General features: G+C 39.1%; 4 protein-coding genes and 2 pseudogenes across 5 annotated transcripts; 4 read left to right on the top strand and 2 right to left on the bottom strand.

The window, feature by feature from the left end:
* Nucleotides 1-66,612: 66,612 nt before the first annotated feature.
* Nucleotides 66,613-153,200, bottom strand: NNT (nicotinamide nucleotide transhydrogenase). The gene is made up of 21 exons (XM_065875565.1): nt 153,002-153,200; nt 147,741-147,970; nt 145,222-145,439; nt 141,495-141,582; nt 136,018-136,106; nt 132,090-132,277; nt 114,585-114,718; nt 113,899-114,090; nt 113,190-113,343; nt 109,655-109,816; nt 108,733-108,843; nt 107,731-107,876; nt 106,298-106,493; nt 103,247-103,480; nt 101,798-101,958; nt 100,448-100,627; nt 92,814-92,973; nt 90,644-90,725; nt 71,285-71,403; nt 69,123-69,238; nt 66,613-67,585 (listed from the first exon to the last, which is right to left on the bottom strand). Exons 1-21 carry the CDS (start codon nt 153,150-153,152, stop codon nt 67,436-67,438), a joined length of 3,261 nt encoding a protein of 1,086 aa, XP_065731637.1. The 5' UTR covers nt 153,153-153,200; the 3' UTR covers nt 66,613-67,435.
* Nucleotides 153,201-175,678: 22,478 nt separating this feature from the next.
* Nucleotides 175,679-204,709, top strand: PAIP1 (poly(A) binding protein interacting protein 1). 2 transcript variants are annotated; one of them, XM_065874144.1, is made up of 11 exons: nt 175,679-175,929; nt 176,765-176,934; nt 183,292-183,477; nt 186,865-186,977; nt 190,703-190,814; nt 192,460-192,585; nt 193,745-193,851; nt 196,702-196,819; nt 197,573-197,627; nt 201,976-202,069; nt 203,526-204,709. In XM_065874144.1, the coding sequence occupies exons 1-11, from the start codon at nt 175,902-175,904 to the stop codon at nt 203,617-203,619; spliced, it is 1,203 nt and encodes a 400-aa protein (XP_065730216.1). In that variant the 5' UTR covers nt 175,679-175,901; the 3' UTR covers nt 203,620-204,709. The 2 variants fall into 2 exon arrangements, with proteins under 2 accessions (XP_065730216.1, XP_065730215.1); XM_065874143.1 differs by having other exon boundaries at nt 175,710-176,175.
* Nucleotides 194,054-194,942, top strand: LOC136121594 (phosphoglycerate mutase 1-like; annotated as a pseudogene).
* Nucleotides 204,710-213,237: 8,528 nt separating the features above from the next.
* Nucleotides 213,238-242,999, top strand: C3H5orf34 (chromosome 3 C5orf34 homolog). Its single transcript, XM_065875050.1, has 12 exons — nt 213,238-213,445; nt 213,598-213,687; nt 217,908-218,551; nt 220,637-220,738; nt 224,221-224,344; nt 229,844-229,935; nt 231,112-231,181; nt 231,839-232,009; nt 232,452-232,546; nt 233,917-234,015; nt 237,041-237,081; nt 242,597-242,999. Exons 1-12 carry the CDS (start codon nt 213,251-213,253, stop codon nt 242,788-242,790), a joined length of 1,917 nt encoding a protein of 638 aa, XP_065731122.1. The 5' UTR covers nt 213,238-213,250; the 3' UTR covers nt 242,791-242,999.
* Nucleotides 243,000-252,870: 9,871 nt separating this feature from the next.
* Nucleotides 252,871-253,551, bottom strand: LOC136121574 (kinetochore protein Spc25 pseudogene; annotated as a pseudogene).
* Nucleotides 253,552-257,275: 3,724 nt separating this feature from the next.
* On the top strand, nt 257,276-274,969 carry TMEM267 (transmembrane protein 267). The gene is made up of 2 exons (XM_065875452.1): nt 257,276-257,587; nt 274,634-274,969. The coding sequence occupies exons 1-2, from the start codon at nt 257,276-257,278 to the stop codon at nt 274,967-274,969; spliced, it is 648 nt and encodes a 215-aa protein (XP_065731524.1).
* The last annotated feature ends 13,389 nt before the right edge of the window (nt 274,970-288,358 follow it).

Raw genomic sequence — 288,358 nt, 5'->3', positions numbered from 1 at the left:
TTAAGAAGACCAAAAAAATGGAAAAAGAGATCATGCATGTCTCCAATAGCCAAATGAACAGGAAGAGCAGGGACATGGATGATTCCAAACAGTAGGCAAAGCTAAAACTTAGTTTGGAAGTTTTGTGTTTTTTTTTTTAATTTGAATAGACACAGTTGTAGTATTTCAAATAAGCTTAAAATGAAACCACCTTCTAAAAATGTAACTAGTCTTTTCTTCCTCTAGTCCCCACTTTATATTCAAAAATGTGCTTAAACATTCTTCATACTGATACAAAGAATTTAGGGAACAGCGTTCTTGGCACTATGCAAATTTGTTAGTACACTTCCTTCCTAAGGTAAGAAAATAATTGCTTTTGTCTTAATGCTATTATTAATATTTAATAAACATATTATATCAACTCAATACTTAAATATACAAGGTGACAGTACTTGAAAAAGTTCAAAGTATTTGGGCATTATATACTGATAGATAAGTAAGTGTTAAATATGTTTTTTTTCTATAGATTGAATTATAAGACCCAAAAACAGAATATGAGTAGCAAAATAAAAATAATACAGGCTTTTTTCCAACTTTATTGAGGCATAATTGACAAATAAAATTGTGTATATTTAAGGTGTACAATGTGCTGATTTTGACATACATATACATTGTGAAATAATTCCCACAATCAAGTTAATTATCAAATCCATCACCTCACATATTTGGGGTAGTCTGTGTGTGTGTGTGTGTGTGTGTGTGTGTGTGTTTGTGAGAACACTTAAGAACCACTCTCTTAGCAAATTTCAAGTGTACAGAACAGTGTTATTAACTATAGTGTTCTTAACTATGTTGTGCATTAGATCCCCAGAACTTATTCATCTTATAAGCTGAAAACTTGTACCCTTTGACCAACATCTCCCCATTTCCTTCACACCCCAGCCCCTGGTAACCAGAATTCTACTCTCTGTTTCTATGGGTTCAACTTTTTTAAAGTTCATATACAAGTGAGATCATGCAGTATTAATTATTCTGCCCTCAGCACATGTCTACACACTAAGTATATCACAAAAATTCTGCTATGTAGTTCTGAAATAGAATGACTTCTGATCATGAAACCATACAATTGAAATGGTATGGATGGTAGGATAATTTTACATTTTGTTATACCTCCAAGGGAACCTAGACAATCTCGTATACAAAGGACGGGATCTCACCAAACAGAGGATTTCATTGTGTCAATCATTAGATCTCACCAATATCAGACCCTGAATTGTGTATCAGATTCCAAAGCTGAATTGTATAAGTTTGACTATTTTAAGTTTTCTCTATCCTTTTTTTCCTAAAATTTTATAAAATTGTAGTCCACTTCATCTGGGCTACAGGAGAAGGCAGGAGAAGGGTTTTAGTCTAGGCTTGAGTCAGAGCTTTAGGGGGGAAAACAGCATGGAAAGGGGATCAAAAGAGGATTGGCACCACAGCTCAGGGAAAGAGAACCTTGAGGAGATTGTGTGTGTGTGTGTGTGTGTGTGTGTGTGTGTGTGTATGTACATGTGTGTGTGTGCATGCATTTCCTTCCTTATGGAAAAAATAAAATACATTATTATTTTTTTAATTAATTTATTTTTTTTTAGGCTGTGTTGGGTCTTCGTTTCTGTGCGAGGGCTTTCTCTAATTGTGGCAAGCGGGCCACTCTTCATCGCGGTGCGCAGGGCTCTCACCATCGCAGCCTCTCTTGTTGCGGAGCACAGACTCCAGACGCGCAGGCTCAGTAGCCATGGCTCACGGGCCTAGTTGCTCTGCGGCATGCAGGATCCTCCCAGACCAGGGCTCAAACCCGTGTCCCCTGCATTAGCAGGCAGATTCTCAACCACTGCGCCACCAGGGAAGCCCAAAATACATTATATTAAAGATCCATCTGATATATACAGATTGCCAACAAACACATGAAAGAATGCTCAACATCATTAATCGTTAGAGAAATGCAAATCAAAACTACAATGAGGGCTTCCCTGGTGGCGCAGTGGTTGAGAGTCCGCCTGCTGATGCAGGGCACACGGGTTCGTGCCCCGGTCTGGGAAGATCCCACATGCCGCGGAGCGGCTGGGCCTGTGAGCCATGGCCGCTGAGCCTGTGCTCCGCAACGGGAGAGGCCACAACAGTGAGAGGCCCACGTACCGCAAAAAAAAAAAAAAAAAAAAAACTACAATGAGATATCATCTCGCACAGGTCAGAATGGCCATCATCAAAAAAATCTACAAACAATAAATGCTGGAGAGGGTGTGGTGAAAAGGGAACCCTCTTGCACTGTTAGTGGGAATGTAAATTGATACAGCCACTATGGAGAATAGTATGGAGGTTCCTTAGAAAACTAAAAATAGAACTATTGTATGACCCAGCAATCCCACTACTGGGCATATACCCTGAGAAAACCATAATTCAAAGAGTCATGTACCACAATGTTCATTGCAGCTCTATTTACAATAGCCAGGACATGGAAGCAACCTAAGTGTCCATCAACAGATGAATGGATAAAGAAGATGTGGCACATATATGCAATGGAATATTACTCAGCCATAAAAGGAAACGAAATTGAGTTATTTGTAGTGAGGTGGATGGACCTAGTGTCTGTCGTACAGAGTGAAGTAAGTCAGAAAGAGAAAAACAAATACCGTATGCTAACATATATGGAATCTAAAGGTCATGAAGAACCTAGGGGGCAAGACGGAATAAAGATGCAGACCTACTAGAGAATGGACTTGAGGATATGGGGAGGCGGAAGGGTAAGCTGGGACAAGTGAGACAGTGGCATGGACATATATACAGTACCAAAGGTAAAATAGATAACTAGTGGGAAGCAGCCACATAGCACAAGGAGATCAGCTCAGTGCTTTGTTTCCACCTAGCGGGGTGGGATAGGGAGGGTGGGAGGGAGGGCGCAAGAGGGAAGAGATATGGGGATATATGTATATGTATAACTGATTCACTGTGTTATAAAGCAGAAACTAACACAACATTGTAAAGCAATTATACTCCAATAAAGATGCTAAAAAAAATCCATCTGATAGAGTTTAAAGATTACATTATGCTTTAGTAAGACTCCTTTGGAAGTCCAAATCGGTACATGTGTGTTGAGAACATTTTGAAGAGCTTTTCTTTTCAAAGGAATACCAATACATTACTAAAAATTCAAAGTTCACTGATTGCAAAAAGGTTCATCTCTTAATATACCGATTACAAATCTTTTTTTTTCCATCTTTTGCTCTGAGAATGAATACATTTTTCTTAGAAAACAAATGGTAAATGATATAACTATTTTACAGACTATTTTATAACTATTTATTCTTTCAGATTTTCTTCACTTTTAAAATGTGTGCTATTTTGAAACATGTTTTCACTGACCTAAATTCACTTTTTAACTACGTTTAGCTAGCTTTGTTGGCATAAAAGTTGGTTTTAATTCTCCTTAGTCTTTAAGGCATCAGGTAACTCCTTCATTTTTTATGTTCTCTCTTAAGGCAGATTATTAGAAGTTTCAAAGCTAATTTTACCATCACCATGACTCCCAATGTTATGGATTTGTGTTTTCATTTAGCTTCACATTATAACATAAACTCTTCTGGGAGTACGTTTCAATCTCAGAGAGAACCTACAATATTGATAAGCTGCTTTACCCATTCAGTCCCTAATGACCATTTGATGCACTCAAGAGTCCCATATTAAGAGATTCTTCATCAAATAATACTGTCCCGAAGTCCCTAAATGAATTTCAGGCCTTGACCATTTCAGACTAATTAAATGGAAAGAAAGGAGCTAGCAATCTGGGAAATTGAGCTTGTTAGACAGTCTTAAATAGACATAAAACGATGTAATTATAAAATTCCAACCATCAGCCTATAGACGCTAGAGATTTCAAAACAATTTGAAGCATACTATTCTGAATCTGCTTTTGTAATAAGAAAATTGAGTTTGGTTGTTTTTTTCTGTTTTGGTTTTGGTTTTTTTGGTGTTTTTTGGTTCACCGTTTACCTTACCCTATAAATCATGCAAATTTTGTTTTTTAGGGAATGCTATCCACCTAGTTGGTTACCAAAGCAGCATTCAAGAAACAATTACACAATTGGGAATAAGAAATTGGTCCTTTTGGGCTTCCCTGGTGGCACAGTGGTTCAGAGTCCACCTGCTGATGCAGGGGACGTGCCCCGGTCCAGGAGGATCCCACATGCCGCGGAGCGGCTAGGCCCATGAGCCATGGCCGCTGAGCCTGCGTGTCCGAGCCTGTGCTCCACAACGGGAGAGACCACGACAGTGACAGGCCCACGTACATAAAAAAAAAGAAAGAAAGAAAGAAAGAAATTGGTCCTTTATACCCATCTGACCTTCTCTAAGAGTTTCTGACAGATAGCCAGTAAGAATTAAGTGGCTAACCCACAATTTCTATCTGCAAATTTCTGTGTTCATTTAGCTTATTCTTATGTTCTCCCTTGAATAAAATTTTTAAAAGGCATAAAATGCTAAAGAAAAGGAAAATTAAGTCCAAGTCCCTAAAGGCCGAATAGAGTATAAAAATGATTTTTCAGTATATTTAGATATGTCATTTGTTTATTCATTCATTCATGCATTCTTCAAATGTTTACTGAACACCTATTATAATGCCCATGGTACTATTCTAGGTACTGACAATAAAAGGAAAATAAGGCAATAATGTAATCCCTACCGTAATGGAGCTTATATTCTAGTAGAGGAGGTAGACAACCAAAAGTAAACAAATAAATGAACAAGATAACTCCAGATAAAACAGTTCTCATTGTTTAACATATCAGTGCAAATAAACATATGCACATAAACATAGAAACACATATAAACATATATAAAGATGAACATGTTCAAAATCTTGACATCTATCATTCTAAACGACTAGGATGGCATTTCCATCAAGCATTTGTAACCAAGGAAATGATGCTGGTTCTCAGAACAAAGATGTTTAGGGGAGATAACTAAGCAAAACATTTTTTTTTAAAGTAAAAATGAGACTTTTTCTTAAAATCCATTCAGTTCTTTGGATGATGCTTTAAATATATATGCCCATTTATAATACCAATCAATGAGGCAATGGCATAGCCAATGACAGAATTATAACATCTACCGGAAATCCAACTAAACAGACTCATTTTACTTCACTCCTTCAAAAGCCAGAATAACTACTGTTGAAGGTTCAACCCTTCGTCTTTTCTGTCAAATCATCATTGGCAAAGCACTAGTGCAACTGTCACCTTCTGGGCAATGAAGTGGTGGATCTGGGCCAACTTCACCTCTCCTAGTTATTTCTATGATTACCAAGATAGGAAAGAAAGTGCAAAGAGAACGTCAGAATGAATAGACTCATTATTAACCTTCTCCTTACTTGCTAACAATTAGAGGAACAACCTTAGTGCAACTGAAACTTTTGAGTAAATAACTGGCCAGATGCCATTTTCAAGGACAGTCTTCTATTAGGTGATACATTGGAGCTAGCCCACAAAAGCCAATAGTTAAATTTTCAGGAATTTGGTCATCTGCTGACATCATGTTGGTAGCTTGAATCAGCCACAGTGGGAGTGTTTATACCACAGAAATTGGCAAACACTAAAAGTCAGGACTTTTTAGAGTTATCATATGATCTAGCAGTCACACTCCTGGGCATATAACCAGAGAAAACTCTAATTCGAAAAGACACATGCACCCCAATGTTCACAGCAGCATTATTCACAATAGCCAAGACATGGAAGCAACCTAAACGTTCATCAACAGATAAATGGATATAGAAGTTGTGAGATATATACAGATATATAGATATATACACTCACAATGGAATATTAGTCATATTTGATTGTGTGTGGGTTTTTTTAATATGGCAACATATGACATTGGCCAAACAGTTGATGTAGGGAAAGATAAGAGAATGTTGCAAAGGTCTCTAATGTACAAAATTTACATAGTTAAAAGTAATAATCTCATTATTTAAGAGATCAGTGTTGGGAATTGTTCATTTTGCTTTCAGCAAATCTGTAAGAAGAAAAATAAACCCACAAGGTCTAAAAGGGAGAAAAACAGGTCAAGAAATAAGAATAGATGACTGAAACCTGGTCTTATTGCCTTAGTACTCAATCCAATAGACAGATTTTCTAAAGAGGAAAATCTTTATTTATAATATTAATAATTGTCACATATCCCCCTGACCCATTACTACCTTAAACTCCTTCTTATCCTATCCTCTCTGTATGCTTGTTTTCCTCAGGTATTATTATTATTAATCATCTGTATATCATTGTAGCAACATTTAACTGTGTTTGAAGTGTATAGTTTAACCTTAAAATCCTTGAATGTTTTGAAAGCAACATTACAAATTACTTCATCTTGATACTTCTATTTTAAAACATTGGAAACTATGACCCAAAGAAGCAGCTTGGCCTCTCTCTCTTTCTCTCTCCCTCTCTCTCTCTCTCTCTCTCTCTCTCTCTCTCTCTATATATATATATATATATATATATATATACATATATTTATTTATTTATGTATGTATTTATTTATTTATTTATTTTAAAATCATGGTTGTTATCTAGTCATTTGATATGTGGCCCTATTTTAAAATTACCATTTTTTAAATTTATTTATTTATTTATTTTTGGCTGCATTGGGTCTTCATTGCTGTGCGCGGGCTTTCTTCAGCTGCGGCGAGCAGGGTGCACACTTCGTTGCAGTGCGTGGGCTCCTCACTGCACTGGCTTCTCTTGTTGCAGAGCACGGGCTCTAGGCACGTGGGCTCAGTAGTTGTGGCTCGTGGGCTCTAGAGCACAGGCTCAGTAGTTGTGGTGCACGGGCCTAGTTGCTCTGTGGTATGTGGGATCTTTTATATTAATTATCTGGTATATCAAAGAAATCTTTCAAACAGAGATGCCTAAAACATCTCCTCAAGAACCTTATTTTAAAATATTAATACTTGTCTCTGGGTGATTTTTCTTCCCTCCACCCACTATTTTATATTTTTTCAAACTTTCCATAACTTCCAAATTAAATGAAAAAATAACCTTTAAAACAACTTACGAGGGGGAAAAAAAAAACTTACGGGGGAAATAATGTTGCACTGGCATTTATTTCTATGCTCATTTGTGTGGATACAGAAGAGTGCTGAAGGATTTGAAAATTATAGATTCACTAGTATAATCAAATTTGCAAAGCACTCCACTGAGACAAATAAAGAGTTTTCAATCTGTAAACCTAATTTGGTTTCTTTAGATAGTAAATTAAATGTGCCTTAGTTATCCCTTAGAATATATTTATTTTCCATCTTCAATTCCAAAATGTGGTTTTGAACAATATTTTATTAATTTCTTTCCAACATTCATTTACCTTTAATCATGTGGAGCTTAACTTCAGAAAGAAAATCAAAACTCCACTTTTCTGACGCTTTGATAGGTTATAGCTGTCCCCTGAATAGCTTCTTTTTTTTGCAGTTTGCGGGCCTCTCACTATTGTGGCCTCTCCCGTTACAGAGCACAGGCTCCGGACGCGCAGGCTCAGCCGCCATGGTTCACGGGCCTAGCTTCTCCGCGGCATGTGGGATCCTCCCGGACCGGGGCACGAACCCGTGTCCCCTACATCGGCAGGCGGACTCTCAACCACCAGGGAAGCCCCCCTGGATAGCTTTTGACTCCATATACCCCAACACACATAAATGGTATACATTTTATTCAAATTTTCACTCTCTTAAAACTTGAGGAAGATTAATTATTCTTTCAAACTGGTGACACTGGGACTTTTCTGCCAGGAAATAAGAATAATCCATGTCCTTTATTTTCATAGAAAGAGAATTTTCAACTTGATTATTTAATTTGTGGTCAGTCCAAATCCTGGTTTTTTTTCTTTCACAAAGAAAAATTTAGCAGCAGCCATTGGGAAGTACAGTAGCATATCAATTCAAAACACTCATTCTTTTCATTCTTAGATTTATTAATTTTTCTTCCCAGAGGTTTTGAAACTATTAGGAATATTTAACATTCACCTATAAAGTACCAATTTTAATTCAAAGCTCTGAAAATGTGCAACACATTGTTTACGAGACATTAACAGCTAGTTGAAAATGAACTTTTGCAATGAGTCTACTTTACATTTTCAGCTGCCACCAAAACTGTACACTGAAAGCCAGACTCATTGATGGGCAACATAGCAGGACTCATTTGACAGTCATCTTTAATTAAGAACTGTTTTCATTGCTAGGATATTTATATGAATATCTTTTGTATGTCGTCAATAGACAACCACTAATTAAAGCTGTCCATAATAAAAGGTAATATACTGATAAACAGAGATAGAGATATAAATTTTCTTTGTCTTAGGCTTAAATCTCTAAATAACTCTTCAAATAAAATGTTTTAATTTTTTTCTGCCTACGAAGACTGAACAAGTCCACATCTGTACTTTTGTATCTCCTAGTGTCTAAGCATCAAATTTCAAACTATTTTATTTAAAGATACATGTGAGGGAATACCACTAGTAAGTAATCAAAAGCATTTAGATGTGATATAAGGCCAGTGAAATCAATAGACTTCACTGATAGCTGATAGATAGCTCGGATAGCTATTTATGTAATATGACATATAAAATATTACTAAAAATTTTACTAATCAAATATTTGGCATATACAGCTAGTTTCCTACCCAAAATCCAAACTTTCCTTCCTCCTTTCCAAGATAACCCCTATTTGGGAGGCTGGAAGGGGAAGATAGCAAGATTCCCAAGTTTTTTTTAAAATACATTACATATCATCCCTTGCAGCTAGAACTAACTTGTGTCAGTTCTGACCAATGAAAGTTGGCCAAGGTTTCTAGGAAACCCACGTTGAGGGTTTCTGGGAAAACTTTGCTTCTCTGATATAGATACCACGCCTTTTTTATACTTCCTTCTTATTCCTTCCTTGAACATGAATTTCATGACTGAGCAGCCAGTTTGCACCCATGAAAGTAAAGCTAAGAGAATCACAGAGACCACAGCAGTGACATCCTTGACCTGCTACAAAACCAACCCCACTAACTGCTTATATCTTACCTACTCATTACATAATAAAAATAACTGGTTAAGCTACCATACTTGGCTCTCAAAAACCTAAAGCAAATCTTCACCATGAAAGAATACAAATTTTAAGGACTTCCTTTCTCTTTAGTTGATAAGATTATAAAAATAAACACTTTTAAACTTTATGGAATTTTCATCAGCTGAAAACTGTTCATTTCCCAAAGGCCATATCTACTTAGCCGAACAACCTATGTGTGGCTTTGTGCATTGGTTAATCAGGTCAAAGAAGTTTCCAAACTATAAATTTCCCCCAAAATTTTGTGCCATGAAAAAGCAGGTCTTCCCAGACAAATATCTAGGCTCTCATTTCATTTTATTACTAGACAATGAAAATTTTGTATAACCTATCTTCTTTCCCTTTTAGTCAACTGACAGGGAGTCAGACTTTGTACTCAATTTCAGTAAATACCTCAAATCAGGTACCTGAAGAAATTTTTCGACTGCTTCTAAAACTGAGGTCTTGAGCAAGACTGCTTCATGTAGCCTTGAACAACCAGAAATTTTACACAAAATATATCTAGAATAAAGGCCCATCTCTTTCATCAAAATCTCAAGGGAGTTTATAACTCTCCCCAAATATTATAAATCACTGCCGTAAATGGTTTTTAATCTCTTGATTTTCATATTTCCTCTCAAACTCTCTTTGTATTCTAGCCACTATTGATGTATAACAAGTTACTCCAAAATTTAGTGACTTAAAACATTTTAATACATCTCACCGTTTCTTCGAGGCGAGAATTCAGGAAGGGCTTGGTTGGGCAGTTCTGGCGCAGGGTCTCTCAAGTGGTTGCAGTGAGACGGTAACTCAAGTGCAGACTTCAGACCAGAGGGCTGACCAGGCATCTCTGTCTCTTCATGAAGTGTCAGGGTCTTGCCCTGCGGTTTTCCACATGAGTTAGTTTGAGCTTCTTCACAGCATGGCGGACTCGAGGCAGTCAGACTTCTTACCTGGCTGCTGCAGGGTTTGAGAGTAAATACAGTAGCCCTCCCTCAGCTGCGGTTTCTGTTGCCCGCAGTCAACCACAGTCCGAAAATATTACGTGGAAAACTCCAGAAATAAACAATTCATCCCGTAACTTTTAAATTGCGCGCGGCTGTGAGTAGCTCGACGAAATCTCGCGCTGTCTTGCGTCGTCCAGAGAGACGTGACTCATCCGCCCCGCCCCCTCCCGCCCCCTAGTCAAGGGTATATCACGCGCCTTGTTTATCTGATCAGCTATCACGGCATCTTAGTGCCTGTGTACAAGTAACCCTTATTTTACTTAATAATGGCCCCAAAGCACATAAGTAGTTATGCTGGTAATTCGGATATGACAAAGAGAAGCAGTAAAGTGCTTCCTTTAAATGAAAAGGTGAAAGTTCTCAAGGAAAGAAAAGAAAAATCGTAATGCAGAGGTTGCTAAGATCTACGGTAAGAACAAATCTTGTATCCCTGAAATTGTGAAGGAAAAAGAAATTTGTGCTAGTTTTGATGTCACACCTCAAACTGCAGAAGTTACAGCCACAGTGTATAAGTGCTTAGTTAAGATGGAAAAGCTGTTAAATTTGTACAAGATGTTTTCAGAGAGAGAGAGAAAGACCACATTCACATAACTTTTATTACAGTATACTGTTATCATTATTCTATCATTTTTTAAATATTTTACTGTGCATAATTTATAAATTAAACTTTATCATAGGTATGTATGTAAAGGAAAAAACATAGTATATATATGATTCCATACTATCCAGTTTCAGCCATTCACTGGTGGGGTCTTAGAATGTATCCCCCATGACTCTACTGGTTGAAGTAGTCACAAAAGCCCACCCAGTTCTAAGAAGATTCTCCCTCTCATTGGGAAGAGTGACAAAGAATCTGTGGACATATTTTAAAGCCATCACATTTTGGATATGTGTGCATTATAAATTATAAATGTTAGGTAACATTAATAACTGGCAACTTTCTCTATAATTCAGGACCAAATTAAAAATCTCTTTGGATCCCACAGTATGTCAAGCAATATTATGGCTTTTAATGGCTTTTAATAAATATTGTCTTTTAATAAATGGCTTTTAATAAATATTGTCTGCAATAGCTGTGACTAATCTTGATTTTTGGTTTATAAATCTCTCTCTCTCTCTCTATATATATATATATATATATATTTGTAATATACATATATAATAATTCTATAATTTTCATAAAAATAGAAGTTACTACCCTAATCAAGAATAATCACACCCTGATTTATCTTGTGTATCCAAATTTTAACTATAAAATTTGCTCACAGTTGGATGCTTCTATATCATAACCTAGAGAGTGGCACACTTCTGGCAAATCTTCCAAGTGAATGATTATGCTAATGTAATTTAAAACTTTTTAGTCATGAGTTATTAATTTTTTATTGATAAAATTTTAAATTTAGCATATGATTAACGTTCTGACATCCTCAGCCAAATTTCTGATCTACATTTGAAACCATGAGAAAATTCTATAACCAAGTATTTGGAAAATTCAGTCATTTATTCTTCAGATACTTAACCTCAGCTCACTATGCCCAAAATTTAAATGCATCCTTAGACAAATAACATATCACACAACACAATATATACTATGTATTAAAATATAAAATATTGTAAACCTGACAATGAAAGCCTGTTCAAGAAGACATAAGAATTTGAACCAAGCCTGTGGCCCATACAGCTTACCTGCAACAAAAACCTTCAGTCCTAAAACAAAATCATCTTCTCTAGAACACATTTCAATGTTTCTAACTTTCCTCAATAACCCACTTTTTACTTACTATACATTAATTCATTTAAAATTGTCATTTAGCATATTTTCATTCTATAATTTATTCCCTAAATCCTTACTGCTATATTCATGGCGATATTCCTTTTTTCCCCTAAAGTTTAATCTCTTTTACTCTTCCAGGAGTTTCCCCACTTTTAATACTCTGAAATGCAGAAATGCAGTAAACCTGTCACTTTCTACTAACCCACATCCACCTCAACTTCACTCGCTTCAAGCGTGACCCCCAAAGAGACTGGTCCTAATCTTCTTAGCCCATCTTCATCAATTTGTTTCCTCCCCATGCTCATTCCTTTTAACTGATGTAACTGCTCCCTCCTCCTCCCTCCACCATCTCCAACAACACAGCAGACTCCTAAGGCTCAGAATTGAACACAGAACTATCGGGGACAGTGAAATAACATCTTCTGTCTATTTCCAGAGCACTTTCGGCAAGTTATAAACTAAATTTTCCATGTGCACTTAAATTTCAGTGGAATGATACAAATCCATAGCCAGGAAAGGACAAAAACAAGAGATTCATCAAGATACAGATAATGTTCTGGTGCTTACTTTAGTATCCTGAAGGCTAAGAAAACCTATGTCCACATAGTTGGCATTCCATTAAAACATTCTATCACTAATCATTATCCTACTAATGCTCTGTTGCATGAGTCCTCCAATAACATATTCTATGTGGCTCTTGGGATATGAATGAAAAAAACAAGGTAATTCTAAACAAGTGCTTTAGAACATGTGCAGGTAAAGAGGAGACAGATCTGTAGGCCCGCTGGACAGGATTATTGCCTTATTTATCTTTGTGTCCACAGCACCCAGGGTAACTCTGGGATCATCATAGCCTTAAATACATATTGGGTGTTGAAGTCATTAATTATTAGACAATCATACAGCCATATAACAAAAACAGACCTTAGAAGACATCTAAACTAACCTCTTGTTTTACAAAGAAACTGAGATCTAGAGATTTCATCTTGGCAAAGCCTTGGGAACTTGCCCAAAATTTAATAGCTAGTTAGCTGACATTGCAATTAATCACTTTTCTATAACAGTATGCTTTATTTTACAAATTTTCTAAAAACCTTTTTGTTTTTACAACACTTTAAAGAGGTAATTTACCAAGAAATAAATATTCACACTTTACAACCTAAAAAATAAGCTCAATTGGTGTAACGTATTAATTCAGTTGACCATTTCCTCAGTCTCACATTTTGTAATGGCTGGTATTAAAGTTGCTTGGTGTCCTCACCACACCCCCAACTCCTGCCTCACACAGTGTCCTGAACCAACTGCTCTCCTTAATCTGGCTTTGTTTATTGAGTCTAATGTTATGCCCTGCTACTTTATGCATTGCTAATTTTGTAATATGTTAAGATTGACGAGGCCACTGCAATATCATGATGTGAACTACAATAGAAATTCATAAACAGAATTTATTTCCAAACCCACTGAACGAAAACCATGTATCTCTGTTTTGTGCAAAGACTCACACTCATTGCTATTGCACAGGGTTCATTGCAGATAATTCTCTGCCTTGAAAGGAAATAAGTTGGGGAGCAATAAATTCAAATCACTTGAAAAAATGAGATTCCATGGAGACTCAATTCAATGCCTGACCTGAGTCTCTGAGTACCCCTTATCTACTCCCAGTAGCCTCACTGCCATTTGCTCCCAACCCAGCTTGTCTCTTTTCAATGTGTTTCAACAAGAGGTGCATGAGGGTGAAGGAGATGTGGAAATACAGGCCTAGAAAGGGAATTTGAATCCCTTGTCCTTTGCACACTGCTCCTGATTACAGTATCTGCAAGCCACAATACCAACATCTGGGAAATAGAGTTAACAGCATTGAAATAAGCCTCCAGATGTCATATAGCCCCATCTTTTGTACCCAAGTCAGACGGTCCCTAATGATAACAAACAGTTAAACATCTCCAAGGAAAGAGCTGCAATAACCTCCTTTGGTATCTATCATGCTAACTATGATAAACTGATGGAGTGAGTGTGCTATAGGCCACGTTCTCATGAGCCAGATGGCTCTCTCTTACACAGTGGAATTCTCCGTTAGATGTCAACAGAACAAGAGTGTGGATGTCTTTTCAGGGTCGTGTGCAAGAAGATACACAATCTGACTTGTGCACAAGTTGTTAAGGGAGAAGAGAAAAATAGGGAGGAATGGCTATATGGGGAAGAGAGGCTTTGCTTGCTTAAACATTCATTCTTCCATGACATTAATGTTTAAATACTACAAGGTGCCCTTGCCTTGCTCAGCAAACACCATTAGAAGGCATCTGTGCAAAATGAAGACAAAAGTTGAAATTTTAGCATAGATGTTGCAGCTGAGAGATGATAAATCACAACCGAACTCCTCACATTCTGGCCATTTATTGGTAAAACACCAGATGTAAAATGAATCAGAAGTCTCACTCCTCATAACAATGGATTCTATCTACTTAAAGTTTTGAGGGTTTAGCCAATATATTCTTAATAATAAAGAAGAATGACTGGGAGACACAAACTATTGGGTATAAGATAGGCTCAAGGATGTATTGTATAATATGGGGAATATAGCCAATATTTTGTAATAACTGTAAATGGAAAGTAAACTTTAAAACTTGTATGGAAAATAAAAAGAAAAAATAAAAGAAAAATTGTAAACTATTAGAAATCACCAGCCTTAAAGGGATAAAAAAGGGTTGGTAGGGGCTTCCCTGGTGGTGCAGTGGTTGAGAGTCCGCCTGCCGATGCAGGGGACGCGGGTTCGTGCCCCGGTCCGGGAGGATCCCACATGCCACAGAGCGGCTGGGCTCGTGAGCCATGGCCGCTGAGCCTGCGCGTCCGGAGCCTGTGCTTCACAACGGGAGAGGCCACAACAGTGAGAGGCCCACGTACCGCAAAAAAAAAAAAAAAGGGGGGGGGGTTGGTAATTCCAGGAATAAATGAAGTTTATTTTACATTAAAGAAGAAAAGAAAGAAAGAGAAGGAGGGAGGGAGGGAGGGGAGAAAGAAGGAGGAAAAGAATAACTGTCTACATTTTAGTCAACATGGCAGTGAGGGAAGCTTCCTCAACGGAAAGTAGATAACCGTACTTACAAATCAGGTAAATAGATAACTATATTATTGTTCGTATCCTTGACTATGAAAGGAAAAAACAAACATTTATGGAGTATCATTTATTTTTAAACTGTGCAATTCTAGGAGTCAATTACTATTACCTCTGATTTTACATAAAGGGAAATTGCACAACTGGTAAGCAAGAAAGTGTCCAGATTCAAAATCTGTGTGTTTTGTTTGTGTTTTGGGGTTTGTTTGTTTGTTGTTTTTGTTTTGCTGCACCCCATGCCAGCAGTGAGAGCACAAAGTCCTAACCACTGGACCGCCAGGGAATTCCCCAGATTCAAATCTGGAGTTTCTGGCTATAAAACTACATTGGGCCACACAGAAAAAGAAAAACATTCTTATCTTCTTATTTCTCCTGCAAACAAGATCAGACTTATTTTCTAGTGAGAAAGGATTCTTACAATTTGTGATTACTGGAAACTTACTTTTTTAGATGATTCATTAAAGAAACTAGGGTTTAGATTTACCCTTTGTGATACTGAAGTATGTTATCTACCTAATTCACTATGTTATGCCTACTTTACTGCCTTGATCAGGGCTTTATTGTTAAGAGGATCTCTGCATTCTCACTCACCACCTTACCTCTCTCATGGACTTTGGAAAGACAATCAGCCTGCAAGGAGAAGGAAAAGGAGGCAGAAATCTTCCTAGGTAAACTCCTACTGTATGAGAAGCAGGCAGTTAGTAGCACTTAACCCTGTATCATATATTACAGTTATTCAAATAAATGTCTTAGATCTCCTATACTTCTATAAGCCTTTATATAAGCAGAAACCATACCTCACTCATTCATAGATTCCCATAGTATGCATAAGTAATCTTTTGAATAAATTGATTTCAGCCAGATACCTCTACAAAGACTGGTTGAATATTGAAGTAAGATTTTTAAGCCAAATATATATTTGTTGAACCTAATCAAGCGTCTTGTTTGATAATACATTATTACAGAGCTGCTGGTACCCTGGCATACAAAATTAAAAGTGCATATTTCTGGAATCAGCTACCTTAAAGCCTTTCCCAGAAAAAGGAAAGCAATAATCAACAGTTGCAGAATGTCAGGTCATTACCGCAACAACATACTTACAAATGAGGAACCTTGGTCTAAAGAGGTTAAATAATTTGCCTAATGTCACATAAGATCATAGCAAACCAGTACTAAACTCCAGGCCTCGCATTTAGTAATGAAATGCCTTTTGTCTCGTGTGACTTGGATCATCCTTCTTCTCATATTTCTGAATGAATAAATAAACTGACAAGTCTCACCAAATATGGAAAGGGACTGGACTAATACCATGCTGTGGGCTAACAATATCAGAGGCAGCCTTTATGGGATATGATTCTTGTTTCCCCAAAAGACATAATTAGACAGATACTATGTAAATGGATATTTGTGGTACATGATAACAAAATTATACTGTATTCCCAAGTTACCTTCATCTGTTTCAATTACCCTCTGAGGTTCACTGGGACAGTCTCCTTTTTTTTTTTTTTTTTTTAATTAATTATTTATTTATTTATGGCTGTGTTGGGTCTTCGTTTCTGTGCGAGGGCTTTCTCCAGTTGTGGCAAGCGGGGGCCACTCTTCATCGCGGTGTGCGGGCCTCTCACTATTGCGGCCTCTCTTGTTGTGGAGCACAGGCTCCAGACGCACAGGCTCAGCGGCCATGGCTCACGGGCCTAGTTGCTCCGCGGCATGTGGGATCTTCCCAGACCGGGGCTTGAACCTATGTCCCCTGCATTGGCAGGTGGATTCTTAACCACTGCACCACCAGGGAAGCCCAGTCTCCTTTTTCTTATTCTGATTTGTTGTGTTCTTGGTTATATTTTTGAAGATGTTATGATGATAAGCCAAATTTCAGTGAAGTTCCTGGAATAACTCAGAACCCAAGTCTCAAAATTACAAACCCCCACATGTGTTTTCCCTGACTGCTGCTTCTTTCTGTCTCCCATTCTGCAGGTTAATTTACAATAAAGGAGATTCATGAATCATGATTGTGGATGGAAAACATGCTATCTCAAGGCATCCTCAGTATTTTGTGGCTGCTGGGGACATCATGCAACGAACCCTGGGAGAGGGAAAGACTGAGGAAAACGAGGCTCCACTGATATGCTGTGGCTCTGTTTATTTCTTAGCTAGAAAAAAGAAGAGAACCACAAAAGCCATAACTTGCAGGTCTCCTTTGCCAGGGACACTCCTGAGGCGGCACATCCCACTGTGGTCTTAATCTTGTGACCCTTGGCTAAATTCTCTTGAAAGAATGGGTACTTCAGAGCACCATTATGAGTGTCCCCGTTCCACCCAGATATTCCATTCTCATCTTTTTTAAACATTCCTTTGTTGCTTTTTAAAAAATATTGGTTTTTCCTTTAGTTCTTCTTCCTCATGATTCTCTCAGGATCATGTTCAGGAAAAAAGCACTTTCTCTCATTCCTGCGTGAGGTCATAGTCTCTCTTAATTTCAATCCCAGTAACCGAAAGAAGAAGCTTCAAGAGAAGCAGTGGCTATAAACATAAATTACAGAGCTGATGGAAAGGGGATTTACAAAAAAGAGTTATTAAAATACGACAAAATGGGGCCACTGACAACCTAGAAAAAATAAGGCAAGTTCCCTAAAGATAAATTTGTTCTTGTACATGTCACACCCATTCTAAGGCAAAAATTGCTAATGGTTCACTAAAATCCATGTGCTTCTCTTTTTCCTGGGCACACAACTACGCTATATTTCATAGCTTTCCTTGCATTTATGAGGAGCAATATAATGAGTTCTAGGAAATGGAATATGAACAGAAGTGATATGTGCCACTTCCATACCTACCCTATATACACTTTAAATGTGTTCCTCTATGTTCTTTCTGCCACTGGCTGTCAGAGATGGAGATAAAAATGGTCTTGTGAGACATGTGTTGAAAATGCCAGAGCCTCCATCAATCTGAGTCCTGAGCAAAGCAGAGCCACCCTGAAACAAATTTCTAGTATTTTGAGTGATTGTATATTTTGCATATATTTGTTATAGGAGCCAGTGTCACCCTAACTAGTACACATTTTTTTTCTAGGGACTATAGTATAGTCAGGGAACAGATATCAAGAGACCTGTATATCACTCCAACTCTGCACTAAATACAATTTTTGCCTTAGATGCCTAGCCTCACTTTTTCATGTCTTCTAATATTTGATAGGGATAAAAACAATAGAGGTTAATCAGAGTCATTGAACCTTAGTGTTAAAAGACCACCTAGCCCAGTTCCATTACTGCACAGATGAGGAAACTGCAGTCCAAACAATTAGTCTATTGGAACCAGTTAGAGGCAAAGTTGGCATCAGAATCTAGGACTATTATTCCTGGTCCAGTGTTCTTTTTTCTAAAAGCTTAAAGTGGAATGATTCCCAAAAGGAATATTTCAATTAGTAGGGGGAAAGAATTCACATGTATATTAACTGGTATTCTTTTTGTAGTACTGGCATAAAAAAAGCATCATCTGATTTTGCAAGACTCTATACCTTGATTGTATTGTACATATTTTGAATGCACATAATAACTAAAAGGAGAACTTCTACTGCCTAGGGAAAGAAAACACATTACTAATCACCGATTAACATTATTGACTCAAAGGAAGATTTTTTTAAAGTTATGTATATTGGACAATAACCACAGCTATATCAAATGGCCGAAGCTTTTTTGCTGTATCACTCCTTGCTAATTAAATTCAAAATACTGGAGAACAAATAGGTGAGTCTTAGGACTATTCACAGTCAGCAATCTGTTTTGTTGATGATTTGTTTCCAAAATATGAAACTTTGATAAATGTTTGATACATCTGTGAATAAACTCATTACATTTACCCCATAGCACTTTCACGCTTAAATCTTTACATCACCTTCCTTAGCTACAGTAAACTATCCATTAATTGTCCTTTGATATGAAATAATCTGCGCTGTAAGCTTTTTTTGCTGAAAGCCCAACACCTGCTTAAACCATAAGGCACAAGAGTGTAGCGACTAAAGGCCTGGACATTAGCCAGACTGCATAGGTTTTAATCCCAATTCTAACAATTGCCTTGGGCCCTTTATTTTACTTCCCCGTGCCTTATAAGTCAAATATGCCGACGATAACAGAATATACCTTGTTTCGTACGGGTGTTAGCAAGAAAAACGGCACACTCCAGAACAGTGTTTGAGGAGAGGTTAATGAAGGGGCTCTTTGCAGGGGGTCAGAGCACCCCTGAGCTAGCAACAGCAGAGAGACTTTACCACCCCTACGCCTAGTAGGCAGGAGGAAGACACTGTCACCAAGACCCAGAGAGAGAGACTGTTGGAGAAAACCAAATAAACAGGAGCTGTAGTCTTTGAGTAAGGGACGCAACCAACCCACAGTGACCCAAAAGGGAGGAAACTAAAGTAATATGTACCGTGACCTCCCTTTGCTTCCGCCTCCTGATCTCATGCTGGGAACTCTATTCGGCAAACACAACCGGAAACCGCAAAGCAAAGTGTTCGGCACCAGAGGTCAGCCTCTCAAGGTACACCCCAGGGTATGGAAAGATGGAACGTGCTTGAAGGAGTAAGTAGAAAATGAGCACACCTCACAGAGTTTCTGTGAAGACTAAAAGTGCTAAAATACATAGAGTACTCACAGTAGTGTCTAGCAGTGTGAAAGCGCTCGCTATTTTAATTCTTTTTGAGTAGAGCGGCTGTATAGCATAATAACCCGAAGCCACTGCCTAGATTCAAATTCCAACTTTGCTGCTTAGTAGGACTCTGACCTTGAGCAAGTTTCTTAATTTCTCTGTCCCTGTTTCTTCTTCTGTAAAACTGAGATAAAAACAAAAGCGCTACAGGTTATGTGATAATTAAGTGAATAACACATGTAAAACACTTAGAACAGTGCTCCGTATATATAAACTTGCAAATTTTTTATTTATTTCTTTTTATCCTGTTTACTCAAGAACTGTTGGCTTAAACAAGATTTCGGTTAATTCTGGTGCATGGCACCTGGTTAATAAGACCTAGAAAACAATCCCTTTTCAGCTGAAGTAATTCCCTACTTATCACAAGGAAATGTGTACAGGGTTTACCAGTATACCCAGTGCTACCATATTCAGTAGGCCAACTAAACACATGCTTAGGGCACCCTCAAGGCAAATGAGAGAGGCAAAGGGGTTAAGAGAAGATGATGGATTTATCAGAAAATATAGAGCGAAGCCATCTTATCTTCAGCATCCCTCTAAGGTTTACTTTGAATATAATACTAAGGGTAGGAGAGATGAAGGAAATAATCTTCCCAATACTTGAGGTCTCTTCAGGTCTTAATCTAGTGCTAGGAAAACACCATTTGCTTTTATCCGTTTGTGTGTGTGTCCATTTTAAAGATGATGCAATCTCTTTTCAGGATGCAGTGAGGAACAAGGGGAGCCTAGATGGAAGATGGAATCTAATAATCAGACACTTAATATATAAAAGACATTTCGTTGGGATCTGCCCAATATGTAAACCTTTATCAGAATTACTTTTGTTTTTCACTTAGTAAAGCCTCTAAATAACAGAGACCCTCATATTCAAATGCAACTTCAAGAACAGCTTCCCAGGAAAAATATCTCAAACACTCTCATCTTTCGGAACAATTCTACACACACACACACAAATTAGAAACACTTCGCACCTGCGACAGCTAAACAAACTAAGCACTTCAAAACCGAACATTTCATGGGGTTTTCTATTGAGAGTGGAAGTGTACACTGCTTATACTGGGCTTTGGCATTCCCAGATGTCACAGAACTTTATGGTGAGAGTAAGAGAGTACACCTTTTAATAGTGTGAGTATGCCTCTGCTGCTACTCTGATCGATTACGTTCCTGTTTATTGGCTAAGATAGAGAGAGGATGGCGAGACCTGCGGGGAAGGGATGAATATTTAGAGGTGGCATATAATTGAACACTGGACCAGCCAAACCAAGCCCATGTTGCAGGTTACTTACCCAGTTTGCCTGGGCCCTGTCTTCAGCCCAGTCAAACACGGAACCCAGAGGATTCCTATTTCCTCTTTCTTGTTCTTTGATACCACCAAGGAAGACTCTCTGACCACTTAAAACTCAACAGCCACATACCATTTCCAAAGGAGGAAAAGAAAACAGTCAGGTCCCCGCATCTCCTGGAGTTGAAAATTTTTGAAATACATATTTTTAGTTCTTAAAAAAAAAAAAGTTTAGTTCTCAAAAACACTGTTTATAATAAATCATATGTCTCTGTTTTTAAAGTGTAATCAACTATATGGTGAAAGTAGCTCTTTTATAAAAACTCTGCAATTAAAACAACCACTTAACACTCCAGCCTAATGCCTGCAGTAAATCAAATGTCTTTGCTGTTTAGATTTTAGCTGAACAGGTCCATATAAAAAAGGAGTTTTAGCACTATTTATAAGAGGAATTGTCTCTCCAAACCCATCCAACAATTTTTTTCATTCTTTAGGTAAAAACTTCAGCAGGAACTTAAGTGGGGTGCAGGCAGGCTACCAATGTCTGTTTTGTGCCAGACATTATATAACAAGGTCAAATTTTAATGTACACACAAATGTACAGCAGCTTAAAAGAAGCAGTTGTTCAAAAACATGTCTAATAAATCATTGCCAAGGAGCTGGGAGGGCTGCAGGGGCATCTGTGTTAAACCACAGCTCTGTCATTTGTATACTGTGTGACCTTGGACATATCACTTAACCCCTCTGCTTCTCAGCTTCCTCTTATATGATCTCTCTACCACTCACTCTGCATCTTTCCTGGTCCTATGCTCTATAGAACAGTCCATGTGGTAGAATATTCCTTTGCATTCTCCCAAAGGCGTTTGCCTCATGACTCTTTCTACAACTCCATTCTAAGAAGAGTATAACTCCATGGCGACTCTTTTCTGGACAAAGCAGGCTCTTCCTTGTAACTAAATTTTACACTCTCACCAAAGACAGTGGAGGAGAGAGATGAGAGCAGCACAGCACAGAAAGAAAAGAATCATGTTTTAAGTCAAGAAAACCAGTTCCCAGCTCTGGCTCTGCCACTGCCTCGTTTGGGAAGAGACACTCTGTTTCCTCATCTGTAAAAGATGAGGTTAGAATATGATCTACCTGTATGTAAAACCATGCAGAACTGGCACGTAAGTAAAAAAATGGACCAAGGGAATACAGGAGACAGTCCAAAAACAGACCCAATTACGTGTGGAAACCTAGTATATGATAAAGGGAATATCTCAGATAACTAGGACAAAACGGTACTTTTATTAAATTATATTGGGACAACTGCATAGCCATTTGGAATAAAGATGAACTTAGATCAATTCCTAACAACATATATAAGAAAAAACTACAAACTGATCTGGAATCGATATGTAAAAAAGTAAACCCATGCAAGTGCTTAAAGAAAATATGGATGAATTCCTCTATAACCTATGATTCAAAACCCATATTGTAATACTGTATTGTGATTTATAATAAGAAATTTATATTTGGTCTTCAGCCCTGTTTCTGGCACAGATCTCCTAAAACTCCTGGAATTTCCTAAGTGTTGAGAACCACAGAGGTGTCTTTTGTTATGCTAATAAGGTTACTTTGAGACTAAGATGGGGGCTGGTTGCCAGGAGAACCAACCTTGCGATTAAAGGGTTAGAACTTTCAGTCCCACTCCCTAACCTCTGGGGAGGGGAGAGGGGCTGGAGACTGAGATCAATCACCAATGGTCAATGATTTAATCAATCATGCCTATGTAATAAAGCCTCCATTTAAAAAAAGGAGGGGGGGAGTGGCGTGCCCCAAGAGCACGGAAGCTCTGCGCCCCTTTCCCCATACCTGCCCTATGCTTCTTTTCCATCTGACTGTTCCTGAATTATATTCTTTTATTATACACCAGTAATCTAGTAGTAAATGTTTCTCTGAGTTCCTGAGCCTCTCTAGTAAATTAATCAAACCCAAGGAGAAGGTCATTAGAACCTCCAATCTATAGCCCGTCAGGAAGCCCAGGAGGCAACCTGCATTAGCGATTGGCATCAGAAGGGGAGGCAGGAACGGGGTGAGGGATCTTGTAGGACAGAATCCTTAACCTGTGGGGTATGATGCTATCTCCAGGCAGATAGTGTCAGAATTGAGTTGAAATGTAGGGCACCCAGCTGGTGTCAAAGAATTACTTGGTGGTGTGGGGAATCATCCCCCACCACACACACACACACACACACACACACACGCGCGTGCGTGCGCGCGCACGCGTAGGAACTGTGTGTCAGAATTATACTATGCGATAAAGGAATGATTAGTAAATTTGAAACTTTTGCATAGCATAACAGAAGACAAAAAACAAATGGCAAATTACAATACAGAATATAGATAAAGAACTAATTGTTCCTAATTTTTTTTAACTTTTAAAATTTGAGAAACAAATTTAATAGAAAAATGGGCAAATGAACAGAAAATTTAGCAAAAATAGATATAAAAGTCCTTAAGTATATGAAAAGGTGTTCAAGTTCATTATAATGAGACATGCAAGTTAAAAGTGCACTGAGATACTATCTTTCTCTCATCAGATTAACACATATTCAAAATATTGACGATTCATTTTGTTGGCCAGGCTGTGAGGGAAAAGAGCTTAGAAGAAGTAAACCCAAGTAGCAATATGCAGCACAGCTTAGTGCCCCATCTCGTTTTCTAGATTCCATTTCTTAAAGGAAAGAAATGACACCTGGAGCCCCAGAAGAAATGACTTATTGCAGGGCTATCGGGGAAATTATAATCTGAGCCTGAAATGTCTTGTCGGGTAAAAAAATAAATGCTTCCCAAAAATGATGAGAGCGTGTCAGGAGGACACAGGAGCCATTTTGAAGGGGCTCCAACCCGTCAAATCTATGATCGTTTGAGCATGAAAAGAAATAAGGCTAAATAATAAATTACAACCTTCTGAATAAAATAGGATTCATGAGTCAATACTGATAATAAATGGATAAGTAAATAGGAACGTACAGAGGGTTCTTCCTTACAGTAAAATTCCAACCGATAAATGTGAAGGAAGTGGAGGAGTTTGAAAATCAATATTTGACTGTCGTAATTTATTGTATGACAATTGTATGATATAACAAATGGTCAATACTGCTATTATGGATACCAGTGAATGTCTACTTATTGTTTTTTTGTTGTTGCTTTGTTTGTTTGTTTTCTACTTATTGTTTTACAATCCTTGACAAAGAGTTTTTTTAAAGCATAAATGAATACATTTCCGAGAAGAAAACAGTAGGTTAGGGAACTTGTTAGGGTTTTGGTGCTCAATTCTTTACCATTTCCTCCTTAAGGTTGTCAATCAAAGGCAATAACTGCTATTCAAGGAAATAACAACCAAATGGAAACTGGGTGCTGATTTACGAATTGCTGGGAGAGAGTCCAGTAATCTACAATTCCAGAAACTGTGCTGGGGATTAGAGATATAAAGCTAGCTAGTAATGTAGCTAAGAGCTAAAGAGACAGGGGGGATTAGGAACAAAAGGACTTTTAATTTTTTCCCTGATTTTGGAGGAAGTTGATAGTAAAATGCTAAGAATGGGAAAAATGACCACTCAGATAAGTCATGGAAAATGAAGGGCCACCCAAATGACTTTTGAGAGAGAATTCTCTCGAAATATTGAGAGTGGGACCTCTGAAGAAGAGTCAAACATTGCCAAGGGCTTCAGGATTTCAAGGACTGGAAAATTCCTTGGACCCCCTTAATGACGTGAGTGACCCCATATACTATTTCAAGATAGACTTTCAGTTTCCATATGTAGTCCATAGATTCACTTTTAGGAGTGGTAAACAAGAGGGAAGGATTTTCTTTTAAAGCACTATTTATAGAGCTAAAGCACTGGGCTTACCTCTTGGGTGGATTTTTCCCAGATGTGCTATGTGGACAGTCAGCCAATAATGTGTGATTTCCCATCCACTAGTCTATTATCACTCCTTGGTCTGAGGATAAAAGTGATTAAGAAAGTTTACAAAGTAGAAGTTCCAGATTGAATTACATGGAACATTGAAATCCCATGAGCAAATATGGCAAAACCACCAACCATGTAATTACAGGTTCAAAACAACTAAAGAAATCAAGTGATTGAAACTGGACCCCAGAATCTTTAAAAGATCACATCTGGAGATGTCACTTATATTGTGCAGACCATAGCATCATAAAGAAGCAAGTCAAATGTGAAATGGAACCCAACATTGAAATTTTGAAAGTACATTCACTTTCTGAGTCAGTATAAACATCCAGGATATTGTTGAGTCCCTCTTTAAGTTCACACTTAAGATAGGCCCAACCCACTAGACTTTTTGCACTGCTCCAATCTCAGCCAGTCCAGAGAAGACTCCAGGAGAACGGACTTTTGCCTTTCCCTACACTATGGTTTCTTTCAGACAGTGATGCCAATTAGAAGAACAGGTGAGGCAATATGTATAATACATTCCGTTAATGACATATTACCTACCAAAATTAGGTCAGTCAGCAGGAAAAGCAACAAGTCTGTAGTAGAATTTCCCGATCATGTGGGCTTGGTTTTATATATTTCTGTGAAATCACCTCACTTCTTCCTCCTTTACAACTGTTTTGACTTGATGCAGATTCTTTCCTCGTAACCTCCTTTAGGAAGGTTATACAGGCTCACTCTCCTTGGACATAACTAGGTCATTTCTTCCAATTACTTCTCTATGTTAATATTTTAACATAGGAGTGGTTTAGAGTCCCATTTAGTTAGGCACATACATAGACCTTCCTTTGTGGCAATTAAATTAAAGCCAATTTTTTTAGTCCATATATTATACTTCTCTGGGTAAATCTTTGTTAGAGCTAGATAGTACTTGCATTATTTCTTGAGATGTCAATTGGTATTGAGCTCTTTCTTGCCATCCTTTACTTCTGGTTTCTTGGCAAAGGTCTCTTTTCTTAGATTATCCTTATTCTTATTCACTTGTTTCTAACACACTATGAGACCTGCTTTTATATTTGATCTTACTCCTATCACAAGGAACTTTTCCATGTCTTTGGTCTGTTAACATTGGGCCCTGCATACACCAGATACTTTGTCCATGTTAGACCAGTTAGAGAAACCAAAGAAGTTTGAAATTAGAAGCAAGTTTCCAGAAGAGATTCAAAAAGGTAGAAATGGGACACAATGACAAAGCATTGCTGATCAGGACCCTAAATTATATGCCTACGGCTTCACATACTTGATTAGGCCTCAAGTAACCCATGATCATCTTTGCTCCCTACCAAGGCAACTGTATTATAAGAAACCCTAAAAATACAAATTCCATCTTGGCTTTCTGGACCAAGAGATCATCATTCAAATAATACTAAAAACAAAAAAACAGAAAAACAAAGAAATGTAATAGTCGTAAAATTCAGAGCCAAGAGAAAAAAATTCACATTAGTGAGAGACAGTGGAACCACCTGAGGAAAGATATAAAGAAGATACCTTTTAAGAAGCTCAGTATAGCTGCTGAACCATGAAAAATACCACATCCATAAGAAGCACATAGAAGAAAAAGAAAGGTACTTCAAAGGCCTCCAGTTTCCAGCCAAGATCAGTAAGATAAATACATGAAATAAAATTACTGTGGAATTTCAACTCTTTAACTCTTCAGCTGGAATATCTTGTGCTAGAAAGTGAATGATTCTGGAATAGAAAACCTCAGACCTCCAGGTCATATGTTTGTTCACACCAATGAGCAAGGTATACTCAGTTCCCTATGAAACCATTTATTCTAAATTGTCAAATCTTTCCCCATAGTTCTTTGAGAAGGTCATCACTAGCCATGTTTTCAAGCATATTTTCCTAAAAATAAAATGATTCCGAATTCATTTTTGGTTAAACATACTGCTTTCTAATAGAGATTGTTTCCAACTTCACCTTATACTCCTAGTCTGCAAGATTTCCTTATCCTTCTAGAAGTTACTATCTACCATTCCAAAGCCTATAGTGAACAAAATGAACATGAGAAAAGTGAAAAGCATAGACTACATTAGTACCTACGATTCTTCTTAGAATGCCAACTATCAAAACAACTGCTAGCCTTCTTACTACAACTTTATTCCACACAGATCTATCCCTGGGATTCCTTATTCTTAAACCAGTTTTCTCCACCAAACCTATGCTACCATACCCAGGCCCTTTTGTGATCCCTCCATCACTCATTATATAACAAACAGTACAAAGATCCATTTTATATTGGCTCATAAACTGAAGAAAATAAAACAAGTTTCTCTTGACCAGGCCAAGTATTACTGTTGAGTAGAACATGGTTTTCTGTGGGGTAAAAGATGTAACTGTCTCTAAAAACCTATTTCTCATCTATCAAACTCTATACCTATATCACAGATCTTTCATTATTATTCAACAAACACACATGGCAGCCAAGCTTACCAAAGTCCCTCAGGATTCAACCCATCTTCCATGCCTCCTTGTTTGAGTTCTACGTTTTCAAGCAGGGTCATGTTCCACCAACAGAGGACCAAGCAAAAGAAAGCAGGAGTTTAGTTCTGGGGTAATCCAGGAGGAGCATCTCTTCTCCTAGGCAAATTTAGGTATCAACACCAGAAGATGAATCTTGGGTCTGGTGTAACAATTCCAATCATCTCCCAGAACCCCCCAACCTTGATTAGGTGCAAGTTTTTCATGGACAAATTGCAGCAACCTTTACGTATCATTTATTCCTCTTTTCCCTTGTACAGAAAAAAAAAGGAATTACTAAAAGAAGAGGTCCCAACAAAGGATTTAGTTAGTCTCACTCCAAGAAAAAACTCTTTTTAAACAATAAAAGAGAGATTATCTCTGTCCTGAGATGAATGTGTTATTGTATGAACCCACTTAACTGTTCAGCGTTTGAGAAAATTTCCTTCATCGCCTGGGTCCTGTCTTTTTCCTTATGCCTGGGTAATGTCCCAGCTTAAAATCCTACTCTTGCCTGTGCCCAGCTACTGCACCTAAGCCTCTTTACTAAACCTTGTCTGGGATCCCTGAATACAAATCTGCGTTCCCCGTTTCACCAGGCTGCTGCAGACACAGGTTTCTGCATTCTCTAACCATGGACTTGCCTATAACTTCTGCTCAGTTTGAACCCCTGAATGTCCACCCCAAACTGTCTTCTCAAAATCCAAAAAAGTCCAGCTTGGGCTAAACTTTGAGGTTCTAACCTCCAACTTATCCCTAAAATTCTCATTAATCAACCTTTCCCTCCAGCTCTGCTTTCCCTGTCCCTCCTCCTTCCTGACCTAACATTTGTTCATGCTTACCACCAAGTCCAGATGCTAACTTAGAAGACATCATGGAACACTTCAGGAATTTCTTCAATGTAATGAAGAAATGAGAGGCCTAGGCATATTCTCTATCAGTTCCCACATCAAGCAGAAAAAAGAAATGGACCTCAGTTGATTATTTCAAAAAAGAGTTATAGTTAAAGTGATGTGAGGAGAGAATTGACTGAAAACTATATATATTTTTGGCAAACAATTCTACCAGTTTCTAAAGTTAGGGTTTTTTTTAATGATTCAAGGAAGGTACCCTAGCCACACGTGTAAGGACTTGTTAGAGCCAGTCAGGTTTTAATTGTTCTACATCCTAAAGTGTCCCTCTTACAAAAAAGAAAAAGTTAATTCTTTTAGGGAATTGGCATTATATAACCATCAAATATTTCACCCTCATAGATTTAAGACAGTTTTGAAATCTTGCTACATTCTTCCACAGTTCATTCCAATCTTAACATCAAAGGTGAAATTCCTGAATGTGTAAGACTTAGGTCTTTACATTAAGTTTTAGTAATACCTCTACACAACATCTCTAAATCATTTCTGCCTCAGGGTTCACCACTGGTCATTCACTGTGTGAATAGTGAAATATGCGGTGTTTTTGCAAATGGTACAATATTCCAGTGAAAGACGTAATGCCCGGGCCCCTCATTCCATCTGCCTCTGGTTTGTGTCAAGCTGACACTCCGTAGGTCAGTTCACTCATCCTTAATACATTGTTTAAATATACAGTAAAAGCAATATTCATAGGGTGGTATAAATATCATACCCCCAAATTACAACAGTTTTATTTAAATACTTCCATCTTCTGCAGAGCTCATGGAGATTTCAATGTTTCCACAACTTGGGATTTAAACGGACCAAAAGAAATATTCTGAGATGGATGATACAAAAACAAAATACAAGAGACATAAGTGCAGTTTTTAAAGTATTTTTTTCAAAGATCATTGCTTTGCAACTTTGGGGGGGAATGCTAGTGAACGTGTGGATCATTCTAAGGGTTAAAGATCTATAAAACACTTCTATTTATAAAACCCTTTCTCCATCTCCACTGAGGAAGTCAGAGTGATGAAAAGTATAGATGCTGGTGTCAGCAACTCCAGACTACATTCATCATTAAGGCAACAAGACTAAGAAGCAAACTTCTCCATGTAGAATGAAACTACTGAGACTGTTAAACTGTTACTCACCCAGGTGAGTTAGTCTAACACACGATCAGAGAGTAATTCATATCATTAATCACCAGTCTCTCTGATGAAAAGGACTCGCTGTTTTGATTTCCCAGAAGTCTGACTACGCTGGTATTTAAACAGTATGCAGTTCACATTGGGTCTAGGGAATGCTCTGAAAGGGGGGAAAAAAAACTTTATTTTTATCCCAAATAATTGCTAAATAAATGTGTGACCTAGCTCAGAAATTAGAGAATAATTTGACTCTTCTTTTAAATATTTATCAAAAATAACCCCCCAAATCCAGAAAGAATAAAATATTTCCTTAAACATGAGAATTTCTAAAGCCAATACCTGTACTTCTGTTTCAAAAATTGTTATAAGTATTTATCACTATTCACAAAGAAAGTAGATTTCATTTGGAAAGAGATATAAGAAAAATCAAAATAAATGTATATTTCGCTTAGTTTGATTGTTTGCACTACATATATTACCCCCCTCTTATGGTGATTCAATGCTAAAAGGAATACAAACAAGCCTAGTTGAAACAAAGCATATTAAAATAATTTTTCTTTTGAGAGGAATGCATGGCATATCTAAACAAATAGTTTCAGTAGATGAAGAGCTTCCTGACATGAGAGATGGCAACAGATAGTCGAGAACATAAGGTAACACTGAGTCATAAACCAAAACTTTAGCTGAAAGCTTCAAAGACCCAAAGAATTACTAGTGAATAACATTTAAATCCATTGATATGAGAAGAATTTTAAGTATTTTTCAAATGCAGATGTCTGTAGAATAATGAATTCAGTGAATACTTGACCTTTATTGAGAACTTTTTTAAAGAAAACCCATCTCCTGATGTTGGTTCAACAATAAAATTTATTGAAATTCAATGGTTGTTAAGTGGGGCCCCCTTCCTCTGCTTTTTTGTAATTGTGGGCGATCACTAGACACAACATTTTCCTGACGTGTGAGCCAGAGCCCCAGATGCCTGCCCAGATTCTATCCTTTCCAATTTACTTTGACATCCTCAGTTCCTTTCATAGGAAATGAACATTAGCCTCTTGTTCATCTTGCCTCCTTGGTGATGTCCCATCCAAAAAGCTATTGTCAGAAACCAGTCAGTTCCTACCTGACCCAGACACATCATTGAAATTTAATTCTACAGGTGTTTGGCAGATGAGCTAAGAGAGAAGCCTCTGCAATTTCCATTTTCATTCTATAACCCCGCTGTCTGGTACTTAAATCATTTTTCCCCTTCTTCTCCTTGAATATAACTGAATGTTAAAACAGTTAATAAAGTAAGACCACATTGTAATTTCTGCTATTGGCTGAAATCTGCCAAGCTGGTGTATTGTTTTCATTATTTTGTGACCTGTTCCACATTCTGACATGGGCCTTCTCCCCGTTTGACATGATGAGCTGTGGCATCATTCATGGAAGGATGAAGAGCTTGCCCAACAGCTAATTCCTTGACCATAGTAGTACCTTGTAATATTTGGCCAAGGCCTCAGCCTGCAGACTTCAGGAAAGCCAGAAAATGGGGGGGGGGGGGGGGGGGGAACAGGGCAAGTGTTGCATTTTTGGTTTTTTTATACAAGTTACCTCTGATACAGTTTCCTTATGAGCTTGCTGGCAATTCTAGAAGAAAACGGACTATTTGTTCCTCCATGGGAATTTTCAAAGCCACAGGATAATGGTTCCAAAGAAAGTAAGAGGGAATGATGAAATAAAAACAATGCTATTACCCTTTCAGGGATAAAAACTACCAGCATATTTCAACTGGGTGGTCCAGTGATTACAAATGAATATTTATTTTTTGTTTGTTGGTAGTGTGACTTATTCCAGAAAAGATTTAAAGCAGCTTCAAAAGAAACATGAAATACAGCAAGTTAAAATAACTCTAAAATACATACGGAAAAAAATCAAAGGAAAATTCAGGAGATGGAAAGTGAGAGGGAAAAAGGAATTCAGTAAATAAAATGTATGGTATGGCCTTTGCTTTGCTAAAGGTACGTCACAGATTATTATTATTAATTATTAATTAAATAATAAATCCACAAGTAACGAAAGTACTGCTTGTAGAAGGAGAATATAGAATTCAAGAGCTGTAAAAGTTGTACTTGAAATGAAGATTGTAGAATTCTTTGTAGGACAGACGTTGGTGTCACTAACAGATGACCTCGTTTTACTTTGAAAGCAAACATGCATATGCCATGACTGAGAAGCTCTGCTGCAGTCTTAGTCCCCGAGTTCCTAAGTATTAAAGCTAACCTGAAATATAGCTTTACTGTGAGTTTGTATTTATCTGTTAGGGACCACGGCCTGAAATTTTCCACATACAGAAGTATTCATGATTTGCATCCTGAAAGCTGATATCCTAGTACGTCATGGCAATGATAGATGAACTGTGGCACCACCTAATCACCCGTGCAATTTGGGTCCAGCTCTCTGTCAACTCAAGAACGGTTTCTTGCACACCTGTGGAAGAAAATTCACCACCAGATTAAGCAGGGGGAAATGACTCCCTTTCCCAAAAGAGCAGTCCTCCATGGTTTTGGATGAATTATTGCTCTGCACTGTGAAGCTGGCACCTAGAAAGCCAAATCACTGTTCACAGAATTATTCTATTCAAGAATCCTGTGCATGACAGGTGTTCTGATGTGGCAGGGTGATTTTTCAAAACCACTAGTGACTGTCCTTAGCTTTCCCCCCCCGCAAGAAGCAAAGGCTTGAGAAGTGCACTGGCTCCTCCTCCATTTCTGCTTTCTCTATTGCCAACTGGACATGTGAAAACTGGACATAAAGAGAAATTCAACTGGTTTTAAATGCCTCTTGAGTCTCTTATGCTACTCTATCCTCCAATGACATCATGGATTTTCTGTACTGGCCAAAAACACTGGCAACATTTTAAGCTAATGTTAAAATTTTCATCTTACGGTACAGGTGGCTTGGATGAGCCTTTTCCTTGGCACCAGCGTGGTGAGGGGTGGTGAAGCTCCAATGAACATCAACGTGCTGAGAAGTGTCCTTGGAAACATAGTGCTTCACTTCACAGTACAGAATTGAGATTTTCAAAACTTCTTCAAGATTGGTTCCAGCCCAAAGTTAAAATATGTCACAGAAGATGGCCAAATTCTCCTTGCTACAAATGAAACACTGGTTATTGGGAGGTTAAGAAGTGTTGAAGCATGCCTCCAGAACCTCCACTTTCATTTCCAGAGGCCTCTTTCGTGTATCACGGGCAGAATAACAACCTACCTTTGTGCTCTCTCACTCTTATCCAGATTCACTCATCTATTCCTGTATCCATGGAAGTAGAAATAACCCACATCATCCTACCATCATCAAAACACCAATAATAATAGCAACAGTTCCCCTTTACAGAAGGCCTACTGATATACCTGGCACCATACTAGATGTTTTATTATGTCCTTTCATTTGGCCTTCACAATGGGTTTATGAAATTGCTTTTATTACCCTCGGTTTGCAGAGGAGGAACCCAAAAGTTAGAGAAATGAAGTAATTTGTCCAAGATCACCCAACTAACAAGTGCTAAGGTTTTAAAAGTGTGAGGCTAATGAAAATTTCTTTCAACTCCTCGGAGAAATATACCATATAAATTACAAATTATCTGAAAAGTATGAAAAATTTTCCACACTATTTATAGACCAACAATGAAATTATTAGGAAATATAATTAATGAAGCATAGAAGACCACATGGACAACACAAGATCTGCCTCCAGGCCAGACAAGCTGAATAGCTTGCTGGTACGATGTTTATGAGTCTGTTGCAAGTTGCTATTTGTTAACCTACACAAATTAAATAATGGTCAGCTAAGTATAGTAACCTTCAGGTCTTCCTGGGAAGGTGGGGCCCACTGGGTATAGTCCACAGTCATTCCTTCGTTCATGATCCACCCAGATACTCAAACTAGCGCAAGCTCCCTGAAAACACCCTATTTGTTTCAAGAATCCCAGCAAAACTCTATCCAACTGAGGGCTTAGCAAAATGCCTACAACTAATCCATGGCCTGTGGGTTCATTGGGAGCTAGTTCGGGAGGTCAAAGCTTAACACACAAGGGAAAACAGAACATGTGCGAATGTAGATGAATCTTTCATCCCAAAGCAGTGCTGGAAACTCATGTAAATATACAAATATGCTGAGCTGTATTGTGAAAGGAGTCATTTGTTTTACTAAAACAAGTTGGTATGGTGCAAGATTTTTCTTGGCAAATAAACAGAACACAATGGAAAAATTTGTAAACAATGAGGTTTTCTGGCAATCTTTTAAAAACTGAATGAACAATCTTTCCAAAAGGTAAAAAACTTCCTTTTCCTCAATCCCCCATGAGATACTACTCACATATTATCACTTTGAGACTCAAAGCAGATGAAGAAATATGGCTCAGTGACCAGCAGAATTTGTTAAAAGGACCTTTTGGTCACTAGTGAGCAAACCTGCCAAATTTCCAACTTGGAACTATATAGGCCAAGCCATCCTAGCCAGAATGAGAAGTCACTCAATGATGTTCACGTGCTAGAGTTCAGGAGGTGAAGAAATCACTCCCCTTCCCAGAATTCTTCTTAATGTGTAGTCTTCCTCACACTGACAAAGGTTCAAATACAGGAATTGCTTTACTTCCCAAATGTTACTACAGAAACCAAATGTTCTTGCTTAAACACAGGTTTCATTGGAAAAGTGTTGGCTAAAGTTTAAAAATACAGAGGAGAAAAGTTCTCCAAAGATAAGGTATATGATGTTGGCTTAAGAAATCTCAGCCTAGTATGGTCACACCTCTCTTCTGAGTGGTGCCAAACCAAATGGATGAAGTCTGTAAGTCTGTCCGTAGCAAACTATACATCTTTTTTTTCTACTTGGTCATTCAAAAGTGTTGGACACACACACACCATTTTGGAGTCATCGTCTGACTCATTTCATTCTTTAACATGCTTGGAAGGACATTTACATCATTTGTGTCTTAAAACTGCAAAGGACTGTGAATTAAATCTTTTCTTAGATTAATTTATGTCCAAGACATTTTTAACTGAGAACTTCGTACACTTTACCGTACATAACTGTATAAAACTACACATAAAAGATACACATTAGGTTTTGCTATCCAATTCCTTCTCCCTATGGAACTGGTAATAACCCTTAATTACTGTGGCTAAGAGAATAATTCTGGTACCATTCTAGATCCTCTTTTCTGTATCCCACACTAGGCTTATTCCACCTGGTTTGCACTGGGATGTATTGTTACTTCAGCGTTCCCATCAAAGTTCATAGATGCTACTTAAGTGCTTAAAGTCCTATCTGCCCTCAGCCAAGTAACCAATGTTAATCTGTTAACAACCTGTGTGTATATTTTATACTCTTCTGCATGCTCATATGTTCATGTATACACATATATATATTACATAGGTATGTGTATATACATAATTTGATATATATACTAACATACATGTTAGGAATTTTCTTTGACTGTCAAGAATGAGGCTACATACATACATACATATATATTTTTCTCACTTTAAAAATATACCATGGAAATCTCTCCAAGGATTAATTTAGCTTATTCCTTTTAATGGTTGTTTAAAAGGTCATAGCAAGTACTTGCTAGAATTTAATCAACCATTTCTCTGTTGAGGGGAATTCATTTCCTATCTTTTCCCACTTAAAACGGCTCTTTGCAATTAGAAGTAAAGCACAGTGGAGATACATGTAAAAGCTTAATCTGTATAGCTAAGAGTACGCAAGTCTTACTCCAAATAGAACACCAAAGAGGGACTATACATACACCCTTGCTATTCTTTGTCCCCCTTCAATCTCATGTCGCCACATAAAATGTGCAGTAGTTCCCAGCTGGTCTCTCTACTCCCACTCTTGCCCTTCTACATTCCATTCTTCACACAGCAGCGGGTGAACTGTGAAAATAATGAATCATTCCTTTGCTCAGGACCTTCCAACATCTTCCATTCACACAAAAAATGGAGTCCACGGCCAACCAAGTCCTCCGTGGTCTGGTCCTTGGCCGTCTCCCCAGCCTCATCAGCTGACATACTCACCTCGCTAACCAAATTTCCTTTCTGTTGTTCCTCAACTGCACCAAGAACCCTCCAAGTACCCATCTTTGCACCTGCTGTTCAAGGTGCCCGAAACCTCTTCCTCAGAAGTCCTTCACTTTATTCATCCTCTGCTTAAATATCCTCTTATCAGAGAAGGCTTCCCTAATTATCTTTTTTTTTTACGGTACACAGGCCTCTCACTGTTGTGGCCTCTCCCGTTGCGGAGCACAGGCTCCGGACGCGCAGGCTCAGCCGCCATGGCTCACGGGCCCAGCCGCTCTGCGGCATGTGGGATCTTCCCGGACCGGGGCACGAACCCGTGTCCCCTGCATCGGCAGGCGGACTCTCAACCACTGCGCCACCAGGGATGCCCTAATTATCATATTTTAAATAGCCTCTTACCTTGCTATTTTTGTCTTTGACTCCCTGACATTACGTCACGTAATTCTTTTTTTTTTTTTTTTGGCTGCGTTGGGTCTTCACTGCTGTGCGCGGGCTTTCTTTAGTTGCAGCGAGCCATGGCTACTCTTCGTTGCGGTGCTCAGGCTTCTCATTGTGGTGGCTTCTCTTGTTGCAGAGCACAGGCTTTAGGTGCGCAGGCTTCCGTAGTTGTGGCTTACGGGCTCTAGAGTGCAGGCTCAGTAGTTGTGACACATGGGCTTAGTTGCTCCGCAGCACGTGGGATCTTCCCGGACCAGGGCTCGAACCCGTGTCCCCTGCATTGGCAGGTAGATTCTTAACCACTGCGCCACCAGGAAAGCCCATGTCACGTAATTCTATAATTATTTCTTTTCCTCCATTAGAATGTAAGCTCCTTGCCTTGTCCTCCACAGTATCCCCAAACCCTAGAACAGTGCATAACATGTAGTAGGTGCTAAGTAATTTCTGTTGCATAAATGAATGAACAAATCAATGAATCAAAAGAGTTAGAAAGGTAACAGTATGAGATAGATACCATACATGTAGACTTTGAGTCTTTTAGGAGAGTCGTACTTGGAGGAATTTTGCCTCAATTGGCTCCAGCATATGCTTCATCTTGTATTAATACTTTATGTTACTAAATCTTCTCCACAAGCCTAGACAGTTAAATTTTCTATGAAAGTAGGCAATTACGTATGGCCCTAAGGATTCATTAGGTCATTTGTACTATTGCACACAGTTGCCTGAGTTTCCATTTAATTTCATTCTTTGTGGTCTCCCCGAGCATGAATGCAGAGTTATTAGTGGAGACCAATGACAACGCTGGAGAGAAAAATATCCCTACATGTGAGAGGTGTTCTGTTTCCCTTTGGGGAGTTATATGAAAAGGAATAATGGGAAATGCTGAGTTGTGTTGTTTCTTATTTTCCTTTGAGTCCAATACAATTCAAAAGACAGACATTCCCATTATCTCCTATTTCAAATATTCATAGTTTGTATACGGATTTGAGTTTCAGGAAAAAGAGCTAGTTAACTAGTATGGGATGAGCATTCTATGAAATGGGAAGTGGTTGAGGATTCTGTTAAGGAGAATATGAGTAGACAGGGTTAGCTCTAACTAGTTTTAATAGAACAGTCTATCAGCTGACTTGTCATGATTTTACTGTTGTTTCTGCTCGCAGGGCTTTCCTTCAGAGGCAGCAAATTTAGCTGATTGCCTCTACCACAAGCTTTGTGGGATCCTATTTCTTATACTGGGCAGACTCAGAGGAATTTCCCAGTGGATGGAAGGAGGTAGGTTTACCAGATGGTGGAGAGACACGGGTCATATGAAAACAATCAGCCTGTGAATCCCTCCACCATTATTACCACAACAAGTGAAGCAGAGTCATGCCTTTCCTGGCTTGAGCTTTCTCCCTTTGTCCCTACCCCTACCTAAAGGCATCTTTGATGTTGATTTTGACTTAACTTCATCTGAAACAAGATGCTGACAAAGACAGTAAAGTGAAGTATGTTCTTTTTAATTTATCGAAGAGTTACATAGCTTACTATTTGTCAGACATTGCTCTAAGCGTTTAAAATGTTATCGGGGGCTTCCCTGGTGGCGCAGTGGTTGAGAGTCCGCCTGCCAATGCAGGGGACACGGGTTCGTGTCCCGGTCTGGGAAGTTCCCACATGCCGCGGAGCAGCTAGGCCTGTGAGCCATGGCCGCTGAGCCTGCGCGTCCCGAGCCTGTGCTCCGCAACGGGAGAGGCCACAACAGTTAGAGGCCCGCATACCGCAAAAAAAAAAAAAAAAAAAAAAAAAATTGTTATCAGATGCTCTAAGCGTTTAGAATGTTATCTGATTTAATCTTCACATCAACACTATAAGGTCAAAGCTACTTAATGATTAATTTGTTAATTGATTTGTCCACGTCACATAGCCAGAGACTAGCCGTCCCAGTATTTGACCCTAGCAGAGTGACTCTGGGGTCCACGCTTATAACCACAACTATGTTGCCCTTATGCCACTTGCCTCTGACAGTTTGGGGAGAGCAAAATCTTATCACAACTTTTTCTTTTTAATTAAAAAAAGCTATTTGTAAAAACTCAATTAAAAATGGAATAGCAACAAAATGGAATGACTATTTCTGTTTTAAAGCGTATCTACCACTTGAGCAAAACCTAGCTTGAGAAAGAAAATTTTTATTTGAAGAAAAGAACAAGTAAAATATTAATGCTTAATGTCCTGGATTTAGGTTACACCACAACTATTTGCCAATGATAATTGCACTTTCATTGATAATTTAACAGCCTGTTCCAGAAAGTGGTTCTCTTTCACAGGAACATCGATTTATAAGCCTTGTAATCTGTGGTTAATTCCTATAGGATTTCATTTACCCCGAGTTGTACAAACAAAATTAGGCTAGGTTTGTGTTGTATATACATTTGATTGTATGTAATTAAGAATATATGAGCTCAGTATTTCTATTATCTAATATTATTTTATAGCAAATTTTCAGAATGTTCTGTACTGTGGGGAATTTGTCTCATGCAATATAATATGAGGCAGGAATTGAAAAAGAGATTATGTGCTTTGAGAGAGGAAAATGTTAAGGAGAACTGTTTATAAAATACATAAACAATGATGAGTTGAAGAATAACTTACCACTAGCTTGCATTTTATAGCTCCTCTCATCCCACAGTCTGAGATCTCAAACAAGACCTGTTCCCTTTATTCCAAAAAAGAAAATTAGATTACAGATTAATTGGTGGATAGTCTAGAGTGTTGTAGCCAATTTGCAGTAGAGTAAGGACTCAGATTTTCCACTGATTTAAAAAATCAATACGGAGTATTTCCTGCCTTATCAAAACAGCAGTGACCCAAAGCATACTTTTAAAGCAGGTTAAAAGAAATATCCAAAACCTATTTGAGAAAATTTTTTAAATTCTCTGAAACTCAAAAACAAAAGCAGAACAAATGGAAATATCTACCATGTTCTTAAAGAGAACTCTACATCATATAGATGTCATCTCTCCCTACATTTATTTATAAATTAACTAAATCCAAATAAAAATAGCTCTCATAATATTTTTCAAAAACTAGACAAGTTGGTTATAAAGTCTGGAAAAAGAGATAAGCAATAACAGTAAGCAAAAGTCTTAAAATGAGAGCAATGAGAAGGGGTGGTCTTACAGACATTTAATATATTTTAAAGCCCCTGTACTTAAAATTGTATGATATTGACAGACCAATGAAATAGAAAATCTAGAAATAGACCGAAGTACATACAGAAATTTAATACGTAATAAACAAAGCATCACAAATAATTGGGGGAAATGAGTTCTTAATAAGTGGTTTGGAGACAACTAAAGAGTCATATGAAAGTCAGCTTTCATACCAAGTAAATTAGGGATCTAAATGTATAAAACCACGAAAGTACTAGACACAAGCATAACCAAATTTCTGAATGATCTGAGAGTAAGAAAAACTTTCCTAACCAGAACTCAAAACCCAGAAGCAATAATCGCAAAGACTGATGTATTTGACTACATTTATACAAATTTAAAAATAATAATTTTATAAGGCAAAAAATTTCATAAGCTAGGTAAAAACACAAATGACAAAATGGGAAGATTATTTGAAATTTACATCACAGACAAAAGGTTAACACCCTTAATATAAAAGGATTATAGCCATCACAACAGGTTAGATTTTGCTGTAGTAACAAACAACTTGAAACGTTTCAGGGGCATAAAACATTATTTCTCACTTACACTTTGTGTCCTTTTTTCGTCAGCAGCGAGCGCTATAATCATTTTGCCTCAGGGACCCAAACTAATGGAGGCTTCATCTCAACACACGCTTCCGCAATAGCCGAGGCAGAGGAAAAAGGGCATGCCTGACCATGGGCTGTTTCTTCAAGCATCTACAGAGAAAGCGCTTCAGTGCTCATTTTATTGGCCAAAGCAAGTCTCATGGAGATGCTGGATTCTATAGGTGGGAGTATCAATCTTCGTGAACAGTGATATCAAACCCTACAAAGAGTTTCTAGCAATGAGGAAAAAATTAAGAAATACAACTCTATATGAGAAATGATCAATAGACACATTTCCAGTAGGGTTTTTCAAACTTGGCACTATTGACATTTTCAGCCAAATAACCTTTTGTTGTGGGAGCGCTGCCTCGTAAATTATAAGATGTCTAACAGCACCTCTGACATCTATCCATGAGATGCCAGTAGCACCACCCTCCAGTTGTGACAAACAAAAATGTTTCCAGATACTGCCAAATGTCCCCTGGGAGGCAAAATCACCTGCAGCTGAGAAACAGTGGTTTACAGAAAATGAAATGCAAATGACCCTTAAACATATGAATATCTGATCAACCTCACCCATAATAAGAGAAATATAAATCAAAATTACAGCATACCATTTACCACTCATAAGGCTGGATAAAATCTAATAGTTGATCAACATAATCTCTTCCCAAAGATACAGGCGATAACTTCAAACTATATTAAATGGAAAATACAAGGTATTTTCCCGACCAGGGATCAAACCCTTCAGGGGAAGCACGGAGTCCTTTTTTGTTAGTTTGTTTGCTTTTACTTGTTGAATAGTTTTCATTTCATTTTATTTTATTTATTTTTTTAACATCTTTATTGGAGTATAATTGCTTTACTGGTGTGTTAGTTTCTGCTGTATATCAAAGTGAATCAGCTATATATGTACACATATCCCCATATCCCCTACCTCTTGCATCTACCTCCCACCATCCTTATCGCACCCCTCTAGGGGGACACAAAGCACCGAGCTGATCTCCCTGTACTATGCAGCTGATAAAGCACAGAGTATTAACTACTGGACCGCCAGGGAAGGTCCCCAGTTATACCATTTTAAATGATAAAAATTAAACTTCTGAAAAAAATACTTCTGAGTCATAGGAAGCACACAAGTTTTGGAGTCAGGCAAAGCTACATTCAAGGACTTCCCTGGTGGTGCAGTGGTTGAGAGTCCGCCTGCCGATGCAGGGGACACGGGTTCGTGCCCCGGTCCGGGAAGATCCCACATGCCGCAGAGCAGCTGGGCCCGTGAGCCATGGCCACTGAGCCTGCGCGTCCGGAGCCTGTGCTCCGCAATGGGAGAGGCCACAACAGTGAGAGGCCCGCGTATCGCAAAAAAAAAAAAAAGCTACATTCAAATCCTACTTCCCCATCACTTACCCAGGTGTGTATCCCATGTGCAGACTGTTTAACTTCTCTAAGCCTCACTTTGTCAAGTGGATATGAAAATGCCTATTTAACAAGGCTGTTGTAAGCTTTAAAGAAGATCTTAAACACACACACACACACAAAGTGCTTAGTAAAACACATAATGAGAACTAAATAAATAGTAGCTATTACAGTTACATAAGATGGATTGATGAAATTTTCTAGCCGTTTAAGATGGAGGCTCTAAAACTATTTTGCTACAAAACTGGAAAAAAGGATTTCAACAAACCATTTTAAAGACTATTTCAGTTGCATAACAAAACATGAACACTTTATGGATCATTTATCAATGTTGAATAAAAGTTTCCTCTGATGTGGTGGGAACGGATATCTAACTCTACATTCAAGAGCTAAAATTACATTACTGAAAATGCCTTGGGTGAAGAGAACTGTTGGTCAGTGGAAGTTTCAGTTCAGTTTCAGTTTCGATGGATGAATTTCCATCACTCCTCTTATCACATCACTGTTTCTCATTGATTCCTGCCCAGTCTGATATGCAGTTCCCATGTCTATGCCCACATCGTGTGCTCATCCATTATCTCGCCTCTAAAATACATTTACATTTCTCTTTGTCATGTAAATACAGACTTTCTTCAATGCCCTAGGGGCATTGGGTCAGGACCCCTCCCCATGCGTACCAAAAATCCAAGGGTGCTCAAGTCCCTTATATAAAATGGCATAGTATTTGCATACAACCTTTGCTCATCCTCCCGTATACTTTATATCATATCTGGATTACTTATAATACCTAATACAATGTAAATACAATGTAAATGCTATGTAAACAGTTGCCAGCATGAGGTTCAAGTTTTGCTTTTGGGGACATTCTGGAATTTTTTATCCAAATATTTTCCATCTGCAGGCCCGGAGATATGGAGGACCAACTGTACTTGGTTGTCCATTTTTTATAGTATAACTTCATAAATTTATTAGGAAGGTCATTTCTAGTGTATGATAATTTGGGTAGGCTAACTCTCACCTATTGCTTTGCAAACACCATTTATGGAACAAACTAATAGTGTAAACATGCCTCAGTCAGTTGCTCATTCTTTGGTATTTGCAAAACACTTTGTATACGTTTGTCTTAATAATAACAATAATAGCTAATATTTATTGAGAACTCATCATGAGCTAATAACTCTACTAAGTGTCCAAAATGCATTAAATAGCATAATCCTAATAACAACCCTACAAAAAAGGTACTATTATTAGCCCCATTGTATAACATGGAAACCGAGGCTTAGAAAAGTTCAATTCGTTTCTGAAATTCACATAGCAAGTACATGGAGGAATTGGAATAAGAGCTCAGTAAGTCAGATTCTAGAACCCTTCCTATTATTCCTATCATCTATTAGTATTTAGGATTCTGTCTTGTAATTACTGTATAAGCTCTTAATTTTATTTATCAAATAATAAAAATACAAGCTCCAAGCCAGTAGAGATCATGTCTCATTCTTCTGTGTGTCCCCAATGCTGTAAACTAGACCCTGGCACATATATAAACAACCAATCTTTGATGAATGAATAAATCAATTGATATCAAACAAAAATGTAAAATTTTCAGTAGTTAGATTTTGCTTTGTTTTGTTTAACCAACTGGAGAATTTAGTATTTCCCATTTACCAAAGGCTAACATATTAATTTTTTTAAACATTCTGATTTATTAATTTAATACAAAACCCCTGAGAACTTTACATGAGCAATATTTCAGTAGCCTAGAATTTTTTAGGTACTTCAGAGTCAACTCCCTCGCCCCTCTCATAAATTTCTAGTTGTAGTAAAATCCAACTTTCTGCCTACACTGCATAGCCTGAGAAACTCAATGTGGCTAGAGAAAAGCAAACCACCATACAATGGGTGTCACTTTACACTTATTTCCAGCTACGTAAAAAGGGCTCTTCTTACTGCCTGGCAATTCTCATTTCCCTGGTCCATTCACTGTCCTACTTGCCCAGAAATCTATTTCACACTTCTTTATTCAAACTGCAAGTACCTCCTCTGCCTCCTCCCCCTCAGCTCTGGGCTTTAGTTCCTATTTTACTGAGAAAATAGAAGCCATCAGAAGAGTAACTTCCATGTGTTCCCCCCACCGCACCTACCACTCTGCATACCCTGCCTCCCTGCCTGTTAGAATCGGTGAACTGCCCATGCTCCTAGCAAGGACCAACTCTTCCATGTTTCCGTGGTTCTTGCCTGCTCTCTCTTAATCAAGGTCATGGCTTCTGCAGTTGCTTCTACTCACCTCTGCATCACCAGTTTTCCTCTCTGCTGGATCCGCAATCTTATTTCATTCTTTTGAAACGCTTCCTTCTCTTGGCTGGAGACGTCACTCCCTCTTGGTTCTTTTTCTACTTCAACGACCACTCTTACTCAGTCTCCTTTGCTGATTGTTCCTTATCTTCCAAAACTTTAAATGTTAGAGTACTAAGACCTCTCCTGTTCTCCATACTCACTCGAAGATGAGCTCAAGTCTATAAATTCCATCTATACCCTTATGACCCTCAATCCCAATGTCTCCCTAAACTCCTGCCTCTTATATACAGCATTTCCATCTAGATGATTAAAGGCATCTCAAATTTAATATGTCCAAAACTGAACTTTTGATTTCCGACCCCAAAACTTACTCCTCTCCAAATTGTTCTCATTCCAATAAATGGCAACACCATCTTTCTTCTTGTTCAGGCCAAAAACTTTAAAGTAATCCTTAACTCTTTTCACTCTATCAGCAAATCTTATTGGCACTGTCTTGACAATAAGTATAGAATGTGACCACTGTTCACTGCCACTGTTAACATACTAACTGGAATCACCGACATTTTACTGAGAGATGACTAGCCTCCCAGCTGGGATCCCTGCTTCTGTCTCAGGTCCTCTTCAGTCTGCTCTCAACAGAATAGCAGAGAGATCTTTTTAAAAATATAAGTCAGCTCTTCCTATTTCCCTTCCCTTTTCTTTCCTTCCTTATCTTCTCATCCCTAGAAATTGGGTCCTAAAGCCATTAGGAAAAGCAAAGCAAGGTAGGCTCCCCCTAGTTGGGGGAGGTATGGTAGCTCAGAATAGGGTATCACAGCCTTGAGCGCAGTAAGTAGTATCCACACAGGAGGGCTTCCTGTGGTGGGAAGTCAGAACCTTACTGAGGGGAGGACTGAGGGAAGGAGGGCATCCATAGACAGGGGTGGCTCGGGGTAGGGAATCACGGGCCAAGCAGCGTAAAGAGAGGATCAACGTGGGAGAGCAGTCTTAGCTCAAATAGGGTGAGAAGGACATCCATGCAATAGAGTGGTCTGATATGGGGTGTCCAACAGAGAGGTGTCCTATGCAAGATGAGGAAGGAGTCCACATGGGTGTGGAGGGGATGGCCAGGGATAAGGCATTAGGTTCAAGACACGGAACAGGGGGAGGAGGACCTTCACAAGGGAAAGTGGCCAGGGAGTATCAGAGCCCAAGTGAGGCAAGAAGGATATCCAAACCACTCCTACTGTCTGGACACTAGAGTGTGTCCATACAGGTGAGTGACCAAGTGCAGAGGTGAAAACCTAAGCAGGATCATGAGGATGTCCACACACAGAGGTAGCCCAGCAGGGGGAAATAAGGATCTGAACAGAAGAGGGTTCCATGCAGGCAGGCAGCTAGTTGAGGGTATCAAAGCCCAAGCAGGGTGAGGAGAGCATTCACATAAGGGGAGCAGGTGCGTATAACATATTGGAGAACCAGCGTGGTAAAAAGAGCATCCCCTGGCACGGTGCCCCAGCAGCATTAGGAACCTGGATACCTACAGCGGGATTGGTCACGTTAGTAAATATATTTAGGGTAATGTGAGCAAGTTTTCTCATTGTTGAGTTACAAATATGGAAAGAGAGAAAAATAGAACCCCGCTAGAATGGGGATGGAATATTGGTGTGAATTTATGGTTTTCAATATATAAAGAGGAATAAATATAATTATAAATATGTATGTGGTTGTGTGTATATATGTGCATGTATGTAAATGGCTAGATTTTTAACAATGAAATCAAGCAACGAACTATTTCCAAGTAACATATCTAAAACAGAAGGGCATAGAAAAGTTGGAAGTAAAATTATCCCAAAAAGGTACACCATGCAAAAACTAAAGAGGAAATCAAGAACCAAATTTTGAAGAACTTTATGTGACACACTGAAGACTCTGGATTTAACCACCGTGATATGTTGGGTATAAGAGGTACAATCTAGTTCTTGAACAAGGTACGTTCATGGGTGAGAAATTCACTCCCTGTGGCAACTGGATAACTCAAAGAGTGTTTAAGTTGAGATAATAACTGTAAAACTTTAATCAAAGAAGTACAGCTCATTCAACTGTGAAGTGGTTGGAGTATTTCTCTTCTGCCTGAGGGAGGCCCGTTGACTGCTCACACAATCTAGCACAAGGCAGCATTATGGTGAATTCTCCAAGCCCAGAATCTTTTTGTTTCTCCAGAGCACCATCCTGACAGGATCCCAGAGTTCATCAGACTCGGGGAAATTTACTCTGACAACACTTACAAAATCCCGGTTTAAAAAACCAACATGCTGATTCATCAATATTTAATGAGGAAAAACACTCACGGGTCAGGCCGACCAGCGTATTCTCTCAGTGTACCTACATCAGAAGCCGTACCAGAAGATGATCTAATGAACTTGGAATTTATGTGGTTTTTCTCTGCTCCCTTCCCTTACTCCAGATCCATTTTTTTGCCCTTCTTTGCTTTGCACTATATCCAGAGAGGCTGGCCCCCATGGCCTGTACACACGCCCCTACCCTCCTGGCCAGAGGCTTCTGTTTGGATTCAGCTACTGAAAGGCACCAGCATGAAATTAGAGAGTGGGAAAAGGAAGAGTTGGGATGTTTCTTCCTTGCTCCCTCCTTGCTTGGTTCCATTTATCTGGCAGGAGCCTCATCCCTCAAGACCACAACTGCCACTGGGAATCTCAACATCTGTGGTCCAGCTCCACTCTCTCTGGGCTCTGAGCCTGGAAACACCACTTCCTCCTCCAGGTAGGTAATAATTTCCAGTTGTTCTAGTCTCTGTGGACCACCTCGGTATACACTGTCTGATCTCTCAACCTGTTCACACCTCTGTAAGTCTCTTCATTAGAATTATCTGAGCTGAACTGCATTTCCTGCCATTTGAATGAGTGACAGAGCATTTCTGAAACACCAAGCATTCTCATATTCTACTTAGGGTGACCTAGGATCTCAATTTAAGCAGAACTGAGGTGGGATTCAGTCCTTTCTGTTTTCCAGTCAGGATGAGTTAGTCACCCTAATCCTACCTGACTTCACCATATCTGCTTACCACACCTATATGATTATTTATTTAATGTTTTCTTGAAATGGGTTCATTTTGTTTTCTTATTAGTTTTAAAAGAAACTTTAAATCACTGCCTGAAATAGAAAACTAACATCATTTGCCTTTGATCAATTCAAGAAAATATATTATAGAAATAAAAGTAAATGGAAACTAAGCAATAATATTAAATTTAACTAGAAACTATTACTACCTGTGAAGGAAGTTTCTAAGCCTGAGGCCTGCTCTCTCTATACTTAAAAGGAAGATTAGTATCAGGCATTAAAGACATACTAGCCCCAAAATTAAACTTTCTGCTTGTTGTATCAGAACATCTGGTAGAAATTTTAAGTGGATAACATTCTCACCGCACAAGTCTACATTATTTACGAACGTACATACATTACCTACATCATCTTGACTATGCCCAGTGGTATGTGCCCCATCCTTCGGGAGACAACAGTTTAAAGGATGATCAAACACCTAACAAAGTCAGGCTCTACTACTCTGATGGCCCAATCTCCACAGTAGATATAACCAGCAGACTAACTGGGTGCTACATTGGCCTGACAGGACCTACTTTACCCATCAGTGGTTGCTTCTGACTTTATTTCTATGAATATAAGCCCTATTCTAATGGACAAAGCTTTTTCTTTGAATCCAGTAATTCTTTTACAGGAAATAGTCAAATCTTTTAAGCCACAGAACAATTCGGTCTCTTTAGGGTAACTTTGTAAGTCTATGTTATAGTATGCATTTATTACACATTTTAACTCAGAATACAATCTTATTTCTTTCCTTTTCATATTTTTAGGTCACTTACTGTTACATTCATGTTCTACCTATAAATACAAAATGCTCTGGCACCTTGTTGGAGTGGGAGTGGTAGGTATATGAGTTGTGGCCAGCCCTACATAGAAGAGAGGACATTAGAGCTCAGGCTATCAAGATTAAGATGTTTCTCTAGATGGAGAGTGGAAGCAAAGATAATCTAGGTAGAAGGAAAAGCATGGGAAATAATAAGTAATTCTACCCATTTCACAGAGTTGTTATGAGGATTAAATTAGATAATATCCTTAGACCAGTGGTTCTCAACTGGTAATTTTGCCCCCTGCCCAGGGACATTTAGTACTGTGTCTGGAGATATTTTTATTGTTATGACTAGGGGAGGAGGGGAGGCTGCGACTCGCATCTAGTAGGTAAAGGTCAGGGATGCTGCTTAATATCGTACAATGCACTGGACAGCCCCCCACCACAAAGGCTTTTTTGGACCAAAATGTGAAAGGTGCAGAAGTTGAGTATCGCTGACTTAGCCTAATGCCTGGCTTACAGTATGCATTCAGTAAATGTTTCCCAAAAGAGGAGGAGAAGGAAGATCTGGAGGAGGGATGGTGCTGTACAAAGGAGATGAGTTCACTGCAGCTGTTTTCTGTTATGGTGAATGCCAAGCCATCATGGCCTGCTGTCATCAAGTGCATTCCCTAATCTCAGCCACCAGCTGTCTATCTACATGGACAGTTGGTCATAGGGTGACTAGATAAGAAGTACAAACTGGTGAGCCCTTGAAGAGCAGTCAAGCACCAGACCACAGTGAAGTTTTATAAAAACAGAGAGAGTAACCAAACCTCCCTTTAACTCTAACACACAGCCACCATCCCCTATCCTGTGAACACGTGTCTCAGGCCTGAGAACAACAAATGGCAAGACCCAGTAGCAAAGGTTGGCAGTTCATTTGGTCCACTAGCCTTGAAACAGTGAATCATTACAACTCAGATCTGGTGGACAAGACATGTTTTTAAAAGGGACCATAGCACACTATTTAAACAGGTCTTGCATATAAAATCTGGGAGGCTTAAAGACTTCTGATGAACTTTCAATCCAAAGGATGGTGTGGCAAAGCTAAAAATGGCCCTGATGAGTATATAGCATCAGTGATAGTGCAGTCTTGTTCAAACTAAGCTTCAGCTAACCACACTTTGGCATAACAAAGTGTGGCTCTACAGAGCCACTTGGTAGAGCCACTTCTACAGAAGTGAGGCTCTACCAACAGAGCTTGAGCCACAAACCAAAGAGCAATCTGCATGTATACATGATGTGGAAAGAACTGCTTGTCAGATGTTGGTTTTTCTCAGCCACAGCCTCACAGCCGGTGGTATCATCTTCAAATTATGAAGGACAATTTGATTCTTTAACTGTCCAGGCATGAGGAGAACTAAGGAAGCATAATGCCCTGTGTCGACAAGTTAATGTCTCAGCAGGGAAGACCAATTAGGAAATGTGTCATTTAGGGTGCCGTCTATACCTCCAGAATCAACTCAAACAATGTCTTTGTTTGAACTGACATCTCAGTAAATGCTGAGGCTCTGGAGTCAGACAGAACTGGGTTTGAATACTAGCACCACTGTTCACTGACTATGTAATCTAGGAAAAGCTATTTAACTTCTCCAAATGCCAATTTCATCAACTCTAGAATGAGGATGATAGCTTCTTAGCAGAGTTGCAGTGAGAATTCAATGTAATACTTCAGGTAGAATTCCCACCACCACACCCAGTACAGAGTAACTCTTTGGTAAATACCAGACGCCTGTGGCCATCATCTTATGTTCATATATCATCTCCTACATTTGAGAGCAAAGGACACAGGTCCTATCAAACATATCACATGTTAATAACTGTGAATTGGGGCACCAGGGTCCATACACACTAAAAATAGAACTGTAGACAAAAACTGACTCATGCATTTGTTCATGATTCTTCCTAAAAGTGGACATAGCCTTTCTTCAGTTTTAATATATCTATTCGAATGTTTGTCCTTCCATGGTTTTTCTCACATCTGTATTGCCACTATTTTGACAATATATATATATTTCTTTTGAATAATTTCTGCCTCATATATTTGTCTATCTTTGCCATGATACTGGCCAACCACTGTGGCAACCTTCAGATACCTGTCAGCAACAGATGCTCCGCTAGGAAAAGTTTGCTATCAGTCACTGCAATTGTTCAGTCTCAGAAACTAGAATGAGGAAATAAAACCATCTTTTCCTGAAATTCAGAAGTTAAGCTATCCCAAACAACACACATTAGAATATAAATGCCTCTATTGAACTTTAAGAGACAGTCTGCTCCCAAAATAAGTAATTTGGTAAAATATAAGTCAGTTTCACAGATAGAGGCAGAGAAGGAATAGGTTAGAATACCAGAATGAGAGAAAGGAAGGAAAGGGCGTTAATGTAATTAAATTGGTATTTCCCCGAATTGTTTTGTGACTGGGAACTTATCAGTCTTCATTAGTAAGTGAAAAATGATAAGAAATGTCATGAAAGTTAACATTTTTTGAGGGTTTACTATGTCCCAGGCACCTGTTCTAAGTCTTTTACATATATTAAGTCACAGTAATCTTATGAAATGGAAACCACGGCACCCTCGTTTTGCAAGATGAGGAAAAGGAAGGTTAGAGAAGTAAAGTACCAAGATCACACAGCTAGTAAGTGACAGATCTGGGGTTTAAACTCAAGCAGTATGAATCCAGAGCCTTCCCTTTTAACTTCTACACTTTTAACTTCTAATACCTCTAAATGGAAGTAAAGGAATATTGCCTATCAGACACCATTTAAAATCTAGTCAACAACCCATTTCACAATATAACATTATGAAATGAAATGATACTGTCATCATATAACAATTTAAATGGTTTTACTTCCAGCCAAAGATTAATGTTGTATTTTAAGGAGAGTAAGGAGAATTTTTTAGTTCCCTAGACTTGGACAATCAGCCCACAGAACCTTCAGAATTTGGTGATTTAATGATCTTAATGCACAATTTTTTTTTCTCCCTAGAGCTTAACATTTTTACCAGAAAGGAAGATGAGATTTTTCTCCGAGTGGTCTAACAACTGTAAAGAGCTGTCTTAAATTTTTCTAATTTTTTTATTGCCTTATTCTATTTAATTCACAAGTTTGTGTTTCCCCTTAAATGAATAAACCATGAACTCAATCTTTTTTCTCATTAGCTCATAAGCACCATCTAGTGAAGAAACAGAATAACTACAGAATGATTCTTCCTGGTGAACAGGATTTAATCTGTACTAATAAAGCCTAAGTTAGCACCATTTTATATCACTGTTCTCAAACAGAAGATTTTTTAAATGCAAACATTACAGCTAAGGTTTAAAATATGTATTTCAAGCTTTCTTATTGTTTTAAATTTTTAGAAATTAGAATTAGCTTGCTTTGTATTTCCAACTCCATTGGCCTTTCTGCTACTGTTGACTATATGTCCTTAGACAGCATTTTAAATGGCACATTTTACAGTACCAATAACCCTGGATGGTTTTTGAAATATGTTTTTCCATATCAGCCCACGTTCTGCTTTTTTCCTCCTTCTTTTCATGTGTCACATTATGATTTCTTAAATACATTCACCTAATCATTTATCAAGGACAATCTCTGCCCTCCACGAGCCCATTGTCTAGTAAGTACAGACTTTAGGGAAACAAAGTATTACAGGTGTTATGATAGAGTATAATGTAGTATAGAATCACTATACTACAATTAATCAATTCTAATCAGAAGGGTCAGAAAGAACTGGCTTCCATTTTGCAATTTCCTCAGAAGGCAAGGAAACACATCTTATTCTAACCTATTCTATGCTATAGAATTCTAATCTATTCTAACCAACTCACCACATTAACCAAAGCTCTCCATTACGGCTATAAAATATATTGCCTCATACTCACTGCACAGTGAATGCTTAGGGCTAGAAGGCTCTCTAAACACTCATGAACATCTGTTCCTACCAGCTGAGTTGGATGCTTAACAAGAGGCAGTTGGATTTTGTTCCAAAATATGTTTATGCCAGTTTTAGTTGTAGTTACACAATATTAACTACACAACTTAAATAATTACTACATCAATCAATCAAATATAAGTTCGAAAACTGCTGTCAAATTAGGTAGGAGTTAGACAAGTGTAGACGATTGTGGGGAAACAGAACATTCTAGAAGAATTCTGCATTCAAATTGGTTTGAAGATGTTTTTAGATTCTTGCCCTAATTTTTTAAAAAACTTGGAAATCTTAGCTGATACTTATGGGTATATTTTATGCAAGAAAGACAATGCACGGCATTCCTAGGATCTCGAACTTTAAAAGGAAGTAAACATCATAAAAGGATTCATAATCAAGAATAGTATTTTAAAAGTGGCACAGAGGTATAATAAAGTTGTCAAAGAAGGTAAAATATAACATGAGGTCAAGATTGTGGAACAATAGAACAATAAACTAGGCTCTTTAAATCATATTTAGATAAAAATGAGAGCATGAGAGGTGAAAGTCTTCGAACCATGGTAGCTGATGCCATAATAACAAGGAGCAGAGGCAAAGTTGATCTCCTCGAATCCTATTTTCCATTCTTCTGTGTAAAGTATATTGAACTTTAGCTGGAAAAGGTAGAAGAGAGACTTTATAAAGAACCTCCTAACTTCTCTACAATGTGCCCAAATGGGACTCGTACATACTATATCCAAGTATAAATTCAGAACACACCTTGAGATTGATGACTCTGTCGTCAGCCATCTTTGAGGAATCAGGAAAAATGCTACAAGACTGATCATGGGCAAATATATTCCTTACCTTCCAGAAATGGCAAGAAGTTGATATTGAAAATGATGGATTGGAAATATACTAATTGTCCTCAACAACATTCTAGAACAAATTCTTAAAATCTCAGACTATAAGCATCTAAAAAGGGACCAGTGTTGAGTGTGAATCATGATTAGTTCATAGGAAACAAACGCTACCAAAACTAACCCATAACTATTTTTGTACATTTATTAAGTTAGTCACTTTCCTATTTCTCCGTATTTTTGGAAAACATTTAACAAAGCTTTTAAAGATACGCTTCTGGACAAAAAGTGAATGACACAAAGTTAGAAGGAACAGCCAACGCTTTGAATGGCAGACTCAAGTTCCTGATCCTCAAGGATAGAAAATAGGCCCAGGGACTTCCCCGGTGGTGCAGTGGTTAATAATCCGCCTGCCAATGCAGGGGACATGGGTTCGAGCCCTGGTCCAGGAATATCCCACGTGCCAGGGAGCAACTGAGCCCGCGAGCCACAACTACTGAGCCCAAGTGCCACAGCTACTGAAGCCCTCATGCCTAGAGCCCGTGCTCTGCGACAAAGAGAAGCCACTGTAATGAGAAGCCCACACACCACAACGAAGAGTAGCCCCCGCTCGCTGCAACTAGAGAAAGCCTGTGCACAGCAACAAAGACCCAACGCAGCCAAAAATAAATATTTTAAAAAAAGAAAATAGGCCCAAATAAGTTAAAAAAAAAAAAAAGAAAAGTAAAGAAGTGTAAATGGGAGAGAAATTAATTATCAGCAGCCTGTGTAAGGAAAGGGTTAAGGATTTAGTTAAGTTCAATATAATAAAAATAAGTGTCAAAGAGGTAATGTGCTCACAGGCTAAATTAATTACAGTAGTTACAGTAGTAGGACCCTAAAAAAGGAGACATTTTCCATACTGGCTGGTCAATGGTGTCAAATGTTAGACATGTTCAAGAAAATGAGTTCTGAGGTTTACATTTGGTGATAAGGGCATCATGGTTGACTTTCAAGAGAGTAATTTCTGCTAAATAATTAGGGTAGGAACCAACAACAAAGGTTTTTGAGGCCTAAAAAGAGTATGAGCAAAAGTAAACTACCCACTTGAGAGCCTGACTGGTAAAGGAAAGAAAATAGCATTTAAGTAGAGAAGATAAACTAGTACTGGATTAACGTTAAGTTCTCTTGCTTTAGAGAACTTTGCTAATTTTATGCAATTGCGAGCAAAAACCAAAACTATAATTAAAACTGAGAAGCAATATTAGTTTCCTTAGATTATTATACAGCTTCAGCTATGCTCTGCCCCTAATAATCCATATGGTTTTGTATTTTATTTTAATTTTACATGTATTATATAAATAAGCATATCAGAAAGACTAGTTCTAAGGTAATATAGAGGAACTAGAAAATAGTTTAGCAGAAATATTGGGCTAGTATAAAGAAAGGAGGAGTCTAAACTGTGGATAGAAAGGCAATTTTCTGCAAAAATTTGATCAGCTCTACTGTAAAGCATCAACATCTACAGGAAACATGGAATAGCATGAAATAAAGAAGTTCAGAAGATAATGGAGAACTCAGATAATAACAAAAAGGAAAGCCAGAAATAGAGGCAGGACAGAGAATCTGCCCAAACCAGACTAGACAACAGCCTTCATAACTTTCCAGTAAAGAAGGAGAAGTAGTTAACACCAGAACCACGATGTGTTTTTGTAGTCGAATTATTTGTAGCCTGTTGTATGGATATGTATGTGTAAGTACGTAACAAGATCTATAGCTACAGTATTAGAAAGAAACAAAGAGAGAAAGAGAGAGAGAAAGAAAGAGAGAAAGAAAGAGAAAGGAAGGAAGGAAGGAAGGAGGAGAGGGAGGGAGGGAGGGAGGAAGGAAGAAAGAAAAGGAAAACTCAAGAGCAGCCTGCACTTAAAAACAAGTAGTTCATATTCTAGGAGTGATCCTTCTCATGGCACCATGTCAAAATGACAGATTCTGTATTTCTAAAAGGTGAAGAAATCTTTCGGAAAAATTGACTCTGCCAAACACATGCATGATGTTAAGCGAATGTCAAACTGGTACATTAAACTGTACTTCTTTGCTTCTTTGTTTAGAATCCGAAAGAGTTCACAAATTACAAATAGTTCCCAACTTACCAAGAAGTTGTTTTCTAAAAGTTAGTTGGCAAATGGGCTTCCCTGGTGGCGCAGTGGTTAAGAATCTGCCTGCCAAATGCAGGGGACACAGGTTCGAGCCCTGGTCTGGGAAGATCCCACAGGCCGCAGAGTAACTAAGCCCGTGCACCACAACTACTGAGCCTGCGCTCTAGAGCCCGTAAGCCACGACTACTGAGCCCACGTGCCACAACTACTGAAGCCCGCATGCCTATAGCCTCTCTGTGCTCCACAACCAGAGAAGCCACCGCGATGAGAAGCCTGCGCACCGCAACAAAGAGTAGCCCCTGCTCACCACAACTAGAGAAAGCCCGCACACGGCAACGAAGACCCAACGCAGCCAAAAATAAATAAGTAAAATAAATTTATAAGAAAAAAAAGTTAGTTGGCAAATCAGTTCTATGACAGCATAGTACTTGGTTCAGAGTGGAGCCAGACAGCCCAGGTTCAAATCCTGACTCCACCACCTACGTAATTAATTGAACTCTGAGCTCCCACATCTGTAAAATGAGATACCTACTGAAAGGATTGTTCTGTTGTGATTAATGAGTTATTACATTGAAAATCTTTAGAATCATGCCAGGCACATAGGCAGTATTCAATGAGTTTTAGCTGTTATTATAATTAGCACAGTTGGGCTTCCCTGGTGGTGCAGTGGTTGAGAGTCTGCCTGTCCCAATGCAGGGGACACGGGTTCGTGCCCTGGTCCGGGAAGATCCCACATGCCGCGGAGCGGCTGGGCCGGTGAGCCATGGCCGCGGAGCCTGTGCTCCGCAACGGGAGAGGCCACAACAGTGAGAGGTCCGTGTAAAAAAAAAATAATAATTAGCACAGTTGTAGGAACAGAAACACAGTTAAGTAGTTCCTAGAACAGGAGGCTCATAGGGCTGTGGTTAAGGGAAACAACAGGAGAGAAATATGTCACCAGGGGTTTGGTAAATTTCTATACCTTCCCATATGTGTAAGAGGAGGCTTCTCTCTGGGTTACATGTCCCAAAGTGTTTAGCAGAATACATTTAAATTCCAAAGAACATGTTAAGCAAAAAATAAATAAATAAAAATGCTTAATTAAATTTAAAAATTCAGTGATCAGATGACAATGGGAAATGCTGTATATTATATCCTTTCTTCTTGGAGATTTACAGCACATATCAGTCCTGTGATTAAAAAGAGAAAACTACCATTGAATTTTGTTTAATCCAGCATTTCTAAACTTCTATAACCATAGAACCTATTTTTCTCTTACCTGCCATTCCCATCACATTTTGGGAAATGCTTCCCCTGGTCAATTACTTCCCACATATTCTAAATTGAAGAACATATAGCAGTTATCCCTAAAGAAATAAAACTGGAGGCTTTTGACTCACAGCCCTCAAAGAATTATAAAAATGCTATTCATAAGTGGAATACTGGTTAAATCATGATTGTTCTTCTTCTTTTTTTTTTTTTTTTTTGCGGTATGCGGGCCTCTCACTGTTGTGGCCTCTCCCGTTGCGGAGCACAGGCTCCGGACGCGCAGGCCCAGCGGCCATGGCTCACGGGCCCAGCCGCTCCGTGGCATGTGGGATCTTCCCGGACCGGGGCACGAACCCGTGTGCCCTGCATCGGCAGGCGGACTCCCAACCACTGCGCCACCAGGGAAGCCCCATGATTGCTCTTCTTGCTCAACCCATTCAAAGTCAGAATAGCAATGTTAAAATAAAACATAAAGCTCCATTGCTTCCTTTTTCTGCTCATATTAGTAAGCCCACTCTAAGCAGTTTTTCTGTTCAACTTAATTATTACAGACTTTAATGAAGATAAATCTGAGAACTGCAAAGTGTATTAAAGCATTACAGTTCTGACTTATTGTGATCATTTCACAGTGTATACAAATATAGAATCATTATGTGGTAGACCTGACACTAATGTTATATGGCAATTATACCTCAATTAAAAAAGCATTATAGTTCTTCCTTCATAAATCCAAAATTGTTTAATTATAAAAGAAAAGGAAGCTTTTAACTATTATTGCATGGAAGAACAGAAATAATTTTTATGGCAGCCCAGTGATGTTTTTACAATGCGTGCTAGTACTCATGTCAGCTCTTATTAGTTTTCTTGTTTCTGGGAATGTTTTTATCCATGGGTTAGAATTTAAATGAAGAGGCATTGTAAGGGAGTCCACATTGCTCTAATAAGTCTTAGTTTCAGCGTAGCGCTCTTAGCTTTTATTTCCCCTCTTGAAATATCTCATGGAGCTTTTAGAATGCCATGCGCCTGCTTTCTTGCCCACAACAGTAACGAAACACCCAGTCCAGGCACAAAAATTTCAAAAGTACAGAGGTAAGAGAAGATTTAATTGTTCAGAATCTCAGTTCATTCATTCACTCATTCATTCAACAAATAGGTATTGAATATGTTCCAGATGTCAGAATATATGCTAAGTATTGATGATACTACAGTGGGCAAAATTAGACAAGATCTCTATCCCTTTGGCGCTTATAGTTCCAGGAGGTACAAATATAATTACATATAAAAAAAAGTTGAATTAAAATTTCTCTGAAGAAGAGATATTTGGTTCTATACATACATATAACATGAGAACTGATTTAATTGGGGGTTCTGGGACACTTCCCTAAGAAAGTATCAATGGAGTCAAGAGCTGAAGGAAGAGTCATAGTTAACTGGATGGCAAAATCAGGGGAGAGCCTAGCAGGCAGGAGTAAACGTGTGGGCAAGGCCCTCTGGCAAGCAAGGGCCTGGCAGTCACTTTCCTTTAGCCCTTTCTTGGGAAAGGAAACTAACAAACTAATCCTGGTTCAGTAGTGAATGACAAAGAATAATGTTATGTGTCCAGATAGTTGCATGTTCATCATTGGAGATGTAAATTCTTAGCTTAGCGGGAAAATCATTATTTAAATAATGTTGAAGATTCAAGCACCAGGACAGACTGATAAGGAAGATATTCTGGGGTAAGCAGGGTTTCCAAGTGTCTCCCAACTCACACTGCCTAGAAGAATGACCATCATGCTTCCACAGGAAAAGGGGAAGTGGAGACAATGGAAAGAAATAAGGAATCCAAGGAAGGGGTAGAAAAAGGAATAGTCAGAACTAAGTTAATGCATAGTTTAAAAAAAAAAAGGGAACCAAGTTTGCTTTTAATGCTTTGTCATAGTTTGTTTCAGTGTTCCACTGCAGTGTAACCAACCACATCCAAACAACAATTTGTTATTTCACAGAATTCTGTTTGTTAGACATTCTGGCAAGGTTCAGCTGGTGGTTCTCCTGCCCCATGGATGTAGCTCATGCAGCTGCCTTCAGCTGGTAAGTCCAAGACAACACCAATCCTCCAAGACTCTCTATAAGTTGCCTCTCGTGATTCAGCCCAGCTTCTTTATATCAAGGCAACAGGCTCCCAGGAGGGAACTTTCAAAAAGGCCAAGCCCCAAGGCACAGGCACTTATCAAGACTCTGTCTGCACATCACTCGTTAATGCCCCACTGCCCAAAGCAGAAGGACTGATCCCCACATGCAAGAAGGACTGATCCCCACATGCAAGAATGAGTGCTCTTTGAATTCCTAAAAATGTTGTATTTCTCTGTATGTGAGCATATACTACACCAAAGCATCACTAAAAATATTTAGCCTTGGGCTTCCCTGGTGGCGCAGTGGTTGAGAGTCCGCCTGCTGATGCAGGGGACACGGGTTCGTGCCCCGGTCCAGGAAGATCCCACATGCCGCGGAGCAGCTGGGCCCGTAAGCCATGGCCGCTGAGCCTGCGCGTCCGGAGCCTGTGCTCCGCAACGGGAGAGGCCACAACAGTGAGAGGCCCGTGTACCACAAAAAAAAAAAAAATTTAGCCTTCTCTTTTTATCAAATGTTCAAACATTCTCCCTACACACCCCCACTCTCTGCCACAAAGAAGACAGATTTTACAAGTGTTTTAAATCCCCCATGGTAGTAAATGATGTCCTCTGGAAAAAGGAATCATTTATTAGGAGAATCACTAACTGAATCTACCATTCAATCTGTTTGTAAAAGGTGGTGAAATGTGATTCATCTAATTTTAATATTTGTTAGGAGAAATGGTTGAAGTCATTAAATGAGATGTTTTGATCATGATAACTTCAATGACTTATGTAAGGAACATATTGTAAAAAATCCTAGGAATGTTATTTTTATTTTACTTTTGCTTGAAAGCAGCATAAGGAAAGCAAAATTGACAAATGGCTATTTGTCAAAAAGCTTATGCATAAAATAGGAACCATGACATTATTGAAACAACCAAGCACCCATAATTTAAGAAAAAAAAAGTGACTATTTCAACAGTCATGACCCCCAGCCTCCTCCTTACAAATAACCTAGAAAATACTCGTCCTCTAGCACAAGTTTTATTTAAAACATTAATAGCACTTAATAAAAAAACTATATTGTGATCCACATTGGAAGAGAATGACTATCTTTGAATTTTCTTGATTCAGTTTTCACATGCTTTCTCCTCCATTTAAATATTTACCTGTTCCTTCCCTGTGTGCCTAATCACCTCTCATTTATCTTCCAGAACACTTCTCTGCAAATGCTCACCAGAATTTCCTACTCTTCCCCAGGCAATGATTCTCTTCTATAAGCTACCTCCATAACTTATACTTACAGAGAAGAGGCCAAACCAAGTCAATGGTGGAGGGAACAGAATTCAGAACATTTCAAGTATAAGCAATTTCTCACATCATCTTCTAATCTAGAAAATGTCATTACTGCTACCATTAGCTCTTTTTATGGCTTCTTTTACTTTGAATTGCAACTCCTTACTCCACATCCCTTCCAAAAATATCACGCCAATGATTGATTCTTCTCTCCTTGGACATTCCTTACCTCCATATTTGGAATCTACAGTAGTTTGGCTTTCATCCATCTCATGAAATGCTCCTTTGGTTTCTCTCTTCCCAGGGGTTTTTCCTCCCCATATCACAGAAGTAAATGGTCCCCCATGCTCAGTGACTCTTCTCACGCTCTGTTCCACCTTGACAAGCCCCTCTCATCCTCAGGCTCAGGTACTTTGGGAACACCTATTAAGCTAAGCTCTTCCTTATTGCCCCATGTTCTCCCTTGTAGTCTATTGCAAGAGGTAGCATGAAAATACTAAATCATGGCAGCTTTAAATAGCCGTGATTTAATACCTTCTTTGTTTTGCTCAATTTCCTGCAATTCCATGGGGGGAAAATACTATTCCAGAGGCACAAAAGCTTATACATAAAATAGGAACCATAACATTATTGAAATAACCAACCACCCATAATGTAAGAAAAAAATAGTTAATTGAAAGAAGATATGGTTCTTGCTGTTCCATCTGCCACAGGGTAATTACAGGAAGATTGAGATGCTCTGTTTTCCAATTTCACTAGTTGAAAATTACAATTAATAACATACACAGGGGCTTCCCTGGTGGCACAGTGGTTGACAGTCCGCCTGCCGTTGCAGGGGACACAGGTTCGTAGCCAGGTCCAGGAAGATCCCACATGCCGCGGAGCGGCTGGGCCCGTGAGCCATGACGGCTGAGCCTGCGCGTCCGGAGCCTGTGCTCCGCAACGGGAGAGGCCACAACAGTGAGAGGCCCGCGTACCGCAAAAAAGAAAAAAAAAAACATACACAGAAATCACTATTTCTAAAAAGATATTTCATCAGGACAAAAAAAATTAGTTGGGATAGAAACGCTAACCTGTGTCCTTAAAAAGACGCTGATTATCAAAAGAGCTGTGTTTCGACCTTGCTTTGTTTCAGATGTGCTCCGACTACGAACGAATGCTTCTTTTCAACTTTTGGCTATAGATTTAACACCAAAGCACTGCTGATAAACTAACAGAAATCAGATGATAGAGCACTTTACATTCCTCACAGGGCAGGGAGGAAAAAAACAAAACAAAAATCCCTTCCCCAAAACAACTCAATGTCTCACTAAATTTTTAAAAATACAGATTTCTGAAGCAATTCAGGTTTTCTCAGGAGAATAATTAAATGACTCCTCCTTAAAACTTCTTTGCTGGAATCATTTGGATCAATTCCATTTCAAATTATTTAAACAGTAGAACACCTACTTCTTTCTTTGTGGAAATAACATTAATATTCCATTTTCACACAGAGGAGAAAAAGTTTATCCCCAAATATAAATTGTATTTTATTTTTAAAGTTTCACCTCAAATATAAATAGTAATAGGAGAAATTTGCCAAAATACATTGAGATTATCATATCCTTCACCTTATGTATTTCTTCCTCCCCATTCCACATTGCTTTAAACAATCTTGTAACTTCTTTGATTTCATTTAGTAGAGGATGTCAAGATGCAAATATATTAGTAACCAGGACTAGACAAGACAATATACATTTCAGAAGATGCCAGACTTCCACCCCGCTTTGCCTCTGAATGAAGATGTGCCCCCAGGAGTAGGACGAAGAAACGCCCTGAATTAAGGTCAAGTTTCCACCACCAGCAAACGTGGGAGGTCTGAGGAATTAACTTCATTTATAGAAAAATAAAGCCAGTTTGTGAAAATTCCCAGCAAAAAAACTGTGGCCTGACTAGCTGTCAGGTGGGAAGGTGCCGGAGGTCAAAGCAGGCAAGGAAATATAGCAGGTATGGTCCTGGAAAGCAAAACCCTGGAAAGTGGAGCACCTACTCCACAGTCTCCTTTATTCTGCTCCTGAATAGGATTTAGGCTTTTGTATATGAGGCAAAAGGAGAGAATGAGTGGAGGGACAAATCCTGACTGGATAACCAGCAACTTCTGTTACGCTATATAAGGAGAGTAGGCACTTGTTTCACATTTCTTCCTGTAAGTGGTTGGCATCTTCTTGCTGAAATTTTAAATGGGTTTTTTTTATAAAGTATTTAAGGGCTCCCCTGGTGGCTCAGTGGTTGAGAGTCCGCCTGCCGATGCAGAGGATACGGGTTCGTGCCCCTGTCCAGGAAGATCCCACATACCGTGGAGCGGCTGGGCCCGTGAGTCATGGCCGCTGAGCCTGCGCGTCCGGAGCCTGTGCTCCGCAACGGGAGAGGCCACAACAGTAAGAGGCCCGCGTACCGCAAAAAAACCAAAACAAACAAATAAAAAGTATTTAAATAGTTTCTAATGATGTGGATCTTCCCTTTCATGAGTGCTATCCTTTCCTTCAGCTATTTTTGTTTAACAAACATCAACAGGGTGGGTAGTGGACCTGCTGGCTGTCAGCCAGATCTGGGTTTAAGTCCCACTCTACCACATGGCAGAATGCACTGAAAACCCTCAGGATGTTGATAGGAGGCTGTCTAGCACAAAATGAGCATCATTAACTAATAGCTGTTACTATTACCCACTCACTGAGCTACTAAAGTGAACTATAAGGCAGAGTCTTGCTATCTAGAATTTTTTTTGTAAAAGCTAAGATAAGCTTCAAGATAATGAGTCCTAAATACTGAATAGAAGTCAATTGTAACACACATAAAAATGCACCCCCCTCCCTCCTTCTGCCCTGCATGGTAATATATTTATTAAAATGGCTTAATTTACCAAAAGGTGACACACTCCAGAAGTGTAATAAACAGGACCAAAAGTGATTCATTATGTAGAAAACAGTAACATCTTTCATAGTGACACTGCTATCCAACTATTCAGTCTGGGTTCATCACTAAAATCCACCTTTGTTGCTACTTTCACGGACAGTATTCTGGGTGAGACGCATTACAGCAAGGACCAAAGCCAGTATAGGTACTCTGAAATTCTTACGTATACAGTAGCCTCATAAGATTTTTTGCCATAGTCTTTAAATGTTCTATTAGTCTCATTTACAATGATCATTCTAATCTTTAGGAGACCACGTTTCCAAGTTACTATAATTCTACCCAACACTAATGAAGCAGTGTGTGGACCTGAAGTATGCCTAAGCTTCCATGCCCATATATATCCCAATGGGGTAAAACCACAGAGCTAACTATAATTTGCAAGAATAAAATTTTCCATGAATCAGTAAAGCCCTGAAAGCTTTCAAAGGTCTTTTCTAGAAGGTGTGATTTCTGAAGCATAGCATTCCAGTAAACTTGGAGAGTAGTGACGAAACATTCTAAAGATAAAGCCATGACATTCTGTTTCATCCCTCTGGGAAAAAAATCATCACCCTGCTGACATAATTCAAAGGAGTTATGTATTTAGTCAACTTTCTCCCATTTCTCTGGAGAGGTTTAGATGTGACCTTTCAGTTCTAACCCTGTGTGTGCAGTAGAAGACTAGAATCGCAAGGTCTGAATAGAATTAACCAGCACAAGACTCTGCTGTACTGGTTTAGCCACCGTATTAAACTCCGGAAAGCGCACTCCCTAACTGGGAGAAAGAAGCAAGAAAAAAGCCAAGGCTGGTGGATAGCAACTCACTGGCATTTGGAAAATCAGTTCCAGGAAAGGACTGGTTTAAATCAAAGTTCACAGGCTAAATGTAGTCCTATACCTTACTGTAGAAGTTTCCAAGTTCTGCTTTTCCTACTGTAAACCAAAAACAAAGTAGGAGGATGGGGGAAAAAATGGCCTTATTTCAATTCCTAAATGACTCATTCCATGGGTTTTTACTATCCCGTACATCAGATCACATTGCTGCTGTGTTTTTCATCTTCCCAAATGCAACAGGAAGGAGAATGAAAAAAGTTTATCAGATATTCCTCTTCCATCTTTATAGTAGAGGAAACAGGAGCACCCTTGGCCCCCTGCTGAGTTCTCACTCCCCTTTTCACTCCTCTCCATTGTGAGGGGAAGGAACTGGCCACCATCACCTCAGGTGTCACCTGCATACCCCAAATCCACATCCCCTCCTCCATTCTTCTCAAAGTCCATGACAACCACTTCTGGTCCCTGCCAGTCCACTGCTGCCACATGGACTTCCCCCCTGAACTCACCAGCACCCTCTCCATTCCAGAGCCTTCATGTCTTTGTTACTCACAGTGACCAAGACAATGCAGCCCAAGCACCCAGTTCTCTGAAGAAGTTGGTCTGTGAGTGAAATTTGAAATATCCAGGGGCAAACTGGACTCCATATCGTTTAAGCAATCTTTCCATTAGTATGATTCTTCACAGATGGCTTTTGGAAAGAACTGATAAGCAGAGCTCAAGGCTGTAATCTTTGGCAAGAATATGAAGTACAAATATTTCATATAGAACAAGGCAGTCATATGCTTTGACAATCAACATGACCGAGATCCAATATGGTTTTCCACTCTTCCCCCAAATGAATTACCTACTATGATCCAACTGTTTTTTCCTACCACTATCTTAATCATTATATGTAACAGTTTCAAATATTGGTCATTCTAATTACTGTCTCATCATCTATATCACTATTTTACCAGCATCCAAAAGATCTGCATCCAGACTTACAGTATATACCATGTTAAACGTCTATAATTACTTAAATAGTGAAGAAAATGGTTCAATTCCTCAGCCCAATACATAAATCTAAGAAACAAGAGTTTAAGAACAGCAATCTTGAGTGCTTTGAAATTCAAATGTTACTATTTTTGCTGCCTTAGTAAATCAACACTTCAAAAATTTCACTTAAAAAAGTTTTGGTTTTTTTTCTCCTTGTTAATTAACCTAATTCTTCTTTCCCTTGAGACTCTAAAGAGCAGCTGGATTATGAAAGTTGCTGCCACTGGAGTAAAGTTTTGGGTTTGGGTTTGTTTTTGTTTTTTACATTCTGCCCCAGTAATATTTGTTGGCAAAGACTCTCAAAAACTGGCAAGAGCTATAAATTAGATATCTGAACTATTCTCCCCTATCTATACAAAAGAGCTGTCCAACTTTCCAGTACTAAAATGCCTTAATTAAAAAGACTTATGCCTTAGGGGACTAGAAAATTTGCCTCTAAGTCAGATGAACATATGGGTTATAAGTTATTAATTATACAAACTAAGGCTTTGGGATCAGATAAATTGAATTAAACCCTAAAGCTAAATGATACATAATATATCCCATATTTGTGTTGGATAGGAAAACAGTAAAATCTGAAAGTTAGGGTAATGACTTAAATGGAATCAGAAAGGCCAAGGCCCACCTTCCAGATTCATTACCAAATACTTAACTGATATTCATTGGCTCAGGAAAAACTGAAAGTCTACTGCATGAACAGATTAGTCCTCTCTATTAGTCTCTCTATTACAACCCTAGAAAGAAGAGTATACACAATGATAAAGAGATTTATGTACCAGAAAACTGTCCAAGGTTAGATAGATAAATCAAGATAGATAGATAGAATGTATAAAAACTTATACATTTACTATATACTATTCCTTAGTTGGATGCGTAACTTAAACACAAACTCCCAAATTAAGACAAACATGAGAAAATAAAGGATGGTTAATAAGGGCAAAAAGACAAATCAATGTTAGCACTTTACTGCCTTTTTTTTTGGTAACAGATTGTAGGGTATAATGGATTTTTAAAAAATTATTTCTAGGGCTTCCCTGGTGGTGCAGTGGTTGAGAGTCCGCCTGCCGATGCAGGGGACACGGGTTCGTGCCCCAGTCCAGGAGGATCCCACATGCCACGGAGCGGCTGGGCCCGTGAGCCATGGCCACTGGGCCTGCGCGTCCAGAGCCTGTGCTCTGCAACAGGAGAGGCCACAACAGTGAGAGGCCCGCGTACCGCAAAAAAAAAAAAAAAAATTATTTCTAGTTGAATTTCAAAAAGACATAGTGAACAACAGATCAATACAGAATAAAAATAAGTCATTATTTACCAGTTATATGACTTATCAGAAAGGGAGGAATAATAAAATAAGATGAACGAAAATTATTTTTGTTGCTTTTAGACCTCACCATAATTAATAACCCAAGATCAACAATCTTTTGGAGTATTACTTTAAGAAATTAAATATCCAAAAATCCCTTAAATCACTTAAACAATAAAGTAAAATAAAACCAACCAGAGCATGAATTTTCAATTCAATTAACACAACTGAATGACAAAGGATTAGCAAGTACCAAAGAAATGAGATCATCCTAAATTTTTAAAATATATAAAAATATTTACTATAAATGATGGAAATAAATCCAAGTATAATTATTTTAATTTAAATTGAATGCAGGAATTATCTCAAAAAAAAAAATCCAAGTTGCTGCTTCCCAGATATACCTACAACTACTTTGAGAAAAGGAAAAGGGCATGACTCAAGATACTATTTACTTTCTTCTAATAGAACTTTCATGATATAATTCAGTCTTGAGGTTACAAATGACCTGAGATCCATTAACAAATTGCATTTACCACTTAAAAATTAAAAAGGAGTCTTTCCTGATTTAAAACACATGCACACACAAATAGATCTTAATCTCAGGCACAGCAAGAAAGAAACTGATTACTAAACCAACAAATACTATGAGTTTTAAACTCAATAAACATGAGTATTATAGTAAAAAATTTCACACCAGTTATTTCTTTTTCTGATTTAGAGATACTTTTTACATGTTAATAATTGTTTCAAGAAACTTAATGCCAAATTAATTATATATAGAGAGAGATATTCCAAATATTCTTCACACATTCAACCTATACAGAGATTTTGGCATAATGGCAAAGTCACGAAGAAAATCTACACTTTTACTGCAAAAGACATAATCTTTACTGGTGCTAAAAAGACATAATCTTTACTGGCGCTTAAACAAAGAGGTAGCTAAAAAGTGCCACCATTTCTCTCAAATGTTATCATTTACATAACACCTTAAAACACACTCTGATTTGGGAAAAAAATTATTCTTCCAAGCAGTTAAACAGATTAATCTCATCTATTTCATGGTAGCAAAATCTTCCTCAGATATTAATAACAGGCAGCAGAGTGAAGTAAGTCAGAAAGAAAAAGACAAATACCGTATGCTAACACATATATATGGAATTTAAGGGAAAAAAATGTCATGAAGAACCTAGGGGTAAGATAGGAATAAAGACGCAGACCTACTGGAGAACGGACTTGAGGATATGGGGAGGGGGAAGGGTGAGTTTTGACAGGGCGAGAGAGAGTCATGGACATATACACACTAACAAACGTAGTAAGGTAGATAGCTGGGGGGAAGCAGCCGCAAGGCACAGGGATATTAGCTCGGTGCTTTGTGACAGCCTGGAAGGGTGGGATGGGGAGAGTGGGAGGGAGGGAGACGCAAGAGGGAAGACATGGGAACATATGTATATGTATAGCTGATTCACTTTGTTATAAAGCAGAAACTAACACACCATTGTAAAGCAATTATACCCCAATAAAGATGTTTAAAAATAAATAAATAAATAAATAACAGGCAGAATTACTTGAGTTTAACCTTTCGTCACCAGAGACAATTGCTACATCACTATGCAAACATGGTGAACTCATTTTATTAGTCAAATAGTTGAATTCCATTCAAGTGCGCTTAACACAGTACTACACATTATAAATTGACCGAAATTAGAGAGATCTCCAATTGGAAATGGGGTTTAAAAAATACAATTAATGCTGATTTCAAATTATATGTTTCACTGGTGTTCTAATGAAACATACAAAGCAAATAATTTGTTTCCAGCATCTCTGAAAGATTATCTAGTCCTTTAATGTATTAAAATAGAAGTGAGAAAATACACCCCTGAAATATAGAATCAGAAGTACAGTTTGAAAAATTGAAACTGATTTGATATGTTTAATTCAGATTATGGTTAAATGGTAAGAGGACAGCTCAAGAGTTGATGAAAGTTTCAAATTAGTCACATTTGTTGAAAACACATAAACGCAGGTGGCTGTAATGTTTACACTGAGTCATATTTTTTCAAATCTATGTATAATATAAGTCCTAAAAAATCATAAAGACTTAATTTCTTAAAACACTGCTGACTGTTGAGGAAAATCCAAATGGATTACATCTAAAATGAGGCTGTTCCTTCTCCTTGTGTAAAATACTTTTGGAATTCATAACACAAAAACTATGCACAGGAAGACATTTAGACTTGTCAATCCTTTTTTAAAATTGAGGGATTGCTGCTCTTGAAAATTTTCCCTGTATTTGCTTTGCTTTCTTCAGAGTCTTCCTTTTCTTTCAAGAGCTCTGATATAGATGTGTATCAGCTGTATATGTTAATAACTTATTTGCCTGTTCCCACAAGTGAAGAGGTGGCTTTTTTAGACAACAGCTTGATCTTTATGTTTTACTTCTGGTAGGACTCTCTAACTTTCGCCTGAAGGGCATCACACGTCTTCTTGGCATCGCCTAGAAGCATGGCTGTGTTAGGTTTGTAGAAGATTGGATTGTCCACTGCAGCATAGCCAACACCTAAGGACCTCTTCATAACAATGACCTAAGAACCAAAGATTAAGTGAGACGGTGTATTTAACAGACCTGGCCAGGACTTGTTCTGCACACAAACATTGCCCTGCCCTGACTTTGAACAAAGCAGGTACCACTACTAATTCTTTACTACAAAGACTTAAAATACACAAGGAGTAGTTTTAAATGCATGTTTACTCTGTATTAACTTTAATTCTTTAAATGTGCCCGTACTCTTATATCCATTAGAGAAAAGGTCATGTTAACAATAGTATATCTCCAAGTGATAAGTGATTTTTTCTCTCAGTGCTTTTCTCTATAAAGACTATGTATAACATTTTCTAGTCAGAAAAATAAGCATCTTTCTCTGAATGGGCTAAAGAGAACAAATTTAGTGCATAAGCTTCTACTACCCATCCTAAGATAAATGTAGTTGAGTGGGAAAATGGTAGGATTCTTAGTCCACTGCTTTAAAGTAAAGGATATGAGACAGAAAGGATATAAGACAAGAACCCAAAGAGCAATCTAGTGTGTCACAGAACAGAGCTAATGACTAATAGAATGCTTCCACGAAGAAAAATGAAGGCGTAAGTCCATCCATCTCTAATACTGATGTGTTCTACACATTTACAATTACACGGATTGTGGATGTTGCTGTCCTGTTGAATATCAAGTCAATTCTTCATGAAATGAAAAGCCTTTCTATGGTCTTTTAGGACACGCAGTCTATTCAAAAATGGAAGCAGAGCAAATTTATTCATGTTCCATATACCATTGATACAGTAATGTACCCTACAAACTCAAATATTGGTGATCAATGCAACTGTCCATATACACATGAACAAGTGCATGTCATATCTACTCAGTCACCACAAATACTATGTTGAAAACTCACACATTTACTATAAAGAGAGACAAACTAAAGGGAAAATATATGTTACGTTATAATGATTTTGAAAATGCAGATATGACTTGAGAGTGGTAAAGAGACTTGCCCACAGTCGGGGCAGAGGGAAATTTATAAGCGTTTGCGTTCTCTACAATCTAGCAATCAGCTTTTTCAGAAGTAATGTGCTGTGAGCAGGGCTTGCTTCCTTCCATGTTATTGTTTGGTTTTCTAGATCACCTTTCTTCTGTACACTCCATAACATACAAATTCCCTTTCAAAAAACTTAAATGAAAAAATGTGTTCATCTTCGTATGTGAAGGCAATGATACTGACTCACTGTCCTGGAGGGAAGCCATTTGCTTCACTGGACTCGGCCTGGAATTCAGCCAGACTCATCCCAAAAGCTCACAGGTCCTTTTTCAGCTGTAGTTACAGATTGTGTTAATCCATCCAGATAATCTCTTTTAGTTCTAATCGAGATCAGGGCATTCACTCAGGTTCTCTGGTGACCACAGAACTGACAGAAGCTGGATATAGAGAGCTGGACCCTAAATCTACTCTAACTCCTGAGCCTCCTAAAAGGCATCATCATTTCTCATCAAGTGACCAAGGAAAGTTCTGTGTATGTGTTTTAAGAGACCTTTAATTATTAGAATGACACACAAGTCTGAAACTTTACCTGCTTTGATTTCCAGACCTCGAGGACTGGCATGCCTGCAATAATAGAGTTGGGGTCTTCTTGAGCCGCTGAATTAACAGTGTCATTAGCTCCAATTACAAGGACCAAATCAGTGTCTACATAATAAAAGAAAATATAAAAATTAAAAGGGTCACTTTTACTTTCAGGCAAATTATGGTGACCTTACTTTATAACAACAACAACAGAAGCTAATATTTATAGGACAAATACTTGTGCTAGGCACTGTACAAAGAGCTTTATCAGAGAGGTTCAGTAACTTAGCCAATGTCACACAGCTTAAAAGCAATAGGTCCTGCATCTGAACCTGAGCACCCTGACTGGAGCTTGCATTATTATGCTTTCCTCCCCTCAATGGATCTACCTAATCTGACTTTATAGCTCTTTTATGATCCCAAAATGATCTTGCCAGTAACATTAAAGACCTGCACTCCCATAAATGGGTGCTGTATTTTGTCAAAAGCTTTTTCTGCATCTATTGAGATGATCATATGGTTTTTCTCCTTCAATTTGTTAATATGGTGTATCACATTGACTGATTTGCATATATTGAAGAATCCTTGCATTCCTGGGATAAATCCCACTTGATCATGCTGCATGATCCTTTTAACGTGTTGTTGGATTCTATTTGCTAGTATTTTGTTGAGGATTTTTGCATCTATGTTCATCAGTGATATTGGTCTATAGTTTTCTTTCTTTGTGACATGGATAAAGAAGATGTAGCACATATATACAATGGAATATTACTCTGCCATAAAAAGAAATGAAGTTATTTGTAGGGAGGTGGATGGACCCAGAGTCTGTCATACAGAGTGAAGTAAGTCAGAAAGAGAAAAACAAATACCATATGCTAACACGTATATATGAAATCTAAAAAAAAAAAGGTTCTGAAGAACCTAGGGGCAGGACAAGAATAAACATGCAGACGTAGAGAATGGACTTGAGGATACAGGGAGAGGGAAAGGTAAGCTGGGACGAGGTGAAAGAGTGGCATGGACATACACTACCAAATGTAAAATAGATGGCTAGTGGGAAGCAGCTACATAGCACAGGGAGATCAGCTCCGTGCTTTGTGACCACCTAGAGGGGTGGGATAGGGAGGGTGGGAGGGAGACGTAAGAGGGAGGAGATATGGGGATATATGTATATGTATAGCTGATCCACTTTGTTATACAGCAGAAACTAACACGACATTGTAAAGCAATTATACTCCAATAAAGATGTTAAAAAAAAAGATCTGCATTCCATTTTCAACTTTTAAAATGACTACTTAATATGCAATTCAATGTCTAAAAGAAAATGGTCTAAGAGTCTGTACTATATTAAAGCTGTGTCCATAATTCCTGGAACTGGCAGGTTTCACACATAATTTAGCAACAGTGAAATCTGAAAGGGGGCATAAAATTAAAATGGTCTAAATTCCCTCTTTAAGGATCATAATATAAGGTACCTTAGAACTCTGCCAAAAATGCCACGTGAACCTAGACATACACACAATTTCATTATTTTTCTCTAATAAACAGTACTTTTTAAGTTTACAGTGGATACGTGCCAGAGGGAACTGGTTTAATTTTAACAAACATGATCTTGGGCCAAACATCATTAGCATTCAACATCTACCCAGTGACAGCCACAAAGTCCAACACCTTATCTAGTGAAGTCCTAGTACTTTAAAGAAAACAGAAAACTACTTACTGACCATGAGGTGGAACAACTGAAAACCAGTAAAATCTCAGACACTGGCAAGAATCAGACCCTAAATCATCAGCAATTTTATAAATGAGGAACCTGAGGTTGAGTACCTAGTTCAAGGCCACAAGCAAATGAGACTCAGGACCTGGATTCCAAAGCCAGGTCTGTTCCAAATCCCTCTGCAATGCAGTCCACTGCACTGCCTCCCAAGATTTTCCCCATCCTTCAGATCTCCTCAGAGGGAGAAAATTACCCATGCTGCTTACAAATCTGTTGCACCTTTTTCAGTATTGTCTTTCCCTTACTTAGTTTCAACTGCATCCTTACGAGGAGCAGGTTACTCTTCATCTGACTAGTAGGTCTTCAGTAATCCCACAATTTATGCCCTAAGACTGGCATCACTCTATTCATACTAAGAACACCTAAACTTCACCATTATCCCCATCACTTACCTGGGAAATCATGGTTGATCTCATCCATCTCCAACACAATATCATATGGCACCCCAGCCTCAGCCAGCAGCACATTAAGCTGACCAGGCATCCGGCCTGCAACTGGGTGAATTCCAAACCTAGACAGGAAACAAATGAACAGCTGGCCTTACTTGATGGGCCGAAACGTACAGAGACCCCAATATCACCTCCAAATCTGCACACTTTGTTCTTGGCATCTCTGCTTCTCCCGGTACTATCTGATCTCTACAAGCAGGAATAGAATCCGTCTAGATATACGGTCAATCCACAGATGGTAAGGTTTGGAGATTCAAGATCTCAGTATATACAAACTGTAACTCCTCTCAAACAAATAAGTGTGACTTTAGAACCTGACTCTTCCATATATGCTTTAAGTTCAATGAACTCCCAACAACATTAATAATATCACCTTACATTTAATAAGCGTTATGTTCTCTCATGATACTTCATAATTTTTGAATCTTTTTGAAGTCAGCCTGGAATTAAACGTTTGCCATGAAAAACACTGTCATGCACATAAGTTAAAGGCCTACTTGCAGCAAGTAATATGCAGCATTACTCCACATCACAGAAGAAATGTGATAGTAACACGCTGGAGTGTTTAAAAGGCAGAGTAATACGCAAATCAGATATCTGCTCTTTTATTAAGGCAAAAGAAACTGAAACATCAAGCAATTTCGTTCAGCCACAGCCATAATGGGATCTCTGAAGTCATGTAATCCAACCTCTTGCCCACAGTATTGATCTCTGTCTCCTCAGCACTGGGCACAGTCCGTAGCACACAGGAAGGACCAAATAAAAAGTGAGTGAGTGAGTGAATGAATGAATGAATCCAGTGAAGAAATGCATTTTATATTACCTCTAGGCAGGGATCCATCCAACCTCAGCTTCAATACCTTCAGTGACCAGAAACTAACTCCACTCTAGCTCTATTCCATTACTAGAAAATCCCAATAACTATATATATATATGTGCATATACACACACACATATATATATATATATATCATGTCACACACACACACACGCTTATTATATTAAACCAAAAAGAACCCCCAACTCATTGCTTTCCAAGGTCTGTAGTCTGAGGGTCTACTCCCTCTTTCACATGTGGATTCCTCTGAGCTAACCTAGGATGCCTATTAAGCAAAACATCTTCAGTTCTTTCAACCGTTCAATGACTGACAGGACTTCTAGACTCACTGCTGTCCTAGTCACCTGTTCCTATATTGTCACAGTCCAGCTCAAACCTCAGTCCCCCACCGTAAATACAATATGCTGGATGTGATCTAGATGCACAAGGCACAGCAAGAAAGTCATACCCTCAGGCCCCTTTCAGAAGCCTAGGTCTGTAACAGCTCCCACACCACACTGCTGGTTTTTATCACTGACAGTTATGTAAGATGCCCTATTGGAACTCTACTCAGCGCTCTGTGGTGACCTAATTGGGAAAGAAATCCAAGGAAGAGGGGATATATGTATACGTGTGGCTGACTCACTTTGCTGTACAGCAGAAACTAACACACCATTGTAAAGCAGTTGTACTCCAAAAAAAAAAAAGATGCCCAGTTACTTTTCACAGGAACTGCTGCCAAGCCAGACCTCCCCACTCGTAACACAGTCCTTGTTAGGAACAGATTAAAAAAGTATAGGAATTGACCCCTCCCAAAAGCAGACCTGAAAAGAGCTATAAAATGGCTGTTTATATTGTCCAAATAACTGATATACGGTTTTCTACATCTTTGAATGAAGATAATGAAGACAATCTGATAATGAAGAGCCTGAATTACTGGGGAGCTTGTAATTGGAAAACAAGGTATCAAATGATAGGTTCTCTTTAATCAATTTTTTTTTTTTTTTTTTTGGCCGCATTGGGTCTTCATTGCTACGTGTGGGCTTTCTCTAGTTGCGGCGAGCTGGGGCTACTACTCTTCATTGCGGTGTGCGGGCTTCTCATTGCAGTGGCTACTCTTGTTGCAGAGCACGGGCTCTAGGCACAAGGGCTTCAGTAAATGCAGCACGTGGGCTCAGTAGTTGTGGCACGCAGGCCCTAGAGAGCGCAGGCTTCAGTAACTGTGGTGCCTGGGCTCAGTAGTTGTGGCTCACGGGCTCTAGAGCGCAGGCTCAGTAGTTGTGGTGCACAGGCTTAGCTGCTCCACGGCATGTGGGATCTTCCCGGACCAGGGATCAAACCCGTGTCCCTTGCACTGGTAGGCAGATTCTTAACTACTGCACCATCAGGGAAGTCCCTCAAATTCTCTTTTATATAATCTTCATTCTGGGACCGCTGAAAGTTCCTAAATAATCAACTTATGTTTAAAAAAACAGAAACTCAGGGCTAAAAGGAAACAAAACCGTTATCTCTAGGTGGTTGTACAACAGATAATCATTTTACTTCTCCTCTATTTAAAAATGTTTTCCAAATTTTCTATGAGAATGAACAACTTTATGGTGGGAAAAAATTAACTTCATTTAAAATAAATTAATACTTCATGCTTTTATATTGTGATATAATTTACAAATTTCTTATATATTATTTCATTCTATCCCTAATCATCTTTAATAATCTCCATCAAGAATTAGAATTTAGAGCAGCTGATTCAAATCCAGGACTTAGTTAAATAAACTGGGCTTTAGAGCTACATTCCTGTACCTTAAAAAAAGAAGAGAGCAAGAATATATATAAGAGGGGCTGCCGCCATATATTTTGGCACAATGACTAATACTGACTCTTTGAGATGTGCTATACAATTTGCACAACTTTTCTAGTATAGCTAACCTGTAAGTCAAACTCGGGTCTTTCTGCCTCAAGAGTCTTTTCACTACTATACAATATAGGCAGTATAGTCAAGCATTTAAGAGGTATTTTTGTTTAGTTAGTAGCTCAAGTTAACTAGTTACATGATGTTCAGTAAGTTACTTAATAGCTCCCTCTCTCTCAATTTTCCCATAGAGTACTAACGAGCTGTTATTACAAGCCCACATCATGCCAAGGGCTATATTAAACTCTGTAGAAGAGGTTTGAGAAATACCTATTTATCTCTGCTTGAATGGGTGAAATAAGGAATTCTAAGAATCCAATTTACAGTGTTGAGAAAAACCGAGCAGCACCCAGAAAGTTTCAAACAATACTATAAGCTATAAATTTTTTTAAATTTAATTAAGTATTTGCATGGACATAGGAGAAAAAAATGTCTCTTAGTACACAAAGTACCTGCAACAATGCAAAACATTTACCAGCACCTCTTAAATGCTGGGGAAGTAGGTTCTGAAAAATTACTAGGGGTAGGAGGTAGAATGAACTGTATAGAATGGACTATTAATAATCTAAGACATTTAAAATTTTTTTATTGGAGCATAGTTGATTTACAATGTTGTGTTAGTTTCTGCTGTACAGCAAAGTTTATCAGTTATACATATATATATCCATTCTTTTTTATTTTTTTATTTATATTTATTTTTGGCTGTGTTGGGTCTTCGTTGCTGCGTGCAGGCTTTCTCTAGTTGCGGTGAGCGGGAGCTACCCTTCATTGCAGTGTGCAGCCTTCTCATTGCGGTAGCTTCTCTTGTCGCCGAGCACGGGCTCTAGGTGCAGGAGCTTCAGTAGTTGTGGCACACGGGCTCAGCAGTTGTGGCTCACGGGCTCTAGAGCACAGGCTCAGTAGTTCGGTGCACGGGCTTAGCTGCTCCGTGGCATGTGGGATCTTCCTGGACCAGGGCTCGAACCTGTGTCCCCTGCACTGGCAGGCAGATTCTTAACCACTGTGCCACCAGGGCAGTCCCTCCACTCTTTTTTAGATTCTTTCCGCAAACAGGCCATTACAGAGTACTGAGTAGAGTTCCCTGTGCTGTACAGTACGTCCTTATTAGTTATCTATTTTCTATATGGTGGTGTGTATATGTAAGACTCTTTTAAAAGGCATTTATCATCTCTTCCCTCAGTGGGCTACCTACAGTTTTATTTTTTTTATTGAAGTATAGTTGATTTACTACTTTATTTTGGTGAGAATAAAATTAATACATAAAATTAATCATTTTTTGGAAATGTAACAGTTCAACAGTTGAGTAAAAATTTTTAAATATTCTCTAAAAACAAGATTTTTTTTTTGGCTAGACACTGCTATCCTAATGTCATTGTCTGTTCCAAACCAGGGTTTTTAATCACTCCTGAAAACAAAAGAAATGAGGCAAAATACTGACAATTCACGTTCATACTCTCCGTGTAGTTAACACAAACTATATTCAGCACTACTGCAGCTATTTTCAAACTGCCTCAAGCATCTGAGGAAAATGCTTTTTTGGAAAGAAAGCATTTCCAAAATGTTACACAGACTCTTGAGTTGAGATGTCTACTTTAAAATTTTAATACCTTTACAATGGCAATAAGATAAAACATTTGAAAAAAAAATTTCTCCAGGCACCAAACGGTACGCTCATTAAATGGAAGTTATTAATACTAACCCTCAATCCTGAACATGAATGTCATTTTAATATTTTAACAATAATATAGAATTTTAACCGTATGCTAACACATATATATGGAATTTAAGGGAAAAAAATGTCATGAAGAACCTAGGGGTAAGACAGGAATAAAGACGCAGACCTACTAGAGAACGGACTTGAGGAAATGGGGAGGGGGAAGGGTGAGTTTTGACAGGGCGAGAGAGAGTCATGGACATATACACACTAACAAACGTAGTAAGGTAGATAGCTGGGGGGAAGCAGCCGCAAGGCACAGGGATATTAGCTCGGTGCTTTGTGACAGCCTGGAAGGGTGGGATGGGGAGAGTGGGAGGGAGGGAGACGCAAGAGGGAAGACATGGGAACATATGTATATGTATAGCTGATTCACTTTGTTATAAAGCAGAAACTAACACACCATTGTAAAGCAATTATACCCCAATAAAGATGTTTAAAAAATAATAATAATAATATAGAATTTTAAGCATGAATATAAAAAAGAGAAAAATGCAGTATATTGAAATAACCAAAATATACTCCTAACCCTGCTGATTACATGAATGTAGAAAAAGAAAAGGCATGATGAATGAAGTTTCAGAGGTGCTTGATTTTGTAAACAAGCATCACAGTCTCCAGTTCAGGACTTTTAAACCTTTCTTCAATGATGGGGAGGGATGAACAATCCCTTAGGTTCACAGGGAATAACAGAAGCAGTAAGAAAAAGACAATAACAGACTCAGAGAAGGTAAAGCTCACTAACATGTAATAAACAATTGAATTGTAAAAAAGAGGAAAGACTGAATTTGTGTAATCCTTACAAAAAGTGAGAAAGAAGGCAGAGCACAAAGCAAACTAAATGCGCATGAAAGAATGACATGGACCTGGGTCTTTAAAGGCACGTATGACACTAAGGTGTATAAAGAAAGTAATTTGAACATCAAAATAAATAAGATAGGGCTTCCCTGGTGGCGCAGTGGTTGAGAGTCCACCTGCCGATGCAGGGGACGCGGGTTCGTGCCCCGGTCCGGGAAGATCCCACATGCCGCGCAGCGGCTGGGTCCGTGAGCCATGGATGCTGAGCCTGCGCGTCCAGAGCCTGCGCTGTGCAACAGGAGGGGCCACAGCAGTGAGAGGCCCGCGTACGGCCATAAATAAATAAATTTTAAATAAATAAATACGGATAGTCATGGATTATAACCCACTGTGGAAAGTGGGAATTCATGAGTCAAGAGCGATAACAGATTCATAAGTCAATAAGGAAAGGATGAAAGGAAGGAAGGGAGGGTGGGAACACTCTCCCCTATAGTGGTGGACCATCAACTGATAAATGTAGTGGGGTTATAAAATCACCATTTTGCCAATATCATAATAAAGTTTGGTTCAGATAAAAACCAGCAGCACATGCTCAGTCTAAGGAGTAAAGCTTGAATGAGGAGCAGGATTTTGCAAGGTCTTAAAGAGAGCTCAACAGAGAAAGAAAAAAAATCAGTTAAGACTTTCAGTGCTTTCTCTGACAGCTACTTTATTGAAATTGATCAACAATAAGTAGTTATTAGAACATCTGGATACTTTGCTCAATGGGCATTTGGTTAAGTGGGCAGAGTCTGTATTTCTTTTTCTCCCCAGCTAACAGTTCCTTATAATACCTAATAAAATAAATTACCAAGATTAACCAAATCTCAGCCAAGAAGAACTTAAATTGAAACTAATTTTTTATGTATTTTAAGGCACTGTTTGGTATACACAAAATATTTAGTGTACAGAATATTTTAACTTTATGTTCTTTAAATATCAAGTGGGAGCAACAGCCAGCTCTACCCACCATGAGCCCCTCCCATCAGGAAACTGGCACAAGCCTCTTAGAGAGCCTCAGCCACCAGAGGGCAGACAGCAGAAGCAAGAAGAACTACAATCCTGCAGCCTGTGGAACAAAAACCACATTCACAGAAAGACAAGATGAAAAGGCAGAGAGTTATGGACCAGATGAAGGAACAAGATAAAACCCCAGAAAAACAACTAAATGAAGTGGAGATGGGCAACCTTCCAGAAAAAGAATTCAGAATAATGATAGTGAAGATGATCCAGGACCTCGGAAAAAGAATGGAGGCAAAGATCGGGAAGATGCAAGAAATGTTTAACAAAGACCTAGAAGAATTAAAGAACAAACAAACAGAGGTGAACAGCACAATAACTGAAATGAAAATTACACTAAAAGGAATCAGTGGCAGAATAACTGAGGCAGAAGAACGGATAAGTAACGTGGAAGACAGAATGGTGGAATTCACTGCTGCGGCACAGAATAAAGAAAAAAGAAAGAAAAGAAATGAAGACAGCCTAAGAAACCTCTGGGACAACATTAAACGCAACAACATTTGCATTATGGGGGTCCCAGAAGGAGAAGAGAGACAGAAAGGACCTGAGAAAATATTTGAAGAGATTATTGCCGAAAACTTTCCTAACATGGGAAAGGAACTAGCCACCCAAGTCCAGGAAGCACAGAGAGTTCCATACAGGATAAACCCAAGGAGAAACATGCCGAGACACATAGTAATCAAATTGGCAAAAATTAAAGACAAAGAAAAATTATTGAAAGCAGCAAGGGAAAAACGACAAATAACATACAAGGGAACTCCCATAAGGTTAACAGCTGATTTCTCAGCAGAAACTCTACAAGCCAGAAGGGAGTGGCAGGACATATTTAAAGTGATGAAAGGGAAGAACCTACAACCAAGATTACTCTACCCATCAAGGATCTCATTCAGATTCGAGGGAGAAATCAAAAGCTTTACAGACAAGCAAAAGCTAAGAGAATTCAACACCACCAAACCAGCTCTACAACAAATGCGAAAGGAACTTCTCTAAGTGGGAAACACAAGAAAAGAAAAGGACCTACAAAAGCAAACACAAAACAATTAAATATCAAGTGGAAGAACTAAAGGCACAAAGAATGTGCCCCATCAAAAGCAGAGATTCTATAATTAAATTCAGGGACCCTCATGTGTCATTATTTTTTAATAATGATGAAACAAAATAATTTCCAAAAGAACACATCTTAAAGTCAAAAATTTTAGTTTGAAAAGGTCATTTCACATTATGGAGGTTCTTAGTAATATAGTTAACATATCAAATTGCATTAATCAGCTGATTTGTATTCAAAGTTAATGCCAATCTGTATTTCAACTGTCAACTTCAAGTCAACATTCAAAATTAATGCGGGGTTGTTTTCGCACATCAGGAAAAGGTACTCTATCTTCTACCACTGACTAGATCCAATGATAAAACTAAATAACTAGATTTAGTTCAGGGAGTTGCAGCTTAAAAGGATCAGAGGGCACTTGGATAAGTTTCCAGAGAAACACAAAATACCTAACAACTTAGAAAATAACATGCTCTAAGTGAAAAAAGATAAACTGGCTAGAAAAAGAAAAGCAAAACTGATTTTCAAGCAGACCAAATAAAACAGAAGTTGACCAAATATTCCTCATTTTCATTAAACAGAAGAAAAGAAAATAGTCTTCAAACGCAAGAGAAAGAGTTGCAATTAACTTAAAAAAACTACTTTCTGTCAACAATTAGAACAAATTTCCTAGTTAGGGAAAGTTTCAGGCTTTTCTGTGGATCCGGCAGAGACAGGTTCATTAATCTGAGCTGACATACAAACCACCAATTCAGGACAAAATGGATTCAAGGGGATTTCACAAATAAATGTAAAGGATGGTTGGCTGGCAGTGGACATAGTCAAGGCAGTTATGATAGCTGAGACAGCTCTTCATTCATGGGAGGAGGAGGGATAAAAACTACTAGTAAGAGAGAGCAGCAGCTTTGGTGGAACTGAGGATTCCCAGAACAACTGCAAGACATTGCTCTACCTCAGTCCTATACTACTAACTGCAGTGAATGTGCTCTCTTGAGATCTTCATAGTAAATCTTGGACACCAAAAATTTCTCCTAGGGCTTCCCTGGTGGCGCAGTGGTTGAGAGTCCGCCTGCCGATGCAGGGGACGCGGGTTCGTGCCCCGGTCCGGGAAGATCCCACATGCCGCAGAGCGGCTGGGCCCGTGAGCCTCGTCCACTGAGCCTGCGCGTCCGGAGCCTGTGCTCCGCAACGGGAGAGGCCACAGCAGTGAGAGGCCCGCGTACCGCAAAAACTAAATAAATAAATAAAATTAAAAAAAAAATTTCTCCTAATCTCCCAATCCTTCTGAGCATCAACAAGTGCTTCCTGTTTCCCCCAGGTCCCTTCCTCTCCCAAAAACCTGATTGGTGAGGCTTAAGAAAGACTAAGAGTCACTGTGCTACATGACATTTAAGGTCTGTACTAGCTTCCTATTGCTGATATAGCAAATCACCACAATTGTAGTAGCTTAAAACAACACAAATTGATTATAGAGGTCTGACATCCAAAATCAGTTTCTCTGTGCTAAAAAATCAAGGTGTTGGCAGGGCTGCACTTCTCTCAGAGGCTCTAGGAGAAAATCCGTCCCTTGCCTTTTCCAGCTTCTGGAGGCCCCCATTCCGTGGCTTGAGGCTACATCTCTCTGACCTCTGCTTCCATTGTCACACCTCCTTCTCTGACTCTGATCCTCCTTCCTCGCTCTTGTAAGAACCCTAGTGATTACATGGGCCCACCCAAATAATTCAGAATCATCTCTCCAGCTCAGAATCTTCACTGAATCTACAAAGTTTCTTTTGTCATATAAGGTAACATATTCACAGGTTTGGGGGTTTCGGAGGTGGGTATCTTAAGGGCCATTATTCAGCCTACCGCAAACTCCCTTTCCAGTCCTAAAATTCCATGAACTAGAGATTCTAATTTAGCTGAGTAAACCAATACACACTTTGTGGTTTACTTTTGTATTTCAATTCTGTATCCCTCCTTGATTCCAGTAATTTTTTAAAAATTTTAATTTATTTGTTTTTAATGCTGCCTTTGCTTATCTTTAAATTATTCCATCTGGCAATCATCTTTATGCTTTAACTGAGGTGTCTTGGTCCAAATTAGAAATTAAAGACCTCCAAGTGTATTTTTTATTATTGTAATATTTGATTAGCTGCAGACTGCGTAAAGACAATGTTTCTGTTGAGCTAGTTGTGAAGGGTAAACAATCATAAAGCTAACTAACATGTTATGCTGAATATCCCAAAGGACAGATCACTTTATATCTGTTTGCATAATAATTTGTTATAGTAAACTTTAAGAATCTAAAGTTGGAAAGGAACACATGCCAGGCTATTCCAAGAGAATGCCAATGTTTTGAGAGAAATGACAGAACACACTAAATTTGGAGAAATATATATGTGCAGGCTGATGAGTCCATGTGAATTTACAACAATTCTGGCTCATGCAACTGGCTAATCTTCAAAGTATGGATTAAAGTTAATTATATCGGACATTGGTTGCCCATGACCAGCAACTGCCAGGAACTAAGGGCCAAAGCTCATCAACATTCTGTCACCACATAAAGAATATCCAGAATTCCAAAGTGCAAAGCCTACCAGTCTTTTGGTTCTTCCCCATGAACCATGAAAATTATCTTTATTGTATACATGCTTCACAAAACAGGATCAGCTGTCCTTGTCCATAACGTAATGCTACAGAAGGGGAATAACTACTAAAACGCGATCACAGAAAAATCCTCCATGCTCCCAGAACTCTTTCTTTATGCTCCTCCTCTTTACGATGCACTGCAGCATAGGAACTGGCTGAAGACTGTGCTCTCCAAACTGGGAGCAACTTGAGAATAGGAACTGTGTCTTATTTATCAGTTCCCACAGTACCTGGCACTCTATTAGAGCGACTCAAATAAAAGGAGGGAAGGAAAGGGTGTTTTTTTTTTTTTTTTGCGGTACGCGGGCCTCTCACTGTTGTGGCCTCTCCCGTTGTGGAGCACAGGCTCCGGACGCGCAGGCTCAGCGGCCATGGCTCGCGGGCCCAGCTGCTCCGCGTCATGTGGGATCTTCCGGGACCGGGGCACAAACCCGCGTCCCCTGCATCGGCAGGCGGACTCTCAACCACTGCGCCACCAGGGAAGCCCAGGAAGGGTTTTAAGGAACATAGTGTGCCCAACAAAGTACACTGACTCAAACTTTCTATCATCTCTTTTTAGAGAAAGATTTCAGGGAAGTAGTAAAGAGTAGCAGTTAAAAGCTCTAGAGTGCCACTGCCTGCATTCAAAACATTTGGACAGTTTACCCGTGTGCCTCACTTTCCTCATGTGTACAATGGGATTCATAATAAAGCCTCTTCAGAGGATTATTGTGAGATTTAAAGGAGACAGTTCATGTAAAGAGCTTTTTATACTTTAGACCAATGCCTGGCATACATAAGCCCTTAATAAATGTAACCTGAAACTACAATAGTCTATTGAAATACATTTTGTGATATAAATGCTCATCTGTATTGCTCAAAAAACTGCACATTTTTAATGATCATTTACATTTAAAAAAAACACAAATTTTTACACTAAAACAAATGTGGTTTGTTATCAACATTTCTGAATTAATTTTCTAATTTTTAGCTTGAAATCCCACTAAGTATCAATATGGTCCAATGAAAGCCAGAAATTCTTTGTACTTGTAACTACACAAAAAAAACTAGAGAAATTATATTGTCAATATAGACTGAGGCCAATAACTGCCAACAGCGCACACATTGGCAACTTGGTCGTAGTTAATATTCAAGTGTCGAATAGTGTCAAATTTCAAAAGGCCACGTTTAACCCTTCTATAGATACTATTAAGGCAAAAAAGTACTGTTTCCTAGATTGGTTCAAGAAGGCGGAGTAGAAGAACGTGCTCTCACTCCCTCTTGCGAGAGCACCAGAATCACAACTAACTGCTGAACCACTCATCAAAAGGAAGACACTGGAACTCACCAAAAAAGATACCTCACATACAAAGACAAAGGAGAAGCCACAATGAGACAGTAAGGGGGGCGCAATATCAATAAAATCAAATGCTGTAACTGCTGGGTGGGTGACTCACAAACTGGAGAACACTTACACCTCAGAAGTCCACCCACTGAAGGTTCTGAGCCCCACATCAGGCTTCCCAACCTGGGAGTCCAGCAACAGGAGGAGGAATTCCCAGAGAATCAGCCTTTGAAGGCTAGCAGTATTTGACTGCAGAACTTGGACAGGACTGGGGGGAGCAGAGACTCCACTCTTGGAGGGCACACACAAAGTAGTATGTGCATTGGGACCCAGGGGAAGGAGCAGTGACCCCATAGGAGACTGAACCAGACCTACCTGCTAGTGTTGGAGGGTCTCCTGCAGAGGCGGAGAGTGGCTGTGGCTCACCGTGGGACAAGGACACTGACAACAGAAGTTCTGGGAAGTACTCCTTGGCGTGGGCCCTCCCAGAGTCTGCCATTAGCCCCACCAGACAGCTGGTAGGTACCAGAGCTGGGTCGCCTCAGGCCAAACAACCAACAGGGAGGGAACCCAGCCCCACTCATCAGCAGTCAAGCGGATTAAAGTTTTACTGAGCTCCACCCACCAGAGCAACACCCAGCTCTACCCACCATCAGTCCCTCCCATCAAGAGGCTTGCACAAGCCTCTAAGACAGCCTCATCCACCAGAGGGCAGACAGCAGAACTACCATCCTGCAGCCTGTGGAACAAAAACCACGTTCACAGAAAGACAGACAAGATGAAAAGGCAGAGGACTACGTACCAAATGAAGGAATAAGATAAAACCGCAGAAAAACAACTAAATGAAGTAGAGATGGGCAACCTTCCAGAAAAAGAATTCAGAATAATGATAGTGAAGATGATCCAGGACCTCGGAAAAAGAATGGAGGCAAAGATCAAGAAGATGCAAGAAATGTTTAACAAAGACCTAGAAGAATTAAAGAACAAACAAACAGAGATGAACAATACAATAACTGAAATGAAAAATACACTAGAAGGAATCAATAGCAGAATAACTGAGGCAGAAGAACGGATAAATGACCTGGAGGACAGAATGGTGGAATTCACTGCCGAGGAACAGAATACAGAAAAAAGAATGAAAAGAAATGAAGACAGCCTAAGAGACCTCTGGGACAACATTAAATGCACCAACATTCACATTATAGGGGTCCCAGAAGGAGAAGAGAGAAAGAAAGGAGGCAAGAAAATGTTTGAAGAGATTATAGTCGAAAACTTCCCTAACACGGGAAAGGAAATAGCCACCCAAGTCCAGGAAGTGCAGAGAGTCCCAGGCAGGATAAACCCAAGGAGAAAGACACCGAGACACATAGAAATGAAATTGACAAAAATTAAAGACAAAGATAAATTATTAAAAGCAACAAGGGAAAAATAACATACAAGGGAACTCCCATAAGGTTAACAGCTGATTTTTCAGCAGAAACTCTACAAGCCAGAGGGGAGTGGCATGATATATACAAAGTGATAAAAGAGAAGAAACTAAAAGCAAGATTACTCTACCCGGCAAAGATCTCATTCAGAGTCAATGGAGAAAATTTAAGCTTTACAGACAAGCAAAAGCTAAGAGAATTCAGCACCACCAAACCAGCTCTACAACAAATGCTAAAGGAACTTCTCTAAGTGGGAAACACAAGAGAAGAAAAGGGCCTACAAAAACAAACCCAAAACAAGTAAGTAAATGGTCACAGGAACATACATATCGATAATTACCTTAAATGTGAATGGATTAAATGCTCCAACCAAAAGACACAGGCTCGCTGAATGGAAACAAAAACAAGACCCATCTATATGCTGTCTACAAGAGACCCACTTCAGACCCCAGAGACACATACAGACTGAAAGTGAGGGGATGGAAAGAGATATTCCATGCAAATGGAAATCAAAAGAAAGCTGGAGTAGCAATACTCATATCAGATAAAATAGACTTTAAAATAATGTTACAAGAGACAAGGAAGGACATGACATAATGGTCAAGGGATCAATCCAAGAAGAAGATATAACAATTATAAATACATATGCACCCAACATAGGAGCACCTCAATACATAAGGCAAATGCTAACAGCTGTAAAAGAGGAAATCGACAGTAATACAATAATAGTGCGGGATTTTAACACCTCACTTCACCAATGGACAGATCATCCAGACAGAAAATTAATAAGGAAACAGAAGCTTTAAATGATAAAATAGATCAGATAGATTTAATTGATATTTATAGGACATTCCATCCAAAAACAGCAGATTACACTTTCCTCTTGAGTGCACATGGAACACTCTCCAGTATAGATTACATCTTGGGTCACAAATCAAGCCTTGGTAAATTTAAGAAAATTCAAATAATATCAAGCATCTTTTCCAACCACAATGCTATGAGATTAGAAATCAACTCCTGGGGGAAAAAAACAAAAAACACAAACACATGGAGGCTAAACAATACATTACTAAATAACCAAGAGATCACTGAAGAAACCAAAAAGGAAATCATAAAGTACCTAGAGACAAATAACAACCAAAACACGATGATCCAAAACCTATGGGATGCAGCAAAAGCAGTTCTAAGAGAGAAGTACACAGCAATACAATCCTACCTCAAGAAACGAGAAAAATCTCAAATAAACAATCTAACTTTACACATAAAGGAACTAGAGAAAAGAACAAACAAAACCCAAGGTTAGTAGAAGGAAAGAAATCATAAAGATCAGAGCACAAATAAATGAAATAGAAAGAAAGACAACAATAGCAAAGATCAATAAAACTAAAAGCTGGTTCTCTGAGAATATAAATGAAATTGATAAACCTTTAGCCAGACTCATCAAGAAAAAGAGAGAGAGGACTCAAATCAATAAAATGAGATCAGAAAGAGAAAAACAAATACTGTATGCTAACACATATACACGGAATCTAAAAAAAAAAAAAAAGGTTCTGAAGAACCTAGGGGCAGGACAGGTATAAAGACGCAGACGTAGAGAACGGACTTGAGGACACGGGGAGAGGGAAGAGTAAGCTGGGACGAAGTGAGAGAGTGGCATGGACATATATATACTACCAAATGTAAAATAGATAGCTAGTGGGAAGCAGCCGCATAGCACAGGGAGATCAGCTCGGTGCTTTGTGACCACCTAGAGAGGTGGGGTAGGGAGGGTGGGAATATGGGAATATATGTATATGTATAGCTGATTCACTTTGTTATACAGCAGAAACTAACACACCATTTTAAAGCAATTATACTCCAATAAAGATGTTAAAATACATATTTTGCTCTGAGGGATTACTGGCAATTTTATACCATAGATTGAATATAGAGATGTAAGTGAATACACATGTACTCTTTAGCTTTCCTCTCTTCTACCAAAAGTTTCACTCATTTGACTAATTACACAAATAACTCCCATCACACCCACCCACCTGTCACCATGTTTTACAAGAAGGCAGGCTCCGTGCAAAGAAACACACCGTATTCTTTCAGAAAACCAGAAGCACTGGCTAACTCATCACCAAATAGTGCCAGCTGTAACTCTGAAACTCAGATATAATGACCTATGCTCTTGCTGTTCTGCATCATTTCAACTAGCATCTGAATTGGAAATACAATGAGGTTATAAGCGTCCTCAATTCAGAATATCTTAACACCTATTATCTAAGTTCCCAGCAAATGTAAAACTCCACAGGGTCAGGAATTTTGATCTTTGTATTCACTGATGTATTCTCAGGACCTAGAACAGTGCCTGGCACAAAGTACTGTATAATTATTCGTACGGTGAATTGTCATTAACATGAATAGTCATGGCTGATAAGAAAGTACTGCAAAGCTGGTAAGAAACTCATAAATAATATCTATTTCTTTATTTAACTACTATACTGGATCTTTTATCTGGCCTAACTTCTACTGTCAGACGCATGTACCTTTATTACTTGATAAATTTGCATGTCCTAGCTCTTCCTGTACCCCAAAACATAACAAAATCCAAGACGGCCGAACTCTTGTTTATTTAGATTACATTTAATCCATGAAAAACAGGAAAATCCAGTTAGATCAACAAAATATTTCATCTTCAACTGTCTCCAAAGAATGGGTTTCCTAGTAAAAATAACATATATTTAAACTTATAGCCAGGTCACACAAGACTGTAAAACACTATTAAACTGCATATACCACTGACAGCTAGATGTGTTTAGACAGAGGATGAAAAAATAAATATTTATTTTTTAAAACATGCAAAAAAAAATGTCATGTTATGAGTAGTATAAAAAGTTTAAAATATCCCCCGGACACTTATCTACTCTTCTCTTTTGCATTCCTACCTTCATTGTACTCTACTCTTCTTAGCATACTATCACATTAAATGGAATTCATTCACTGATTCATTTGTTGATCAATTTGTTCTCTTTATATCTATAAACTTTTGAGAGTGGGAACTGGGGCTTACACATTCTTGCATTCTCAGTACCTAGTAATAAGTTTCTATCAATAAATTATTAATAGAAAGATAGAGTTGAACATTAACACGAAAGCAATATATAACATCAGTGAGTCGATCAAAGAAGTTGAAAGGTGGTCTCATAAATTTAAAAGCAATAATGTCTTTATACAAAGAAAATCAAGCAGTGATTAATTGCAAAAAGAAAAGAAAATATACCTCTTTCTAAGAATTATTCCTTGGAAAGATTATCTCAGCTTTACAATGAAAAGCCTATCACATCAATCCAAAGATTGGGAAATAAAGAGAAAAAAATGTCTGTGCTCTTGTATCATAAGATTTTTGTAATAAAATGCTTTCAGAGATCAAGCATAAATTAGGTGTTCTGGGTGCCCAGGAAGCAACAATATCCTGGCCACTAAAGAACAGCTAAGTCAGTGAACTTCCATGACATTCTGAAATGAGCTCTTGTCATGAAACGTCATGTGCTTCACTAGATAATCTCAACTCTCTGCGAGCATGTTATGACTATGGCCAGAGTAAAGGAAAACAGGAGTGTCTCTAAATCAACCATGGGCCATGAAGCCAGACAGACTGTATGACAGATGCAATTTTTCTTGGCACCACTTGGGCATAACTAATTGATGACAATCGTATGTCCACACTGGCACATTTCCATGCGGAATGTGTGCTAATATGTCACCACATCTGGATGCTGGGCATGCTGGGGTCCGGAGGCACAAAGATCTACTAACAGCAGAGGCCCAGCAGCTGTGCTCAATGAACACCGTGGGAGCTCCACAGAGCGATGAAAGGACTAAATTACCACAAACTGTAAATACAGATTTATTTCATTAAAATACGAGGTAATCGCTGCAGCCATCTCTTGTTCAAACAGACATTTGCCTCTTAAGAAAAAACTAACATCCATGTATATACACAGTCCTAACTTCATAAAGAAAATCTGCATCTCTCCTATGGCAAGATGACACAAATAAAGCAAAATCAACGAAGTTGCTATATTCCCTTTAAAAAAAAAAATCCCACACGGACACTAGGAAGGAAAAATATGATAATATACTCTCATCATGTTAGCAAGAATAGTTCTCTTCCATTTAATTCAAATGTGAGATTTACATAACTGATTACAAAGCCCACGTTGAAAATTCAACATATTATAGTCAAAAAAAAACCCTTGGACATATTAATATATATTTCATCTTTAATATGAAATAGATCAGTATAAATGGCTTACTCTTCCTAACTCACAAGTAGAGATTAGGCTGACCAATAATTTTATTCTGATCCTACATAATAAATTATTAATAAATTTATTATTCATAACTTATTTGAAAAATTGATGACGATTATATGAAACAAAAGCTCTCATGAAAAGCCTGATGCTCTGGCCACAGAATTACTTCAATAGAAAACAAATTCTAACTGAGAAACCCTTCATATATGTTTAATTAAATATCTGCTATAAATCTTAAGTCAAATAATTACTCTTCCAATGCAGTGTGACAGAAATCCTCCTCTTAAAACAGCAGTTTATATTATGTCCTCATGGATAAAATTCAAATTTTAATCAGGTCAGAAACTAAAATTTCATTTGTCTTATCCCTTTTTTTTTCAGATGATTTTTTCCCTTCCCTCTTAATTCCTTTCCTTTCACATCCTGCCTTCCGTCAAGCTGCTCAACCTGCCCCCACAACCTGGACTGACCAGTGGGTAATAAGAGAGGTATGTCAAATTAATCATTCCCCTCCCTAAGGATAACTAAGACATGAAAGCCATCTTTCTCTGTTTTATTATGATTGCCACTCATCTCCTAAACAGTTATGTGGTGATAGAAGGCATTACTAATACATTAGAATTTTTCACATGTGCATTGAATAAAGAGAAACAATTTCTTTTTAGGAAAATCATGAAAGATTCTGTAACACATCCTTTCCACTTGCAGGTCTGCAAATGCTTTAAGTGGCAAGACTACGACTAAAAGGGAAGCACTGTTTAACACCCTCTATGAAAACAGGAATAAGTTATGAAAATGAGATCTTTTATGTGAAAATTAGAAAACAAAGAGGATGCCTTTTCTCATTTTCTATCTTCAATTCATCTAAGATTTTACCAAACGTGGAAACCGTCTACATCACAGAAACGATGGTCCTATTATGAAACAGTATTTTGATTCTGTGTATTTGAAAAGCACAGACTCACTATATAGGTCAAGAGCAAGAAAAGGACTGAAGAAGGAAAAAAAGGGTGAGAAGAAAGGAAGAAATAAAATGTAGCTGACACTAAAATATTTTAGATAACCCTCTGATTTCATCATCTAAGTCTCTTTTACCGCTATTAATAGTTGGGACATTCAAGCTGAAGATTATAGGACTCTGCATCCAGTCTGGCACAGATAGTCTGACTAGTTCTAGGCACACTGTGGCTTATTTTCTTATCATCTGCCTCCAGACAAACGTGTAAGATTGACAGCTCAAAGGAATTTTTATTAACAGACATTAACTGTTTTGTCAACATACATTAACATCCTGGTGAACAAACTAATTGTATTTAACAAGAGAGTTGTCTTGTCGCTCTGACTTACGGTACCGTGTCAGTGAAACTGCTAGGGAACCCGTCTCCCCACGCAACATGAAGCAGTTATGCTCCAGGGACAATTCCAGACGGTCCCTTCTTCGCTGCTTCCTAACAGTGGAGTTCCAGAACGTGGATCCAAAGGTGAGCAGAACAGACGCAAAGTACTGCAAGGGTTCACCACCCTCCGCCCCGTTTTTGCACCCCACAAAACCCTTTATCCAAGGTCATGGGGAATAATCTAGAAATGCAGAGTCCTTGACTTTGCCATTCTGCTTAATATCCGCCCAAGAGCAGAGTCCAGTGCCCAAATGGCAAGTAGCAAGAACAGCTGCCATTCCAATTCACAATTCAAAAAGTGTACGGCTTTATTGATTACCTATTTTATATATAGGAAAAGAAATTTTTCTGCAGTCTTTTCCAGCCTGAGTGTGAGAGCTTTATCAGTCAACTACTAACCAGCCACAGTTTCACCACCGGGTCTCACCCTTCAGAGACCACTCGTTTGAGATGTTTTTCTTCAATGTAAACAACAGACACCAAAAAGACACAACTTGACGTGATTCAGATGCCCTGTTTGACCTCCTTCCCCAAATCAAACCACAGAGAAACCAGGTTTCTCTTTTTCCCTACTGATAACTATCCTGGAATTTAGTACAATAAAATTTCCTTTTCTAAAATGAGACTAGAGTTAGGTTCGAGGCTATCAGAGGTAGCGACAACTAACAGGTAAGCCTAAGGCTAGAATAGAGTCTTTTACAACTTATAATAGTTTCTCTACCTAGTATTCACAGGTAAAACTCCACTTGAAGAAACAGTCACCTAAAGGAGGTCATCTCTTTTCCTTTCCTTTCACACACGAACTGCAAGCACTCACCTGACGCTTTTGCCCTGTTCGGAGAGCATCTTTTCCTTTCACACACGAACTGCAAGCACTCACCTGACGCTTTTGCCCTGTTCGGAGAGCATCTTTACCAAATCAGCAATGGGGTACTGAGCTTTGGCCGCACAGAGACCGTAGCCTACAAGGAACATTAAGAACACAGAAGAATGTGGTTTTATTTCAGATTGTATGGACTACAATTCCTCTCTTGATTGAAACATATTTTTATGCCAAAACGGGCAATCAGTTCACAGGACTAGAGGTGAAAACAGAAAACTTACAATATGGACTTTTAAAAATATTGGCCTAAATTTCAAATTCAAATTCTCATGGTCCCTTCTCAGTCTCCTACAGTGTCTGACACTGCTAGGCACTCGCTCCCTACATCACATATCACACATCTCACATACACACTCACACACACACACACACACACACACACACACACTTGTGCACAGGCTCTCACTTGCTCTCACATAAACATTTTCAAACTGTCTCCCTACTTGGCTTTGATAACATGACAGTCCCCTGGTGCCCTTCCTGACTCTGTCACTACTCTTCCTCGATTTTCTTGAACAGATCTTCTCCTTCTGTGCCCTCGCCCTTAAATGATGAAGCTCTCCAGGGCTTTAACTTTGCACCTCATTCTCTCTTTGGAAAATCTCAGCCCATCCCACGGCTTCAACAACCACCTGACGGCTCCCAACCTGTCTCCAGGCTCACTGAGCTCGAGTTCAGCCTGTCCGCTGTCCCAGCTCCACCACAAACTTAACGTCTCCAAATAAGAACTTAAAACCTTCCCCCTCTGCCAAAAAATAAATAAATGAATAAAGTGTTCCGTATTTCTGATGGTCCTACAGGTATGACCGAAAATGTCAGTCATCTCCCTTCCCCTTGAACCCCTGTGCTCTGTCCCTCCTCTCTGTGCAATGAATCTCACATCTGTCCCCACTTTCCTACACTCATTTTTCCAAAGACCAAGTCTCTGCTCAAGGTACTCCCTCTGCCCCCGCCCAGTGCCATCCATCCTCTAGGGCCCCATACAAATCCTCACTTCCCAACAGTCCTTCTTAGGTTTCCCATGGTAGAAAAAGTGTCTATATCATCCAGTTCAGCCCTATCATAACCCACCGTGCATTATTTATCTATCTCACTTCTCCACTAGATGGAAAATGCCTAAAGGGAAAAGAGTGCTGTCTCTTACTCTCCCCCTTCACACTCCAGCACAGCGTTTCTCAACAGGTAATGCCAAAGCGCTCTGGCTGGGACAAGCCATGCCGCAGAAATGTCCCAGGCTTTACAGAATATTTAGTTTACCTGCTCCCACACACCAGCTGACAGTAGCAGCCCCGTCCTGGAGACAAACCAAAACCCCAAACCCACGTGTTTCAAACGCCCCTAGAAAATGATATTGCCCCCACTTGAGAAGGCTTGCACCTGAATATTCAATCCTGCTAAGGTCTGTTATTTATTTACATCTTCGTATATAACCAACCAGCAAACTACCCACATATCAAATCAATTGACTTTCTCTATAGAAAACTTCTATGATAGCATGATAGAGTTAAAAATCCTAATCTGGAATCAATGTATTGCCTGTAATAAATACAATGGCATTCTGCGATGAGTAAAGAAGTACTGGGCTAAACCTCAGAAAATTGGGAAACTGAGGCCTGAAGACATTAACTGACTTGGTCCACATATGTCAATTGTCAGAGGCAAAATTAAAAACAGAAGTAAGGTGTTGTGACTCCTAGATGAAGTCCTTTCTACTGGGCCTTGTTAATGATTCTTTAAACATTTACTTTTGGAAAGAAAGATATTAACATTTACCAACCTTTACTGAGCGAGTCTAACAAGTAAGTTAGACACCTTCATATACTAATTTAATGCTGACATAGGCCCAAAATTTACCAATGAGAAAAAAAAATAACCAAGACTCAAAGATGATTTAAACATTTGTACAGAACCACAAAACGACACAGGTAGAATCCACTACCTCAATTTACAGAATCTCTATGTGACTCCCAAAATATTAACCTAAGCCAAGAATTCTCAGTACTTTTCACTTAGTAATCACAGGGCTGCTTCTAAATTTCCATTAAGTTTTCAAAAGTGAAGACGTTCCACTTTGATTTATTTCCCTATTACATGAAATTACTTTAATGTAATCAATTACAACAGCTATTACAGGTTGTTTGTTTGCTTTGGGGTTTTGGTTTTTTACCTGGAGTAATAATAATGCTATTAGCTTCTCGAATCATGTCAATTGCATTGTCAAGGTTGATTTCTGTATGTGTGCCAGAAATTTCCATGGGTTTTCCACCAGCTGTTGAAGTGGTACCGTAGCCTCCAAGAATCACATTAGCCAGGGAGCGATTCATTGCCTGGAGAGTAAAATTGTAGCTGTGAGAGCTTAATCCACATAACTTTTGAAAACGGTATGAATCCTGTGTATATGGTATTCAGAATCATTTAAAAAGGCTTATTTGATCACATAAAACATTTTATCCAAACCAATTTGATCTAACTTCTGAAAATTATTTCAAAAATTTAAATGATAAGAAGACATCTGGGAAATCACATCATTTTTTTCTATAAAATCAAGTGTACACTGATATCTTTTCAGTCAAAATAAATTTTTAAAAATGTAATGGAAAATTACCAGTCATATTGACATATATGTGAAAAACTCAGATATAGTCATTATTATCTGTGTACTGATTGAGCAAGTTCTACCTCCATATTGACATGTATTTCACCAGAGTAAAAGAGAATGATAGCCATAAGAAATTTTACAAGGTGACTCTACAGATCTCAGGTGAATTCTGATACCAGCTGCAAGCTGTCAAAAGGCAACAGGGAGGAATCAAAGGACAGGGATCCCTATCATTTAGAAGTCTGCTGCCCTCTGTCATCAGGAAAAAAGGAGATGTGGGAGTTGACACTGTCTTATTTTCCAAACCAACTACAGCTCCATGAAGCAATAACAGAAGTGACTGGATTCACCATTAGCCTTCTAAAATATTTCACTTCCAAAAAAGGTAAGTGAGTTAGTTTATACACTGCTTCGCTAAAATTTACACCCATCTTTTAACTAGAAAAATAATGTCAGGAAAAAGTAAGAGGAAGGCATTTATTGCATGCTCATTTACAATCATCCAACAAAGTACCATACAAACACCACAGCTGGAATATGTGACAATAACGGATCTGGTTTTGAAAACTGTTTGGAGACCTCTAGAGGTGTGGTGGTTAAAAAAAAGACAGGAAGCTAGATGTTTTGAGTAATCAAAAACATTTTAAGGGGCTTCCCTGGTGGCGCAGTGGTTGAGAGTCCGCCTGCCGATGCAGGGGACACGGGTTCGTGCCCCGCTCCGGGAGGATCCCACATGCCGCGGAGCGGCTGGGCCCGTGAGCCATGGCCGCTGAGCCTGCGCATCCGGAGCCTGTGCTCCACAACGGGAGAGGCCACAACAGTGAGAGGCCCGCGTACCGCAAAAAAAAAAAAACAAAACATTTTAAGAATTCAAATCACTGTGTGATCAAAGTAGTCATTCTAAATGATCATAGCTGAATGTATCACTTCATAAAGAATTCCAAAAAATTAAATCCTATTTTAAGGGTTGTAATAAACATATCATTGATCCATCAGTTATACTATTTTAAAGCTATATAAGTATCAACCTATACTTAAAAAAAAAAGACAACACTTTATTTTTAAAGAGCAAAAAGCACCTGGAGGGCTTCCCTGGTGGCGCAGTGGCTGAGAGTCCGCCTGCTGATGCAGGGGACACGGGTTCGTGCCCCGCTCCGGGAGGATCCCACATGCCGCGGAGCGGCTGGGCCCGTGAGCCATGGCTGCTGAGCCTGCGTGTCCGGAGCCTGTGCTCCGCAACGGGAGAGGCCACAACAGTGAGAGGCCCGCGTACCGCAAAAAAAAAAAAAAGCACCTGGAGATTTTCAGTGATAAGGAACACATCAGAGAAAAAAAAACATGACCACTCATCCAAAGATAGGCAAGCCTGCTACCACCTTAGGAGAGAGAATTACATATACTGCAGAAGTGGGACAGAGGCAAAGGCAGGGAAGAAACGAGCAGAGAAGATGAGCAAAGGGCCACACTTGACTTATGATAAGTTTCAAAGATGTGGATCAAAATGTTGTCAGAGTTTTTTAAATTGTTCTTTTGACCTAACCCCATTTATCAGATATAACATTCACATTTCACAAAGCCCAGAGTCTGGTGGATTTGTCTAAGTTTCTTACATATAAAATAAAGTTCAGAATATATTTATGCATATTACTGACAAGAGGGTCAGAGAAAAATTAAAGTGATGCTTTTAATTAAGTTCTTCATCTCAATCCAACGTGGAGTTTTAAATTCTTAACACAACCTCCTATACTTAAATCCAAGGTTGAATGAAAATCCAAATAGCCATACCTGACACTTCCCAAACATTCAACATTTGCTGATTTTGATAAATCCTTTCTAGTTTTAAATCACAGGATTCTGAAACAAAATTACCAGAAATACATTCTACCAAATTCTTGCCCTTAAAAACTGATTCAAAGGCCAATTTCAGACACTGAGATATTTCTGCAGTAGATAACTTTAAAAAAAAAAAAAAAGTGAAATGTACAAAGAGGCTCCATCACCTGCATCACACAGTCCTGTATAAAGGGAGAGATGACAGAGGCACAGGATGTATAAGAATATGACCACTTTAACTTGGCTTAAAAGGAACCCTCCTTTTCTTCCTATAAAACTGAATGGAGGAGAGGGAAAGAATTTCTGAGGACATTTTATTAATGTGTACCCACTTCTGATGGTATCTTACAAAGAGAAATTAGGGAACCACACAGTAGTTTAACAATCAAAGTCAACTTGTTAAATACATATCCACAATCACATCACCATTAAGCTAATTCCATGTGGTCTCTTAAAAACTAAACTAAATTAATTTTCATCTCTGAATTTACCAATGCAACATCACAGTTCCAACAAATGTTTAGGGTTTTGTTTTGTTTCCTTCTTTTTTTTTTTTTTTTTTTGCTTGCTTAAGTGATTAATGAGACTATCCTGTGACCACTGATCCAAAGACTGAAGAGTTGCCAACTTCCAAGACAAAGTATTTGCAACACTGTCCAAGACTGTTCCTTTCAAGTTATTAAGTCCTGTAATGAAAATTGTATGCTACATTAAAGAGATCCTTAATTCACATAATTCCAAGCAAACTAAGAAATAAATATGAAAACAAAGGAAAGGTCATAAAATAGACAAAGCAATAACAACATGTATACCATTGACTAGCATCTCTCATTTCAATGCTTTGTAGGTGCTAATTAGTTGACTGCAAGGCAAAAAAAAGTTATTTTTGGTTTGCCTTTGATCTACTTCATTCTGTTTTCTTTTCATTTGGAAACAAGCAGCAAAGTGCAAAAATCAGAAAATTTGCTCTGAGAATGCTGTTGCATTTTTGTAAGCCTTCTATATCCCAGGCAATCTGGACACTATCTCAAGTAAATGGACTGCAAAATCATAGAGTTTAATGTCTATACGACATCTGGATATAAAGCAAATCATTCATTTGAGCTGGCTGTTTGACACTGTCAACATTTTTCAGCTTTTATAATATTGGGTGTTGTGTAACCAAGCATTAGGCTCAGAGGATACCCAAAAGAATTCTTTGTCAGAACAAAAATTCAATTTTCGGGATGCTGATTACACTTAGGGTGCATTCCATTCCCTCTCACATAATAAAACCATGCTGTGCTGGTTTGGACTTGCATGTTTCCTTCAATAAATAATAAAATAATGAAGGTAAACATACTAGTAATATTAATAGATGTTTGATATGTGGTAGTATTTCTGCTACCATAACCTATCTGGAGAGGATTCCAAAATGTGAAATGAGCTAACAAATAGAATATTCATCTAATGTTCATTTAACAATTATTATATTCATTTGAATGTGCCAGGTGCTAGGGCAGGCTCCATAAACACAAAGGCGAATAATAAATGGTGTCTTAGGGCTTCTCTGGTGGCGCAGTGGTTGAGAATCGCATGCCAATGCAGGGGACATGGGTTCGAGCCCTGGTCCGGGAAGATCCCACATGCCGTGGAGCAACTAAGCCCGTGCGCCACAGCTACTGAGCCTGTGCTCTAGAGCCCGTGAGCCACAACTACTGAGCCCACGTGCTGCAACTACTGAAGCCCACGTGCCTAGAGCCTGTGCTCTGCAACAAGAGAAGCCACTGCAATGAGAAGCCTGTGCACCACAATGAAGAGTAGCTCCCCGATCGCCACAACTAGAGAAAGCCCACGTGCAGCAATGAAGACCCAACACAGCCAAAAAATAAAATAAAATAACAAATAAATTTAAAAAGATAAAAAATAATAAATAAATAAATAAATGGTGTCTTAAAATATCTTGTAAAGTGAGAATAATATTTCCTACCTCCAGAATTAGTTTGGGGATCAAAAGAGTTAATATTTGTAAAGCACCCAGCATATTCTACTATGCCCAATTACGAGGAGCTATTTCACTTGTATTATTATTATGAACCACTCTGAGCTGCTAAGCACAAGCCATGGAGAAAGTTTCTTATAATAAACAGTTTATTATAAGAAATAAACAATTTCTTATAATAAAGATAAGAGTCAATGAGTATTAATGTGAGAAGTCAGAGCAGGAAAACCTAGAAGAAAAGGAAATTTCTATCTTTGAAATTGAAAACCATGCAGGTGTGTTTTTGTTGTTGTCTTGTCTGTTTTGTAATAAGTCACAGGAGTAGAACATGAGCAGTAAAACAAGCACTCTGCACATCACTGGTGGGAGCTTTGACTGCAGAGTCCTTCGGAGATCAATTTATCAATATCTATAGCCAACAAAAAGATCTTATTCCGTTTAATCAAGTAATTGTACTTATAGAAATTTGACCTAAGAAAATAATAAACAAGACACAAGGAAGAATACTGCAGGAAAAAAATGTTAAGAACAACTAATATCATGGACTTGGATAAATAAATTATGGTATATGTTTGTGATATAATTACATGTAGACACTAAAATTTATTGGTTAGAAAATTAAACGTTAACATAGAATGTATTTAAATATATACATATGAAAAAAGACAAGAATTAGAATATTAAGTGTTAACAGTTAAGTGGTAATGGGATTATAGATTATTTTATATCCTTATTTATCTTTTTCTATTTCCTTAATGAAAGATGTTTCATTAAACATCTTTTATTTTTGCAACTGAGTAATATTTTTTAAAAATTAAAGCTTCAACTGCTTTCAAATCCAAATTACTACTATTTACTATTACAAAAAACATATCTGACCCAGTGTGATACTTATGGTCACAGACAGCTATGAAACCTTGTTAGCCTTACATACAATATAGGAAAAAAAAATATCTGAGGTATGCTGACAGTGGAATGGCATGCCTGAGGCAATGGAAACAGAAAGAAAAGAAACAGAAGAAGTAGAAAAAACAGATCAAGAAATATGAAAGAATGGATAAAAATTAAGAGAAAGATGGTATAATTACAGAAGCACATGTAGAAAAGAGTACTTTCAACAAGTGCCTTTTATACTTTATTCTAGTTAATGCTACTGCAAAGGTTACTATAGTTACTATAACCAACAATAAAAGAAACTAAATAAAGAAGGGAAAGGAGAGGAAATAAAGGACACAGACAGAAATTTGGGAAATACTGTTGATAAATTTAAGAACCTAAAGAAAACCATTTAAGAGAAAAAGGATAAAGATAAGAAGGTACCCATGCTGACACTCCAAGAACTATATACAAGCCCCGACTTCCTCTCCCCATAAGTATGCCACTGGCCTTGTAAAAATACAAATACTCCCATTTAATTTTAAAATCAGTTTTTGACAAACCGTTAAGTTTAAGTATTAATGACAATCTGCTGCCCCCTGCTGGTCACTGAAATTCACCAAATGAAGCAAAGTCAAACTAAGGGTTAAAAGTTCATTTTTAGAGAAAACTATTTCTAATACAACTGAATAAATTTTTCTCCTTCATAAACATTTGTTTTTAAAAACTCCACATCCTCGGGCTTACCTGGTGGCGCTGTGGTTGAGAGTCCACCTGCCAGTGCAGGGGACATGGGTTCGAGCCCTGGTCCAGGAAGATCCCACATGTCGCGGAGCAACTAAGCCCCTGCGCCACAGCTGCTGAGCCTGCGCTCTAGAGCCCGCGAGCCACAACTACTGAAGCCCGTGCACCTAGAGCCCGTGCTCTGCAACGAGAAGCCACCGCAATGAGAAGCCCGCGCACCACAACGAGAAGCCCGCGCGCAGCAATGAAGACCCAAAGCAACCAAAAATAAAAATAAATTAAAAAATAAATAAATGTATTTTTTTTAAAAAAAATAAATAAAAATAAATAAATAAATAAATGTATTTTTAAATAAATAAAAACTCCAAATCCTGACACTTTTCCAGTAGGAAACACCTGTCCAAACTCCTTGAACTTGGGGGATTTAATTTAAAACCTCTCAGCTTGTTTTGAACTTAGGCTTTCAAATTTTTGCTTTTTACAATATAGCCAAAGCAAACTAATTTTTTATTATGAAAAGATAACTTCAGCATTCAATTTACAATGAGATTTTTCAATTAAAAACGTAAGAGGAATTCTGAGTTGTAAAATAAGGTATTTTTTAAATTGTAATAAAAGAATGAAGGTGAAGTTATTTTTCTGCCTGAGTTATTAATCAGCATAAAGTCGCATTCTAACTTCACCCAGTTTCATGCTTGTCCTTTCACAGCCATTCAAAGCTATTATTTAGAGAATAATATCTATAATTTGAAAAAGTTTTTTAGTCCAACCTTTAATTATTTGCAGGATATCTTCTTGCCATTAAGAAGAGAATTAGAAACAAAAAGGAAGCTAAGAAGTATGTGTCTTGTTATTTTTTTTTTCTAAATCATGCTGACCACAAAACTTCAAGATAGGCACTCTCACAGATGACGAGTGGGAGTGTAAATTGGAGCAAGCTTTCTGGAAACCACACAGCAGTAAGTAGGCAGAGCCCAAAAAATGAGCACACCCTTTCACTTCTAGGAATCATCCTAAGACAAAAATCAGAAGTGCCAAAATGTATTTAGGTACAAAGAGAAAGATAAATCAAACAACCTTAAAGTACAGCATTAGGGAAAATTAAATAAATCTTGAATATCCATATTCTACATTAGTATGAAGACCCTTAAAATCATATTTAAAAAGCATTTTTAATGATAAGAAAGTGGTAAGACTATAATTTGGAAGATTAAAAAAATTCAACGTGGGCTTCCCTGGTGGCACAGTGGTTGAGAGTCCGCCTGCCGATGCAGAGGCCACGGGTTCGTGCCCCGGTCCGGGAAGATCCCACATGCCGCAGAGCGGCTGGGCCCGTGAGCCATGGCCGCTGAGCCTGTGCGTCCGGAGCCTGTGCTCCGCAACGGGAGAGGCCACAACAGTGAGAGGCCCGCGTACCGGGGGAAAAAAAAAAAAAAAAAATTCAACGTAAGACAGTGTACAATATGACCAGATAAGTAAACACACAGATATGTAATACACAAAGAAAAAGAATAGAAGGAAATAAAATCTTAAGTGTTTAGCACCAGATGGAGGGAGTTAGAAGATTTTTATCTTATATTTAATTTTCCAAATTATCTACACTTGTGTACTTTAAAAGCAGTATGGCAAATGTATTCAAACGAAACACTCTGATATTTCTGCTGGAGAGAAAAAGAACCAACACAGTCGTTTTTACTGCAAATAAATGACAAACAGGTCCTCATTTTCAGAACAGCATTTCCTTTTCCTCCATTGGCTGTTTCCTTACCACACACATGATGTAGGACAGTATCGCACCGGAGGAGCCGATGAGCGCACCCACGATGGTCAGCAGACTGTTGTTGAGCAGGAAGCCCTCTGCACACAGGGCCCAGCCTGAATAGCTGTTCAGCACAGTGATGACCACGGGCATGTCAGCACCCCCAATGGCAGCCGTCAAAGTCACACCCTAGCACAAAAATCAGAGCGGAACTCAAAATTCATGCAAAGAAAAGAAACCTCTGACACTGAGCATCATGGCTCCTAATCATTCCGGTTTTCCAATTAATACATTTACATGTAAGTTCCACACCTGGTAATGACCGAGTGACCCCTATCGGACCAACTCTCCTACAGATATAACAAGTGCAAACGCTGAACCACAACCCCTGTGCAAAAAAATCCCTAAATCCCTAAAAGGGAGTGATGAAGAGCAGGCAAAAATTGGAGAGGGGTCTACACTCGGAAAAAAGTAACAGTGCTGAGTAAATGTCACAGTGTTTATGACTTTAGCTGATGAGGAGGGTCCTGTTGGTGCCAAGTGAAGCAGCGAAAACTAAAATAGAAGCCCAGTCTTACTAGCTTGAAAATCTGAGGATAGGCTTTAGGGTGACTAACCAATTACTGTATGTCTAACTTTGTGCTAAGCACTGTAGATGACTTAAAAGTTTTTAAACATAAACCTTGTCTATAAAGTATATCCTAAGAGTATATAGACAAACACGAAGTAATCAGTGAATGGCACAGAGCTATACACTGCTCTATACACTGCTATAAATAGAATGCTAAACTGTGACATACACCTAAAGAATACCGTATGTATCCATATACTAAAGCAGTAACTAGAGAGGAAGAGGGGGGCCAACCTATCCTGAAAGGTTTCACTGAACTCCCTCACTGAACACACAGGGTTTACTAAAAGCATTTCATTTCATATGATTATTTGGTTTGGTATCAGAGCTTCCAACAAATGTGTGAGAGCAACTAACGGGCAGGGACTCTCTGACACTTATTTTATAGGGCTTGTCACACAGCAGGCACCTACCTAATGAACAGAAATGAAACCCCCGGCTTTTTAAATTCCCATTCACCAACACATGGATCCAGTAAAAAGACCCCAGAGCAAAAAAGACGTCACATGGGACAACTTTGACAGGAATTAGTAAGTGAAGAGAAAGAGTAATTTTCTCCTTACACTTTTCTATATTTTCCAGACTATCCAAAGATGAATACATAACAGCATTTTAAAACATTTTTATTCCATCAGGGGTCTTGAAGAGATAGAAATAAGATTAGACTGTCACCTAACAAAATACTTAGCTCCTCGCTAAGAATGAGCTTTCCATCTCTGACCTCTTACCATGACAGCAGACAGAGCTGACACAGAGCCCAGACAGGTAATGCCAGTGGTGAAGCTGGGGTCCATCATGAACGGGATGATTCCACCCACGCTAGCAGCCAGCAGGCCAGCATTGAGTAGGTGCCTTCCAGGGAGCAGGAGAGGGGCGGATTTCAGGATACCTAGGGCCAAGCATGTGGGAATCAGAACCTAGAACGTGTCACAAGAAACTCCCTCACATGCACACACTCTTAAGTGTGTGTCATTTGATCCTAAACCACCAAAATTTAACATTAGGATAAAAACATGCTACTTAAAATATCACTTTATATCACCAGCTACTGAAACATAAAAGTAAATTAGAGTTCTTACACATAAATATTAATGGAAGTAGGAAAAGTAGGGCTTGACTTTAATTGTCCTTTACTTTGATCACACAACAATTTCCTTACACTTTGTCATGGAATCATGAAAAGTGATTTTTTCCCCCCGTATGACCAATACAGAAGTTAAGTGTGGTTTTATTTATTGAAAAATGTCAAAACAGAGTCCTAGAACATTAGCCTTTCTGATTCTATCAACTGAGCCCAACGGAGAAGGGTCCTTGTTTGCTAGTTGGTCCTAAAGACAAAGCATGTACTAACATCTTACTTATGGTACATCTTCTCCTTTTCTTAGCCCCTTTTTGTTTCTTTTGTAAAAATTGCCACTGCTGTTTATTTTTTTGTTTACCTTCTTTTTGACTGTCTCCTCCCCAAGAATATAAGCTCCATAAAAAAATAAAATAATAAAGACAAAGCGTGAGACAATATCGTAGGCTTTAAGTTCTTTTGTGATTTTTAAGTTTCATGGAAGTTCCCCACTTAATTCTAATGACGATTACTGAGAGACAAGACCAGGTTTTTAAATCACAAACTAGTTTCTCTAGAGACTTGCTTTTTCATGAAAACACTGGAAGCAGCTCTGTGAGGTTTTCCCCTCCACTTCTATTTTCATGATTGGCTTTAGCGGTAGCAAAAGCTGCCAGGCTAGCCCCCTAAAATGTGTATTTGTTTTAAAAGTAAGTACTGTATACTAATCACACAAATTTATTCAATACGCCTCTCTCTTTTCTGGAAAATGTATGAATCATTTCTGTGAATGCTACACCAGCATCTCTAAGCAAGGATTATAAAGACGTTATTTTGTTCATACATATTATCAAATGTCAACTAGTCCCTCTATGTGAATTTCTGTGCATTAGTTTCCTTCACTAGCTGTCTGCAGACGACATGGCTTCAAAGCTTCGTGAGATTTGTAAGGATCAATAAAGGGAAGCCATGTTTATGGAGAAAAAAAAACTTTCATAGTGTCATACAAATACTCTTCACCTAACAGGTTCTACCACTAAGCTATTTTCTGAAACTGAAATGGACCCCTAAACACCCTAAATAATAGATATTTACCTCTATGTTATACTGAATCACTTACCCTGCAATTTTCCATAGGCAACAAGAGACCCACTAAACGTGACACCACCGATGTAAGTACCGAGGTAGGCCACGGTCTTGGTAAGATTAGCTGCTGCATCCGTAGCGAAATGTGGATATTCTACAATGTACTCAGCTATGCACGTAAGCACAGCTGCCAAGCCCACTAAACTGTGGAAAGCAGCAACTAACTGAGGTAAATCAGAAATCTGGATGCGTTTCGCAATTGTCAGTCCTGTTGGAAAGTGAAAGTCAAAGAGAAATTAAAACTTGACAGACCTTTGAGAAACAACCCGATAAAGACCACACTTGAATATTACTCAGCCATAAAAAAAAGGAAATCTTGACATGGATGGACCTTGAGGGCATTATGCTAAGTGAAGTAAGTCAGACAGAGAAAGACAAATACCATAGGATCTCACTTTTATGTGGAATCTGAAAATAACAAACAAACAAAAAACCAAGCTCATAGATACAGAGAACAGATTGGTGGTTGCCAGAGGCGGGAAGTGAGACGGGGGGTGGGCAAAATGGGTGAAGGGGGTCAGAAGGTACAAACTTCCAGTTATAAAATAAATAGTCCTGGAGATGGAATGTACAGCACGGTGACTATAGTTAATAAAGCTGTACTGCATATTTGAAAGTTGCTAAGAGAGTAGATCTTAAAAGTTCTCATCACGGGCTTCCCTGGTGGCGCAGTGGTTGAGAGTCCGCCTGCTGATGCATGGGACACGGGTTCGTGCCCCTGCCCCGGTCCAGGAAGATCCCACATGCCGCGGAGTGGCTGGGCCCGTGAGCCATGGCCGCTGAGCCTGCGCGTCCGGAGCCTGTGCTCCGCAACGGGAGAGGCCACAGCAGTGAAAGGCCCGCGTATCGCAAAAAAAAAAAAAAAGTTCTCATCACAAGAAAAAAAATTTTAACTATGTACGGTGACGAATGTTAACTAGACTTATTGTGGTGGTCACTTTGCAATCTATATATATAAATATCAAATTATTACGTACATCTAAAACTAGTATAATATTATATGTCAATTATACCTCAATTTTAAAAAAGGCCTCTTAAGGTTATTCATCACTGTCATTAATAAGTATTTATCTGCTTCCTGGCAAAATATTCTCTTACAGGGACTATTTCGGCAAGAACACTGGCTTAAATACCCTTTCAAATAGCAGGCTCTTTCAACACACCTCACCAATGCCCAACTCCAAAGAACCCAAACACACAGCATCAACGTTCCTTACAACCTTCGAACACTCTCCCAGACTAACGCTTCTTCAGATTACTTAAAGCTCCAACTAAACCGCTTAAATTCCCCCCACTGCATGAATAACCCAGGCTCTCTTCCCTATCAGCCAACATTTGCCCCTGAGCACACAAGGAACAGCTGGAATATGAAGACAGTCTAGGTTTTCAGGTGAGTGGATGGGAGCCAAGTCCAAAGGTAATGAAATGCAAATACCTGAGTAGTAAACAACCAAATCAGGAGACTCTGAAGGAGTTGCCTGGCTACAGGTAGGGGGAATAGAAGGACTGGGGCTCACAACATTTGCAAAGGTCATGCCTAAACGTTGTCCTGCCATGAACCTACAGCACAAGCATTTTCCTTCAACTGCTTTTCCAGGGACTGTCAAGAAAGGATGCACAGCTTTCCCAGGTAAGTATAAAAGGAGATGTAAAGCTAATGCTGTGCTTGGTAGTATTTAACCACCAGCCCCTCAGAATAAAAACGTGCGTGTGTAAATACATACATGAGTTTTTACTCATAAAAATGTATGCAGCACACAATTTTTAAACAATAAAAATATATACAATACTCTTTACTGTAAGTTTCATATAACCAATTGACTCACAGAATGTTACCAAATTCTGGTATATGTAGCCAACCTAGTGCTTGCAACTGATGAATGAGTGTGGTTCCCACATGAATGTCGGTTGAGATTTTTGTTTACTCTAACAAGTAAGACAAGAGTGAAACAACGAGATGTATATAAGAACTTCACTCACTGTCAACCATGTGAGTGGCAATTTTGCTGAATCTGATCATAGTTTCCAAGTACTGGAAGGATATTTGTTCAATTTTTTTGTGCAATTCACAGTGTAATGACAAAATACACTTTTAAGTTTAAGCTTGCATTATTAATATTTTCTCCATCACCTTACTAGGTATGGACAATTAACAAAACAATAAATGAAACACAGATTCATAGAATTTGTTGATTTCCATGGCGTAAATACAACTGCCATGGCTGCTCTCAAGCTACCAACATGATGTCATTAAATATGGGTTCAGGAAGAGATGTAGAGAAGCCCCATCATTACATAGTATTTCTACCACACAGACACAAGACACATGGATAATCTCAAAAGCAGAGATAATAAAAGCTAGTGAATTCATTAGAAAGTCATGAGTGTTTAGGATTATTACCTTTGTTTCTAATTTATTTAATTTTAAGTTTATATAATTTAATTTTTAATAATAGCTGTGTTTAATAACCAGCTCGAAAGATTCTTGAAAATTTAACAACCAACCCCAGCACACCACTGAATAAGACTGAAAGAGTGTTTTTTCTGCTGGCACGTGTTTTTCACGTTTTTAACAGGTCTCTGAAGCAGAATCTTCTGCTGTTATTTATACCCAGCAGAATAAAAGATGAGCCTATAGATAGTACACATATAAGTATTCCAATTCCCTGTTCAATTATCAGCTAACGGGACAGGGTCAATAAAGGAAAACAAGAACTGAGCACAAGGCATTTCTCAGCCCACTCTTTTGACACAGTTGATATTACTCAGTGTTTCAAAATGTTTACTTCTGAATGAGAATTACACCAACTGTGATGACTTTTTGCCAAAAGAATATTTACTGAAGCAACTTCCATTAAGGCAATTTAATTCCTTCATCAATATGGGCCTCAAACAGAAATATGTATATTCAGAAACTGAAGTGCAATTACTCCTAAAAAAGTATTCTTAAATCTCTGAGCCTAACTGCCGTCAGGTGTTCAAAGGGCATGGACTTACATAAAGGCAGAAACCCACAAGTGCTTACCAATGGTACCGCCCAAAGCCATTGCTCCAGACATCTGAGCTAACAGTTCTGGGCACGGTTTTAGGCCTCCAAGGGTGGCTGCCAGGCCTCCAGCCACCCCAATCATGCCCAATGCATTGCCAAGACGCGCAGTTCCCTGGGTGGAAAGCCCGGCCAGGGCACCAACACAGCACAGGCCAGAGCCCAGGTACACAATCTTTTCAAAGGAAAGGGAAGAGAAAGAGAGAGATTATCAAAACCTTCAGTCTACTAGCTTAAGGAGAACTCCTCTTGAGGAAACATGATTCTCTAAGGACAATTTTAAATTCAGACAATAGAAGGACCAATAGAGCTCTTTTTTTAAATATTTCAATATATTTTCCTATCCATTAAGGATAGGAAAGGATTAAGGATATTAAGGATTAAGGATATTATCATATTAAATACTTTAAATTGTACTTGCAATTATACCATTTATGTACATTGGCTTCTTCTGGACTTGATAGCATACAAATGCATATAAAAGTACCTAAATTTAAATGGAGTTATTATGGGATCTAGACCTGACCTAATGCCATAAGTGAGCCATCCCCTGAGGTTGTAAGTGCCAGAGACAATGCTGTATACTTTACTTATGCTGTAACTCAGTCTCATGAGAGTCACGGGAGGAAAGAATCATCATCCTCATTTTATAAAAGAGAAAACCAGTGCTTAAAAAGGCTACATAATTTTTCTAAGGGCAAACGATCAGTAAATAGCAAATCTGGGATGCAGACATAAGTCTCCCTGACTCACTGTTCTAACTCTTCTCAAAAAAGATTGTGTTCATTCAACAAATAGTTCATGTTAGAAACAGCAGAAACCAAAGGAGACATGATTTTTCAGCTGTCAGAGAGGCTGAAATAGTCATTGAAAAGAAAGGTATGACTGAGTTTGGAACAAAGTTGAGTCTCTATTATAAATTATATTTAGACATGGAACTTTCAAAGTTCAACTTGATTATTTCTGTTTCTCTACACAGCATGCATTTTAAAATTAGCTTTTTAAAATGCACTGGCATAACATCTCCTGGATCCACAGGGGAAGAAAGTAAGTAGGAAAAGGGCTAAGGATATCTAATAATAAAAATTTTTTACTGATTATTTCATTGTATCCCTACAACAATCCAGCCAGATACATAAAAAGGGTACTAATAAACTTCTTGCCTCTTTTTACATGTGGAAAAACTTAGGGACAAACAGGTAAGCCCATCCTCGCAGACTTGGCAGGCCAATCTGTCTCTAGAATCCAAGGTCCTGATTCTTAGAGGATGAGGATGCTCTATTTGACCAAGATGTTTCAAAAGGTACTGTCGTATTTGCTTGATAGAATTTGAATTTTGGTAATGATAACGTTAGGTCTACTTGAGATGAAGACACAGTGCAAAAGTAAAAGCTTTCAAAAGAGACTCTTACTTGTTCAATGTTATAACCACTGGAGAGGGCAGCTAAGTATCCTCCAACAAAGGTACCGGCAGGGAGCAGATACAGGTAATTGTGTTCTGGGGGGTCGGTGGGACGTTTGAACATGTCCAGCATTCTCTGAGTCACCAGAAAGCCACCTTATCAAAGTAAATATAAAACAGAAAGAGGTATCTCATTGAGCAACATAATTTTTAAAGGGCTACAAGTTTTCTATTTTAAGCACATCTTTATCATCTAGGAATAAATATCATTTTAAGTAACATTTTAGAACCTCGAAATTAGAAGTTATTCTATTATTCAAGCCAGTTACATTGAAGGGAGGAACCCTTAATACATTTAGGAAGAAAATTTGCTCTCAGAGTATAAAACCAACTATTTCTGCATGACTAACAATAAACAGCCATTCAAACAGCTCGGGAATGCAGAAGATCAAAGGCCAGGGTTTTTCTTCTAATAGGTTATTCTGTTTGTTAAACCCTATAATAAGTGATAAAAGAAAAAATACCATATCAGCTGGCACCAGGTCTGTTTGGACACGTTAAAGAATTTATAGCTACAAAATATCATCAAATGAGTTTCATATACAAGTGATGTGCTAGGCTTTCAGTTTTCAGGAACATAGGCCAGGATAAGGCAAAAGGCTAAAGTTTTATCTAAAATTATACCCATTTAAAGATGTTATGGTGATAGCTCTAAGTCAGCTTAATTCAAAACTATGCATTAAATAACTTTCCAGTTAACCTGTAGGCATTGTAGTTAACCTTTGGGGCATTCAGGGGGAGGGGTGTTCTCTTATCAAATAGTTTCTAAAACTTACCAATGGGCAAAATAACTAATTTTCCTTCACACAGAGCATTTATCATCTGAGTGAAACATTTTTTAAAGGCATGATTAAATTCTTAAAAATCAGGATGTTTGTTTTATATTAATTTATATTTGCTTCTCGTGTCTCCACTAAAAATCGCACTCTGGGTTCTTTCACTGTCCTCATACCTGCAATGTTGACAGAGGATATGAATGTAGCAAGAGCAGCAAGGCCCTGAGAAGTTGTGGAAGGATACAAATGTCCTCCCATCAGCACCAACCCACCAACTGCGGTCAACCCTGGGAAGAAAGCATGGATATATTAAACAGTAGCTAATAGTCGTGCTGCCAAATCAAATGTCATCGCTGAAAGACCTCACAAGCACGTGCACCATAAAGGAGAAAGTTCTCACACACATTCTCACTAAAGTACTTTTGTGGGCAAAGAGTTACCAAAACATTGTCTCCTCTTGCATAAGAATTTTAACCTTTACTTTCTAGCTCTGTTCCCCTGATAAAGATATAAATCAATAATGTTACTAGACAACATTGTTCATGGTGCAAAGGGACCTCTGGTGGTTACACAACTGGAAAATACTATGCATGAATAAATATATGATGGTGAAAGCCCATAGCTTTGGGCTTTCCTGAGCACAGCACTTCTTGGAATTGGACCTGTTCCCGGTGGAGATCCTGAAAGCCATGCCTGTGCAAGAGATGCCCACTGGGGCCATGGTTTCCAAGCCACAGCAGCTCCCACATCTGTCCACGTAGCTGTGTGGACCCTGCATGGACCATGCTGCTGCTGTAAAACACTGTTTCCAAATTTTATCAGAGGAATCCCTTCTTTAAAGGAAATCATAACTGAAAGAAGGAACAGTAGCTCTGCACTGCTTGCAACAGGAGCAGCCCAAAGGTATGACACACTCCATCGGCCTCTCACTTCCAACCCCACCTCTGCACCCTCTGGGAGCCCGAGTCACCACAACCACCAAGATGCCAAGTCCTACAATTTGGAAAACACAGACTTTATAAACCTCATGGAAAGCACTCCTAGAGTTGAATAAGCCCTTGAAAACCTAAATTGAGGGAAAACAAGAGGCGAACAAACCTGAGATTGCATTAGTCACAGACATCAGTGGTGAGTGGAGAGCGGGGGTCACTCCCCAGACAGTGTGGTAGCCCACAATGCCAGCCAAGCCAAAAGTGGTCACCATCTGGGAAAAGGCTAAATTGGGAGCCGCAATGCCCAAACCCAGTATCCCAGTGAGACCTAGAGAAAGAGAGGAAAGAGTGTGAGTTCACATCCACGAGTTCAACCTCGGGAGGATTAAAAGCACACACACACCCACACACAAACAAACGTGTGGGATAGTCAATGCTTTAAAATTCCACACCCTTGCCAGTAATGAGATTTTTTTGAGATGTTCCATGACTGGGAAGAGGGGTGGTGAAAGGGAGTTAAAGGTATTGCGAACAAAATTCAACTTCCTGACCACCACTCCCCAAAATAAAATAAATTTTAAACATCTAGTAAAATTTATGAGTCACCTTAATAACAATTTGCACATTTTCCTCTGTATAACTTGTCCTCTTCCCCGTTTTAACTTTCACTGACAGTGCCACATGTGTTTATACAAGTGTTTTTATTCCAGAATTATAGGCCTATAAAGGATCTACCAAAGCATTTTCTACTTGGGCAACACACAACCTTTATAAGACAGACTTCTGTGAGGCCAAGTTCATGTCACTCTCAGATTTGGCTGAGGAAGAAGGATTTTAAGAGAGTAGGAAGGATTTCATTCACTCCAGCACCTCCCCAAAACATATGGCTTCCACCCACCCGGGACAGAAGTTTTGCAATTGCTCCTGAATCTGGACTGGACTGCTGGCCAGGGCAGTCAGCTCCAGCCTCAACACTAAGTCAGCAAACAGGATTTTACAAAGAAAAGGAAAAAAAAAAAAAAATACGAATTAAATTAAGAATGTGCAGAATACAAACAGTCAGCTCTCAACATACATCTTTAATTATCGCCTTTCCTAATAGCAAACATGTGGATGGCTGTTCTGCAACAGAGGAAAGGGTTACCTAGTGGTCAGTGAAAACCAAATGATAATGGGTGACCAGAAAGCTGGAATTTAACTTTTTTGAATAAGGTACTTTTATCCCTTGATATAAACTATTTCTTTATAAGTGGCATAGCTGGAACATTAGCAGTTGACATTCATTTTACTTTACATCAGTCAATAAGACTGTAGTTTTAAATTTTTTTTTAATTTTTTTCACTGCCCCACACAGCATGTGAGATCTTAGTTCCCCAACCAGGGACTAAACCAGTGCCCCCCGGAGTGGAAGCACGCAGTCTTAACCACTGGACCACCAGGGAAGTCTCTGTAGTTTTAATTTTTATTTTCCTACCCACATACAAGATTTCCAGTGTTCCAATGGATGGCCTGTTAACCATCTGGAGGGAGAGTTAGACAGAATATTGTTTTGTGTTTCAGTTAAACATCAGAGAAGGGCTGTGCAGGGTTATATTTAAGGACATGTTTTCTTAAGCCAGACTGCCTGGTTCAAATCCTGGCTCTACTGCTTGTCAGCTGTGTGATCTCAGGCAAGTTACTTAACCTCTCTGTGCTCCAGTACCCTCATCTGTAAAATTATTAACCCTCTCTGTCGTCATCTGGAAAAAGAAAATAATAATATGCCCACTTTACTGAGTACTTACAAGGAATAAATGAGCTAAGGCATGTTAAAGTGTTTTAGCACAATGCCTAGCACTCATTAAATGCCCACATTAGTTCAGAAGCACTAAATTACCATAACCTGCAGTCAATTGTGTTGGGCATCTAAGATAGAAATCCCACATCTGAAGGTTTTCTTTTCTTTTGTTTTTTAATAAACTTATTTATTTTATTTATTTATTTTTGGCTGCGTTGTGTCTTCGTTGCTGCGTGAGGGCTTTCTCTAGTTGCGGTGAACAGGGCCTACTCTTTGTTGCGGTGCATGGGCTTCTCATTGCAGTGGCTTCTCTTGTTGCGGAGCACAGGCTCTAGGCACGTGGGCTTCAGTAGTTGTGCTACATGGGCTCAGTAGTTGCGGCTTGTAGGCTCTAGAGAGCTGGCTCAGTAGTTGTAGTGCATGGGTTTAGCTGCTCCGCAGCATGTGGGATCTTCCGGGACACGGATCGAACCTGTGTCCCCTGCAGTGGCAGGCGGATTCTTAACCACCACGCCACCAGGGAAGCCCCAGGTTTTCTTATTAACTATTTAATAAACTAAAGTCTTTTCTATAATACATTCAGTAATGTCAAATGTGCTACATTTAGTTTATATAACAGAGGAAAAAGAAAACAGAGAAAAAAAGAAAAGGGAAAAAAAGCAAATCACATTCTTTGAAGAATGCTAGTCAAATAGATTCCTAACAAATACACAACAAAAATGCTTGGTTTTATTATAAAGGAGGAAGTTTTAGGGTACAGAAAATAAATATAAAGCCATCCTTTTATTCACTGGACTATGCCAATGCCATATCTATTAAAATGCAATAAACCTTGACTCAATAAACATAAAAGAAACCTAGAAAAATAAATCATCATTCATGCCTCGCTACATTTCCTTATGAATTGTAAAGAGAAATGGAAATTTACAACCCTGCTGACAATACTCTCCATGCACAATACAGTAATATGGTTTCTTTTTTTTTAACAAGTAAGAGCAAATAGGGACACTGCTCCATCTATTTACAATGTTCACAACTAAAGGCTTTTTCAGTCATTTTGCTGAGACTTGCTCTTTATTCGAGGAGAGTTACATATTTAGCTTTAAAACAGCTGGACTCACATGGGAATTTGGAGAATGCTGAGGCTACAAGAATTCTGTGTGCTTTGTACTGGCCCTTATTCTTTATAGTTTGCTTTTGTTTTGTTTTTATTTTGGCTCTAAGCAAATCTAAACATTTTTACTTCATTCTATGCGACAGAAACCAATTTAAAATCAAATATCCATATTTCAGACTCTAACAGTTCATAGCCAGAATGAATATTTATCATTATTTTACGATAATTCTTTACTGCCTTCATGAAGGTGAATTAGAAAACAAAGAATCTATGTTAAATTGTAAAGAAAGAGATAAAAATTTTTTAATTGAATTTTTTTTTACTAGGTGAATAACTTACTATTTATTCTTCAATGCAAATATTTGGTTCCCCAGTCTTACCCAGAGGTGCAGATAATCACAAATGATGTTTTATAAACCACAAAAAATAAACCAATAACCACATTTACATGCACTTAACACCAACACAATCTGTCATACATCAATACTCATTATATTTGATATATATAAAAATATTAACAATATTTTAAATGTTTTCTATAAAAGTATTAACAGCCTATGTATTATTTCACACTCATTCAATCCAGCATTTATCCCAGTGCCTGCATCTCTGAGGGTACACAATGCAGTCTCCACATCCACAGAGGTGGGACAGATGACATGTATGTGAAAATTGCTTCTAACAGGCCCAAGTCCTGATGGAATCCAACAAAGGACAACAGCATTTCATTTACTAATTTTGACAATTAATACATAACTCACAAAATTCAAAGAATTTGGACTAAATCTTCATAGATGGGACCCTCACCTGCTGTATATACAGAAGCTGATGTCATCGTCTTCCTGAAGGGTGTGACAGTAGCTGCTTTTTCAGCCTCCAGCTCAGCCACTGTCCTCTGTTTTACTGGGGCACCTTGAGGAATATTTTTCGGTGTGGGAGCAGGGAAGATCACTTCGCCATCCTAACAGAAATCAGAAAAATAGCACTTTTTAAAGTCAATCCAGCATTCAGTCAATCCAGTGTTGGGGAAAAACTCTTCTTTGAAAAGTAATTTTAAATAAATATAGAAATTCACGTAATTTATAGTATCACTTTATATAAATATATATCACACATGTATATAAATAATGTCTGTGTCATGCATACACACATAGATGTACAATTAGTACGTGTGCAGAACATATAAGGAAGAATACAGAACAAACTTAAAAGCAGATAGGTGGGGGAGGGGGAATATTTAATTTTTACTTTATTCAATTCTGGGTTTTTTGTCTGTTTTTTTGTTTCTGTTTATCAAAAGCAATGCATATTTTAGGTGAGTCACACATGTATATAAATCTTGCAATATTTTTCTTTAAACTGTTCTACATTTTTAAACAATTTTTATTGGCATAAACCCAACACATCGATACTTTATTAGAATATATCCCAATTCCAAAATAGGATCGTTCTGTAAACAAAAATCCTAAAACAAATATATAATGAAAACACAGGAGAAACAGATCTCTTCACTTACCTTCATCACTACAGTTCCTCTAATGACGTGACCCATTGTACCAAAGTCAAAGTCATCTTTCACTTCAAAATAAAAATTGTCTTTGTCAGAGCTGATGGCCTTCAGGAGCTTGGTGATGTTGTTGGAATACAGGGTGCTGGCCTGAGTGGCCATTCGGCTGGGAAGGTCCGTGTAGCCTATGTGAGTAATCCCCTAAACAAACAAAAATATAGTCAGAAAGGTCTGTTACTAAATGCCCATATTCTTTCTTAGGACAGTTCTCAGTCAAGGCTAAGTTCTGAAATTACAAATCTTTATAAATATACACACACACTCACAAATACATATTTCAAAAGGAGCTTTAGGGCTTCCCTGGTGGCGCAGTGGCTGAGAGTCCGCCTGCCGATGCAGGGGACACGGGTTCGTGCCCCAGTCCGGGAAGATCCCACATGCCGCGGAGCGGCTAGGCCCATTAGCCATGACCGCTGAGCCTGCACGTCTGGAGCCTGTGCTCCACAATGGGAGAGACCACAACAGTGAGAGGCCCGCGTACCGCAAAAAAAAAAGGAGCTTTAAATGTGACTGTTTTTAAGTTTAGAAAATTTCAGGCCTCAGTTTCTCTAAATATTTAAAGCAATAAACACCCTCTCACAAATCAATAAAGGTATAGGAACAGGTTCATAGATAGAGGAAGCTTTGTGCTGTACCTTATGAACATAAAGTTCTCCTGGCTTGGTGGTTTCAAAGTTTCCGCCAGCCTCAGCAGCTAAATCCACAACAACTGAACCCTCCTTCATGGACTCGATCATTTCTTTACTAAACAAAACGGGAGCTTTTTTACCTAATAAAACCAAAGAAAAGAGTACAAATTACATGGTAATTTCTTAAAACTTTATATTCTAATTATTACAGTAGTCTCTGGGTACCCAGGAATTTAACATCTGAATATATAACTCTTTCAAAGAGACCCGCTAAAGTTCATAACACAGGTGAGACTGGTCAGTCTCCTAAGGAAAAAATAGGATGAGTGTGAGCTGCAAAGCCAGTAGGTGGGAGGGAGCCGCTTAGCCAGAGAGCAAGCCTTGTCATTTGCTAAGCATGGAAATTTCAGCTAGCACTGCTCTTCCCAACTGGTTTACACCCTGTACCACTCATGAAGAGATCAACATTTTGCCTGTTTCTTTAAAAATGCATAATAAATAAGCTAGTAAGGAAACTATGTGCACCCAAATTGGACGATTCATAAAGATCACAAATGTCAAGGGAACATTCAATAGTAATCTATGAATGACAAAATAGAGTATTTCCAGTCGTCTTAACCAATGTCACCAGATTTTCCCACATGCTATATTAATCTACCTTAATTTAACACAGGATAACTTCGAGGAGAGACAGGGAAGTGCCATGAAATGGAAACAGTAGGATACCACAACTCCAAAAAAATCTTAGGAACCACTCATACACTTTTATTCCCACTCAACAACTATTTATTCTGCACCTCTGGTGAGTCGAGCTCCATGCCTGGTGCTGGGAGTGTACTGGTAGATAAACAGAAAAGATCCCTGTTCTCAGGGAGCCTGCCCCTCATGAGATATTTCACATTTTATAATAAATCGTTTACTAATTCTTACATAGAGGATAAAGCACTAAACATAAGGATTTTTCAAGCTAACATAAGTTAATATGTTCAACAGGGGTCCACACTGTGGGTATAATACCTTGTTCAAGTTTCATAAAACAGTGTAAATATCTAAGCCAAAAGAGAAAGGAAATAAACTTGCGAGATTGGCCACAGGAAAGCAGAGAATTAATAGCCTAATTATCTTTTTTTTCTTCTTTCGAAAGTTTTCAACTCTGTGTCTACAGAATTTTAGTAAAAGCACTGTCAGTTTTATAAATGGAAATCAACTCAAAGTAAAATTTGCATGATAATAATCTGCTTTTCAATCTACTTGACTGGAATATATGTGATTCAAAAAAGAAAAATAACCTTTTTTTGTAGCACATGTGAAAAACAAAGTTGTAAAGATACGTGTGGGTGTACCTCCTTTCTCAATGCGAACCTTATACTTCCAAGATCAAGTCCAACTCCTAAGCCTCCTATTACCCAAGACCTTTCTCCCCGGGCTGAAGCACTCTTCTTAGCATTTCTTCTCACTACTGCCCCACTGGACCTTCTGCTCCAGCCACAATGGTTTGTTAGAGAAGCTCTGGTTCTCTCTTCTGGGTCTCCATGAAAAAGAACAAGAATGAGGAGATCTTTTCCCAAAGACAACACCCTTTGGTCCTGGTAGTTTCGCCACTTCTCAAAATTCTCTGGAATTACGTATTCCTTTCCTCTACCCTCCCGCACTGTAGTCCACTAAAGGTACCTTGAATACTTAAACTTTACTCGAGCATGAGAATTTGGGGATGCAAACAACAGCATCTGAGGACTCGTCCCAAACTAAAGGTCATGCTGACCAGCACTGCAGTGATGTAAAGCTCTGGATGACGTGGCTGCATCTACATAAAGTGGCGAGTTTAAAGGGCTAACCTGTACTTTGCAGGTATTTACTGTCATCACCACCCACCCCCAGCCCTTGTCCAGAGCCTCTTCATTATTAACCAGACTCTCATTTGCCACAGCCTTTCCTCCCACCTTACTTGTACCCTCCAGTCTTAGGTCGACGTGCCTTAAGCTACTCTTCTGGCTAGAACCAAGTTGTATCCAGGCACAACCCCTTTGAATTCTAACCACACCAACTTTACAACCATCGACCTCACAAATTGGATTTGGCATCTAACTAATTTCTCCCGCCCTAGACATTCTGGATTCCTTCTTCCTTCTGAGATATCTATAGCTACAGATCAGACCCTGCATCTGTAATGTTGCCCACTTTGTAAGACATCAAGTGGCCAAAACCATTTAGGCTCCCTAGAAAACATCTGATGTACCACCTATTTCTCTTCTTTGATTTTACTTATTCAACCTTCACAGAACAGTTTTGCAGTGGCTGACACAACACACACACACACACACACACACACACACGTGCGTGTCATAACAGAGATAACAGGTGTTCCGTCCATATTATCACTCTGAAATTCAACCACTTTTGAAAGGATAGCATTTTCTTTCACATAACAGTATTTTACTTAGTACATAGCCAAATAACGGGAGGGTAAGTTAAAAAGATAGACTTAAGTTACAGAGGAATGTTTAAAAGACATGGAATTATTACAAGTAAAAGCACACAACAAAACAGTATGTATAGGATGTTCCCATTCAGTAAAAAAAAAATTTACATATACATATGTATGAATGTTTCAAGTGTGTGTGTGTGTGTGTGTGTGTGTGTGTGTGTATAGATACACACACACACACACACACACACAATATTACATATATAGTTCCTAGCAAATTCTATAGAGTATAATGTTTAACAATAACAGGACGTCTTTGAGTAGTAAGACTAATTTATTTCCTGAGCTTTTTCTTATCTCCCAAGTGTTCTAGAAGAGCTTGTTTTCATGTTATACTTTTAAAAATTCAATAAGGCCTACAGGGAATATACAATGATGAATATAACAATGCAGCTGCCTTTAAGAACTCACATGTGGATTAATTTTTGGAAAATTCTGAAAAGTGCAGAAATGAAAATTAAAAACAGAAGAGGGGAAGAAAGGGAGCCAAAAGAGGAGCAGAGTAGCACAAAAAAGTTCCAAATGAGCAAATCCTCAAAAGATTAGGTCAAGGGAGGGAAAGACTGAGAAGGAAATTTCAAAATACTATCCTACCCTGACGGCCTCCGATGATAAAAATGTAAGGTAAGGTAAGTGCGGCATCACAAAATGGAAGGAACAAAAGGAATAAGATGATTAGCTAGGTTTTGGGGGAAAAAACTACCCAAACCTAATTATCTTACTTCAAACTGAACTCTGAACTCTATAGGTCAGAATTAATTATAAAAGAAGGGCTTCCGTGATGGCGCAGTGGTTGAGAGTCCGCCTGCCGATGCAGGGGACACGGGTTCGTGCCCCAGTCCGGGAAGATCCCACATGCCGTGGAGCGGCTGGGCCCGTGAGCCGTGGCCGCTAAGCCTGCGCGTCCAGAGCCTGTGCTCTGCAACGGGAGAGGCCACAACAGTGAGAGGCCCGCGTACCGCAAAAAAAAAAAAAGAAAAGAAAAGAAAAAAATCAACCCATAAAGAAGAGGAAACACTTGGTGAATATCTCTCCTGTCTTTGGATTGAAAAGTACTTCCTAAATTTACAGCAATGGGAAAAATTACAAAGGAAAATGTCGATAGGCTTAAATATGAAAAAGGTATGTATTACTAGCCTCAAAAAAAATAAACATGACAAAAAATTAATACAAAAAAACTCACAGAAATTTAAATAAAAACAAAACACTAAGATCCTAATTGATAAATGAATAGCAAATACAAATGGCCAATTCAAAGAGAATGGTAATAACCAAATGAAGAAAGTTCACCCTCAGTAAGACTAAAAGAAATGTGAGTACAAAGAGTGAGATACATTTTTGCCCTCAAACTGAAAGAGTCAACAAAATCCAAATACTTCTGAAATGAAACAATTAGCTGGAAAATCTACTAATGAGATTATGAACTGTATAATCTTTCAACAAAGCATAGTAGATCAAGCGTGTATCAACAGGCCAAAAACATTGATATTCATTCAACCAGTAATTCTACTTCTAAGGTTTGATTAATCCTGGGGAAATCAATGAAAGTATAGATACAAGAATAAAGCGAAAAAAAAATGTTAGAACATTATTTTTAATTGACAAAAACTGGAAATAAATGAAAAGGCTAACTTTGGGAGAACAGTTAAATTAAATACAACACATTCAAACAAGAAAATTCCACAAACCATTAAAATATATTTGCAAAGAGTTCTTACTGACTTATTATGTTAAGGGAGAAAACATGATATAATAATATTAAGTGGAGAAAGTAAGAAAGATATTTTATCTTCATCTAACATGATAAAAATGCATGGAAAAAAGGCTGAAAGAAAATGGTAAAATGTTAAGAGTATTTTTCACTGAGTAGAAGGATCACAAATGATCTTTATTTTCTACTTTGTACTTTACTGCATTTCCAACAAGTCATACTATTTTTATAAACAGATAAAGCATAAAGTTTTAAAGTTTCCCCGTTTAAGCTGAGGACAGAGATTAAAGAGTTGCACTAGAAGAATTAAAATAACTTAGAAATGCCCTTAACCAGTCTGTTAACTTACCAATTGAAAACACCGCACTCAAAATCCTCTGCCCTCCCTGCAACAGCAAAGGAAGCTATACAGTTAGGACAGCCTTTCAAAGAGTGAATCCAAACACTTATACAGGCAGGCAGAAACATAACTAAGGATGGATAACAGACAGGAAGATGTGCACAGATTTTTTTATAATATGTAACATAGAAAAGAATATATCCAATGTTTAATTAGAGATGTCCCATATAGAGATGTCCCATAATTACCCCAGTGACAGCCCTGTGCAGATCCTAGACACAAGGATAAAAGATCAAATGAGCATATCAGGTGTTTCAAGACAGGACTGTAGAAGGCAGAAGAGTTAATAAAAGAAGGCAGATAAGAGGTATTTTTTTATAGGCACAATTGGGCTTTCCCCTTTTGACTGCTCATTTCTGTTAATTTTATCATTTATCTGCAAAAGATGAGATATACAAAAAGACCAAGACTGTTACATCTCTTCAAACCACCCTCCCCCAAAAATCACTGATCGAAAAAATTAACAAGGAGAAAAAAAAAATTTTAATATATTTACTGGCACAATACAAACTGTGGGTGAAAGGTGTTCAACTTCATGAAATATTTCTTGGTTCCTTATGGTTCATGGACATTAAGTTCCTGATAAGATTATTCAGTTCCCTCCCAGTTGGAAGTTTATTTCCATACTTTTGCCAAGACAATGGTAGGACATCATGCACTCACAGTCATCATTCAAGGATTCATCCATTCATAGACTCAAGCAATAACTTAGTGCCTACCATGTGCAGGCTAGATGGGGAAGGAAAGCTTTACTTACAGCTCTAACGTCTAATAGTTTAGGATTGAAAGAGGTTGCATTCAAAGATTAGTGAACATTTTTATTAGGAGAATAGCTAAGATACTTATAGCACTCATCTAAAAGTTTTAATTATAGTTTCCCAATTGGATGGCCATTATTTAGGGTGAGTGGAGGCGCCATAGACTAGTGTAAGGCATCCTTGAATCTCTGTGTGCACCCAGAACTGACAATAGACAGAAAAAAATGCCTCACACATGTGCACTGTTTCTAGATGTATGTACGTATGGCTGTGATTCACACAAAGTTATTCTGAAATGTGACTGAATTCATAGTATCTTTTCATACTCATGTGTTTTCTCATTAAACGAATACTAAGATGCAGTTTTTAAAGTAGTAAATTCAAAGATTTCTAGAAAAAAAATTACTTCTTTCTAAAAATAACTTTAACAACTTTTCACTATGCAGCAAAAGAATATACCACTGGCCTCTCTACAACAGTAAATTAAAAAAAGAGAGATTTGGCTTAAACTAAATCTCAACAGCTGAAGATTTACTGGAAAGTTTTGCAATATATTATACCTCTCTGAATAAATCAGGCCTAACGTGATCATTTGAAATCAATAAATTCTCAGATTCTATCTTACTGGAAAAAGAATCAAGCCCTCACAAACAACATTAATCACAAAAAAAAAAAAAGAAAGAAAGAAAAATTAATAGGAAGCCACTAAAAATATTAAGAACAATAAGACACCATGATGAAAAAGGCTTACCACAAAATTTTATAATAATTCCCAAGAGCATTTAGCATTATTTACCGGAATTATTCAATGGCATTTAATCAGATGGGGAAATTCCTAACTTCCTGGCCTGTAAGCCATCAAATTAAGCAGGCTCAAGAAAAACTTTCTGGTCTTCCCTGGTGGTGCAGTTGCTAAGAATCTGCCTGCCAATTCAGGGAACACGGGTTCGAGCCCCGGTCCGGGAAGATCCCACGTGCCGCGGAGCAACCAAGCCTATGCGCTACAACTACCGAGCCTGTGCTCTAGAGCCCTCGAGCCGCAACTACTGAAGCCTGTGCACCTAGAGCCCGTGCTCCACAGCAAGAGAAGCCACCGCAATGAGAAGCCTGCGCACTGCAACACAGAGCAGCCCCCGCTCGCCGCAACTAGAGAAAGCCCGCAAGCAGCAACAAAGACCCAACGCAGCCAAAATTAAATAAATAAATTTATAAAGAAAAAGAAAAACTTTCTGCTTTAACAAGAACATGGTATATTTAACAGTATAGTAATAAAGAGATTAATAATATAAATTATAGAGTATGTCTCCAAACCAAAATAGATTTCTCATGAACAAGTACTATAAATAAAGGATAATTTTTAATGTAACACAATACTATATATTGACTACATGTAAAACAGAGCATGTAAAAATGTTCTGAACTTAGTATTTATACAGTAAGAAATGTCATTCTAAGCATACAATTTTATACTGAGCACTAGTGTTTATCCAGCATCCTCTTGTCACTACTCTGATTTCCATTTTCTCCACACAGTCCATGACCTTCAGGAGAAATGACCTGACACTACTGCAGAGGCAGGCCTCGCTGGCCTAAGGGTAATCTCAGCACCTACTGAACACCAGTTCAGAAATCCAGGCGTAAGCTGAGGAGCATCTCATTGCCCTGCCTACATGGATGGTTCAGAAGTGGGGATGTAACCCAGTCAAGGCCAATAAGAATGAGGGAAAGCGTGCTAAGGGATTGTGCAAAAGACGTTCCCTTGCTCTTCAAGAGGGAGCCATCAGAACGACTTGCCTTGCCCTCCGGATGTGTGCTGCGCACAGTGGAGGCCTGCCTCTGCTCCTGACCACGAAACCAACTCAGAGAGAGCAGAGCTAAAAGAGGACAAAGTGGCACGGCAGGGCCCCGACCACACCTACCCAGCTATAACTGGCTTCCTTCACCTACGCAACCCAGCAAATCTCCTTTCTTGTTTAAGGCAGACTGTGTTGGAACTTCTGCTTCTGGCAGCCAAAGGCACCCTAACTGATACACACCAAAGGCTCTTTTGGAATAACAAAATCATAGATGGGGTTAAAATATTGAGTCTTTTTTTTTTTTTTAACACATTCTTTATGATAGTCTTCTCCTTCCTTCCTTCCTTCCTTCCTTCCTTCCTTCCTTCCTTCCTCCCTCCCTCCCTCCCTCCCTCCCTCCTTCCCTCCCTCCCTCCCTCCCTCCCTCCCTCCCTTCCTTCCTTCCATCCTTCTTTCTTTCTTTCTTTCTTTCTTTCTGGTTGCGTTGGGTCTTTGTTGCTGCACGCAGGCTTTCTCTAGTTGCGGCGAGCGGGGGCTACTGTTCGTTGCGATGCGCAGGCTTCTCATTGCGGTGGCTTCTCTTGTTGTGGAGCATGGGCTCTAGGCACGTGGGCTTCAGTAGTTGTGTCATGTGGGCTCAGTAGTTGTGGCTCACGGGCTCTAGAGCACAGGCTCAGTAGTTGTAGCACACGGGCTTAGTTGCTCCGCGGCATGTGGGATCTTCCCGGACCAGGGCTCGAACCTGTGTCCCCTGAATTGGCAGGCGGATTCTTAGCAACTGCGCCACCAGGGAAGTCCAAAATATTGAGTCTTAAACTATAAAAATGTTACAGATAAGGACAAAAGGCTTTTTATACATATATGTACACATATGAAAAAAAAGAGATAATTGGTTATGTAATAGATTGGATGTGGCAAAAAACTGCCGAACATTTGCCCCACTGATCTAATAAGTCTCTGATTCTGCCAGCCCCGAGGTGCACAGAACAACACACCGATACAATCCCTCTATCTCTGTTACCACTAGAGAGGCTACAGATAGCTTTGTTCATGAACATAAAGGGATTCTGACCCAAGCTTAACCAGTCAAGCTTTATACGTGAGTTCTATTCCTGGAACTAGATAAAAAATTTCTCTGCCTAATTATTTGTATAAGGAACCAGAGAGAAAGCCAGGTGGCAAAAACTTGACTGTTACAGATTGGATGCCTTGAGATATTTCTAAATGTAATACGTAGGAAATATGATTAGTCAACAGCATGTTTTAGCAGATAAGAGAAATCCTTAAAGATCTATTTAAAGAAGAAACCTAAAAACAAGCCTTTACCTAATAATTAAAGAACACATTTATAAAAAATTTTTGAGGATTACCTCAATAATTTACCTCCATAGCTGCAAAATTCTGTATAGATAAAAATCAAAATCAGTCAAGGCTTTACCATGGCTTCATAGCTATGGGAATTCTCAAAAAAAGGAAAACAACCTACCAAACCTAAATGGTAACATAAAAAGGAAACACATATATTATATAATATTATTATATATAAATATATAATACATTAAATAATATTCTTATATAAATTATAACATTCTTTGTTTTCCCTCCAATACACGTTTAGATGTACATTAGCTACCAATCCCTAAAAAAATTAATGAATATTTATTATACATTTGTTAATAAAATAATTAGGAGGTGTTTGTTTTTTTTTGCGGTACGCGGGCCTCTCACTGTTGTGGCCTCTCCCGTTGCGGAGCACAGGCTCCGGATGCGCAGGCTCAGTGGCCATGGCTCACGGGCCCAGCCACTCCGCGGCATGTGGGATCTTCCTGGACTGGGGCACAAACCCGTGTCCCCTGCATCGGCAGGCGGACTCTCAACCACTGCGCCACCAGGGGAGCCCAGGAGGTTATTTTTTAAAAGAGAAAAGAGGTTATTTAAAAAATAACCCAGGAGGTTATTTTTTAAAAGAGCGGAGTAGCCCCCGCTCATCGCAACTAGAGAAAGCCCGCACGCAGCAACAAAGACCCAACGCAGCCAAAAATAAATAAATAAAAATTTTTAAAAAACCCAAAAACTTAGGTCAGAATGAGATTGACAGAAAAGCCTTAATGAAATAGATATCTTCAGAAAAGTCAGATAAAAAGCAAGTTAAGCCATCGTTTTCCACAGTGAAATCCATGCTAGATTACCACCTAATGGCAATGTTTTTGTAACTTCATGAGTATGTCCATAAGCCTGATGATTTCAGAGAACATCTTTGACATGCCACATAATGCTCAAGAATGTCTGGACTTTCTATTGCAACAGTCAATAAGCTTTTCAGTCTGGATACCATTTGCAAGACCAAGCATCACCAATGGAAGAAAGGTGATTATGCTAATGCTCTATGTGCCAGGCCCTACACTGGGCTTTTTTCTTCATGTAGTCCTCAAAACAACTCTGCAACATAAAAAGGTTTACTTCCTTTTCCGAAATGAGGAATCTGAGGTTCAGAGAGCCACAGCTGTTAAGCAGTGGAACTGGAATTTGAATCTACTCTGTCTGGTTCTAAATCCATGATCTGATTGCCAAAGAATGGATTAAACATAAGCAGATAATATTAAAAACTGGGGAAGAGGAAAGAAGCTTTTAGTTCCTCACCAAAATCCACATTTGTTACGGGCTGAATTGTGTCCCCAGAAAAATTCACGTGTTGAAACCCTAACCCCCGGTAACTCAGAATACAACTATATTTAGAGATAGAGTCTTTAAAGAGATGATTACATCAAATGAGGCCATCAGGGTGGGCCCTAATCCAATCTGACTGGTATCCTTAAAAACAAGAGAAAATGTGGACACAAAAAAGACACCAAGACCATGTGAGGACACAGCAAGAAGAGGCCCTCTACAAGCCCAGGAGAGAAGCCTCAAAAGAAACCTTGATCTTGGACTTCTAGGCTCCAGACTGTGAGAAAATTAATTTCTGTCGTTTAAGCTCCCCAGTCTGTGAGATCTTGTTACGGCACCCTTAGCAAACTAATACAATGTTCTCTTATTCCTGGGGGCACAGTTAGACAACCATTCCCAGCCTCCTTCGTAGTTAGGTTTGGCCATGTGACTAGGTCTTTAGCAGAAGAAATGTGAGCAGGGGTGGTGTATGCCACTTCTGGGCATCCCATGCACACTCCTCCTTGGCCCTTTACTTCTAGCTGGCTGGAACAGAGACAGCGCCCTGAGCGACCTTCACGGCCTCATAACATTGATGACAACATTGCTGTACCTGAATCCCCAGAGGACCACCTGAAGGAGAGCTGCCCTCCAATGCGTCAACCACCTATTACTGTTAACTGAGCAAGAAGTGAATTTCTATAATGTCTGAGCTTTTGCGTGAATTTGTTTTAGCAGCTAGACCATCCTAGCTAATACTGAGGCATAAGAAAGTATAGAGAAAGTGGAAATAAGGAAGAACAGAAATGCCCATGGTGGAAAGTGCTGGTTGTAGCTGTAACTCTATCTATTGGGTGCTGTTTCACCAGAGACGGGACAGCCTCAGTCTCCCAATCCTTTTCAACTCAGGGACTGCCACAGAGGGAAGCACAGTGCTTTCCAATCTTGCAACATACTTTGGGAGAAATAACAGACCAAACCAGAAGATAATTCTGGGCCATAAATCTTCCTACCAGGTCATTGTTAAATGTGGCCCAGTCACTCACTAAATGTGCTCAAACACACTCTAAATAGTCAAGATTGATAAATGACGATGGAAAACTCCACAGTTTTGGCATCTTCCTCTTGATGACAAGTTGCCCTGCCTCTGTTGAAAGCTACCAAGACGTGTATAGACAGCCTGTGGTTACCAGCCCTTGATGTTGCAACATTTAAGTATTTTTCTCTGTCCTTCCAAATTCTCAAAACAAATGAAACTCTGTACAAGAAATATTACAAAATTCCATACAATCATACAATGCATTTAAAGGAGGAGAGGATGGTAGATGAATCAGATTAGTCAGTAAAAGAAAGTTAAATAATTCAAAAAAAGTTGAAAATCCCTGATCTGTCGCTGTCCTGTAAGACCACAATGTTTACAGAATGAAAAGAATAATCTGAAAAATAAAGCTTTACTTTAGAGAAAGTCCTTGTGTAGTTATCAAAACAATATTATCTTTGTGGAATTTCACAAACGAAGAGTATACTGCTATATCAATTATTCTCTTGCCTAAAAGAACAAGTGTGAAAATTACTATGGAGGGCTTCCCTGGTGGCGCAGTGGTTTAGAGTCCACCTGCCGATGCAGGGGACACGGGTTCGTGCCCCGGTCCGGGAAGATCCCACATGCCAAGGAGCAGCTGCGCCAGTGAGCCATGGCCGCTGAGCCTGCGCGTCCGGAGCCTGGGCTCCACAACAGGAGAGGCCACAACAGTGAGAGGCCCACGTACCGCAAAGAAAAAAAAAAATTACTACGGAAAGTTACTCTTTTGTACTATATTTCTACTCCATATGAAAGATGGCTTCAAAGAGACAGGCAGCATCCAATGCAAAACCAATGTTGATTTTCCAGGAGACTGTGAGATCCCTCAGGTTTGGTCTCACATGTGTGAGGCCCTTGTATATCAAGGGAAAACACTCCCTCCCAATTCTCCAGAGTCATGCAAAATTGCCACAAAGCTCCTTTGATGGGTGTATACTATAGACCCTATCTGATATAGATAAAAATAAAAAGGACTGTTACCCTAATCTGGATCATACCTAAAAAGAGGCCCAAGGATATATGGCCTAAGGGATCATAATTTATAATCAAGCAATGAATATCTTCCCTCCTGGATGATAGTACACTTTCTAACTCCTGAACAGACCTTCCCACTACTTCCTAATTCTATCTCCTGAGAGGCCTAGCTCAACACCTCAAACTGCAAACGTGGCAAGTGTCCTACTTTTGAAAATTTAAGAAAGCTAGCTTCCCAGTCTTAAACTAGCCTCTGCAGTATTCCTATCCAAGAGTGTTCTTTCTTGGATAGCACCAGAAAAATAAAGGGGATTGTACCAACTGAGAACTAAGGAAGGAACCCACATTAGCTCAGGAACATCTGCTGAGCCACAGCTGTACACAAGGCTCCCTGGTAAGCACCCTCGTGGCAGAGATGAGACAGGGCAACTAGAGGGCAGTGAGACTGAGAACTACTGGAATTTGAGGCACGGGCAAATGCTATGAATGCAGAAAAAAGAGGGTTTACTACGGAGCAGGAGACGGCAGGAACTCTGGAGAAACTACTGAGCTCAGTAGGACTTCAAAAGACAGGGAATAGAGACACAGACTTACTAGAGAATGGACTTGAGGACACGGGGAAGGGGAAGGGTAAGCTGGGATGAAGTGAGAGAGAGGCATGGACTTATATACACTATAAGTAAATGTAAAATAGATAGCTGGTGGGAAGCAGCCACATAGCACAGGGAGATCAGCTTGATGCTTTGTGACCACCTGGAGGGGTGGGATAGGGAGGGTGGGAGGGAGGGAGATGCAAGAGGGAAGAGATATGGGAACATATGTATAACTGATTCACTTTGTTATAAAGCAGAAACTAACACACCATTGTAACGCAATTATACTCCAATAAAGATGTTAAAAAAAAAAAAAAAAGGCAGGGAAGGGCAGGGACAGCATTCCAAAGAGAAGGAACAATACGTGCAAGGCCTGAAAGTCCTTGGCCTCCTTGTGCAGATAATAGCAGCGAGCATGACTGAAATCAGGCCCAGAGAGCAAGACATGAGTTTCACATGAGATCCAAAAGCTCAATCAGGACTAGAAACTGAAAGGCGAGAAATACCTTACCACAGGGTGCAAAATTTAGGGTACCGGTAAGGGTGGGGTGGGGAGGGAGGGGAGGTGATCCAATCCTGAGGACTTTAGATGCCTTTACCTAATGATGCTGGGAACCTGAGTGGTCCAAGTTACTGTCATTACTAAGCAAAACCCCAGGCTTTCCAGGAGCTATGATTCAATTACGAAATGAGGGCAGGGCCTGAGGTGGGGAAGGGGAGAGCAGGAAAGCCAGATGACCCTATGACGCTTATGATTTTTAATCAGGCGTCATCAGGAAAGGTTCTAAATGGAGAGAGTTGTCTCTGTCAGGGTAGATTTAGCGCGTGCCCCACAGTACTCCTAATTCTCACAGGAATTTAGGCAAAATTTGCCTAACACACAGTCACTGCTAAACCACTGTGATTCCTCCTCACACCCCCATCCCGTAATCCCTAATCTACGAATTAGATTCTCAACCTGATTCAGGTTCTTCCTGATTAAACCTTCCAAGTCTATGAAAAGTCTCTCTAAAAGGGTTTCAGAACAATAAGAATGCTGAAAAAATCTCCTGTGTCTCAAAAGGTTTACTGGAAAAGATTATGAGCACAGCCTGAACGTTATCAGAGAGGGGGGCTGCCGAACTTTTTAGTGGTAACCCTAAAGGTCACGGAGCTGGACAGGAAGGTTGGGAGCTTTCCCTCGTGGGCACAGCACCACAAAATGAGACTGTCCGCTAGGCCCTCTCTTGAAGTTACCTGCACTAAGTGAAATGCTAGCCCTGCATCCATCGCCCAACCCAACTGAGGGGGTCTAGACAATGGTACAAGACACCAGGCAGCATAATAAGTAGCTAGCTACAGAAACGTTTCATTTTACCTAGGATCCTCACGAGTACAACATTATTGTGTGTCCAAGCCCACTGACTGACGTGTGCCTAGGAGGAATGAAAATTTACCAGCTCTGCAGGATTGCTACCTGAAGCGAGCTCATTGCCCATGTTCCTCTCTCAACGTTCTTATCCATGCCAGGTCTTCAGTACAGCCGTGAGGATCTCGGTCTAAGGAATTGCAACTTGGAGAACTTCTGACATTTAACTTAATCCCCTTTGGATCCACTCAAGGAAAACTTTAGAACAACTTCTGCTCCAGGAGTCTTTCACAAGCAAGACACACCATCAGGTGACTTATGCAAAGGCTCAGGACCAACACCAGTAAGGGTACAATGCCAAGGACACTGTTTTTCAAAGGGCATATATATATATATAATGCCCTTTATATAATCTTTTCAGTTTGTTTTTTTAATGCTCAGAGGTTTTCAGGTTTCAGTCCCCTAGGGATACGTAAGACCTTTAAAAAGATCATCTTCCTTATTATATTCAAATTAGCTTTTCTCTTTTGGGGGGGCTTACCAAAAAAGTAACAGAAAGGTGCTTTTCAGATCAGCCTTGTGAGTATGAACTCTGGGTCAATCCACTGGTCAGGGACTTTGTGCAAGTTTAAAGTGCTTTGACCAGACGGCTTCAGAAAAGACTGAAAACAGGAAAGGCTCAGCAGAACAGACTCGTAAACCTTCTTCAACAAGTCCTCTTTAACACTATCATATAATTTGAACTGCTGCTAAGGTACACTTACTGTAAACTACTTATAAAAAATAAGAGGTTAGGGCTTCCCTGGTGGCACAGTGGTTGAGAGTCCGCCTGCCGATGCAGGGGACACGGGTTCGTGCCCCGGTCCAGGAGGATCCCACATGCCGCGGAGCATGGCCATGGAGCCTGCGCGTCCGGAGCCTGTGCTCCGCAATGGGAGAGGCCACAACAGTGCGAGGCCCGCGTACCGCAAAATAAATAAATAAGAGGTTAAATTTTAGTCAACTGTTCACATGCCCTTTTTTGTTCAAAAAAAAAAAGATACTATGGGGAGTAGGTCCTAAAAGTCCATATGTGTTTTATACAAGAAGTCTTGAGTTCTATAACTTACTTTAAGATTTACCATCAATAATAATTCTATATACTATATCCAAAGTATACTCAGCTCTTTTTTTAACCTAGTGACATATATTTTATTTTTTCTATTTTTTATTATTTTATTTTTTTATTGAAGTTTAGTTGATTTACAATGTTGTGTTAGTTTCAGGTGTAGAGCAAAGTGATTCAGTTCTTATATATAGATATATAGATATAGATATTCTTTTTCAGACTTTTTCCCTCATAGGTTATTACAAAATACTGAGTAGAGTTCCCTGTGCTATACAGTAAGTCCTTGTTGGTTATCTATTTTATATACAGTAGTATGTATATGTTAATCCTAAACTCCTAATTTATCCCTCTACCCTCTTCCCCTTTGGTAACCGTAAGTTTGTTTTCTATGTCTGTGGATCTACTCAGTTCTTTATAAAGAGAATGATTTCAAACTACTAGCTTCAGGGCTTTCAGGGCTTCACCATTTACTGCATGAGTAAATGCTTTAGCACCCTCTACTGGCCACTTGTTACATCCAGTCAGTTCCCAGCTCATCTCCCCAACAGGCAACTACCTTTCAAAGGTCAAATGGTGGCTACAGCAAAAGCCACCCCATCCTTCCTTCAAAGCCACCTGCAACAGCTGAGCCAGAAGCCACCGCCACAAAAGGAAAGGATGAATCCTGAAGTGCTCTCCTGCCACCACCTGTCCATGAGTCCTACTGTCGCTGGCAGATTTCAAACACCACCTGTGGCCCCTGCCTTGTCTGATCTGCACCCACCTCCAGTAACCAACCCCAGCCTCATTTCCACACACACACACAGATTCTTCTAGGGGCTGAGCCCATGTCACTCTCCCGCTGTCTGCTTCATCTAGCCAGCTCCGGTGGGATAGGGATGTCTGGAGAGAAGAGCTCACCCACTGGGTATCACATGGGTAAACAGAGGACAAAAAGAAGAGCCTGAAAGGCACGTTTTCCCCCACAAGCTCACAGATATGCTGCCAATCAGCTTCCTGCCCCTGGGTGTATATCAGCCAGATTGGGGGAAGGGGGTGCCAGAAGAGGATTTCTCCTTTCCCAGAACCTCATGACAAAGCAGCTTCTCCTAATTTTCCACGGTCCCCTAGAGAAAGCAAGGCTCCTTTAGGAGGATCGAACACAAGTAACGCGAACCCTGTAAGTTCTCATTATCTGGCCCACTTTCTTTTAGAAAGGGAAAAAAATTAGAGTCAGCATGGTATTCATTATTCACTAACAGAAGCAAAGGACAGGAGAGGAGATAGGAATATAAAAGGTAGAGAGTTTCTTCACTCCCAAATCTTGCTAGATCAAGCTACTGTTTACTGTTTATTACTGATTAATAAATGCTGGCTGGTTTGACATCAAGCATCTATTCTTTAGAAGAGGATGTTGTAAAGGACTAAAAAGTAATTCCTGCCATCAAAGAGCTCATGATTTGATTGCAAAGACCAAACAAGTCAAAGGAAGTAATTACAAAGTAACAAAGCATCATAACCTTTAGTAAAAAATATATACGGGAAATTCCATAAGTATATATACACACACACAAAGTCCCCCTCTCTTTCTCATGTATAAAAAAATGATCATCAGGGCTTCCCTGGTGGCACAGTGGTGGAGGGTCCGCCTGCTGATGCTGGGGACGCGGGTTCGTGCCCCCGTCCGGGGGGATCCCGCATGCCGCGGAACGGCTGGGCCCGTGGGCCATGGTCGCTGGGCCTTCGCATCCGGAGCCTGTGCTCTGCAACGGGAGAGGCCACAGCGGTGAGAGGCCCGCATACCAAAAAAAAAAAAAGATCATCAAAATATTAATAATGGGACTTCCCTGGTGGTGCAGTGGTTAAGAATCTGCCTGCCAATGCAAGGGACACAGGTTCGGGCCCTGGTCCGGGAAGATCCCACATGCTGCAGAGCAACTAAGCCTGTGCAACACAACTACTGAGCCTGTGCTCTGGAGCCCACAAGTCACAACTACTGAAGCCTGCGCGCCTAGAGCCCGTATTCCGCAATAAGAGAAGCCACCACGATGAGAAGCCCGCGTACCACAACGAAGAGTAGCCCCGGCTCGCGGCAGCTAGAGAAAGTCGACGCGCAGCAAGGAAGACCCAACACAGCCAAAGATAAATAAATAAATAAGTAAAATTTTAAAAATTATAAATAAGTTTTTAAAAATATATATTAATAATGGTCACTCTGGTAGAACTTCCAATCTGTACTTTTTCTTTCATATTTTTCAGTGCTGTTTGGATTTCCTACAATAGAAATGTAGTATCTTAACAAAGAGAACAGAAATAAACGAAAAAACAATTATCAAGGGTGTAAACAAAGCAAACTGCTTACAAATATAATACTGTACACAGAATATGATCTATGAACATAGATAAAAAATACACAGAAGACTGGAAGAAAATATACAAATTATTAATGACCGTGTTTGTCCAGGGGCCACAGTGATTTTGTCTTTTCTGCTTTTCACGTGCTTTCTCATTCTCTAGAAAGTAAATCAATCTTTACTTAAAGAAATGCAAACGTTAAACAATTATTCACCCTCATTTTAAAGTATCATTAGTAAAAGTGCTTTATCGATAACCACTGATGTAATGACACACCTGGAATAAGTGCTGTGCTGATAAGGATATCCACCTCCTTGCACTGCTGAGCAAATAGCTTCATTTCAGCCTCAATGAACTCTTTGGACATCTCCTTTGCATATCCTCCTTGGCCCTCACCAGATTCCTTCAAGTCCACCTCTAAGGGCTCAGCACCCAGAGACTTGAACTGCTCCAAAGCTGCGGCCCTGGTGATTATTGAAGGGAAAGCAGTGGTCATTTCAGGTCCTTAATACAGAAATCAAGATCATCATTTACATACACATTTTAAAGAAAACTCTATGTATTCAAAAGTAGAAACTTTCTTTTGAGGTCTCTGACCAGACCGTTTGAATTTTTTTCTAAAGGCAGGTAACACCCTTATGATAATATTTTTTCTGGAAAAAAAAAAAAACTATAGGAAATTCCAACTCTTACTTAGTTAAGTTACAAAAGGAATTTCACTACTGCCAACTCCAGTCATCAGTTAGTAGAGTTTCTTGACAGTAGTCCCACTGTTGATGATGTGAGATCTGACCTACGTTCAGATTTGACATCATTCAAATCACTCAAGTTGAGGTCTTCACTTATGGGGACTTTTCCCACATAAGCGACTCTTTTATTTAGAAATATTGTTACAAAGTGATTTTTGCCCCTAGTCCTCATTAAATTGTGTTTGAGAAAAGCGATCTATAAATGGCATAAATGGCAAAATGTGAAGAGCCGACACATTTAACTTATGTAAAAATACATTCAGTTTAAAAATAAATAAATAAATGCTAGCCAAGTTCTGTGTACTAGTTGGGAAACCAGAGCCAACAAAGCTCTCAGCTCTGTGGCGGACAGTGTTTAACTCACCAACATCCATCCCACTACAGTGAATCCCAAACCTCCCTAACGACCACAATCGCTCCAGGCACTTGTTAAAAATTCAAATTCCCAGGCCCATTCCGAGACCCACTGAATTACAATCTCCAGCAGAGGGGCCAGGAGCTCTATTTTTAGCAAGAGCTGTAGGTAATTCTTGCCTTAACGGAAGTTTGGGAAACAGTGGACTGAGCCCATCAGTCCCCTGGCAACTGTCATGGTCGGGGAGCAGACACAGAGGTGGGATAATGAAGGCAGGGCAGAAAAGGTAAGGCATGGATGAACAAGAGCTTCTCTCCGTTTCTGCTGACTTGAACAAGGAAGCTTGTATCCCGGATTGCCTGCGGAGGTCAACTTGTGACCACAGGGGGGATCAGCCAGAGCTGAGGACAGCAGAGAGGAGAGACAGAAGGAACCTGGTCCTGGATGGCACCGACCAGCGGCTGCCTCTAGTGTCAAAAGGGAGTCCTTTCCATGGATTTTCACTTCGGAGAGATAACACATTTTCTTATAGTTTAGGCCAATCTGAGTTGGTGTTACTCAAAGGGATACAGGTTTAAAAACTTTTAGAAATGCCTACTATTTTATTTATTTTTGGCTGCATTGGGTCTTCATTGCTGCATGCGGGGTTTCTCTAGTTGTGGAGAGCGGGGGCTACTCTTCATTGCAGTGCGCGGGCTTCTCATTGCAGTGGTTTCTCTTGTCATGGAGCACAGGCTCTAGGCGTGCGGGCTTCAGTAGTTGCAGCACGCAGGCTCACTAGTTGCAGCATGCGGGCCCTAGAGCGTGCTGGCTTCAGTAGTTGTGGCACATGGGCTCAGTAGTTGTGGCTCGCGGGCTCTAGAGCGCAGGCTCAGTAGTTGTGGCTCATGGGCTTAGTTGCTCCGCAGCATGTAGGATCTTCCTGGACACGGATCAAACCCGTGTTCCCTGCACTGGCAGGCGGACTCTTAACCACTGCGCCACCAGGGAAGCCCCAAGTCACTGTATTTCTATACCATGAATCTTGTGCAGCCATTAAATATATTTGCAGATAAGTAAAGAGCTTCATGACCTACTGCTAAGTTAAAAAAAAGTAAAAAAGTAAGTTAAGTAGTACTATTAGTAAAATTACATTTTTAATTAATGTGTAGAAAAGGGAACATATATAGTAAAATGTTAATAGTTATCTCTAGCAGGGTTGTAGGGTATTTTATTTTCACTTTTTGTACTTTTTTATATTTTTCTGAATTGGGAGAATAAGCATTTTTACAATCAGAAAGAAAGTAAACTGGATAAGTTATTAAACTGATTTATATTTCTTTTAACATTATGTAAAATAGGGTTATTTATTCCTATTTCATATACTTACAATAAAGAACAAATAAAATAAAGCATAGAGCACAATGCCTGGAAGAGAGTAAGCATTTAGTACAGGTATCTGAAAACTAAAGCTCTTGACCGGCCAATTGCTTTTGCAAATAAAGCTTTTTGGAATACACACCAAAAAAGGAAAGTAAAGACTTTATAAACTTTGTAATAGAGACAATAGGCAGTGAGTGGAATTTCCTAGTTATTGTCTGAAAGAATTTAGAAAATCACACCCATATAATATCGCTAGGCAATGAGTTGTCCTTAAGTTTTTAGGACGTTTAACTGAAAATAACACCATTCAGTTTTCCAACAAGAATTTATAATCAAGTGTGTTTTCCAATATATTTAGATTTCATATTTATAACATGATACTAACCCCCAGTCTCAAGATAGTGATTAGATTAACTAATGAGCTATAATTATAAGAAAAGCATTACATCCGATCAGCCACATCTTTCTTCACTGTATACTTATCTTAATAAACTGTAAATAAAATTGAAGTTAAGCAACAGCTATATTCTAGCTGTCTACTCTCTACATAATCTAAACCAAAGACATCAACATAACTTTTATAAATTCTCAGTAGTTAACTCAACACTGAGTTTCACATCATCTCCAAGTCAAATATATACACTTCCACTTTAATAGTATTCTCCACTACAATGAAAACTTGAACAGCCTACTTTTGCCAGATTTGGGGGGTCTTCAATAACTTCACATCTGCAAACATTAAAAATTAAAAGCTAGGACTAATGACATGCTTAACTGTGGCTATCCCTGGCTTGTGTCCTGGTTACTTCAGAAATGCCTTTTCTCATTTCAGCAAGACAGCATTTTATCAGCACATCACCCCTCTAAACTCCCGGTAAGCCCTGTAAGCCATATTCTATTGGAACAGTCTTTACTCTGAAATGTCATATTCTTTTTAACTTTGAATGGTTGCATTTCTTTTTCATTATTCTATATTCACGATTAGCAATGGTATTTTTCCTCTGCTGACTTCAACTGATAATAACTAACTACATGTTTCAACCTTAAAAAAGTATTAGAACACATAAATGATAACAATACTCAATAAGCACGTAATAAAAGCTAGTATCTTCTGAAATGAAGAACAATTTTAATTGAACTTCTCTTTAAAGAAATTCCAGGAAAATGATGATATGTCTGCTTTAAAGAAATATGCAATGAACATAATCAAGTACTTTCACCTGGCGGCTCTACTGCTGCCCAAGCAGCTTTATCTGCTTCCGTCTGTTGGATGCCCAGCACATCCCTCACCCCGCCACCCCAGTCTGCTCTCCAAGATGTCTCCCATACTACTCCCCTTCTTCACACTCACAAACATCTTTGTTCATGCCCTACCTAGTGACTAAACACATTCTGAGCAGAAATAAAACACAGCAGAGCAACATGTTAGAAAGTCAGGATGCAGAGAACTCTGGTCCCATTGCTAATCTACATGAAAATACAAGACTGAGTGTGAGCGGTTCATTTGCAACTTTTAAAAATTATTTCTGCTGTACTGGGCCTGAGTCCTTAAATTTTTTTTGCCACTGAGTAATACATTTTCACTTTGAGTTAACTTTGAACAAATGGATACATTTTTAAATGAAAAGAGCTTACAGACCAGTTTCAGCGTGCTACTTCAATTTGCAAAAGGAAAGCATAACATCCACCTAAAACAAAACGTTTTTACCTTCACAGCAATCACTGGTAAAGCCCTCACCTTGTGTCAAATCCCCGAACAATCGCACCCATCGACTTCGCTGCACCTGCAGAGGCCAGCCCTGCCACACCGCCACCGACTATCAGAATCTAGGAAAGAAGGCAGAACCCGTATGTTTTAAATAAAGTTCATGATCAACTGATTATGTAAAATCATCCGCTAGTAACTCTCAGGGCCGGGTACACAGTCAGCACGCAGTAATACAACAGGTGGTGCTGGTGATCAGCCCTGAATAAATGTACTGTGTGGATAGGCTACTCTGTACCTGGACCACCACTGTTTTTCGGGTTTTTTCTTTCTTAGTTGCAGCACACGGGATCTTCCTTGCGGCATGTGGAACCTTTTGTTGCAGCTCACAGGCTCTTTGTTGCAGCGCAGGGGCTTCTCTCTAGTTGTGGCGGGCAGGCTCCGTATTTGCAGCACACGGGTTCTCTAGATGTGGCTCGCCGGCTCAGTAGTTGCCGCGCGGGGTCTTGGCTGCCCCGCGGCATGTGGGATCTTAGTTCCCCAACCAGGGATCGAACCCCCAAGTCCCTTGCGTTGGAAGGTGGATTCTTTTTTTTTTGGAAGGCGGATTCTTAACCACTGGACCACCAGGGAATTCCCCCGGACCACCACTGTTTTAAAAAGTTTTTTAAAGCTGATGGCAAAGGCCAAAAACTTCACTAAAACTAGTGTGACACTCAGCATCTCAGTGTAAAAGCTACATACAGCACCATCAGTGTTACGTATGTTAAAGACTGACAGGTTCTTTCCCACACTATCAAAGTCACTTCTACTAATACTATATATTATAGTATTCTAGCTCCCTCTCCCCTCTCAAATTTTAAGGTTTTCTATGTTCACAAAATATCAAAATAAGTTTCAGGGGCTTCCCTGGTGGCGCAGTGGTTGAGAGTCCGCCTGCCGATGCAGGGGACACGGGTTCGTGCCCCGGTCCGGGAAGATCCCACGTGCTGCGGAGTGGTTGGGCCCACGAGCCATGGCCCGCTGAGCCTGCGTGTCCGGAGCCTGTGCTCCGCAACGGGAGAGGCCACAGCAGTGAGAGGCCCGCGTACCGCAAATAAATAAATAAATAAATAAATAAATAAATAAATAAGATGGCTGAATGAGTGGTGAGGGTTTAAAAAAAAAAAAAATAAGTTTCAAAGACGGGTACAACTTTGGTGAAACACCTACTCCTATTTTGAGCTTCTAAAGGAACAGCAGGTGACCAACCACCTAATTTTGATCCACTTTCAATGAACTGCACCTGAAATCTGAAGCAATGTAACTAATCTCCCTAACCAAGGAAGGATCAGAGCCAAGAAAATCACAGAATTCCTCAGAAACAAGAGTCTCTCCGCCTTCTAAGAAACAAACTAAGAACAATGTCATCTGGAATGGGCCTTCCAGAGAAAAGACCTATTATACTTCATAGTCAAAAAAAAAAAAAGGCCACCCACAGAAACTGAGAAGTTTATAAATTCCCACCCACCCATCACGCCCACTTCTTCTGCCTCTTTAAGAAGACTAGGCTAGTGGAACTGTGCTCTGGTGACCCCTGGGCAGTGTCTCAGAGATTATGTGAATTGATCTTAATGTAAATGCTTTCTCTGGGGGGGTCTACAAGAAAGGGGGACAAAGAGGGACCAGAGGGAACAAGACGCTGCTGGGCTCCAAGGCACCAATCCCCACTCCACACACTGAAGCCCCACCACCACTAAAAAAAAAAAAATGAAATGAAAATAAGTAAAAGTCATAGGACTGGGCCAAGTTATCCTGAATCAAGAAATAACAGCAAAAAAAAAAAAAAAGAAAGAAAGAAAATGGGGCTTCCCTGGTGGCGCAGTGGTTGAGAGTCCGCCTGCTGATGCAGGGGACACGGGTTCGTGCCCCGGTCCGGGAAGATCCCACATGCCGCGGAGCAGCTGGGCCCATGAGCCATGGCCGCTGAGCCTGCGCGTCCAGAGTCTGTGCTCCGCAACGGGAGAAGCCACAACAGGGAGAGGCCCGCGTACCGCAAAAAAAAAAAAAAAAGAAAAGAAATAACAGAAGACCCCATGATTTAAGACACAGAATCCATTCTTCAAAAAGGGAAGAGGGGGGCTTCCCTGGTGGCGCAGTGGTTGAGAGTCCGCCTGCCGATGCAGGGGACACAGGATCGTGCCCCGGTCCGGGAGGATCCCACATGCCGCAGAGCAGCTGGGCCCGTGAGCCATGGCCGCTGAGCCTGCGCGTCCAGAGCCTGTGCTCCGCAACGGGAGAAGCCACAACAGTGAGAGGCCCACGTACCGCAAAAAAAATAAAAATAAATTAAAAAAAAAAAAAAAAAAAAAAAAAGGGAAGAGGGGCTGGAAATGGAGTTAATGATCCATCATGCCTACGTTATGAAGCGCCATAAAAATCACAAAAGTACAGGGTTCCAGGAGGTTCCGGAAGCTTCCAGGAATGGTGTCCAAAGAGGGCACGGAAGCCCCACACCCCATCCCACGTACCTTTCCCTAGTCATCTCTCTCAACAGGATGTTCATCTGCATCCTTTATCATAGTCCTTCATGATAAACTGGTAAATAGGAAATAAATTGTTTTCCTGAGTTCTGGGAGCACCTCTAGCAAATTAACTGAACCCAAGGCGGGTTGTGGGAACTTCTGACTTACGGCCAACCTGTCAGAAGCACAGGTGACAACCTAGACTTGTGACTGGCATCTGAAGGGGGGTGGGGACAGTCCTGTGGGCCTGAGTCCTTAACCTGTGAGATCTGATGCTATCTCCACACAGATAGTTTCAGAATTAAGTGAAATTGTAGGGCACCCAGCTGGTGTCACAGAATTACTTGGTGTGGGGAAGATCCCCACACATTTGGTGACTGGAAGTATCAGAAGTGAAGTGTTCTATATGAAAGTTAAGGAGAGACACAGGAGCAAGAGTGGAGTTTTTCCTAAACAGTCCTAAATCAGACATTCCCGCATCTGCAAGAGGATCTGGGACTTTCCTGGTGGCCCAGTGGTTAAGAATCTGCCTGCCAGTGCAGGGGACACAGGTTCGAGCCCTGGTCTGGGAAGATCCTATGTGCCGCAGGGCAACTAAGCCCGTGTGCCACAACTACTGAGCCTGCGCTTTAGAGCCTGCGAGCCACAACTACGGAGCTCATGTGCCACAACTACTGAAGCCCACGCGCCTAGAGCCAGTGCTCTGCAACAGGAGAAGCCACCACAATGAGAAGCCTGCGCACCGCAATGAAGAGTAGCCCCCGCCTGCCACAACTAGAGAAAAGCCCGTGCACAGCAATGAAGACCCAACACAGCCATAAATAAATAAATAAACAAATAAATAAATAAATAAACAAATAAATAAATAATTTTTTTTAAAAAAGAGGATCTGAACTGTGTAACATGACCTATAAGAAAGGCTCCACATCATCCAGCCCTGGCCTACCTTTCCAACATCATCTCAGATCACTCTCCACCTTGCTCACCACACTCGAAGACCATGGCCTTCTTTACTCTCCTAGAAGCACTGAATTCCTTCCCATCACGGCACCTTTATGTGTGCTATTCCCTTGGCCTAGAATCCTGAACCCCGCTTTCTTTCTTCCCATCCTTTAGGTCCCAATCAAATGTCAGAGGCGCCTTCCCCATCACCCTAACTACAGTAGCTTGCTCCTATGACTCACCACCATATCATGCTGTTCCTTTCTTTTATATCTAAAATGATATCCCATATGTGTTTGATGGTTTATTTATCTCTTCGCTGTGGTCCCTACTATGTGTAAATTTCTGTGGCAGGGATTTTTTTGCCTTGTTCATGCCATATCCCCAGCTACTAGAACAGTGCCTGGCACATCAAAAGCCATCAACCGATTGATTTTAGCTCATTCTAGACATGTAAGAACACTCCATGTTTAAAGGAAACCCAAATAAAATATTATGCAAGCTACTTTTTTTTGGCTGTGTTGCACAGCATGCGGGATCTTAGTTCCCCAACCAGGGATCAAACCCACGCCCCCTGCAGTGGAAGCACGGAGTCTTAACCACTGGACTGCCAGGGAAGTCCCTAAGCAATCTACCTTGATAAGTCCATCTATTGTCCAATTCTTCAATATCAGGAAAGTGTTTCTGACATGTAACTAAAATCCCTTAAACTGCAATTTAAATTTTCAGTAAAGAGAGTCACTTTTCCACCTTTTAAAAGCTGACTGATTCTCCTTCCTTTACACCTCTTGTCTTCTGTTTCACTTTTTAATCCCTTATATTAACAGCTTTCCTCTCACCTTCCAGACAGATTCTAACCAAAACTGAGCAGTGGATTTGTGCATCAAAGCATTCAGCCAGTCTAAGAACAGCAGCCAACTTCTGGCCACCATGAGGGTCAGACCTTTTCTTACGACCCTGAGAAAGAAGTCAGATGTAATCACTTTACGTATCACACCTCTTGCTGTTTGCTCATACTCTCTTGTTAAGTTTTCTGGCCTCCACTTGAACCGCGTGCCACCATCTTCACCTGGTCTGTTTTTAAAGCCATGTATAACTAGATTTCTCAAAGCTGCTATTATCTTTTTTTCATTTTTTCTAGGAGATTTATTTTGTGTGAGAGCTCTGGGTTGATATAACAAAGTAATTAAGAGTAGGAAGCACCAAGTAAACCTGTACCCTACAGAGTATACTCTGCAGATAGATGACAACATTTAAGGTCCTGTTTCCTATACTTTGCTGAAAGGCTTACACTATTATTTAGGGTCCGTGGCCTCGAAGGCTCACAGCATAATCAATTCTTTCACCTAGGCACCACCACCTCTCATCAACTGCTCTTCTCTGCTCTCAATATAGATTAAAGAAACTGCACCCTTTCCCCCTGCCAAACACCCTGATTATACCACCTACTATTTCCTGTCCTCTTGACCCAAAATTTGGCAAAAAGTGAGAAAACCAAGTCTTTCCTGAGCCAATGTGTCACAATCATTGGGAAGCTGAGAATTTGCTGAATGTATCACGAGGCTTTTTAAACAATTACTAATAAACAAGTCATCCAAAATCCCTTTAAGAATTCAAGTTAGAAAGTGAAAAACAGGAAAAAAAAATTGAACTTCCAGAAATGTCAAAATTCGTTGTTTTCAAGTAACCTTAAGTAGCTTTGAGGCTCTGCCATATATTTGTATATGACATGAACATCATAATTTGCAAACAAAAAATTTTTAAATAACTATTTAAAAACTACAATACCGGGCTTCCCTGGTGGTGCAGTGGTTGAGAGTCCGCCTGCCAATGCAGGGGACAAGGGTTCGTGCCCTGGTCCGGGAAGATCCCACATGCCGCGGAGCGGCTGGGCCCGTGAGCCATGGCTGCTGAGCCTGTGTGTCTGGAGCCTGTGCTCCGCAACGGGAGAGGCCACAACAGTGAGAGGCCCGCGTACCGCAAAAAAAAAAAAAAAAAAAAAAAAAAAAACTACAATACCCTTGCCTAATTCATAGTATGAAGAAACATTAAAGTTTTACCTACCTTAGCTGGAGGAACTTTTCCAGCAGCTGTGATCTGACCAGTAAAAAAACGTCCAAAATGATTTGCTGCTAGTACAACAGCCTTGTAGCTTAAGAAAATAGAAAAATAAATGGATAAATAATTCTATAAAATTAAAGAACTTAAGTTTATATAGGAGAAATTATTAAAGAATAATAGTTAACATTTTTATAGTGACTACTATCTGTCAAAAACTGTTCTAAGTGCTGTATATATGCTTACTCCTAATCTTCACAACAATTCTATGGATAAGTATAACTATTATCTTCATTTTATAGGTGAGGAAACAGACACACAGAGGTGAAGAGACTTGACTGAGGTCTCTCAGCTAGTAAATGGCAGAGCCAGACGTCTGACCCTGGCATGTTGCCTACAGAGGCACACTCTTACCCGTGACGCTCTCTGACCTCTTTGTAATGAGCACTACAGAAGCTCAGTTGGGATAAAAAAAAAATGAAGGGAAGACAAGAAAATGCTAACAATGGTTTTCTTTGGCAGCTGGGACTACAGATACTTCAAACTTTCTGTTTTACTTTATCATTCAAATTTTCCTTGTTGACTGTGTAATCTTTATATAATAGAGGAAAAAAATCTTTCAAATTAAAAAAAATGGATTGGCTATATGCTTGTACATAATAAAATTCCAACCTCACAACAAAAAACACTTCCCTTGATCTCTAATGATTGAAACCATGGGATTTTGAGATAGAGTGACCTCAGTTCAAGTCCAAGTTCTATCACTAACTAGCTTTGTGACCTTGGGCAAATTTCTTTAGTTCTCTAATCCTTGGTTTTCTCATCTCTAAAATGGGAACAAAAAGAGTCTCTTAGTGTTGTGAGGACTAAATGAGATAATGCAGGTAAAGCCCTTATCATAAAACCTGTTACAGTAAGTGCTTGGTAAATATGTTTTTAGCTAAAGAAATGCTCTATGTATCAAAAACTAGTAATTTATACCACCTTTTCTTTAATAGGATATTTTTATTACACTAATTTCATTTCCTATTACATTAATTTCATTCTATTATTTTATACTTAAAAGGCACTTTTGCACTCTCAGTAACACACAGTCTACCTTAACATTATGATACAAAGATTAATATCATAATGCAAATATTATAATGATAAGATCCACCTGCTAGTTGACAAAAAAACCCTTTCCCTGGTCATATTTTTGTAAAATAATACTTGATATAATAATTAATGCAAAAGCATGGAACAGTTACCACTATTACTTTAAGTTAAATCATATTAGAGCAGAAAAATATTTTAATGATTACATTATTTGTTAGTTTTGAATCCAAGTGATAGAAATATTCAGAGAGCAAACATGATAAAGATTCAAAGGCCACTATAAGGAATTAATTTTGGAATTAACGTTTTAAAAGATTCAGTTGTTATACTGGAAAAAAACAAAAACGAGACTGATTACACAGGAAATGTATAAGAAAACGTTGATAGTGGGAAAAGGTGATAAAAGTGGGCCTGTTTTTGATGAAGGCAAAAAGGCTCAGAATGAACATCAGGGAACTAGAAGGAGGGTGTCTTCACGGTAATACAGCTGCGTGTGTGAGTTAGATAATGATTTATCACACATTGTATGGGTAAGTATACTAGGTGATTCATCTCAAACTATGCCTTTTGCATATACCAGCTCAGGACGTAAGACAGCGATTCTTTAAACTGTGTCCCTGGATCCCCAAAAGTTCAAATTTCAGCCAACTCTGGGGCCATTGTGGCTGGGATGGAGAACAGAGAGAGAATGTTTCTAGACACCCTTCCATCCCTCAATTCAATGAAGACAACTCTGTTCTTATTGGATTTGTTTATACTGCTTCATACGCTCAAAAGATTCTGCAGCAGAAAACCACTGATCTAGAGCTACTGGTGGGGATAAGCTTTCACACATGTGCATTTCACATGACAAAAATCAACAGCACCCTTAAAACTTTACGTTGTACATTTCCTATATAAAATTTTAAGTCCCATATTGCATAACTCTTCCAGAAACTAAAGAAATATGACAAAAGTTTATTTTGTCCCTTAGTATTAATTCACATCACAAGATATATCTTCAAACCAACCATTTGCCATATTACATAAGGACAACAAAATGTGTTGTTAACTTGTCCTTTTTGTTTACTGCATCTCATTTATATCAAATGTGAACAAGTTGAAACCCAAAGTGGAATCTGTGGCACATTTGATATGCTACATCTAAGATATGAAACCTAAGAAAACTTTCAGTTCATGTGTTAGCTTTAAGAGTCTATTCAGGTTAGTCTTTTTTCATGCGCCGTTTTATTTTTTAAACATTTTCATTTGTCGGTGCCTCATTCGTATTAGCAAGTTGTCACTACTAATAGTTTTCATGGTTAAAATCTAATTCAACAGGCTTCTTAGACGAGCTGATTTCATAAGCATCATCTGACTTCCAGATTTTTCCCACTCTCCAGGCAGAGTCAGCAATACACTGCACTCACATAGCTATTCCTATCCCTGCCCCGTGGCAGGCAGGGTTACTCAGAGCCACATTCCTCTGAGCTGATTGGGCCTTGGAATTCTTTTATACACAGTGGTCCAGGCAATCAATGGGGAATGAATTAGTGCTGGTGGGCGAATGAAGTTTACTGCCATCTTGGCCATAGTTAGCCCTCAGTTACCAATATGGGTTTTGACACCAGATGAAACTGCCTCAAGCGCACGCATTTTCCCTATTCATTAAATATTTTATAAATTTACCTATGTAAAAGCTCATTAAAATGGTAAATCTACCAATATGTATATATTAGATTGAACCATATGAAACTGCTAATATCCAACCATTTCTGACCCTATGACAACAGCGATTTATGTTAACTAAACTTATTGTGGTAATAATTTCACTATATATATATATATATATATATATATATAGCAAATCATTGTTTACACCTTAAACTTATACAATGTTCTATGTCAGTCATACTGTAATAAAACTGAGGAAAAAAACAGTAATTTCAACCTAATACATACAAAAATATACACATATATACACACACACATGAAATACAGTGTATCCCTGTTAAAGTACAGATAAATTCCAAAGAACAAAATTTGGGACATTATGTATTCGGAAGTCAGAAGTACTTTCTTAGCATAGACTCAGAAGCCTTATAATTAGTAAACTAAAAATAAGACTTTCTACATTGCACCCTTTCCCTTTCTCATCCTTTATGACTAACAGTCTAAAAAACAGTACTAGATCTATGTGAATTTTAAATCATTTGTTCTAAATTGTTATCACTAACTACCCTTGCTATCGACTTCAGTAAAATATGAGTTTACTATATTAAGGTTTTTGGATAATTAGAAATTACTAACACTATGGTTTACTTACCATACAGTTTTTCATGAAAACAGATATTAAGATATTGCATTTCATTAAAAACAAAAAGTCATTTCCTTTGGTGGAAGGAAATACCACTTCCCTTCTCCCCATGAAGATTAAAAAGTAGTGTACAATAGCATGCAAAGTGAAGAGCCATTTCCCACTGATGACTGTGAAACAATACAAGTCTTCAAAATAATTTAAGTGCACTCTCAGAAGGCTGCAATCTCCAACAATCATTACAAGTAAAATCATTGTGAGAGAGAAGAGCTACAGTGAGAGTGTTTCTATAGTACCATTGTGCTTTTGTTCAGCTGGAATGGAAAAGAATCAACCTACCCAGCAATGTTGGCCATGGAGCTTAGCGCATCGTATCCCTGAGCAATTGTGACTCTTGGAACCTGGTCCATCGCCAGAACTGTAGTTTTCCTTTTGGAAAGTTTATTTAGCAAGTCTGGATTTTGGGTTGGGTAAATAAAACTAATCAGTGTTCCCGATGTTTTTAAAAGGTCAGCTTCATGAACACCTAACGTTGGGTTAAGCATAGGGGCTCGCACCTAAGAAAAAAAGTCATCACCAATTAAAAATGTAAATGCCTCTATAATATTTTTAAGTAAACAAAACAATTAAAATAATATGCCATGATTGAAATAACACTCCAGAAGTAATCTCTCAGCAATAAATTTCTGACTCAATTCCTAAACAAAATAAAGCACACAACGATCTATGCCACCTATCATCTCACTGAACCTATGACCTGGTCCTGAGTAAGGAGTACACATACCTGGAAATAGTGTTGGGACAGGTTTGATGATGACAGGTAGAGCAGTAAAAAAATATGTAGGTTCTACAACAAACCTGTTCTCCCAAAATCTATTACTCTGGTAAAATTAAGACATATTAGAATAAACAGGCAGGAAGTTTTTGTTGTGTGTTCAAAGATTCAACTCTTGTTAATTTTGGCAAGCACAAACATTTGGAGTGGTGAGAAGTTAAGAACAACATAAACTAAAATATCCATGGTAATATGTATCAATTTATGTCACCTTAAAATTCCAGAAGAATATTTATAGATGAACACAACTCAAACTAGTAGCCTTACTGAATTGGGTTTAAGCAAAAAGCTACAATATATTGTTAAGTATCAGTCAATGAACACACACTGCATATGCTTGGAAGTTTCAACCGTCCACTTTTTCAAGCCAACTTTTTAAAAATTCCATTTAAAAAGGTGTTTTAAAATGTGTTTCACATCCCTGTTTAAAATCAATCTTAAAGTATATGATTTCATTAGCTCCCAATTTGCAGCAATAGTGCTTTTAGGCTAGTAAGCACAGAAAAAGAAAAACAGCTCTGAGACTTATGTTTTAAAAGGAAACACAAACACTGGGTCAATACTGTCATTTCACAGCATTTCATCTCAATTTACCTATGAGACACCTTTATCTGTTATTCCCATTTCAGTTGTTGATCTGGTGATGCATGTGATTTTAGGTTCTGGACTTTAATTAAGACTCTCTGACAAGGTCTATTTTTCCTCAGTGAGAATCTATAATATAGATTTAATAAAAATTAGAGGACAACTTTGAATTAATTCTCCTGGCCCCTATCAAATGCTCAGCTGAGACTGTTGACATCTTGAGCGAGTTAAGCCACTAGAACGTTTCCCTGAAGGTGCTTTTTGGGTCTCTAGTTCCTCAGGATATTAATAGACTTGACTCAAAAAAGAGACCCTAAGATCAAGTAGTTTATCAGTACAAGTATAAGGTTACTTAACTTTTTCTATTATAGGATTTCTCAGTGCATTTAACATGCTCATACACATTGTGAATCCCTAAAAGGAACACCACAGAGCATTTCTAAAACTTATGTGCACCCTACTAATCCTTTTTTGTGTGACATCTCAAAAGGTTTTGGTCCCTATAACATACATTACAATGGATTATACTCATTTTTCTATTTTCTCTAAGCTCTTTTATTATACCAAGTTACATTACCAAGTATCAGTATACCTAAACACTTAAAAACTTAAACTGAATTACTATTTATCTCCATATCATATTGTTATTAATTTTCTATAGAAGAAAAGTTTTGTGTCTCTGCAAAAAACATGATTTAAGACCCTATCAAGTTATTCAGTGGACTGTATGTAAAAAAACCGACGCAACTGAGTTCCCCTTAGAAATTAATGTAGGAAAAAAGCGGGTCTATCCTGAAAAAGTAAGCAGTTTGTTTTAACCAGATAATCATGCTTATTTAATCCATACTTCCTTACTTGCCTTGGTTACAGAAGGCTTAGGATTTCAGTTAACGTTCAGATACAGTCTCTCTTTTCTCTACATGATTTTTTACTTAAGATTTTATTTGTAAAATTGCTTTTTTATTTGTAACATTGCTTTTTCCAGAATAGTCCTCCCTCTCTAGAAATAGTACCTACGTCAGTTAAATCACTATTCCTTCAAGGTATCAGAAGATCATTCTACATTCGGTCCCAGGAGGAGTTCCATGCCTCCTTTCCATTCTAGAAGCAGTTAAACACTCACCTGAAGGTATTGTGGACATATAGGAACCATGCACTGCAAATTTTCCCTAGGCAATAAGAAGGGCATTTCCACATAGCAAATGTAAAAAGGAAGATCACTTCTTCTTTTCTCATGGTTAAATATAGGTCACATTGCCTGATAAAAGTTCTACTAGAACATGAAGAATATTCACAACATGCAACCATTTCTTTGAGAAAAAAAGCATCATTTGAAAGTATGGAAAACTATAAGCATAGAAGAGGTAATTTAAACTTTCTACAAGAAGATTTAGAAAAGTCAGCATGCCATAAATGGAAGGGGGAAAAGAATAATTACTTTGACCACCAAATCAGAAGCCAGCACTTCCTTCGCCCCTTGGATCTGGGCACCCGCTGCTCTGTAGTGGTCATCTGAGAACTTGGAAGCTTCGCCAGCACCCGACTCCACAACAATATTAAAACCCTGCTTGACCAAGGCCTGGACGCCAGCAGGAGACAATGCCACTCGCTTCTCATTTTGGAAAATCTCTTTGGGGACCCCAATAGTCAGTTGCTTATATGGAATTCCTACAACAAAGACAAAAAAAAAAAAAATTTGGTAAATAACACCACCAAAAGTCAGTGTTTTAATAATACCGTTCAGAAAACAGAAATGGGCAGTCTGTTCAAAATATAGTGCACATAGAGGTTGCTGTTCAAAATGATGTTCCTGATTCATACTCGTAATTTTTAGACTTTTTTTGATAAGATGACTGGAAATTTTTATATCCACTCTCCCGAAAATCCTAAATATTTTATTTAACCAAATAGCTCTCTTCAAGGCCTATAACTAGCTTACTTTATTCTTAGGGAAAAATACATTGAAAGGCCACTCAACAGGCTAACCCCACTCATCTAACTAACCCTCTCAGGTTTATGGTCTCCTGGTCTTTACCTTTAAGGAAGACAGAAGTAATTAACTATTTTGAAAAACAATCCTACACTAGACACTTTGATGGCCTGCCACACCCAAAGTCCTTTTCTTGACAACTTGGCCAAGATTTCATAGATTGGTCATAGATTTCCAAGTGTTGTATCTTAAGACCTTCAATTCTTGACCACAACTGATTAGACCAGGGGTGGGCAGCTGGGTCAGAGATAACAGTCTACAGGCCAGACCTAAGGAAAACCAGCAGCCCATGAGATGACTTATACAGGAACTCTGCCTGAGGACACTCCATGTTGGCCAATGACTATCCAACCCAATCAGGTTCTCTCAAAGGGAGTTTGGATGCAAGACCACTGAAAAGGACAAAGAGAGTAGAATGGTGCAGCAGCTATTCATAAACACAGCCATGAGATAATCAAAGGGAGGTCAGCAGCCACAACAGTAGAAACATCAGTAGTGGACATGCAGAGGAGTCATGGCTATGAAATCCAGAATAACATCCCACTTTTCCAAGAAGTAGATGAAGGGTTTCCTGGGCTCCCATACTTCCCAAGAATCCATAAAATAAAAATAAACCCTCATCACAAAATATAACATGATGTGATTGTGTTGACACAAAAGAACCCGTATAACACAGAGTTAAATTATTTATATATGGTTCAGACCAGACTTAGCTAAAGTAGACTAGTTTCTTCTGTTGTTTTACTCAATATATGGACACAAACAGATATTTTTTTTTAATGAAGAGCGTCTGCTTCTATATGTTTTACTAAAGTTTAGAAAACCCACTCTAGCAATCTAAACTCTGAATATATATAATAAAAAGATAAATCAAATTATCTCTACAGAGTAATTTATTGAGACCTTAGAGAGACTAAATCAACCTAAAATAGCTGCATTTGGACATACAGTCTTAGATCCCACACTGTTTAAGCAGTAATAATTGACAGTAGGCCAAAGGCAAACATATGCTGAATCTTGCTCTCTACTTAAAAGAAGAGGGAGGAAAATAATTGAAAGCTGGCAAATATCTTGAATTAATGTGCAAAATTAAATCACGTAAACTAATCTGGAGTTCACTTATCTGACAACCTCAAATTATCTAGGTCCTACCAAAGACAAATGAAGTCGTATCAAAAGGATTTAGGATCCAACCTCAAAGGGCTTCCACTGGCCAAATATGAGCCAATTTGAGCATCAAAAAGATAATTAATTGCAATGTAGTAAAACACATCTAAAGATGTTAAAATCCATGAGTTCAGGATAATAATAAATATTTCAAAACTCAAAAAGTAAATATTTTCTGGGCTTCCCTGGTGGCACAGTGGTTGAGAGTCCGCCTGCCAATGCAGGGGACACGGGTTCGTGCCCCAGTCCGGGAGGATCCCACATGCCGTGGAACGGCTGGGCCCGTGAGCCATGGCCGCTGAGCCTGCGCGTCCGGAGCCTGTGCTCCGCAACGGGAGAGGCCACAGCAGTGAGAGGCCCGCATACCGCAAAAAAATAAATAAATAAATAAATATTTTCTAAAAGCTTCATTGGTCAACTCTGGAGAAAGTAAGGTGTGATAGGCAGAATCATGGTCTCCCAAATATATCCATGTCCTAATCCTCAGAATCCAATACATGGCAAGGGAAAATTAAGGTAGCAGATGGAATTAAGGTTGTTAATCAGATGACCTTGAAACAGGGAGAATATCCTGGATTATTTGGGTGGGCCCAATGTAATCACATGGGTCCTTAAATGTGGAAGAAGGGAGCAGAAGAGTCAGAGTCAAAGAATAATTTGAAGATGCTATCCTGCTGGACTGGAAGGCAGAGGCAGAGGCCATGAGCCAAGGAGTGCAGGCAGTCCCCAGAAGCTGGAAAAGGCAAGGGCACAGATTCTCCCCTAGAGCCTCTGGAAGTGAGAACCATTTCAGACTTTGGCCTCCATAAGTGTAAAATAATAAATTTGTGTTATATGAAGGCAGTAAGTTTGTGATCATCTATTACAACAGAAGTAGAAAATGTATACATAAGAAAACCAGCTGATTAGCAAAACTAGTAAATAATGGAAAATAATCAAACATCTACCCACCCTTCCAGTACAATCTCAGAGTGACTAAATACAGTTGGCCCTCCGTATCCACGGATTCAACCAACCACAGATCAAAAATATTAAAAAAAGATTCCAGAAAGTTCTGAAAAGCAAAACTTGATTGTATTAGGCATTATGAGTAACCTAAGATGATTTAAAGTGTACAGGAGGATGTGTGTAGGTTATGTGCACATACTACACCATTTTATATAAGGGACTTGAGCATCCGCAGATTTTGGTACCCACGGGAAGTCCTGGAACCAATTCCCCATGGATACCAAGGGATGACGTAATACAGGGAAAGATTTTTTAATAGAAAAATTCTAACTAATAAATGAAGATAAAATGATAGAATATCACCATTTTAAAGCCCCTGATAAAATCACGGATTTACTTAATGATCATCAAATGACTGCTACAGCGTTTGAGTGAAAAACTGATGAGAACTTCACAATAGATGGATCACACTGACAGCATCTAAACTCACTGATGAATCTTCTTGATGTGCTGCAACAGATAGTACACAGCATCATCTATGAAGTACACTTGCCAAAAAAAGCAAACCTGGGTCTGATCAAGCCTCTAGCTCTAGCTAAATGTTACAGAAAATACAAGGGACAGAGAAACTGGTTAAATAATACCAAGGGAATTCAATAAGCTAAACCTAGATAGAATGTGAGAAATTCTACAGAACAACTAAATTCTTCAACAAATGAATTAAAAAGAAAACAGAGGAGAGGAACATACAGACCAAAAGAGACCTAAGAGACAAGCAAGCAAATACAACACAGGGACCCTGTTTGGATCACCATTTGAACAAAGCAACTGTTAAAAAAAAAAAAAGAAAAGAAAAAATTGAGAAAATATGAATACTGACTGAAATTACTTTTCATGCTTTTCAATGTGGTAATGAAAGTGTGGTTATATTAAGGAATAAACAGGACCCTCATCTTTTAGAGGTAAAAAATAATTATCTAGGAAACAGTCAAGAACCAGAAGTTAAACAAACAAAAAAAGTCTCATGCATAGTTGATATAGAGATCTTGAAGTCCGCGCTTTCACTCACAAGGACAATTCCCATGTGCTCAGTGTAGTTATTGGCTTTTACTTTATACACAATTTTATCACACTGGATAATCTGGCTTTTCAGATCACTTTAAAATAACCTGAAGATAAGGCTGAGGGCTCTCAGAGGCAGGTACCCTGCCAATAGTGACTTGTCATGAGAGAACAAGAAAAGAGCTGTGAAGTCTACAAAAGGCAGACATAAGAACTCAAAAAAACCTTGGGGCTTCCCTGGTGGTGCAGTGGTTGAGAGTCCGCCTGCCAATGCAGGGGACACGGGTTCGTGCCCCGGTCTGGGAAGATCCCACATGCTGCGGAGTGGCTGGGCCCGTGAGCCATGGCCGCTGAGCCTGCATGTCCAGAGCCTGTGCTCCGCAACAGGAGAGGCCACAGCAGTGAGAGGCCTGCGTACCGCAAAAAAAAAAAAAAAAAAAGAACTCAAAAAACCTAGCAGTTTAGGCGTCCTTAATGTACAAATAGTCCTACAAACAAAAAGGGAATTATTCTATTTGGCAAAGACTTCTGGTTCCTCTCAAATAACCACGCTGTTCCTCCCCTAAAAATAACAGAATGCTATTTTTATTTGAGTATGTTGCCATGTAGAATAAAAAAATTAAATGGCCAAGTCTCCCTTAGAGCTACATATTGCCACCTGAGTTCTGGCCAATGAGGTGTAGACAGAGTGCTAGGAGGGTCTCTGGGCAAGATGCCTAAAGCGATCTGACTCAGCTTAGAAGGTTCCCCTTTGAACCTTCTGGCTTGCACCCCAGAACACAAGCAAGTGGGGGTCCTAGCAAGGAAGGCCTTGGAGGCCACTAGAAGACTTCAGCTCTTACTCTGTGTGACCTAGGAAGCTAGTTGCAAATTTTGAATAGAATAGTGACATGATCTTTCATTTTAAAAAGATTATTCTCATTGTCATGTACAGAACAGACTGTTGTCGGGGACAGAAGTAGAAAGCAGAGACCACTTAGAAGACTAATGCAATAATCCAGGTGACAGATGATAGTGGCTTGGACCAGGATGATAACAGTGGTGATGGTGAAAAGAGGAGAGATTCTGGATAAAAGGTAGAGCTGACCTATACCTACTATGCGGATCTGGAATGTCTCCAAGGTTTCTGACCTGAGCAACTGAGATGAAGTTGCCATTTACTAAATCAAGAAACATTAATGCAGATCAATTAATACACCTAGTTCCTAATTCCTGAGCATAGCTGAGCCATATATGTACAATTCCCCAACACTGACCAGGAAAGAGGAAGAGCTGCTAGGAGAAATGGATACTATGAGCAATAGTTTCCTGGGTACAACTCAACTGATTTGACATTTTTTTTTTCTATTATATTTTCTTTTCTGTTAGCACTGACAGTCAGGAACTTCCATGCATGGAAAATATAAGAAAGCACTCATTTCGTTTTTTACTCAAAATGATCACTGTCAAACACAGGGCTGTAAAACTGCATGCCTTATTTTATCTGTCATCAGGAGATCTATTGGCTCCTATGACGTGAAGTGAGACTTTACCTGGTTTTACAGGGGCTTTACACCACAGCGCCTGCTGAGTATGAAATGTTCGTAAAAAATCCTTCTTCCTAGGTAGAACCTTACAGGACCCCAAATTGCTAAGGAAAGGGCAGGAACAGCCAGTCGCCACTGTTTTCAGTAGGTTCGCCATGTTCACAGGAGCTCCCAACTTTCTGAATCCCCAATTTCCTTGAAGGTAAATCACTAAAGGAAAGAAAACGAAACATTTCTGTGCTGAGAAAGACATACTTTGCCTTTCGTACATCAAAAACATTAAAAACAAAAAAAAAGCTAATTCAAAGAGGTTGGAAAATAACAGTTAAATGTGGGCATCTACAATGAATTTATTTGCCAAGTCCTTTACTTACAGAAGATGCTTCAAAAGTTTGTTTCTAATTCAGGTATTTAAAACTTGGAATCCGTTTTCCCACTTAGATTGTAGTTATAAATTCACTATTGAATTCCAAGCCTAGGTCACATAAGTCTAATTGATCCTTAATGTAGCTGGAAAGTTTTTAAAAAATGCTATAAAGTCCAGTCACGTCTTACATGAAAGTTACTGTCCTAAGTCAGCTTGTCCAGCAAAAATTGCATAAAGTCAAAATTACCAGGAATTTCCCTTAGATTGTCTAAAATGCTGTACAATACAGTAGTACTTGTTTAGCCGCCACGCTATACAGAAAACACCCACTACTTTTCAGTGCGTCAGGATATTGATCCTGTGAGATACCCCCCAAACCCAGACTGACTGAGTGACTGGTAGATTCATGTTTGTTAGGTGTACATCGCAAGAAAATTAAACATGCATGGAATATGACTCCAATGTTAAAAAAGAAAGAAAAATTCCATGGTTAACCTTATCACATAGGTTTGTGCTTGCAGATGTGGGCAGAACTAGGAATTCTCTCAGTGGTTCCCACAAGTGGCCAGTTTTTGCCAGCTCTAACTGAGCTAGGTGAAGTGTCATCGACCTTTGCTGTTTCTGAGGCTTCAGTGGCTACCTCCACCACCTCCCGTGGCAGATCCCCAGGGGTACATAGAAGGCACTCCCACCATCCCCCTGACTCCCAATGCTCTCCTTCCTTCAAAAATGGGAAGAAGTAGAGGACCTGGAACTCCATCAATCAACCTCAGCTAACTCCACTAACTATGCCTTTAGGCTCTGCCCCATCATGCGGTCCCTCCTGGGGTCCAGCACCCAAACCCAGCAGACTCCATAAACATACCTCCAGCCTCCAGAGGAAGAAGGGTCTAACTCATTTTTTATGTCATAACTACTGCCACAACTCCCGGAAGCAACTTCCTACAAACACCAGAAAGCAACAATGGGAACAGAAGTGCGCGATCCAGGTAGGGCTTATTCTTAAGATGTCCTTTAATTCAACAAACATGTACTGAGGGCTGAGTCTCAGAGGCACAGCCGTCAGGAGCATCTGTAGAATTAAACTGGAATAGGCCACAGACTTGGAGATAAGAAAAGTCAACAAGTAATAACACGGCAAGCAGAGTAACACAAATCCAAAGTTCCAGGCGTCAAAAGAGATCATGTCCTCCTACAAGGCTAAGAAAAGGAAGGCAAAGGCATTTGAGAAGGAGAGAATACTATGAAAAAAGCTAAGGAAGAGGGAGCATGCAAGATGTGTTCAGGCATGCAATCAAAAATGTGAATAATTCTTTGCATTCAAATAGAAGGTTTTATATTTTCACAGCATTTCCAGATATGTCATTTCATCGCAGCCCTAAAGCATTCCTGAGTCAATAAATACCTTCCTCATTCATTCACAGGTCACTTCTACGGTTATTCATGGCTGGGAATGGAGAGCAAATAAGTTCAGAATTCAGCCACCCATTGGAAACATTCACTGAATCTATGCCAAGAACTGAGGGAGATACAAATATATATAAAATATAATTCTTGGAATTTGGAACCAAGATGGTGGAGTAGAAGGACGTGCTCTCACTCCCTCTTGCGAGAACACCAGAATCACAACTAGCTCCTGGACAATCATTGACAGGAAGACATGGGACCTCACCAAAAAAGATACCCCACATCCAAAGACAAAGGAGAAGCCACAATGAGATGGTAGGAGGGGTGCAATCACAGTAAAATCAAATCCCATAACTGCTGGGTGGGTGACCCACAGACTGGAGAACACTTACACCACAGAAGCCCACCCACTGGAGTGAAGGTTCTGAGCTCCACGTCAGGCTGCCCAACATGGGGGTCCGGCAATGGGAGGAGGAATTCCTAGAGAATCAGACTTTGAAGGCCAGCGGGATTTGACTGCAGGACTTCGACGGAACAGCGGGTAACAAAGACTCCACTCTTGGAGGGCACACACAAAGTAGTGTGTGCATAGGGACCCAGGGGAAGGAGCAGTGGCCCCATGGGAGACTGAACCAGACCTACCTGCTAGTATTGGAGGGTCTCCTGCAGAGGCGGGGGGTGGCTGTGGCTCACCGTGGTAACAAGGACACCAGCAACAGAAGTTCTGGGAAGTACTCCTTGGCATGAGCCCTCCCAACGTCCGCCATTACCCCACAAAAGAGCCAGGGATGCAAGGCTTCTTCAATATATGCAAATCAATCAATGTGATACACAATATTAACAAATTGAAGAGTAAAAAACATATGATCATCTCAATATATACAGAAAAAGCCTTTGACAAAATTCAGCACGCATTTATGATAAAAACTCTCCAGAAAGTGGGCATAGAGGGAACCTACCTCAACATAATAAAGGCCATATATGACAAACCCACAGCAAACACCATTCTCAAAGGTGAAAAACTGAAAGCATTTCCTCTAAGATCAGAAACGAGACAAGGATGTCCACTCTCGCCACTATTATTCAACATAGTTTTGGAAGTCCCTGCCACGGCAATCAGAGAAGAAAAAGAAATAAAAGGAATCCAAATTGGAAAAGAAGAAGTAAAACTGTCACTGTTTGCAGATGACATGATACTATACATAGGGAATCCTAAAGATGTTAACAGAAAACTACTAGAGCTAATCAATGAATTTGGTAAAGTTGCAGGATACAAAATTTGGTAAAGTTGCAGGATACAAAAATTCTGTGCAGGAATGCACAGAAATCTCTGGCATTCCTATACACTAACAATGAAAGGTCATAAAGAGAAATTAAGGAAACAATCCCATTCACCACTGTAACAAAAAGAATAAAATACCTAGGAATAAATCTACCTAAGGAGACAAAAGACTTGTATGCAGAAAACTATAAGACACTGATGAAAGAAATTAAAGATGATACCAACAGACGGAGAGATATACCATGTTCTTGGATTGAAAGAATCAATATTATGAAAATGACTATACTACCCAAAGCAATCTACAGATTCAATGCAATCCCTATCCAATTACCAATGGCATTTTTTACAGAACTAGAACAAAAAACCTAAAATTTGTATGGAGGCACAAAAGACCCGGAATAGCCAAAGCAGTCTTGAGAGAAAAAAACAGAGCTGGAGGAATCAGACTCCCTGACTTCAGACTATACTACAAAGCTACAGTAATGAAGACAATACGGTACTAGCACAAAAACAGAAACATATATCAATGGAACAAGATAGAAAGCCCAGAGATAAACACACACACCTATGGTCAACTAATCTATGACAAAGGAGGCAAGGATATACAATGGAGAAAAGACAGTCTCTTCAATAAGTGGTGCTGGGAAAACTGGACAGCTACGTGTAAAAGAATGAAATTAGAACACTCCCTAACACCATACAGAAAAATAAACTCAAAATGCATTAGAGACCTAAATGTAAGACCGGACACTATAAAACTCTTAGAGGCGGGGCTTCCCTGGTGGCGCAGTGGTTGAGAGTCCGCCTGCTGACGAGGGGATGCCAGTTCGTGCCCCGGTCCGGGAGGATCCCACATGCTGCGGAGTGGCTTGGCCCGTGAGCCATGGCCGCTGAGCCTGCACGTCCGGAGCCTGTGCTCTGCAACAGGAGGGGCCACGACGGTGAGAGGCCCGCATACCGCAAAAAAAAAACAAAAACAAAAACAAAAAACTCTTAGAGGAAAACATAGGAAGAACACTCTTTGCCATAAATCACAGCATGATCTTTTTTGATCCACCTCCTAGAGTAATGGAAATAAAAACAAAAATTAACAAATGGGACCTAATGAAACTTAAAACCTTTTGCACAGCAAAGGAAACCATAAACAAGATGAAAAGACAACCCTCAGAATGGGAGAAAACATTTGCAAATGAATCAACGGACAAAGGATTAATCTACAAAATATATAAACAACTCACGCAGCTCAATATTAAAAAACAAACAACCCAATCCAAAAATGGGCAGAAGACCTAAATAGACATTTCTCCAAATGGCCAAGAAGCACATGAAAAGCTGCTCAACATGACTAATTATTAGAGAAATGCAAATCAAAACTACAATGAGGTATTATCTCACACCAGTTAGAATGGGCATCATCAGAAAATCTACAAACAACAAACGCTGGAGAGGGTGTGGAAAAAAGGGAACCCTCTTGCACTGTTGGTGGGAATGTAAATTGATACAGCCACTATGGAGAACTGTACGTAGGTCCCTTAAAAAACTAAAAATAGAATTACCATATGACCCAGCAATCCACTACTGTGCATATACCCAGAGAAAACCATAATTCAAAAAGACACATGCACCCCAATGTCCATTGCAGCACTATTTACAATAGCCAGGTCATGGAAGCAACCTAAATGCCCATCAACAGATGAATGGATAAAGAAGATGTGGTATATATATACAATGGAATATTACTCAGCCATAAAAAGGAACGAAATTGGGTCATTCGTTGAGACATGGATGGATCTAGAGTCTGTCATACGGTGAAGTAAGTCAGAAAGAGAAAAACAAATATTGTATAGTAACGCATATATGTGGAACCTAGAAAAATGGTACAGATGAACTGGTTTGCAGGGCAGAAATTGAGACACAGATGTAGAGAACAAACGTATGGACACCAAGCGGGGTAAGCGGCAGGGGGGTGGGGGTGGTGGTGTGATGAATTGGGAGATTGGGATTGACATGTATACACTGATGTGTATAAAATTGATGACTAATAAGGACCTGCTGTATAAAAAAATTTTAATTTAATTTAAAAATAAAAATATAATTCTTGTCTTGAGGGAGATTTTGAACTACCATTACCAAGGACCTAGTCCTATCCCAACTTCCCCACTTACCCTAGTTTCTCTTCTTGGATCATCCCAGCTCCCCAACAACAACCATTCTCCCTGGTCAGGCTTAGCCAGACCTCATCAGCAAAAGAACAAAGCTGCCTAGAATACAGGCCGGGTATAGTCTAAGCCTGCCACTCACTCGCTGTTTGACCTGAATCTCTCAGCACCTCAGTCTGCTCATCTATAAAAGGAGCACAGGAAGGCTCCTTTGTAGGACCCCATTAGGCTCTAGAGGTTTTATGATTAGATGAGATTCTGCAATGCTTTAAAGCTGAAGTCCTATTTCATGGCCTGGAGCCTGGAAAATTAGCCCTGACTGCTTGTAAATGTCATAAGCCTAAATAAAATAAAAATGACCCTGAAAGATATTCAGAGAATATTTGAACCATGCTATCAGCCTAGGACTTGTTAACATCAAAGATAGTACAGTTGACCCTTGAACAACGGGGGTCTGAACTGCATAGGTCCACTCCTAGGCGGCTATTTTTCAATAGTAAATATTAACATTACTACAATATACACAGTCCGTGGTTGGCTGAATCCTCGGATGGGGAGCAACTGCAGATACAGAGGGCCCTTATTCAAAAGCCAACTGTATTCCATCTTAATTGTCACATTTTCCCCTATCTTCGCTTTAAAGCTCTTTGCTGTTTTATTATCCATGTCTTCTATGGCTTTCAAGCAATGGAGAAAAACTTTACAACTCAAAATTGAAAAAAGAACTGTTTTTTTTAGTATGGCATTCATACAGCCATTTAATGTAAGTTATTTTGGTAAATATCTCCCCTAATAGATTAAAATCCTTGGAGGCAAGCACCTGAGAGAGGATAGTATTGAGGCTAAGAGGGTGAACTCCTGGTTGGAAGGCCCCACTCTGCAACGCATTAGCTGTGTCACCCTGGCAAGTCACTTCTTTGTGTCTGATTTCACCACCTTTAAAATGGGTTAAATAATAATGGCACCTATCATATAGGGTTATTGTGAGGATTAAAAGGACACAGTATCTTCATTGCTATCAGTGTTCACTTTATTACCTCTGGCCCAGTGCCTTGCACAAAATAGAGGAAATCAACAAGTATTGTTTGAGTGAATGAATAACTAGGGCTAGGTAACCTGAAGCCTGGGGATCTATGAACACATTCTCCAAGGAGCTTCAGGAAATTTCCTTTAAAAATTAAATGCTGGGCTTCCCTGGTGGCGCAGTGGTTGAGAGTCCGCCTGCCGATGCAGGGGACACGGGTTCGTGCCCCGGTCTGGGAAGATCCCACATGCCGCGGAGCGGCTGGGTCCGTGAGCCATGGCCGCTGAGCCTGCGCGTCCGGAGCCTGTGCTCCGCAACGGGAGAGGCCACAACAGCGAGAGGCCCGCATACCACACACACACAAAAAAAATTAAATGCTATGTAGTTTTGTGGAAAAGTGATTCCATCAGCAAAGCTAAGCAGCCTGAGCACACTTGCTAATAAGAAAGCAATCCTAAACCGTCCATTCAATTAAAAAAAAAAGCCAAAGTTTGCAAGTAAAAGGGTGCCCTGGAGAAGAGAGAAATATTTTAAAGTAAAGCACACAAGCCTCACCGTTCCTAACAAAGCCTGTCCTACAAGACTCCTTACAGATTCCTTAAGGACTTCCCTGCACCAGAGGGCGAATAAAGGACGCCTGCAACTTTAATAAACAAGTTACACTTCTAAAACGAGACATACCAACCAAGGACACAATACCCTACAAAAGCTTAGACTGGCAGGCAGCGTGACTTCGCCCAAAGCCACGGGTTCAGCTCCTCCCTCTGCAACTAAACTGCCACCCTGCTGGCATCTGCCCGGGACCGCTATTTATAACCTTCCCCGGAAGCCGATTGGCCGAGGCGGCGTAATAGTCATTCCCCCTCCGGAGTTCGAATCAGCTCTGCCCCCTCCGCTGTCTCTCCCGCATTGCCAACCCCGGCCCCACTCTTGGCCCAATAGAGGCATGCCCCGACCACCACCAGCCCGCCTCCGACATACACTCACAACTTTCGACACCAACTGTGTCTCCAGCCAGTCACCCACCCCAAATTCCCTCCGGGTTCAAGCACAATTTCGGAGCGTCCAGGTGCCACCTCTCTGGGTGCACCCCGTACCAAGAGTCCTCTATGACCTCCTTCCCTTCTTCCATCCTGTAACCTGAAACAACCCCGTACAACTCCCGCCGCCCCACACAGCTCCAAAATCTGCACCTGCACAGCTGACACCTCGTTCCCTGCCCTCAGCGAAGACGCAGTTTTCGAATCCACCATCCCCCACTTGCTTCCACGTCGCCCCCGCTCGAGACAAGAAAGGGGGCCCTCGAGGCACGGTTCTCCTTCCCGGCCCAAGGCTCCCGAGGGTCCACCACGTGCAGGGGTCACTGCCGACCCCGCCCCCTTCGGCTCCTTGACAGATCTCCTTCTCCGCGGGCGCCGGGATCTTCTGGACCAGCCCCGCGCCCCTTCCCCAGCTGCGCCCCAGGAGCGCGCCCGGGCTGCCCGCGCCTTGACGCTCACCTTGGCAGGGAGGCCGGGCGGCCGCGGGTTGCGAGGGGACGCCGCGCTGGCAGACCTGGGCTCCAGCCCCGCGGCGCGGCGCCTCCAACCCGGAAGAACAGCCCCAAGCCGTTGGTGGCTGAGGCCACGTGACGACGGCACAGCCCCCACCCCGGCCCAGCGCCCTCTCCTCGCTGGGCCCTTCTTCCCGCCCGGCCGCCTCCACCAGCCCGCCCGCCCGCCCGCCCTCTCTCCCAATGAAAAAACGACCTCACGAAATGCCCCTTAGCGCACAAAGGCCAGTTACCCCAAGGAACCCTTCCCTCTCCTTGGTGGCAGCCAAAAACCTCTTTGTCCCGGGCTCGACCTGTGGCCTACTCGCCCCCCCCACCGCGTTTTCCCTCGGCCCGTCCTTGTCAATCAAACCTGGAGCCCAACGCAGGCGCTGAAGTTTCCAGGGCTACATTGGTCCTCTCCTGGAGAGCCAGTTACAAAGTGTGATCGCCTCTCCAGTGTCCCACCAGAACAAATGAAATAACAGAACTCCACTTTTGGTACCTGACTTTCCTCTAGCTGTCTAGGAAAAATCAGAACTTCTAAAACAGAAGACCAAAAGGCAAGTGGGAGGAGGCCAGGAGGTGGTGAAGGGCGGGAATGGGGGCGTTGTTTTTCCATTCCGGACGGAGGGTGGAGTTAAATTCCTCTGAAAAGAAGGCCCCAAAATTAACACACATCTGCTGACTGGTCTTCCTAGGCACGCCCACAGAAAGTCGTGTGCTTCTGTTCGTATTAATATCCAGGGGCTGGAGAGCGCCCTTGGTGGACGTTAAGTGTCCTGACCAGGCCTAGGCTGATTTCGGCAAAACAACTAAAGGACGCTGAAACCTAATGACTTGTGTTACTTAGTCTGCAGGTGTCTTCTGATTAAAAATGGGAATAATAAGGTAGAGAGTATAAATTGGTTCACTTACCCAAAGCTGAATCATCATCACGAAGTGTCAGTATGGTCACTGCATTTTTACTTTAATTGAAATATCTAAGATGAGTTAAAAATTATGAATCTCAAAGGCATGAGGCAAACAGATATTCCATATCCTTAAAAAGAAATAAACCACAGGGAAACTCTTATTTTGAGAACTTTTCTTGTCTTTAACCAACACAAAAGGTCATACAACTTGAGGACTTCCACTGTATCCAGACGAGGTAAAAACACTGTTCCTGTCCTGGAAGAATTCACAGACAGGAAAGGACACAGCTTCATGTTTTAAAATAGTAATGAACTGTGATAAGTGCAACCCTAGAAACAATTTCAAGATACTGCAAGTACAGTAAGGCAGGAGTAGTTGATAAGGATTAAAACTAAGCTCCTTTCACAATATACGTAAGTCACATCATTATGGTGTATGCCTTAAACATATGCATTGCTGTGTGTCAACTATATCTCAATAAAACTGGGGAAAAAACTAAGGTAGGTTTAAAACACATGTTGGAGGGTGGAGCAGGGGTTTGCTTCTTTTCTCTCCCAAGGCTTAAACAGTGGTTCCCAGCTGGGGACAATTTTATCCCACAGTGTCAGGAGACATTTTGGTCATCACAGCTGGAAAGGGGAGGCATCTAATGGGTAGAGGCCAGGGATGCTGCTAAACACCCTATATGACACAGGATAGCCCCTTAAAACAAAGAATTATCTGGCCCCAAACTTCAACAGTGCTAAGACTGAGAAACCCTGGCTTAAATAAATGCTCAATGGCTTATTTAATTTGATTTAATTTGTGATTATATGACTGGAGATGATATATCGATTTTCACTTTCAAATCCAAAGATGATATCCAAAGATGATATATCGATTTTCACTTTCTCTGTTAAATAGTAAGTATATGGTAATTTTATTTTTTTCATAAATTTATTTATTTTATTTTATTTATTTTTGGCTGCATTGGGTCTTTGTTGCTGCGCACAGGTTTTCTCTAGTTGCGGCGAGCGGGGGCTACTCTTCGTTGCGGTGCGTGGGCTTCTCATTGCAGTGGCTTCTCTAGTTGCGGAGCACGGGCTCTAGGCACGCGGGCTTCAGTAGTTGTGGCTCGCAGGCTCAGTTGCTCCGCGGTGTGGAGGATCTCCCAGGACCAGGGGTCAAACCCATGTGCCCTGCATTGGCAGGCAGATTCTTAACCACTGTACCACCAGGAAAGCCCAGTATATGGTAATTTTAAAAATTCATTCTGCTCATTTGTCCAACATAATTTGAGGGCATTGCTCCAGATGAAAACATTTGTCATTTGGAGGATTCTGTTTTAGGCTTTAAGCTCCTACATAATAATTACAATATAGTTATAGGAATTACCAAAGAAAATAGGAATATTTCCAAAAGTTTAAGTTAGTTGCTTCTGAATCTTAGACGCTGTCTTGTATAAAATTTTTGCAAAGATTTTGTATCCCCTATTAGGTGGTGAGGACTTTGTCCATTTTGATATCTGCACCTTCCTCCTTGGCCTTCTCAGCCTTCAACCCCACTTAGAACAGTACTTCTCACATATATGCAAGTTTTCATTACAGATTGTTCTGTGATTGGACATTTTAATTTTAAATATATTTTTAAATCAAGATACACATCAAAACTTAAACCCTCTAAAATTTAGGCGACTTTGTACACACAAATGCTTAAAGATATTATTTAATATTTAGTCCTAATCTATCCAAAGCAAAAAAGATTTAAATCTTGAGAAGAGTGTAACACACCATTAGAGTCAGCTTTGAAGCCTCAAACCACAGAGGTGCCCAATAGCCAAAAATCAAAATGTAGGCTAAGCCTGAGAAAATGTGTGATCAGAAACCGAACTCTAAAGATAACATGTTATCAAAACCCTGCATCTAGTTAAAACCAGGCCAGAGAACAGGTCAATTTAATGTGTTTTCATTGTGGTTATTACTTTAAACAGTTATCAGCAGTTTGTTTTTTCAAACTTCCCTTTTATAAGTAATTATAAAAAGTAAACAACTCCAATGAGGTAATATGCTTAGACTCTGGGGATTTTTAATTATAGAGACACTTGACAGGTTTTGAAGCAACCATCACTAACCTCAGTCTCAGCCCTCTTCTCTCAGGCAGACCAATCAAAAGTGTGTTTGATTGTAGGAAGCAAATATTAACTGACTGAATGAACTTACACTAATCAACATTAATTGGAAGAGGATAGAGGAGAACTGACAATAAGCAGCCAGCACAAAGTTAAATAATTGGCAATTTAAGTTAAGTCAAACAAGTTTGCATTTAGAACTGTAAGCATCTAAAACACCAGCTCTAAGCACAGCTTTGTTCTCTCCATGTAGTAAGTGCCAGTGATAAAAATCTATGGGTTTTTTAAATGTTTAATGATATCTTTGGGGGCCTGGGGAAATGGTGAGGGGTAGGAGCTATATTAATATCCTAGGGCTGCCGTAACAAATTACCACAGCCTGGGTGTCTTAAAAATGACAGAAATATACTCTCTCATAGTTCTGGAGGCCAGAAGTGTGAAATCAAAGTGTCAGCAGGGTTGATTCCCCTGGAGGCTCTGAGGGAGAAAATATCCCATACCTCTCTCCTAGCTTGCGGAGAAAGCTTCTGGTTGTCAGCGATCCCTGGTGTTCCTTGGCTTGTAGACACATCACTCCAATCTCTGCCTCCTCTTCACATTGCTGCCTTCTCTGTGTGTCTCTGTGCCCAAATCTCCCTCTTCTTCCTCTTACGAAAACATCAGTCAGTGGATTTAAGGTCCACCCTGAATCCAGGATGAGATCCTTAACTAATTACATCTGCAAAGACTGTATTTTCAAATAAGCGTAGTCACAAGTTTTGGGGAGACACTGTTCAACCCACTACAGGGGCAGTCTGTGTGTTTAAGGGTACAAAATGTAAAGACGGGTTTTTGTTGTTTTTTTAACATGGGTAGATTTACTAGCTCTTGAGTTTAAAGTGAAAGTTCAAATTATTTGGGGGAAATTCAGGTGAAAGTTGTTTTGTATTAATAATTAGAAGAATTTTCCTATAAACTTCTTTGCTTTTTTAATACTCAAACTAATTGAATTTTTTCTTCAATTTTTAAAAAAATAACTATATATTACACAGTTACCATTGTCAAACTACTTGATCATAAACTCCATAACAGCAGTTAACATGTTTATACTTAACTTTTTATTATTTTATTTTTTTAACATCTTTATTGGAGTATAATTACTTTACAGTGGTGTGTTAGTTTCTGCTTTATAACAAAGTGAGTCAGCTATACATATACATACACCCCCATATCTCCTCCCTCTTGCATCTCCCTCCCACCCTCCCTATCCCATCCCTCTAGGTGGTCACAAAGCACCGAGCTGATCTCCCTGTGCTATCTGGCTGCTTCCCACTACCTATCTATTTTACATTTGGTAGTATATATAAGTACATGCCACTCTCTTACTTCATCCCATCTTACCCTTCCCTCTCCCCATGTCCTCAAGTCCATTCTCTATGTCTGTGTCTTTATTCCTGTCCTTTCCCTAGGTTCTTCAGAACCATTTTTTTTTTTCTTTTTAGATTCCATATATATGTGTTAGCATACGGTATTTGTTTTTCTCTTTCTGACTTACTTCACTCTGTATGACAGACTTTAGGTCCATCCATCTCATTACAAATAACTCAATTTCATTTCTTTTTATGGCTGAGTAATATTCCATTGTATATATGTGCCACATCTTCTTTATCCATTCATCTGTCGATGGACACTTAGGTTGCTTCCATATCCTGACTATTGTAAATAGAGCTGCAATGAACATTGTGGTACATGATTCTTTTTGAATTATGATTTTCTCAGGGTATATGCCCAGTAGTGGGATTGCTGGGTCTTATGGTAGTTGTATTTTTAGGTTTTTAAGGAACTTCCATAGTGGCTGTATCAATTCACATTCCCACCAACAGTGCAAGAGGATCCCCTTTTCTTCACACCCTCTCCAGCATTTATTGTTTGTAGATTTTTTGATGATGGCCATTCTGATTGGTGTGAGGTGATACCTCATTGTAGTTTTGATTTGCATTTCTCTAATGATTAGTAATGCTGAGCATCCTTTTTGTTAGCAATCTGTATATCTTCTTTGGAGAAATGTCGATTTAGGTCTTCTGCCCATTTTTAGATTGGGTTGTTTGTTTTTTTGGTATTGAACTGCATGAGCTGCTTGTATATTTTGGAGATTAATCCTCTGTCAGATGCTTCATCTGCAAATATTTTCTCCCATTCTGAGGGTTGTCTTTTCATCTTGTTTATGTTTTCCTTTGCTGTGCAAAAGCTTTTTTTTTTTTTTTTTCAAAAGCTTTTTAGGTCTCATTTGTTTATGTTTGTTTTTATCTCCATTACTCTAGGAGGTGGGTCAAAAAGGATCTTGCTGTGATTTATGTCATAGAGTGTCCTGCCTGTGTTTTCCTCTAAGAGTTTTATAGTGTCTGGCCTTACATTTAGGTCTTTAATCCATTTTGAGTTTATTTTTGTGTATGGTGTTAGGGAGTGTTTTAATTTCATTCTTTTATATGTAGTTGTCCAGTTTTCCCAGCACCACTTATTGAAGAGGTTGTCTTTTCTCCATTGTATATTCTTGCCTCCTTTATCAAAAATAAGATGACCATATGTGTGTGGGTTTATCTCTGGGCTTTCTATCCTGTTCCATTGATCTATCTTTCTGTTTTTGTGCCAGTACAATACTGTCTTGATTACTGTAGCTTTGTAGTATAGTCTGAAGTCAGGGAGCCTGATTCCTCCAGCTCCATTTTTCATTCTCAAGATTGCTTTGGCTATTCGGGGTCTTTTGTGTTTCCATACAAAGTGTGAAATTTTTTGTTCTAGTTCTGTGAAATATGCCATTGGTAGTTTGATAGGGATTGCATTGAATCTGTAGATTGCTTTGGGTAGTATAGTCATTTTCACAATGCTGATTCTTCCAATCCAAGAACATCGTATATCTCTCCATCTGTTTGTACCATCTTTAATTTCTTTCATCAGTGTCTTATAGTTTTCTGCATACAAATCTTTTGTCTCCTTAAGTAGATTTATTCCTAGGTATTTTATTCTTTTTGTTGCAATGGTAAATGGGAGTGTTTCCTTAATTTCTCTTTCAGATTTTTCATCATCAGTGTATAGGAATGCCAGAGATTTCTGTGTATTAATTTTGTATCCTGCAACTTTACCAAATTCATTGATTAGCTCTAGTAGTTTTCTGTTAACATCTTTAGGATTCCCTATGTATAGTATCATGTCATCTGCAAACAGTGACAGTTTTACTTCTTCTTTTCCAATTTGGATTCCTTTTATTTCTTTTTCTTCTCTGATTGCTGTGGCTAAAACTTCCAAAATTGTGTTGAATAATAGTGGTGAGAGTGGACAACCTTGTCTTGTTCCTGATCTTAGAGGAAATACTTTCAGTTTTTCACCATTGAGAACGATGTTGGCTGTGGGTTTGTCATATATGGCCTTTATTATGTTGAGGTAAGTTCCCTCTATGCCTACTTTCTGGAGGGATATTATTACTTAACGTTTTAAATGTTGCATTTGATCAAAACTCTAGTTCAAATACTTTTAAGGCAGTTTCGTGAACGTCATCTCTTTGTAGATCTCTTTTTAATGCTAGATGTTACCCATAACAAAAAAGCAAAAACCAGATTCTGGTTTTCATTGGTTTTCATCTTACCACTTTCCTATCTGCTCCTACTTCTTTAACCATTCTTTCTCAGTTCTTTCACTGCTTAAATCTGCAAATGTTCTCTTGGCCCTCTTTCCTTTTAACTCTAATATTGTCTTCCTTCCAGTTTTATGTCAACTGTTCTATCACAACTCCCAGAGCTTAATGTCCAGCCCCAATCTCTCTCCTAACCTCCAGACTCATGCAGCCAACTGCCTGCTGGTCATTTCCACTGAGATATCCACATATATCTTAAACTCAATATGAGAAAATTCTGTCCTGATCTACAAAGGACTTGTATTTAGAATATAAAAAGAACTCTCAAAACTCGACAGTTGGGCTTCCCTGGTGGCGCAGTGGTTGAGAGTCCGCCTGCCGATGCAGGGGACACGGGTTCGTGCCCCGGTCTGGGAAGATCCCACATGACGCGGAGTGGCTGGGCTCGTGAGCCATGGCCGCTGAGCCTGCGCGTCTGGAGCCTGTGCTCCGCAACGGGAGAGGCCGCAACAGCGAAAGGCCCGTGTACCACAAAAAGTAATAATAATAATAATTTCACCATGAAGTCTTGTTCATGGCTGATTTAAAAAAAAAAAAAAACTCGACAGTTAAAAAAATCCAAATAGAAAATGAGCAAAAGGCATAAAAAAAATTTCACCAAAGAGGGATATAAGCACATGAAAAGATGTTCAACATCATTAGCCATTAAGGAAATGAAAATTAAAACCACAATGAGGGCTTCCCAGGTGGCGCAGTGGTTGAGAGTCCGCCTGCCGATGCAGGGGACACGGGTTCGTGCCCCGGTCTGGGAAGATCCCACATGCCGCGGAGCGGCTGGGCCCGTGGGCCATGGCTGCTGAGCCTGCACATCCATAACCTGTGCTCCGCAACGGGAGAGGCCACAACAGTGAGAGGCCCGCGTACGGCAAAAAAAACCAACAACAACAACAAAAACCACAATGAGACACCACTACACATCTATATGAATGTCTAAAAAAAAAAAAAGATAGTGACAATACCAAATGCTGGCGATGATGGGGAGAAGCTGGATCACTCACACATCACTAATGACAATGTAAAATGGTACTCATCACTGGAAAACAGTTCAGTGGTTTCTTAAAAAACTAAACTTGCAACTAGCATATGACCCAGAAATTATACTCCTGGGCATTTATCCCAGAGAAATGAAAATTTATGTTCACACAAAAACCTGTATATCAATGTTCATAGTAGCTTCATTCATAATAGTCCAAAACTGGAAACAACCCAAATGTCCTTCAACAGGTTGAACAGACTGTTGTATATCCTTACAATGGAATGCTTTTCAGCAATGAAAAGGAATGAAGTATTGATACACACAACAGCTTAGATGAAACTCCAGAGAATTATGTTGAGAGAAAAAAAGTCAGTCTCAAAAGGTTACATACCTGTATGATGCCATTTTATAAAACATTCTTGAAATAACAAAATTGTGGAAATAGAGAACAGATTAGAAGTTTCTAGAGTTAAGAAGGCGGGTGGATGTGACTATAAAAGGGCAACAGGAGAGATCCTTATGATGATGAAGATGTTCTGTATCTTGACTGTATCAATGTCAATATCCTGGTTGTGACACTATACTATAGTTTTGCAAAATGCTACCATTGGGGAGAAGTAGGTAAAGAGTACAAATATTCTCTTTGTATTATTTTTTACAACTGCACGTGAATCAACAATTATCTCAAAATAAAATATTTAATTCAAAAACTAAGCCTGGCAGGTGTAGTAAAATATTAATGATAGAATCTAGATGCCAACAGGAAGGGCAATGGGTACACTGTGCCAGAGATAGGGAAGCAGAACATGCCTCATACTTGACATTTATACATTAAACACTGACATTCCTAATTGTTTTTTGAATGCCAAATTTCAATGCTGAAAATAGCATTTCCAGCTATTACATTACCTTCCTGCTGGCCAGCAAGCACTTCAGTTCAATTAGTTGAATTGTACAATTAGTAGAATATTGTACATTGTAACTATTCACCAGAACTTCCTCTAAAATTTTTAACTCTCATATCTCATGTTCGGACCACCACTTTCTTTCCAACTCCTTTATGTCTTTCTTTTGATCCCCCTTTTCCTTCCAATCTATCACCCTCATCTTCAACCCTTCCTCTAGCTAGCTGAAACCATGAACAGCCTGTCAGCCCCTTCTGCCTTTATTCTTCTGCCTTAACTGAATCATGAAATTACACTCCCACTGACAGGCTTCTCAGTTTCCATACCAGGTTGGGAAGAGTTGCTAGAGAAAAGTCACATAATTGTTCAGAGTGTTGCCCCTACAAGTCCCTGGTCTCCAACCTCAGGGGGACTTTCGGTACCACCCAGCTATCTTCCTGTGTGCACTCCCCCTTCCTCATCAGCTTCCTCTCCCAGAGCAGCTTTTGCAACTGTTGCCACTCTCCTCAAGTCCCTTCTTTTATGTCTCCCACCCTCAAAGTAAAGACATGTCCTTCTTTTTTGCTGAGAACATGGAGACCGTCTGAAGTTTCCAGCACCTTCCCTCTCCTGCAGTTTATCTGCATTTGCTTCCATTTCTTAGTGACATAGCTTTTCTCCCATCTCAAATTATTCCTGCTGCCTGTACTTTGAGTTTATGAACTGCTACCTCCTCTGGTCCTTTAATCTCTCAATTTCCCCCCCTTTTCCCTGATGTGTTCCCTTACCTCTTTGTCTTTGGCTAACAAACTAATCTTTCTCCCATTAAAACAAAACAAAACAAAACAAACCCATAATAGCAACAAAAACATCCTTAATACACTTGTCTTGCAAACTTCTCATATCTCTCCCGTTTATTTCACAGTCAAGCTTAGAGCTGTCTATACATCCTAATACTGGCAATTGCTTGCACCCAAATCACTCACAAATCTATATTATTCCAATTGCTAATATCACTGGAATGCCTATTTTTAGTGAGAAATATAGCCCAAACAGAATAGGATGTTTGTATCAGTGTCATCCACTTATTCTGGAGATAAAGTATAGCATATTTTCTCAGTTTGTAGACTCTTAATAAAACTGAGTTGCTCATTAACTATGTGACCTTAGGGAAGTTAATTAAAGTCTCTGAACCTCAGTGTTTTTATCTATAAAATGGGGTAAGTAATAGAACCTACCTCATAGGGTTGTTCTGAAGATTAAATGAGATAATCCATGTAAAGTGTACTTGGAACAGAGTTGGTGCTAAATATTAGCTATTATTGTTGTTGTTTTTCCTCTCAAAATGCAAATTTATCCAGATAGTCAAATTATAGTCGGAAGACGGCTTGGTGAAGGAGGGTGTGTTTCCCAGAGGCGGTTGTTCATTCGGCTCTGTAATGACCTCGGACAGCACACAGCTGCCTAAGTGACTTCGGGGCTCAAACTCAGGGAATGGGTGTGCTTTCCTGGATTCTTTAGAATCCTACTTTTATTTGACATCTCCGCACAATTTGACACTCTTGGGCTTTCCGTCTTTAATCTTCTATTCCTCACTGTCTTCTCTCAGTTTTTGTCCTACGTAAACAGAGTAAACAGATTCCTCTTCTTCAACCTAACCATTCAGTTTGGTGCTTCTCTTTCCTCTTCTGCCTCTATATACTTTTCCCTATGTTACCTCATTTCTTCCTGTGGCTTCAGCTATCAAATCTCTAACTCTAGGCAACATCCCTCTGAACTCCAAGTCCATGACTTAACTGTTGACTGAACAATTCCACTTGGACGCTCTGGGTGCCAAATGAAATGTCCAAAATGGAATTAGTGAGAGGCCCCTGTTCGGTGAGAGTCTGCTTTCCTCTGGTTTTCTCACTCTTTGGGACTGAGGCACCAAAGCCAGAAACCTGGGAGTCATCCTTATCTCAGGCCTCTCATTAATGCCTTATACACATCTGTCAGCTTCTTTCTAACATCTCTTGCATTTGGTCCTTCTCTCCAACCCCACAACCATTACCTTAGTAGCCATTATCACTTCCCACCGGAATTTCTGCTACAGCCATCAAACAGGCCTTCCTGCTTCTAGTTTCATACACTTCACAGCTACTAATCTCACACCTCTGAGTATCCTCACACCTAGAACGGTGTCTGGCACTTAGTAGACATGCAATAAATATTTCCTGAAGGAACAAATAAATGAATTCCTATCCTCATAGAGTTATATTCCAGCTAAGAGATCAACATTAAACCAACGTGTGCACTAGATGTTGGGGGAATCCCAGGCAATCTCCTGGCTCTTGAAGATGGAATGGAGCCCTGATCCAGATGGGAGTCAAGTGCTGACTGGCTGGGGCTACATTTCATAGCAGGCCTAAGAGACTAGGAGAGGAAGATAATTCACACAAATGAGACCCAAGAGAACAAACACATCAGTTAATTCTTCTCTCTGTTAAAGAGGCCCCCATTAATTTAAAATGATATATAAGTTGCCATGATGATTTGGGCAGGGAAAAATGAACAGAATTAGCAAGGAAAGAGTTGGGAGTGATGGAATAAAATGAAATAAGGCTTATTTTTTAAACTTTTTACTTGGAGACAATTGTACATTTATATGCAGTTGTAAGAAACAATACAGAGAGATTTCATTTCCCCTTTACCCAGTTTCCTCTGATGGTAATGTCTTACATAACCATGCATTACTATAATACAATATCACATCCAGGAAACTGACAACATACAATACACCCACCTTAGTTTTACATGCACTCATTTGTGTATGTGTGTGTGCACACATGTAGTTAGTTCTATGCAATTTAATCACATGTGTAGATTCGTGTGATCACCACCAGTTAAGACCGGAATAGTTCCATCGCAAGGATTCTTCATACTTTTAATAGCCGCACCTACTTCTCTCCAAACCCCACCCCCTCCTTAATCCCTGGTAACCACTAAACTGTTCTCCATCTTTATAACTTTTTCACCTTTATAATTTTGTCATGTATAAATGGAATCATACAATAACCTTTTTGCTGTGGAGCACAGGCTCCGGACATACAGGCCCAGCTGCCATGGCTCGCGGGCCCAGCCACTCCGCACGCGGGATCCTCCCGGATCCTCCCGGACCGGGGCACGAACCCGTGTCCCCTGAACCGGCAGGCGGACGTCCCAACCACTGCGCTACCAGGGAAGCCCTACAATAACCTTTTGAGATTACTTTCTTTTAACGCAGCATAATTCCCTTGAGAGCCATCAAAGCTGCATTTATCAGTGGTTTTCTTGCTGAGTAGTGTTTTATGGTATGAATACCACAGTTAAACTATTCACCCGTTAAAGAATTTATGTTGTTCCCCGTTTGGGCTATTATGAACAAACCTGTTATAAAAATTGGGGTACAGGTTTTTGTGTGAACATAAATCTTCATTTCTCTGGCATAAATGCCTAATTTGGGCTGCTTTAACAAAAATACCACAGACTGGGTGGAAGCACATCACTTAGCTGGTTTCACAGGTTCACAGCTGGAGAGGATCTTTGCCACTTTATAAGGATTGCCTTTTCTCCGTTGTCCAAAAACATCTTCATTTCTGTCTGATACCTCATCAGAATCACCTTTAGTGTCCATATTTCTAACAACATTCTGTACATGATTATTTGTATACTCTAAGAAGATGGAAGCTTTCTCTACAGCTCTCCTCTTTTCCTTTCTCAGCCCTGACCAGCATTACCATTAACAACCCCTTCATGGCAATGTCGACTTTTTCTAGCATGCATCAAAAACCACTACCAGCCTATACCCATTAACCAGTTCAAAAGCCTCTTCCACATTTTTAAGGTATTTGTTACAGCTGCACCCCACTTCTGAATATCAGATTCTTTCTTAGAGTTCTTCAGAGAAAGAGAACTAATATATATAATATATATATATATACATATATATATGTATACATATATATGATTTACTATGAGGAATTGGCTTATGTGCTCAAGGAGGCTGCGAAGTTCCATGAGTTAATGTCTGCAAGCTGGAAACCCAGGAAAGCTAGTAGTGGCGTTCTAGTCCGAATCTGAAGGCCTGAGAATCAGAGCAACAGTGTAAAAAAAACCCATCCATGTTGTCTGCAAGTCCACTTTTCATATGTCATGAGAATAGGGCTAAAGTTATATAACAGTTAATAGGGAGAGGCAAAGGACAAGATCTCAATTATCTAACTTATCTAACAAAAGGGACTGTAAAGATACCCTGATGTCACCATGGATGCAGAAGAGCCTCATCCTCAGATAAGAAAGTCTTAGGTAAGGAAAAGGAGTTAGCCATCATAAAAGTTCTAAGGGGAAATAAAGGGTGGTGAATGCAAACAAAAGCCTGGGACAGGATTGGAGCATCTGCTTTAGTGGAACATATAGGATAACTGTTGTTGAGCGTACAGTTTGTGGGGCTTTCCTACGCAATAGAAAAGACTGGGCAAGAAGTGACTGACGACTACCTAAAAAAATGGATTTTTATGTTATTGGCATTACCTCATCTAATTTTTAAATTGTAATCTTGTCCTGTCTTTGTAATATATGCTCAGTGCTACAACATACTTACTTTATACATGAGGAAACTGAGGCCCAGAGAAGCTAAATCCCTTACTTACCCAAGACCGCACAGGCATTAAGGGTCTAGGCCAGGATCCAAACCAAAGCTCTGGCCTACTTTGAACCCTACATTCTTTTTTTTTTTTTTTTTCCTTTAGCGGTACGCGGGCCTCTCACTGTTGTGGCCTCTCCTGCCGCGGAGCACAGGCTCCGGACGCGCGGGCCCAGCGGCCATGGCTCACGGGCCCAGCCACTCCGCGGCATGTGGGGTCCTACTGGACCGGGGCACGAACCCGCGTCCCGTGCATCGGCAGGCGGACGCTCAACCACTGCGCCACCAGGGAAGCCCTGAACCCTACATTCTTTCTCAACACCAAGGAACCACACTTTTTGCTGGCTTCCTTCCCTGACTTCATTATTTTTGCCAGCCATCAACAGCATGAATCAGTTATTCACGATTGCCTTCATTAGAGCCATTTTCCTCTTTCAGTTGGGTGAAGATGTCAGTGTTTTCTTCATTAGCAAGAAGAGAAAATGGTTAAAAGAGTTTTCTTAACTGAAATGATTCTCAAGATGACAATGGTGAAAAACATTAAGGCTTGCTTAAAACACAGGGCTACAATCAATTTGTGGAGATGTTTCAATCTAACAGTAAAGAAATCATTTTTCCCCTCCTTTTCATTACTTATATTCATCCTTCATTTGGCTTTAGTACCGTCAGGACTGATTAAAACAATAATTTACACATAAATAATGTCTAGAACTTTGTTGTGCAATGCGGTAGCCATTAGCCACAGGGGGCTATTGAGCACCTGAAATGTGCCTAATCCCAAGTGAGGTTTGCAGAAAATGTAAAATACACTTTGGATTTTGATTAGTATGAAAAAAGAGAAACTCTCATTAATATCTTTATATTAATTACATGTTGGAATGATACCATTTGGGATCTACTGGGTTAGGTAAACTATATTACGAAAATTAATTTCACCTGTTTCTTTTCACGCGCGTAATGTGCCTTCTAGAAAATTTATAATTACATAAGTGGCTTGCATTTGTGGTTCGCATTATATTTTGATTGGACAGCACTGGTAAAAGATGAAAGGGAGGAGAGTTTCATTGAAAGGTAGGGTATTTTCTTAAAATTTCTGGAGGGGAAGAGAAAAGGGAAGAGAGTAAAGCTTGGTCACAGTGTGACCTACTGTGATAAATATCTACAGTGAATTGAGATGGGCCGGGGTGGGGGGCATTTTTGATTCTGTTCCTACTCCCCTCCCCGCAGCTCACGTAGCAGGTGGCAGAGCAGCTTCCAGAGCCCCCTTCCCGACCAGTCCTCCGGTTTCGCAGGCGCCGGGTCATTGAACACACCTGCGCGCCCACGGAGGTGCGCGTCCGCGAACCCTGGCTCTGGCTCCACGCCCCCTCCCCCCGTATTTTTATTTTCCTGGCATCAACCGTCAGTGACTTCTCTCCATAGAACCTCGTGTAGGCCGGGCCCGCCAGGGGTAAGCGAGCCCGGCCCCGGGAACCGACATGCCCTCGCCCCTCGCCCGGCCCTCGCCCGACATGCCCTCGGCCGGCCCGAGGCGAGCAGGGCTGTCCAGCGGTCTAGCTGCCCCTCTCCCGGCAGCCTGCAGGACCGCGGCTGCCGGCCCGCCGCGAACGGGGCCTCCGGGCCGCGGGGGGCCGCTGTGACCCGCCTTCGCCCCCGACGCGCCGAAGGCGGGGGAGCTGGGTTTTGGGGGAGAATCAGAAAGCGGAGGGTAGCCGTGGGGGCCGGGCGCTCCGGTGCGGCGGCTTTGGCGGGTGCTCAAGCTGCCGTCCGCTCCGCCGAAGCGCGGAGGAGCCGAGCAGGGGCCCGCCGCCCTCCTCCTCCATGAGGCCCCAGTGAGCTCGGCGGCGAGAGCCGGCCTGCGACGCCTCTCCCGGCGTCCTCTTCCGAGCGCAGCGGCGGTGGCCCCCGCAGGAGGAGGAGGAGGAGCATGTCGGACGGTTTCGATCGGGCCCCAGGTGCTGGTCGGGGCCGGAGCCGGGGCCTGGGCCTGGGCCGCGGAGGGGGCGGGCCTGAGGGCGGCGGTTTCCCGAGCGGAACTGGGCCTGCTGAGCGGCCGCGGCACCCGCCGCCGCCGCAGCCAAAAGCCCCGGGCTTCCTGCAGCCGCCGCCGCTGCGCCAGCCCAGGACGGCCCCGCCGCCAGGGGCCCAGTGCGAGGTCCCCGCCGGCCCCCAGAGGCCTCCCCGGCCCGGGGCGCTCCCAGGTACGGAGCCGCTCTAGGGGACCCCGTCCTCCTGGGCCAAACGCTTCCCACGGCCCTACGCGCGCGGGCGAGGGCGGCGCTCTGTCTCGTCTTTCCTCCCGGTTCCCCGAAAGCATTCCCCGAGGGGCCCGGTTGTTACGGGGTGGGGACGGGCCCGGAACGGGGTTTGGAAGGTGGCCGCTGGAATCCTTTGTGCGCCCGGGCTGGGGGAGGGGTCCGGTGCGTGGTCTCCTGAGTTCTGTTGTCCCGGGAGGAAGTAAAAATCGCCTCCCCCTCCCCAGCCCCCGAGAGGGAGGCCTTAGGCGGGCAACCATCTCTTTTTAACCGACTTTAAAAAGAAAAAAAAAAAAGGAAAAATAAGCCCTCAAATGTTTATTCAGGAAGCAGGTCTGTTCATAAATGAGCTAAAGCAAGTCTATTGTTCCTTTTTGTAGGCTCTCTGCGCATATCCTGGCGATAACCTTAAATTTCGTGAGGGTTCTTGTTTGACTTAAAAACCATCCCTGCTCAGATGGCTTCTCAGTGTACAGTAAGTTGTTATACAAGGGAATGAACGCATCTAACACCGATTTTTTTTTTCCTTTCTCAGAACAAACGAGGCCCCTGAGAGCTCCACCTAGTTCGCAGGATAATAGCCCACAGCAGAATTCGGAGTCAACAATGGCTAAACCCCAGGTGGTTGCAGCTCCTGTGTTAATGTCTAAGCTGTCCGTGAACGCCCCTGAATTTTACCCATCAAGTTATTCTTCTAATTATACAGTAAGTACACTTTTACTGCAACTCTAGGTTAATATTATTGGAATAATACGGTTATTGCATCATTTATCAGTATACTGGTGTGCTTTCTGTACCACACATAAAACATTGTATGAATTTCTTGAAATCATGAAACAAAATTGATTCAAGAATGTATTTTGTAGTTATTATATTCAAGAGATCAGAATGTAAGCTTAAGAGTAGACAATCTTGTCTATTTTGTTTCCTGCTGTATTTCCAGCATCTATAGACTATCTCTAGGCTAATAAATTTAAGGTGGTCAGGACATCTTCAGTCTATGAAACTAAAGTCTGTGTCCTGACTTTATGGACAACCTATAGAATAGTGGCCTGGCAAAGTTAATTTTTGATTTTAGTAGGACAGCTGAATATTCATTGGTAGCTTTAGGGTAAATTATCAGTGGTTTTGCTGCAGACTAATTCAGGTAGGTTTTTGAATGTTGAGAAATACACATCTGGGCTCTGTTATGTTAAAATAGAAGTGTTTCTGGTTCTAATTAACAGTTATGTAGAAATGTAGGGAGTTTTGATGAAGTGTTTTAAACTTTTGATAAAGTGTTTTAAACTTTCAGAGTCATCTTTGTCAATAACGTAAGAATTTTAGAAATTGATCACACTTAAATGGCAGGAAAAAACACCAAGCACGATTGGGATATATAGAAAGGAATTTGTTGTGCTATGTAAATGCATAGCGATTAATTATAGATAAGCAGGGCAGGGCCCATTCTGGATTGAAGAAATGATAATACTTTAGCATAAGTCCTATTTTTCCAGTCTTCATTTTTTGACATGTAATATACAGAATAGTGTACATTAAGTTATCAACACCCCCAAAGCCCGCTCTGTCCCCTTCTAATCGTTACTGTTCTCCAAAGGTAACCGCTATTTTGCTTGAACAATAGTTTTGCCTCTGTTCAAAGTTCATATAAATGGAGTCATATAAAATATATTTTTCTTTCATTCAATATCAAAAGTAATCCATATTGTAGCATGTAATTGGAGGTGACTAATTCTCATAGCATTCCATTGTGTGAATATTTGTCTGTTGATGAGCACTTGGGTAGCTTTCAGTTTGGGGCTTGTACGATTAGGGCTGCTATTCTTGTCCATGCCTTGGTGGACATTTGCCCTTGTTTCTGTTTGGTATACACCTAGGAGTGGAGTTGTTGGGACTCAAGGTAGCCAGCTTTGGTAGAGACTGCCAAATATTTTTCCAAAGAGACTGTTCCAATGTATGCATTGAGTACTGTTTGGTTTCCAGTCGCTTTAATTCCTTGTCAGCACTAGGTATTTGCTATTTAAGCTTAGCCATTCTGGTGGATGGGTGTTAGTTTTTTAATTTGAATGTACCTGATCCACTAATGGTGGCACACCTTTTTTTGTTACTTTTGGGGCGAGAATGGGGGGACTTGACTTTCATATTTGATAGAAAGCATGGGAAAGCTTTATTCCATATTTTAGAAACTTCATGCATCTTAGACTGCATTAAGAAGAACCTTGGGGCTGGAGGGGGAAAATATAGGCATAGTAGGAAGAGCAATTGATTTGGGGTGGAATGGGCCATCAATCAGGTAAAGTAGAAATGAGAGCAGCTGGATTCTTGCCCCAAAACTGTATTTGGCTTAGAGAAGAAAGGAACCATTGGAGAGCTGTGAGTAGTTGAATAACTCTTAAGGATACTTACCTTAAGAACCACAAATGTTCCTCATTTGTTTGTCTTCCTATTGATTTGGGCTATCTTATGGTGGGAGGGATGCAATTTTTTTTTTTGCAGTTCTTTACCAACTAGTTTTATACATAGTTCAAGTGATTCCTAAGAGCAGTGTGTTGAGCCATGTTAGTCCACCTCCTTTGAGCCACGGCCATCTTTTAGGCGCTCCTTGGTCTCCTCAGCTCCTGCTGCACTCATTTTGCCAGAAAAGATTGCAGACTGGAAGCCTGTGGCTCACGTGTACCCTGCAGGTGTGTCTTTTTTGGCCCTGAGTATTTTTAAAAGGGGCTTTATAATTTACCGGTACTTAAATTAGATATTGCAAATCTGAATTTTTTGGTTTCTCTTGAAATCCATAAGATCTGGCCGTACTGGACTGCTGTTTTGATAGAGCAGAGTTGGCTGGAGCTGAATAGAGGCAGCCCCTTTATATAGAATGTGTAAGCTGTAATTTGCTCACTGGCTTACTTCATTTGCCTGTAATCCACCTGGATTCTATAGGCATTCAAGCTTGCTACCCCTGCCCTGATATATTTTCGGGCCTTACCCTTTTACCCTCTGTCAAAGCTAGGAGTTTTTCTCAATCCAGTTAGTCACAGAACAGCAAAATCCTTGTTTTTCCCAAGTCTTAGGATAAAATCTGGTTATGAGAGAAACTTTTCCTTGTAGTAACCGTAATCCAAAGTCACTCACTCATTAAGAAATAGTTGAGGGCTTCCCTGGTGGCACAGTGGTTAAGAATCTGCCTGCCAATGCAGGGGATGCGGGTTTGAGCCCTGGTCCAGGAAGATCCCGTATGCCGTGGAGCAACTAAGCCCATGTGCCACAACTACTGAGCCTGTGCTCCAGAGCCCGTGAGCCACAACTGCTGAAGCCCGCGCGCCTAGAGCCCGTGCTGGGAAACAAAGAGGAGCCTCCACAACGAGAAGCCCACACACTGCAATGAAGAGTAATGCCCACTCGCCGCAACTAGAGAAAGCCTGTGTGCGGCAATGAAGACCCAACGCAGCCAAAAATAAAATAAAATAAAAGTCGAATGCTTACCACAAGTCAGGGGCTGGGGATACAGCAGTGGATAAAATGGACAAAAATTCTTGTCTTTGTAGAGCCTCTATTCTAGTGGTCTCCTAGCTGGGTTTCCAGAAGTTCCTTGAGTCTGCTTTTGTTACACACATGAGAAGCTGTTTGCCTGGTATCATTGAGCTGGATCTGCTCTCAAAAGTGCATGCTTTTTAAATTTTTTCTGATAGTCTTTTGCTGTGCTTTCATAACCCTTCTAAAACTCCAAGCCCTTTTATCTTCAATCCTTCCTCTAATCCCACTGCTAGAATTTTACTGCTTACCATGCCTTCTTACCAATGAGTTGCTGTATCCATCTATTCCTGGCCATTGCTTCTTCTCAGGTAAGCCATTACATCTTGAATATTTAATCACGGTTCACTTACGAGAACCAAAAATTCCACACAGGAGTTGATAAAGCATTTATTAAGAGACAACCCCACCCCACCCCACCCCCACGGGCACAAAAAAATCCCAGCTTTTGCTAAGAACATCCTCCTTCAACTTACTGCCCAGTTTTTCTTCTGCCTTTCAATAGTGATGTTCTACAAAATGAAAAATTATTCACTGTTGGTACTACTTTACTTCTCACTGACCGTTCAAACCTCTGCAGACTGATCCTCTTAATTGTACTGATATTATTTTTGTGACAGATGCTGATGTTGTTTGGGTTTTAAAATCTATCGTCCTCTTAAACCTCATCTAGATAGACTTTGTTGACTACAGTGTGATCTATAAGGTTTAATTCCCAGTGTGGGTCCTGTTCTAGGTGCCAAGGGTACCTTTTCAGCCTTTCAGGATTTCTTCCTTTTTATAAAAACTGAATATTTAAGATACTAATATACTCAGGTTTTTTCTCTGTGTGCATAGTTCTGATTCCTAAGACTCTGCAACCATCATTCTCTCAGATTTTAACCAATGACATTCTGTAGCATTTGCTATTATGAGCCCCTCTCCTCATTTACCTTTTCCTTTGGCTTCTGTGGCAGTACTTCGTCCTCCCAACTTTGAGACCATTCCTCCTTCCCTCAGACTGCAGGCTCTGAGGTTCTGTCTTTTGTCTGTTTTATTACCTCCCTTAGTGATACTAGAATCCCCTAGAATCTGACCATCACCAACCTGCCTGTTGATAACTCGGGAATCTAATTCTTCCTCTTAACTCCAGACTTGTGTTTCCATTTGTCTTGACCTTTTCTGAGGATCTCACATTCAAACTCAAGAACGAAAAAGAATTTATCTTTTGCAAACCTCTTCTTATACTTTTATATTCTAACTAGCTGCTCAGGCTAAAAGCTTGTGGTGTATTGACTCACTTTCCTCTTTCACACACTTGCCCGCTTCCAATCAAGTTAACTAAAATAGTCTCGACTATTCCACCTAAGTGATCATTTCCTTTTGTCCCACTGCTTTGGATTAGGTTCTCATCTCTTGACAGTGTATTCAAAGTACCTACTGGGAAGTGAGTTTTCTTGTTTTTTTTTTTTAATTAATTGACTGTTTTTTAGAGCAGCTTTAGATTCACAGCACAGCTGATTGGCGAGTACAGAGAGTTCCCATATACCCCTATCCCCCCATATGTACCGCCTCCCCCGGAAGTGAGTTTTCTAGTTGATGTCCCTCCTAACCTCTTGTCACAGAACTCTTTCTAAGAAAAATAAAACTTAAATATTCCTCTGCTTGGAAGCCATTTGACTTCACATTGAAGACTGAAGAAATGTATACTTTAAAAAATCTGGTACTAGAGAACTAATACAAGCTTTAATTCAAACACATTGGAGTGCTTATCTGTTCAGAATACTGTGTCTCCCTTTTTGCTTGAAACAACAGGCCCTGAATCCCCTTTTCACCTTTTTTCAGAACAGCTCTACTTTCCCACTTCAAATTCTCTTAAAAGAGTTATGCTTATTTGGAAAAAAAAAGACTGAAATCAGTGTTCTAAACTGCATTTGCCACAATGAATGACGTTTGATAGGAACAGTTAAGAAATCAGTACCATCAACTGGGACCTGTAGACTTCCTGCTTTTCATTGTCATTAATAGTAGGATACTACAAATCTGTAAAACTCTAAACTGTATATCAGAAACTTAAACTAGTTTTTAATTGTAAAATTCACACGTTTGTGGTTAACATTAAGTAATTATTTAATATACATGCATTTATAATGCTTAACTGCTTTCACATTTCATAATAAAGGGTCTGTATTTATAACATAAATGTTTCCTCACTCCAGATGTAACTACTATTATCCCTTGTCTATCTTCCCAGAAATTTTTATTGGCTGTAAGTCTCTCTAAAAACTAAATAATACTAAAATATGGTTCTGTGTTCTTTTAATTAAAAGGTTGGGAACTACTTAAAGGTGATAGTGGTATATTTAAAAAAAATTGTATTGGAGTATAGTTAATTTACAATGTTGTGTTAGTTTCAGCAAAGTGAATCAGTTATACATATATCCACTCTTTTTTAGATTCTTTTCCCATATAGGTCATTACAGAGTATTGAGTAGAGTTCCTTTTGCTATACAGTAGGTCCTTATTAGTTATCTGTTTTATATGTAGTAGTGTGTATATGTCAGTCCCATTCTCTCAGTTTATCCCTTCTCCCTCCTTTCCTCCCTGGTAGCCATAAGTTTGTTTTCTACATCTGTGACTCCATTTCTATTTTGTGAATATGTTCATTTGTGTCATTTTTTTTAGATTCCACATGTAAGTGATATCATATGATCTTTGTCTTTCTCTGTCTGACTGACTTCACTTAGTATGATAATCTCTAGGTCCATCCATGTTGCTTCAAATAGCATTATTTCATTCTTTTTTATGACTGAGTAATATTCCGTTATATATAAGTACCACATCTTCTTTATCCATTCATCTGTCGACGGGCATTTAGGTTGCTTCTGTACCTTGGCTATTGTAAATAATGTTGCTATGAACATTGGGGTGGTAGTGATAGATATTAATTGGAAACTGTTGCTACTATCAAGATTGGCTGGAAACTTGGACATAGCAAGTCTCCTACCACTGTACACTATGATATTTTATAGTCATTTAACTATATATTTATTTCCATGTCCTTGGGGATTGACAGATGACAAACTTCATTTTTCAATATAGAAATTGTCAAATATCTACAAGGATAGAGAATGGTATAATGAATGCCTATGGCCTCAATAGTTAGCTACAGGTGGCCATTCTTGTTTCTATATCTCTGGTCCCTCTCCCCCTCCCATTTTGAAACAAATCCTGGATCTTATTGTATCTATAAATCTTAATTTTGATCTTGGTATTATAATGAAATGTTGGTTTAAACTTTATTTCTCAGCCATCTTGTAAATCTACCAGAGGTGAGAAGACAATTCTCTACCCAGCGAGATGAAGCCCTTCTATTATAACATTTTGGCTATTGGGCAAGGAAGAAGTGGACTTAACTTTTTGAAGAAAATAACACATTTTATCAGGTTAAGGATTCTTAAAAATATAATTTGAGCTACAGACATCCCAACTCAAAGCTGCTTCATGTTTTTTTAGCCAGTTGCATGGATTAATTTTTTTTAACCTTTTGATCTATAGGAATCCTATGAGGATGGTTGTGAGGATTATCCCACTTTGTCAGAATATGTTCAGGATTTTTTGAATCATCTTACAGAGCAGCCTGGCAGTTTTGAAACTGAAATTGAACAGTTTGCAGAGACACTGAATGGCTGGGTTACAACAGATGATGCTTTGCAAGAACTTGTGGAACTCATCTATCAACAGGTAGGTTGGCTAATAGCATGGGGCAATCACTGGATAGCTTCCTTGATGCCCAGAGGTGGTGGCTGCTCCTTGAGGGAGGCCAGGTACGTGTTCACCAGCCTCCACACTCCTTGACTCTATGGTTCATGAGAGCTTTTAAGTCTCTATTGTACAGAATTTCTGTAATTAGGGATCCAGAACTAGAGCCAGACTGCAAATTTTCCTGTGTAGCCAAGGCTCTGTACAGGCAGTTGGAAGGAGCTTTGGACACTTCTGAGGCCACTACATGAGTATCATGCCTTTTTTCCAAACCCCTGTTTTATAAGGATCTGCCATTATTGGAGTAGGGGAGAAAAAAAGTCATGGGAGAACTTTTTTGCCTCACAAATAATTCTTTATTTAAAAAAAAAAAAAAAGGACCACAAAACACCTTGATTTAAGTCTTAACATTTGTGCTTGTCTTTAAAAATTTCAAGGATTTACATCTCAACTCCTTTAAAAAAATCTAATGTCAGCCTAGGTTGTTCACACAAAGTTTAGTTTTAATTCTAGCATATTGGTCATTGACACATTAATGCTATTTTAAGGGGGAAAAAATAGACAACACTCAATTTTGAAGACAAATTTAAGGTCATTGAGGAGACTGGCCAAAAACAGAGTAGGAGATAAATGCCACCAAAGGTTATATTTCTGTTTCAGTCATTGCTGAAAGAGCAGCTCAAACTTGGAATATATGTGAGGGTGACTTATGATAGCAGGTTGTTTTTTGTGTGTTTTCTTAATCCTACCTTGTGTTTCATTTGACTACTTTTCCAGTTTGTTCTGGATTGTTACTGGACCTCAGTATTACCTGGCCAACTCTTAGATTTTTGAAAATGCCTGAGGTTTTAGGAAGATAGATCTGCTCTATTTGTCCTGATTCCTACTTTTGCCATCTAAATGGATTAAAAAGGAATATTAGATAAGAAAATGGAAGAATTTTACTGTTTTTTTTTTGCTTTTCTGGCTGTATTTAGTTTCAGCTCTTCAGTAGGCTGCTTGATTATAGTTCTTATATCAGAATTATATTATTATAGTTCTTATTATGCTCATATTATATCAGGGTTGGTTAGAAAGGCTCTAACCTAACAAACTACAATTTCTGTGATTGTCTCAAAGCCAATGCTTCAAATATTTTAAGTTCTACCATTTTATGGTCAGTGATATAGATTTACCAACAGTAAAAAAAAAAAAAAAAAACAAAAAAAACCCAGATTAAACCTACATACTCAATTTTGATTCCTCACCAAATACTACTATAAAATGACAGTGTGGGGATTTTAGAACACCAAAAGCCCATAAGGACTTATATGGCGAAAGGAGATAGAAGTACCCATTTTGGAGACAAGAACGCAGATGGGTGAGTGGTAACTGACCTGGCGGATTTTTTTAAAAGTTGAATTCCAAGCCAGTGGGGAAAGTCGAGAATCGCCCTGATTTATGATGCAGAATCTCCAAAAAGGTTCTAGGATAAGGATGGAATGAGGCTAAAAAGATTGCTTGAAAATCTAAAAAAATTAGACTGTCTAGATCTTTTTGCACTGAGTAACCAGTTTGAAGTTTTATCATAATCCTTCTTGAAGTTATTGAAGGAGGTACTCCACCAAAAGGACGATTTAAGGATGAAGACATGGGAACTAGGAAACAGGGTATTTTACAGGAGAGGCTAAGTGAATCATCCAGATGATGGTGAAGGGAGATCCCAAGATAGTAGCCATGCACATAGTAGGCCTAGAGGTACAAGGCTTCACTGGAATCGGGCAGAATGCTCCAGGAGAGACTTCCCTGGTAAGATGAGCACACTCCCTTATGTTTGAAGATATTAAGAAGAAAAAACTAATGAGAAGTCAGTGAGAAATATATTTAAAAAGTAGAAAAAATTAAGTCTAGGGAAAACAAGGTTGTGCAAGAGAGGAGAAATCAGCATAATACATGGTACAACTGTAAAGGGAAACACAAAACTATTTTAAAAAATCACAGTGTATCTACAGTTATACCATAGTGGAATGAAGTAAGGTTAAACAGGGTGAAAAGTAAATGCTCATCTTCCTTCGTGGGGAGCTAGTAAGAAATGGCTAAACTCAAATCATGGAGCATGGAGATACGGAGGTTAAAACCTTTTCAGCTGAAAGAATTGAAAGTGGTTGTCTGTGGAAGTAAAATTGAGGTATAGCAGGGAGGCAGGAAACTTTAATGACCAGCCTTGTTGTCTTTAAATTTACTTTAAATTTTAAAAGTAAAGGAAAACAGGCAATGCCAATAATGGGAAAAGTATAAATTTTGAATTTCAAGTCTTCTGGGGTACCAGATACACATACATGAATGTCAGGAGAAATCAATCTTTCTTCCTTGCTGAGAAATGTACAGGGTCCTGTGTGAGCAAGGAAATAATTAGAAATAAAAAGTTCTAACTATGAAGTACTCACTCCATGCCGGGCAATGCTAAACACTTGACCTGTAGTTAACTCATTTAATCCTCAGTGGTTGCAAGGTATTACTCTTATCCCCATTTTATACATAGCTTAACAGAGGTTAAATGACTTGTCTAAGGTTGCACATGAGTAAGTAGACCCAACATAGGATTGGAGGGGCATCAGGCCATTTGTTAGATCTAGACTCTGGTAAACTACTACCTTTGTGGGATTGGCCAAGTCCCTTAACCTCTTAATGTGTGTGTTCTACTGTTCTTTAAAAACTGCAGTGAAAGTTAAACTTCCTGAGTACTTCTTTGGCTATGTCACACAGTCTTTGATACTCAGTGTTTTTCCCCTGTCTTCTTATTAAAAATAGCTTATTTCTTTTGATTTCCTCTTTTATTACCCCAAGTGTTTGGAGTGTTGTTGAAGTGTTAATCTTTTGCATCAGGTACCGTTAATTACCTCTTTAGGAATCAAGAAACTGAAGCTCAGGGAGGTTTAGAGATATCCAGGGTCACAAAACAGGCCTGGGATTCTTGTTCTGGACTGCTAGATGCCAAAATTGGTGCCATCCTATTCCTGAGAAATGCCACAGATCATTAGTTTGGCAAATATACTTCATAATTGGCACTATGCAACTGGGTACATGTACATATTTTGTGCAAAAATTAGTTGGTGTAAAGAGAGATTTATCTCTTTGCTTTCTGCTAACCTCGGGTAAATGGTGGGGAGAGCTTACCTTAATGTTTTTCTTTGTACTTATTCTGGTTCTTGGTGTAAGGTTGGGAGGGAGAGTTAATATCCTTATGCCTAACAATTACAAATGACTTGTACATTTTTCTGTATAGTTTTGGGGGCAGGAATGTTTTTCCTCTTTAGAATATTGCTGTTAAGTGTTTGCATTAATAACTTGATGTGTCTGTGTCATATAAAACTTTTTTCTTTTTGAAAGGCCACATCTATCCCAAATTTCTCTTACATGGGAGCTCGCCTCTGTAATTACCTGTCCCATCATCTGACAATTAGCCCACAGAGTGGCAACTTCCGCCAATTGCTACTTCAAAGGTTAGTGTGTATATATGAAATTAAAGGAAAACTACTTCTAAATGTACTAGAATTTGACCATTCTTCTTTGCTAAAGACTGTTCTTTATAGAAAGTTGCAGGGGAGAATAGGGCAACCATTCTTTTTTCTTTCTTTTTAAAATTTTTATTTTATTTTTTATTTTTGGCTGCATTGGATCTTCGTTGCTGTGCAGGGGCTTTCTCTAGTTGCAGTGAGCAAGGGCTACTATTTGTTGTGAGCGGGCTTCTCATTGCAGTGGCTTCTCTTGTTGTGGAGCACGGGCTCTAGGCACGCAGGCTTCAGTAGTTGCAGCTCGTGGGCTCAGTATTTGTGGCTCGCGGGCTCTAGAGCACAGGCTCACTAGTTGTGGTGCACAGGCTTAGTTGCTCCGTGACATTCGGATCTTCCTGGACTAGGGTTCGAACCCGTGTACCCTGCATTGGCAGGTGGATTCTTGACCACTGCACCACCAGGGAAGCCTGGCAGGTGGATTCTTAACCGCTGCGCCACCGGGGAAGTCCAAGGGCAGACCATTCTTATTTGTATAGTATTAAGTTTATAGTCATATATATGCCTTTTTCTTATGATGGTTTCTGCCTTTGGTTTTGTGCCTAGAAAGGTCTTTTCCTTTTCCAAGATCTTAAAAATAGTCACTTTACATATTTTTTAGTACTTTTGGCTTGAGTAAGGATCTAATTTCATTTATTGCCACATGTTTAACCAATTTTTCCCATACCACTTTTTTGAATGATCCATTCCTTATTAGAACTGCTGCCTTTATCACACTACATACATCCTTATATTTGCGTTGATTCTGGACTTTCATTCTATTCCATTCATTACTTGTTCTCTTCCTGTTTTGTTACCAGGCTATTAAAAAACTCTCATTTTTTCACACTAGTTCCCCATTCGTTTGTGTGTCTGTGTGTGTGTGTGTAGTCTTCTTTGCTATTCTTGCATGCTTATTTTCTCTGAACTTTAGAATCAGCATGTGAAATTACACAAATGTTGTTACTTATTTATGTTTTGGGATGACATTGAATTAATGAGCTAATGTAGGGAAATGAATTTTCTTATAATCTGAGTTGTTTTATTCAATAACAAGGTTGTCTTTGAGTTTATTAGAGATTGCCTGTTAGTTCTTTAAAGATACTTTTAATGGTTGCAAAGTATTCCATCGTGTGGTTAAACTGCACTGGAACAGAATAAAGACTCCAAAAGTACACTCCAGAGACACTTGAAAATTAAGCTTTTAACGAAGGTGACACTTCAGATACATGAGTAAAAGACAAATTGTGCTGCTGACATAACTGGCTAGTCATTTGGGAAGAAAAAAACAAAGATGGGTTCCTGTCTCATTCTTTACACCAAAATATATTTCAGATATAAAACTGAAACAGTAAATACTAGGGGAAAAAATGACAAACAAAAATATTAGGTTGGTAAAGCCATTTTAAGCAAGACATGATACCTCAGGCCCTAAAACAAGAGATTAAACTTAATTTCATATAGATTATAATATTGGAGGGGTCATAAATTTATAAGAAGTGAAGTAAAAATAGGGACATTTGTAACAACATGGCAGTGAGCTCATTTATTTAATATGAAAAGAGAGGCCTCTTAGGAATGAGTAAGAAAAAGGCCAGAAATATTTCTATTTTTAATAGAAGTATTTGGAATGACTCTGGATAGGTGCAGTTTGGAAAAATATAACTGACAAAGTTACAGAAATATCTACCCTTACCTAATCATTAAAGTACAAATTATAGCTTTTGGAAAGATGTGAAAGTTGGCACTTTGAGGAGGTAGGATGGTAGAAAGGCTTGCTTATCTTCCCTTGTGCTACTCACCCCTGGCTCTGCCTTAGAGTTACCTAGAGACTTAAAATGGGGCTAAGCCTCCAGTCTTGGAAATTCTGATATAATTAGACTGAAGGAGAGTGTGGGCATGGTTTATAAATCTCCCCAAGTGATTCTACTATGTAGTCATGGTTGAGAATCACTCTTCTGGCTCTTTTGACTCTGTATCCCCTGTGTGTGCTTCTCTAGTACTAGGATACTGTCAAAGCTATCAACATGGAAAAACACTAATCATATAACAAGTGAAAAGATCATAATTCTGTTAACTTAAAAATATGGAATACTTTGAAACAGATAGAAGTTACCTTCACAGCAGTTATTTCTGGGCTGCAGTGTCTTTATTCTTTATATTTTTCTGTTTTAACCTTTTTGAAATAGCCATGTATTACTTTTATAATTGAAAGTCTTTAGCTTAAAGTTTTAGAGTCTTTCCTCTCACCTAGATAATCAACCATGTACAAGGGTAGGGATTTGCATTTGTACATACATTAACATATATTAATATATAATCTAATAGTAATGGCGTTGATAAAACAAAAAGGTCATTTCATCGAAGCTCTTACCTGAAAAGTCATAAAAGGAAAGACAGAAAGGAAAGCAGCCAACAAGGTGCTTGGATAACTGAATTGGCATTAATTAACTGATCCTTTCCATTATTAACCAGTGTTCTATTTATAGATATCCCAACTTTTTTTCTGATGAGGAATTAATATGTATGAGAAGATAACCAATATCTTTCCATGTCTGACTCAAACAGCAGATGTCGCTCATTTAATATAGCTTGTAAGCACTGGCACACTAGGCTAAGCTGGGTTTATGATTGATACATAAACTGAACCAAGGTAAATTCTTGGACAAGAAATGACTTTTTAGGTTCTTTTTGAAAATTTTTTTAAATTGGTACCTAAGGTATGAAAGCCATTAACCCTTCATAAGCTGCTCCCTTGGTCTTTAAAAGGAGAACTATCAAAATCATTTTTATAAAACACATGATTTTTCTAGAATGTTCTTATACCTTATCAAGAAAAATAAAAAAATCTTTAACACCAAAATGGTGAACATTAAAAGTACATTTTAAAAATCCATTTTAGTAACAGTAGCTGACACCATAATTCATTGGTATACACAATGACAGGCTTCTTGTGATTATTTTAGATAATAAGAACTATGTAAGCTCTAAGGTGAATGCACCAAGTCAGGGAGAAATCAAACAAGGGAAAATAAATTGACTCCTTTAGTCTCTATTAGAAACAAAGACCCAAACAAAGACCAGATTAATTGCCTTCTGTGTTTCTGTGTGGTTTCATTTGGGGACTTCTCTTACTTCACTTCTCTGATTTGTATAATAGAAATTCTAAGAATAATGGGCTTAATAAGAATTCATTTTCAACTTAGTTGGACGTCATCTGTATATATCTTTTTTAAAGCTCTGTTCAAAGTTCGTATTTCAGCAAGAGCAGAATATTTTAGGGATACTTCGCATAAAAACAGTGCTTTCTTTAAAAGCCTATGAGACAATAAATAAGGTGAGGCAGTGAGGGTTTTTGTTTTGTTTTTTAGTGCCAATATACAACGAACCTCATGAAATCTATGTAGCTGTAACTTGTTATAATTTGTTCTAGTAATAGGTTTATTTTCAACTATTCTCATCAGTTTCTTAAGACTGGGAATCTTTGTATGAAAAGATAGTACATATTCTGATCGCTACAATAGACAGGAACACTTTTTATTACAGAAAATCAGAGTGTTGGTGCATTGTACTTGCCTCTGTATTGCTTGTGAACAACCAAACTGACAAATGGTCATCTTGTTTGACTATTTAAAAAACAAAGCAATGTGAGATTACAAAAGGTATGTCTTTATTAGATGTCGGACTGAATATGAAGTTAAAGATCAAGCTGCAAAAGGGGACGAAGTGACTCGAAAACGATTCCATGCATTTGTACTCTTTCTGGGAGAACTTTATCTTAACCTGGAGGTGAGGAGAAATTTTTCTTTTTAGTACTGACAAAGCCTGAGAATATAAATTGATCTCAATAAGGGATTTGTGTTTACTCTTTTATAACATTAAAAGTGAAATGGGAGATAAAGAAAATAGTCTCAGTACCTACTCATGGTAGTATCTGTCCTCAAATGGAACATATGTACCATTTTGTCTTCCTGTTCATGGGCAATGTTGGGAGATAGTTACTAAGCATTTTAAAGTCTTTATGTACTTTTGGAAAGCCATGGTTTACATGTGATTTCAAGCTTTTGGAATACAGACAGTCACACCTTTTTGAATCCTTGTATCATAAATATTAGCACATTTAGTACGTTGACTTTCAGGTGGTGACCCAAAAGCAACTTGCCCTGCAGAGCATAAAACTTTGAAGAGGGGGAGAGACTAGAGTTTTCTGTGTTTGTTTGGTTTTTTTTTCACCTGATTCACCTGCAGTAGTTCTTTTTTGGTCCTATTTTATATATTAATCTTCTATATAGAATGTATTTGTACAAAGTCTACAGCTAAATTGGTGGCATACTTGAGTATATGCTTGTTGGTAGGCAACATAAGTGCTGAATATTACTTTTGTAATGGATTTGCTTGATTTTTTTTTTTTAACTAGTTAGTCCCAGATATCGGTATACCTTCTTAAACTCTGATTTGAGGACTTAGTATTGTAAATACCACTGAAAAGACACACGAATCCACCGTCAAATGTACATCTCAGTCAATGCATCTAAAAGGTCTTTGTCCAATCTCGTGCCTAATTTACTATGCCTTTTTACCACAGATGGCCTTAATTTTTAACAAAATCTCATGCCGTAATCTTTCTCAGTTTATTTTTGTATAAGCCAAATAAGAACACCAATATAAAATGTACCTTAAATGAATTGTCACTTTAAGAATGCAGTTGAACTTCCTATGTAGAAGTCATGATGATATGTGTGGTGGAAGTTATAAAGATAAGGCATGGCTCCTGAACCTACAGTTCTTCAAGCCGGAGAGCTGAGATACATATTCTATTCTGATGCAAGTTAGAGTATTTTTAAATAGTATAAAAAGCAGAAAAAAGCTCTGTGTTCCCAAAAAGGTGTTAATAGGCTAGAGACTGCTTTATGAAGCAGTAATATTAAAGGAGGCTTAAATTATCCTGACCGTATATATTTTTTTAATATATAAATTTATTTATTTATTTTTGGCTGTGTTGGGTCTTTGTTGCTGTGCGCGGGCTTTCTCTAGTTGCGGCGAGCGGGCGCTACTCTTCCTTACGGTGCGCGGACTTCTCATTGTCATGGCTTCTCTTGTTGCAGAGCACAGGCTCTAGGCATGCGGGCTTCAGTAGCTGTGGTACGTGGGCTCAGTAGTTGTGGCTCGCGGGCTCTAGAGCGCAGGCTCAGTAGTTGTGGAGCACGAGCTTAGTTGCTCCGCGGCATGTGGGATCTTCCCCAGCCAGGGCTCAAACCTGTGTCCCTTGCATTGGCAGGCAGATTCTTAACCACTGTGCCACCAGGGAAGACCCTGACCATATGTTTTGTATTGTTTAACTTAAAACACTTATTTTGCCAGCACTTTGTTAGACCATTTGTATATCTGTGTTATATTTTGGCATAGTTGCTTTTCATTTTCTTTTCCCCAAAAGATCAAAGGAACAAATGGACAGGTTACAAGGGCAGACATTCTTCAGGTCGGTCTTCGGGAGTTGCTGAATGCCCTCTTTTCTAATCCTCTGGATGACAACTTAATTTGTGCAGTAAAATTACTGAAGGTCGGTTTTACTTATTTTTTTCTTAAAATGTAACTGTTTCATCCCTTTAGTATATAATTTAGAGGAAGGAAAGTACATATAATGCACAAATAGATCCAAGAGTAAGTTATTTAAGTTAAATATTGACATTTTACTTTACTCTCGAATTTAATATTGGAAAGGCAATATATACTTATTGTTTAACATAAGAAATTTAAAAGTGAAAAGTGGAAGTCCTTCACTCCACCCCATACGTAAAGTCCCTTTCTTTCTCTTCCTCTATCTGCATGTGTGCTCCCGTAAGATCTTACTCTGATGTGGCTTGCTTTTTTACCACCAAATGAAGATCTTGGATTTTTGCATGGCTCTTTCTTCAGTAGCTTCCCAGTGTTCCATTGTATGCATGCACATTGTTTATCCATTCCATCCTTGAGCAGTTATTTTCAGTTTAGCCACTATAGCACTGTCAGTAATCTTTCATTGTATCTTTATATATGCAGTTGTTTATGTAACTTAAATTCTTACCCATAGATTTGGTGGCTCAGTGAGCATGTATACCTTAATTTGATAAGTAATGCCAAATTTCCCTTCCAAACGCTGAATCAGAGTGTGTTCCCACCAACAGTGAATGAGTATACCTCTTTTCCCATATCCTTATCAGTGATGGATAGAATCAATCCTAGGTTTTATTTTGTCATCGTGATGAGTAAAAACAAAAAGCTCATTTTAATTTGCATTTCTGTGACTAAAATCACTAGTGAATTAAAGCCTTTTTTTGTTTGGAAGCCATTTTTTTAGTTTCTGTGAATTACCTGCTTATATCCTTAACTCATTTTTTCCTGATTGTGTTTTTTAAATTCTGAGTTTCTACACTTGTTGGATGTTGCATATTTCAAAAAGTGATATGTTGATTAAAATTTTATAGCCTTGGTCATATAGCAAACATGCCATACAGTCATTGGCCTATAAAGCCTATGATAAAACTTCTGCTATAGTTCATTCCTTTTTCCTGTCAAGAAAAAGTATAGCGATTCCTGAATATTAGATGGTAAAAAATAATTAGGAATGTTTAACTTGCTAAATTCATCTTGTTTAAAGAATGCTTGAACTGCTACTAATATCTTTTTAGAATTTCTGTACTTTATTGAATTCTTTATTTTACTGATACTTGCTTTTTTAGTTGACAGGGTCAGTTTTAGAAGATGCCTGGAAGGAAAAAGGAAAGACTGATATGGAAGAAGTTATTCAGAGAATTGAAAATGTTGTCCTAGACGCAAATTGCAGCAGGTAGGAAAAGAAGTAATATAGATAGCCAGTGGATCTCAATTCCTTGCTTTTTCTTTGGGGTTGTTTTTAATCTGTTGTGCTTCATCAGAATACTCTTTAGAAATCTACAGAAATTTTTTTTAACCTATGGCTTCTGCTCACCTAGCCACTTTTCTTCAATTATGCTTATGAATGGAAGAAGTTAAGATATTCCTGTGGGAATATGAGTCCCTTAAAAAATAAAATGATTTATACTTTTAAGCTCAATAAATATTTGGGTAAAGTACTACTGTAAGTCCAGTTGGAGGTATAAAAGTGTTAGCAGGATCGCACTGCCTTTAAGAACCATATATAGCCACAGTTATATGGAATAAATTTCAAGCCTGTCTTAAAAAAAAAAAAAAAAAAAAAAGACAGCAGGAGCCAGGCAGTGGGGTGCGAGCATGTAGACTTCACCTCAGTGCGTAAGAGAGCACTTCAGACCCTCTGGACAGTGCTGGGTGCCGTTGACCAAATGCGGCTCTCAGAGGCAAGGACAGGCTCCTCAGTGGGCGGCAGTGAGGGCTCTGGCCTCAGTAAAGCAGAAACCGCTGCCAAGTGCAGCGAGGCCCAGTGAAGATCTGGAGGCGCTCCTCTGAAGTCCCACTACCTCCAGTGGAGCCCAGTCATCCCTTCCACAGCAACGTCAGTGAGAATCGAAGGCATGGAGACCTCACTGGATATTAGCTACCCTCCCGTGAGAGTCTGAAGGATACTATTACCAGAGCTCTGCCCTTTTGGAAGGAAGAAATAGTTTCCCAGATCAAGAAGGGGAAACGGGTATTGGCTGTAGCCCGTGGCACCAGCCTCCAGGGGCATTGTCAAGCAGAGAGGGTCTCTGAAGAGCTTATCATGGAGCTGAGCCTGCTGACTGTGAATTGGACAAGAACATGAAGCCCGTCACGCCTGTGCAGTTCCTGGGGGATGAGGAGACTGTGTGTAAAGCCATGGACTCTGTGGCTGCCCAGGGCAAGGCCAAGAAGGGAGGGCAAGCAGCAGACAAACTACTCCCAAGGACACCCTCCCTGCCCATCCCATTCCTCTGCACTTCTCCCCTACACATATCAAACTGACCGCATCTGTAAGTTGTAGCTCCAGATGGGGACCAGTGGCTCCCAATTTCATATTAGCCATTTTTTTCTCTTGTACCCACTCCCTTCATGCAGTCTAGTCAGAATGGCACCTCTGGGGCAGGGTTGTCAGTCCAAGCAAGGGAAGACTTGTCCAAGAGGGTGGACAGGAAGTAATTTGGGGGGGGGGTTGCTAATGCTTTGTCTATTACTAAGGACCTGCTTGAGTAAGTGTTGGGGGGAACCATGTTAGGCGTGACCGATGAGGGAAAACAAGAGAGCCTATTTATGTTCCCAGGGGCCAGTCCTGTATTATTCTGTAGTCAGGTGACTGGGTGGCTCTAGTCATTCCAGTGGAGAATGAATGTAATATGCGTGGCAATTGAAACAAATATTTCCTCCCTGCCTGCAGAAGATTGGGATCAATCCTGGTGCTTATGTGTTGTATTTACTTTTACAAAAAAGTATATAATTTAAAAAAATTTTTTTAACATCTTTATTGGAGTATAATTGCTTTACAATGTTGTGTTAGTTTCTGCTGTATTACAAAGTGAGCCAGCTATACGTATACATATACCCCCATAACCCCTCCCTCTTGCGTCTCCCTCCCACCCTCCCTATCCCACCCCTCTAGGTGGTCACAAAGCACCGAGCTGATCTCCCTGTGCTATGCAGCTGCTTCCCACTAGCTGTCTATTTTACATTTGGTAGTGTATATATATCAATGCTACTCTCTCACTTTGTCCCAGCTTACCCTTCCCCCTCCCCGTGTCCTCAAGTCCATTCTCTACATCTGCGTCTTTATTCCTGTCCTGCCCCTACGTTCATCAGAACTTTTTTTTTTTTTAGATTCCACATATATGTGTTAGCATATGGTATTTGTCTTTCTCTTTCTGACTTACTTCACTCTGTATGACAGACTCTAGGTCCATCGCCCCACTACAAATAACTCAATTTCGTTTCTTTTTACGTCTGAGTAATATTCCATTGTATATATGTGCCACATCTTCTTTATCTATTCATCTGTCGATGGACACTTAGGTTGCTTCCATGTCCTGGCTATTGTAAATAGTGCTGCAATGAACATTGTGGTACATGTCTCTTTTTGAATTATGGTTTTCTCAGGGTATATGCCTAGTAGTGGGATTGCTGGGTCATATGGTAGTTCTATTTTTAGATTTTTAAGGAACCTCCATACTGTTATCCATAGTGGCTGTATCAATTTACATTCCCACCAACAGTGCAGTTATTGTTTGTAGATTTTAAAATTACATAATTAAAAAAAAACCTTCTGGGGTTTCTGATGACTGTTGAAATATTCCCACGTGTGGTCATCAGAAAATGAGCCATTCCTTACACCAACATGGGATAAGCTCCTTGATTTCCAAGGTGTAGGAGTTCATCCTCTCACATGTGTTAGAATCCCTCCGTTGCCTTATTATTTTATGGTAGTGAAATGCCTCTTGATCACGTCCAAGTATGTCTTTCACTGTGCCAGATTTCTGAATCATGTTCCAGTTGCTTGGCCTGCCACTTGGGCCCAGTACGCGTTTGAGCATAACTGTACTAAATCCTTTTTTCCAGATCAGTATAGTAAAGGAGTGATGTGCATTTTTTTAAAAAGATAAATTTGTGTTATTACAGGAAATGTCTAGAATATCAAAGCATGTTAAATTTTTGAAACAACGTTTTAGGCATCTGTGATATATTAGAGCACGATGACACTTGCTCGTTTTAACTCATTTTCAACTTTTGTCTGCAGAGATGTAAAACAGATGCTCCTGAAGCTTGTAGAACTCCGGTCAAGTAACTGGGGTAGAGTCCATGCAACTTCAACATACAGGGAAGCAACACCTGAAAATGATCCTAATTATTTTATGGTATGCCAGTGTTTGCATTTTAAATTTGGTTATTGCTTGAATTCAATTTTGGCAATTTGTAGATAAGTTACATAAACTTATCTCAGAATTTAATACCTAATAACTCTTTTCACTGGCTTAGAGTCACATGGCAGCCATGGAAGGAATCCTCAGTGAAAGGGTAGACTAGACAAAGAGCCATTCAATGGCAAGGGAAATGAATAAGGCTTGACTTGGACTTGGGTGAGTGTAGGGATTCCTCAAAGCAGTTTTTCCAGAGAATTCATGATCAAAGGCCTGCATTTCAAACTTTTACTTGGCATTTTGTAGTAAAGTAAATTAAGAAAACGAAAATGGTTACCAGGCCAGTGATGCCCTGAAGCTCTCGACAGGATCAAACAGAAAGAAACTATGGAGGAATGCTCTTACAATCCAGTCTTGGAAATACTTAAAGAAAAAAATGGTTGCAGGGGGTGGGAACCACAACTAAAAATCAGCTGACGCTAAATCACAGCGCACAACGCACCAAGTCACCAAGGGTGTGACAGGCAGCAGACGGTGGGGTTAGACCCACAAGAACTTGAGATAATAGAATAGTAATCTGAAGACCATAGACTTTCCCAGTGAAATGAAAATGGCTGCTAGGAATTTAGTTTTTTGCTTGTTTTTGTATTATCAGGTACAGATGAATGAAATCAGCCATGCTCAATTAATGTGCTTTAAAAAAGCAATTCTGAAATGATAACATGTTTTAATCACTCTGATTCCTCCTAGAATGAGCCAACATTTTATACATCTGATGGTGTTCCTTTCACTGCCGCTGATCCAGGTATGTTGTCTCAGTCATTTTCTGACCATTTTTTTGTAAGATAGTAAATTACAGAAAACCGTACCCTCACTGGCACAAAGTTGTAGCATTTTGAAGAGTTCACATCGTTCTAAAATATAGGGTAAAGGTTTGTCTCACTAGAATATTCTTACAGTTACCACTTGGAACCATTTCACATCAAACATTTGATTCAGTATATAGTGTCTTGTCACCCTAACAGTGAAGGATTGGAAGATCCCTCAAATGCAAGCATTTTTACTTTATATTTCCTCTAATATTTTGTTTTTATACTCTAAACTTTCAGGTAGTTAAAGCAGAAGGGAAAGATGGTTGTAGTTCACTATATAGTCAGCAGCTTTCATTGGTACAGGTTAATACTTGCAGATGCTAAGAATTGTGGATCTTACTAATATTTGGTGGGTCAGTTAATTAAAATCTAAATCTCTGCACACTTCCCTTCCCAGAAAAGAGCCGTTTTATAGAATGAGTGCTTTAATTGTGATAAACAGAACTGCACTGTGAGCAAGAGAACATTTCCCCACTTTGAACAAACTTAAAACCAGCTTATCAGAATTTTCCCATTTGTTTCCTCTGGATAGCAGGCACTGACTGTCCTATGCCTCTAGCACAAAGGGGTAGAAAGAAGAACCGCTTAACTTCTCAATTTTAAATTATGAAATATTCAAAAATATTGAAACCACACACAAAAAAGGGCATATTGCTTCACTGTCAAGATTGAACCAATTTCACTTATCAATATATACTTTGGGTCTTTTCAAAGAAATAAAACCCTTTATAGATAGTAATAACCATTCTCTGTTTCTATAATTGATACCTCACCTTCAAGTCCAGTCCTTCCATAACTTCCCCCCACAGAGGTAATTACTGTCCTGACATTGGTGTCCTTGTGCTGTCTTTTTACTTCATGTATGACTGTAAATGATAGGCGTTACCATACACAGCAGTATTAACCTAAATGGTGCCTTATTGTGCACGTCTTTTTGGGACTTATTTTTTATTCGGTATTTTTGGTGTTCATGTTGATTGATATATATATAGCTTTAGTTCATTCATTTTAAATGCCAAATAATAACATACTCATAGTAAACCACAGTTTATAGATCCCCTCACACTTGTGGATGGTTGGTTGGTTCACACTCGTTACTACCTACAGTGCTGTGCAAACATCTTTAAGAATCTTTGTGCACATGCAGGAATTTCTTTAGAGTAATGAAGTAGAATTGTTACATTATAGGCTACATGCATCTTCAACTTCACTAAATGTTGCTAAACTGCTTTCCATCATGATTATACCACTTAATATTCCCACCAGCAACATGTGAAAGTTCCTATTTCCCATTGTTGGCAACACTTATTGATACCAGACCTATTTTTTTGTCAGTCTGTTTGTATGAAATTGTAAACTTTTATTTCCCTACTAGTGGTAGTGAATTTCTTTTCATGTTTCTATTGACCTCTGATTTCTTTGTTTGAGAATCACCTGTTTGTGTCCTTTGCCTGTATTTCTGTTGGATCATTTGTCTTTCTTACTGATTTGTAATTACTTACATGGCCTGGAAAGTGATCCTTAGTTTCTCCCAGTATGTGCTATCTTTCCGTTTCATGTGTTGTCACATAGAAGCTTTGAGTGTTAAAGTCTTGTTTGTGCTCTCTGTGACTTACTATGATCAAATTCCATTGTCTTCTAAACCTTGTTGCTTTTTATATTTAGGTGTTTAATCCATCTGGCTAGTTTTTATATGTGGTAAATGGTAGGACTTAAATATTCTATAGTTACTCATCTCAGTAACAGGTCATCCTTCCTCTCTTGGACAAAACATTCCTCTGTGTACCATGTAACTCCCTATAGATTTGTGTCTTATTCCTGTGTCCATGAATGTGGATCTTTCTTCTTGTTTGTCTTGACACCAATACTGCATTCTTAATTATTCTTACCTACTGTAAATCTTGCTATGTCTGGTGAGACAAATTTTCCTTCTTCCCTTATTCTTTGAGGCTACCTTGATTCATTTTGGTTCTTCAATCTTCATCATTGTCCAATCTGTTTTTCCTACTTATTTCTAGTGACTATTTTATTTATAGAAATTCAATTTGGTTTTCAAACTGAATTTTGTTTCTGCATTTTGTTCAAAGTATCTTGATCTTAGTTTTGAGTCCTTTTTTTGTCATCATTCTAAACATGCTTATTTTTGCTTCATACTTTTGTTTTCTTTTAATTCTAATCCTACTGTTATTTCTAATTGTCATATACAAAATGATTTATGTTGTGTTCTTTTTTTGCAATCTCAAATTTAACTGTCTTTCTTAAACTTTTTTTGTGGAAGTGATTTCAAACTTACAGTAAAGTTATAAAAGTAAAAACTGTGCAAAGAACATCCATCTACCTTTTACTCAGATGTACCTTCAACAGTTTACTCCATTTATTATTTGTTCTCTCCACACTCACTTTTTTTTTCTAAATCATTTGAAGTTAAGTTGCATATACTATGGCCCTTCATGACAGCTCCAGCGTTTTAACTGCCTGTTTGTTTTTGTTTATAAAAACTTGTGGCTTGGATTGTAGGAACATCTCTCCAAAGGGGGGTTTATATTTGCTTGTGCCAGGAGCCACAGGGGTAATACTGGCTTGGAACAAGTTTCTATTTTCTTGTCGTAGGGATTCTTTACGTGGATAATAGAAATTTGAAGTGCAGGCCCATTGTTAAAAATTCTCTGGGGAACCAGTTTCTTCAGAGTACTTCTGTCCTCACTCCAAACCCAGGCAGAGACAACCAAGCTTCTTTGCCATCTCCCTTTGCCACCGAGGTGTTTTTTGTTTTTCCTTGGTTCACCTTTTGCTTGCAATACCAGTTCTTTGAATGTTCAGCCTTTGTGTTGGTGAGATGGACTTGGGGCATGAATTCCATCTCTCTGTTTCACATGGACTCAAGGCCTTGCTTTCTGACCTTCTGTGGGTTTTAAAATCGAAGCCCTTTGTTCATAATACCACCTGGTCTATCAGCCTCCCAGCTGCAGTAGTTATGTATGGCTTTCAGTTCCCTTCTCGTTTCTGTCATCTGGTGACTTGATTGTGTGTGTGTGTGTGTGAACTCATTCGTATATTTAAAAGAATGTTTTATCTGTTGCCTTAAGCATTTGTTGCAGAAAGGTTTTATAGTTAAAATTGTCTCCAAATTGCCAAGATTGGGTATCAAAATATCACTAACCCTTTAAGCTAGAATTAGAGTTTTACAGAGACTGACAATCTTGGAAAAACATGGTCTCTATCGAGTTAAATGTAATTACATCATCCTCTCGAAATTTGAGGTAGCTGTTGTTCACAAGAAACTAATTGTAAGATAACTAGTTTTAATATACACTGACCCATTATATTATTCAGAGGTAAGGACTTCATACACACATGCTAATCTTTAAAGATACTCGGTAACTCTGCTTAAGACAGTTGGCAGATGGAGAGCTATAATATCACCTGTTACTGCCTTAGAAGAGCCCAACCAAGGGATAGTATAGCTGAAACATTTATCAGGTATCTACGTTCCAGCTGTCTCTAAGGAGAGGGAAGAAAAGAAAATCTCCTATGCTCAGAACATTTGCTAGGTTAGCCTCCTCTGATTGAGAAACTTCAAGCAATGATGGCTCTTACCTGCTAGCCAGGGAGCTCACTTTACCTCCTTGGGAAGGAGTAATTGGGGAGCCAGAAACTAGGAGGTTTGATTGAAATCCCTCCTTGTGGAAGGAAAAACAGTAGTATGGAAGAAACATGTTCTTCCCCAACAAGTTAGGACAATATCTTGTCTGATGGAAAGAAGCAGCAGAGAATGTAAACAGCATGCACACTGGGTGTGAAATGTACTCTGTTATGTTCACAGTGGCTTTGATTTCCATCTTATATTTAGAGGAATATTAAATATACATTTGACCCCTGAACAACACAGGTTTGAACTGCACAGGTCTGTTTATATGTGGATTTTTTCACTAAATATGTGCTACAGTACTTACACAGGGTTGGTTGAATCGCAAATACAAAGGAAACGTGTGTAAGGAGGGTGGGCTAAGTTATATGTGGATTTTCGATTGTGTGGAGGGTCAGTGACCCTAAAGGGCCAACTGTATAATTTATGAGCATATTTTGGGGGCGGGGAGAGATAAAGCAAGCCAATTAGAATATAAGTTTTGTAAAAGATATTCTTAAATATGTAGTTGGAACCTTACTGTTATTTAAATGTATCTGCTTAAATGAAACGCTATAATATTAAAACAATTTTTAGGGATAACTGGCCATTTCATATGAATATTTTTCAGCATTAAAATTTTTTATTTTTTATAGATTACCAAGAGAAATATCAAGAGTTACTTGAAAGAGAAGACTTTTTTCCAGATTATGAAGAAAATGGAACAGATTTATCAGGGGGTGGTGATCCGTAAGTTCTGTTTAGCTGCTTTATTTTTGGGGGTTTTTTGGGTTGTTTCTTGGGGTTTTTTTATGGGGGGGTGTTGTTTTGCTTTGTTTGGCCATGCCGCGCGGCTTGCCAGCATGATCTTAGTTCCCCAACCAGGGATTGAACCCGGCCCCCCTGCAGTGGAAGTGTGGAGTCCTAACCACTGGACTGCCAGGGCATTCTCATCTTTAGCCGCTTTCTTTGTGAAATTTCTGTGGCCACAGTTTGTAGGTGGAGTTTAGACTAGAAAAAATGATGAAAGAATGTGCATTTTGATTTAACGGTGTTATAGTGGGTATATATGTAGTAGTTATTTACCAAAAATTTTCAGAAAATCATATTAGAGAAAACACTGGTTCTGAAAATTAAATATAGCTAAGGTGGAAAAACTATTAATGTAGCATATTCAAACAATTCGTTTTTATAAAATAAATACTATTATTATACCTAAGACTTTAAATAAGTAACTCTAATGCTGTAAGATCTTAGGTAAGTTCTGTGCCTGTTTCTCCATCTATTAAATAGGAATAGTAGACCCCTCCTTGAGTTTTTTTGAGAACTAAATGAGATACATAAATACTTGAGACAGCCCCCTGGCACATAGTAAAAGGCTCAAAGCTTAGCTGTTAAAAGATTAAAATTAAAACATAGATAATTATATAAAAATGTTTGGACTGATAGACATATATAAATTATAGTCCTGTTCTCATCTCTCAATCTTCATCTGCCATTCTTTGTAATAAAATAAACTTTTACTGTATTACTCATTTATCATTAGATTGTACTGCATTTTGTATATGGAAGGACCAAGAACTTGTGAGGTTTAGTTCCAGTTCTGTTAACAATTCATGTGAATTTGGACATGCTACTTGGATTCTCCTCTTCATAAGTGGAGGGTGGAAATAAATTAAGTCTGTGACTTCAGTTTTTTTTATCCCATCTCATGTGTTGTAGGTTTAAAAAAAAATGAACCACCTTTATTCTGTCTCTAAGTAGTAACATTTTAATTATATGTCAGTGTAAGATTTTCTAATGTTAACATACTTTTATGTACTAGTTTAATAGAAAAAAATACAGGGATGTGCTTCCAAGCACAATTAGGAAGGTTCAGCCCTGCCGACAGTATACTACTGGAAATTAAAGTTGTCCTTGGCATTGAATTTCAGGTTATCCTCTAAAGTTTTGTTTGGTAAGCATTATATTCTCTTTGCCCTAATGAACTTGTGGCATTTCAACATATGGCCTTGTACTAGAAATGGGGGAGGAAGAAGGAGAAAGACCCATCAGCAATTGGTAGGATTGGTAAGATAGTTTTGTCACATATTGGTAGAAAGGGTCATGGGGGATGGGGAGACACATACTTACTTTCATGGTGTAGTATCTTAGACATTTTCTGAATTAAAAAACATTAAACTTGTCATATATGCTTCTTTCACAGATACTTGGATGATATTGATGATGAGATGGACCCAGAGATAGAAGAAGCTTATGAAAAGTTTTGTTTGGAATCAGAGCGTAAGCGAAAACAGTAAAATTAAATTTCAGCATATCAATTTTATAAAGCAGTTTAGGTTATGGTGACTTAGCAGAACACAGGAAAGCAAGAAAATGTGTCACACTTATACCAAATTAAGGATGTTGAGTTATGTTACTAATGTATGCAACTTTAATTTTGTTTAACACTCTCTGCCAAAATAAACTTTATTCCCTATAACTTAAAATGTGTATATATATATAATAGTTTATTATGTACAGTTAATTCCACTGTTTTGGCTGCAATAAAATCGATTTTGAAAAAAATGAAAAATGTCGAAAGTAAATTTTGCTAGCTGGTTAGAAGCTTATCCTTTAAATTCTACTTTTCTTGAGGGAAAAATTCTTAGCCTGGAAATACATATTACTGCAAAATGTAGCATCCTTTTTTAGATATGAGTATTATAGCTTTCACTTAGTTTTACATTTAGTGTCTCAATGAATTGAGTTTCAAATAGGAATCAGAATCATGAATATCTTTAGCACTGAAGTCTTAGAATATATCATTAACAACTGATTCACATATCCAGATGCTATTTGAGACCAAGGGCTTTTAAAATGGCTTTAAAAAAAAAGACTAAGAACTCCCAACTAAACAACCAGGATTCTTCACTGAGGATTTATTGCAATTCTAGAATTGGTTTTTTTCACCTAACCTCACTACCCTAAAGCCTGGAACATTATTCTGCTTTATTTATATGACTTTCTCATTTTTGTTTTATAGCATGAGTTGCATTGACTTTTTTACTAGAGAATTTTACTAGATCTTTGTCACTCAAGTTTTCATCTGCTTTATAATTGCTATACCTTGAGAATCACTTTTCTAATACTTTTATTACTATAATGTGGTACCACCTCAGCCCTACCTAATTAATATTTTTACCAATGTCAAAAATCTTTTTCCAACTAACTAAAAGTAAAACTTAATGTACAAAAGGATTGCTTGTAAATATGCATGTAAATAGTTCTGTTAATAACCCACTGTTTTACATTTGGTACATCTGTGTCTGCCTATACAATCAGCTTTCTCACTTTTCTGCTTGTTTGTTTGGTCTGGATTAAAATTAGACTTTAAAAATAAAATTTAAATAGTTTTGTTTCCTCTAAGTTTTTGGATGGTATCCTGGTATTTTAAAGAATTTCTGTTGAACTTTTTTACATGACATCATAAAGTTCAGATTTGAAATCAGAGAAACTATACTAGGATAGAAGATATTCTTTGAACAAGAGTTTCAATAACATATACACCTACTCAGAAAAAAACAGCAATTATAAAACATTAAAATTCTTTAGCGTCCTTATTATAAAAGAGAAATATATATGTAATTGGGGCTTTTGGAAATTGTAATAGTCAGAACTCTTTTTTTCAGAATGGCTCCTAACATGGTGGCTAGTACTTTAATCTGCCATTCTCTAAAGATTGAGCTCACTGTAAGTCTGAGGGATAGGGGGAAGGGGGTGTAGGGAAGGGGCCCGACATTAGACTGGGGCCAAGAATATGCTAACTGAATATACTTTAAACTTTGCCCAGTCGCTCTGTGCATAACCACCCAGTTTTATCTGCTAGCTCATTGTCACCAACTACTTCTGTACTCAAAACAGCTACCAGCAGGATCAGTATGTTCCAATTACTAGTGCTACTTAAGTAACCACCCAAACTTAGTGTCTTCAAACAACAAGCGTTTTATTATGCTCATGCTTCTGTGGCTCAGGAATTTGGACAGGGTACAATAGGGGTGGCTTTTCTCTATCCTGCAGTGTTTTGAGGCCTCGGCTGGGAAAACTAAGGACGAGGGGTGGCTCCAACAGCTGGTGGCTCTAATCTTCTGGAGTCGTCTTGACTCACATGGCTGATGACCGGGCTGAGATGACTTGAAGCCATCACTCAACCAGACCCACCTACACAAGGCCTGTCCACATGGCTTGGGCTTCTTGCAGCATGGCAGCTGGGTGTTGAGGGGCCATTGCAAAAGACCTGGAAGAAGCTGCCTTGGAAGCTGCGTGCAGCATTACTTCTGCTACAGTGTCTTGGTTCTAAGTGAGAGGCTTGCTATAAAGCTGTATCAGATAGAAGGCCTTCAAAGAATGTGTGGACATGCTTTAAAGCTGCAACAGTACATACTGAAAGGAAGAGTTGGCCGTGTGCCACGATAGCTGGCCTTTAGGATTGCCATATCTTCAACAGAAATATGGATCAGTAAGTCTTTTGTAACAGGGACTATTAGTACAAATCTTTAATGAGCAAGGACACAAAGGTGCCAGTGAATGTTAGTCTTGTGTCTGGTAACAAAGTGCAAATATTAGTCTGAACCTGGCAGTTGTGTCATCAACTCAGACCCTCTGTATTGTCAGTGCTCTTCAACCAAGGACTATCAGGACCATACCTGTACCTGAATGTGCTGGGTTTAGTACTTGTTGTCGTGAGGCAGAATGTACACCATGGGGAACTGTGGGGTATGTCAGTAAGAGGGTGTTCAAAAGAACTTAAAGGATTTGGGCTTTGGTTGGATAATTTGGGAGAGGGCCTAAGAAACCGGAGGTACACTCTAGCTTAGATGCTGTCAGAAAGCAGGGGCAATTCTATGATTAGGTATTTCATTCAATCTTACCTGCAGGGAGGACAGTAGAGTATGGGTTAAGTTGTAATTTGTTTAATAAAAAAATCGTCACATTTATCGAGAGAGGATGCTTGGTGTAAAAGAGTAAAAACCTGTCCAGGACTGAAGGACTGAAAATTAGCTCATACTGAAAAAGAAGGAAGTAGCCCTGCCTATTAATCAGTCTGGGAGGACAGACACAGGTAAAGCCAGCTGCAAATTAACAGGAAACATTTTTCCCCAAGGCCATGACCACCTCTTTGTGTGACCACTGCTCTGTTAACAATGATGCCTCCAGACCTGCTTTGCTATCCTCACCCATCTTTTACTGGGGATACCCAATTGCTAAACTGCAGTCACCTCATGATAACAGCCAGTCCCTCAGTTAAACCCTGCTTCTAATCCTGTGCAGAAACAGCATCCAACCAGGAAGTGGTCTCTCTTCCCTTAGAGCCTCCTCAGAATTCTTCAGCAGGAACCCAAACCTTACAGCGATGACGCCCTCCTCCCCCTGTGGAGAGCACCATTTGTGTTTCCTCTGAAGTGTGCTTCCTTCCTTACATGTCAAATATTTTGTCAGACTACAGGCTTGAGCCTGGTGGTCTTTGGCTGACTAGACTTTAGCAGATGTAAATAATTTAAGGTCATGTCTGCTACTGCTGTAGTGTGTAAGCCTAGCAAAATGCCAGCCCTGGATGAACTGGACACTGCTGCTGCATCCAAGCATCTGGAGGTCATGTTTCTGGTAGGTTTGTACTGCTATAAATTCAGAGTCACCACCTTCATTTAGGCTGTCAGTGCTGCCTGTAATCTTACTATTTCTTCATTCTCTTGTTTAATTCAAACCCTCCCTACTCTGCTTGCCCCTTTATTCCCTAAAGACTTGCTTCACTGGAAAAAAAAAAAAAAGCCACCAGACAAATGTATACAAATGCATCTGCATGTACTTCATTCCTCCTCTTCCTGTATAAGAAGTATCCCTCCACCTATTAAAAACCAGTTACTCAACATGTGCTTGAATCCCATGCCCTCTCCCTCTCATGAACTCTGTTGTTACTTGGTCTGTAATTTTTTTAAAAATCTTTCTGCATCGGCCCTTTGCATGAGCTGTTGACCATGCCATTCCTCTCATCAAAAGAAATCTGGCCCTTACATTTCTCTCCAACTACAGTCCTATCTTTGGTTCCTAGTCAGACTTCTCAAGTGTTTTCCCATTTTTTTCCATTTCCTTACCCATTTGCTCTTCAAACCCACTATAGCTTCTGCCACCACTATATACAACAGACCTCATTAGTCAATAATGATGTCCATGTCATTAAGTTGAATAAAGACTTCATTCTTTAGCTTGTTCTCTAGGCAAGACACCAAAATTGAATACACCCAGGCATCTAGAATACAATAGCTTGCTTTCTAGCTTTTGTGCTGTTTCTCAGTGTTTGGGGGGATTCTTTTCCCTTACCTAATCTGTAAGAACTGGTGTTCCTCAAAGCTCAGTCCTAAGCATTCTTTTCTCATGTCACAATTTCCTTGGACTATTTCATCTTCTCCTGAAGCTTCAGTTAGCATATATCACCATTGACCTCCATATTTATTTCTAATCTCCTGATTCTAGACCTTTACCAACTTGTTTCCACTGGGAGGTCTCACAAAATTTGTCATACTATTCGCTAAGTTTACTCTTCTTACATTCCCCTCTCATTGATGGCACTGACACCTACTCACTTTCCCCAATCAGAAACCCCTGGAATTGTTTTTCACTCCTACCCTTAAATCATCCCCAAGACCAAAGAGTTGATCTAAATATTTCTTGGAGCTATGCTCTCCATTCTCACTGTCCAGTCTTGAGTCTGAACTGCCATCAACTCTCCTGTTGCTCTTTCAAAAGCCTTTTACTGGGCTCCACGCGTCTGTTCTCACATCCTACAATCCACTCTCTATTCAGCAGTTCCAGGAATTTTTCTAAAGTACAAAAAGCACCACAAAACCCCTCTGTAGTAGACAGAATTTATATATAGGAGGTTCTTATACAATGGAGGGGGAAAAGGTGGGAGTTGGATAGGACCTAAGTTAGCACTGTGTAATAAAACTGATGTTACAGATCAATGAAAACATGGCTGTCTGAGGATGCCCTTATTACACTTTACATAAGATTGAGGTCAATTTGCATATAAGACTTTTAAAAATGGAGATGAATTTAAGGAGCTATACTTCAATCCCTTAGGGCTGCCACCTTTTGCTTAAAGCCCTTGTAGTAGTTTACCACTGCTATTAAGATAAAGTCCATAATTCATATATCTGTACTACCTACCTCTATAGCCCAATTTCAGGCTTCTCTCCCCTAAGAAGAGCCTCTCTCTTCTCTTTAATCATTCTTAAACCAAACTGGCTTTTTTTTCAGCCCTTTTAAGGGGCCAGATCTTTCCTTTGGGCCTCAGAGCCTTAACACTAGGCTGTTACCTCTACTTGGCTAACACCTACTTAGCCTTTGGATTTCAGTGAAAATATTTCTTCAGTCTAGGTTAGGTCTGCCCACTATATACTCCCACAGACCTCTGTATTTTATCTTAGGAACACTTATCACAACTGTGATCAAATTATTGTCCAGTCGTTTCTTTCCAGTTAATCTCCAGCCCCCATCCTCAACCCGGGTCTCATTCGCTGCTTTATCCCCAGCACGCCCGGCACGTAAAAGGCTCTCCATAAATACTTGTTTTAATGGAAAGAAATAAATATAGCAGACGCGTCCACTTGCCATTGTAGAAAAAGATTTAAAAGGTGCAGAGAAACTGTTGAAAGACATTTTCTGATACCAAACTAGGAAAAGGTCTCTATCTTTGCCCAATTTTTTAACGGCTTTATTGACGTATAACTGCTTAGATTATTTAAATAAGCATTACTCCACTAAATTATACCTCTGTAGCTATCTCGGATAGACCATCAGAATGCAAGTCCCAACCAGGCTTGAAACAACCAGGTCAGACCAGCTCCTTGTGGGGTACCGGAAGTAAAAACCGGAGAGGAGCGGACCAGCTTCCGGACTGGGAGCCCCCGCCTACCCTACTTCCGGTCCCGCCCCCCAATGCGAGCGGAGGGCGCGGTCAGGTCGGGACTTCCGGTCTTCATTTGTAAAGTGGGGCGGCTTTTCTAGGATGCGGGAAGGTTTGAATCGCAGCTGTTTGCCATCGCTTCCTCTGCGGGGTCAGAGCTGTTGCTGCTGCTGCTGCTGCTCCTCCGCTCCTCTGACTCGACGAAAGACCGCCAAATACTCTCCCTGTGGCCTTATTCCTTTCGGTTATAATTGTTTTCTTTCATCGAGAAACATAACTTGCTGGTAATTTGTTAAACTCAAGACAAATTCCTCGAGAAGCAGTCGTGGGCAGGCGCAGACGTTTCTACTCCGACCATTTTGGCAAATCAAAAGCACAAGGGCCGTTGATTGTCCTCATTTCCACGACTTTTCAGCTCAGAACTGCTTGCTGTGTGAGTTTAAGATGTTGGTTGTTGTTTTGATGAGGCTTTTTCTGTAACTAGATAGCGCATTTTGAAAAATGAGATTCCCGTTTATGTCAAGAACAAACTTGTGGCTTTTTGATCGTTAAATGTACTCGGATGTAATGTGCTGGGTAGTGAAAACACAAACAGGAATAGGACAGTAGAGATGAGGCTGGAAATTTAGGTTGGAGCTGGATTTTTTTTTTTATGATGCCAGGAACTTTAGACATTTCTACTGTTTCTTGTGTATGCTTGATTATTTAAATAATCTAAACAACAATTATACCCCAATGAGCTGTTAAAAAAAAAAGAAAACTTGGCTAAAGATAAAGACCTTTTTCCAATTGTTATCAGAAAATATGTTTTCCAACTGTGTATCTGCACTTGTTTTTTTCAGAAATAGCAAGTTGATATCATGCATATATATGATACGTATAGCTGCAATATAAATATATTTATTGCTATGAATATTTATTGCCGTTTAACAAGTATGTAGACAAGTGATGTAAAGCGGTTGGTATGGTCGGGTTGTGGAAAGTTACTTGTGAGGGCAGTACTGGAAATGGATTGGAGAGGGGAAAAATTGGAAAAAGGTCCCAGACAGTCTACAGGAATGGAGGGGAAAGTTGAGGCCTGAAATAGGAAAAGGAGGAGCCAGATTTATGGGGGAGACTGACTAAATCAACAGGACTTGTTACTTGGATGTAAAGGGAACCACTGAGAAATCAAATATTGCTAACATTGAGATGCCATTAACTCAAATTGCAAATTCAGGAGGAGCAAGAATTTTAAAATTCATTTATATATTCTTATATATTACTTATATATTTATCATTAAAAAAAATTTATTGCACCCTTATTATTGGCCAAGTATTGTTTTAGGTGCCAGGGATAGAACTGTGAATAAGACAGATGAGGGCCCTGCTCTGATTGAGTTTATGTCCTAGTGGGAAAAGACTAAAAGCAAGTAAATAAATAGAACAGTTTTGATAGTAATAGATATTATGAAGAAAAACGATGAAATGGTTAAAAAGTGATTGGGAGATGGTTGGGAACAACTTTAACTGGTCAAGTTAGGCCTTTGAGGAAGTTAGAAATTTGTGCTGAGATATTAACGGTGCCAAAGAACCAGCCATGTGATGAGCCAGGGAAAGGACATGCTAGGCAGAAGGAACAGTGCAAGGGTTCTGACATGTGATACAGCTTTCTTAAAAAACATTAAAAAGGCCAGCGTAGCTAAGTTGTCCTGAACAAGGAGGAGAGGGTTAGGAGATGACATTGGAGAGGTAGAAGATGACATTGGAGAGGTAGATGGGGGCAGGTTGTATGGCTTTTATAGGCTGTGGTTAAGAATTTGAGTTTGGGGCTTCCCTGGTGGTGCAGTGGTTAAGAATCCACCTGCCAATGCAGGGGACACGGGTTTGAGCCCTGGTTCGGGAAGATCCCACATGCCAAGGAGCAACTAAGCCCATGCACCGCAACTACTGAGCCTGTGCTCTAGAGCCCATGAGCCGCAATTACTGAGCCGGTGTGCCACAACTGAAGCCCACGTGCCTAGAGCCTGTGCTCCGCAACAAGAGAAGCCACCGCAGTGAGAAGCCTGCGCACCACAACGAAGAGTAACCCCCGATCGCTGCAACTAGAGAAAGCCCATGCACAGCAAAGAAGACCCAATGCAGCCAAAAATAAATAAATAAAATAAATTAATTTAAAAAAATTATTCAGGTTTTATCTAAGTGCAAATGTTGGGTTGTAAGTCAAGAAGGGTTAGATCTCATTTTTATTTTAAAAGGTCCCTCTAGCTACTATTTGTAGACTGGCCTCCAGGGAGTTGAGTGAAAGTGAATTAGGGGGTATTACTGAAGTCTGCTTTTGGTGGGAGTGATTAAGTTCCATTTTAGTCACGTGGCGTTTGATGTATCTGTGGAACAGGGACATGAAGAGAGGTCCTGCAGGCAACTGAAAGCTCTGGAGAGAGGTCAGGTAGATTTGGAAGTTCTCTAGAGAAAGAAAATGATTAAAGTTGTGTGAATTTCCTCAGGAGAGCTCATTTAATATCGGTTTAATATTTACTTATATGCTGACATATTCTGCAAAAGATTATAGGCTATATCATATGTAGCTAATTATATACATTGAAAAGGGGTAAGATTTTTTTTAAAAAGCAAGGGTGAGCATAAAAGCAACATGAGTGTATCTAGTAAGAAGAGATGAAATGGGGACTAAATAAGGTCAGGTGCTGATGAATCCTTGATTTGAGAGAATGGTGAAGAAAAGGAACGATTAAACTAAAAAGAGCAATAGATATAGAGGGGGTGGTGGAGGAGGGACCATGGCGCACCCCCCACCTTTTTTTTTAAAAAATAAGAGGCAGAGGAAGAGGAAGTTTGGTGCAAGGGAAGATAGACAACATTGTCACACATTGACCAGTTTAGTAGGGTGAAGACTGAAGTCATTGGGTATAGGAAGATACTGGTAACAGTTGTGAAACAATTTCAGTAGAGAGGTGGAGGAGAAAGCTGGATTGCAATTCATCGAAGATTGTTGGGAGAGAAAGCTGACACTGAGTGGATACTATACCTGAGAAGTTTATTGGTAGGAAATACAGGTAAACTGGGGAAAGTGGTATCCATGGAAAGTTTTTTTTTTCTGACAGGTGAAACTTTATCACCTGAGTAACAGAAGGAGATGATGTCCTAGAAGGGGATGGAGTTAGTTTTAGAAAGAATCATAAAATTTACTGAGTTCCTACAAGGCAACATTCACACTACTGGCACTGTCATACATGTTGTCTCATTTAATCCTCACAACGATCCTGTTACCCCCATTTTACAAATAAGGAAACAACCAACCCAGCCAACCTGTGGTTTATAGCTATGAGCTAGTGGAGGTGGAACCCAGCCCTCCATTCCCCTTCCGTCATACCTATATGGAAAGCGTAAGTGAAAATACAGAGACATTTCAGAGGTAAAGAAGAGGAAATTGAATTCAATGAAATAAGGATGAATCTAAGACACTAGCTGGTTAATTAGCTTTCTGAGTCGTGACATGGATCTACTTCCTTAATGCCAGTCTAGGGGCAAGAATCCAGGTGTTCTTTTCCTTTAGGCCTAATAGTTACTTTTGGCCTGCCTTTTACATGTCCTACAAATGATTTGCTGTATTCTTTTTGCAAAGATGGAATTTGCTTGTTATTTGAAATGAGATACCGAGCATACAATTTTCAGAAGTTAAACTTCAGAAGTAAAGCTACTAAAATGATAAGGGCATTTATAACTTGGTGGGCCATCTCCCTCTCAGTTATCTTCCACACTGAAGTAGAGCCCTTGGGGTTAATGAAGGCATTCAGATCACATAAGTGTGTATAGCAAGATAATCACTTTTCATTCAACAAAAGTAAATGCAATGGCAATTTTGTGTTTTGCTTATGTTCACTTATTTTGATAGAACTTTTGTACATGAAGAGAACTATTTGGTGCTACTGTATTTCTTATTTCCTCAGCCTTTGCCTTGGAAGGACATTTTAGCCATAGTCACATTAATGGCGGCTGAAGTGCAAATAGTACTTTATGAAGATGACTCAGTGGAGGTACAATATGTTGATGGTTCCAGATTGCAGCTTTCTCCCTGTGGCTCTGAATTTTTATTTGAAAAAGCACCTCCTATTTCAGCACATCCTTTACAACAACCAGAAAGAATTCGCCAAAGGACACACTTTGTTATTAGCACGTACCGAGTAAGTAAAGATGACACAAAAACTACTCTTTTTAATACTAAAATATTGTTGAGGTGGCCAGAATATGGAAAGTAGTTAGGATTCCGGATTACTGTCATTCTAAATTGATTTTCAAATCATTTTTTAAAATTATTTTGTATTTCTTTTTGTAGGAGCAGCTACAGCGAGCCCTAGATTTCCGTAACTCCTTTGCTACTTGCCCTTTTTTATCTGAAAGCATCATACCTTCTGAAAGGAAAAAGGTATATTTTTTAAACTTCATTTTTAAAACAAATATTTGAGGACAAGTAATTACAAACAGGTATTTTAATATTTAGTCTTTTTCTTCATGACACTTTGAGCATAGACATGTTGCTATAAAACACATAGGCCTATATATTTCCACAGACTAGGGTGTTTTGATATTTTGTACATTGAGACACAGAAGTTATATAGTTTCTCTCTCTGCCTTTTTTTTTCCTTTAACATCTTTATTGGAGTATAATTGCTGTACAATGTTGTGTTAGTTTCTGCTGTATAACAAAGTGAATCAGCTATACATATACGTATATCCCCATATCCCCTCCCTCTTGCGTCTCCCTACCACCCTCCCTATCCTACCCCGCTAGGTGGTTGCAAAGCACCGAGCTGATCTCCCTGTGCTAGGTGGCTGCTTCCCACTAGCTATCTATTTTACATTTGGTAGTGTATATATGTCCATGCCACTCTTTCACTTCGTCCCAGCTTACCCTTCCCCCTCCCTGCATCCTCAAGTCCATTCTCTATGTCTGCATCTTTATTCCTGTCCTGCCCTAGGTTCTTCAGAACCATTTATATGTGTTAGCATATATATGTGTTAGATTCCGTATATATGTGTTAGCATACGGTATTTGTTTTTCTCTTTCTGACTTCACTCTGTATGACCAACTCTAGGTCCATCCACCCCACTACAAATAACTCAATTTCGTTTCTTTTTATGGCTGAGTAATATTCCATTGTACATATGTACCACATCTTCTTTATCCATTCATCTGTCAATGGACACTTAGGTTGCTTCCATGTCCTGGCTATTGTAAATACTGCTGCAATGAATACTGTGGCACATGACTCTTTTTGATTATGATTTTCTCAGGGTATATGCCCAGTAGTGGGATTGCTGGTTCGTATGGTAGTTCTATTTTTAGTTTTTTAAGGAACTTCCATACTGTTCTCCATAGTGGCTGTATCAATTTACATTCCCACCAACAGTGCAGGGAGGGTTCCCTTTTCTCCACACCCTCTCCAGCATTTATTGTTTGTAGATTTTTTGATGACTCTCTGCCTTTTTTTTTTGTAGAAGAGGATTATACTCAGAACTTTACAGATTGGTGACTTATTGATTCTCAGAGGTGTAAAAATTAACAAATTTTGTGGCCATTTTAAGTAGCTTATGTGTAGTTATTTGTTAATGTGTAGTACAGATGTGTAATTACCTATGGGTATACACATTTTATTCTATTTTGAACTTCTAGGAGTAATAATAACCATCATTTCTTGAGGGTTTACTATGTGCCAAGAACTAGGAATAGTATTAAAAATATTTAATAACACCAGTATGGCATGGGTACCTGTTGATCAAAATGGATGTCCAAACAATCAAAACCAGGTGTATTGGCTACCTACCAAACCCCTTTTTACAGGTGAGGGAACTAAATCTCGGAGAGTTTACCTAATATGTCCATGAAATTTTTCTAAGTGGCAAAGTCAGGATCTGAACCCAGTCTGTCTGACTCTGAAGACTGTGTCTCTTAATCACTTTCTGCTACAGTCATGATGCTTGCCTGCTTACTGAGTAACTTTCTGTTGTATTGTCTCATGGCAAAGGAGTCAAGAAAAATTGTAAGCTAATAACTTAGTTTACAAGGCCATTTTTTCCATTGTATCTTTTTTTTTTTTTCCCATCTGCATTGGGTCTTTGTTGCTGTGCGCGGGCTTTCTCTAGTTGCGGTGGGCGGGGGCTACTGTTCGTTGCGGTGCACAGGCTTCTCATGGCGGTGGCTTCTCTTGTTGGGCAGCACAGGCTCTAGGCGCATGAGCTTCAGTAGTTGCAGCGTGTGGCCTCAGTATTTGCAGTGCATGGGCTCTAGGGCATGCAGGCTTCAGTAGTTGTGGCGCACAGTAATTGTGGTGCATGGGCTTCAGTAGTTGTGGCACACAGGCTCTACAGCACAGGCTCCATAGTTGTGGCGCACGGGCTTAGTTGCTTCACAGCATGTGGGATCTTCCCGGACCAGGGATCAAACCTGTGTCCCCTGCATTGGCAGGTGGATTCTTAACCACCGTGCCACCAAGGAAGTCCATCCACTGTATCTTTTGAGTAGTTACGCAGTATTCATTGAAACTACGTAACTTGCTGCTGATGCTGCAGTAGGATCATTAGGTTGTCTAATTCTAGAGAAAAGAGTTGTCTGAACTGACCATCCTTATAAAGCAGCTTTGCCATCAATGACTATTGCCCTTAACTTTTTTTATATAATTTTTTTAATTGAAGTATAGTTGATTTACAATGTCGTGCCAATCTGCTGTACAGCAAAGTGACTCAGTTATACACATATAGACATTTTTTTTTTTTTTTTTTTTTTTTTGCAGTACATGGGCCTCTCACTGTTGTGGCCTCTCCCGTTGCGGAGCACAGGCTCCGGACGCACAGGCTCAGCAGCCATGGCTCACGGGCCCAGCCACTCCGTGGCATGTGGGATCTTCCCAGACCGGGGCACGAACCCATGTCGCCTGCATCGGCAGGTGGACTCTTAACCACTGCGCCACCAGGGAAGCCCGACATTCTTTTTGTTAATATTCTTTTCCATTATGGCTTATCCCAGGAGATTGGATATAGTTCCCTGTGTTATACAGTAGACCTTGTTGTTTATCCATTCTAAATGTAATAGTTTGCATCTACCAACCCCAGATTCCCAGTCCATACCTCTCCCTTCCCCCACACACCCCCTTGGCAACCACAAGTCTGATCTCTCTGTCTGTGAGTCTGTTTCTGTTTAGTAGATAGGTTCATTTGTGCCACATTTTATTTATTTTTATTTATTTATTTATTTGTTTTATTTTTGGCTGTGTTGGGTCTTCGTTGCTGCGTATGGGCCTTCTCTAGTTGCGGTGAGCAGGGGCTACTCTTCGTTGTGGTGTGTGGGCTTCTCATTGCGGTGGCTTCTCTTGTTGCGGAGCACGGGCCCTAGGCGCGCGGGCTTCAGTCGTTGTGGCTTACGGGCTTAGTTGCTCTGCGGCATGTGGGATCTTTCCAGATCAGGGCTCGAACCTGTGTTCCCTGCGTTGGCAGGTGGATTCTTAACCACTGCGCCACCTGGGAAGTCCTGTGCCACACTTTAGATTCCACATATATGTGATATCGTATGGTATTTGTCTTTCCCTTTCTGACTTACTTCACTTAGTACAGTAATCTCTAGTTGTATCCATGTTGCTGCAAATGGTATGAATACTTCCCTTAATTTTAGCACACTAACATCTGTACACATAGATAGCACTGTAAATTTACGAGGCTTTCTTGACAGTATTTCGTAAATCTAAGGTTTTATGTAAATGGAAGGTGAAATGTGTAAATTGGCAAGCTTAACTGATTAAAAGACTGTTATGTGACACTTGCCATTTTTATCTTATATGAAAAGATGCAACAGGCACTGTTACCTGTTATGAATCTGTTTGCTGTTGGTCCAGATCAGTTAACCTTTGAGTAATTCGATTTTTTAAAATGTTACCCTTTAAGGCACCCGGAATTTAGTGTGTACTGTACCTGGTGCTATGTAGGACGAGTACCGTATACATGTTATCCTATTTAGTCCATGTGATAATCCTTTGAGATAGCATTTCCCAAATGCTGTTCAATAATTTCAGTACCATTTATTAAATATGTAATTCTCCCTTTCCCCCCTTGTTTTGAAAAACTTATGTTATCGTATGTAACATTTTGAGATACGGTTGAGTCTGTTTCTGTGTTCTCTAAATTGTTCTGTCAGTGATTGTTATGCTGGTTCCATACCATTTAGGTTATGATTGCTTTTCATACAGTAGTGCTGGTCTTCCCTCATTTATATTCTTTTTCAGAGTAGACTTTTGGAGAGGGGCTGCAAATCTATTTATCTCTGATGCATTGTACACTTTAAATCAAAATACGTTTAACATTAAATATAACCAAGATGATTTTTCTTTTTCTTCTTTTCTGTCCTTTTTGTCAGAGAGTGTGTGTGTGTGTGTGTGTGTGTGTGTGTGTGTGTTTTATGTCTACTTTTCTAAGAAATAATCTTAACAATATCAAGTGTTCTCTGGAAAACCATATATAGGCTGACACTTTTCATTCTTTCTAGGTAGTAGAACACAAAACTTTAAGAGCTTTCTTAAGTAATATGTAAGTATCAAATGTATGGAAAAATTGGACTGTTAACAGAAAATACCATCCCTTTTTCTCCCCTCAACTCAGCGTATCTTCACTGACATCTCAGAAGTAAGATGGCCCGGTCTTGATACTGATGATGGCATGATATGTATGCAGAGTGGCACCGTGAAGATATCATCTTTAGATGGTCACGCATACCTTTGCCTGCCCAAATTTCAGCATGAATTTACAGTACATTTTTTGTGTAAAGTAAGCCAGAAGCCGGACTCATCTATAGTACTGTCAGAAAAAAATAATAAAGCCAAAAAGGACAAACTAGTTGAAAAAGCTGGCAAAATCTGTACATATGGAAGTTTATCAGGACAGAGACTGAAGAATAAAGAAAATGAACTTTATTATCAGATCACGAAATCCAAAGAACCTTTAGAGAAGAGTTGTGTAAATGGAACTGAAGGGAGGGAGGCGCTGTCTTCACCTGGGACAAAAGACACGTGTGTATACACATGGGTAAAGCAGTGCTGGTCAGTGGCCTCCTGTCCGGAGGAATGGGAATATCCTTTGTCTTTAGCACTTCGTTTTCATAATAAAATCAGCAATATGTCTGGAACTGATGCAGATATCACCCAGAAGAGAATTTTAACTTCTGACGTTTCTGAGGAAAGAGGAAAAGAAGTTTCTGTTCTTCCCAGGGCCCTGTTACTAAGCTGTCCTGTCCCACACCTTCACAGGTAATGGAAGAATGACTTATTTGTCCTAATGCTTTTGTCAGAACCAGACCTACCTAAGGATCATTTTTCTTTCGGAATCATCTGATACCATTCATAAGGAAAGTTCAATTGATCTAAAACTTTGCTTGTAATGGATAGTAAATAATGTCCCCGGCTAATGTGTTGCTTATATTTCTTAACTTCACATCCATGCATTGGATGTTGGTGGAAGGCTGACTACACTGGGTACTTTGTTAAGCATGGAGACTGTAGAGATGAAGAGTCCCTGCTTTCTAGGAGCTTAGAGTCTAGTAAGGGTCACTATCACTGAAAAGATTATTAAAGTGTGGTAAGTGACGGCACAGAGCTCTGTGGGAGCGAGCCCTGGGAAGCATCCGCTGCTGCCCAGTGGAACCTGTTAGTTCTGTTGCTGGAGCATGGACCTGACGTGTGTGATCATGGGTTCTTTCTTTCATCCATAGCTTCAGAGGTCACCTTGTCTTTGGTTAACTGACTGTAAATATGTCCATCTTCAACAGGGATAAACATGGAGAGGCTTCTGGATGGCTAGGTACAGACTTTTACCTTCACTAAGAAATGAATAGCCTAATGGTTATAGATTTGTAACATGAACTCTGTATAAGTAATGTAGTAATAATGATAATAGCTAACACAGAGCACTTACTTTGTGCCAGGCATGGTTATACTTTACCTATTTTGTCCTCATAGTAACCCCATGAGGTAGGTACTATTATCAACCCCATTTTGTAGAGGAACTTGAGACACAGAAATGTTGAATAACTCAAGCACAGTCTCACACCTAGTGCTTGTAGAATTGGGATATGATCCCAGGTAGTCTTCTGAGTACATATTTGTTATTGGAAACAAAAAATGGGAATGATTTTTAGCCTTGTCATGATTATGTAGTTAGAACTGGGAATTCCAGTATTATAAGTACACATCAAAAGAGATTTATGCTTCTAAATTAACAGTTTTTCAATAACTTGCCACTGGCCTTGATTGAAATCCATTATCCTTAGGCATGGCTTAACAGGCCTTCTGTTATATGGTCTTTTCGTGGGTCTGTAATCCTCACCACTCTTGCCCTTGCTTTCTCTACTCTTGCTAAACTGGACTTCTTGCGGTCCATAGAATTCTTGCCCAAGCTTTCTTTTACCATGGCACCTACTCTTTCCATGCCAGGAACACTCCTTTCATCTCTCTCAGCTCACTAACTTATGCTCATTTTCAGGTCTTAGCATAAATAAGCCTTTCTTCCTTAGGGTCATTATTCTGAAGTCCCTAGATTGGATTAGGCTCTATACAATCCCATAGCATACAGTAATTCCCTTTTCTTTATGTTCAGTATCTACTACTTTATGTCCCTGCTAGATAGAACTCCATTGAGGGCAGGGACCATGTGTGCTTTCTTGGGTGTCATATCCATAGTGTGTATTGCACAGTGCCTGGCTCACCATAGATATTTCAGTAAATATTTATTGTTTGAATCCTAAATTTTAAAGGTTAGTGAAACTTAATTTATGTATTTATGCTGAGATTCAATAGTGAGATTATTAAAAATACTAAGAAAAATACATGGAAAAATAAGATTACAGTTGACTCTTGGACAACACGGATTTGAACTGTGTGGGTCCCCTTATACACAGATTTTTTCAATAAATATCATGCTGTATTTTTATTTTTCAGATCTTTAAATGAACTAAGTATGGGGGGAAAGTTTGTGTTCGATTAGAGATCACAATTTGGGGAATCAACAGAACTAGGGTTTGAGTGCCGATTTTATCCAAACTGTTTCAGCTTCCTGCCCTTGGGTGAGTCATTTATAAACTCCTTTGTTTTTGAGGCAGAGATAACAGTACTCGGTTTTCTACTGCACTGGGGTTAGTGCCCTCAACCCCCATGTTGTTCAAGGGTCAACTGTAGTTTTAAATTTCATTAATGCACTTTCATATTAATTTTTACTTTTCTTTGATCTAATGACTTAAGCAAGAAATAAATCTTACTACAGTAGCACTGTTCTGTTCACTTCTAAAGGTAATTACGTTAGGCAACCAGAATTAATAGCTTGTATTTTGTCCTTCACAGGTGGGAGTTTTGTGATTCACTTTCACAGAGACAGTTTGTTGAAGAAGAATATTCCTATCCTGAACTAGTGAAAGTGGTTTGGTACAAGGGTATTACCTATAGGTAAGGCACTTGTGTTGCATTTGGAGCTATTTAGCAATGTCACAGAAGGTATAGGACTACCCTTGTGGATAGACTCCCCCGTGAGTACAGTTTTGCCTGGGGCCACCATTCTCCTGTGTTTGGCCCTGAGTTTTACAGATCTCTATGTGTACTAATAAAATTTAAATTAAATTAAATTTAAATTTAATTAAAACTGAATAAAATTTAATTAATAATTTTATTAGTCCACATAGATGTCTTGTGACTAATTCACATTAACCATATTCACAAGATTTTTGTGACAACTCCAAAGCCAATGAGGAATTAGTTTTACTTGTGAATGAAATATTTTGCCAGTTATTTAGGATACCCCTTCCAAGCAATAGGGGATCTAGTCATCTGAATTAGTCACGTCAGAAGGATGCCTGTTGAGCATGGAATTAGAGGAGAAGTTAGCTAGCCTAGAAGAGATTTCAGCCACCATTCATGCCACAAATATTCACTGAATGTCTCCTCTGTGTCTGCACTATTCTATTGAATTATCCCTATTCTACCACAAAGTACACCTCGCTAGTGACTGGAATACTAGTGTTGGCTAGATTCAGAGTTTCACTTCTGTAAATAATGCTAGAAGAGATCTGTGAAATTTTTGTTCTTTGGGGTCTCCTTTTCCTCCATGAAAACCACCCCTTTCTCTTTTTTTTTTGTTTGTGTTTATTTGTTACTTTTATTTAAAAAAATTTTTATTGAAGTATAGTTGATTTACAATGTTGTGTTAGTTTCAGGTGTACAGCAAAGTGATTCAGTTATACATATATATGTATGTGTGTGTATATATATATGTATGTGTGTGTGTATGTATATACATATATTCTTTTTCAGGTTCTTTTCCCTTAGAGATTATTACAAAATATTGAGTATAGTGCTCTGTGCTATACAGTAGGTCCCTGTTGGTTATCTATTTTTTATATAGTAGTGTGTATATGTTAATCCCAAACTCCCAGTGTATCCCTCCTGCCCTTTCCCCTTTGGTAACCACAAGTTTCTTTTCTATGTCTGTGGGTCTATTTCCGTTTTACAAATAAGTTCATTTGTTTTGTTTTGTTTTGTTTTTTAAGATTCCACATGTAAGTGATATCATATGATACTTGTCTTTCTCTGTCTGGCTTACTTCACTTAGTATGATAATCTCTGGGTCCATCCATATTGCTGCAAATGGCATTATTTCATTCTTTTTTAAGGCCAAGTGGTATTCCATTGTATATCATACCACATCTTCTTTATCCATTCATCTGTCAACGGACATTTAGGTTGCTACTATGTCTTGGCTATTGTAAATAGTGCTACTGTGAACATTGGGGTGCATGTATCTTTTCGAATTAGAGATTTCGTCTTTTCTGGATATGTACCCAGGAGTGGGACTGCTGGATCATATGGTAACTCTATTTTTAGTTTTTTAAGGAACCTCCATACTATTCTCCATAGTGGCTACACCAATTTACATTCCCACCAACAGTGTAGGAGGGTTCCCTTTTCTCCACATCCTCACCAACATTTGTTATTTGTGATCTTTCTGATGATGGCCATTCTGACTGGTGTGAGGCGATACCGCATTGTAGGGGTTTTTTTGTTTGTTTTTTTTGTGGTACGCGGGCCTCTCACTGTTGTGGCCTCTCCCGTTGCGGAGCACAGGCTCCGGACGCACAGGCTCAGCAGCCATGGCTCACGGGCCCAGCCGCTCTGCGGCATGTGGGATCTTCCTGGACCAGGGCACGAACCCGTGTCCCCTGCATCGGCAGGCGGGCTCTTAACCACTGCGCCACCAGGGAAGCACCCTCATTGTAGTTTTGATTTGTATTTCTCTAATAATTAGCAATGTTGAGCAGTTTTTCATGTGCCTGTTGGCCATCTGTATGTCTTCTTTGGAGAAATGTCTATTTAGATCTTCTGCCCATTTTTTAATTGGGTTGTTTGTTTTTTTGATATTGAGCTGTGTGAGCTGTTTATATATTTTGGAAATTAATCCCTGGTCAGTAGCATCATTTGCAGATATATTCTCCCAGTCCATAGGTTGACTTTTCGTTTTGTTTATGGTTTCCTTTGCTGTGCAAAAGCTTTTAAGTTTAATTAGGTTTAGAGAAATTAAAGAAACAATTCCATTTACCATCAGATCAAAAAGAATAAAATACCTAGGAATAAACCTACCTAAGGAGACAAAAGACCTGTACTCCGAAAACTGTAAGAGACTGATGAAAGAAATTGAAGACGACACAAACAGATGAAAAGATATACCGTGTTCTTGGATTGGAAACATTGACATTGTTAGAATGACTATACTACCCAAGGCAATCTACAGATTCATTGCAATCCCTATCAAATTACCAATGGCATTTTTCACAGAACTTGAACAAAAAAATCTTAAAATTTGTATGGAGACACAAAAGACCCCAAATAGCCAAAGTAATCTTGAGAAAGAAAAATGGAGCTGGAAGAATCAGGCTCCCTGACTTCAGACTATACTACAAAGCTACAGTAATCAAAGTAGTATGGTACTGGTACAAAAACAGACATATAGATCAATGGAATAGGATAGAAAGCACAGAAATAAATCCACGCACCTCTGGTCAATTAATCTATGACAAAGGAGGCAAGACTATATAATGGAGAAAAGACAGTCTCTTCAATAAGTGGTGCTGGGAAAACTGGACAGCTACATGTAAAAGAATGAAATTAGAACATTCTCTAACACTATATACAAAAATAAACTCAAAATGGATTAAAGACTTAAATGTAAGACTGGAAACCATAAAACTCCTAGAGGGAAATATAGGCAGAACACTCCAAAGAGTGTTCAAAAGATAAGTTGCAGTGATATCTTTTTGGATCTGTCTCCTAGAGTAATGGAAATAAAAACAAAAATAAACAAATGAGACCTAAACCCACCCCCTTCTGACAATATGTTCTTCATATATGTTTCGATAAAATTGACTTGGCTTAAGTTTTTATAAATTATATACCCAATACCTTGACTGTACCTGGCTGCTCCAGGTACAGTCACCTTCTCTTAGGGGTGGCTCCTTTTACACATGGCTAACCTCATCCATCAGGTATTGATTCTACTAGTTTCATTTTTACAGAATAATATTATTTTTAGGCTCTGGAGTTGTCATATTTAACTCCTATGCAGTGGGCATTGCTTTGATGACTATAATGTACTCGCCACTGTGAGTGGCAGTGGGATACCAGGATGATAAGACAAGATGCCTGACTTCTAGAAGTTGAGCTTAGTTGAAATAGATACATTTACCAATTCTGAATGTTCTGTTTATTTTTTTCAAAAAAATTAATTTAGCTGGTTGATGTGCAGAGTATGAAATTATCCATTTTTTTTAGATAGGCAAAAAAAACCCTCATACTACCTTTTTTTTTAATATGATTGCCATCATCTATATGTTAATCTCAATGAGAAAAATACTTTTTTAATGATTATTTCTTTTCCTTAGACTTAACCACAAAAATATGAACTCAATAGAGGTTTATCCTGGAGATGGATCTGTTTTCAAATCAGAAGGAGCTTATTTGGGAAACTATTTTATATATTGTTCCATTCAAGAAGGATCAGAAGAGGTAGGTTGACAATGAGGTCTCAGCTCAAGATTTTTGGTACATGGCTGTTTATAAATAATTCTGAATATATATATATATATATATATATATATATATGGGAAATTTGATCTTCTATAAAATTTCTTGCTACTACTTCTTAGTCTAGAGAATTAATATCATCTTACTGCCAGCATTGGCACAGTAATTACTAACTGCCTTATTTTTGCTGTATTCTCATCCAGTATTCTGTCATCCATTTGCCTAAGCAGTTTGTTTTTAAATCAGAAATTAAATTTCTTCTGTCATAGAATTTATCAATAGGAAACACTGAAACCAGCAATATTATTTGGAATCAGTATACTTCTTTGAATTAATATTTGCATATTAAAAAGCACATTCTTTTCTCTCCACATACAATTGCTTGCATATTTAAAACACCTCTTAACTCCTAAATCTTCATATACAATTAGAACATTGAACAGGATCGTTCTGTTGTTGAAAACAGTGAAACATAACATGATCTATTTAATATATCAGACCAAAATGTAATCATGTGGAAATTTTGTTAATAGTCTATATTTGCTTGTTCCCAGTCTGACATTTGAAATCCACCCTTTTATAGGGATTACTATAGTATCACACAGCTTTGCTTCGCAGGATGGAACATAATACGTTTTCTTTCTCTATTACAGAGTATTTGAGTGATAAGATTATCACGGTTGCTAGGAAGAAGACTTAAAACTAGAGCAGATTTTTTTTAACTAGGGAAAATTTCAAACATATGCAAAAGCAGAAAGACTGGCGTAACAGACCTTCATGTACCCATTACCCAGCTTGTTCCATCTATACTTCCCACTGCCCCCCCACTTCCTATTTATTTTTAAGTAAATCCCAAGTATCATTTTATTCATAAATATTTTAGCATATATTAGAGCAGATTCCCTGCTGAAGTCTATTTGTAGGAAAGTATTTATTCAATAAATATTAATTGAACATTCATAGGCAGGCACTCTGTTAAGCACTGGGTAAAGATGAAGCATTCTTGCAGTCAAGAGTTCACAGTCTAGTAGTCAGTCAGTCAGGCAAACAGGCAAATGAGATGAAAGCATGACCAGTAGTGTGTGTGTGTGTGTGTGTGTGTGTGTGTGTGTGCACGCATGTGTGTAGTGCATGAGATGATTCAGTAAACAGGCAAATAGAATGGGTATGCATATACATCCACACTACTGACTGCTATGTATCGAGAGTTCAAAAAACTACAAGGCAAATACAGAACATCTTCCTGGAGCTTCAGTTTTACTCAAAGGTGTCGTGGGGAGGGGATGATAATTTTTATACTGAAGCAAACATATCACATGTGCTTTGGAGATAAAACAAAACTTCCAGGCAAGTTAGTTGTGCCTTTGTGGTGGACTGCTTTGGGCTTTACACACTCAGAACCCAGTGAGCAACACATTCATTCTTCTCTGTCTACTTGAGTGAAAAGATTTAGAAACAATTTGCTTTCTTTTGGGAGTAAAATTGTTTGCTCCTTACTTTAACCCATATTCCAAAATAAATTCCAGGTGGATTAAAGGGCTAAATGTAAGAAACCAAACTTTATATTTATTAAAAGAAAATAGAAGGACAGTGTTTATAGTGTTGTGATAGGGAAGGCCTTCTTAAGTACAATACACAAAACCAGAAGGCATAAAGAAAAGTTTGATCAGCTTGAAATTTTTAAATGTATGTTAAATTTTAAATATTTAACTTTTGTTAAATTAAAGTAAAAAAGACAAAGGCCTGGAAGAAAATCTTGTACACTATAAATCATTAATAAAAAGACCAGAAAAAAACCTAACAGAAAAATGAGCAAAGGATAAGAATGATTATGCCATGTAACCCATAGTATTTGAAAACATGTTCAACTTTACTACTTGCATCAAAGAAATGCAGATTAAAATAACAATGATATAATATTTTTCACTCATCAAATTGTCAAAAGGTTGACAATATCTACTGCCAGCAAAGGTATGGGGGAAAGGGGTGCTTTCATACTGTTGATTGGAGTGTAAATTGATTCAGCCTTTATGAAGGTCAACTTGATAATACCAAGTAAAATTGGCTAGAAATTCTGCTTCTAAGGTATCTATCCTAGAAAACTATGAGCACATATATACAAAGAAGCATGGCCAAGGATGTGGACTGTGGTCTTGTTTGTAGTAGCGAAAAACTGCAAGTAATCTAAATGTTCATCAGTAGAAAATGGTGAAATAAGCTGTGGTGATCAGGTCGTGGGAATGTTGGAAGCAGTTTAAAAGAATGAGGAAGATGTAGACGCATAGAAAGACAGATACTGAAAGATCTCCAAAATGCTGTTGAGTGAAAAAAAAGTTTGCATGAGAAGATGTACAATGATATCTTCTGTGTAAAGAACAAAAAACAAACCCCAAACCCAATTATATTACTGTATATAATACACATGTAAATGCACAGGGAAAGATCTGGGCAGATAAAAACTAAACTGAAGTGGTTACTTTTGGGGAGGAATCTGGGATTTTGTGAGGGAGGAAGAGTCGGGAGGGGCTGAAATCTTATATTTTTGAACTCTTCCTCCCCCCAAAATGTAGTAATGTATCATCATTGCTTGTATAATTAAAAATTTAAAGAGGAAAGATTGACAGGGACTGACAGTGTAAGTGCTTCCATAGAGATAAACACTTGGTGCTTTGGGTCCACATAAGGAAGGGTACCTGACCCTGTTTAGGAGGCTCTGGGAAAGCCTTCTGGAGGAAGACATGGCAGGAGGAGTTATGCAAAAGAGGGATGGTTGTTAGAGGAGCATATAGCTAAGGGAACACTGTTCTTGCTCAACTCTTTGCATGGCTGGCCTTTTGTCATTAGAATTTCTATTTAAATGACACCTCCTCAAGGAAGCTTTTCCTGACTATCCAGCTTAAAGAAGCTACCTATGACACTCCCTATCAAGGTACCCTCCTCTTTTTTTCTTCTTGGCATTTAGTACTTTGTGACATTTTCATATTGATCAATGTTTGTTTACTAACTAACCCACCTAGAGGTAAGCCTTGTCTTCTTCAGCACACTATTTTGCTAGTACACAGAACAGTAGATAAATGTCATCTAACTGGAGGCAAGAATCTGGGGCCAGTTTGGAATGTTGAAGGAAATGAAAATGCTGTGGTAGGCTGTAGTAGACTAAAACAGAGGTAGAATGGTGGGGGAAATGTCCACAGAAGAGATTAGACCAAGTTGAGCCAGTTCATTAATGGAGCATGAGAAACCCTATTGCTTTTGGAGAGCCACTGAAGGATTTAAGTAGGGAAGTGACATCATATTTTTGTTAGGTCTTTTCAGAGGAAGATGAACTGAGATGGGGAAGCAGTGGCACTTCAAGCTGTAGAACCAGTTAGAAGACATGTATAGTAGTGCAGAAAAGGAAGTATGAGGGCCAGGCAGTGGTAATGAGAATGGAAAGATAAGAATGGACCCAAGAGATATTAAGGAGACAGAACAAATGACTGAACGGGATATTGGGGATGAGGAAGGAGTTGAAAATGATGCCAAGTTATTGAATTAATCAGTGAGTGGTGGTACCAGGCACTGGATTAAACCAAAAATTTTTTAAACCTGAAGTGTATTGATGATGGCATTTTTTGAACTTACCAAGAGATTTCCATAGAAGATTTAAATTCTATTATAGTTCAGTCCCATCTGCCTGATAGTAATTGAAAGAAACTCTTAATTGTAAGATGCATCTTTATTTCAGAGAGGTTAAATTGTGAAAAATAAGCATTTTAGAATTGATGAAATTAGGCAGTGGAAAAAGACAAGAACCTTCGAGGGACTCAGTATCTGACAGATAAGGACATAAATAATTAAGGTGTGATATTTTGAGTGCCTACCATGTGACTTAGCCCACTGTGCTAATAAATGCTGAGGATACAGAGGTCAGCAAAACAGATTCAGCCCCTACCTTCACGAAGCTTCGTTCTAGCAGAGAAGACCAACATTAAGTATAAAACATTAAATTGAAATTGTAATGGAAACCAAGAAGCAGGAATAGAGGTTTTCTGTGCTTGTAGACATAACTAGGGGATTTCACCTAGCATATGGGACCTCCTTAATGGCTTCCCTGACGCTGAAGGAAAAGTAGGAGTTAGTCAGACAAAGGGAGGTGATGGAGGGAGGGAGCTGAGTTCTAGGAAGAGGGAATAACATGTAATGATTGACATACCAGAGGTAAATATGAAGTAGGAGAGAGGGGAAAAAAATGCAGATTTTGAAGGGAAGGTAATTTCATTTTGACATGTTGAAGTTGAAATGTCTTTGTGATATCCGGTAGAGATTTAGATATTCAAGTCTACAGTCCAGGATAAAAGAGGAGAGACTATTTTTTGAGTACCATACTATAGACTAAATTCTGTCCCAGTTGCTTTATATATGTATTATTTCATTAATCCTCAGGACAATGTGGATGGTAGGTAGTATCCCCATTTCATAGGTTGTAGGCACTGAGACTTAACACAAGTTTGTATAACCTTTCCATCATTATAATAGTAAATGGCACACCTGTGATTTGAATACAGCTCTGACTTTGAAGCTTATTTTCTGTCACTGATGGTAGAGTATGGGCAACACTCTCTTGTGGTTCAATTCAGACCTCTACTAATACTTAGCCCTCAAGCCTCAGTTTCCTTATCTAAAAAATAGACATTAATAGTTCATATCTCTCAGGATTATTTTGAGGAGTAAATGAGATAATCCTTTGTAAACTACATAGCATAGCACCTAGCACATAGTATCATCTGTTTAATAAATGTTAGTTGTTGCTGTTGTGATATTTATTATGAACACAGTTTTGGACCCTCCTGGGATTACCCAAGAAGAAACCGGGAAATCAGAAGAGAAGGCTGGAGACAGAGTCCTGGTAAACACTAGCATGAAAGAGTCTCAGAAAGAGGAAATTCAGAGGGAATAACAAAACAACATTTTTTCCTAATTCAAGAAGTTGAGCTTGTAAATAATAATATTGTCTTACACAAACTAGCAATTGTTCTTCCATTAATAAAATATAACAAAATGATATAGTCATTCAGTTAAAATAGTAATTAAAACAGTTTTTTAAGCCAATTTAGCCACCTTCTTCTTCTTTTTTTTTTTCTGTCTAAAGGGAAAAAGGGGCTTATGGTAGGTTTCCTGTTAATGCACAGGGAAATTAGTTTGTTAATTTGAGTACAGCCAAGATTTAAATTGAGCAGTAAGTTATAGGCTATTAGAATGTAATTTTTGAGTAGGATAACTTTTGATAGGAGGAATTCTAGACTTTTAAAAAAAAAAGGGAAAATGGAAAAGCATCATAAAATACCTTTTAAAGTTACCTTTTATGGGCTGTTGATTAACTTAAAATAACTGCTTGCCTTTTCACTGTATAAATATATATTTTAAGGGGAAAAAATAGCTAAGTAATAATGGCCAATATTTATTATTGAATCTTTTTTAAAATTTTAAACTAATTTTCAGAGAGAAGAGAAAACTTATTCAGTAAATAACCTTCCTCCAGATAGACCAGGAAGTCCATTTTCTGTTTGTTCTGTAATTAAACAGGCAACCAGGTAAGTGCTTCATGTTCAGCTGAATCAAGTGTTATGTGTCTGAGAAACTTGATACATTTTCTAGTGGTTTGGATAAGATTAAGAATTGGTGGGTACAGTGGAAATGTCTTTAGTAAAATCTGTCAACTTTTCTGGTCTCATCATTTATAAAATAAAGTGATCACAATGTCATTATAAGAGTACTTCTTGGCACTTCCCTGGTGGTCCAGTGGCTACCACACTCCCAATGCAGGGGGGCCCAGGTTCAATCCCTGGTCAGGGAACTGGATCCCACGTGTTGCAACTAAGAGTTTGCATGCCACAACTAAAAGATCCTGCATGCCGCAGCTAAAGATCCCACATACCACAACAAAAATCCCTTGTGCCACAACCAAGACCCGGCACAGCCAAATAAATAAATAAAGATTAAAACAACAGCAACAAGAAAATCCCAATTATTTTTTTAAAAAAAGTACTTCTGGCTTTGAAATTTGAAGTTAAATATGGAGAAACATCCACATATGGCAAGCAGCTGCTGGAAGAAAATAAGTGCCTTTTCTCTAGGTAAGTGTGGCATCATTATTGTTCCTTGGAATCAAGTTGAAGATTTGATGATACATTTGAATTTTCATACTTCTTTATTATCCTAGGAGTAATAACGATTTCTGAGAATGAACAGAAGGTGAACTGTAGTTTGGTTCTTTGATTCATATGTTTTTTAATTCATTAATAAGTCTGTGGCACCGAGAGGAATGAAAGTGGATTGTTGAATTAAATTATTTGTTTTATAAACTTATGTTTAAGCAACTTCTAAAGTAGATTTGAAGGAGCAGAACTGGTCATTTGATTTTCTAGGGACAGTTGATTCACATCCCCACCACTCTTAGACTATGCTAAACCTTTCAGGTGCTGTGAATCTGTCACTTCTTAAAAAGGAGCAAATTCTGAAAATCCTCTCCATTTGGAGTCATTTCATTGCTAAAAAATAGAGGAATAACCTTAATTATGTAAGATTAGCACAAAGGGAAGCAACAGTAGTAGTTCCCTTCTAGGGGCTTAAGGAAGAAAGAGGTCCAAACGTATTTTTGTGGCAACGAGTTACTTGCCTAAAATGTTGTATAGCAGTGAGAATGGGTTGCTAGAATTGGAAAATGACATTATTTGCAAATGTTTAAGTAGTATTTTTCTTGTTGACAGAATTCTTCAGCATTGTGCCAAGATGAAGCTTTCTTTAAGCCATAACTATCATATATGCTGCTGGAAAATGGTATCTTAAATTATTTTAAAAGCAAGATATTTTTAATTGCTTTATTATTTGTATACATACATATAAGTTCAAATTACTTTCATCTAAGTCATGTGAGAAAGTCTTTGTAATATTAATACTGGTTTATTTAAAAAATCCATTTAATAGATAAACACTGCAAAACTGGGCTTTTATGTTATACTTTTACTGTATGTAGTTTGTTGTTTCTTTTTTCTTAGAGGGGGAGGACAGGGGAATTGATTGGATTTGAAGTATGTGAAAACATAGTTATTTTGAAACATTACAGTATTCATTCTATTTCCATAACTGTAAAAGTAAATTTTTTTTAATGCTGACTTGGAGGAAGTGATTCTCAGACCTTGATTTCTGTATCTATACTGCTTTGATTATAAACCTATATGTTGCTGTAGTTCCTAATCTTTGTCTATTTTCTATGTAAAGTTCAGCAGAATGGTGACTTTCCAAAGGTATTAGTACTTAATCTGCTTACAATAGACTCTTTTGGGTAGCCACTTCTGGAGAAGTCAAAACATCCATAAGGGTTCTACAATATTCAACTTCTGAATGAGAATGTGAAGTTGCCTCAGTGTTCATTAATCATTTCAATTTTATTAGTGGATAACTGTCTTTCCTGCTATTTTTATTTTCTGGTTTTAGGTACCTGGGATAAATAATAGCAATATACTGCCTTTGCTTTTGAGAGAATCGTTCATACCCAACGTGGGAAGATTTCTTGCATACTCTGATGACAAAGTACATGCTGTCTTTTTAGATGGCATTACTCTAACCCTGAATTGGAATTTCAGCTCTCTTACTGAAAAGAGACAGGTAATTATACTTCAGACTGAAATCTATTATTTATTTATTTATTTTTAATCTGTGGAAATAGTACAAAGAAAATGAAGTACCACAGTATCTCTATTTTTTGAAGTATAAAATCTGTCAAGAGGCTTTACTGATCTCATTGGATTTCCTAGCAGAAATCAGAAAGGTGTGACAAATCGTCATTTTTATAAAGGTAACTCATTATAGAGAGAGGGACTAGTATTTTTGTTCTTTTGATAATTATCTATATAAGGGTGGTGGTTAAATAATACCCATATCCCATGTAAAATAAAACTTTTAAGTTAGTCAAAATAAAGTTTTAATGATTCATCTACTTCTTTTTTTTTTTTTTTTTTTTTTTTTTTTACTGAAAATTAATTTAAAAGAAGGTTTTGTTTTTCAGTTCTAGAATACTAAAACTTACCTTTCCTCCTTGCTTCTTAAGGTAAATCGAGGTCTCAATTTAGGTTGGTGTAAGTTAGCTTTTCCTGATGGACAAAATCAGTTATTTCAGATTCAACACCCTGGACCATATGAAAGGTACTGGAAAGCAATTTAAAAAATAATTTCATGTTAGTAAATTAGACAGAGAGGAAGCATAAAAACATTATTTTAGACAGAGAGGAAGCATAAAAACATTATTTAAATGTTGTATATATTTTTAGTTTTTCCATGTGGAAAATGCATAAAGTCATTTCAGCGAGTTTCAGTAGCTGCATTGTTTTTGCTTTTGTTTTTTTGGCCATACCGTGTGGCTTGTGGGATCTTAGTTCCCTGACTGGGGATCGAACTCACGCCCCCTATAGTGGAAGCGCGGAGTCTTAACCACTGGACCTCCAGGGAATTCCTCAGCAGGTTTCAGGGTTTACAGTTATATTGGTCTCTAGCATAACTAAATAGATCAGGTCAGCTTTAATCATTTCCATTTGTATTCTAGTGATTTTTCAAAAGAAATGTGTTATAGATATAACTGGCTTGCTGTGGAGGTTGGACTGTGGTCAGCTGTGTTAACCAGTTAACTAATTAATCCCCTAACCAATTTAAACTAAGGCTTACAGCCACAAATAACTAAACTTATGTATTATTTCTGTAGAGTGAAATATAACAAACTAGCTAACGATTATTCTTAAAATGGAGAAGATTCTTGAAATCAGCTTTTTATGAATATACTTTTTCTCTTTGGCTTATGTAATTTGTTATAATAATCATTCTCTTTGTGATGTTCTTGACATGTTAGTGATTTTACTTGAGGATGTTCACAAAGCAATTCCTTTTTTTACCTCTTGAATTTATTTTTCTGTTGGGAGTTATTGCATTTTGGTTTAAATGCTCCAACATTCATTGCTAGTTTGAATAATTTGCCTCAAAAGATAGTGTCTGTTTAGCAAACATTAACTATTTATTTCAGCCAGTCACTCCAAATCATTCATTTTATTGAACTTGATACTTGTTTTGTGTGTTTGATGAGTTATATGTAATTCTGGATGTGTGTGTGTGTGCATTAACAGGTGTGTTCTGGTTTAAATTTTAGAAAGCAAATGCTCACTTAGTCTTGTGTGTAAAGACATTTTCATGATAAAATTTAATGAAATTCATTTTACTTTGAAAAACTAAAAGGAGAATTTAGGTATTAGAACTTTGAATGAAATCCAAGTGTTAACCTGTGTTCTGATTCTTAAATCTCATCTTTATTAATCATATATGTGAGTAAATCATTTTATTCCTGATGAATGAGAAAAACTTGCTTTTTCTTTTTCCAATGAAAACGATTTAAAAATTGCCCTACTTTAGAATTTTTTCTTTATTCTTTTTTCCCAAACCGTCTTAATGATTTTTCCAATTTTTAAATGCTTTTATAAATATTCTACAAGTTCGTTTTTCAAACATCGGTCTTAATGTATTCAATCTAGATATGTGACAACAGTAATATCATGGTGCAGAAGACTGACCCAGACTAGTCAGAAAGAAATGCCTACACATCCTTCATCTTCTGTTCCGGAAGAAAACTGGTATTTGTATTTATTTTAAACTTAATCTGTGTAGAAGAGCCAAGTAATTCTCAAAAATTTAAATGTTAAAAGGTAAACTGACTCTTTTTCACAAAAAAACTTTCTCTTAGTTAAATATATTTAACTCCTATGATGTTTTGATAGCTTAAATCTTGAAAATATCTTTAATTGGATATCTCATTTATTACATTTCATCATAGTATATTTCATCTGAAGATTTGAAAACTTCATATCAAAATGGGTGACTCTTTTAGTGTAATAAATTCATCCTGAAAACTTTATGGAAAAATTTAGATATATTTTTTTTATCTTAGTAATATTAAAGGAAATAAAATGTTGACTAACATAACAAGCTTTCAGGAAAAGTTGATTTTTAAAAAATTTCTATTATATTAATTGCCTCCCCCAAATTAATTGATAAATCAACAAATAAAGCAAGATTTCAGTCCCTCCTGTGTGCCTTTCAGTGTGTAGGGGACTAGAACTGGGCTCCGAAGGAATATTTAGGGAAATTAAGACATTTTAGGGAGGAAGCAAGGGCAGAGGTAAAAAAGGGTATTTTGGCTTGTGGAGATAGTAAGAAGTTAGTTTTTATAGAGCAGACACTTACCTGCTTGGGTGTAGTGTGACTCTGATGGATAGGAATAGACCTTGTAATCAATAGAGGAATTCAGACTTCATAGAATTACAAGTTCCTATATGGAAAAATGACAGGAAGAAAGAGCCTTAGGAAGGTTAGTGTCACTGCAAGAGTATAATCTGATTATATTGGAAAAGAAGGATATCAGGAACAATTTAGGAAGCTTTAAATTAAAGTAAGTTGTAAGAGGACTTACCTGGTGGTCCAGCTTTTAAGACTCCGAACTCTCAATGCAGGGGGCCCAGATTGGATCCCTGGTCAGGGAACTAGATCCCACATGCCGTAACTAAGAGCCCACATGCTGCAACTAAAGATCCTGCATGCCGCAACTAAGACCTGGCACAGCCAAATAAATAAATAAAAAGAATAAAGTAAGCTGTAAGGTGTCTTAGTGCATGGTGCATGGTGCAAAAAATATATAAACAATAAGCTTGATTCTTATCACCTTTTCCTAAGTTACTTAGAGAAAGAGGTACAATCAAATCAGTAGATGTTATTTGAATATCCAGATATCTTAAGGATTCAGCTTTCCAGGTCCCTCTCTTCAGCTACAGTTTGGGAGCAGAAAAGTTGCCTTAATAGCTAGCAAAAAACATAGTTGGGAAGAAAGGGAAATTGTACATGGCTATAAAATTGGTTACTTCATCATTGCTCAGCTGGCAAAGCTTGTAAAATGCTAGCCTTTTTGTATGAAAGCTTAGAAGAGGATAACTGTCAAGACAAACTGAGAAGTGAGGGGGTAAGAGACGTACAGATTGGTGAAAGCAGCTATGTATGGGTGGAAGCAACGCGGAGCAGAGGGGAGACAGGAATTGAGGAGTGGGGAGGGGAGATATAGCACTTGAACAGCTCCATTCCTCTCCCAAAGCCTAAGGCATCTCCACAAGAATCAGATGATTCTTGTTTTCTTGTCAAAGTGGATAGGTTGAAGGGAGAGAAGAGATCGCATAATAAACAGTTACCTAAATTGTATTTCAGCTGTGAACATAATATACAGCTACCTAAATTGTATTTCAATATTTTATTTCCAACTCACCTTATATTATTAGCTTACTCATTCAACTTTTTAATAGGAATGCTTGTCAAAAAATAGTACAGGAGATATTTTATAAGGCGTTGGTTTATCATATGAGTGACAGCATTAAAGGTAGTTTGTATGGTTCTGGGTGTACCCAGAAAATGTGTCTCATGTTTAAAAAAGGCAGGGGGAGTGTGTTTTGCAGTGATGAAGAGTCGGCGGGTTTTGGAGTAAGTCACATCCAGGTTTTTACTACAGATGCTTAAAATGATGAAAGATCTCTTTTATTCTCCGTTCATAGGCTGGAGTACAAGGAAAGAGTGCAGGCTGATGAGGTGCATGTGGTCCATTGTGTATGGTCCATTGTGTGCCAGTAAAGCAGACAAGTCGTATACCCTATTATGAGCTGTGAAAAGACTTTTCTAGTGACTTGAATAAAGAGATGTTTTAGCATGAATGTCCTCATTAATTTTGCAGAGCTAGTCCAGTTACACTATTTTCTAGTTGTGTGCCACTGCTCATATTTCATCTAGTGATGAGGGAAAACACAAAGAACACACACATAAGAGGTTCTGCTGGATTTGTGTACATTTAGCCTTTTATCCCACACCAGTTGCCCCAATATCTGTTTCTGTGGAACATGGTAAGGGCTAATGTTCATATATTAACCCTTCAAGTCAAGAAGAGAATGTTTAGTATACTGTGCTTAAGAAAACAATGAAATGGTAGTCTATTCCAGAAGAAATTTAATAGAAAGTAGTTATTATGTTTTGACACCTAATTCAGTCGTATAAAAAGTTGGCCCTGGAGACCGTCCATTCCCTAAGAGTTCCATATAAATGAGGTCTTAACTATATGTGTAAGATCCCTTCTCCTCCAAAGAAACTATCTAGGTATGAAGATCAGAAAATTAAATAGTTCAAGAGAAAGCATTACAAAGAAGTTTATGATTAATTAACATACTGCTGTAGGAATTCAAAGGAGAGAGTATTTCTTTCATAGAAGTGATGAGATTTTAGTAGGTTTTTAAAGTTTTAGTAAACCATGAGGAGGAAAGTAGAAGATATGCCATGTCAATACTGAGTTGTAGCAGGAAGGCTCATTACCTTCAAACCTCAATACTTAATTCAAAAGTCCTGGAGGTGGAGGACTTTTATTCACTTGCCTTACTCATGAAAGGCACTCAGTAAGCATCAGTTGAGTCAAGGTGATTTGTTGCTAAATAAAGCCAATATAAAGAGAATTCTTAACCTCTAGGTTCTTATGTCAAAAATTCTAACCTTTATGAAAAAAAATTAAGTATGCTCATTTGAAATATTGTGGATATAAAAGAATCAGACAACTAGCATGAGGTTTTTTTTGCACAGGTCTGTGGCTTCTGAACTTGAAAAGATACAGAAGTTTAACTGTATCCTTTAAACAGAATGTATTGTCCTGCATAATTTCTCTCTTTCCATTGTAGGCTTAATTCATGACTCTGTACTTTATATTAATCCATACTTATATATTACAGAGCTTTATTGAATAATATTTAAGATTGTAATTTAAGATGTATCTTGTCTATACGAGGTACATCATGTTAGCATTTGTACTTTTCATTGGGTTTAACTCAGCAAAGGACAGTGAACTGGGGTTAAGATGTCCTATGGAGACTTTCACACTTACATAATTATATTCTAAATTATAACTGAGAACTGTCTCTGACTTCTTTCTTTTTTAAAATTTGTAGGATTTTTATATACTATTATTTGTAAAAATTTTCAGCTTTATTGAGGTATAATTGAAAAAATTATAAGATACTTAAATAGTATATCATAGTGACCTGACACACATACACATTGTGAAAGGATCACCCTATCTTGTTAATTAACACATATATCACTTCACATATCTATCTTCCTCCTCTCCTCTACCTCACCAACCCTCCCGGGGTAGGTGGTAGTGAGAACATCTGATTTCTACCCTCCCAACAAACCTCAGTCATACAATACAGTGTTATCAGCTACAGTCACCATGTTATACATTAGATCCTCAGACTTTATTCATCTTATAGCTGAAAGTTCATATGCTTTTACCAACCTCTCCCTCTTTCCCCACCCCCAGCCCCTGGCAACTACCAGTCTACATTCTGTTTCCATGAGTTTGACTTTTTAAAAAATTCCACATATGAGTGACACCATGTATTTGTCTTTCTCTGTCTAGCTTAGTTCACTTAGCAAAATGCCGTCAAGGTCCGTCCGTGTTGTTGCAAATGTCAGAATTTCGTTCTTTCTCATGGCTGAGTAGTATTCCATTGTGTGTATGTATATGTACCACATCTTCTTTATCAATTCATCCAACAGTGGACACTTACGTTGTCTCCATATCTTGGCTATTGTGAAAAATGCTGCAGTGAACAAAAGAGTACAGCTATCTCTTCAATAGACTGTTTTCATTTCTTTTTTTTTGTTTTTGTGGAATGTGGGCCTCTCACTGTTGTGGCCTCTCCCATTGCTGAGCACAGGCTCCAGACACGCAGGTTTAGCGGCCATGGCTCACGGGCCCAGCCGCTCCGCGGCATGTGGGATCTTCCCGGACCAGGGCACAAACCCACGTCCCCTGCGTCGGCAGGTGGACTCTCAACCACTGCGCCACCAGGGAAGCCCCGACTGTTTTCATTTCTTTTGGATATATACCTAGAAGTAAGATTGCTGGATCATATGGTAGTTCTATTTGTAAATTTTTGAGGAAACTTCCATACTGTTTTCCACAGTGGCTGTACTAATTTATATTTCTACCAAGGTACACAAGGGTTCTCTTTTCTCCATATCCTTACCAACACTTGTTATGTCTTATCTTTTTGATGATAGCCATTCTAACAGGTGTGAAGTGATACCTCATTGGTTTCGATTTGTATTTCCCATGATGATTAGTGATGTTGAGCACCTTTTCATGTACCTGTTGGCCATCTGTATGTCTTTGGAAAAGTACCTATTCAATTCCTCTGCGCATTTTTTTTTTTTTTTTTTGCGGTACGCGGGCCTCTCACTATTGTGGCCTCTCCCGTTGCGGAGCGCAGGCTCAGCGGCCATGGCTCACGGGCCCAGCCGCTCCGCGGCATGCGGGATCCTCCCAGACCGGGGCACGAACCCGCATCCCCTGCATCGGCAGGCGGACTCCCAACCACTGCGCCACCAGGGAAGCCCCTCTGCGCATTTTTTAATTGTTTTTTTTTTTTTTTTTTTTGCTATTGAGTTGTATGAGTTGTTTGAATATCTTGGATATTAACCTCTTATCAGAAATATAATTTGCAATATTATCTTCCATTCCATAGGTTGCCTTTTCATTTTGTTGAAGGTGTCCTTTGCTGTGCAAAAGCTTTTTAGTTTGACAAGTACGGCTTATTTATTTTTGTTTTCTTTGCTTTTGGTGTCAAAAAGTCATTGCCAAGACTGATGTCGAGGAGTTTATTACACCCTATGTTTTCTTCTAGGGGTTTTATGGTCTCAGGTCTTACATTCAAGTCTTTAATCCATTTTGAGTTGATTTTTGTGTATGGTGTAAGGTGGAGGTCCAGTTTTCCCAACATCGTTTATTGAAGAGTCTATCCTTTCTCCATTGTATATTTTTTACTTTTTGTTGTAAATTAATTGACCATTACAGACATACGTGACTTTATTTCTGGACTCTTTATTCTGTTCCATTGAATCTATATTTCTGGTTTTTGCCAATGTCATACTGTTTTGATTACCATAGTTTGAAATCAGAAAACTTCCAGCATTGTTCTTCTTTCTCAAGTTTGCTTTGGCTACTTGAGGTATTTTTTGGTTCCATACAAATTTCAGTAGTTTGTTCTATTTCTGTGAAAAATGCCATTAGAATTTTGTATTGTTCAATACATTGAATATTGTATTGAATCTGTAGATTGCTTTGCGTAGTATGGACATTTTAACAATATTAATTCTTCCAATTCATGAGTACAGAATATCTTTCCATTTATTTGTGTCTTATTCTGTTTCATCTAATGTCTTATAGTTTTCAATGTACAGATCTTTCACCTTTTTGCTTAAACTTATTCCTAGGTATTTTATTCTTTTTGATGTAATTGTAAATGGAATTGTTTTCCTAATTTCTTTTTCTGATAATTCATTATTTATTTTTATAAATTTATTTTATTTATTTATTTATTTTTGGCTGTATTGGGTCTTCGTTGCTGTGCACAGGCTTTCTCTAGTTGCATCAAGCAGGGGCTGCTCTTTGTTGTGGTGTGCGGACTTCTCACTGCAGTGGCTTCTCTTGTTACAGAGCATGGGCTCTAGGCACGCAGGCTTCAGTAGTTGTGGCACGTGCACTCAGTAGTTGTGGTTCATGGGCTCTAGAGCTCAGGCTCAGTAGTTGTGGTAAACGGGCTTAGTTGCTCCACGGCATGTGAGATCTTCCCGAACCAGGGCTCAAACCCACGTACCCTGCATTGGCAGGCAGATTCTTAACCACTGCGCCACCAGGGAAGCCCAGGTAATTCATTATTAATGTATAGAAATGCAGCTTATTTTTTTATATTGATTTTGTATCCTGGAACTTTACTAAATTTATTAGTTCTACCAGGTTTTTGGTGGAGACTTCAGCAGAATCTATATATAATATCATATCATCTGCAAATAGAGACAGCTTTACTTCTTCCCTTCTGATTTGTATGCCTTTTATTTCTTCTTTATTTTATTTTTATTTTTTTTGTCTAATTGCTCTGGCTGGGACTTCCAGTACTATATTGAATAAAAGGGGTTGAGAGTGAGCATTACTGTCTTATTTCTTCTTTTAGAAGAAAAGCTTTCAGCTTTTCTGTTGAAAAGCTGTTGAATATGATATTAGTTGTAGGCTAATCATATATAGCCTTTATTATGTTCAGGTATGTTCCCTCTATACCCAGTTTGTTGAGTGTTTTTCTGCATCTACTGACATATGATTTCTATCCTTCATTTTGTTAATGTGGTGTACCACATTAATTTTCATATGTTTAACCATCCTTGTATCCCTAGAATAAATCACACTTGATCATGGTGTATGACCATTTTAATATATTGTTGAATTTGGTTTGCTAATGTTTTGTGACTTTTGCATCTATGTTCATCAGAGATACTGGCCTGTAATTTTCTTTTCTTTTAGTGTCTTTATCTGGTTCTGGTTGTCAGGGTAACTGTGGCCTCGTAAAATTAGTTTTGAGGTATATTCTCTCCTCTTCCATTTTTTGGAAAGAGTTGGAAAGGATTGGTATTAATTCTTGTTTAAATATTTAGTAGAATTCACCAGTGAAACCATTTGTGTTGGGAGGTATTTGATTACTGATTCAATTTCCTTACTAGTAATCAGCCTGGATTCAGTATGTTTCTAGGAATCTATCCATTTCTTTTAGGTTGTCCAATATCTTGGCCTATAATTGTTCATAGTAGTCTCTTATGATCCTTTGTATTGTGTGGTATTGGTTGTGATTTCTCTTCTTTCATTTCTAATTTTATTTGTTTGAGTTTTCTTTTTTCTTGATAAGTCTAGCTAAAGGTTTGTCTATTTTATCTTTGCAAAAAAAACCCAGCTCTTTGTTTCACTGACATTTTCTTTCGTGTATAAGCTCCTTCCAGGGAGATAGCAGCAACCTTGAGTAGGCCAGAGAAAGAATGTGGAGATATCATCTGCCAGCCTCCTGAGTCTCCAGAGAGGATCACATTCAGCCCCTAGGCACGTGCTAAATTAGAAGCTTTTAAAACATGCAAATAGGCATACCTCAGGCAGCAGCTTTTAAAGTATGCAAATAGCCCTCTTTGAGGGAAAGACTGGGAGATGGGTGTTTCTGTCTGCTCAGAACTAGGAGTTTTAGGGGCCTGTCCCACACTTGGGAGTCTTAAAAGTTGGAGCATTAGATCTTGGGGCAAACTGTTTACTCCTCAGGGAGAAGCTGGGAATTGTGAGTTCCCCCCTATTGTGCTAAGGGTGGGGTTTATAGTGAAAGTGTGTCTCAACCTTTCTTACCCATTTAATTGTGAATATATTCTTATTCACTCAGTGTATAGGAGTCACTCGGGTAGTTCCTGGATTTCTGACAGCGAGAATTTCTCCGTGTGTAGCTGTAGATTCAGTGTCACATTTGTGGGAGGAGGTGAGTTCAGGAACCTCCTACCTCACCAGCTTGGACTGGACTCTTACTTCTTTTTCTTATTAAACCTTTTGTTCTGTACATTCCTATCCCACTCATCTAAATTTCTTTTATCCTGTTATTTTTCCATAATCCTATTCAAATAATAAAGTAGCTCTGGAACAGAGGACAGATTCTTTTCACTCTAGATGTTTTAAGTTAAAAATACCCTACACAGGGGCTTCCCTGGTGGCGCAGTGGTTGAGAGTCCGCCTGCCGATGCAGGGGACACGGGTTCGTGCCCCGGTCCGGGAGGATCCCACGTGCTGCGGAGCGGCTGTGCCCGTGAGCGTGAGCCGTGGCCACTGAGCCTGCGCGTCCGGAGCCTGTGCTCCGCAACGGGAGAGGCCACAACAGTGAGAGGCCCGTGTACCGCAAAAAAAAAAAAAAAAAAAAATACCCTACACAGATTGTTTGTATTCCTCTCACCCCTACTTTGGTTCCCTTTTATTCCCATATCATTTCTTCATTTAAAGAAATGTTACTGAGGTTTTAATTCTTTTATTTCCTCCCTGTCACCAAACTTCCATCCAAATACAGACATACATACTCTCTTTTCCTTTCCCCCTCTTATAGTCTTAACTAGTTTCTTCATCTATAAGGGATAGACTTGATAAATTCTGAAGTCCCAACTCTATTGTGAATCCAAGAGATCTTCACAATGGAGAAATAATATTTTAATATGAAGGCTAGGCTTTCTGAATTAAAAACAATTATAATGAAAAATATGGGGGAAAAGCTCCTTAACTAAGCAACTTAGTATTATTGGAGAACAGTGGTGTCCTAAACCAGATTTCTAACAAGAAAAATGAACAGTCTTCGGATCATTGTAAACCAAAATCTTCAGAAAACTTGCTAAAAGAAGTTAATGAAAAGAGTGTATCAGTGGCATTGAAAAAAACCTCTGAAATCCTTCAGGATATTGACTGTCTTCTATCAAACTCTAAAAGGTGAAATATGGAATTATTACAATATATTATTAAACCTTGAGGATGTTATTTCAAGTGACTGGTAGAAAATTACTAGAAAGCCAAGAAATTATATATATGACTTCTGTACAATGATTTTATGAGAAATGACATTTAACTTTGGAGGTATTTTACCTAAATTGTAAATTTCAAAATATGTATTTTATTAATAAAGAACTATTTTAAAAATTTGAACAATTTCTTATCTCAGATTTGAGAAAAAATTTTATAAAACTGCAGTTGTTGCTGTTTTGTCTTGTGGAGCATTCACTATTAATCAAGTTTCTTTCATTTTACTTATGCAGAATTGTATACATTGATCATTTGCTATTTAGTCTCTCTACTCCAAGTATTTTTCAGTAGAACCATGAAAAGAGAATTAGATCTTAAAAAAACAAAACGAAAAACCTTAATGTGGGCAATATTGCTTCAAGCTAAGAATCGAGCACTTTAGCTAAGACTAAATTTTATCTGGACTATCTCATGTACCAGATATTTTCATTTGTTTTGAACATCTCCAAAGATTTATGCTACAAAGTGTATGAAACCAAAAGAGGAATGAGCTCACCGAAAGTGCTATGTATTACACCTGTCTCTTGGGAAAGAACAAAACCATACATCTAAAAAGACTTCAAGATTATACCAGACATAATCAGAAATGTTCAAATGAACTTATGATTTCTTGAAAAGACCAGTCTCTTCACATAAAAGAGAAGAAGCAACAGAGGAAACAACGAGAAAAATAGAGAGCAAAGCAAGCAGAGTGTAGTAGGTTAGTAGAGGTAATGTAAGCAATTTGAATGGGCACAATGCTCTCTTTAGCTCACAATGGGCTCCCTGCCACCTTCAGGTCTCAGCACAAATATCCCTGCCTCAGAGGGGCCTCCCCCAGTTACTATTACATCACCATGTTTACTTCCTTTAGAGCACATATTTCAGTCATTCAACTTCTTTGTGGTCTATATCCTCCACTAGAACTTGAGCTCCATAAAGTTATTTTATAGTCTTATTACCAAGCATAGTGCCTGGCATATTGAGAGCGCTCAGTATGTATTGTGTAATGAACAGTCCCTTTGGGCAGCAGACTGCCCACAGAGAAAATAACTAAGTTGTTTTGGTTGCAGGAAACCACCTATGTTGTCCCTAAATAACTCTAGAAAGCCTAGACTATAAGAAATGCACCCATGCTGCCATAAGGGTAATGCCAAACTGTTACTGGATTCAGACAGAAAATATTTGTTCTTAACATGACTAAAAGCACCCAATATTGTGGTTAATGTGTTCAGTAATATTTTTAATAAGCTTTTAAGCTGTGCAGGTAAAATATGTATAATTTCCTCCCTCAGTTGAGTCTTTCCCGTTGGCTAAGAACCAAGAGTGTGACAAGCAATGAAAAGTTCTGTAACAGAAACTCAGCCACACTAAGGTTCCGTGAAAGACCTAGAAGTTTGCTTGAGATAGATAGAAGATTCGGATTCTCTATGGTCTCCTTCAACTATGTACTTAATATAATCCCATTGCCGCCCCTGCATTACATCCAACACTTGTTTTGAGAAACCAGGTAGGAAGGGGAAAGTTTCCTCTTTGAGCCCCCGCTTTTCGCCCAGTGCTTACTAGAGCCACATGTCAAGCTCGATGTCTCCTTGGTGCTCACAGAGCAGCCACCACTCCGAGGCAGGGAGTCGGGATGGGAACTGGCCACAGATCCACTAAACAAGCTGCACCTTGTCCGTCCAGTTAATCAGAGTCAAGCCAGCCTTTATGTTGTCTCTTTTTCCGACTCTTGGGCATTCAGTAGTCATGATTAAGCGTTCTAGCCTTCTCACTGCTGTCCACAAGAAAAAGCTGCCCCCAACGTATACCGCACAGCGCCAAAGAGTAATTATCAAGAGCTCCCCAAGGGGGCGGTGGAGCGCCACAGAGGAGCGTAAGGTCCGCGAAGTCGCCCGGTCTTGCGGAGTGAAAAACTCTCTCCTACGCCCACCCTAAAGGATCCCATGCAGGAAGTCGGAAACATCTCTACATCTCCGGGACAGCCGGCGGCACCTCTGGGCAGAAGCCCGCGCGTCCCATATTCGGTGAGGTTAATTCGCGTCCCCGGCTTCCCGCCCGCCGCGTGGGTGCGCTGTGGACGGCGCCGGCTAAGCCGAGAATGAATCCTCAGGGTCGAGAGAGGGGAACCAACAAGGCACTTTTCACTTCCCACCCGTCGTCCCAAATGTGTCCTTTTGGGGAGCACGACGGTAGGGGAACTCGAGGTACCCAACCCCTCGGCTTAAGAGCCCTCAAGCCGCGTTCCTGGCCGCTTACAGTGGAACCAGTATCCCGGCGTCCTATCGGCCTGCGTCGCGGGCTAGAGCCGCTCAGGCCCGCGGCCGGCGTCTCTCTGGTACCGACGGAAGCGGGTGTAGAGGGGCGGAGCCGCCGTTCGCGCGGCTGGCTTGTTTCAGGGGGGAGCAGACGGTGGGTGCGGCTGATCCTCAGCGAGGGACCGGGCGGGGGGGTGACTGTATGGACGCTGCGAAACTGCGTCCTGAGGTGGCAGGCCGGAGGCGGGGACCACCTGAACCTGAAGTCTAGAAGATCCAGGTTCCCGATGGGGAAGGCGTGGAGGGGCGGCAGTCGCGTGGGACCCGAGAGCAGGCGGGGTGTGCTCGACAGACACTGGCCGGTGTCTCCGGGATCTGCGCGATCCCTGCACGGCCCTCCTGCTTCGTCGCGCCTTATAGATCCCATGGGCGTCAAGCCCTCGCCTAGGCTTCGCGCCCCTGGCGTTTCCCTGGCTCTGGGCGGGTTGCCGGCGATCTTGCCAGAGTTGCCCATTGCCACCTTACCAGCCACGAGGGCCCTTAAGGCGCCCAGGCTCCCGGGAGGCGTGAGTGTGGAGATTGTAACTTGTTCCCTTCCCTGCAGACGCCAGGGCTTTCCACCTATTTTCTTAATAGACATTTTAAAAATTATTGAATCATGCCAACCTTAGGAAAGAATGACTTTGGGAGTTTGCTAAGACTTGTTGAAATTCAGAATCGTCTGTATTTGTAATGGTCATAGGAAAGAAACATTCTACATTCAGGTTACGAAGAGTATCTGTGAAAGTGAGCAAGATTTGTGTTTCCTTTCTTTGCAAATTAGCTGAATTAGATTTGGCATCTGCTTTGAGTACTATAGCATTAAAGAAAGTAAATATATATTAAGTTTCACAGCAACTACAGTTCATTGAGGAGGACTTATTTGTAAAGCATAATAAAGGCAGTTTTTGGATTCTAGACGGTGCTTTTTCCTCAGGTTTTTGTAAATATTTGTGGTGGGGTTTGGGGTGGGGGAGAAGGGGTGAAGCAGAAAAGGACATTTCTGTTGGGAATTTGCTACCTCTTATTTTTTTGGTAGGAATAACGTCAGAGATTATTAACAAACAATGCACAACAGTGTGTAAAGTAACTGGCTAAGTATGTGTTTGTCGAGTTAAGGAAAGGGAGGATTACTGCTAGGTATACTTTGAAGACCCCATAGTTGATGGCATAGTACTCTTATGGGAATGGTGCGTGGCAGAGTTTGGCCATTGCCGAAAATGGCTCCCGCAAGTCCTAGAGAGACATTTATGATCTGGGTAACTGGCTGTTATGGCAGAGATCATTCCAAATAATATCTTCAGTTCACAGGCTGAGGATTGCTAACCTGCTTACCCCCTGTATTAGTATAATGAAATATTAAACACCTTGAGCACATTAACTTCATGCATGACAAGTTTAACAAAATTATAATTACTGCTCTTAATGAACTTACCCAACAAAAGTGAATATGTAAAATAAAGGTATTTTACAGTTTAAGAGGTTCTGGAGTCCATTCTATTAATGCGGGAGGAGCAGGAAGTGGAAAAAGGAATCAGAGAGAAGAAAAATGGGACACTTAGGTGTTCTAGTCAGAGACAATAAATAAGATGAAGTACAACTATTAAATTACTGTCTCATACTCAGAATCTACTCTAAATATCTGCACCAGTAGTTGGAGTGGAATAGATGTCGGAACTGTGTTTCTGGGACCATAATTATACCTTTCTTGAAAAGAGAAACTACTGTTTTAGCTATCTATGCTGCATAACAAATTACTGTACCCCAAAACTTAGAGGCTTAAAACAGTAAACAGTTATTATCTCACTGTACCTTTGGGCCAGAACTTTTGGAAGAGGCTTAGCTGGATGGTTCTGCTCAGGGTCTCATGAAGTTGTAGTCCAGATGTTGGCAGTGCTGCAGGCATCTGTAGGCTTGACTAGGGCTGAAAGGATCTGCTTCTGAGTTCGCCCAGGTGAGCTTTTTGCTCCTCTCTCATCAAGCAAGCTGTTTAAACTTTCCATTTAAAATGCATTTTGTGCTGCCCCATTATGTGTATCTGTTCCTATTCATAAACTACTACAGTATATAGACATTTGGAAAACAGTAAGTTTTTCTTTTTCACGTCGCTTTAAATTTGGATCATCATTTAAATACTTTAAGTGATCTTTTCTTGTTTCACTTTGCTCATGACACTTAATTAGCTACTCGATCCTTTTTTGTATCTGAACTCATCGAGTAAAACATTAGGTGAGTACATTTAAATATATTTAGTGATGACAAAAATTGTTTAGTGAGTAAAAGAAGATGGATGTAATGAAATGGCTTTATAGAGACATCATGCAATTTGCAATTAGGTGTATAATGACCTTTTGTCTGCTTTCTAGGATGAGACTTGACAATAAATTTGCAATTAAATGCATAGAGAAGCATAGTTTGAGCGGCAGAAGAGCTTTTCTGTTAGGCCTCTGTGTATACTGTGCCCAGCCTACGTTCTCCTCACAACTCATCCATCTGACTGGCCTTCTTTCTTCTTAGGGCTAATTTACAGGCCACGGCTTACCGAAGGAGGGGGATATTGCTCTGCGGCTATACCTCTCTGGCTTGGTCATTAATTCAAGCTTTCTGTGTCCCAGTTCCCATCCAGCTAAGGGGATAATGATATTATCTTTGGTTCAAAGGAATATTTTATGAACTTTAAAATTATATGCACTGAGCCTTTAAACACATTGACTTCTTTATCCATTCAGGTGTCAGATGTTTACTTTGCAAAGCAGAGACCTGATTCATGATGTGTGGAACTATAAATCCTAAGGTATATGGAAAGGATTCATGACCTTGGAGGTTTCTTTTGCATTTTGGTCATATCTCTTGGTTGAAAGTATCTTGAAATCATTATTTCCTAATCCTGGAAGAATCTGTAGACTATAACTCAATCTTAGTGCTTTAGAGAACAATTTTCATTTTTCCAAATGACTAAGAATTTGAGGATGGTTTTAGATTCCATTGTCATTAACAAAATAGTTGTTCTCTGCAAAGCAAGTATTCTTCACACTAATAAAAAAACTTAAAGGAACCTGCATAAGTTTATTTCATCTGGAGATACAGAAATCTTTCATACAGGCTTTTCATGTACCAACTAATACATAAATGTAAATACATTATTTTTATATTATACTATAAATTTGATGTGAGATTTGCATACAATTTTATTAATGTTATATATTCTAATTAATATTTATAATGTTATGAATCTGTTTCTACATTTTTAAAAATTCTACTTTAAGAAACTGAGCTTAGCATCATGGTCTAAGTTATTAATTACTTCTAACTTTTCAAAGGAGCTTTATTGGTTTTGTTTTCATGATAGTAATAGCATTAAAAATTTTTATGGGGCTTCCCTGGTGGCGCAGTGGTTAAGAACCCGCCTGCCAATGCAGGGGACACGGGTTCGAGCCCTGGTCCGGGAAGATCCCACATGCCGCGGGGCAACTGGGCCCGTGAGCCACAACTACTGAGCCTGTGCGTCTGGAGCCTGCGCTCCACAACGAGAGGCCGCGACAGTGAGAGGCCCGCGCACCGCGATGAAGAGTGGGCCCTGCTCGCCGCAACTAGCGAAAGCCCTCGCATAGAAACGAAGACCCAACACAGCCAAAAATAAATAGATAAATAAATAATTAATTAAAAAAAAAAAAAATTTTTATGAAATCAAAGAAAAGGGAAAAAAAGTAATGATCACATGTAAGCCCACTAATGAGAGACAAGCCAGTTGAACAGCCTTCCATATTTTTATGCATATGTACATATTTTTAACAAAAATGTAATATTTTAAATATTATTTTTAGGCTACCTTTTAAATTTTAGTATCTATTGAGCATTTCCTATGTCAACAAATATGGGAATAAGTATTTTTTTAATGACTGCATAATTGTATGGAATTTATTTCACTAGCCCTGTATTTTGGACACATAGTTTCTAATTTTTCCTTATTATAAACAATGCTGTGCTGAACATCCATGTGTAACTCTTTGTATTTATCTAATTCGTTTCTTAGGATAATTTCCTAGAATTGGAAATCCTGAGTCAAGTGTTTGCTCATTTATTAATCATTTTTGATACATATTGTCAAATTGTCTGCTAGAAGAGTTATACCAATTTATACAACTGCTAATACTGAGTGATCGTTTCCCCACCACAAACAAATCATTAGCAATCTTTCGTCGATCTTATGTTGAAATCTCATTGTTTTAAATTCAATTGATTACCAATAAAGTTGAAATCTTTTAATAGTTTTCTTTGACTTCCAAATTGCCTTTTCATAGACATTGCCATGTTATTATTGGGATACGTATTTTTTCTTCTTGTTAGTTTTAAAAGCCCTTAGTAAAGTAGGGCTTCTAATCTTTCTCCATCATAAATGTTCAAAATTTCCTCCATTTATTAGTCTTTAATTTTGACATGCAGAAGTCTACATTTTTATATAGTTATGTATATCGGTATTTTTTTTTTTTTTTTTTTTTTTTTTTTGTGGTATGCAGGCCTCTCACTGTTGTGGCCTCTTCCATTGCGGAGCACAGGCTCCGGACGCGCAGGCCCAGCGGCCATGGTTCACAGGCCCAGCCGCTCCGCGGCATGTGGGATCTTCCCGGACCGGGGCACGAACACGTGTCCCCTGCATCGGCAGGCGGACTCTCAACCACTGCACCAGCAGGGAAGCCCCCAACTCCAAGTTTTGAGACCAAAGAAACAAATATGCCAAGAATCTTTTATGACAGCAGCAGATAGGGCAGTATTAGCAACAATGCCAATGATAATATGTGGTGAAGGGTCAGGCAGTGTAAGCTGGGCTCAGGGTCAGAGGGGTCTTCACCACAGGTGTCTGGTGTCATTTTCACTGAGGTGCTTGAGGCAGAGTTTGAAGCCTGGTTCTTGAAACCTGGCAAGTCTGTGATTTCCCAATATCCTTTTAATGGTTTTTGCTTTTACTTAGAGTCCTTTCTCTTCCGTGCACTTAAGAACCCTAACTGACACAGGATCTGAGTGAAATAATTGTTCCTTACCAATTTGGAATTATACATACATTTCCGCCTTCCCCAAACACACACTTGACCTGTCTCAGACTTTGCATTTACCTTTCAGTATTCATATTACAATGCTTTTGCAAGTTTATTGGCATTAACTCTTTCGACTGCCAATCTGAAAATGTTTTGTGAAGTTGCTAAAAGAAAATCCCTTTTATGATTTTGATGAGAGTTACATTAAATTTATAGATTAATTTGAAGAGGATAATACCGTCCATGTTGTCTTCTTCCTCAGTAAAATTGTCTGGCTCTTGTATCAGTAAAGTTCCATCAAAGGAACAGAACTACTTTGCGTGCTAAGGAATAAGAAGTTTAGACCTGCTGTAATCGTGGGGCTCGGAGGGCAGGTGCTGCAGGCCGTTGCCTCTGAGTCTGTTTTTGAACCTGAAGCTGCAGCAAGTCGGGAGGGGAAGGTAGATGTGGATGAGAACAAGGACAGAATGGAACCTGCACTGGCCTCTCACCAAATCCAGTTTTGATGCTGTGGGTGACCTGCAGGAGAGGCTGGCTCTCTTGACCTTGGGGCTGCACATACAGGCCCAGGATTTGGAGAAGCTGAAGGAAGATATGGTGAAGGCTGAAGGAGCTGCAGGCCTAGCTGCTTGCTCATGCCAGCAAGGTGAGCTGACAGATCAGCGGCAAGATGTGCGAGCTCCATGGTGCGTCCAGCACCAACCTTTAGAGTTAAAAAGTGTGGCTGCTGCTTCACTTCTGCCTTCCAAGTCCCATGTACAGTGTCTCCTGTAGCCAGCACTACAAAGAACTATAAAAGGAAGGGGATTCTCGGAAATGTCCTTCCAACTTAGCTGCGTTAACATAGCACAAAGCCACCAGAGCTCTAAACAGCTGATTGATAAAGCACAGTTTTGACATTTTCTTCACATGCATTACCTGTTTAGTTTATTCCTTGATGTTTGAATTTTTATTGCTGTTGTGAACGTTCATTTTCCTGTATTTTCCCCTTATGATTATTGCTGGTATATTAATAATTTATCTTGAATTAGCCGCCTTTTGCAACTTAAATTCTAACAATTCTCAATTTATTCTCTTGGATAGGCAGTCATTTCACTTACAAACTAATATAATTGTTTTCTTCCTGATAAGGTAATGACACATTTTCTCTCTCCCTCCCTCTATCCCTTCCTTGCCTCATTACATTGATTAAAACTGCCAGAACAATATTATAATAGCTGTACTGTTTTGACTTTAAAGGTAATGTTTCTTGGTTTTCATTCATTTTGGTTTCTTGTAACCTAGCAGTTCTTAATGTTTAGTGAACATAAGAATTACCTGGTATTCACACTTGCTAAAAATGGAGATTTCCAGGAACACATGCTACATTTTACTAAATGCCATTTAATCATTTAATAGGCAATACCTGGTGGATAACAGATACAGTGTATGATGATTTTTATTTAATTCATTCAATAAATACTTGTTGAGCATCCACTGTGTGCTAAAAGATAGTGGTGAACAGATAGACAGAGTCTGCTCTCTGAGCTTTTGTTTTCTTTCCTGAAATGTTTACAGAGCATAAACACTTGAAAAGTAAGCAAGTCTTTTGGCTCTAACAGAATTATTTGCACCACCATTTAAGCTTAGTTTCTTCGAGCTAATTAGGTCACTATTTTTCTTTTAAGCAGTTTAAAAGTGATGAATTATATATTGCATTGTGGTCAGAGAATTTGGCCTGAACATTTCCACTTTTTAGATTTTGTTGAAGTTTTTCTTGTGGATGAGTAAATGTGTAATTAAATTTTATAAATGAGCCACAGACATTTGGAAATAATGTGTATTCTATGTAATATACACAGTTTTAGACCTGTATATGAAATAAAATTTGTAATTAAATTATTCAGACTGTCTATATCTTTTTTTTTTTTGCTATTTGACCTAATTCATGTAAGCACGATTTGACATGTAAGCATCTTCTTATCTAACTTTACTATGACTTGAATATTTTATCCCTTTTAGTCCCACTAAGTCTTTTGCCATAAATTGTGATTGACGGTAGTATTACCACAGCTGCTTAATTTTGTTTGTGTTTTCTAGGTATGTATTTTCTCATCTCTTTATTTTCTATATTGCTAAGACTTTTTGTTTGAGATGTTTTCTTATGAACAGTAACTTGGGAGATATTTACTTCTGTTCCGATCTGTCTCTTTATAGAGAAATTTAATACATTCACATATATTATAGTATTTGTGTTTGATGTGTTTGTTTCCTTTTTTACTTTTTTGGTGGGTGGGGGTGGGAGTAAAATTTTCTTCTTCATTTTTTTCCTTTTCTGTTTTGCTATATTGAGCAAGTTTTCTGTATTCCTCTCTTCTTCCCCTAGAAATTTAGAAGTGCTGCTCCTTATTTTTTCCCCAGAAATCATATATAAAAGTGTTATAATTTCTAAGGTAAAAATCTTAAAATTTGCAGTTGTCACATAGGGGCCATAATTTAGTTGTTTAGAACCCTATTGTCATAGTCCTGTTCTCCCGAGCTCTGTAATTGTTGTCCCACAATATTTGGTGTTGATGTTAATCACATTCTCTTTCTTTTGCAGATAACCATTGTTGTTGATGATGATGTGTTTTTTGGACGTGGAAACTCTTAAGGATTTTCTCTATATTTTTATTTTTTTAACGGTTTTTATACACTATTTATACATTAATTATAAACAATAGCAGTAAAAGCTTTCCAAACATTGGCAAGAAAAGCCGAAAAATTGTTGGTCTTCCTTACATTTTCTTGAAATTCTGCTAGGCACTCAAAATGAGGAGCGCTATCTGACACCTCATAGTCCCTTGCTTCATTTAGGCTCAGGGAAAACATAAATAGGCTCTCAGGATGCTTAGGTTCAATATTAGTGAATAGAAACTGCAACTTATCACCATAAATTTTTCGAATTTCTAGTCCCAGTCGACCTGTATACAGGTCTGCAGATTTCTGTAGCCTTTTCAACCTCTCTTCTTTACCTTTGTTAGCAGTGGAAATAGTTTCCCTCTTCCTAGCATATTCTTCCTTAAGGTCCTGGATATCTGCAGTCAGTGCGTCCAGGTCCTGCTTTTTGTCTTTTACTTCAGCAATCAACTTCAACACATTCTCTTTCTTTTCTTGAGTGAGCTTATTCTGCCTGCAGATCTGATTTTGATATTCCAGAGACATCTCAACCATTCGTTCTTCTTCCTTTAATTTCACAGCCAGCTTTTCTGCAAACGCTTTAATGGAATCCTTGTAGGTATCTCTTAGGCCCACCATCTGACAGGAGGTGTCACTGACAGTGCTTTTGAATTTATTCCAAAATTCATTTATGCTTTTATCGAATAGTGCCAGTCCGTCCTCTACCATTGTGTAAGACAATGCGATACCAGCCAACAGCGGGTCTCCAGAATCGGATCCCGCAGCCGCGCCAACTTTCCTATTTCAAAACTCTCTTTATTGTTTGAATTTGTTTTTTCTTTCAATGCCCACCTCTTTGTCCTTTTTTTCTCCCTCAAGCTTTGGGAAAATTCTTTGAAAGTATTTTTACTCACTAATTGTGTTTTTTGAAGCATTCATTTTACTATGCATTGCTTCTATTGACTTTTATTTGGGCCATCAGGTTTTTCATCCCCATAATCTCTTTCTTGTTTTCAGATGCTCCTTTTACATGAAAGGCTGCTACTGTTACTGACAATAAAATGTTTCCCTAAATTTTTAACATCTTTATTGGAGTATAATTGACATGTAATAAACTGTACATATTTAAAATGTGCGATTTGATATGTTTTGATGTGGGTATGAGACTATGAACCGTGAAACTGTTACCACAATCAAGATGATGAACGTATCTGTCCCTCCAGTTTCCTTATGCTCCTTTTTTTTTTTTTTTGCGGTACGTGGGCCTCTCACCGCCGCGGCCTCTCCAGTTACGGAGCGCAGGCTCCAGACACGCAGGCTCAGCGGCCATGGCTCACAGGCCCAGCCGCTCCGCGGCATGTGGGATCTTCCCGGACCGGGGCACGAACCTGTGTCCCCTGCATCGGCAGGTGGACTCTCAACCACTGCGCCACCAGGGAAGCCCTTATGCTCCTTTTGAATCCTTCCTGCCCCTCCGGTCTCCAGGCAACCACTGATCTGCTTTCTGTCACTTAGATTAGTTTGTATTTTCTAGAATTGTATATAAATGGAATCATACTATGTACTCTTTTAAAACAATATTTCTAAATGAAAATTTCAAACATAAAAGGAGTATAACGAACTAAAGTATGTCCATTACCTAAATTTAACAATTATAACATTTTCACATACTTGCTTCAATTATTTACTTTTTAAAAATAGACTTTTTTTTTTATATTAGTTTTAGGTTTACGGGAAAATGGAGCAGAGTAGAAAGTGTTCCCATATATTCCTTCTACCTCTGCACACATTTCTCCCTATTAACTTTTTGCATGAGTGTGGCACATTTGTTACAATTAATGAACCAATATTGATACATTATTATTGACTAAAGTCCACAGTTTACATTAGGGTTCATTCTTTGTGTTATACAGTTCTATGGGTTTTGACTATGTAATCTTTTTTTTTTTTTTTGGTCTGGTTTAGTGTTATTTTAAGATTCATTCATGTTTTTGTATGATTCACATTTTGGTTTCTTTTTATTTCTTTTTTTCCACATTTTGTTTATCCAGTTGGGTTGTTTCCAGCTTGGAGCTAATGTAAATAAAGCTGCTATGAGCATTGATGTGCCCATCTTTGATGTGCAAGTCTTTGTGCAGATGTTTGCTCTCATTTCTCGTAGGTAAATACCTAGGAATAGAATGACTGAGTCATATAGTAGGAGTATGTTCAACTTTTTCAGAAACTGGAAAGTTGTATCATTTTACATTTCCACCAGCAGTGTATGAGAATTCTGGTTGCTCCACATCTTGTCAACATTTGGAATGGTCAGTCTTAAATTTTAGCAGTTCTAATAGTTATGTTTGGAATCTCATTGTGGTTTTAGTTTCCATTTCCCTAATCATGAATGATGTTGAACATATTTCATGAGCTTCTTGACCACCTGTGTATCATCGTTGTAAAGTACCTTTTCAGATCTTTCACCCAACTTTGTATCAGTCTGTTTTTCTGTTATCATGTTTTGAGAATTCTTTGCTCTGTGTACAAATCCTTTATCAAATATGAGATATGCAAATATTTTCTCCCAGTCTGTGTCTTGTCTTTTCATTCTCTTAACATTGTCTTTCAAAGAGCAGAAGTTCTTAACTTTGATGAAATTCAGTATATCAACTTTTTAAAACAGATGGAGCTTTTGATACTGACACTAAGAACTCTTTGTATAACCCAAGGACAAAAATATTCTCCTGTGTTTTCTTCCAGAAGTTTTACAGTTTTGTTTTACTTTTAGGTCTGTGATCCATTTTGAGTTAATTTTTGTATAGGAAGGAAGGTATGGATTGAGGTTCATTATTTTTGCATATGGCTATCCAATTGTTCCAGCACCGTTTGTTGAAAGGAATATCTTTTCTCCATTGACTTTCCTTCACACGTTTGTCAAATAATCAATTGACCATCATGTGTGGATCTATTTGTGATCCCACTCTCTATTCTGTTGCCTTGATATATTTGTCCATCTTCATAACGATACCACATTCTTCATTACTGTAGCTTTGTAATAGACTTGAAATCAGATGGTGTAAGTCCTTCAACTTAGTCTTTTTTAAAGGTGTTTTCCTATCCTAGGTCTTTTGCATTTCCCTATAAATTTTAGAATATATACAATGAGCTATGCATAGTTTTTATTACAAAATGGAGGTTGAATCATTCTCAATAAATCATTTAGTTATTAAGTCTCAGAACTAAATCAAAATAATACAAACACTTCAGGTATCACACAATGTTGATAACTTTAACTAGATAAGTGATTTCAATATTCTATGCCAGGCAAGCACTCAGAATTATAATTGCCTTTTTATGTCAGTTAAGGTTCTTTGGTTAGAGGTAACAGAAAGGAAAAGGGGGCTTATTGGGAAAATCCTGAGGTAGCTCATGGAAGGTGAAAGGTGAGCTGCAGGAACCAGGGCAGCTCTGAGAACCTTAGAGCTTGGACCTGAGGACTTCATGTCCTTATGATTCTTTTTTCCTAGGCTGTCCCATGTAGTGGAGTCCATGGTCTGTAAGAAGAAAAAGAACTTTCCCCATCAGCTCCACTAGGGAAAATTCTGGAAGGGAGTCTGGATTGGCCCAGCTGGGGTCACCTTCATAAGCAGAGTAATCACTACTAATCACTACTATAAAATTATTACTAATTAGTAATTGCTTGTTAATCACTACTATTAATAAGGGATACAGGGAATTCTAATTGGTCAGCTCCAGAGTTTGGGTATTTTGATGAGCAGTTTTCCCAAGGGAAGTGGATGCTGTTATCAGAAAAAGTATGGAAAGCAGTTGCTGGGTACACAGACGCAATGGATCCCCACTACTGTGTAGTACACATTGCTGAAAGAACTATTTGATGACCTCAAAGTAGTAGATTAGTCAGTGGGCTTTCTTAAATTTCCCTTGATACATGCTACCATCTAAACTGTTGTTCCTACAAAGCTAATCTGTTCTCTTTGGGCCACATGGCATATTATGTATAAATGTAAGAAATACCATTTCTTTTAATACAAAAGTTGCTAAGAGAGTATATCGTAAATGTTCTCATCACACTCACACAAAGGTAACCATGTAAAGTCATGAATGTGTTAACTAACCTTATTGTGGTAATCATTTCACAATACACATGTATATCAAATCATCATGTTGTGTAAGATAAACTTACACAGTGCTATGTACCAGTTATATCTCAATAAAGCTGGAAAAAATAAAATGAAATTACTGATAACAGTTAAAGAAAAAAAGAAATACCAGTTTTTACAACTTGGTTTTATACTTGTAAAATTATTCTCGATATTGTTTTGTTTATATAATATAATGGCCGCCCATAATCTTCATTTTCTCTGCTTTCTATTTTAGGGTGACTGGGAATGTAAACAAGAATAAGCTGTTTGTTTCCTGATGGCTTTTAGCATATACTGACATACCATTTGTGATGGCATCCGAGACTGAGAAGACCCATGCTTTACTCCAGTCTTGTAGCACTGAATCTCTTATTTCCAGCCTTGGTCTGGGCATTTTCTGCCTAGTAGCTGACAGACTTCTTCAGTTTTCCATAATTCAACGAAATGACTGGCTTCGTGCACTCTCAGATAATTCAGTACATTGCGTGATTGGCATGTGGTCATGGGCAATAGTCATTGGAATCAAGAAGAAGACTGACATTGGAGAAATCGTCTTAGCTGGATTTTTAGCCTCTGTTATTGATATAGACCACTTTTTTCTAGCTGGATCCCTATCTTTAAAGGTAAGAAACCTATATGTTTAATTTTTCTGGTCTTTCATTTTTTTTAACATCATTTTATTTATCTTCACAGCATCATTCTACTTAGAGCTAGAGAAGATTAGCCTTATTTTAAAACAGGAAAGCCCATTCTTCCAACTTTTTTGAGCACCGAGTACTTCCCTGAGGGCACAGACATGTTGCTGACCACATCATATGACATCACAAAGTGTCGTGGATGTACCCAGAGCAAGGGCTCACTAATTGTACCGAAGGAGTTCCATTCTGGCTTTACAGAGGATGTGTTTAGCCAAGCCTTTTTTTTTTTTTTTAAATTGAAGTATAGTTAATTTACAATGTTGTGTTAATTTCTGCTGTACAGCAAAGTGGTTCAGTTACATGTATATATACATTCTTTTTTTCAAATATTTTTTTCCATTATGGTTTATCATAGGATATTGAATAGAGTTCCCTGTGCTATAAATAGGATATTGTTGTTTATCCATTACCCAAGTCTTGAAGGAAAGATTAGCTAACTGCTTTAAAGTAATGGGGGTCATTCTCAAGGCCATCCTAGTCCTTTTTGTATCAAGCTTCTTTCTTTAGGACCACACTTAAAATTTTCCCCTATTCTTCATGTTTTACAGTTAATATGAAGCTCCTATGTGCTCCATAACAGCTGAATAGCTTTAAGATGATTCCTAGGCCTGGGGAATGACTGTAATGGATTCATTCATTCCTCAAGTCCCTCTTGAGGCCAAGGTGTGCATTTCAGCAGGCTGATCAGGACACAGTCCCTGGTGGAGAAATTGAGGAATTTCATTGAGGCTTTAGGGGTATAGCTTACACAGTGACCTATTAGTATAGCTTATACAGTGACCTATTAGTATTTAAGCCTAAAATGGCAGTTCAGATAATATTTTCTAAGTGTCAACAGATTTACCTACTGTTTGTGTAGTTATGATCTATAAACACATCAGGAAAGAAATACAAACTTGTAGAGCAAGGACTTAAGCTTTGTTCACCACTGGCTAGAACACTGTCTGGCTTACCTAGTAGGTGTTCAGTAAACATGTGTTGAATGAATAAGAAATGATCTTTTGTTCTTCCTAGTATGTGTCAAGTCCCGCACCAGGTACTTCTCAGAGGTTGTCTCACTTATTTAGAAATTTAATCAGTAAGGAATCAGTAATTCCTGATTAAAGACAAATTTTAACTTTTTTTTTTTGCTATAAGTAGAGGCAGCATAACATTGCTGTTTAAGATTGGAATCAGAAGACCAGAGTTTAAATCCTAGTATATGGTCTCAGCAGAGCACTTTTCTTCCTTAAGTCTCAATTTTGTCATCTCTAAAATGTGGATTGTGACGTTACTTGCTTCATAGGGTTGTTGTGAGGATTAAATGAGTATGTTAAGTGACACACCCTGGCAAATAGTTGGTAAAAAGTGTGATTTAGGAAAGCTGCCAAGACGGTGGAGTAGAAAGACCCTGAGCTCACCTCCTCTCATGAGCACACCAAAATCACAACTATCTGCAGAACAACCATCAACGAAAAAGACTGGAACTTACCAGAAAAGATCTTCTACAGCTAAAGACATACAGAAGGAACCACAACAAGGTGGGCAGGACGGGCAGACTCGTGATACAATCAAATCCCATACCCGCTGGGTGGGTGAACCACAAACTGGAGAATAGTTATACTGCAGAGGTTCTCCCCCAGGAGTAAGAGTTCTGAACCCCATGGCAGTCTTCCCAGCCTGGAGGTCTGGCACCAGGAAGACAAGCCCCCAGAGCATTTGGCTTTGATGCCAGCAGGGTTTAATTGCAGGAGCCTCACAAGACTGGGGGAAAGAGACTTCACGCTTAAAGGGTGCACACAAAATCTCATGTGCGCTGGGACCCAGAACAAAAACGTTAATTTGATAGGAGCCTGGGCCAGACCTACTTGCTGGTCTTGGAGAGTCTCCTGGAGAGACGGGGCAGCTATGGCTCAACCTGGAGACATAGACATTGGTGGCAGAGATATTGGGAAATATTCAAATGTGTAAATACTGCTGCTGGGGGCTGCCATCTTAGCTCATTAGTGCCAAAACCTGGCCCCACCCAACAGCCTGTAGGCACCAATGATGCCTCAGGCCAAACAACTAACTGGGTGGGGAATAGCCCCACCAGTTAGCAGAAAGTCTGCCTAAAGATTTCTGACCCAGATACACCGCTAGACATGGCCCTTCCCACCAGAGAGCCAAGACCCACCTCTAGCCACCAGTGGGCAGGCACCAGCCCTTCCCACCAGGAAGCCTATACTAGTCTCTAGACTAGCCTCACCCACGCCAGTAGCAGAAAAATACAGTCCTTCAGCCTGCAGACCAAGCCTGCCAACAGCAAGCCAGACCTGACCCTGAGACAAGCTGGGCCCTGCCCCTGCCCACTAGCATGCCAACGCAATCTTTGGGACACTCCACACACTATACCCAGCTGTGTCAGGAGCTGCCCCCCACCGCCCCGCCAGCCAGTGATACGAAACACGCTTTGGGATCCCTGGGCCCTGCAGTCAGACCAGGAACGAGCTCTGCCTGCCAGTAGTCCAGCACTAACCCCAGGATCTAGCTTCACCTGCCAGTGGGTAGGCAATAGCCCCAGTGTCTTCAGGACCCTGACTCTGCTCAGCAGTAAGCCAACACTAGCTGCAGGGCCCCATGGAGTTCTGCAGCCAGCTGCCTCATGACCAGGCCCCACTAAACAGCAGCCAGCAGCATCCACACAAGACGGGGCCTGGCAACCAACTGGACTAAGAGCCAACCAAGCCTGCCAGGCCACCCACATAGTCAGCCCAACACAAAAGAAGGACCCACACAGCCCTCTTAGGGGGACCCCCTAGACCATATAGCTTGGGTGATGAGAGGGGAGTGCACTGCTGGGATGCATAGGATGTCTCCTACAAAAGGCTACTTCTCCAAAGTTGAGGAATGTAACTAACCTACCACATACACAAAAATGCAAATAGCAACCTATGACAGAATGAAGCAGCAGAGGAATATGTTTCAGACGAAGGAACAAGATAAAAACCCAGAAGAACTAAGTGAAATGGAGTAGGCTATCTACCTGAGAAAGTTCAGAGTAATGATTGTAAAGGTGATCAAAGAACTCAGGAGGAGAATGGATGCACAGAGTGAAAAGTTAGAAGTTTTTAACAAAGAGTTAGAAAATATAAAGAAAAACCAAACAGAAATGAAGAATACAATACTGAAATGAAAAATGCACTAGAAGGGATCAATAGTAGACTAAGTGATACAGAAGAATGGATCAGTGAGCTGAAAGACAGAGTACTTGAAATCACTGCTGCTGAACAGAAAAAAAGAATGAAAAGAAATAAGGCCAGTTTAAGAGACCTCTGGGACAACATCGAATGCACTAATATTCACATTGTAGTGGTCCTGGAAGGGGAAGAGAGAGACAAAGGGCCTGAGAAAATATTGAAGAGATAACAGCTGAAAACTTCCCTAACGTGGGGAAAGAAATAGTTACCCAAGTCCAGGAATTGCAGAGTCCCATGCAGGATTAACCCAAAGAGGAAGACACCAAGACACACTGTAATCAAAATGACAAGAATTAAAGAAAAAGAGAGAATATTAAAAGTAGCAAGGGAAAAGCAACAAATAACATACATGGGAACTCCCGTAAGGCTATCAGCTGATTTTTCAGCAGAAAACTCTGCAGGCCAGAAGGGAGTGGCAGGATATATTTAAAGTGATGAAAGGGGAAAACCTACAACCAAGAACACTCCACCCAGCAAGGCTCTTGTTCAGATTTCAGTGAGAAAGCAAAAGCTTTATAGACAAGCAAAAGCTAAAAGAATTCAGCACCACCAACCCAGCTTTACAACAAATGTTAAAGGAAATTCTCTAGGCCAAAAAGGAAAGTCTGCAACTAGCAACAAGAAAATTATGAAAGGAAAAACTCATGGTAAAGGCAAACCTACAGTAAAGGTGGGAAATCATCCAAACACAAAGCTAGTTAGGGAGGTTAAAAGACAAAAGTAGTAAAAATCATCTGTATCCACAATAAGCAGTTAAGAGATACACAGAACAATTAGATGTAAAATATGACATCAAAAGCAGTAATTGTGAGGGCAGGAGAGGACAAATGCAGGGTATCTAAAATGCATTTGAAATTAAGAGATCAACAACTTAAAACAATCATATATATACATATATATATATATATATATATATAGAGAGAGAGAGAGAGAGAGAGAGAGAGAGAGAGAGACAGACTCTGTTACAAAAACCTCATGGTAATTGCAAACCAAAAATCTCTAATAGATAAACACACAAAAAGAAAAAGGAATCCAGACATAACACCAAAGATAGTCATCAAATCACAAGAAAACAAAAGAAGAAAGGGGGAAAACACATACAAAAACAAATCCAAAACAATTAACAAAATGAGAATAAGAACATACATATAGATAACTACCTTAAATGTAAATGGACTAAATGCTCCAAACAAAAGACATAGAGTGGCTGAATGGATAAGAAAATAAGACCCGTATATATTGTGCCTACAAGTGACTCACTTCAGATCCAGAGACACATACAGACTGAAAGCAAGAGTATAGAAAAGGGTATTCCATGCAAATAGAAATCAAAAGAAAACCAGAATAGCAATACTTAATATCAAACAAAATAGTCATTAAAATAAAGACTGTTACCAGAGACAAAGAAGGACACTACACAATGACCAAGGGATGAATCCAAGAAGAAGATATAACAATTATAAATATATGCACCCAACTTAGAAGCACCCCAATATATAAGGCAAATATAACAGCTACAAAAGGAGAAATCAACAATAACACAATAATAGTAGGGGACCTTAACAACCCACTTACATCAATGGACAAATCATCCAGACAGAAATCAATAAGGAAACACAAGCCTTAAATAACACGTTAGACCAAATGAACTTAATTGATATGTAGAGAGCATTCCATCTGAAAGCAGCAGAATACACATTCTTTTCAAGTTGGAACATTTTCCAGGACAGATCACATGCTAGGCCACAAAACAAGCCTCGGTAAATTTAAGAAAACTGAAATCATATCAAGCATCTTTTCCAACCAAAACACTGTGAGACTAGAAATCAACTACAAGGAAAAAAACTGCATGAAACACAAACATGTGGAGGCTAAACAGTATGCTACTAAACAACAAATGAATCACTGAAGAAATAGAGGAAATCAAACAATACCTAGAAACAAATGATAACAAAAACATGATGAGCCAAAACTTATGGGATGCATTAAAAGCAGTTCTAAGAGGGATGTTTATAGCGATATAAGCTTACCTTCGGAAACAAGAAAAATCTCAAATAAATAACCTAACTTTACACCTAAAGGAACTAGAGAAAGAAGAAAAAACAAAACCAAAGTTAGTAGAAGGAAAGAAATCATAAAGATCAGAGCAGAAATCAATGAAATAGACATGAAGAAAACAATAGAAATGATCAATGAAACTAAAAGCTGGTTCTTTGAAAAGGTAAACAAAATTGATAAACCTTTAGCCACACTCATCAAGAAAAACAGAGAGAGGGCCCAAATCAGTAAAATTAGAAATGAAAAATAAGAAGTTACAACTGACACAACAGAAATACAAAGGATCATAAGAGACTACTATGAGGAACTATATGCAAATAAAATGGACAACCTCTAAGAGATGGACAAATTCTTGGATGGGTACAGTCTCCCAAGACTGAACCAGGAAGAAATAGATAATATGAACAGACCAATTACCAGTACTGAAATTTAATCAGTAATTTTAAAACTCCCAACAAGGGACTTCCCTGGTGGTCCAGTGGGTAAGTCTCCATGCTCCCAATGCAGGGGATCCGGGTTTGATCCCTAGTCAGGGAACTAGATCCCGCATGCATGCCACAACTAAAAGTTCACATGCTGCAACTAAGTCTGCATGCCGCAACTAAGAGTCTGCATGCTGCAACTAAGAAGGCCACATGCCACAACTAAGAAGGCCGCATGCCACAACTAAGAAGCCCAAGCCTGCATGCCACAACTAAAAGATCCCACATGCCGCAACTAAAGATCCTGCATGCTGCAGCGAAGATCCCATGTGCCGCAACTATGACCCGGTGCAGCCTAAATAAATTAATTAATAAATTAAAAAAAAAAAACTCCCAACAAACAAAAGTCCAGGATTAGTTGGCTTCACAGGTTAATTCTACCAAACAAATAGAGAAAAGTTAACACCTATCCTTCTGAAACTGTTCCAAAAAATTGCAGAGGAAAGAATACTTCCAAACTCATTCTATGAGGCCACCATCACCCTGATAACAAAACCAGACACAGATACCACAAAAAAAGAAAATTACAGGCCAGTATCACTGATGAACATAGATGCAAAAATTATCAACAAAATACTAGCAAACTGACTCCAACAATACATTAAAAGGACCATACACCATGATCAAGTGGATTTATCCTAGGGATGCAATGATTTTTCAATATCCACAAATCAATCAATGTGATACACCACATTAAACTGAAAAATAAAAACCATATGATCATCTCAATAGATGCAAAATAAGCTTTTGATAAAATTCTATATATATTATTAAAAAATTCTCCAGAAAGTGGGCATAGAGGGAACATACCTCAACATAATAAAGGCTGTACATGACAAACCCACAGCTAACATCATAGTCAATGCTGAAAAGCTGAAAGCGTTTCCTTTAAGATCAGGAACAAGACAAGGATGTCCACTCTTGCTGCTTTTATTCAACATAGTTTTGGAAATCCTAACCACAGCAATCAGAGAAGAAAAGGAATCCAAATTGGAAAGAAGTAAAGCTGTCAGTGTTTGCAGATGACATGATACTATACATAGAAATTCCTAAACATGCCACCAGAAAACTACTAAAGCTCATCAATGAATTCAGTAAAGTTGCAGGATACAAAATTAATATACAGAAATATATTGCATTTCTATACACTAACAATGAAATATAAAAGAGAAAAAAAGAAACAATTCCATTTACCATCACATCAAAAAGAATAAAATACCTAGGAATAAACCTATCTAAAGAGGCAAAAGACCTGTACTCAGAAAATTATGAGACCCTGATGAAATAAATTGAAGATGACACAAACAGATGGAAAGATATGCCATGTTCTTGGATTACAAAATCAATATTGTTAAAATGACCATACTATCCAAGGCAATCTACAGATTCAATGCAATCCCTATAAAATACCAATGGCATTTTTCATATAACTAGAACAAATCATTTTAAAATTTGTCTGGAAACACAAAAGACCCCGATTAGCCAAGACAGTCTTGAGAAAGAAGAACAGAGCTGGAGGCATCAGGCTCCATGACTTTGGCCTATACTGCAAACTACAGTAATCAAAACAGTATGGTACTGACACAAAAACAAACACATAGATCAATGGAACAGGATAGCAAGCCCAGAAATAAACCCATGCACTTATGCTCAATTAATCTACCACAAAGGAGGCAAGAATATACAAGGGAGAAAAGGCAGTCTTTTCAGTAAGTGGTGCTGAGAAAACTTGACAGCTACATGTGAAAGAATGAAATTAGAACATTTTCTAACACCATATACAAAAATAAACCCAAAATGGATTAAAGACCTAAATATAAGACCAAATACTATAAAACTTGTAGAGGAAAACATAGGCAGAACACTCTTTGACATTAAATCACACCAGTATTTTTTTGGGTCTGTCTCCTAGAGTAGTGGAAATAAAAGCAAAGATAAACAAATTGGACCTAATTAAACTTAAAAGCTTTCATACAGCAAAGGAAATTGTAAACAAAATGAAAAAACAACCTATGGAATAAGAGAAAATATTTGCAAACGATGCAACTGACAAGGGATTAATTTCCAAAATGTACAAATAGCTCACATAGCTCAATATCAAAAAAACAAACAACCCAATCAAAAAATGAGCAGAAGAACTGAATAGACACTTTTCCAAAGAGGAAATGCAGGTGGCCAACAGGCACATGAAAAGATGCTCAACATTGCTAACCATCAGGGAAATGCAAATCAAAACCACAGTGAGATATCACCTCACACCTGTTAGAATATCATGAAAAAGATTACGAATAACAAATGTTGGTGATGATGTGGAGAAAAGGGAACCCTCGTACACTGTTGGTAAGAATGTAAATTGTGTAGCCACTATGGAGAACAGTATGAAGTTTCCATTAAAAACTAAAAATAGAGCTACCACATGATCCTGCAATCCCACTCCTGGGCGTATATCCAGAAAAGATGAAAACTCTAATTTGAAAAGATATATGCACCTCAGTGTTCATAGTAGCAGTATTTACAATAGCCGAGACATGGAAGCAACCTAAATGTCCATTGACAGAAGAATGGGTAAAGAAGATGTGGTGTATGTATGTGTGTGTGTGTGTGTGTGTGTGTGTGTGTATACACACACACAATGGAATATGTCATTTGCAGCAGTATGGATGGACCTAGAGATTATCATGCTAAGTGAAGTCAGACAGAGAAAGGCAAATATATGACATCACTTATATGTGGAATCTTAAAAAAACGATATGGTCTTATTTACAAAACAGAAATTGACTCACAGACATAGAAAACCAACTTATGGTTATCCAAGGGGAAAGGTGGGGGAGGAAGGGATAAATAAGGAGTTTGGGATTAACAGATACACACTACTATATAGAAAATATTGAATAGATAGAAAACAAAGACATACTGTAGAGCACAGGGAACTATATTCAATATCTTGTAATAACCTATAATGGAAAATAATCTGAAAATGAATAAATATATGTGTATAACTGAATCACTTTCCTGTATACCTGAAGCTAACACAACATTGTAAATCAACTGTACTTCAATTAGAAACAAAAACAAAAAAGGAAAAGTGTAATTTATAAATGCATTCATCTAGAATTTAAGTATTTCTATTGTAATTCTTAAAAAACATTTAGGCTGTATACTGTATTTATTCCCTGATTCATTGATAAGCAGTAGTGTTAAGAATATGAGCCATAGAGTCAGGCAGATCCAGTATTAGATTCCAACTCTGCCACTTGATAACTGCACACTGTGGGGAAGTTACTTAGTCTCTCTAAGTCCCAGTTTCCTCCTCTATAAAATAATCCCTAACTCATAGGGCTATTTCTAGGATTAAATGAGATACTGTACATAAAGTATAGCATACTGCATGTATTGATCCTTATATTTTAACATCTTTATTGGAGTATAATTGCTTTACAATGTTGTGTTTCTGTTGTATTACAAAATGAATCAGCTATATGTATACACATATCCCCATATCCCCTCCCTCTTGCGTCTCCCTCCCACCGTCCCTATCCCACCCCTCTAGGTGGTCACAAAGCACCGTGCTGATCTCCCTGTGCTATGCAGCTGCTTCCCACTAGCTATCTATTTTACATTTCATAGTGTATATATGTCAATGCCACTCACTCACTTCGTCCCAGCCTACTATTCCCTGTCCCCGTGTCCTCAAGTCCATTCTCTATGTCTGCATCTTTATTCCTGTCCTGCCCCAGGGTTCTTCAGAACTTTTTTTTTTTAGATTCAAAATATATGTGTTAGCATACGGTATTTGTTTTTCTTTTTCTGACTTACCTCACTCTGTATGACAAACTCTAGGTCCATCCACCCCACTACAAATAACTGAATTTCATTTCTTTTTATGGTTGAGTAATATTCCATTGTATATATATGCCACATCTTCTTTATCCATTCATCTGTTGATGGACACTTAGGTTGCTTCCATGTCCTGGTGATTGTAAATAGTGATGCAATGAACATTGTGGTACTGTCTTTTTTGAATTATGGTTTTCTCAGGGTATATGCCCAGTAATGGGATTGCTGGGTCGTATGGTGGTTCTATTTTTAGTTTTTAAAGGAACCTCCGTACTATTCTCCATAGTGATTGTATCAATTTACATTCCCACCAACAGTGCAAGAGGGTTCCATTTTCTCCACACCCTCTCCAGCATTTATTTTTGTAGATTTTCTGATGATGGCCATTCTGATTGGTGTGAAGTGATACCTCATTGTAGTTTTGATTTGCATTTCTCTAATAATTAGTGCTGTTGAGCAGCTTTTCATGTGCCTCTTGGCCATCTGTGTGTCTTCTTTGGAGAAATGTCTATTTAGGTGTTCTGCCCATTTTTGATTGGTTTTGTTTTTTTTAATATTGAGCTGCACGAGCTGTTTATATATTTTGGAGATTAATCCTTTTTCCGTTGATTCGTTTGCAAATATTTTCTCCCATCTGAGGGTTCTCTTTTTCCCTTGTTTGTAGTTTCCTTTGCTTTGCAAAAGCTTTTAAGTTTCATTAGGTCCCATTTGTTTATTTTTGTTTTTATTTCCATTGCTCTAGGAGATGGATAAAAAAATATCCTGCTGTGATTTATGTCAGAGTGTTCTCCCTATGTTTTCCTCTAAGAGTTTCATAGTGTCCAGTCTTATATTTAGGTCTCTAATCCATTTTGAGTTATTTTTGTGGGTGGTGTTAGGGAGTGTCCTAATTTCATTGTTTTACATGTAGCTGTCCAGTTTTCCCAGCACCACTTATTGAAGAGACTGTCTTTTCTCCATTGTATATCCTTGCCTCCTTTGTCATACATTAGTTAACCATAGGTGTGTGGGTTTATCTCTGGGCTTTCTATCCTATTCCATTGATCTATATTTCTGTTTTTGTGCCAGTACCATACTGTCTTGATTACTGTAGCTTTGTAGTATAGTCTGAAGTCAGGGAGTCTGATTCCTCCAGCTCTGTTTTTTCTTCCCTCAAGACTGCTTTGGCTATTTGGTGTTTTTTGTGTCTCCAAAGAAATTTTAAGATTTTTTTTTCTAGATCTGTAAAATATGCCATTGGTAACTTGATAGGGATTGCATTGGATCTGTAGATTGCTTTGGATAGTATAGTCATTTTCACAATATTGATTTTTCCAATCCAAGAACATGGTATATCTCTCCATCTGTTTGTGTCATCTTTGATTTCTTTCATCAGTGTCTTATAGTTTTCTGAGTACAGGTCTTTTACCTCCTTAGGTAGGTTTATTCCTAGGTATTTTATTCTTTTTGTTGCAATGGTGAATGGGATTGTTTCCTTAATTTCTCTTTCTGATCCTTCATTGTTAATGTACAGGAATACAAGAGATTTCTGTGCATTAATTTTGTAGCCTGCAACTTTACCAGATTCATTGATTAGCTCTAGTAGTTTTCTGGTGACATCTTTAGGATTCTCTATGTATAGTATCATGTCATCTGCAAACAGTGACAGTTTTACTTCTTCTCTTCCAATTTGTATTCCTTTTATTTCTTTTTCTTCGCTGATTGCCGTGGCTAGGACTTCCAAAACTATGTTGGATAATAGTGACAAGAGTGGACATCCTTGCCTTGTTCCTGATCTTAGAGGAAATGTTTTCAGTTTTTTTCCATTGAGAATGATGTTTGCTGTGCGTTTGTCATATATGGCCTTTATTATGTTGAGGTAGGTTCCCTCTATGCCCACTTTCTGGAGGGTTTTTATCATAAATGGGTGTTGAATTTTGTCAAAAGCTTTTTCTGCATCTATTGAGATGATCATATGGTTTTTATCCTTCAGTTTGTTAATATGGTGTATCACATTGATTGATTTGCGTATATTGAAGAATCCTTGCATTCCTGGGATAAACCCTACTTGACCATGGTGTATGATCCTTTTAATGTGTTGTTGGATTCTGTTTGCTAGTATTCTGTTGAGGATTTTTGCATCTATATTCATCAGTGATATTGGTCTGTAATTTGTGTGTGTGTGTGTGTGGTACACGGGCCTCTCACTGTTGTGGCCTCTCCCATTGCGGAACACAGGTTCCGGACGCACAGGCTCAGCGGCCACGGCTCATGGGCCTAGCCGCTCTGCAGCATGTGGGATCTTCCCAGATCGGGGCATGAACCCATGTCCCCTGCAACGGCAGGCGGACTCTCAACCACTGCGCCACCAGGAAAGCCCTGTAATTTTCTTTTTTTGTAATATCTTTTTCTGGTTTTGGTATCAGGGTGATGGTGGCCTCATAGAATGAGTTTGGGAGTGTTCCTTTCTCTGCAATTTTTTGGAAGGCTTGAGAAGGATGGGTGTTAGCTCTTCTCTAAATGTTTGATAGAATTCACCTGTGAAGCCATCTGGTCCTGAACTGTTGTTTGTTGGAAGATTTTTAATCACGGTTTCAATTTCATTACTTGTGATTGATCTGTTCATATTTTCTATTTTTCCCTGGTTCAGTCTTAGAAGGTTTTACCTTTCTAAGGATTTGTCCATTTCTTCCAGGTTGTCCATTTTATTGGCATAGAGTTGCTTGTAGTAGACTCTTATGCTGCTTTGTATTTCTGCAGTGTCTTTTGTAACTTCTCCTCTTTCATTTCTAATTTTATTGATTTGAGTCCTCTCCCTCTTTTTCTTGATGAGTCTGGGTAACAGTTTATCAATTTTGTTTATCTTCTCAAAGAACCAGCTTTTAGTTTTATTTATCTTTGTTATTGTTTTCTTTGTTTCTAGTTCATTTCTTTTATTTATTTATTTATTTATTTACTTATGCATGCCTGTGTTGGGTCTTCGTTGCTGTGCAGGCTTTCTCTAGTTGTGGTGAGTGGGGGCTACTCTTCATTGCGGTCTGCGGGCTTCTCATTGTTGTGGCTTCTCTTGTTGCAGAGCACAGGCTCTAGGCACGCAGGCTTCAGTAGTTCTGGCACGTGGGCTCAGTACTTGTGGCTTGTGGGCTCTAGAGCTCAGGCTCCATAGTTGTGGTGCCTGGGCTTAGTTGCTCCGTGGCATGTGGGATCTTCCCGGGCCAGGGCTTGAACCCGTGTACCCTGCCTTGGCAGGTGGATTCTTGACCACTGCGCCACCAGGTAAGGCCTATTTGTTTCTGCTCTGATCTTTATGATTTCTTTCCTTCTACTAACTTTGGGTTTTGTTTGTTCTTCTTTCTCTAGTTCCTTTAGGTGTAAGGTTAGATTGTTTAGCTGAGATTTTTCTTGTTTCTTGAGGTCGGCTTGTATTGGCATAAACTTACCTCTTAGAACTGCTTTTGCTGCACCCCATAGGTTTTGGATCATCGTGTTTTCATTGTCATTTGTCTCTACGTATTTTTTTATTTCCTCTTTGATTTCTTCAGTGATCTCTTTGTTAGTTAGTTATGTATTGTTTAGCCTCCATATGTTTGTGTTTTTTACGTTTTTTCCCCTGTAATTGATTTCTAATCTCATAGCATTGTGGTCAGAAAGATGCTTGATATGATTTCAATTTTCTTAAATATACTGAGGCTTGATTTGTGACCCAAGATGTGATCAGTCCTGGAGAATGTTCTGTGTGCACTTGAGAAGAAAGTGTAATCTGCTGTTTTGGGGTGGAATGTCCTATAAATATCAATTAAATCTATCTGGTCTATTGTATCATTTAAAGCTTGTGTTTCCTTATTAATTTTCTGTCTGGATGATCTGTCCATTGATGTAAGTTAGATGTTGAAGTCCCCCACTATTATTGTGTTACTGTCGATTTCCTCTTTTATAGCTGTTAGTAGTTGCCTTATGTGTTGAGGAGCTCCTATGTTGGGTGCATACATATTTATAATTGTTATATCTTCTTCTTGGATTGATCCCTTGATCATATGTAGTGTCCTTCCTTGTCTCTTGTAACATCCTTTATTTTAAAGTCTATTTTGTCTGATGTGAGTATTGCTACTCCAGCTTTCTTTTGATTTCTATTTGCATGGAATATCTTTTTCCCTCCCCTCACTTTCAGTTTGTATGTGTCCCTAGGTCTGAAGTGGGCCTCTTTTAGACAGCATATATATGGGTCTTGTTTTTGTATCCATTCAGCGAGCCTGTGTCTTTTGGCTGGAGCATTTAATCCATTTACGTTTAAGGTAATTATCGATATGTATGTTCCTTTTACCATTTTCTTAATTGTCATGGGTTTGTTTTTGTAGGTCATTTTCTTATCTTGTGCTTCCCACTTAGAGAAGTTCCTTTAGCATTTGTTGTAGAGCTGGTTTGGTGGTGCTGAATTCTCTTAGCTCTTGCTTGTCTGTAAAGATTTTGATTTCTCTGTCAAATCTTAATGAGATCCTTGCCAGTTAGAGTAATCTTGGTTGTAGGTTCTTCCCTTTCATCACTTTAACTATATTGTGCCACTCCCTTCTGGCTTGTAGAGTTTCTGCTGAGAAATCAGCTGTTAACCTTATGGGAGTTCCCTTGTATGTTGTCATTTTTCCCTCGTTGCTTTTAATAATTTTTCTTTAATTTTTGTCAATTTGATTACTATGTGTCTCAGCATGTTTCTCCTTGGGTTTATATTCCCTGGGACTCTCTGTGCTTCCTGGACTTGGGTGGCTATTTCCTTTCCCATGTTAGGGAAGTTTTCGGCAATAATCTCTTCAAATATTTTCTTGGGTCCTTTCTCTCTCTCTTCTCCTTCTGGGACCCCTATAATGTGAATATTGTTGAATTTAATGTTGTCCCAGAGGTCTCTTAGGCTGTCTTCATTTCTTTTCATTCTTATTTTCTTTATTCTGTTCCACGGCCGTGAATTCTACCATTCTGTCTTCCAGGTCACTTATCCGTTCTTCTCCCTGTTATGCTGCTATTGATTCCTCCTAGTATATCTTTCACTTCAGTTATTGTATTGTTCATCTCTGTTTGTTTTTAATTCTTCTAGGTGTTTATTCTTTAATTCTTCTAGGTCTTTGTTAAACATTTCTTGCATCCTCTCAATCTTTGCCTCCATTCTTTGTCCAAGGTCCTGGATTATCTTCAGTGTCATTATTCTGAATTCTTTTTCTGGGAGGTTGCCTATCTCCACATCATTTAGTTGTTTTTCTGCAGTTTCATCTTGTTCCTTCATCTGGTACATAGTCCTCTCCCTTTTCATTTTGTCTATCTTTCTGTGAATGTGGCTTTCCTTCCACAGGCGGCAAAATTGTAGTTCTCCTTGCTTCTGCTGTCTGCCCTCTGATGGATGATGCTATCTAAGAGGCTTGTGCAAGCTTCCTGATGGGAGGGACTGGTGATGGGTAGCTATTTCTGTTTTTAAGATATCTATTTTTACTTGTATAATTTTATGGTATGTCTTTGTTTTATTATCTATGAATGAAAAATTTGCATGAATATTTTAGAAATTAGGCAAGCAACAGAAACTTCTTGTTTCTTCCTTAGCAACTATTAATATAAATAGACTTCACAAATGAAATTGTGAATAGTCAGTATCCCTCCACACATCCAGAGCACAACTGCTAATCATCTCAACATGAGGCTATTGCTCTCCTCCAAGTACTGATTACTGTAGCCCATCCTGCCCCCCATCCCATGCTGCTATTGAGGAGCATGATATATTGTGGGTATATAACTTAAAAACAAAGGTGGAGGCTAAAATGGCATAATACAGAAGTGTTATGTGTTCTGACAATGTAAAAATAAAACAACTAAAAATGTGGAGGAGTAGGGAGAGGGAATTAGGAATGTAAAATAAATAAACTCTTTGATGTTCAGCGGGTAGGTGGGGATTAAAGAATACTGGTTTAAGGAGTGGCTTTACAAGATACCCAGTTTAAGGTTGGTCTGATTTGACAGTGTTGCAAGGTACAGTCTCTTTAATGGATGATTTTTTTTTTTAATGTGGTGGGAAGGTTGTGTCCTCTATTTTTTAAAAAATAGGAACCTGACTTTTGCCTTTACTACTTCTTTTTTCCCTTTACCACCCAAGTCTCCAAAGGCTACCTCTCCCTTCCTTTGTACCATCTTCTCCTGGAAAACTAATGCTTTTCAGAGCCTTGAATCATGGCCACTTTTAAGTCCTTTCTGTGTAGTTAGTGCTCTTATGTACCAGAACCCCACACTTGGGTTGAACTTTCTCTTTCTAGTGGTAACTTTAGATCAATCTTAGATTTCCCGTCATCTTTCTTCAATGCAGGTTTTTTTGGCTTGAGGGGAGAGTGTGAGAGAGTGCTCACTGACTTGGTGTTTAATACTTTAGAGTAATTGAAGTTTGGGCATTCTCTGACTTCTGGCTATGCTAAGTGGGGCTTGGTATAGTTTTATTTGTCATTGTTCTGTAGTGTTTTTGAAGATGTGTGGGGAGATTCCAAATCAGGCAATCTTCTCTATCTTCAGCTTTATTTTTATTAGAAATTATCTAGTTGGAAATTAGCCTTTAGAATGTGTGAGAATGAAACCTTACTCATGGATCATTCAGGTGTTAAGCCTGAAATTTTCACTTGTTTAGATATTGATTACATTTTTACAATGGTTTAGAAATGCTATTGGTTTATTTAACTCAACTTTCAAATACTTGTTTAAAATAATATACTGCCTCTAAATGTTGTTATAAATAAATTCTGAAAGTATTCAAGGCTAATATAAATGGTTACAACAAAAATACTCATCTTTTATGCATTTATTAATTGAAGAATGGGGCGGGGGAGGGACAAGAGAGGGGAAGGAGATTAAGAGGTACAGACTATTAGGTATAAAATAATTAAGATACAAGGATGTAACGTACAGCACAGGGAATATAACCAGTATTTTATAATAACGTTAAATGGAGTATAATCAATAAAAATATATGTTGTACACCTGAAACTAATGTAACATTATATATCAACTATACTTCAATTTTAAAAAGTTTAATTGAAGAATATTTTATTCAGTTGTGAGACTTTTTCAATGCTCTTAGAGGTCCCAGACAATTCTTTAAAACTCCAAATTTACACTAACCATACATTTAGGATATAAATTGTTTGTATTGTGACTTTTCTAAGTAAATAATAGGAAGCTTTTAAAAATTAATCACATGTTCCTGAGATTGTGATTTCATTTTTAGTGCAAAGTGTTTTTGGAGGAGGTGGCATAGAAAATGTTTCCTTTGCATTTCCATAGCCTGCAGGAAAACAGATGGTTACAATATTAGGAAGCAGCTATAAAACTTTGTTTGCCAAGAAGGAAATGATACTAGCTACCGCGCTTTCCCTGTGCAGGCTGCTATTACTCTTCCGCGAAGACCTTTCCTTCACTGTTCTACTGTGATACCCGCTGTGGTTCTGACCCTGAAGTTTACGATGCACCTTTTCAAGCTCAAAGATTCATGGTGCTTTCTTCCCTGGATGTTATTTATATCCTGGACCTCACACCATGTTCGAGATGGAATTCGCCATGGCTTGTGGATATGCCCATTTGGAGAAACTTCTCCTTTGCCATTTTGGCTTTATGTAATAATCACATCATCTTTACCTCACATCTGTTCATTTGTTATGTATTTCACAGGGACGAGCCAAGTGATGTCTTCAAAACATGGAAATTATATTGATGTCTGAGATAACCATATGGCCGTCTTAAAGAACCAATGGTTGAGATAATGACAGCCAACATTAAAGTGAATTTTAAAAACATGTTAGGTACTTATATTAATTATAAGATGTATAATGAATGCTAACGTTTCTTTATTTCATATATTTTGATCCTGACTGAAGTTTAATTTGCCAAGTGCTTTAGTGAGTTGTGATTACTGGCAGAAACTGCTTTTGTGCACTTATGTTATAATATTCTTAAAAGACAGTAACATTAGACCTAGGTTATTGTTTCAGAAATAACTTTAGGAAATAATTATTATAATATGTTAACTGTAGTAACATTCTACCAAAGTAGTATTTTTTCATTATCTTTGCTCTCAAATCTCATGTGTTGGAGTTTTAACTGTTTTGAAAAACATAACTAAATTTAACAAAATATTTGTTTAAAATTAACATTAACAAGATATTGATACTTGACTCATAACCATAAAATCCACAAAAAAGGACCTAACCAATAATGTCATTTCAAATGTAAACTCCTGAATGTGCCATTAAAATTGTTTTAGTTGCTATCAATTTGTTTACATACTATTCTAAAATATTATACCAGTTAAATCATTTTTTAAAAATTTGCCTGATACTAAGAGACAAAACAATTTTTTTTCAAAAAAGTAGTTTTAGGAAATTGGCTTTTTCCTTTGTTCTTTCAGGATATCGTCTGTTAAAAATGATTAACCTTTATTAGAGAAGGAAAATTGAGTTGCTGTAAGTTTTACATTTGCACAGTTTAATATACTTTGACATAACAATCAGTGCCCCAAAGGCACCTGTTTTTTGGTAGCATTTGTACCAGCTGCTGTCTTCAGATTTTCTTACACATTTGTGTTTGTAATGCTGGTGACTGTGTGCCTTAATCTCTGAGAAGTGATGAAACAGTGCCTTATCCAAAGCAGATTTTTCTCATTAAGTTAAACAGAGTTCTGTAAATTGTTATAAAGGGTCAGCCTCTTTACTTTTTGTTGTTAAGCAGTTGGTTGCAATCTGTTATATTTTATAATTTATTAGCTCTTACAATGTATTATTGTCTTTTGAGAGCAATTATTGTCAATTTAGTTGGTTTAATAGTAAACATTATATAGTGGGGGTAAATTTGATTAAGGTAGAGATTTTTAAAAAGCATATGATTTTAGAAATCCCTGGAAATAAAGCATATATGTTGTGTAACTCTTTCTGACTAAATCACAAAACTCTCCCTTTTTTAATTTCTCCGTATTAAACAAATGAATATCATAAAAATATAAGGCCTTATTTAAGAATGTCACATTGACATTTTGGGGGTTGTCCTAACTTTATTAGAATGGGAACTCACTTTGACCATGAGTCCTTGCTTAAACTTTGTTCCTACCTCATCAGAAATGTTCCTTGTCCTCTAAGTGGTCTCTGAAAGCTGTAGTTGTAACCTCTAGAGATATAGTAAGCAACTTCCCATGCCGCCATTTTGTCCCTTTTCTTAGAGAAAGAGTTTGCTTCAATACAACTTATGTTGAAAGTTGGAGTGTATCTTCTTTGCACGGGTGTGTTTTTTCCATTCTCCAGACGTCCTCCTTTCACTTAGTGTTCTCTCTTGGCTGTTTCACTGATCTGACCTCCCGATCTACTGTTTTCTTGAGCCATGTTCATTATGCTGGCTACTCAGGAGAACTTCCACCACTGAACTATTTTCTACTCATCCCAAGCCTACTTTCTTTTAGTGGTGGGCTAAGAACCTCAGTTGTGTATGGGTTAAAACTCCCATTTATCCTCACCTCCTTTCTTTAACTTAGACCTCTCTTCTCCCAGGCAGCCACCCTCTTTCTCCCAATCAGACACATACTTCTTGACTCCTTTCTCTTTTGGCTGGTGGAACAATTACTTTGTTTTTCCCATTTTTCGCAACTGAAGGGGAGAGGAATAGGGGCTATTCTGGTACTTGCTCACCACTGTCACAGCTAAACCATTTATCCAACACAATTCTGTCTTCTTCCTTTGATATCTCATTATTCGTTCCAAATCCTCTTCACCCTCACATGCTACCCTCTAAGACTCAGTTTCACCTTCTTTGATGATATGAGCAACTGGATCACTTTTTTCCCTTTTATTCTAACCCTTGATTTTATCCTCAGTCATCAGATGACTCACCTGAAATCGGGACTTCAGTATCCCCTCTTCTTCTGTACCACTAACTCTCATTACATCAGCCATCCACCAGCACAGTAGGCCTCTGTACCTCCTTTTTAGGTGACACTGCTCATCTAGGAGAGCTCCAACTTTGTTTCCTTTTTCTAAACCAGTAATTCTCAAACTGACATACATCAGAATCACCTATGAGGCTTGTTAAAACAGGGATTGCTTGAGGCCCACCCCAGAATTTTGACTTGGTACATCCTGAGAATTTGCATTTCCAGCAAGGTCCCAATTGATATTGATGCTGCTGTTCAGGAACCATCCTTTAAGAGCCACTGCTCTAGACACGTCCTGTTTAACTTCATTTTTCTCCCCTCCCTTCTCTTCATTGAGCCAACTCTTTGCCTTACTGATATGTTTAATTTTTCTTAACCTTCCTTTGTCAGCAGGTCCACCAGCCCGCTTCTGGGTACATTTAATTCTGTCCTGGCTCCACATATGCAGTGTGTAAGTTACTATGTCAATACCCTAATACCCCAGACTTTCTTGTGTGCTATCCAATTAGCCAACCCAGAATAATCCATAGCCTGCTTTCCCCAGTTCTTTAGATTACATGTCTTTAAAGTAGTTATGGATCCACGCTGACTTGGCCTACTACAATTCATGCTATCTAACTTTGACTGGGTACTTAATAATACTTTGCTCACTGCCAAACAATTTTTCCCCAAATATTGTACTAGACAAGCCAAGCCTCAGAATATCTGCCCATGTTAGATCCAGCCACAAGCCAGGAAGTTCACAGCATTTCCCTGATCTGAGAAACTCTCGTTAATAATCAATCTCCACAGTTACTTTGCACTTTGCATAAATCCAAAGCATTGCCACATGCGTCCCTTGGCATTTCTTTACTTCCCAGGGATCATGATAATAATCAAAGGGTTTCTGAAGCATATTACCCTTTTGACTGATCTTGCAAGGAGTTATTTGGCTAATATACCCAGCAGCACTAATTAACGCTGCTTCAAGGTTTAGGCAGGCTTCCAATTCCATCTGCCCCATGATGGCCTGAAAAGGAGGGGAATGTCAGATTAGAGCTCTAACACTCTGATATTCCTCAAATACCTGTGTGAGCTCGCAAAGAAAGCACCCATCTGAATTCACACATCCTTACTCATTCAATATTCATTTGATTTAATTTAAGCACTGTCCAGGTTCTCAGATTAGCAATACTGAGACCATGCACATAAAGTGGAAGTCAGAGAAAATTTTCCATAAATGTCTGGGTGATGTTAAATAAAGTGTAAAAATGTGGTATAGTGGTTACATAACAGACCGCATACAGGGGTGGCATATCTAAATAAGAGTGGTCATAACCTAGCTACCCTGAGCTAATTCACGCAATCGCAGGGAGTAATTGGAGCTTTTTGAAGTTTCATAAGAGATCCTATCAGGACCACAATGTATGCGGCAGAGGCCCTGCTCTTGGAAAGCCATGTGTAAATACCATACTTCCCTCTTCCTGGAGCTCTGTGGCTGTTTGCCCAGAGTCAGTAACAATAGTCTCTCAGTGTTAGGCCTGTTCCATGGCCAGCAAAGACTGTGTCGTTTCTCTAGATTCTAAACTGATTGGCACAAGGCTGCCTTTGGTCAATCTGGACTCACAAAATGTTGCACGAGCCCCAGGCCAATCTTTCTGTAAAGGGCTCTGCCATTTCTAGGGTGTGAGACCCGGAGCAAATCACTCCGCAAGCCCTCTGCTCCCACCTCGACATATCAACCCAAGTGAGATGGGGTTAGATAACTCCCCCAAGATCTCTAAAGGGTAAGAACACTACAGAAGAGTGAGAAGAAATTATGGACAAGAGATGGGAAGCCTGCCTGTTTGGCCTGCTTACAATGTGTGTAGCCTACATTACTCTTCTCTTGATGCTGTAACAAATTACTGTAACTCAGTGGTTTGAAACAAATGTATTATCTTACTGTTGTGTATGTCAGAAATCCCACACAGGTCTCACTGGGCTAAAATCAAGACATCAGCAGGGATGCCTTCCACCTGGAGGCTCTAGGGGAGGCTCAGCTTCCTTGCCTCTTTCAGCTTCTAGTTGCCGCCTGCACTCCTTGGCTCGTGGTGCCCTTATTCCATCTGCAATGGCAGGTCAGCTTCCTTTTCACATTGCATCCTTCTGATCCTCCATCCATAGTCATGTCTCCCTCTGACCACAGCTGGGGAAGATTCTCCGCTCTAAGGGCCCATGTGATTAGATTGGGTCCATCTGAATAATACAGGATAAACGCCTCATCTCAAGGTTCTTAATCACATTTGCAAAGCCTCTTTTGCTGTGTAAGGTAACATTCACAGGTTCCGGAGATTAGGATGTAGAGAGCTTTGGGGCCATTTATTCTGCTTACTCTTTGATTCTAGCCCTGGTGTCTTTGAACAAGTCATTCGTCTTCTTTTAAGCCAATCAGGAATAAGCCAGGTGCTTTCCAAGTCTCCCTTCCTGCTCTTTCTATAATCTTCATCTCCTTGTCCTAGTAATGGGCATCCTCAGTTTCTGGGGAAATGACCTCCCACTTGTCAGAGTTAAGTTTAACCTTGGGATAATAATGTCCTTTTCTCCCCTGCTATTAACACCTTTGGTTGTTACTTCTCTTTATTTTTTCCATGTGGAACTACTGAATCTTCATACATACCCTTTCTCTATTCTCCATGGGGAAAAAAAAATTAATTAAATTCCTAAAATTCTTAGCCAGTAAAACACTCAGCATTCCTTTGGGTGAAAATGAACACAATACCTACCCTCACATGACACCAGTCCAGTCAGCTCTGAAACAAATGTTTAATGTATTCCTGCTGTGTTGCAGGCTTTCAATTAAAAACTAATGTTCTAATGGTGAGAATGACAATCTCTACATTAAAAGAACAGCTAGGCTAGTAGTGGGGACATACAAGAGACAGCACATCTCAGGACAGCGTGTTAAGTGCTGCAATAAGCAAGTGCAGGGCCTCTGAGGTCCCACTATGGAAGAAAGGGGGGTTCCCTGAAACTAAAAGAAAAGCAGGAGAGCTCCAGTGAAGGTGAGAGTGAGGTGATGGGAGGTGGGTGGGAAGATGCCCATAGGCAGAGGGAACAGTGTTTACAAAAGCCTGGCGAGACTCCAGATTGTAGGTAATTCAGCATTGCTGGAGCAGGGTGTTTGAAGTGGGAGAGTGGTGAGAGTTGATGGCAGTCAGCTGACCATGACTAGGGCCTGGAAAACCTTGTTTACCTGTTAAGAAGTTGGGAATTTATGCTGAGGGCAATGTGGAAGCATTGAAAGGTTTAAGCCTGAGGGTGGCATGATCAGGTTTGCCTTTTTTCCTGGAGACTCTAATTGGGAGCTCAATCCAAGAGCTCCTGCGTTTTAACTGCTGTCACGTAATCATGCGGCCTTCCCATGAAGAACTTTGGAGGTTAGAGACACAATAGCAATAAGAAGCCTATGTTTGGGCTTCCCTGGTGGCGCAGTGGTTGAGAATCTGCCTGCCAATGCAGGGGACACGGGTTCGAGCCCTGGTCCGGGAAGATCCCACGTGCCGCGGAGCAACTGGGCCCGTGAGCCACAACTACTGAGCCTGCGCGTCTGGAGCCTGTGCTCCGCAACGAGAGAGGCCGCGACAGTGAGAGGCCCGCGCACCGCGATGAAGAGTGGCCCCCGCTCACCACAACTAGAGAAAGCCCTCGCACAGAAACGAAGAGCCAACACAGCCAAAAATAAATTAAATAAATGAAATAAATTAAAAGAAGGCTCAACATTAAAAAAAAAGAAGTCTATGTTGTCGGTGCCACTTGCCTCTGAATCTGGCTACTCATAATCTAAGAATAAAACACTAGAAATACTATGTAAGCAAAATCACCCCTACCTTAAGCAAACCAGGGATGTGGTCCCTCTCCCGCTGATTGCAGCTGTTTGGTTCGGGTCTGGCCCCTTTACATGGAGCACTGGACTCTCCGCGGTGCCTGGAATGAACCGTGCTCCACAACACCTTTGTGCACATGCTGGACTGGAAGCCATTTCCTTCCCCGCTCAGACGTCAGGGTAGCTCTTACTCTCCTTTCAAGACTCACCACAAGTGTGTCCTATCAGTAAATCATTTAAATCCTCTCAATTCAGCCTCCAAGGTTGAGCTAGGGTTCCACTTCAGTAAAGTGTTCTGCCTCCCTCTGTTTTGTGGCTATCGCACTACGATGCAGGCTAAATGCTTTCCTGGTCCTACTACTCCCCGTCACCACCACCACTACAAAGTCCAGAGGAGAAGTCTTGTAACTAGAGCAGATCTGGATGTGCACCCTTTGTTACCAATGCAGCATGCTTGGCAAGGCGAATGCTATCTTAGTATAGCAGCCCCAGGATATTAATTAACAAGAAACCAGTTCAGAGATATGTGAATGAAAGGGTTAGGACTGTCTCATCTCACCAGGGGTTCGCATGGGAATTAATCTTGGGGTGTTGAACCAACCCTAACCCTGCACAACTTCTCCCCCACACCCATCTTTGCTGGGCAGCAGTAACTGGTCAGAGGAGGAAAGGACGGGGATGCAAAATCTGCAAGTCTCAAGGCACTGGTGAGGACAGAGACTTGATTATTTCCATAGGGAGGTGCCAGCGCCTGTGCGGAGGACCGTGAAATGGCAGAGCGCTGAGGGGAGAGGGCTGCTGGGAGGGAAACGGGGCACTGAGGTGGGAAATGAGGATGCCCTCTGAAGGCCCAGGGAGAAGGCCCTGAAGGAGGCCCAGGTGATAAGCCTTGCCCCTGAGAAGGAATGGCTCAAACAATGTGTTCACTGTGGAGAAAAATATCAGGAAGTATCAGGAAAATTGATAGATGAGGTACTTGAGGTTCCCAAACTTTCTTGGTTTACAGTTGATGTCCTTAATGTCTCGGTAATTTTTTTCAACATACCACTAGGCCAAAAGAAATACCAAATAGTGCCTGTTATTTGGTTGGATCCAAATGACTTAACAGTGGTAGTTGTGTGGCATCCGACAGTTGTCCTTGTATGTCTCTCAATAATTTAGAATATCCCACAGCACCTCTAAGAGTTCGTTTCAGCACCTGGGTGGGCCTCAGCACACAGTTTGGGAACTACATTACCAATGCAAGAGCAGCCTTCTTTTTGAGGACTTGGGTTCTAGGAAGCATCAATCCCAGACAAGACGAAGATTCACTGAAGACCTGGAAGGGTGCTTGTTTTGATTTGCCCCACTTCAGAGTAACCTAGGGCTCACCCTGAGGAACAGAATAGGACAGAACCTATCACAGGAATTGACATTGTAATTTTTGATTTTCTTTCACTCTCCCTCCACCAGCAAGGATTCCTTGAGGGCAAACACGCTGTCTGCACCTCTTACTCTTTCCCTCGAGCTGTGCTCAACTCAAGGTGGGGACTCAATACAGGCATACCTCCCTTTATTGCATTTTGCAGATGTGTACTGCATTTTTTACAGATTGAAGATTTTGGCAACCCTGCGTTGAGCACGTCCATTGCTGCCATTTTCCCACCAGCATTTGCTCACTCTATGTGTCTCTATGTCACATTTTGGTAATTCTCGCAATATTTCAAACTTTTTCATCATTATTATATGTTATGGTGGCCCGTGATCTGCGATCTTTGTAGTTACTATGACTCCCTGAATGCTCCGATAATGGTTAGCATTTTTTAGCAATAAAATATTTTAAAATTAAGGTATGTACATTGTTTTTTTAGACATAATGCTATTGCATACTTAATAGACTACAGTATAGTTTAAACATAACTTTTATATGCACCAGGAAACCAAAGAATTCGCTTGACTCACCTTATTGTTGTACTTGCTCTATTGTGGAGTCTGGAACAGAACCCACAGTGTCTCCAAGGTATGCCTGTACATTTTTGTTGAATGAATGACTGAATGGTTATATCTATTTCACCCTTCCCTATTTTCTTAGAAGATACGCGCTGACATGTCCTTGACAGTCCTAACTCAGGACTCTTTCCTGAAATATCAGCCAAAAACAGGAAAATATAATTAACCAGGTTCAAAGCCAGCAGCAAAGACCTGGTGGGAGCTTAAAATTTCATTTGTTCTCCACCCTAAGGGAAATGTAAGGGGAAAGGTGACCTAGGAGCAGAAACACAGGAGAAAGAAAGATGGACATTACTTTGATGTTTTATTATTTAAGATTGTGGGGCCTTTGTTTTGATGCTTTTAAAGAATTGCTAAATTATTGGGGTGGTTTGGGTACAAGCTAGCACTGAGATAGAGGAATACATTAATCACCCATTTAGAGGCAGTTCACAGCAATATTTCAGGTTCTCATGCTTTTCCAGAGGCTTGCCACTTTCCATCGAGAGGTAAAGTCTATTTCTCCTTCCTTTCAACCTGTGTAGAACTTTGTGACTGCCCCAGCTAATCGAATGCAATAGAAATGAACCTGCATAAGTTTCCAAGACAAGTCATAGAAGGCCATATAACTTCCACCTGGTTCACTCTCTTGCTCATGGGATACTCCTTGGAAGCCAGCCACCAGACTGTGAGGAAGACAAACTAGTCCCATAGAGAGGCCCACGCAGAGACCAACCGAGGTCCCCAGCTGACAGCCAGCATGAACTGCCAGGCATGGGAATAAGCCCTCCAGACGATTCAGGCTCCCAGCCTTCAAATTACTCCAGGTGATGCTGAGTGGAGCAGATGTAAGCCATCCACTGCCTCAAGTGCAGATTCATGAGCAAAATAAACGCTGATTTTTTTTTTTTTCCACCCCACGTGGCATGCAGGAGATCTTAGTTTCCCGACCAGGGATCGAACCCGTGCCCCCTGCAGTGGAAACATGGAGTCCTGACCACAGGTCCACCAGGGAATTCCCCAATGTTGTACTTGTTTAAGCCACAAGTGTTGGCATATTTGTTATGCAGCCTCAGTCAAAAAAATTTTTTTACCACTGTATTTGAAAAATGTATACATAGTGTAGTAAGGAACACAGAACTCTGAACATAGAATGCCTGGGTTCCAATGCTAGCTCCAATACTTACTAGCTTTCAACCTTGGGTAAATCACTTAACCTCATGCCTGTTTCCTTATCTATAAAATGAAGGTAACAACAGTTCCTACTTCATAGGATGGCGCTAATCATTAGGTGACTTAATATGTGCAAAGTGTTTGGAACTGTGTCCACTACAAAATAAGCTCTACATAAGGATTGGATATTGCTGTGGTGGTGATGGTGGTCTTATAGTTGGTAATGTTGGTGTGTTCGGCAGAATTCTAAAACCCCAGTTACTCCTGCTTCATGGAATCCTGTCACTTGCTTCTAGTCAATAGATGTAATTAAAGTCCCTAAAACTAACTTTAAGTGAATCAAAAGGGAGATTATCCTGGGTGGACCTCACCTCATCAGGTAAGCTCTTTAAAAAGAGCTCTTTAAAAGAGGACTTAGAGATCAGACTCTCTTGCTGGCCTGGAAGAAGCCAGCCACCAGGAGTTCAACAACTGTGAGGAAATGAAAGCTAACTACCACAGGAACTTGGAAAGGACCCCCAGCCTCAGGAGAAATTGCAACCATGGCTGACACTTTGACTGCAGCTTGTGAGATGCTGAGCAGAGGATCCAGGTAAGAAATCATACTTGACTCCTGACCCGTGGAAACTGTGAACCAATAAATAAACAGATGTTGTTTTAAGTCACTAAGTTTGTGCTAATCTTATTCAGCAATAAAAACAAATATAATTAGTAAAAATTCAAACCACAAAAAAGTATAGACAATGAAAAGTAGATTTTTCTACCACCCTGGACATTCATCCTCCTCAGAGGCAACCACTAGGAAAAACCTGTGTCTCATCATTCCAGAAATTTCCTATGCATATGAAAACATTTACATGCATCTGTATTTCCTTCATACACACACACACAAGGATATATATATAGTGTACATATATATATATAATATGGATATATATCTTGAAACATGGGCCAAGGGCAGTGAGTGAGTGTGTTATCTCAGAAATCTGTATTCTTTAGAAACAATATAGAATATCTTCCAGCTGAAATGGCTTTTAGGAGAGACAGGATAGGTCCTCTTAAGTGCTTAGGTGGTTTCATGATTTACACTCTGTATTTAAATGTGTGATGGGGTTGGGCATTAGTCTGCCAGAGTAGAGAAGAAAGAATTTTTCCACTGCTTTCCACTTTTTTTCCTTTCACTTACAGACCAGAGATCTTTACTTACAACACCTCATCTTTACTGCTACAGTAAAGTCCATCGTGTTGTGTGCCATGATTTATTTTTCCAGCACCCTACTGATAGGTATGCAGGTTGTCTTTAATAGTTTGTTATTAAAAAATGCTACAATGAGATTCTTATGCTTACATCTTTGCATATATGTGTCTGTAGTATAAACTCAATAGTCAAACTCTTACGTCTTCATTTTAAATTGATAGGTATTGCCAAACTAATGTTCTAAGACTTTGCACCAAATCACACTCCTTCTAACCACTTGTGATAAATAGATACTTGCTAACACACTTTGACCTTTGCTACTCTCATAGGTGAAAAATGTATCTCACTTTGTTTTCTTTTCATTTGTTTACATAGTTTTGAATAATGTTGAATGATGTTTATAAGCCTTATTTTTGTGAACTACATGTTCATATCCATAGCCAAATTTTCCATTAAGTCACTGGCCTCTTCCTTGTTGATATACAAGATCTCTTTATGTAATAGCCCTCTGTTTGTTGTCTTACCAATGTCACCCCCCTCCACATGCAACTTTATGCCATTTGTCTTTTATAGTTTTATTTTTCCATGACAGAATTTCACTTTTTTGTACAGTCAAATTTTTCATTCTTTTCCTTATGACTTCTGAGTCTTGTTTTATGCTTAAAAAGTTGTTTCCTGCTCTATTTTTTTAAGTTCATATTTCCTTTGGATACCTTTATATTTTATTTACATTAAATATGTAATACATCTGGAATTCAAAGCCTCAACTTTTTTTCACATGGTTAACCAGTTGTTTCAAACAATTCATTGAATAATCCAGTTTTTCCTGATGTAAAATGCTAACTTTACTACGTAGTAAATTCACACATTATATTTTCTGGATTTATGCACTGGTGTCTTGTGTCTACTGTAACTCTTTTAATGATAGTAGATTTACAATATATTTTGACATCCAGAAAGACTAGTCATCACTCACAGCTCTTCTTTCTCAGATTTTCCTGAGGAGATTCTTTTTGTTTTTATTAGCTTGAGGTACTATTCTGCTTTCCCAAATTATTGACTAATCTTAGGCAAGTCACTATATTTCTGTACCTCACCATCATAAAAGGCTGATGATACTGGACTGAATCTGGATTATTTATATATATGGAAAGCATGAATGCTAAAAAAGAAAAGTTATAAAATTAAGTCTGGAACAGAAACTACAGTGTTAACCAGGAATAAGAAATCCAGTGAGAGGGAAATTCCCTACTGAGGCTCTCAGGTTATACTGTTTCTACTTAGTCCTGCATTCTTTGCTCTGTTTACTTTGGCATACCTGATGCCCAGCCCCATCAAACATTTAGTTAAGAGTATAAATCAGAAACTGTGGCACTGAAAGAGACCTAGCATGGCTCTCTTAAAAGCCATCTCAGCTGAAAGATGTTCTAACTCATTTCTAAAGAATACAAGTTTCTGAAATATCACATACTCACTCTCTCACTCAATCACTCACCCTTGACCCTTGTTTCAAGCATACAAATTCCCTGGTGATATGTATTTTTACAACTAACCGTCCTCCATGCTTTAAGGAAAACTCAATGCATAATTTTTTTGTTTTCTGTGTGGTATAGAAAACAACTCCTTCTGAGAAATGAATATTTGAAATATTATTACCAATTAGACTATAGATATTCAGAAGAGGCCACAAGTACCAACCGTGGGCATCTGTGACCATATTGGCAAGATTTTGCCCATATAGTGAAGGCTTGTTCGAATAATCCAATTTCTTGTTCATTCAACACTAAGCCTCTAGTATTTGCTGAGCACTGAATGAGGCACTGGGGGTATAATGATAAGTAAGATACAGGCCCTGTCCTAACTGAGCCCCACTCTATTGGAGGGCAGAGGCACACACGTATATACAACAGTGTGAGATAAGTTGGCAATATACATTAAAAAGTGACTTAAATGGGCATACCCTTTGAGAAGTTCCATTTCTAAGAATTTATTTAAGAAAATTTTGAGATGAATGAAGAAAGTGTATAGAACTTATTATCATAGCATTTCTGTAATAGTAATACCAGAAAAGGGAAAAACCAAACTACCTAAATATCCAAAAACTGAGTAGAATCTAGTAAATAAACTATGGCAAAACCATGTGATTGAATACTAGTAAACCCTTTCAAGATAAAAAAACAATACAGGGCTTCCCTGGTGGTGCAGTGTTTGGGAGTCCACCTGCCAATGCAGGGGACACGGGTTCGAGCCCTGGTCTGGGAAGATCCCACATGCCGTGGAGCAAGTAAGCCCATGTGCCACAACTACTGAGCCTGTGCTCTAGAGCCCGCGAGCCACAACTACTAAAGTCCGCACGCCTAGAGCCCACGCTCTGCAACGAGAAGCCACCGCAATGAGAAGCCTGCGCACCGAAACGAAGAGTAGCCCCCTTTCTCTGTAACGAGAGAAAGCCCGCGTGCAGCAACAAAGACCCAGCTTAGACATAAATAAATTTATTTTAAAAAACAACAGCAATACAGATCCATAGGTTTGGCTATGGAGAGCTATTCCTGATTAATGTAAAGTCACAAAACAGAGGGGGGAAGGGCAAAATAGGGGCGTGGGATTAATAGATACAAACTACTATGTATAAAATAGATAAGCAACAAGGGTATATTGCATAGCACGGAATTATAGCCATTATCTAGTAATAACTTTTAATGGAGAGTAATCTATAAAAATGCTGAATCACTATACTGTATACCTGAAACTACTATAATATTCTAAATCAACTACCCTTCAATTTTTTTAAAAAGTCACAAAACAGAAAGTGTTATATGACTATTTTTGTAAGAATAAACTATACTTACAGATAAAAAATCAAAAAGATAAACACCCAAATGTTGGGTTTCCCTGGTGGCGCAGTGGTTGAGAGTCCGCCTGCCAATGCAGGCGACGCGGGTTCGTGCCCCGGTCCGGGAAGATCCCACATGCCGCGGAGCGGCTGTGCCCGTGAGCCATGGCCGCTGAGC

Source organism: Phocoena phocoena, chromosome 3 (genome assembly GCF_963924675.1).
Source record: "Phocoena phocoena chromosome 3, mPhoPho1.1, whole genome shotgun sequence".
NCBI classification, from domain to species: domain Eukaryota; kingdom Metazoa; phylum Chordata; class Mammalia; order Artiodactyla; family Phocoenidae; genus Phocoena; species Phocoena phocoena.
The sequence above is the reverse complement of the archived record's forward strand: the minus strand, read 5'-3'. Positions and strand labels throughout refer to the sequence as shown.

Bases quoted from the DNA above. Each gene is read 5' to 3' on its own strand.
- NNT (XM_065875565.1), bottom strand. From the start codon at position 153,152: ATGGCGAACCTACTGAAAACAGTGGCGACTGGCTGTTCCTGCCCTTTC. The intron at 113,344-113,898 runs GTAAGTGAAGAG...GATTTCTGTTAG, and splicing joins GAGGAACTGTAGTGATGAAG to GATGGCGAAGTGATCTTCCC. The intron at 109,817-113,189 runs GTGAGGGTCCCA...CTCTTTCTCTAG, and splicing joins AGCTTCTGTATATACAGCAG to GTCTCACTGGGATACTGGGT.
- PAIP1 (XM_065874143.1), top strand. From the start codon at position 175,902: ATGTCGGACGGTTTCGATCGGGCCCCAGGTGCTGGTCGGGGCCGGAGC. The intron at 176,176-176,764 runs GTACGGAGCCGC...TTCCTTTCTCAG, and splicing joins CCGGCCCGGGGCGCTCCCAG to AACAAACGAGGCCCCTGAGA. The intron at 197,628-201,975 runs GTATGTTGTCTC...TATTTTTTATAG, and splicing joins TTTCACTGCCGCTGATCCAG to ATTACCAAGAGAAATATCAA.
- C3H5orf34 (XM_065875050.1), top strand. From the start codon at position 213,251: ATGGCGGCTGAAGTGCAAATAGTACTTTATGAAGATGACTCAGTGGAG. The intron at 213,446-213,597 runs GTAAGTAAAGAT...TTCTTTTTGTAG, and splicing joins TTGTTATTAGCACGTACCGA to GAGCAGCTACAGCGAGCCCT. The intron at 237,082-242,596 runs GTATCCTTTAAA...TAAGCAACTTAG, and splicing joins AAAGATACAGAAGTTTAACT to TATTATTGGAGAACAGTGGT.
- TMEM267 (XM_065875452.1), top strand. From the start codon at position 257,276: ATGGCATCCGAGACTGAGAAGACCCATGCTTTACTCCAGTCTTGTAGC. The intron at 257,588-274,633 runs GTAAGAAACCTA...TTCCCTGTGCAG, and splicing joins CTGGATCCCTATCTTTAAAG to GCTGCTATTACTCTTCCGCG.